Source organism: Ranitomeya variabilis, chromosome 4, assembly GCF_051348905.1.
Source record: "Ranitomeya variabilis isolate aRanVar5 chromosome 4, aRanVar5.hap1, whole genome shotgun sequence".
NCBI classification, from domain to species: Eukaryota; Metazoa; Chordata; class Amphibia; order Anura; family Dendrobatidae; genus Ranitomeya; species Ranitomeya variabilis.
In genome coordinates this window covers 453084895-453328687 of record NC_135235.1, presented here as the reverse complement: position 1 = coordinate 453328687, position 243793 = coordinate 453084895, and the positions used below count along the sequence as shown (strand labels likewise).

The following is a 243793-nucleotide window of genomic DNA, read 5'->3' as shown; positions in this document are numbered from 1 at the left end:
TTATGATGGAGTTACAAAATATATATCAATCTGTCTGTGCTATGGTAATGATCTAAACCCTGGCACTTGCTTATTACCATATAGCTAAAGATCCATTCTGCATGTAATTCTTCATCTTTCTGTAACTGGGAGCTCGGCTCACATCTCCCCCCACTCTTCTGAAAGCTTCTGTCTTCCCTGGCTGATCCCCTTGTGTTGCACACATAATGGTGGAGCGCAGGCGCACAAGCTCCCTGCAGTTTGCGGTTGGAACTGCGGTGTTATTACATTAAGTCGGATTCTCTGCATTTAACCTCTTCACTGCCATACCCCATCACAGCAAGGAAGGTGGGCACCCAATACCAAGATAACCATTTCATTCATTGATGTGTCCTCTCTTCCCAGCATGGATGTTGCTGCTGGATATTACAGAAGCCCATTCTGCTGAGGGGAGCATCTTCCTTTTGGTTATTTTACAGGTACAAGATGTCAGGAAATATGATTTATTGATACAGCAGGGCACCATTCCAAAATGGCAAGCAATGTAAATGTAGTGCATACATCTTCATTATTCTACAAAGGCATGTGTCTTGTGTCGATACCACTCTAATCTCTCTGATCGATACATCGGATTTTATCTTCTTGTCCATCACATTACTTCTTACCCATAATGAAATATGGATGTCTTATTCATCTCTGTCCATCTTCTTTAACCCCTATGATTTTTTTGGGGAAATTGAAGCGTTGCGTGTTCTGATCTGGGAATCACTGCTATGGATATATCAGCAGCCAAAGTGAAAAGTGACGAGGACAGTGATGCCCATTTATGCCAAGTGACCACCGATGGCACCGTACTTTTACCATCTGCCTCAGGTACATAAGCAGGAAAAAAAATGACAGCAAAATATCAAGAAAAAGGAGTCTAGATCATTGCTGTATTATACTTTCCTGTATAGTGAGAGATAGAAGATACGTAAAAATGTACTATGTGTAATAATTATATCAACCATACAATTTTGTGCACTTAAAAATAATAACAGCATATGCAATAGCCTTATGTACATGTACTCAACCAGCGGGGGCTTACACAGGGTAATGTGTAGTCGTAGTCATTCTATTAGTATATTAATCTATTCTATGTATGGTAATGAGTAAAGTCCTATGAATATTTAACTGTAAGCTAAATACTGTGATCCATAAAACCACCGTACTCTGTTTAATCTCAAGACAGATTAGGTTCTGTCATTTTCCAAAAATCATACTGCACTTTTCAGTAAAATGATGGACAACCTATCAGGCCCCATAGCAGTCAATGGGTTCCTCTGCCGCTATTTTGCGTGTTCCTGACAGTTAGATTTTCTACATGATTTCCATTTTTTGGTGAATACTAAACATGGCCTTATACGCACTGATAATCTTTCCATTCTTTTCACCAGCTGTCAGGGCACCCATCATTACCTGCCTGGCACAGCAGCGCCCGTTTGTAGAAGAGCAGCAAGAAAGGAGGCGAGCGGAGCCAGTCATGGCCACGGTGAACCCACAGGTCAGTCAAAATTAGTTTAGGGCTACCGCAACGTGTTATTATGTGCAAATTGCTTTATATAGTTTTCTATATAGGAAACAAAGTTGCAAACTACGTCATAATCGAGTTTTTGCGATAATTGTGACTTTCTGTTCTATAGTTGCACCCAAAATATTATTGTGATGCGGGCACCTTTCATGTTGCTGTGTAATCCCGGTTTGTCTGTCATTACCTGAAACCCTGCTTATCAATAACCATTTCTGACACTGCATACGGGAAGAGCGGAGTAATGTCCAGTAAAGCTCTAAAGGGGCAACACCCCTTCACCAAGGGCTGGGAACTACTTGACTGCATTTTCTGTGATTTGTTTGAAATGGAAGGACATGGGCATATGGTATCTCATAGACCTGCATTGTTTTTTAAGCACAAGATGCTTTAGGGAAATGCCAGTGTTTTTCATGAAAATTATTCTTTGATGTCTTTTGCACAATTTTTGCTGCTTTGCTGATGAATTTTAAAATTTCATGTATGAGATAGTGGGGGTTTCCAAGCAGAAAGCTTCTGAAGAATGGACTTTTTTTTAGCCGCTTCACAGTTTTCAAAGCGTGAACGGGACCGCCACTGAAACTTCCTTGCTGCTACTGTAATGCCGAGATGCACTACTATGCCATAGGTCACGCATCATGTGGTGTGCGGATGTTACTACTTCACAATGGCAGGGACGAAATAAAAGAAAACAAAGTTTGTGACACCAGGGTGCAGTTACCGTATATACTCGAGTATAAGCCGACCCAAGAATAAGCCGAGACCCCTAATTTTGCCACAAAAAATGGGAAAACTTAGTGACTCGAGTAAAAGCCTAGAGTGGAAAGTGCAGCAGATACTGGTAAATGTCAAAAATAAAAGTAGATACCAATAAAAGTAAAATTAATTGAGACATCAGTAGGTTGTTTTTGAATATCCATATTGAATCAGGGGCCCCATATAATGCTCCATACAAAATAAGCCCCATATAATGCTCCATACAGTTTATGATGGGCTCCCTAAGATGCTCCATATTAAAATATGCCCCATATAATGCTGCAAAAATGTTGATAATGACCCCATAAGATGCTCCATAGAGACATTTGCCCCATATAATGCTGCACAAATGCTGATTATGGCCCCATAAGATGCTTCATAGAGATATTTGCCCCATATAATGCTGCACAAATGCTGATTATGGCACCATAAGATGCTCCATAGAGATAATTGCCCCATATAATGCTGCACAAATGCTGATTATGGCCCCATAAGATGCTTCATAGAGATATTTGGCCCATATAATGCTGCACAAATGCTGATTATGGCCCCATAAGATGTTCCATAGAAATATTTGCCCCACATAACGCTGCACATGGCCCCATAAGATGCTCCATAGAGATATTTGCCCCCATATCACGCTGCACATGGCCCCATAAGATGCTCCATAGAGATATTTGCCCCATATGCTGTTGCTGCGATTAAAAAAAAAAAAAAAATCACACTCACCTCTCGTCGCTCAGGCTCCTGGCACTTGCTATACTCACCTTTCCTGTTCCACCGCCGAGCGCCGCTGTGTCTTCCGCGTCCTCTGCACTGACGTTCAGGCAGAGGGCGGCGCACACTAATCGCGTCATCGCGCCCTCTGACCTGAGCGTCAATGCAGAGGACGCAGAAGACACAGCGGCGCCGACGGAGGAACATGTGAATATAGTGCACTGCCCCCGCCATACTCACCTGCTCCCGGCGCGGTCCCTGGAGGTCCCTGGTTCTCCGGGGGCGGCAGCTTCTTCCTGTATTCAACAGTCACATGGTACCGCTCATTACAGTAATGAATATGCGGCTCCACTCCTATGGGAGTGGAGTTGGGTCCATATTCATTACTGTAATAAGCGGTAACATGTGACCGCTCAATACAGGAAGAAGCTGTCAGCGCCTGGAGAACCTGTGATGTGCAGGGACCATGCCAGGAGCAGGTAAGTATTATTAGACAGCTGCCGCTCCCCCTCCCCTGCCGACCCCTGGGAATGACTCGAGTATAAGCCGAGAGGGGCAATTTCAGCCTAAAAAAATGGGCTGAAATTCACTGCTTATACTCGAGTATATACGGTAATTAACCTCTGTTTCCTGGTAGTGTGATGTAATGTGGTGCACTCCTAATAGTCCAGAAAATAGGGAGGCCAGAGGGGCTGTTGATAAACTTACTTGTTGCACGAATACACAGGTACATTCTGATAAACAATGAGGAAACAGAGATTCAATTCCAATGCAGCAATCACAGTTACTTTCCGGTATAGTAATGCAGATATAACAATGGTGCAGTGATTGCGGAGTCTCAACTTCTGCTTAAATGCACAGTCCTTATCAGACAGCTATCTGAGCTGAGGCTGTTGTTTCTCCTTTACAAAAGTGCACAGAAAATGTCTCCTTCTCTAACAGTGCTAAGCCAGAATCTGGTCATGTGGTCCAACCATGTGACTTTATTATTATTATTATTATTATTATTATTATTTATTTGTTATAGCGCCATTTATTCCATGGCGCTTTACATGGGAGGAGGGGTATACATAATAAAAACAAGTTCAATAATCTTAAACAATACAAGTCATAACTGGTACAGGAGGAGAGAAGACCCTGCCCGCGAAGGCTCAGGTCATGTATGGAAAGCAGGGCTGCTTTGTTAACTCGTAACAACCTCCTGATAGCAGCACATAACAAGTCCATTACTCTATGCATATATAAACCACTTCTATGCATTGAGTTCTAATGTACATTATCTGCAAAGGGAAATGTGAACGTTATGCAAACCTAATGAGGTAGCTGCTAGCTCTGCTACATCTTAAAGGTATATACACTATAACTTTGGGGCATTACATATGCAGCCACTTAAAAAACAAATATGCAAGTTCCTTGAATCCGGAACTTCTTACTGTGTTCTAGAACAACCTATAAGAGAAACACACACATAAAATGCCAGCAATTAAATATTAGCAATGAGTCCATGACTCTCTGTATAAATGCTGTATTCTGGAACAAATATAATATTATTCAAAAGTCTTTATAGGCACATCACTTGAACGTTGCATAAAAATGAGGAAAATGAAGGATAGGGGGCTGTTGTATCACAGTCTCTTGTAGTGGGCAATTTTCTCGTAATAGTCCCAATTAAAGTACATACAGTTAGGTCCATATATATTTGGACAGATACATCATTTTTCTAATTTTGGTCATCGACATTACCACAATGAATTTTAAACAAAACAATTCAGATGCAGTTGAAGTTCAGACTTTCAGCTTTCATTTGGGGGTATCCACATTAAAATTGGATGAAGGGTTTAGGAGTTTCAGCTCCTTAACATGTGCCACCCTGTTTTTAAAGGGACCAGAAGTAATTGGACAGATTCAATAATTTTAAATAAAATGTTCATTTTTAGTACTTGGTTGAAATCCCTTTGTTGGCAATGACTGCCTGAAGTCTTGAACTCATGGACATCACCAGACGCTGTGTTTCCTCCTTTTTGATGCTCTGTCAGGCCTTCACTGCGGTGGTTTTCAGTTGCTGTTTGTTTGTGGGCCTTTCTGTCTGAAGTTTAGTCTTTAACAAGTGAAACGCATGCTCAATTGGGTTGAGATCAGGTGACTGACTTGGCCTTTCAAGAATATTCCACTTCTTTGCTTTAATAAACTCCTGGGTTGCTTTGGCTTTATGTTTTGGGTCATTGTCCATCTGTAGTATGAAACAACAACCAATCAGTTTTGCTGCATTTGGCTGGATCTGAGCACACAGTATGTCTCTGAAGACCTCAGAATTCATTCGGCTGCTTCTGTCCTGTGTCACATCATCAATAAACACTAGTGACCCAGTGCCACTGGCAGCCATGCATGCCCAAGCCATCACACTGCCTCCGCCGTGTTTTACAGATGATGTGGTATGCTTTGGATCATGAGCTGTACCACACCTTTGCCATACTTTTCTCTTTCCATCATTCTGGTAGAGGTTGATCTTGGTTTCATCTGTCCAAAGAATGTTCTTCCAGAACTGTGCTGGCTTTTTTAGATGTTTTTTAGCAAAGTCCAGTCTAGCCTTTTTATTCTTGATGCTTATGAGTGGCTTGCACTGTGCAGTGAACCCTCTGTATTTACTTTCATGCAGTCTTCTCTTTATGGTAGATTTGGATATTGATACGCCGACCTCCTGGAGAGTGTTGTTCACTTGGTTGGCTGTTGTGAAGGGGTTTCTCTTCACCATGGAGATTATTCTGCGATCATCCACCACTGTTGTCTTCCATGGGCGCTCAGGTCTTTTTGCATTGATGAGTTCCAGTGCTTTCTTTCTTTCTCAGGATGTACAAAACTGTAGATTTTGCCACTCCTAATATTGTAGCAATTTCTCGGATGGGTTTTTTCTGTTTTCGCAGCTTAAGGATGGCTTGTTTCACCTGCATGGAGAGCTCCTTTGACCGCATGTTTACTTCACAGCAAAACCTTCCAAATGCAAGCACCACACCTCAAATCAACTCCTGGCCTTTTATCTGCTTAATTGAGAATGACATAACGAAGGGATTGCCCACACCTGTCCATGACATAGCCTTGGAGTCAATTGTCCAATTACTTTTGGTCCCTTTAAAAACAGGGTGGCATATGTTAAGGAGCTGAAACTCCTAAACCTTTCATCCAATTTTAATGTGGATACCCTCAAATGAAAGCTGAAAGTCTGAACTTCAAATGCATCTGAATGGTTTTGTATAAAATTCATTGTGGTAATGTCTATAACCAAAATTAGAAAAATGTTGTGTCTGTCCAAATATATATGGACCTAACTGTAGGATAAAGCATTAACTGAGTCATTCAAGGTATCTTGCCTCAATGAGTCACTTGTGATATCTGATGGGGGCTCATTTTCGAGGGATTGAGTGTCCATGCACTCAGTGGGGGGAGGCTGAGAATAAACAAGTGTATACTGTGAGTAATCAGGTTGTGGGATGTACCACTGCAAACAAAGACCAAATGGCCATCCAATAGGAAACATACTACCTTTACATTCTCGTGCTGTCTCTGACCTTTCATCAGGGAATTCCTCATCTGGAACGGCACTTTCTGTGGGATTCTCCTTGGGATCAGCTCTGAAGTCATCATGTAGATGGTTGGCGATCTCATCTTCTGTCATCTCTGGAGGGTTCTCAAACGTCATCTGTCAGGCTAAGCTTCAACTTTGTACAGTGCACCAACTTGGTTGTCTCTTTATTCTCTTTAGAGATGCTGAAGATTTCTACTCCAGGCAAAGTGATAGCTTGAATGATTTATGGGCAAGTCTCATCTAGTTTGGTGGTGCAATGATTCTCCTTAGGGTACCGTCACACAGTGCCATTTTCATCGCTACGACGGCACGATTCGTGACGTTGCAGCGTTGTATGATTATCGCTCCAGCGTCGTAGACTGCGGTCACACGTTGCAATACACGGCGCTGGAGCGATAATTTCATGACGTATTTGCGATGTAGAAGCTGTTGGTTACTGTGCGCACATCGTATACAACCTGTGTCACACGATGCAATCATGCCGCCACAGCGGGACACTAGACGACGAAAGAAAGTTTCAAACGATCTGCTACGACGTACGATTCTCAGCGGGGATCCGGATCGCAGTAACGTGTCAGACACAACGATATCGTAACGATATCGCTAGAACGTCACGAATCGTGCCGTCGTAGCGATGAAAATGGCACTGTGTGACGGTACCCTTAGGCTAAACTCGATCTCTGACTGTCAGGGGTTTGCTTTGGCATTCAAATTGTGGTTCTCTGGTCTCTGACGAATGACTTTCATTCTCTCTTACACAATGATATTAGCTTCTTCTAGTCTTCTCTGATGCTCTGTAACCAAATCAGTGTATGGTTGAGGGTTAACTGTTTCTGGAACTCGCATGTCCAAGGCAACATCTACTGGTAGTCTTCCTTGTCTACCAAACAGTAGGTAATAAGGCATATACCCAGTGGAACAATGGACATTGTTATTGTAGATATAGACCAATTCTGGCAGTAGATTTGGCCAATCAGTTTAATGCTGAGCAGGTACTGCACGTAACAGGTCAATTAGAGTCTGATTTATCCACTCACACAGGCCGTTACACTCTGTTGTGTAAGGAGATGGCGGGGACCCTCAATTGCCTCCTCTCTCCTATATACCAAGCACGTGTCCCCTGTGGCACCCTAATGGCTCACCAATGTTTTATACTGTTGTGTAATGTATTAGTGTGTAATGTGACTGCCTTTGTATATGTCTAGACAGGCTCGGACTGGCCCACCGGAGAACTGGAGGATTCTCCAGTGGGCCCAGGCACTGACACCTGCTGGCATACTGGCCAGCAGCTGCCTAGGGCCCCCACTGCTCCAGGGGCCCCTTGCCAGCAGCTATAGGGCCCCTGAGTCAAGGGGCCCACCCTGTGCCAGTAGCAGCAGCTGGAGACAGGATCCTGTCCCCGCTGCTAAAGCAAAATGAATATTCACGCTTCCCCACGCCCCTATGGGCGTGGAGAGGCGTGAATACTATTTCTCTTTACACTGTGTTCCAAATTATTATGCAAATTGGATTTAAGTGTCTTAAAGATTTAATTGTTTTGTTTTTCAAATAAACTCGTGGATGGTATTGTGTCTCAGGGCTCAATGAATCACTGAAATCAATCTTAAACACATGTGATAATTAGTTTTCCAGGTGATTCTAATTAAAGGAAAACTACTCAAAAATGATGTTCCACATTATTATGCAGGTCACAGGTTTCAAGCAATATGGGAAATAAAAAGGATCTCTCTGCTGCTGAAAAGTGTTAAATAGTGCAATGCCTTGGACAAGGTATGAAAAAATTAGATATTTCACAAAAACTTAAGAGTGATCATCATACTCTCATGAGATTTGTGACTGAAACAGAGCACAGACAGAGTTCATGCAAATAAAGGCATAATGAGGAAGTTTTCTGGCAGACAAATTCATTGGATTAAGAGAGCAGCTGCCAGAATACCATTACAAAGCAGAAAACAGTTATTTGAAGCTGCTGGTGCGTCTGGAGTCCCTCGAACCTCAAGGTGTAGGATCCTTCAAAGGCTTGCTGTGGTGCATAAACCTACTATTCAGCCACCCCTAAACAGTGTTCACAAGCAGAAACGGTTGCAGTGGGCCCAGACATACATGAAGACTAATTTCCAAACAGTCTTGTTTACTGATGAGTGTCGAGCAACTCTGGACGGTCCAGATGGATGGAGTAGTGGATGGTTGGTGGATGGCCACCATGTCCCAACAAGGCTGCGACGTCAGCAAGGAGGTGGAGGAGTTATGTTTTGGGCTGGAATCATGGGGAACCAGCTGGTAGGGCCCTTTAAGTTTCCTGAAGGTGTGAAAATGACCTCAGCAAAGTAAATAGAGTTTCTGACTGACAACTTTCTTCCATGGTCTAAAAAGCAGAAACATGCCTTCAGGAACAAAATCATCTTCATGCATGACAATGAATACCTCTGAGTAATTGGCTGCTATGGGCATAAAAGGAGATAAACTCATGGTGTAACCACCATCTTCCCCTGACCTCAACCCTATAGAGAACCTTTGGAGTATCATCAAACAAAAGATCTATGAGGGTGTGAGGCAGTTCACATCAAAACAGCAGCTCTGGGAGGCTATTCTGACTTCATGCAAAGAAATACAAGCAGAAACTCTCCATAAACTCACAAGTTCAATGGATGCAAGAATTGTGAAGGTGATATCAATGAAGGGCTCCTATGTTAGCATGTAACTTGGCCTGTTAGGATGTTTTGGAGTTAAATAGCTTTTTTGTTCAGTGAATGTGACCTCCTAATGCTGCAAATTCCACAAATGAGCATTTTCAGTTCTTTAAAACATATCAAATGTTTAGAAATACTACTGTGCATAATAATTTGGAACAGTGCATTTGGAGTTTTTATTCATTTTGGAGATTATACTGTTATCAATGGGAGGTTTCTTCAATAAAATTCGATGTATACTCTAACGGGTGATGACTTTTATTAGACTGACTGTCATTTGCACTGACCATTTAGGAAAATCCGAGAAAAATGTCATTTGCATAATAATTTGGAACATAGTGTAATAGTGGGCAGCGTTAGCCGCAGGGTGCAGCTAACACGGCCCGCAAGTAAAGCCGCACCACACACACACACACTCACAAAGTACCGCACAATACACATCACCGCACCGCACACACACACCACCGCACCGCACACATACACACATGCAGGCACACAGACTCACAGAGCAGCTCACCTCCTGGCGTCCTGCTTCCTGTCTGAGACAGCCCAGCTGGATGACGTCATCATCCAGTGTGCTGCTATCTCAGTCAGAAAGCTTCCAGGAATCCAGCGAGGAAGAGACTGCTGGGATGAGCTGCTGCTGCTGCAGGGAGGTGAGCTGTGCTGTGTGCCTGCTTGTGAGTGAGTGTGTGTGTGATGAGCTGCTGCTGCGGTGAGCTGTGTGTGTGTGTGTGATGAAGGACAATGATATTGGTGGGGGAGACAATGATGGCGGTGATGGGCAATGATGGTGGTGGGGGAGACAATGATGGAGGTGATTGGCAATGATAGTGGGGGGAAGACAATGATGGAGGTGATGGGCAATGATGGTGGTGGGGGGGCAATGATGGAGGTGGTGGGGAGGCAATGATGGAGGTGAGGGGAGGCAATGATGGAAGTGATGGGCAATGATGGTGGGGGAGGCAATGATGGAGGTGATAGGTAATGATGGTATGGGAGGCAATGATGGAGGTGATGGGCAATGATGGTGGTGGGAGGCAATGATGGAGGTGATGAAATGGACAATGGTGGTGGGGAGGCAATTATGGAGGTGATGGGCAATGATGGAGGTGATGGGCAATGATGGTGGTGATGGGCAATGATGGTGGTGGGGGGAGGCAATGATGGAGGTGATGAAATGGACAATGATGGTCGGGGAGGAGGCAATGATGCAGGTGGTGGAATAGGCAGTGGTGGGGGAGAATGATAGGGGTTATGGAGGAGAAAGCAATGATGGAGGTGGTGATGAGGACAATGATGGGGTGGAGAGGGGCTGCATTATACTTTATGATGGGGCTACATTTTATTCTGTGAGGGGACTGCATTATTCTCAGGGGACTACATTATATTATGGGGGGCTACATCATACTATGTGAGGGGGCTACAGTATACTCTATGGGGGGCTGCATTATATTCTGTGGTGGGCTGCATTATACTATATGAGGGGGGCAGCATTATACCCTGTGAGTGTGCTACATTATATTCTATGGTGGGGACTGCGTTATACCTGAGGGGACTGCGTTATATTTTATGAGGGGGCTAAATTATATTCTGTGAGGGGGCTAAATTATATTCTGTGAGGGGGCTACCCCAACCCTTGCTACATAATTAAGACGTGAACTACCTTATATTATACCCTGATATTAGCGCTTTTTACCACACAATTGGTGGTCTTGTATCCAGTGGCATAACTACAAAGATATGGGCCCCGGTGCGAACTTTCAAATGGGGCCCACCCCCCACGCCAAAATATTTTCCTCCCAAATTCATATTTTCCTTATTCATTTTGCACACTATAGCTTTATTGCAAAGTTGCATAGTGTGACCTCAGTTGAATAACTATCCGGTGCCCCATCCTGGGATATATTTGTCCCCTGTACTACCATTGTTATGTAATGTATAAAATAAAATAAACCATTATACTCATCAGGGGCTAACATAGAAGTCATGGGGATCCATATAAGAAGTATAATGCACCCCCATAGTCCTCCTTATAGTATAATACACTCCCCATAGTCCTCCTTATAGTATAATACACTCCCCATAGTCCTCCTTATAGTATAATACACTCCCCATAGTCCTCCATATAGTATTGTACACTCCTCAGTCCTCCATATAGTATAATACACTCCTCATAGTCCTCCATATATTAAAATACACTCCTCATAGTGCTCCATATAGCATTAATTAAAAGGTTAATAATGGCCCCATAAGATGCTCCATAGACACATTTGCCCAATATAATGCTGCAGAAACGTTGATTATGGCCCCATAAGATGCTCCATACGGACACATTTGCCCCATATAGTGCTGCACAAATGTTATGGCCCCCATATAGTGCTGCACAAATGTTATGGCCCCCATATAGTGCTGCACAAACGTTATAGCCCCATATAGTGCTGCACAAACATTATGGCCCCCATATAGTGCTGCACAAACATTATGGCCCCCATATAATGCTGCACAAACGTTATGGCCCCATACAGACACTTGCCCCATATGCTGTTGCTGCGATAAAAAAAAATCACATACTCACCTCTCCGTCGCTCAGGCCCCCGACACTTTCAATATTCACCGCTCCTCGTTCCATTCGCCGCTCCATTTTCCGCCTCCTCTGCACTGACGGTCAGGCAGAAGGTGCACACTAACTACGTCATCACGCCCTCTGACCTCAGCGTCACTGCAGAAGATGGAGCGGCGGCTGGAACGAGGAGCAGGTGAATATCAGTGCAGTGCTCCCCTCCCCGTTATACTCACCTGCTCCTGTCGCGGTGCAGTCCCTGCTTCCCTGGCGCTGCTGCTTCTTCCTGTAGTGAGCGGTCACCGTTACCGCTCATTACAGTAATGAATATGTGGCTCCACCCCTATGGGAGGTGGAGCCGCATATTCATTACTGTAATGAGCGGTACCATGTGACCGCTCAGTACAGGAAGAAGCCGGGGAGCCGGGCAGCCAGGGACCTGCAGGGACCGCGCCAGGAGTAGGTGAGTATAATTAGACAGCCCCCGCTCCCTGGCCCTGCCAACCCCCTCCTTGGACCGCCGCATCATCAGGCGGCCCGCTGGCGCCCTCCTGTCAGCTGCGCTCGGGGCACATGCCCCGGCTGCCCCCCCCCCCCCCCCCGGATACGCCACTGCTCTGACCTGCCGGGCCCCTGACCCGCCGGGCCCGGTCGCAGCGGCGACCGCTGCGACCGCAGTAGTCACGCCCCTGCTTGTATCTATTTCTATGTAGCTACATAGTGGGCCCCAAGAATGATTTTCTCTGGTGGGCCCAAGGTTATCCTGTCCGACGCTGTGTCTAGATCAGAGATAGAATGAGTAGATCAGGGATACAATGAGTTAATTTGCTGGGAGGAGTTTAGCAGGGAGGCTGTACAGCAGACTTATAGGGAAAGCACTTCCTGCTCTTAGGGCAGTGCCCAGGCAGACTTGCCCAGGGCAAGATGCTCTCCACAGCCAGGAACAGAGGGCACCCCGGCAGAGGGGACAAAAGCTGCCATGGACTGTTAGGTAGTGTGGATGGGCCCTGATGTTGTGGGAATGTCTCCAGAAGGAGTGTGGGCTCCCAGACCTGGATGGGAGCCGTTGAGGTTGTACAGCTTCTTGAAGTTGCAGGGACAGAGCAGGAAGCATTGTGTTGTTTGCAGCAAAGTTTTCCCATTGGAACAGAATCGTGTGGTTTTCCTGAGTACTCATCCCCTGCATCCTGAGTGACTGTGAGCTGAAGGTAACTGACTGTACCACAGGACTGGGACTTCACCTGTCGTTTCAAGTGCAAGGGCCAGGGCTCACTGACTGTGACTTAGTGGACTCACCCACTACTACCACCCTGTGCCACCTTGTTACAGGTTATTCTAATTTTCTTACAGCCATAGAGGGTACACAGTTTTTGGAACATTTCAGATTCAAATGCAGCACCTCTATCAGTTAGGATCTTTTCTGGCTATCCATAAGGCTGTTGTTTTCACTGGCACTGCCATAGCAAATTTTGTATAATGGTTGAGGATAGTTAGGGCACAGTTGCACTAGCCTGTAGTTTCACATGATCCAATGCAACCAACTCCAATGGCTTGTGAGTGACTATTGGGTGCAGCGATGCTTTCTGGTCAGAATGTTCGCTACATCTCAAGGTACAAGTGGTACATTCACGACACTATCTTTCTATGTCATTTCTCATCCCAATCCAATAGAATCTCTTTTGAACATTGGCCTCAGTTTTGTGGCAACAAAAATGTCTGGGTTGGTCATGATTGGCTTCCAAGACAATGTTGGCATCTTGCCTTGCTACAACTATCTGGATTACTAGATCATGGGTAGTTAAGTCAATGGTTCTTTGAACCAGCAGTTCTCTTTCAAAGAATAGCCATTTTCACTGTCTCAAGAGTCAACCCAACTCAATGTTCCTGTAGTTGCCTTGGCCTTTGTGGAATCCGATCCTTGTAGTGAGGCAGTTCCTTAGAGTATTCAGCACTCTACTGTCTTTCTTATTATGGATCCATTGGACTCTGTCAGTTTGCAACAGTTGTTCTTGCTGGACAGATACAGGCTGAGGAGCTTGTCTCAACACATGGGCACATTGCTTTACATACAACTGTTGATACTCCCTTTCAATGTGACCACTTCTCAGGCACTTCTTGCAAATAGGCCTCCATTTAGTGTCAAACTGATCTGTGGGCTCTCTTCCAGGTTTGTCATAGCTACTTTTTCTTGAGCCATAACGACATCTGTCTCTGTGAAACCAGGAGTCTTCAGGTTGCAGATACTTCTATTGTTTTAAATCTTTTAGCTCCTTACACACCACTGTCAGTTTCTTGGTGAGTTCTACAACTTGCTCACGCAAGTCACCTGCAACATCATGGGCTTGAACTTGAGAACAATTGGTAAGTTTCTTTGAGGCCAGTTGGTGGCGCTTTTTCAGGCCTAGGGAAACACTCACTTGGTTCTTAGGCTGGTAAGTACATAGGCTGCTGCAAGTGGGTACTTGGCTGGAACCTGCTTCTATTCCCAGGACTCTAATGGCCATCTCCTTGAAGTCTAAGCATGAGCTGTCTATGTTCTGTAGGGACAGTATTCTCAGTTGAGTCTTGATAGACTCTATCCTTGCTCCTTCCATAAACTGGTTCTTTAGGGCGATATTTGCGTTCATTACTTCATGAGGTCCACCTGACGTATAGCATACAATGCTTCTTGCAAGCTTAGAGCAAAATCTGAGTAACTCATCAAGCTGCTGTATTCTGCCAAAGAACCACATTTTTAATTATAGGACTGGTATCAAAGGTGGCACCCAGTCTATCAAAGATTTATTCAACAGTTTTTTTCTCAGTTTGGGACAAGGACTTCAGCTCCCTTAGAGCTGCTCGCATGGCCGGCCCGAACGTATAGGCGAACTAGGCGGCCGCCTAGGGCGCCGACCCTAAGGGGGCGCCAGAGAAAAAAATAGAAAAAATTATAAAAAATCTTTTCAAAAGGCAAAAGGTGCGTGGAGCGGAGCTGAATGTGTATGAGGTGTATGGAGCGGAGCCGTGTGTGTATGAGGTGTACGGAGCGGAGCCGTGTGTATGAGGTGTATGGAGTGGAGCTAAATGTGTACAAGGTGTACGGAGCGGAGCCGCGTGTGTACAAGGTGTATGGAGCGGAGCGCGTGTGTACGGAGCGCAGCCGCGTGTGTAGGAGTAGCTATGTGTGGCCAAGTATCATGTGCGGCCAATATACAGTATGGAGCATCATGTGTGGTCATTATACAGTATGGAGAATCATGTGTGGCCATTATACAGTATGGAGCATCATGTGTGGCCATTATACAGTATGGAGCACTGTGTGGCCATATTTTTTTGTTTATAATTATTCTTTATGAAACAGTGTGATCAGCAGTGCTAAATGGGTGTGGTTGGGACGTGGATATGGGTGTGGCTAGTTATGAATGGGTGTGGTCAGAGGAGTGGCCTAAAATTCGCCCTTTGTCCCTCTTTCACATCTTCAAAAGTTGGGAGGTATGTTAAAAGTAGTAGGGGCGCAACAAAATAGTTTCGCCTAGGGCACCGTAATCTCTCGGGCCGGCCCTGGCCGCTCGACTCAATTGTCCGATTAATATATCCACCTTCTGATCTGTAGACACTGGATAAAGTCTAAACACAGCCTGCATCTTTTCTCTGAAGTCTCTTAGTTCATAGGCATCTCCTTTATAGCTTGGAAGCCTCGGTGCTCCAAAATAATATTGGATAGTTAGAAGCATTGCGTGGGCCATTCCGGACTTAGATAAAGAGACAACACCAGCACATCTCCTCCATCCAACACATGGCTTATAAAACACTACTGCATGGATTGCAGGCATCACAGAAGTCAGGGATAATCTAGCATAAGGTCAAACTTCCAAGCTTTATTTCCATATTCAATAAAAAAACATTGTGCAGCACACTACACTCCTACTGACGCATCCAGCATCTGAAACTATTTGGATTTATCCAGTGTTTTGGAAGTCTGTTTCCGGTCTCCGGCAGAGTCGCCTACAAGAAGAATGGAGTTAAAAGAGTGGTGCAGGGATTCCAATTTTTAAATGCGTCAGATGGGGAGGCTAGTAGTATTGAGAAGGCTAACCACATCTCTGGATATAGTACTTGTGATCAATACTTTATAATTGTGGGTGTCCCTTATAATTGTCGGTGATGGTGCTAGTTCTGTTGCAGACTGACAACTCTTAGCACAATCCAGAAAAAGCAAACTGCATTGGCCACAGACTAACGCGTTTCTGGCAAACACAGCTCCCTTAGTCATAGTCTAATAAGCTCAACCATAGGCACACATTTAAAACCAAGTTTATCCAATCATATCCGAGTATGAATTAACCTCTTAATTTACTAAATAAAATGTATATGTGGCAAGTATAGATCCACTAACTAGACACAGAAAACATATGGCTATGCCATTGTAAGATTCCGTACATGAAAGACAAATCATATCTAAAACCAGGGCCGTATTTGCCACTAGGCACTTGAGGGTACGTGCCTAGGGTGGGACAATGCAGGGGGCGGCACCTGAGCAAGTTTTTTTTTTAATTTAAGTCCTGAGTCACTTCCCGACCAACCGCCCCCCAGCCCCCTCCCCGGCCGCCCGCCTCCCACCCACCCTCCTTGAAGACGTCATACTCACCCTGCTCCAGCGATGCCTGGTCTCAGCGTCTGCAGCTCGTCCTGAGTGAGCGGTCACGTGGTACCGCTCATTAAGGTCATGAATATGCGCATATTCATGACCTTAATAAGCGGTATCACATGACCGCTCACGCAGGAAGAAGGTGCTGCACCGGGAGTCAGGACAGAGCAAGAGGGATGTCGGCGCGGCCACGCAGTGTGGGAAAGGTGAGTATGAGGGACGGGGGTCAGGGGACGGGGGGGATGAAGGAGGACGGTAAGCCATGCTATGCAAGGTGGGAGCAGAAGCGGGGGGGTGGAGAGATGAGCCATGCATACAGGGGGGGAATATGAGCCATGCATACAGGGGGGGAATATGAGCCATACATACAGGGGGGGAATATGAGCCATGCATACAGGAGGGGGAATATGAGCCATGCATACGGGGGGGAATATGAGCCATGCATACAGGAGGGGGGATATGAGCCATACATACGGGGGGGGGGAATATGAGCCATGCATACAGGGGGGGAATATGAGCCATGCATACAGGAGGGGGAATATGAGCCATGCATACAGGAGGGGGAATATGAGCCATACATACGGGGGGGGGGGGATATGAGCCATGCATACAGGGGGGAATATGAGCCATGCATACAGGGGGGGATATGAGCCATGCGTACAGGAGGGGGATATGAGCCATGCATACGGGGGGGAATATGAGCCATGCATACAGGTGGGGGGATATGAGCCATGCATATGGGATGGGAGGGAGATGAGCCATGCATACAGGGGGGGTCATTATACAGTATGGAGCATCATGTGTGGCCATTATACAGTATTGAGCATCATGTGGGATCATTATACAGTATGGAGAACTGTGTGGCCATTATACAGTATTGAGCATCATGTGTGGCCGTTATACAGTATGGAGCATCATGTGTGGCCGTTATACAGTATGGAGCATCATGTGTGGCTATTATACAGTATTGAGCATCATGTGGGATCATTATACAGTATGGAGAACTGTGTGTGGCTGTTATATAGTATGGAGCACTATGTGTGGCCATTATACAGTATGGAGCACTGTGTGGCCATTATACAGTATGGAGCACTGTGTGGCCATTATACATTATGGAGCATCATGTGTGGCCATTATACACTATGGAGCATCATGTGTGGCCATTATACAGTATTGAGCATCATGTGTGGCCATTATACAGTATAGAGAACTGTGTGTGGCCATTATACAGTATGGAGCATCATGTGTGGTGGCCGTTATACAGTATTGAGCATCATGTCTGGCCGTTATACAGTATGGAGCATCATGTGTGGCCATTATACAGTATAGAGCACTGTGTGGCCATATTTTTTTTGGTTTATAATTATTGTATATGAAACAGTGTGATCAGCAGTGCTAAATGGCTGTGGTTGGGATGTGGATATGGGTGTGACTAGTGAAATGGGTGTGGTCAGAGGCGTGGCCTAAAATTTGCCGCAGCGCACTACACGCGCTGCAAACTTTATACCTCCTTCCCGTCTTCAAAAGTTGGGAGGTATGATACCGCATTTGCCAGATCACGGCAAGTGCCGCAAATCCCATAGGGAATGAATGAGGCCGAACGCAGTGTTGCCGTAAGTGATCCGTTACGCGGCACATGCAGAAAAACTTCCGGATCTGCTGCAAAAGGAGACTTTCACATCAGCGATTCTTGCCAAAGTCACTGCCGATAGTGTCATACTACTCACCAAAGGGGGAGGCAGCACTAAAAGTGCCTAGGGCAGCATAAACTCTAAATACGGCCCTGTCTGTTGTGAATTTGGATTCTGGGCTCCCCCGGTGGCTACTGGTGGAATTGAACTTGTGACATCATCTTCCCTGTTCACCTGTTCTGATTAGATCTGGGTGTCGCTATATAACCTGGCTTCTTTGTTAGATGCTTGCCGGTCAACAATGTTATCAGAAGCCTCTCTGTGCTTGTTCCTGCTCCCAGACATCTACTAGATAAGTTGGACATTCGTCCATGTTTTGTTTTGTATTTTGGTTCCAGTTCACAGCTGCAGTTTCGTTACTGTGTCTGGAAAGCTCTTGTTGATCAGGAATTGCCACTCTGGTATTATGAGTTAATGCCAGAGTCCTAAAGTAATTTCTGGATGTGTTTTGTTAGGGTTTTCTACTGACCATGAAAGTATGCTTTCTGTCTTCTGCTATCTAGAAAGCGGACCTCAAATTTGCTAAAACTATTTTCCTGCTGCGTTTGTTGTTTCATCTCATATCACCGCCAATATATGTGGGGGGCCTCTGTCTCCTTTCTGGGCATTTCTCTAGAGGTGAGTCAGGTCTTATATTTCCCTCTGCTAGCATTATTTAGTTCTCCGGCCGGCGCTGGGCATATAGGGATAAAAAGTAGGACATGCTACCTGGCTACTTCTAGATGATGCGGTAGGTTTAGTTCATGGTCAGTACAGTTACATCTTCCAAGAGCTTGTTCCTATTGAGGCTTATGCTAGTTCTCTGGCCATGGAGATCATGACAGTTTGACCGGCCAACTAAAGGGTTAAAATCCTTGGCTGAGAAAGGAGAGAAATAAGAAGTCTGCTGAAAATTTTTTTTTTTTTTTTTTTTTTTTCTCTAGTAGTTGTGTGCTCTTAATTGGATCACTTGCCAGTCTGTCTATGCTGCAGTCTTTCTTTTTTTTCTCTCTCCTTCTAATCTTTGAATGGCTCTATGTTCACCTGTCTATAATGGATCTACAGAGTGTAACTGCAGGTTTGAATGATCTCGCCACGAAAGTACAAAGTTTGCAAGATTTTGTTGTTCATGCTCCGGTATCAGAGCCGAGAATTCCTTTGCCGGAATTCTTCTCAGGGAATAGATCTAGCTTTCAGAATTTTAGAAATAATTGTAAGTTATTTTTGTCCCTGAAATCTCGTTCTGCTGGAGACCCTGCACAGCAGGTTGGGATTGTGATTTCCTTGCTCCGCGGCGACCCTCAAGATTGGGCTTTTGCATTGGCACCAGGGGATCCTGCGTTGCGCAATGTGGATGCGTTTTTGGGGTTCAGAGAATTTCCTTTTTGGGATATATTTTTTCTCCCTCTTCCATTGAGATGGATCCTGTCAAGGTTCAAGCTATTTGTGATTGGACGCAGCCCTCTTCTCTTAAAAGTCTTCAGAAATTTTTGGGCTTTGCCAACTTTTATCGTCGATTTATTTCTGGTTTTTCGGAAGTCGTTAAGCCATTGACCGATTTGACTAGACAGGGTGCTGATGTTGCTAATTGGTCCCCTGATGCTGTGGAGGCCTTTCAGGAGCTTAAGCGCCGTTTTTCTTCTGCCCCTGTGTTGCGTCAGCCTGATGTGACCCTTCCTTTTCAGGTTGAGGTCGACGCTTCTGAGATCGGGGCTGGGGCAGTGTTGTCGCAGAAAAGTTCTGACTGCGCCGTGATGAGGCCTTGTGCCTTCTTTTCCCGTAAATTTTCGCCTGCTGAGCGGAATTATGATGTTGGGAATCGGGAGCTTTTGGCCATGAAGTGGGCGTTTGAGGAGTGGCGCCATTGGCTCGAGGGGGCCAGACATCAGGTGGTGGTATTGATTGACCACAAAAAATTGATCTATCTTGAGACCGCCAGGCGCCTGAATCCTAGACAGGCGCGCTGGTCATTATTTTTCTCTCGGTTTAATTTTGTGGTATCGTACCTACCGGGTTCTAAGAATGTTAAGGCGGATGCCCTTTCTAGGAGTTTTGAGCCTGATTCACCCGGCAACTCTGACCCCACAGGTATTCTTAAGGAGGGAGTTATCTTGTCAGCCGTTTCTCCAGACCTGCGGCGGGCCTTGCAGGAGTTTCAGGCGGATAGACCGGATCGTTGTCCGCCTGATAGGTTGTTTGTTCCTGATGATTGGACCAGTAGAGTCATCTCTGAGGTACATTCTTCGGCATTGGCAGGTCATCCTGGAATTTTTGGTACCAGGGATTTGGTGGCAAGATCCTTCTGGTGGCCTTCCCTGTCACGAGATGTGCGAGGCTTTGTGCAGTCTTGTGACGTTTGTGCTCGGGCCAAGCCTTGTTGTTCTCGGGCTAGTGGATTATTGTTGCCCTTGCCTATTCCTAAGAGGCCTTGGACACACATCTCGATGGATTTTATTTCAGATCTGCCTGTTTCTCAGAAGATGTCTGTCATCTGGGTGGTGTGTGACCGTTTTTCTAAGATGGTCCATTTGGTTCCCCTGCCCAAATTGCCTTCTTCTTCCGAGTTGGTGCCCCTGTTTTTTCAAAATGTTGTTCGTTTGCATGGTATTCCTGAGAATATCGTTTCTGACAGAGGAACCCAATTTGTGTCTAGATTTTGGCGGGCATTCTGTGCTAGGATGGGCATAGATTTGTCTTTTTCGTCTGCTTTTCACCCTCAGACTAATGGCCAGACCGAGCGGACTAATCAGACCCTGGAGACATATCTGAGGTGTTTTGTGTCTGCTGACCAGGATGATTGGGTTGCTTTTTTGCCATTGGCGGAGTTCGCCCTCAATAATCGGGCCAGCTCTGCCACTTTGGTGTCCCCGTTTTTCTGTAATTCGGGGTTCCACCCTCGATTTTCCTCCGGTCAGATGGAATCCTCGGATTGTCCTGGAGTGGATGCGGTGGTGGAGAGATTGCATCATATCTGGGGGCAGGTGATGGACAATTTAAAGTTGTCCCAGGAGAAGACTCAGCTTTTTGCCAACCGTCACCGTCGTGTTGGTCCTCGGCTTTGTGTTGGAGATTTGGTGTGGTTGTCTTCTCGTTTTGTCCCTATGAGGGTCTCATCTCCTAAGTTTAAGCCTCGGTTCATCGGTCCGTATAAAATATTGGAGATTCTTAACCCTGTTTCCTTCCGTTTGGACCTCCCTGCATCCTTTTCTATTCATAACGTTTTTCATCGGTCGTTATTGCGCAGGTATGAGGCACCGGTTGTGCCTTCCGTTGAGCCTCCTGCTCCGGTGTTGGTTGAGGGTGAGTTGGAGTACGTTGTGGAAAAAATCCTAGACTCCCGTGTTTCCAGACGGAGACTCCAGTATCTGGTCAAGTGGAAGGGATACGGCCAGGAGGATAATTCTTGGGTCACTGCATCTGATGTTCATGCCTCTGATCTGGTTCGTGCCTTTCATAGGGCCCATCCTGATCGCCCTGGTGGTTCTGGTGAGGGTTCGGTGCCCCCTCCTTGAGGGGGGGGTACTGTTGTGAATTTGGATTCTGGGCTCCCCCGGTGGCTACTGGTGGAATTGAACTTGTGACATCATCTTCCCTGTTCACCTGTTCTGATTAGATCTGGGTGTCGCTATATAACCTGGCTTCTTTGTTAGATGCTTGCCGGTCAACAATGTTATCAGAAGCCTCTCTGTGCTTGTTCCTGCTCCCAGACATCTACTAGATAAGTTGGACATTCGTCCATGTTTTGTTTTGTATTTTGGTTCCAGTTCACAGCTGCAGTTTCGTTACTGTGTCTGGAAAGCTCTTGTTGATCAGGAATTGCCACTCTGGTATTATGAGTTAATGCCAGAGTCCTAAAGTAATTTCTGGATGTGTTTTGTTAGGGTTTTCTACTGACCATGAAAGTATGCTTTCTGTCTTCTGCTATCTAGAAAGCGGACCTCAAATTTGCTAAAACTATTTTCCTGCTGCGTTTGTTGTTTCATCTCATATCACCGCCAATATATGTGGGGGGCCTCTGTCTCCTTTCTGGGCATTTCTCTAGAGGTGAGTCAGGTCTTATATTTCCCTCTGCTAGCATTATTTAGTTCTCCGGCCGGCGCTGGGCATATAGGGATAAAAAGTAGGACATGCTACCTGGCTACTTCTAGATGATGCGGTAGGTTTAGTTCATGGTCAGTACAGTTACATCTTCCAAGAGCTTGTTCCTATTGAGGCTTATGCTAGTTCTCTGGCCATGGAGATCATGACACCTGTCTAAAACTCACACCATTTGGCGATCTTGAGTTTAGATGTAACATCCATGAAGTATCTGTATAAAATGGTTTGTTATTACATTAGCAAAAAAGATGTTGGACTCGGGAGTAACAAAACATTTTCTACAGATGCATTATGGAGACATAACAAACTTGAGATTTTTTGTAGTTGAGTTGGGTGCCCGGCTAGAGATGGTGATGGGGAGAGACAGCTAATATTTAGGGAGGCTTCATGGATGCTTCATCTACACTCATGATCTCCACATGGTATGAGTTTATATAACTTGACTTTCATTTATTGAATGCTGTAAATGCCAGAAATGCGTCAGTCTGTGGCCAATGGTGAATAGACTTGTCCTTTTAACAAATTTCTAACAAAGAAAAAGCATGTTTTTATTGAAAGTGGATGTGTCGATTACTTTTTTTTGGAATGTGCTGTACAATGATTGGTTTTAATTTAATAGAAAAATAATGTTCAGACGTTTAACCCTTTTGAGGGATTATCAATGATTTTTTAGCTTAATTGCATCTTCTAAAAAGTGGAATTTTAAACTGCCATTGTATCAGTTACAACATATTTCTTACATAGCCAAGTGATATACCATCAATAATGATAGGTACAGAACACTTAGTGTACACCAGCCAATGCACGCTTATCAGTTATAAAATACTTGACTAGTAAACCGTAAAACATTTCCTCTCTTGGGACCGTATGGAAGAGTTATAGCTATAGCACCAATAAATCAATGAACATGATTCATTTATTGGCTCTTTATGAAAGTGCTTGTCACATCGCTCTAGATCAGGGCTCCCCAACCTGTAGCTCGGGAGCCACATGTGGCTCGCGGCCCCATGAATTGTGGCTCGCGACTGTCTGCCAGCTTGATGCATTAGGTCAAGGTCTAGCAAACAGGTATGAAGACCGCATCTCAAAATGGTGAATTTTGTGAGTAGCCCTGCACAGAATTGCAGATCTGGATGCACATTTACTGGTCTAAGGCTAGGTTCACATTTTGTTAGGGCAATCCGTTTAGCGCTAGCGGATTGCGCTAACGCAATGTTTTTTTAGGGGCCGCGTTAGGGGTCGCGTTAACGTCCCCGCTCTCGCAGATCCCCGATCTGCGAGAGCGGGGAACGGACCTCGGGCGCGCTGCGGACGCTGCAAGCAGCGTCCGAGGCGCGTCACAGAAGAACGGCACATCACTAGCGCGAGCCGAAAAAGGCACGCGCTAGTGATGCGCTGCAGGCTAAATTTACATTGCTGTCAATGGGTGCGCTAACGGACCCGTTGCACGGCGTTAATTGCGACATTTTCGCCGTGCAACGCAGTCCGTTAGCGTTAACCCATTAACGCAATGTGAACCTAGCCTTAGGGGTTTAGAGATGTTATAGGTATGATACGCTGGAGGTTTGTACTACCTGTTAGAAGAGGTGCTCAAAGCTGGATGTGACAGTGTGTTGGGAGAATACAGAATGGGGGTATTGTGGGAACCCCTGGATCTCAGTGTACTGCTCTGGAGTGATTTCTGTGGAAAAGCTTTGGTTATCATTATACCTGTAATGGGGGCTTTGGTTGACACTACTTTGAAGGGGGTGGGAGCTGGATGTGGCTCGCGACCCTCTCTCTAAGCTGAATGTGGCTCTAAAGGTCGGAAAGGTTGGGGACCTCTGCTCTAGATTGTAGTTGCACTGTACGTACTTCTCATGCACAACAGCATGCATATAAAAGACTCAATGACTGGTGCTTGTACAGTAATATCTAATGATCTGAAAATTTTCTTAAATGGAATCTGTCACCAGGTTTTCTCCACCTAATCTGAGAGCAGCATAATGTAGAGACAGAGACCCTCACTCTAGTCATATATCACTGGGTTGCTAGCTGTAGTTTTAATAAAATCACTGTTTTATCAGCTGAATATTATCACTAGAGGACTAGTAAATCTTCTGCCATTTAGTCCTAAATATTCATGAGCTCTGTATAACCCCATCCCCACCACTGATTGGCAGTTTTCTGCCCATACGCATTGTACAAAAAAAGCTGCCAATCAGTGGTGGGGGTGGGCTTTATACAGAGATCAGAATTGCTACCTCTTCCGATAGTCCTACAACCTGCAGTAACCACTGATCCACCAAACCGTTGTACGACCAGCTCTGCCCTCGCCTACTGTATTCTCACCCATCCCTTGTAGATTGTGAGCCCTCGCGGGCAGGGTCCTCTCTCCTCCTGTACCAGTCGGTGACCTGTATTGTTTAAGATTATTGTACTTGGTTTCATTATGTATACCCCTCCTCACATGTAAAGAACCATGGAATAAATGGTGCTATAATAATAAATAATAATAATTCTGATAACTGGTTGATCTGCAGATGATAAAACTGTGATTTTATCAACATGACACTAAAGAGATCAGTAAGTTATACAAAGCTGGAATCAGGATCTCAGATTTGGTAGTAAAAGTAAAACAGAATTCCTTCAAACCTCACTCACATAGGAATAACACTGAAAACTGAAGAACACAAAAGAAATAAAAAGCAGCAGCAAGGAAAAAAAATGGTACCAAAATTCCGCATGTGCTAAATCCACTGACAGCAATGAATTTCATAAATTCCCATTTACTGCACATCTGGTTATTGCTATAAAACAGCATAATGTTATCAATTATTAAAGGGAACCTGTCACCCCGTTTTTTGAAGATGAGCTAAAAATAGCGTTAAATAGGGGCAGAGCTGGGCGTTACATTAGTGTCTTTTGTGTGCCTTTATAACCTACCTAAGCTGCCGAAATACCTTTGTAAATTCGCCGTTTTCTGCTGTCACTCACGCTGGTCTGGTCCTATGGGCGTGGTGACAGCGCTGTTTCTCCCCCAGATCAGGCTCTTCATTCCGTTGGTGGCGTAGTGGTGTGCACATGTCCAAAGCGAAGATCCACTGCCCAGGAGATTCAAAACAGCGCGGTCTTCGCTATTCGCCGTTTACCGGTGGGCGCGGCCATCTTTCCTGTGGCCGCGCGGGCGCAGATGGAGCGCTCTGCTGCCCGGGGCTTCAGGAAAATGGCCGCGGGATTCCGCGCGTGCGCAGATGGAGATCGCGGAGGCCATTTTCCTGAAGCCCCGGGCAGCAGAGTGCTCCATCTGCGCACGCGCGGCCACAGGAAAGATGGCCGCGTCCACCGGTAAACGGCGAATAGCGAAGACCGCGCTGTTTTGAATCTCCTGGGCAGTGGATCTTCGCTTTGGACATGCGCACACCACTACGCCACCAACGTAATGATGAGCAGGTTTCCGGGGGAGAAACAGCGCTGTCACCACGCCCATATGACCAGACCAGCGTGAGTGACAGCAGAAAACGGCGACTTTACAAAGGTATTTCGGCAGCTTAGGTAGGTTATAAAGGCACACAAAGACACTAATGTAACGCCCAGCTCTGCCCCTGTTTAACGCTATTTTTAGCTCATCTTCAAAAAACGGGGTGACAGGTGCCCTTTAATTAACTTGTGTACTGAACTATTGTTACTAAGCATGATGCAGGTTTGTCATTTTTAAGTTAATGTAGGATTATGGTTATGATCTAAGGCTACTTTCACATTTGCGTTTTAATCTCCAGCGTTTAATCCGCAAACGCAAGGTCAAGAAAAACTCAAGAAAACGCGTGTAAACGCAGCGTTTTCTATCTGCATGCGGTAAACGCATGCGGCATTAAAACGCTGCGTTTACATGCTTTTTTACGCGTTTTCCATGCGTTTGTGTTTTTTTCGCGCATGTTGAAAAAATTTTCAGGAGAAAAATCTAGATCACAAGAAACAGCCAATGGGACTACAGAGGGCGTGTATTACGGGATATCTATATATAGACCCTAGGACAGCTGAAATCTTCAGATTTTGCTCCTGTATCTTGTGACAAGATGGATCTTCACATGGATAGCTTTTACTTCAAACTGGATCTAAGCATCAAGATTTTTCTGGCGTGTGCGTTTGCTTGGGAGCAACACCGAAACCGGGAAAGACAGAGAAGGACACGGCGTAGGCGTTTTTGGCAACACCCCATTGTAGAACTGCGGGAGAGCCGTGGTGCATATCACACCCTGTATGGTGAGCTCAATGAGAACCCAGAAAAATTCCCGGAATATACAAGGATGTCACAAGACTCTTTCCGGGATTTGCTTGATCACGTCCAAGGAGCCATCCGGAGACAGGACACACAGCTCTGTAGAGCGATTCCACCAGAGGAACGTCTCCTGGTTACCTTAAGGTACGTAATAATTCTAAACAAATGCTAGTTATAATTTTTGCTGGTCTGACATGTATTTTTGGCATTTTTGTAAATTATTTTTTCTTTCTACAGATTTCTTGCAACTGGAGAGAGCTTGTCATCCCTTCATTTCCAGTACCGCCTTGGAATTTCCACCCTGTCCGGAATTGTTTTTGACACCTGCCGGGCTTTATGGACCATTCTCCGTGAAGAATTTTATACCCATACCCACAGAGGACATGTGGATGGAAATTGCGGATAAATTTTGGACTGTTTGTGATTTCCCCAACTGTTTGGGTGCGGTGGATGGGAAACACATCCGGATTATCAAACCAGCCAGAACGGGATCACAGTTCTTCAACTACAAGAAATATTTTTCTGTTGTTCTCATGGCAATAGCCGATGCGGACTGACGCTTCATTGCCGTGGACATTGGTGCTTTTGGCCGTGGCAACGATTCACAGACCTTTAAAAACTCGGATATGGGCCGACGTGTTTATGGCAAAAATTTTAATTTTCCACAGCCACGACCTCTCCCCAACATTCAAGGCCCACCGCTGCCATTTGTAATGGTTGGGGATGAGGCCTTTCAGATGAGTGAAAATCTCCTGAAGCCCTATTCAAGTCGGGACTTGAACCGCACAAAACGGATCTATAACTACAGACTAACCAGGGCCCGCAGAACAGTAGAGTGTGCCTTTGGGATTATGGTGTCAAAATGGCGCATTCTAGCAACTGCCATAAATCTAAAAATGGAGACAGTGGATGAGGTGGTAAAAGCCTGTGTGGTTCTCCACAATTTCATTCTGGCTAAGGAGCGACCCACCATAGAACTTGATGAACCAGTCGCAAACCCTTTGCCTGATTACCGTCATCACCCGCTGCGGTCAACAGTTGAAGTAGGCCACATGCGGAACCAATTTGCTGCTTTTTTTTATTCAGACCTCGGACGTGTGGAATGGCAGGACAATATGGTGTGAAATGTCCTGTTGGCTTTGGGTGTTTTACAGTTATTTTCAAAATGTTGATAATGTTGTTTGTTTGAATAAAAAAATTCTGTTTCAGTATCTACACCATGTCTCCCATGTATTTTCTTGCACACCACTAACGGTTCTTGGGCTGTTGACGTCATTGCGTTATGACTCGGTTCACCAGTTGGTAAGTGAGGCAGACTGTGTTGACGACGGGTGTTTGGTGCCATCACATTCTCAGTATTTGTTCATTACTTAACATCAGTATATAAGCCGAGACCAGGAGTGGTTGTTAAATCCAGAGGTGGTGTTTATATTTTTATTTGATTTTTACTCACATTGAACCACTCCAGGTTTTGGCTTACCAATAGTGATGTTAAATACTGAGCCAATAATGTCAGTGTGACGGAAGCCTACACAACAGATCAACAGTCATCAAGTCAGGTGTCAGAAATAATGAATTCATGATGCACCAATAAACAGCTCATGAATGTATTATTTCTGACACAAGTCCTGTTGGGTATAGATATGCCTTGTATCACCTCCATCGTACCTTCACTTTCTGTTAAATAGATTTAATGTACAAATTAGATAAAATGGAGGTAATACAAGGCATTTATCTACTCTGCAGGTCTGGTGTCATAACTAACGATTTTGTGAAGACACGACCAGTTGAGTATAGTTACAGCTGTGTATTCAGCTGTGTATTGCCACCATTTTGTCTTCAGTCTGCGACAAAAAGTCACAGAGTGAAAATAAAAGTGTTTTTTTGGGGGGGCAACCTCTTTTCTCTATACCAAACACACACAAACCTTCTGTGTTGTACTAACTAACTACTGGAGCTAGGAGGTAGCCCAAAAATAAATGTTCGGCACATTTTTTAATTTGGCGCACGGTGTGTGTTGCCGGCGACGAAATACACAGTTATCCAAACCTTATTGGGGGAACAAAAAAAGAATATTTATTTTTACAACATAAAACCAAAAAAATAAATTAACTGCGCCTGCTTGGTGTTGATTGCCGTAATTGGGGGGTGTGGAGCAGTGAGGACTGGCTAACTGTTGACGACGCAGGGGTGGCTGGAGAAGGTGCAATAAAACTACTGGGGTCGGGAAATTCGGGGATTGGGCTAGACACATGAGAGGGCAGAGACATACTAGAAGGTTGAGACAAAGCAGACATTACAGACACATTGGGAGGTGAGGGGGGAGGGATATCTATTGTCTTTTTTTTATTGCCTTTAACTTTTTTTGCTTGGTGCTGCCGTCCGGGGAGCCTCGTTGGGCTACTGGCTATTGGCCTTGATGTGGTCGCCGACATGTCACGGTCCATCTGCCATTGTTGTTGCCTTCTAGTGGTGGTGGGTAATGCCAGGGCAGGGTCCGGCATTGGCATTTCTGTGGTGGTTGTGGGTAACAGGCCTGGGTCCGGCATTGGCATTCTTGTGGTGGTGGCGGATAACATGCCTGGGTCCGGCAGGGACATTCTTGTGGTGTGGGCGGGTAACAGACTTGGGTCCGGCAGTGGCATTCTTGTGGTGGTGGCGGGGAACGGGCCTGGGTCCGGCAGCGGCATTCTTGTGGTGGTGGCGGGGAACAACAGGCCAGGGTCCTGCGGCTGCAGCATGGTGGTGGCAGTGGAGGAGGCCCAAGCAGGAGCAGCAGTTGTCATGGTGGTGGCGGTGGGCTGACCCACTGCACTGGGCATGGTGGTGGTGCTGTAATACGGTCCGGCAGTGTTTGGAATGGAGGTGGCCGTGCAGTGGTATGCAGCAGATGTCGGCATTGAGGTAAAGCGTGACAGTGTGGGCACTGGTGGAAATGCCCCCACTGTCTGCTGAAAATACCGACTCTGCTGCATAGCCTGCACGTAAGCAGCATTGCAGGCCTGCATAACAGTAATCTGGAGCTCGGGACTAAGGTGTTCCGACATGCCCTGTTCTATCTGATTAAAAAAATGATGTGCTGGCCTCTGGAGGTCGGCTTTCACTTGGGCAAGGGCTGTGGTAACCTCCTGGATACGTGTGCTCATATGACTAATGGCAGTATCCAGTCGGTCACCCATCGCCTTGAGTCCTTCGTGGAAGACCGAGCTCAGGTGCAAAAACTCGGGCATGAGTGACCTGTCCGCGGCCCTCTGTCGCTGCCGGGAGGAGCCCATAAAAAATTGGCTAGAGGCAGAGGACTGGGGAAGGGGAACACCTGATGGACCAGCTTCCTGGTCTCCAGGTTGTGTGGCAGGCCCACTTGCTGCAGCGCTGGAGGATGGCTGGGACGGGTCCGTGGCTGACTGATGAAGGACCGCTCCAGAACCTGGGCCAACAGTGGAGCTCCAAGTGCTGTGAAAAAAGATTAAAAAAAAAATTAATACCAAACATTTACAAAGCGATAACTCCTGTGTTATATACATTGAGATTAAAGCAGAGCTCACACTAGCACTATTTGGACAGAGTTTTACATCAGACTTTGAAAGCCAAAATCAGGAGTACAACAGTATGAAGAAAAGTAAAATAAAACCATATGCTCCACTTCTGCATGCATCAACCACACCAGGGTTTGGATTCTAAAAACTGATGTAAAAAATGAAGAGACGATGGAGGCGATACAAGCCATATCTATATACAAGGCACATCTATACTCACCAGGACAAGTGTCAGGAAAAATGAATTCAGGAGCCATTTGTTTGTGCATCATGAATTCATTACTTCTGACACCTGACTTGGTGACTATAGATCTGTTGTGTAGGCTGCCGTCACACTGTCAGTATTTGCTCAGTATTTCACATCACTATTGGTAAGCCAAAACCTGGAGTGGAACTATGTGAGGAAAAGTATTCAAAGAACACGTGCCCCACTTCTGCATGTATCAATCACTCATGGTTTTGGTTTCCAAATACTGATTCAAAATATTGACCAAAAAAATGCTAGCATTAATTACAAAACTTTAAAAAAAAATTTTTTTTAACCAATATACTTACGTTCTTCGCGCAAGGACCGGTCTCAAAAACGCAAGGATGCGGTGGTACTTGTGCAGCGCCCCCACTGCCGCAGGGCCGAGGGGTACCCGGTACCGGGCCTCTGAGTCTCTGCTCTGGGGTTGTCACGGTGGCTAGACCTGGTCCGTGACCCTGCTGAGGGGCGCACAATAAAAAGGTGATGGTATGATGCTGATGTTATGGTGCGGTGTAGTGCCGGTCGCGGTCAATAACGAGGACACCAGGTCTGCGCCTGCAGCTCACACTCCGCCGCGGTCGGGATGAAAGAAGCGGGGGACACCGGAGACAGGCGGACCTCCGTAGGTTGGCCCAGCCGAGCGATCACACGGGCATCGGCTTCCAGGCGGTAGGCTATCTGCCGGGCCTCGGCTGCAGCCACACACTCCTCGGACGGCGGCCATGGGGGTCGGCCCATCGGTAGCTCCGCAAGGGTCAGTTCCCGCAACGATGGCGTGTCCGGGGCTGTGTCGGGTTGTGCAGCCTCTCGCTGAGTCGGGTCATTCCCACGCGGTGCTCCCGGCGTCGCCATCTTCGCTTCCTCTCCAGTGTCCTCTTCCTGCGGTCTCTTTCGTGGGCGGCCCCGTCTCCATGGTCTCCACCCTCCAACGAGGATCAGAAGGCGGACCTCGGCTGTTGACGGACACGTCCTCACGGTGCAGAAATATTTAGACTGGGCGGCCATTGTCTTTCGCGCTCTCCAGCCTGTTTACGCCCACTCCACGCCCCTCTTCTTCTCCTGCGCTCTCCTCAGCGCTGTAATGGCGGCGGTTTTTGGCAGCAAATGGCAAGGCACAGTCTTTGCAATAAGTCACAGTCCAAGTATAATAAATCACAGTTCCAAGGCACACATGACCTGATTCTTCAGGCTTAAGTAGATCCTGTTCGTGACGCCAAAATTGCAGCGCCCCCACTGCCGCAGGGCCGAGGGGTACCCGGTACCGGGCCTCTGAGTCTCTGCTCTGGGGTTGTCACGGTGGCTAGACCCAGTCCGTGACCCTGCTGAGGGGCGCACAATAAAAAGGTGATGGTATGGTGCTGATGTTATGGTGCGGTGTAGTGCCGGTCGCGGTCAATAACGAGGACACCAGGTTGCAGTCTCTTTACCTCTTTACTGATGACTTCTGAGTCCACAATCCGGAATACGGTTAACCGGGCTGCGCAAGTCCGGCCGGTCCGATGGCACCTCCAGAGTTCCCTTTGCAGGTGGAAATCTGTGCCTACCTTCCTGCGCTTGTGTGTTGTGGTCCTCCCCTGCTGTGCTTACGGGATAGTCCCCACAACTGTTGTGTCTGTTTCTCGTGTTCCCTCACAACTCGATTCTGATGTTCTCCCTCTACGTCCCCCTGATCTTACGGTTAGGACGCACCCGTATGACGGGGAGGCTCGGAGCTCTTCCGGGACTCCAGCGTCGCCCCACTCCTGTTGTTACCCCCCTGAGTCTTCCTGGGTCTGGGTGAGACAGCCCGCCTGTAACTGACTGTCCTGCCGTAGGTTTGAAGTTTGGCTTGGAGCTCTATACTTCCTCGGCGTTCCGGCCACCGGTTATGCGCCTCAGTAGGATGTTGCCTCGTCTTACAGCACGACTCCTACTGGTATTCTCCTTGTTGCGTTGATCTCGTTTCTCACTCAGCACAATAAACCTCGCTTCTTGTCCTTTCTTGGGGTACCGCCGCTATATCGTGCAGGCGCGGTCCCGTAACGTTCTCTCTGGTTGCTAGGCCTCTGTCAGGATCCCACCCCTGACAGGGACCCCTCTGAATCTTCCCCTACAACACCCTCTGCCACAAGGTGTTGCCTGGTTCCAACCCAGTCAGCTTTCTCTCTAACTTCCTGCCTAACCCCCAGTTTTACCAGACTGTGAGGAGTGGCCTAATAAATAGAACCCGTAGCTCCCCCTGGAGGCCAGACTGTGAAATGTATTGGTGTCTGTGATACCTGGTCAGATGAACTCCTTCAGTGCCATCAGACGTACCATAGCCCCCCTTAGTGGCGGAGCTACAGTACTGCAACGACCAGGACTCTGGGGCGCTGCACTTGTATTTTCGGCTCTCTTGGCGCAGGTCCTTGTTGAAGCGGTCTTTCATCGATCGCCAACGTGTTTTGACTTTTGACACTGTTGACAAAACAAAACATAATATTTAGGACAATGCTCTTTTGACCGTGGTCACACAACTGTGTGTGCTGAGAAAAAGCAATGACTTTATATCATCATACACAGTTGAGTGAGCATGGCCAAGGTCTTGACTAGATCACACTGCATTGCTATACTTACCAAATGCAGAATGGACCCGAGTCGGGGCATTGGCCCAGCCATCCCACAATGCTGTGGCCACCTCATTCCAAAGGCGCCGGATCGTTACGTTGTTGGCGTGCAGTGGATCCCGGGTGTCCCACGACGGGACTCGCTCATGGACCAGGGAGATGAGGTGCTCATTCTCGATGAGGTCATCATCCCGTTCTGGATCCTAAAAACAAAAAGGATATTAATATTGGAGACATTAACATAAGGAAGACAGAAAACAGAAGCAGAGGAATGGCATGAATATTGAAATTAAAAAAAACAATGGTGCTGAAGCAAAAGGGCAAGAAAGAGAGAAGTAGAAAGAAATGAAGATTCAAGAATTGTAAAAAGAGGATACAATAAACAGTCAGCCAGGTATACTTACACGCTGCCGCCGTGACACCCGACCGTGACTACGCTGCTCCTGCCCAGTCTCCTGCCCAGTCTCTTCCGCTGTAGAAGAAGAGGTCTGAAAAAAGGAAAATATACATTGTCATATGTGTAGATGTGACAGTGAATACTTACCAATCTGAGGAGGTGAATACTCACTTCGCTGACATGTTCCCCTTGTGCAGGCCCAGGCGTTTGCTCATCATCACCATCAGAAGAAGAAGACATTCTGATGCGTGCAGAAAGAAAGAAATGGCAGAAATTAGGACATGTAGAGAAAGAAAATTGAAAAGAAAGGCATTGGATAGGATATACTCACATTGTTCTGAGGCTTGTTTGCTGCTCCAAGGTGTTGTGTGTCGTCTGGTCTGCAAGGCAGTCTGCTGAGTAGTGAACTGCAAATGTCCACTACCTCCCTTTATCACCTTGTATGTGGGGGGTGGCTTATCAGTGTCTAGACATGTTTTTCTCAATTATAACGCATGCGTTGGAAAACGCAACCAAACACATGTGCTTTAAAACGCATGCGTTTACATAGACTATAATGCGTATTTTCGTCGCAAACCTTACGCAATCGACCGCATACGTTTCCAGGCGGAAAATTGACGCCTCTAAAAATTACTACATGTTGCATTTCCGCGCCCAGACGCAGACGACTAGACGACGCATGCGTCGTCAAACGCGGCAAAACTCGAAAAAGCAAAAACGCATGCGTCCCTAATGTTAAATATAGGAATACAAAACGCATGCGGATATTTGCGGAAGAAACGCTGCGGACACAACCGCAAATGTGAAAGCGGCCTAACTCTGCTTCCAAATGAATACCGTATTTTTTGGACTATACGACGCACAGGACCATAAGATGCACCTCAAATTTTGGGTTCAAAATAGCAGAAAAAAAGATTTTTATAAGATGGGGGTCCGTCTTATTGTCGTAATTTAAGGTATCTTACCTGAAGGCTGGCTGTGGTACAGCAGGGTCACAGGAGGCATGGTCCCTTCCTCAGGATAATTACGGTCCGGTGTCGGCGGTTCTGATGTTTGGTGTGGGCTATGGGGAGTGCACATTAGCAGGGTCCCTTCCTGCTAAGGTGGGCGACGCCGCAGCCTGGTGTCCATGAGGGGTTGTGGCAGTGGTGTGGCGGCGGCAGAGGTGCAGTGATGCTGAGGCGCGGTGGGCGGAACGGCGTGCACTTGAGCAGGGTCCCAGGTGACTTCGCGGCCCGGTGTCCAAGGTGAGCAGTTAATCATGGGTTTCTCGGTGGCAGCGGCCATCTTCCTGAGGCCGTGCATGCGCAGATTGAGTACTCTGCTTCCTGTGGCTTCAGGAAAATGGCTGTGGGAGGCAGTGCATGCGCAGATGGAGATCGCGGCAGCCATTTTCCTGAAGCCGAGATCTCAATCTGTGAACTCGGCTTCAGGAAAATGGCCACCACGATCTCAATCTGCGCATGCGCGGCCTCCCATGGCCATTTTCCTGAAGCCTCGGGAAGCAGAAAACTCAATCTGCGCACGCGCTGCCTCAGGAAGATGGCCGCCGCCACCGAGAAACCCGTTATTCACCCGGCTCTGCTCTCAGTCGGCACCCCACCTGAGGAAGGGATCCTGCTCAGGTGCACGCCGTACCGTCCACCGCGCCTCAGCATCGCCGCACCTCTGCTGCCACCACACCACTGCCGCAACCAACCGGTAAGCCTGCATTCACACTATAAGGCCGGGGTCACACTAGACCGTAATACGGACGAGTGCTATGCGATAAAAAATCGCATAGCACTCGGCCCAATGTTAATCTATGGTGCAGCTCCCATCATCCGATATTTTCTCCACCGTATTTCGGATCCGAGGGAACTCGCAGCAGGCTGCGATTGTCAGCGTATCTCGGCCGAGACTCGCCAATGCAAGTCTATGGGTGCGAGAAAAAATCGGATTACACACGGACCATGCGTGTGCATTGCGAGAAATACGCAGCGGTGTTCTATAGAAAAGCCGGTAATTCAATTGCCGGCTTTGCATTTCTCCTTCACAAACCCGACAGGATATGAGACATGGTTTTCATACAGTAAACCATCTCATATCCCCTTTTTTTTTGCATATTCCACACTACTAACGTTAGTAGTGTGTATGTGCAAAATTTGGCCGCTGTAGCTGCTCAAATAAAGGGTTAAATGGCGGAAAAAATTGGCGTGGGCTCCCGCGCAATTTTCTCCGCCAGAATGGTAAAGCCAGTGACTGAGGGCAGATATTAATAGCCAGGAGAGGGTCCATGGTTATTGGCCCCCCCATGGCTAAAAACATCTGCCCCCAGCCACCCCAGAAAAGGCACATCTGGAAGATGCGCCAATTCTGGCACTTGGCCACTCTCTTCCCACTCCCTGTAGCGGTGGGATATGGGGTAATGAAGGGTTAATGCCACCTTGCTATTGTAAGGTGACATTAAGCCAGATTAATAATGGAGAGGCGTCAATTATGACACCTATCCATTATTAATCCAATTGTTTGAAAGGGTTAAAAAACACACACACATGATTTAAAAGTATTTTAATGAAATAAACACAGCGGTTGTTTTAATATTTTATTGCTCTCTCATTCCATTTTCAGACCCTCGCTTGGCAAAACAATAAACACACAACATACATACCCTCTCTGATGAACTGTCACGTCCCACGAAGTAATCCATCTGAAGGGGTTAACTAATATTACAGGCAGAGCTGCGATAATGCACTCGCTCGTGCCTGTAATCCCCGGGTGCTGAAAGGAAAGCAGTGATGTGTACTTACATTCAGTCGCGGTGATGCGCCTCTGCTGGATGTTCTCCTGAACTGCAGCCTGGGAACTTTTCCCCAGGCTCCAGGTCATATGAGGACATCCACCAGGGGGCGCATCACCGCGACTGAAGGAAATGTAGGTCAATGACCTATAGTTACCTTCAGTCGCGGTGATGCGCCCCCTGGTGGATGTCCTCATATGACCTGGAGCGTGGGTAAAAGTTCCCAGGCTGCAGTTCATGAGAACATCCAGCAGGGGCGCATCACCGCGACTGAATGTAAGTATAGATCACTGCTTTCCTTTCAGCACCCGGGGATTACAGGCACGAGCGAGTGGATTATCGCAGCTCGGCCTGTAATATTAGTTAACCCCTTCAGATGGATTACTTCGTGGGACGTGACAGTTCATCAGAGAGGGTATGTATATTGTGTGTTTATTGTTTTGCAAAGCGAGGGTCTGAAAATGGAATGAGAGAGCAATAAATTATTAAAACAACCGCTGTGTTTATTTCATTAAAATACTTTTTAATCATGTGTGTGTGTGTTTTTTAACCCTTTCAAACAATTGGATTAATAATGGATAGGTGACATAATTGACGCCTCTCCATTATTAATCTGGCTTAATGTCACCTTCCAATAGCAAGGTGGCATTAACCCTTCATTACCCCATATCCCACCGCTACAGGGAGTGGGAAGAGAGTGGCCAAGTGCCAGAATAGGCGCATCTTCCAGATGTGCCTTTTCTGGGGTGGCTGGGGGCAGATGTTTTTAGCCACGGGGGGGCCAATAACCATGGACCCTCTCCTGGCTATTAATATCTGCCCTCAGTCACTGGCTTTACCACTCTGGCGGAGAAAATTGCGCGGGAGCCCACGCCAATTTTTTCCGCCATTTAACCCTTTATTTGAGCAGCTACAGCGGCCAAATTTTGCACATACACACTACTAACATTAGTAGTGTGGAATATGCAAAAAAAATGGGAATATGAGATGGTTTACTGTATGAAAACCATGTCTCATATCCTGTCGGGTTTGTGAAGGAGAAATGCAAAGCCGGCAATTGAATTACCGGCTTTTCACAGATATCGCGCTGAATGAAATATAAATACAGAATATATATATATATGTGTCTCAATGACATATATATATATATATATATATATATATATATATATATATATATATATATATATATATATATATATATATATATATATATATATATATATATATATATATATATATACTGTATATATGTTTTCCCGAACATTTGAGCACATAAATACATTAGATGTCGGTTTTGCAAGCTTGCGAGAAAATCTCGGCATACGGATGCCATACGGATGTCACACGGATGTCACACGGATCATTTGATGCGAGGAAATTGCATCCTCGCACTGCACACGGATCACTGTTTTTGAAACATTTGTGCGATTCTCGGCCGTGAAAAACAGACCGTTTTTTTATACGTTAAGTGTGTCCCCGGCCTTAGACAGATCCCCCACTTTCCTCACAATTTTTGGGGAGAAAAAGTGCGTCTTATAGTCTGAAAAATACGGTAAGTACTCAATGCTCACCAATGCGGGAGCTATCCCTTTCCATTCTCATACATGTAGATTTAGTCAGTATTTTGCATCAGTCCATTCTGATTTTGGTTTGGGAATACTGATGAAAAATACTAATTACATTACTGCAGCGTGAAAGTGGCCTAAATCTGGAATGTGTGCATGAGGCCTTATTCTTCATTTCTCTGTTAGTTTTGTTTCAGCTCCTTGGATCCTAAAGAGGAGACTTCCATACACCCCATAGATGAAAGCCCCCAACAGACCATAAACAGCCACATGTACCCACAAGGTAACCCCTAACTCTATGTCTGTAATGTGTAACAGTCATGCCGATGTTTAGTTCACATTACATAATGTGTGGACTTTTGTGTACTCTGAATTCATAGGGAATATAAAAACTACACACCTCTGTTAAGTGTTTCCACCTTTAATTTCACCCATAATATGTACAAATCCATTGAAAATTAAACTGAAATCTTTAAATCTTTTCCAGTGGAAAAAGAAAATTAAAAAGCTAAAATTATGTGGTTGCATAAATATGCACACCCTTAAACTAGTATTTTGTTGGAATACCCTTTGAATTTATTACAGCATTTAGTCTTTCCTTGCAGTAGCACTCCAAATTTGTCAGATTGTGAGGGCATCTCAGTAGTACAACCCACAGATTTTCAATCAGATACACGTATACTTAGTGTCTTGCCTAAAGCCACAGTGTCAGTTGCCAAAAAACAGTCCCATAATGCTGCCTCCACCATGCATCACTGTGAATATGGTATTATTTTGTGATTCTCAGCGTTGGCTTTGCACCTTTTGGTATTATGACCAAAAAGTTCATATTTGGGTGTGTAGGTGGTTGTCTAGAAATGTAAAAAATGAATGGATACCTTTGTTAGGATGGGCATCCATAAATCTTTGCTTTTAGTTCTGCATTTGACACTGTAGATAACTATGTTTTCCTACTCTTCAGGCCTTGAAGGAAAGGAGAGTCCTCCTTCTGATATTACTCTGTGTCTCTGTGATACCTGTGGCTGCCAGCACGTGCCTGGAGCCAAATGTGAAACATGTGGTGAAGTCTGTCAAGTTAAAGAAAGGTGAGACTAAAATATGCAGGTGACATTAAATGGGGGGAGTGGTGGTTAGGGAGTGGGTCGGTGTCACCCTCTCCCTGGTTTCTGGGGTGTCCACAGCAGGTCCCTGGTCGTGGAGCCATCAAAAGGGTTTGGGGTAGGCAACGAGACCCCAAAACCTGTCAAGAAAAGGAGACCAAAAGAATATCAGAGTCCAGCAGATTCGGAGGCTGAGCCAATGGTGAGGAAAGAGTCATCACTGTATTCATGTCAACTGCGTATTGTCCTTGCCAATGTTATGAATGGAGAGTGCAGTAGGGACCTGGACTGGTTCTTGTATTTGGGGTATCACAGTGTTATGGTTTTAGTCCAGAACTGTATATGTCAACTGTGTGGTTTGTGACGAGATTTAAAGAGTAATTATTGTGTTAGAATTACCCAGATCTGAGAATACATATTGCACTGTGTAATATCACTGTGGTGTTGTATCACGTATCACTGCGCTGCTCAATAAGGCCAATATTCTGGGTGCATGCTCTTGTGCATTGTCATTGTAATACAATTTTGCCACATATGTACCTGGAAAGTATTTCTATTCAGATTTCTATTCAGGAAAAGCAGAAAGAAAGGAATACACCTGGAGATGCTGATGATCCACCTGTAAGGAGCTCAGAAGGGGAACTATGGAGCCAGAGAGAATCACAAAGTAATTTTTTGACTCTATAATAATGTCATGGCTTAGATACAGACAAAGCAGTGTGAAATATTTTGGGAAGGGTGCGTGAAACTGAGCAAGAAGCAAAGCACAATGAATCCATTTTTGTTGATCGGATTTCTAGTTTGGTAGTATGGAAATTAGCATTACCTACCAAACTATCAGGACACAAGCCTGTTTACTTGGGGTTATTCCCTCATTATACACTGCTCAAAAAAAATAAAAGAAACACTAAAATACCACATCCTAGATATCACTGAATGAAATATTCCAGTTGTAAATCTTTATTCATTACATAGTGGAACGTGTTGAGAACAATAAAACCTAAAAATTATCAACGTAAATTACAACTAATATCCCACGGAGGTCTGGAGTTGGAATGATGCTCAAAATCAAAGTGGAAAATTAAGTTACAGGCTGATCCAACTTCAGTGGAAATACCTCAAGATAAGGAAATGATGTTCAGTAGTGCGTGTGGCCTCCCTACAACGCTTGGGCATGCTCCTGATGAGGCGGCGGATGGTCTCCTGAGGAATCTCCTCCCAGACCTGGACTAAAGCATCCACCAACTCCTGGACAGTATGTGGTGTAACGTAATGTTGGTGGATGGTGCGAGTCATGATGTCCCAGATGTGTTCAATCGGATACAGGTCTGGGGAACGGGTGGGCCAGTCCATAGCTTCAATGCCTTCATCTTGCTGGAACTGCTGACACACTCCAGCCACATGATGTCTGGCATTGTCCTGCACTAGGAGGAACCCAGGGCCAACCGCACCAGCATATGGTCTCACAAGGGGTCAGGCTACCTTTGGCGAGCACATGGAGGGCTGTGTAGCCCTCCAAAGAAATGCCACCCCACACCATTACTGACCCACTGCCAAACCAGTCATGCTGAAGGATGTTGCAGGCAGCTCTCCACGGCGTCTCCAGACTCTGTCACATCTGTCACATGTGCTCAGTGTGAGCCTGCTTTCATCTGTGAAGAGCACAGGGCGCCAGTGGCGAATTTGTCAATCTTGATGTTCTGTGGCAAATGCCAAGCGTCCTGCACGGTGTTGTGCTGTGAGCAAAACCCCCATCTGTGGACGTCGGGCACTCAGACCATCTTCATGGAGTCGGTTTCTAACTGTTTGTGCAGACATATGCACATTTGTGGCCTGCTGGAGGTCACTTTGCAGGGCTCTGGCAGTGCTCCTCCTGTTCCTCCTTGCACAAAGGCTGAGGTAGCGGTCCTGCTGCTGGGTTGTTGCCCTCTTACGGCCCCCTCTACGTCTCCTGGTGTACTGGCCTGTCTGGCCTGGTGGCGCCTCTGGACACTACGCTGACAGACACAGCAAACGTTCTTGCCACAGCTCACATTGATGTGCCATCCTGGATGAGCTGCACTGCCTGAGCCACTTATGTGGGTTGTAGAGTCCGTCTCATGCTACCACGAGTGTGAAAGCACAACCAACATTCAAAAGTGACCAAAACATCAGCCAGAAAGCATTGGTACTGAGATGTGGTCCCCACCTGCAGAACCACTCCTTTATTGAGTGTGTCTTGATAATTGCCAATAATTTCCATCTGTTGTCTATTCCATTTGCACAACAGCATGTGAAATTTATTGTCAAACAGTGTTATTTCCTAAGTAAACAGTTTTATTTCACAGAAGTTTGATTCACTTGGAGTTATATTCTGTTGTTTAAGTGTTCCCTTTATTTTTGTGAGCAGTGTATATTTAGCAATTATTTTTTTATTTCTTAGTGAAAGTGTTTTGCCAAAATGGAAATGACCTAAATAGACACTGACACCAGTATGGCCAATCTGAAAAAGTAGAGCTGCAGTGTAAAATATGGGGGACAGGGAAGTGTCCTGAGCTATTAATGAGCCCAGAGAGGTTCCAATTTCAATATTTATTTATCGCATTTACATAGCGCCATCAAATTCAGCTTTACACACATTATAATCACTGTCCCTGGTGAGATTTTAATCCATGACCACATTGCTGTAAAGCAATTCTGCTAACCAGAGGCGTTGCTAGGGGTTTGGTTCAGGGGGGGTGGCAAAACTTTTGAGTGGCCCCTAACCAGGTAACCATGATTACAAATATGGTGGCACCCTAATAGTGTATGTAGGAGGACCTCAGCAGATGACAGAGCTGTTAATAAGAAAAAATCCCTATACAAAGCACAACACTGATGTTACTGCCATATGGGGACCACATAGTGGTAGATACAAGTGTTGAAGAACATGGAACAGATTACAGTACAGTTATATATAGTGACTTACAGCTGATGCTCTTTCTGGTGGAGTTATTCACTTTTCCAGCCACGACTCGGCTGCAGAGATTACTAAAAAGACATATATGACTTGTCACATTTCAGGCACCATATCCATCTATCCCCAACCTCCACAAACTCCTTATCATACTGATACCCCAATACTGAGCCGCTGCTGTCGTATGTGTTCCTATTACTACACCTACTGTGTGGTACTGTGTGCCCTCTAATTTTCCTCCTGTTGGAGCCCTAGATTCCCCTTTCATTGCACTCAAAGTATGATGTCAACAAAACTGTCCCACAAACACTAAAATATCCCTACAGTGAATCATTCCTATATAGTACCCAGTATGATGACGCTACTGTACCCCACCCCTGAACTGCCTCAGAGAAGTGTGGTGACCCCATCACAGTATGATTTCCCAACTGTGACCCCCATGCAACTCACCATGCTGTATAATGGGCCTACACACAATATAATGGCCCCACACAGCCCTCCACATAGTGTGATAGAACCCACACAAACCTTCACACTGTATAATTGCTTACATATAGTTTAAAGGCTCCCACATAGTCATCCAAAGATTACAATAATCCCCACATAACCCTCCAAATATAATAGCCCCCACATAGTCCTCCATACAGTGTAATGCATCCCACAGTCTATATAGTAAAATGCATCCTATAGTCCCTACAGTATAATGCACCCCATAGTCCATACAGTATAATGCATGCCCTACAGTCCTCCATTCAGTAAAATGCACGCCCTATAGTCCATACAGTATAATTCGCCCCATAGCCCATACAGCATAATGCACCCCATAGTCCTCCATACAGTTTAACACACCCCATAGTCCTCTATACAGTTTAATGTATCCCATAGTCCATACAGTATAATGCACCCATAGTCCTCCATGCAGTATAATGCACCCCATAGTCCTCCATATACTATAATACACCCTGTCCTCCATACAGTATAATGCACCCCACAGTCCATACAGTATAATGCACTCCATCGTCCTCCATGCAGTATAATACATCCCATAGTCATCCATATACTATAATACACCCTGTCCTCCATATACTATAATACACCCTGTCCTCCATAAAGTATAATGCACCCCATAGTCCATACAGTATAATACACCTCATTGTCCTCCATACAGTATAATGCACCCCATAGTCTTCCATGTACTATAACACACCCTGGCCTCCATACAGTATAATGCACTCCATAGTCCATACAGTATAATGCACTCCATCGTCCTCCAAGCAGTATAATACATCCCATAGTCCTCCATATACTATAATACACCCTGTCCTCCATATACTATTATACACCCTGTCCTCCATACAGTATAATGCACCCCATAGTCCATACAGTATAATATACCTCATAGTCCTCCATACAGTATAATGCGCCCCATAGTCCATACAGTGTAATGCACACCCATAGTCCTCAACACAGTTTTATGGCCACCACAATGTCCTAAAAAAATTTAATAAAATACAATACTCATGTCCCCTCCTTCTTCCTTACTGCTCCGGTCTCCACAGCTTATCTTCTGAAGTGTTACACATGTTAGCTTAGAGGAAGCAATATAGTAATGTTATCACATTGAGATGTCAGACACTGATGAAGAATGATGTGGGAGGAAGCGTTAGCTGATGCTCCCTCCTATATCATTGCTTTCTACTGTATCAGCAGATGCCAATACAGATGAACTGGTGGGGTCTGGGGAGGAGTTTGGTGCCAGCGTTGGTCCCCATAGCTTGGTCCCCATAACTTGGTCCCCATAGGATTGTGTCTCCCTGCTCTGCTGCCGAATTTAACGGTGTCAGCGTTTCGGATGCTTATATAGTTAAAAGTAGCGTAGTTCACGGGGCCCGGGGTGGCTGCACCCTCTGCCCTCCTGGTAGCTACGCTACTGGTGCAAGCTGATAGTCTCTGCGCCGGTATGTTAGTTTTTGTATCCTTCAAGTCCCACATTTTTCTATACCATTATGGACAGTTGTCTTATTAAAGTTTCAGGAGATGAGTTGGGAGATTCTTGGTCTTGGTCTTCCTACCTGGAGGAACAGAAATGTAGTGCAGCTCCTCTCAATCTCTTTCGGGAGGTAAGTCTGGATTATGAAAACATGGAAAATATTTAAGATTTATAAAATAAATATTCATTCCATAAAACTCGAGAGTCAAAGAAAAATATGTTCTCATATCATGTGATCAAACAACATTATAATAAAAAAAAAGTTGAACTACAACACATAACAAAACGTAATATCACCTTGGAAGAAACAAGTCGCATAGCGCTTTCAGATGTTTTGTGAGAAACTTTTCTAACTGGTAGTCAATTTCTTCCCCTTGTGGTATGGCCATCCTATTTGCGCTCTAATTTTGTGCTGCACAATTTTAAATGTAGCAATTAATTTTTACCACTATAATGAGAAACGCTTGGAAATCTCTTGGCATTTCAGCAGCTATTTACAGTGATTTATCTCTAGCAGTACTTCACTCCTGGAAAGTCTACATTGTAGAGCTAGCTTCAGGCTGCACTCAGAGCACCATATTTCACAAGCTGTATACAGATCACCATGCCCAGACAGACCGCAGGTCTCCCGACCCCAACATACAGCATCACAGGCATATACGAGTCTGGAACTTTGGGTCAGTCTGGGCATTTTAGTCGATATACGGATTGTGGAGTATGGCAGTCTGACCTTGGCCTAAGAATATGGAGGACTCTGTAGTGCCACTGTCAGGCTCTGACTTATTAGCAGTCATAAATTCCCCTCACCTCATGCCCCTATATACTGCCTGGTGGGCATATCCTTAAGGACGTAGTCAGACTGCTTTATTACTCACGTGAGGATCACATCGCAATCCTCGGACTGGTCGTCGGCCCTCTTGACCTGAGCGTGACAGCATGTGTTTGCGATGCAATCCTCGCGCGAGTGTCTGCGCCCAAAGGAGAGAAAACAGGTAAAAGACATATACATTTTTTTTTACTTCATATATTTTAATGACACTAGATGGCAGTATAGACTGATATAATAACTTATAGTGCAGCAGCTGTTTCATAGAAAAGACTGATGATGAATGATAAAGCCCCACTAGAGTGACTTTTTTTTTTTTATTTGCCTTGTTGTTAAGAATTGTGTGTGTCATGAAGGTAGTAACATACTCTCCGGTCACCATCTTCTTTTATGGTTTCAGCAGCGTTCCTGTCCCCACCAGCACCACGTGATCTCATCTGTAATCTCCCCAATCCATGATTCTTAATAACGGGGGAAAAAAATTACTGAACTGGAGCCTTAATGAGGTTGTCTAAGAAAAAATCTTATTTATCCATAGGCTTGCAAATATTGGAAATAACAAACACTGCAATACTCACCCATCCCAGGTCCAGTGCTGTCTTTCCCCCGCTGCAGCAGTGAGGCATCACTGGACCTGGGGAAGGTGAGTGTTGTTGTGTTTGTTATTTTCTTCATTTGCTAAACTATGGATAAATAAATTATTTCAGGACAACCCCTCTAACAGCACATAGTACTCCAGGTTTACTTGCAGAACAGTTATGTTTCATGAACCCTTTAATAACCACTTTTTATAAATCCACTTGAAAACTGCGTCAGATTTATTTATAAAGAGAGTTTTTGGCTGCTCCACTCCAGGAAAATAGATCATGCACTCTATTCACAGTTTATGGGGGGTGCGCAGGATGGTATGCTGTGCTAGGCAGGTATAATGCTCTTACATACAGTCCAGAATTTTTGGACAATGATTGAATCTTTGTGATTTCAGCTGTGAAATATCCTGTGAAACGTGTAGCAATTCCAACCATTTTTCTACAAAGCCTCCTCTTTAAGGGGCTCAAAAGTAATTGGACAAACTAATGTTAAAATAAATGTTCATTTTTAAAGGGAATCTGTCACCCCATTTTAGGCTTATAAGCTAAGGCCACCGCCATCAGGGGCTTATCTACATCATTCTGCAATGCTGTAAATAATCCCCCGATGTAACCTGAAAGATAAGAAAAACAAGTTAGATTATACACACCTAGGGGCGGTCCCAGTTCGGTCCGGTCCAATGGGCGTTGCGGTCCGGGTCCGGGGATATATAGAATGCTGTAGATAAGCCCCTGATGGCGGTGGCCTTAGCTTATAGGCCACCGCCATCAGGAGCTGACAGATTCCCTTTAAATACATTGTAGAGATTCCTTAGCAGGCCGAAAGTCTAGAAGCCGAGGATGTCACCAAACACTGGGTTTCCTCCTTTGTGATGCTTTGACAGGCCTTTACTGCAGCAGACTTCAGTTGTTGCTTGTTTGTGGGTCTTTCTGCCTTAAGTTTTATCTTAAGCATGTGAAATGCATGCTCAATGGGGCTGAGATCTGGTAATTGATTCAGCCATTGCAGAATATTCCACTTCTTTGCCTTGAAAAACTCCTGGGTTGTATTCAGAGCATGTTTTGGGTCATTGTCCATCTGTACAGTGAAGCTCAGTACAATCAATCTTGCTGCATTTGGTTGAATCTGAGCAGAACGTATAGCCCTGTACACTTCAGAATTCATCTGGCTGCTTCTGTCTACAGTCACCTAATCAATAAAGACTAGTGACCCAGTGTCATTGGAAGCCATGACTGACCATGCTATCACACTGCCTCCACCATGTTTTACAGAGGATGTGGTGTGCTTTGGATCATGAGCTGTTCCAAGCCTTCTCCATGTTTTTTTCTTCCATATTTCTGGTTCTAGAATGCTCCAAAGAATGTTTTTCCAGGACAGTAATGGTTTCTTTAGATATTTTTGGGCAAAGTCTTACCTGGCCTACTTTTAAGGCTGATTATTGGTTTGTCCCATGTGATAAAACCTCTGTATTTGGTCTCAAGAAGTCTTCTCTTTATGGTAGACTTAAATACTGAAACACCTACTTCCTGGAGAGTTTTCACTTGGGTGGATGTTGTGAAAAGATTTTCCTTCAGCATGGAAAGGATTCTTCAATCATCCACCATTGTTGTCTTCCGTGGACGTCCAGGACGTTTTTTCAGTTCCCAAGCACGCTACACTCTTTTTTGCAGAATATACTAAACTGTTGATTTGGCCACTCCTAACATTTCTGCTATCTCACTGAAGGATTTCTTCTTTTTTTCAGTCTAATGATGGTCTATTTCTCTCCATTGACCGCATGTTGTGGGTTCACAACAACAGCTTCCAAATGCAAATACCACATCTGGAATCAGATCCAGACCTTTCACCTGCTTAATTGTAATGGATTAGCAAGGGAATAGCCCATCCACCCCGTTAAATAGCATGTGAGATAACTGTCCAACTACTTTTGGTCCCTTTAAAAAGAGGTAGCTACATATTTAAGAGCTGTAATTCCTAAACCCTTACTGCAATTAGGAAGTAAATACCTCAAATTAATCCCTTCACCCCAGGCCCTTTTTTATTTTTGCATTTCTGTTTTTCGCTTTCCGTCTTCGCAGAGCCATAACTTTTTTATTTTTCAGTCAATATGGCCACGTGAGGGCTTGTTTTTTGCAGGACAAGTTGTACTTTTGAGTGACAGAAGAAATATAAGCCAGCTCACCCGTGATGCATAAACCAAACCTCGGGAGCACAGATCCGCTGTGTCCAGGTGTATAAAGTCCAAAAAAGAAGAGAATGTCCAGCTTCACCGAATCCGCAAAAAAGAGTTTTCTTTATTCACAAACTTTAAACATAGAGGATACAGACTTCAGCACAAACCATATGGGTAAGAATCTCAACGCGTTTGACCATGACCATGATTAAGGGAGCTTAGTCTCCAGAAACGCGTTGAGATTCTTACCCATATGGTTCGTGCTGAAGTCTGTATCCTCTATGTTTAAAGTTTGTGAATAAAGAAACTCTTTTTTTACGGATTCGGTGAAGCTGGACATTCTCTTCTTTTTTGGACTTTTGAATGACACCATTGGTTTTACCATATCATGTACTCAAAAACGGGGAAAAATTCCAAGTGCGGTGAAACTGCAAAAAAAGTGCAATTCCATAACTGTTTTTAGGATTTTTTTATCATGTTCCCCAAATGCTAAAAAAACTGACCTGCCATTATGATTTTCCAGGTCATTACGAGTTCATAGACACCAAACATGTCTAGGTTCTTTTTTACAATCTTTTGATCGCCCGTTGCAGCAACCAAAAAAATGTAATTCTGGCGTTTTGACTTTTTTTCTTGTTACGGTATTAAGAAATGGGGCATGTGAACTTTTGTTCAGGGTCATTTGGATGTTTTGGGTTGTCATTATGATTTAAAAAAAAGAAAACAGTAGTTTGCCAATAAATGGTTTCACCCAACCACTAACCATGAGTGGAGAAAAAGTTTTGGTGTTATCATTCATATTCTCTGAAAAAAGGCCAAGAAAACAAAAATTCTGCCAGGGTATGTAACTTTTGAGCACAACTGTACACTACAAATGTTCAAAGTGATTCCCATTGGTGACACTGCAGATGTGTAGGTGGTACTTCAGTTCTGTCCAGATGCTTGCTGTGCAAACATATCCTCGGGAACAGACTCCACTGTCTCAGGTTGTTCAGATCTTGTGGCTGGGAGAGGGGAGATACAATGAGACCTTGATGTAGCCCCACAGGAAGAAGTCACAATTTGTTAGACATTAGGCTCAACCTGATACAATGCATCACTGAAACAGTGGAGCCCATATCTGAAGACATGGTGGCAAATGTCTGGACAGCACTAGAATACCGCCTACACATCTGCACTATCACCAGTGGGAATCACTGTGAACAATTGTACTGTATAGATAAAACTTGGATAGCTAGTTGTCTATTCACTTTAATAAACTTGTGTCATGTTCTCTGTTATGAATACCGAGGTTATAATTTTGCACCATCCTTTTTGAATCACTATGTATTTGGAGTCAATTTCACTTATGCACTGCTTCCGACTCTCACATCTTAGCAGTATAATGTTTTGTCTGTATGATAAAGTGATTGATTATTTTCTTGTAGTGGCAACTAGGAACACAGCACAAAAATGGCTTCAAGGTGGGGATGAAGCTAGAAGGAATCGACTCCCAGCATCCATCCATGTATTTTATCCTTACTGTGGCTGAGGTGAGATGGACATACAAAGGTAGAAAAAATACTGAAAAAAAATGCAGTCATGTAAAAAATGGCATTATTACTCTGCAAAACTTAAAGATGTTATGGTATCAGATTAATAAATTTATTTTCAGAAACGGTGCCACTCTTGACCATGGGCTGTATCTATTATGGAGTGCTTCTCAGTGCTAAGTGATGTAATGATACTGAACCTCTTTATCTAGGAGTGGAGATAGACAGTGCCCACCTGGTTTGGAGGTAGAAGTGGTCCTCTTACCTCTTGGGCTCATATGCTACTGTACAGGTTGCACCAACGCTATATCTGCCCATTTCTTTATCTACAATAAAGGGTGTTTGGTCGTCTGGCCATTTCACCACTGGATGACACATATGGTTGCCTAGTTTAAGTTCTCCATTCTAGCAGTTGGTGGGGGTCCCAGCTGACCCACACTGTTGTAACAATTGTCACTTACTGAGAATTGATAATTTTTGTAGTCTGGAATGTCCTTTTAAAGGGGTGTTCTCATCTTGGACATTGATGCTTTATCCTATAAATGTCCCAAATGAGACATCATGTGAACTTACATCATGCAGTTTTAACCTGCTTTATACATACTTTTTATGTGGCTTTTTTGGCTTGTAGAAAACACCATCACATTCCTGTATTTTTTACAAACATTTTTTGGTGTATTTTTTTGCTTTTCAAAAATGTAGTAAATACCCCAAACTTTTGTTTGTAGTGCTTTCTGTATTTAGTTATTGATGTATAGAAAACATCTGGCAGCAGTCATTAAAGCTGGAAAACATGCTGCGTTTTTCCTTAAAACTGTAAAAGCCACACTCCTGAAAATGTTTTTTCTTATCAATTTGTATGTCATTTCAGTTTTCATAGGGTGGAATTATATTGTTTGTTTTGTTTGTTTTTTTTAAAGTCACCATTAATTTGTATAATTTCTTCTGCATTTTTGTACTTCAGGTTTGTGGGTTTCGAATAAGAGTTCACTTTGATGGGTACTCAGACTGCCATGATTTCTGGGTGAACGCAGACTCACCTGATATTCATCCAGCTGGCTGGTGTGAAAGGACTGGACACAAATTACAGCCCCCAAAAGGTCATGATGAAAGAATGTTTTTACCTGGTTTGCCATTTAGTTGTGTTTTATTCACTTCAGACATACAAAAACTTTTATTCCATCCAATCACATAAACTTTCTTGTTACCTTTATGGCAATAAACAACTTCTGAGCGAAAGCACCAGAGCCTTTCTTCCCCATCTGTCTTCTCTTTCTTAGGCCGGGGTCACACTTGCGAGTGTGATGCGAGAAACTCGCGCGGGTCTCTTTCATCAATACCCGGCACTGCCGCTGGCACTCAGGACCGGAGCGTTCAGATGCATAGAAATACATACAGCCACAAACTCCGGTCCCGAGTGCTGGCGGCAGTGGCGGGTACTGATGAAAGAGACCCGTGCGAGTTTCTCGCATCACACTCGCAAGTGTGACCCCGGCCTTATACCAGACCACACCTTTACCAATCACCCAATGTGCCAAATGCCTTTCTCCAGCCATCCTTTGTATGAGACCATTCATTTCCTACCTCTTCATTGTACTTTTGAATTCTTCCATATATTTTTTTTTGCAAGACCACAATTTCTCTTGAACAAAAACTCCTTTCTGCACAGTTTACTCCTTCACCACTTTTATAAGTATCAGACAACTCCTTCTTTTACTTCTTATATGTTCGATTGCCCAGCCGTATTTTTGTGCCAGCACCTCCTCTTTCCACTGGTCTTTCTGTGGCAAACCACTTCTCTTGCAGAAAAATGTGTCAACAACTGCATCAAAACAGAGTCACATACTCTTACAAAACCGCACCAATATCCATGTGTCTTTTAGAAGCATTTTTTTAGAGGCGGATATTTCAACCAGAAAAATCTGTGGCTAATAAATACCCTAATAAATACCCTTAAGAGACATTTTAGCTGTTTTAATTTTAAACATTTTCTATTTAATCTTTGTTTGTAGGATACAAAGATGAAGACTTCAGTTGGACTCATTATCTGAGACAAACAAAAGCCCATGTGGCTCCTAAACACTTATTTATAACTCCAAAAATTGTGAGTTCTGCACCTAAATCATGTTAACGCTAACATCAGCATTCAGTACTCATTTTTCTTGTAGGTCAGACCACCACCTTTCAGACATTTATGGCATTTGCTGTGGATATTCCATAAATGTATGAAGCATCTTTGTGGTTTCCTACTGCTTTATTTTGGATGAACTTACATTTTTTACAAATCATATCTTATCTCACCCTATCATAGAAAATACATTACATTGTTTATCTATTTTTAGACACATGAAACAGCAATATAAGACTTATTATCCATAATTTGCTATTCATAAATGGCTTCCCTAATATATTACCAGCCTCCATAGGGTATATAAATATATGACTGACACATGTTAAAGCTCAGTCATTATGTTCACTTTGTAGTAACTAATATCAAAACTTTGTCTGGTGTTTCTAGCAATTCTCTAAAAATTGATTTGTTTTGCCTTTCATAGGGTGCTCCCCCATCTCTCTTTCGGGTGGGTATGAAATTAGAAGCTGTGGACAAGATGAATCCATCTCTTATATGTGTGGCCAGTGTCACTGATGTAGTAGAAGACAGATTTCTTGTGCATTTCGACAACTGGGGTGACACCTATGACTATTGGTAGGATTTTTTTTATTAATAGCCAAGCCTTAGACAGATAGTAATATGCCTTACTCTTAAAGTTTCTTTCAAACTTCTCCTTTAATATGGTAATTTCTAATGTAGACAACATTTCCCGTGATGTAAAGGGAGCAGAGTCTCAACAAATGGCACTTATTCAGCTATGAGTTGCTTAAAAAGGTAGCAGTTTCCCAACTCACACTTCAGGTTCTTTATGTAATCTACTAGATGGCAGCCCGATTCTAAAGAATCGGGAGTCTAGAATCCATATATACTTTATTTATTCAAATGTAAGAATAATACAATTAATAAATAATAGTAAGAAAGAACAAAAAATGGCTGCACTCACCAGCTCTTGACAATTCTTGTTATTTAAGGTACAGTTACACAGGATCCATGAACATGCTTATGAGGGGAGGAATGAAAGACATCAGACAACAACTTTGCGTGTTGTGGCAAATGCCACAACAACGGTTCTTTGCTTAACCCCTTAGTGACAGAGCCAATTTGGTACTTAATGACCGAGCCAATTTTTACAATTCTGACCAGTGTCACTTTATGAGGTTATAACTCTGGAACGCTTTATCGGATCCCGCTGATTCTGAGATTGTTTTTTCGTGACATGTTGTACTTCAAGTTAGTGGTAACATTTCTTCGATATTACTTGCGATTATTTATGAAAAAAATGGAAATATGGCGAAAATTTTTAAAATTTTGCAATTTTCAAACTTTGTATTTTTATGCCCTTAAATCAGAGAGATATGTCACAAAAAAATAGTTAATAAATAACATTTCTCACATGTCTACTTTACATCAGCACAATTTTGGAAACAATTTTTTTTTTTGTTAGGGAGTTATAAGGGTAAAAAGATGACCAGCAATTTCTCATTTTTACAACACCATGTTTTTTTTAGGGACCACATCACCTTTGAAGTGATTTTGAGGGGTCTATATGATAGAAAATAACCAAGTGTGACACCATTCTAAAAACTGCACCCCTCAAGCTGCTCAAAACCACATTCAAGAAGTTTATTAACCCTTTACGTACTTCACAGGAACTAAAACAATGTGGAAGAAAAAAATGAACATTTTACTTTTTTTTGCAAACATTTTACTTCAGAACCATTTTTTTTAATTTTCACAAGTGTAAAAACAGAAATTTAACCACAAATTTTGTTGTGCAATTTTTCCTGAGTACACCGATACCCCATATGTGGAGGTAAACCACTGTTTGGGCGCACCGCAGAGCTTGGAAGTGAAGGAGCACCGTTTGACTGTTTCAATGCAGAATTGGCTGGAATTGAGATCGGACGCCATGTCGCGTTTGGAGAGCCCCTAATGTGCCTAAACAGTGGAAACCCCCCACAAGTGACACCATTTTGGAAACTAGACCCCCCAAGGAACTTATCTAGATGTGTGGTGAGCACTTTGAACCCCCAAGTGCTTCACAGAAGTTTATAACGTAGAGCCGTGAAAATAAAAAATCGCATTTGTTTTCACAAAAATGATTTTTTCGCCCACAAATTCTTATTTTCACAAGGGTAACAGGAGAAATTAGACCACAAAAGTTGTTGTGCAATTTCTCCTGAGTACGTCGATACCCCATATGTGGAGGTAAACCACTGTTTGGGCGCACCGCAGAGCTTGGAAGTGAAGGAGCACCGTTTGACTTTTTCAATGCAGAATTGGCTGGAATTGAGATCGGATGCCATGTCGCGTTTGGAGAGTCCCTGATGTGCCTAAACAGTGGAAACCCCCCACAAGTGATACCATTTTGGAAACTAGACCCCTTATGGAACTTATCTAGATGTGTGGTGAGCACTTTGAACCCCCAAGTGCTTCACAGAAGTTTATAACGTAGAGCCGTGAAAATAAAAAATCTCATTTTTTCTACAAAAATGATCTTTTTGCCCCCAAATTTTTATTTTCACAAGGGTAACAGGAGAAATTAGGCCACAAAAGTTGTTGTGCAATTTCTCCTGAGTACGTCGATACCCCATATATGGGGGTAAACCACTGTTTGGGCGCACCGCAGAGCTTGGAAGAGAAGGAGTGTCGTTTTACTTTTTCAATGTAGAATTGGCTGGAATTGAGATCGGACGCCATGTCACGTTTGGAGAGCCGCTGATGTGCCTAAACAGTAGAGACCCCCCACATATGACACCATTTTGGAAACTAGACCCCTTAAGGAACTTATCTAGATGTGTGGTGAGCACTTTAAACCCCCAGGTGCTTCACAGAAGTTTATAACGTAGAGCCGTGAAAATAAAAAAATCGCATTTTTTCTACAAAAATGATCTTTTTGCCTCCAAATTTTTATTTTACCAAGGGTAACAGGAGAAAATGGACCCCAGAAGCTGTTGTACAATTTGTCTTGAGTACGCCGACACCCCATATGTGGGGGTAAACCACTGTTTGGGCGCATGGCTGAGCTCGGAAGCAAAGGAGCGCCATTTGACTTTTCAATGCAAAATTGACTGGAATTGAGATCGGACGCCATGTCGCGTTTGGAGAGCCCCTGATGTGCCTAAACAGCAGAAACCCCCCAAAAGTGACCCCATTTTGGAAACTAGACCCCCAATGGAACTTAGCTAGATGTGTAGTGAGAACTTTGAATGCCCAAGTGCATCACAGAAGTTTATAATGCAGAGTCGTGAAAATAAAAAATATATATTTTTTAACAATAAAGATTTTTTAGCCCCCAAGTTTTTATTTTCACAAGGGTAACAAGAGAAATTGGACCCCAAAAGTTGTTGTCCAATTTGTCCTGAGTATGCTGGTACCCCATATGTGGGGGTAAACCACTGTTTGGGCGCACGGCAGAGCTCGGAAGGGAAGGAGTGCCATTTTGGAATGCAGACTTTGATAGAATTGTCTGCGGGCGTTATGTTGCCTTTGCAGACCCCTAATGTACCTAAACAGTAGAAACCCCCAACAAGTGACCCCATTTTGGAAAATAGACCCCCCAAGGAACTTATCTAGATATGTGGTGAGAACTTTGAATGCCCAAGTGCTTCACAGAAGTTTATAATGCAGAGTAGTGAAAGTAAAAAATATTTTTTTTACCCACAAAAAAGATTTTTTTAGCCCCCAAATTTTTATTTTCACAAGGGTAACAAGAGAAATTGGACCCCAAAAGTTGTTGTCCAATTTGTCCTGAGTATGCTGGTACCCCATATGTGGGGGTAAACCACTGTTTGGGCGCACGGCAGAGCTCGGAAGGGAAGGAGCGCCATTTTGGAATGCAGACTTTGATAGAATTGTCTGCGGGTGTTATGTTGCGTTTGCAGACCCCTAATGCACCTAAACAGTAGAAACCCCCACAAGTGACCAAATTTTGGAAACTAGACCCCCTAAGGAACTTATCTAGATATGTGGTGAGAACTTTGAAAGCTCAAGTGCTTCACAGAAATTTATAATGCAGAGTAGTGAAAATAAAAAAATATATTTTTTTCCAACAAAAAAGATTTTTAGCCCCCAAGTTTTTATTTTCACAAGGGTAACAAGAGAAATTGGACCCCAAAAGTTGTTGTCCAATTTGTCCTGAGTATGCTGGTACCCCATATGTGGGGGTAAACCACTGTTTGGGCGCACGGCAGAGCTCGGAAGGGAAGGAGCGCCATTTTGGAATGCAGACTTTGATAGAATTGTCTGCGGGCGTTATGTTGCGTTTGCAGACCCCTAATGTACCTAAACAGTAGAAACCCCCACAAGTGACCAAATTTTGGAAACTAGACCCCCTAAGGAACTTATCTAGATATGTGGTGAGAACTTTGAAAGCTCAAGTGCTTCACAGAAATTTATAATGCAGAGTAGTGAAAATAAAAAAATATATTTTTTTCCAACAAAAAAGATTTTTAGCCCCCAAGTTTTTATTTTCACAAGGGTAACAGGAGAAATTGGACCCCAAAAGTTGTTGTCCAATTTATCCCGAGTACGCTGATGCCCCATATGTGGGGGTAAACCACTGTTTGGGCGCACGGCAGAGCTCAGAAGGGAGGGAGTACCATTTGACTTTTTTAGCGCAAAATTGGCTGTCGTGTTTGGAGACCCCCTGATGTACCTAAACAGTGGAAACCCCCCAATTCTAACTCCAACCCTAACCCCAACACAGCCCTAACCCTAATCTCAACCCGATCCATAATCCTAATCACAACCCTAACGATAATCACAACCCTAACCCCAAAACAGCCCTAATCTCAACCCTAACCATAACCCTAATCAAAACCCTAAATCCAACACACCCCTAACCCTAATCCCAACCCTAACCCTAATCCCAACCCTAATCCCAAACGTAACACTAATCCCAACCCTAATCCAAACCCTAACCCTAATCCCAACTCTAACCCTAACTTTAGCCCCAACCCTAACTTTAGCCCCAACCCTAACCATAACTTTAGCCCCCGTCGTCACAAAAAAAGTTCAATGTAACCTTTTTTTTGTACGTCGCGTCCGCCATTTCCGCGGATGCGTGGCTGTAACTCTGCCCCCTCCTCCCCAGGACATAGACTGGGCAGCGGATGCGTTGAAAAACTGCATCCGCTGCCCACGTTGTGCACAATTTTCACAGAGTGCGTCGGTACATCGGGCCGACGCATTGCGACCGCCCCGTACCGACGCAAGTGTGAAAGAAGCCTAAGGCTACTTTCACACTAGCGTCGTACTCGGCCCATCGCAGTGTGTCGGGCCGACGTACCGACGCTAGCGTTGTAAGCGCCGCACAACGGGTGCAGCGGATGCTGTTTTTTCAACGCATCCGCTGCCCCATTGTGAGGTGCGGGGAGGCGGGGGCGGAGTTCCGGCCACGCATGCGCGGTCGGAAATGGCAGACACGTCGCACAAAAAAGTTACATGTAGTTTTTTTTGTGTCGACGGTCCGCCGAAGCACGACGCATCCGTCGCACGACGGATGCGACATGTGGCAATCCGTCGCAATGCGTCGCTAATGCAAGCCAATGGAGAAAAAACGCATCCTGCAAGCACTTTTGCAGGATGCGTTTTTTCTCCAACGACGCATTGCGACGGAAGCCAAAAAACGCTAGTGTGAAAGTAGCCTAACCCTAACCCTAGCCCTAACCCTAACCCTAAATTTAGCCCCAACCCTAACCCTAACTCTAACCCTAACTCTAACCCTAACTCTAACCCTAACCCTAACCCTAACTCTAACCCTAACCCTAACCCTAACTCTAACCCTAACCCTAACCCTAACTCTAACCCTAACCCTAACCCTAACCCTAATTTTAGCCCCAACTTGTCTTCTCCTGCCGGCCGGCAGATGGCAGCAGATGGCGGGCGCACTGCGCATGCGCCCGCCATGATGAAAAAGCCGGCTGGCAGGAGAAGACAGAAGAGGACCCAGGGACCCCGGGTGAGTATGATAGGGTCCCCGAATCCCCCTATTTCTCTGTCCTCTGATGTGCGATCACATCAGAGGGCAGAGAAATAACTGATCGCTTTTTTTTTTTTTTTTTTTTGCGGTCGCCGGTAAACTGTTAATTACCGGCGATCGCAAAGCAGGGGTCGGTGCAAACCGACCCCGATCATGTTCAAAGAACATCCGGGTGCCGGGCGGTGGGCGCACTGCGCGTGCGCCCACCATTTTTTCCCGGAAGAAAGATGGCGGCGCCCATGGGGAGACACGAGGAGCACCGGGGGAGGTAGGTAAGTATTGGGGGGCTATTGGGGGCCATCAGGGACCACATTTCTCTGTCCTCCGATGTGCGATCACATCGGAGGACAGAGAAATTAAACGGCAAATCGCGGTTTGTTTGTTTTTGTTGCGACCGCCGGTAAACGGTTAATTACCGGCGATCGCAACTCGGGGGTCGGTAAAATCCCCCCGAATCATGTTCTCTGGGGTCTCGGCTACCCTCGGCAACCGAGACCCCAGAGAAAATCCGACTCTGGGGGGCGCTATTCACTTTTTCCACAGCGCCGTTAATTAACGGCGCTGTGGATTAAGTACCCTTAGCGGCCGCCGTTAAAAGGCGTATCGGCGGTCGTTAAGGGGTTAAGAACAATAATGTAAATAATAAATAATATGTATCAATAACTATGTATATTGGTATGTTCTATGACATTTTCAAATATTTCATTATTATGTGGAAAAGCTCTTAGTACCCATACTGGCGCATACTTGTGTGCCCATCAGGTATTTTCACAGTAATTTTACATCTGATGGGTTGGTATGAAACGTTTTTAATCATCTCTTGGGCTTAGCTAAGCCTTCATTTTAAATAATTCTAATAAGTACAACAGAAATAAAAGCCTTTTTGTGTATCCAAATTTTTTGTGTTTATTTTTACAGAAGTGTAAAATTTAAGAAATCAACGTTCATAGTACACCGATGGGCTAATATAAGCATGCCCATCAACCACGTCACGGTAGCCTTTGAACTGATGGGTCCTAACTCCTAACTAACTGATTCCTATTTCTTAATACTCAAACCACTTTCACATCTGCATGTTTCTGATATTTGCAGAAGTAATGTTAAAAACAATACAACTTCCACACTTGGCACCAAAGAACTGACCTACAACACACTTTCAGCAAGTGCCATGCAATGTAGATGAAGCTTGGAGTTAACTTGCAGTAAATGCGGCAAATGCGCCTTCGACAATTGCATTAAATGCAGCCACAACAAAAACACTGGTAAGTGGAGATTTTGTGGCGAAAACTGCAGAAACCACATGTGCCGCACCTGCCGCAAGTGAAGTACAAATTCCGCATACATTGCATGCAACTTACAGCAAGAGTGGCGTGGGTCAGCCCTTAGGCAGGAAGTGCAGAAATAGCCTTTTTTCCACCATAAATTCTCCAAATAGCAGAAAAATGTTGATGTGAAAGCAAAATCTCTATTCTTTCCCTACCTATCTAAATATGTACCTATCTATATATCTATTTCTATGTACAGAACACACCTGGAGATAGAGATGTGTGTGAACAGCCATCCCACCCGTCTCTTACCTGTTCACAAAAACCTCACCCTTTTTAAAAACAAAATGAAATCTCTCAGCAGCTATACTGCTGGAGCTTCAAATACAGGTTCCTATCACCAAATACAGGCATTTGGATGATACACATCTTACATCTTGTACTTAATGTGTGTTCTACTTACCTATAAAAATATGTATTGATATATCATATTTCTAAATTTATGTAGATATGATATAGAGTTATTAACCCTATATGCTAATGAGTACGTATGTTATATACGTATTTCCTACATAAGTACTTAAAATCTATATGTCTATGGCTACACTAATTTTTTTTTGTTTTTGTTTTTTTTCCTTATCTCTATACATAGAATTTGCCTATTGCTGTCTATGTTATTAGAAAAACTGAATAATGAAAAAAAAGAAAAGTAACTTTAAACTAAAATATTTTTGTAGATAATATTACGTGTGAAGACTTTAGTACTATCAGCCAATAATTGTCCTTGAAGTGGTGTATTAACCACTTTAACCCTCACATTGCAACATTGCTTCACCCTGGAAAAAGCAACATACAATTGACCATGGGCAAAAGCAGGTTCTGGTAGATAAATGCCAACTCGATGGAGGGTCTGGCCTTGAGATTTATTTATGGTCATTGCAAATGCGGGCTTGATGGGAAATTGTCTCCGTCTTAATTTAAAAGGTAATCCAGTCTCTGATGGACACAAATCAATTCGTGGAATGAATACCACATTTCCTGCTGCTGACCCACTAATTACTTTAGCCAGTATGATATTGGCATGTAAGGCAGTGACAATGAGCCGCGTACCATTGCAGAGACCTTTGTTCGTGTTCAGATTACGTAATAACATGACAATGGTGCCAATTTTAAGTTTCAGCCGATGTGAAGGCATTCCAGTTGGTGTTAGTGAATTCAATAACTCAAGTGGGTATTGATCGAGGTCATCAGCTTCATCAGGATCGATGGAATCATCACTGATATATTCAGTATAGTCACCTATCAATAAATCCATGACTTGGGAATTGACTTTCTCAACGTCCTCATTTTTTGGACATAAAATTGCATGAGATGCAGCTGTATTTATGCTTTCGGTGTCATTCACATCAATACAAAGATTATCTCCAAAAATTTCAATTATTAAAGAGCCAGTGCATACCATGTCTGGAGGAATTTCAATTACATCATCTCCAAGGTTATGTTCATTAGATAGTTCACCATTTCCCAGTTGAAGCAACCAACTGCTGTAGTGAGGATCAATGGAGCGCATGTTGTTAATAAGTGGCAGGCGAGTAAAATGTTGCCAGTGTTGTGAATATTTTATACAGCTCTCTACAACATCAGTTCTTGTCCCATGAGGGATGACAGGAAGACATTGTCTAAAGTCGCCTCCAAAAACAATCACTTTACCTCCAAACGGTGTTTTTTCTTTGTGAGCTACATTTGTTGTCATGACATCATGTAAAACTCTATCAATGACATGCAATGCATATTTGGATAGCATTGTGCACTCATCAATAATAAAAAGTTTAGTGCTGTGCAAATCTTTTGCTGCATCGGTATCATTCTTAATCCTGGAAACAGATGTTTCATTCACAGGAATTGGAATCCCATAAAGAGAATGAATGGTTCGTCCACCTTGTAGCAAGTTGGCGGCAATTCCAGTAGTGGCAGCAGGTGACACAATGTCTCCTTGTCCTCTTAGCTGATGTAGGAGTAGATGATATAGGTACGTTTTTCCGCTGCCACCAGGACCATCAAGGAAAAAACACTTTGCTGTAGAATTAGTGTCTTCTAAAGCTTGAGTGATAGCATCAAAAGCAAAAAGTTGGTCCTCATTTAGAGTAGCTTTCATTTCAGCAGCTGCTGATAACTCATAATCTTTATCATACTGTGGGAGGAGGTGTTGTTTCTTGACTGGACGTGGCAAATTAAAATCAGTATAAGTTTTGCCATGAGCTTTAAGAACATGTTGGACATCTGTCATAGCATAGCCTTCACAATTGACACACTCCAGAGTGTCGGAGCAGTAGTCTTCTACAAAGTGTTCCTTAAATTCATCCCATAAGTCCTGAGGTTTAGCTGGAGGACCAAAAATACAAATGTAGGCAAACATGTCACGTAGCTGTGCTGGCATGTTGAGAATACTGGCATCAAGTAATGTATTTCTCCACAGACTATCATCAAATAGTAAGCCAAGAGCTAATGCCGCATCTTTGAAGGTTTCATGTGTGACTCCGTGTACAGTTTTTATGCTGTCAAAACTGGTTGCACCTTTGACATGTAACAATAACAATCTTAAATAGTAGCGTTCTTGGTCTTTCACACTGACAGTATACATTCGTCCAATCACAGAACCACCTGCTCGCTTTCTAACTTCCCAAGAACCTTCTTTCCAAACATAGTTTTCGGGAATTTCACGGTATAAATAAATATGAGCATGATGGTCGTTCTGATTAAGCTTGAAGTAGGCCATAAGTGTAGAATTTTGATGGAGCTTTTGTTTGATGTTTCCAATAGAGTCATCCTCATGAAAATAGAGTGGCTGAGAATGCGGTAGATGTACAGCAAGGCGAATGATGCTATGAGATTGTTTATGCATTGGATATGAGAATATTCGCCAAGCTGCCTCTGGTGCACTGACATATCTTGAATCCATGAATTGGTGTGTTTCATCATGTTGGATGTTAGTCTGGCAGATTTCAAGATTGGCTTTATCATGTCCTTTGTAGACGTATTTAAATAAATATTTCACAGCCTGAATGGAACCACAAACTTCGACATTTATATGGCACTTGTATTTTAATAGCAGGAACGGATTATATGGAACCACCCACGAATTGTCAATCATGTTAGAATGGTGTTGAAAAGATGGGCCAAAGTGTCTGCGATAAGTAGGATAGGCGTCCTTAGCTATGATGGTTCTTGGTTGCAAATCTTTAGGGAAACCTTTTGTACACTTCCCCAGATCCATGCAGGGAGAATTTGGGTTGTGTTCTCCACACGGACCATGAATCATATGTTGGAGAACAATTTTATGGAGCTGAGGGTAGTGGGTAGGATTGGGAATTTCAGCCCACACTGTATTGTCTATGTCCTCCTCAGTCCTTAATTTGGAGTTGCTGTCCAGAATAATCAAAATGTGAGCGTGTGGAAGGCCACGTTTTTGAAATTCAATTACATGAACCATAGCGCAAACTTTCCCAAATAATCCGTTGTTAATGTCTTTTAAGAGTGCTTCCAGTTTTATTTTGAAAACACGTGCCACCAAATCAGGTCTATGTTCCACACGCTGCCAAGGTTCCAAATTCTCAGTAATCTCATTCCATTTCGGATTACAGGTCATGGTGATGAATAGATCAGGACGACCATATTTAGTCACAATAGCCATGGCATCCTGGTACCGCTGCTGCATATTCCTGGGACTGCCTTCAAACGAAGATGGTAAAATTACCGTTTTTCCAATGGGGATGCCCTTCTCAATGGATTTTTTCTGGAGATGTTCCTGGAGTACACAATAATCCTCTACTTTCAAATCCTTTTGGTGTTGACGGATATAATTTAGGCGATTTGCCTCGATTTTCACATAAGCATCCACTAAGTACTGCTGAGTGAGTTTGCCACCATTCAGGAGTGGATTAAACTGATTACGGACAGACAGCACATAGCAGTAATATTGCAGTTGTGTAACTCTGCGTGGACTTTGCCCTTGTTGCTTGAGGCCATCATGCCAGCCCTGGTCTCCGTAAGGGAAAAATAAAGGATAGAGTAAAGCATCTAAATTACTGTGTAGAATGCTGACCTGTTGTGTTCTTGGCGCCAAAGGATTTTTGGGGTCCGGTTGTAAATGTATTAAAATATCACGATTAAATGGTGGCTCTCCATTGTCATTTTCAAATACGACAGCAACTTCATTGACAGTTGGATTATTATATCGGCGAGGGTCTTGATTCCGATCTTGTTTAAGGGCCATGATGATATTTGGCATGAGAGTGCCATTAGCTTCAGCTTTAAGATGTTCTTCATGTTCCACATCTCGTAACATTTTGTAGGCAGCAACAAAGGGATTCACATTGTCTAACTGAAGAGCAATTATACTCATCAAAGTGGGATGACATTTTTGATTTTGTTCACAGTTTAAACGTTGTTCATTCGCGGTAGCGGTATCCAAAATATACAGTTGGGCATAAGCTGGAACTTGATCATCACTGGGATGTAGGGTTCCAGTACGATGATATATTTGTCCATGTATACGGAAACAGTAAGGGCCATGTCCAGGTGGAGGGGATATATTGGCACCTATGGAGGCGAAAGCAAATGAGCTGTTAATACTACGAATATTTTCCATGAGATTCTTACTGAACTCACTCTCCCCTGTCAGCAATCGTTTAAAGACCTCGGGATATTGGGGTATAGGTATATGCACTTTACTCTTGTGACAACACAGAGTAAAATTTTTATCTGCTGGTATCTCAGCATTAAAATGTAATGCTTGACAATGTTCACATAAATAGTTCATAGGACCACAGGAGTGTTCTACTATGGTACTGTCATCATTAGTAAAACCTGTAGGATGTTGAGGTACAGGTTGTGGTAACGGAGCATTGGAATGTTTCTTTAAGCCAACATATATAAAGCGTGGACCTGGTAGAGGATCTTCACTGTCCACAGATTCAATCACTGAGGAGTTGGAAGGTGTATCGTGGTCAGGGTTTATTAATATGGAGGTGCAAGCGGTTTTTTTTGCGCCGTTCACGGCGTGCACCAGCTGCATTTGGTAATGGTTTGTTTGTTGCCTTAGAAGAGTCAGGTGTGAAGCATGTCTTATAAGCAGACTTAACGGTGTACAGGCGACGGCGTTTATCATTTGGAGTGTAAGTAGGACAGTGTTTGCGCTTACGTGCAGATTTACCAACGGTTAAAGGAGCTTGAGGCTGCACACATTCTATGAATGGAGACAAAGAAGCTGTATTGTGGGCAGAATCTATGACTGAGGACGTGGAAATATTATGTTTGCAACGTTGAGAGCGTGCAGCAGCAGCTTTATTACTTAATCGATTAGTTTTGTCCTCAAAAGACTCATTAGTAATGCGTTTATTGCAAGCAGCATTAACAGTGTCCAGGCGCTTCTGTCTGTCCTCTGTAGTCTCGTTAGCACGCTGTTTGCGCTTACGTGCGGCATCGGCGGCTTTTCGCTCTGCGTCATTGGTATACTTATTATCAGACCTGATGTTACGTGCGCCATCAGCAGCTTTGGGCTCTGTGTCATTAGTATACTTAACAGTGTCCAGGCGCTTGCATCTATCCTCTGTACTCTTGTTAGCACGCTGTTTGCGCTTACGTGCAGCATCGGTGTCTTTTCGCTGTGCGTCATTGGTATACTTATTATCAGACCTGATGTTACGTGTGCCATCAGCAGCTTTGGGCTCTGTGTCATTAGTATACTTAACAGTGTCCAGGCGCTTGCATCTATCCTCTGTACTCTTGTTAGCACGCTGTTTACGCTTACGTGCAGCATCGGCGGCTTTTCGCTCTGCGTCATTGGTATACTTATTATCAGACCTGATGTTACGTGCGCCATCAGCAGCTTTGGGCTCTGTGTCATTAGTATACTTAACAGTGTCCAGGCGCTTGCATCTCTCCTCTGTACTCTTGTTAGCACGCTGTTTGCGCTTACGTGCAGCATCGGCGGCTTTTCGCTCTGCATCATTACCATACTTTATATCAGACCTGATCTTACGTGCGCCATCAGCAGCTTTGGACTCTGTGTAATTAGTATACTTAACAGTATCCAGGCACTTGCATCTATCCTATGTACTCTTGTTAACACGCTGTTTGCGCTTACGTGCGGCATCGGCGGCTTTTCGCTCTGCATCATTACCATACTTTATATCAGACCTGATCTTACGTGCGCCATCAGCAGCTTTGGGCTCTGTGTCATTAGTATACTTAACAGTATCCAGGCACTTGCATCTATCCTCTGTACTCTTGTTAACACGCTGTTTACGCTTACGTGCGGCATCGGCGGCTTTTCGCTCTGCATCATTACCATACTTTATATCAGACCTGATCTTACGTGCGCCATCAGCAGCTTTGGACTCTGTGTCATTACTATACTTAACAGTGTCCAGGCGCTTGCATCTATCCTCTGTACTCTTGTTAGCACGCTGTTTACGCTTACGTGCGGCATCGGCGTCTTTTTGCTCTGCATTATTAGTATACTTTATATCAGACCTAATCTTACGTGCGCCATCAGCAGCTTTGGGCTCTGTGTCATTAGTATCCTTACTATTAGAGCTCATGTTGGCTAAGCTAAACAGCTTTAAGCGTGGTGGTGGCAAACAACAGGTTAATAAGAGGCAGTGTCAGGTAGTAGGAAAATAGCCAGTTAATAATAGGCAATAGTTCTTTGCAGGAATACAGATATTAATAAATAGGCAGTTTATATTGCAGAGAAATTGCTGGGCAATAATGGACAATGTCCTTATGTGGCAAATAATAGAGCAATATACCCAGTGTGGCAAAGAAGAGGTTAATAAACGGCAGTCTCTCAGTATAACAGTCAGTGAATAATAGGCAGTATATGGAGAAAACACCAAACAAAAGTTCAAAATTGGTGTGAAAATGTCACTGAACCACTTCACAACTAAATATATATAGTTTTGGTAAATGGTATTATCATTTTTTTGACGAAATTCGGCAGGAGCTTGAAGAGCGACGTCACTGGGACCGCCTCCACGCAGTAGAAACTTGCTGTGAGGTAAAAATTCAAAAATCACACCAAAATGGCGGGCGGAGTGTGTCACAGTACGGCACATTTCTGATTGGTCGCTCGCGGCAGGCGGCAACCAATCAGAAAAGTGCCGCGCACCACGAAGGCATATATCTTTGTCCACCCTGAGCGGGTGTAGGACGCTGGTGACGTCACTCATCTCCGGACATTATCTCCGGACAAAGCCACGGAAGTTGGCACAAATTGCCGGAAGTAGTATTCTAGGCAATTATATATTAGATTGTCCTGTCACCAGCCATGTGTACGATTATCGGCCAAAAGCCTCTCTGGAACCAATAATCACCCCATGTAAAGGTATCTTTATAAGTTAAAGATTCAGAATACTATGACTTTTATCATATCCTGAACAGTCAAGTTTTTTATGAACCGTTAAGGTTTTCTGGTTGAAGTAAAAAAAACTCTGAGTGTTTACAGTTTGAAACCATAAAATGTTGAAAAATTATGTCATTCTTGAGTATATCACTCAATGGTGCTCATAAACGTGTCAAATTTGATCTATAATATACTTTAATATACGTTACTTTAATCTTTAATATACTTAAGAACAGGGCCCCAGACATCACACAGGGGGTCTGAAACACCGCACAGTGGTCCAAAATATCGCTGTGCTCTGCCTGGGGCCCCATATGCTGCCTGGGGCCCCTGTGCTCTGCCTGGGGCCCCATATGCTGCCTGGTGCCCCTGTGCTCTGCCTGGGGCCCCATGTTCTGCCTGGGGCCCCTGTGCTCTGCCTGGGGCCACTGTGCTCTGCCTGGGGCCCCATATGCTGCCTGGGGCCCTGTGCTCTGCCTGGGGCCCCATATGCTGCCTGGGGCCCCTGTGCTCTGCCTGGGGCCCCATAGGCTGCCTGGGGCCCCTGTGCTCTACCTGGGACCACTGTGCTCTGCCTGGGGCCCCATATGCTGCCTGGGGCCCCTGTGCTCTGCCTGGGGCCCCTGTGCTCTGCCTGGGGCCCCATGTTCTGCCTGGGGCCACTGTGCTCTGCCTGGGGCCCCATAGGCTGCCTGGGGCCCCTGAGCTCTGCCTGGGACCACTGTGCTCTGCCTGGGGCCCCATATGCTGCCTGGGGCCCCTGTGCTCTGCCTGGGGCCACTGTGCTCTGCCTGGGGCCCCATATGCTGCCTGGGGTCCCTGTGCTCTGCCTGGGGCCCCATATGCTGCCTGGGGCCCCTGTGCTCTGCCTGGGGCCCCTGTGCTCTGCCTGGGGCCCCATGTTCTGCCTGGCGCCCCTGTGCTCTGCCTGGGGCCACTGTGCTCTGCCTGGGGCCCCATATGCTGCCTGGGGCCCCTGTGCTCTGCCTGGGGCCCCATATGCTGCCTGGGGCCCTTGTGCTCTGCCTGGGGCCCCTGTGCTCTGCCTGGGGCCCCATGTTCTGCCTGGGGCCACTGTGCTCTGCCTGGGGCCCCATAAGCTGCCTGGGGCCCCTGTGCTCTGCCTGGGGCCCCTGTGCTCTGCCTGGGGCCCCTGTGCTCTGCCTGGGGCCCCATGTTCTGCCTGGGGCCCCTGTGCTCTGCCTGGGGCCACTGTGCTCTGCCTGGGGCCCCATATGCTGCCTGGGGCCCCTGTGCCCTGCCTGGGGCCCCATATGCTGCTTGGGGCCCCTGTGCTCTGCCTGGGGCCCCTGTGCTCTGCCTGGGGCCCCATGTTCTGCCTGGGGCCCCTGTGCTCTGCCTGGGGCCACTGTGCTCTGCCTGGGGCCCCATATGCTGCCTGGGGCCCCTGTGCTCTGCCTGGGGCCCCATATGCTGCCTGGGGCCCCTGTGCTCTGCCTGGGGCCCCTGTGCTCTGCCTGGGGCCCCATGTTCTGCCTGGGGCCACTGTGCTCTGCCTGGGGCCCCATATGCTGCCTGGGGCCCCTGTGCTCTGCCTGTGGCCACTGTGCTCTGCCTGGGGCCCCATATGCTGCCTGGGGCCCCTGTGCTCTGCCTGGGACCACTGTGCTCTGCCTGGGGCCCCATATGCTGCCTGGGGCCCCTGTGCTCTGCCTGTGGCCACTGTGCTCTGCCTGGGGCCCCATATGCTGCCTGGGGCCCCTGTGCTCTGCCTGGGACCACTGTGCTCTGCCTGGGGCCCCATATGCTGCCTGGGGCCCCTGTGCTCTGCCTGGGGCCACTGTGCTCTGCCTGGGGCCCCATATGCTGCCTGGGGCCCCTGTGCTCTGCCTGGGGCCCCATATGCTGCCTGGGGCCCCTGTGCTCTGCCTGGGGCCCCTGTGCTCTGCCTGGGGCCCCATGTTCTGCCTGGGGCCCCTGTGCTCTGCCTGGGGCCACTGTGCTCTGCCTGGGGCCCCATATGCTGCCTGGGGCCCCTGTGCTCTGCCTGGGGCCACATATGCTGCCTGGGGCCCCTGTGCTCTGCCTGGGGCCCCTGTGCTCTGCCTGGGGCCCCTGTGCTCTGCCTGGGGCCCCATGTTCTGCCTGGGGCCACTGTGCTCTGCCTGGGGCCACTGTGCTCTGCTTGGGGCCCCATATGCTGCCTGGGGCCCCTGTGCTCTGCCTGGGGCCCCATGTTCTGCCTGGGGCCCCTGTGCTCTGCCTGGGGCCCCATAGGCTGCCTGGGGCCCCTGTGCTCTGCCTGGGACCACTGTGCTCTGCCTGGGGCCCCATATGCTGCCTGGGGCCCCTGTGCTCTGCCTGGGGCCACTGTGCTCTGCCTGGGGCCCCATATGCTGCCTGGGGCCCCTGTGCTCTGCCTGGGGCCCCATATGCTGCCTGGGGCCCCTGTGCTCTGCCTGGGACCACTGTGCTCTGCCTGGGGCCCCATATGCTGCCTGGGGCCCCTGTGCTCTGCCTGGGGCCACTGTGCTCTGCCTGGGGCCCCATATGCTGCCTGGGGCCCCTGTGCTCTGCCTGGGGCCCCATATGCTGCCTGGGGCCCCTGTGCTCTGCCTGGGGCCCCTGTGCTCTGCCTGGGGCCCCATGTTCTGCCTGGGGCCCCTGTGCTCTGCCTGGGGCCACTGTGCTCTGCCTGGGGCCCCATATGCTGCCTGGGGCCCCTGTGCTCTGCCTGGGGCCCCATATGCTGCCTGGGGCCCCTGTGCTCTGCCTGGGGCCCCTGTGCTCTGCCTGGAGCCCCATGTTCTGCCTGGGGCCACTGTGCTCTGCCTGGGGCCCCATAGGCTGCCTGGGGCCCCTGTGCTCTGCCTGGGACCACTGTGCTCTGCCTGGGGCCCCATATGCTGCCTGGGGCCCCTGTGCTCTGCCTGTGGCCACTGTGCTCTGCCTGGGGCCCCTGTGCTCTGCCTGGGGCCCCTGTGCTCTGCCTGGGACCACTGTGCTCTGCCTGGGGCCCCATATGCTGCCTGGGGCCCCTGTGCTCTGCCTGGGGCCACTGTGCTCTGCCTGGGGCCCCATATGCTGCCTGGGGCCCCTGTGCTCTGCCTGGGGCCCCATATGCTGCCTGGGGCCTCTGTGCTCTGCCTGGGGCCCCTGTGCTCTGCCTGGGGCCCCATGTTCTGCCTGGGGCCCCTGTGCTCTGCCTGGGGCCACTGTGCTCTGCCTGGGGCCCCATATGCTGCCTGGGGCCCCATATGCTGCCTGGGGCCCCTGTGCTCTGCCTGGGGCCCCATATGCTGCCTGGGGCCCCTGTGCTCTGCCTGGGGCCCCATGTTCTGCCTGGGGCCCCTGTGCTCTGCCTGGGGCCACTGTGCTCTGCCTGGGGCCCCATATGCTGCCTGGGGCCCCTGTGCTCTGCCTGGGGCCCCATAGGCTGCCTGGGGCCCCTGTGCTCTGCCTGGGGCCCCATAGGCTGCCTGGGGCCCCTGTGCTCTACCTGGGACCACTGTGCTCTGCCTGGGCCCCATATGCTGCCTGGGGCCCCTGTGCTCTGCCTGGGGCCCCATATGCTGCCTGGGGCCCCTGTGCTCAGCCTGGGTGTAGGACACTGGTGACGTCACTTATCTCCGGACATTAGCTCCGGACATTAGCTCCGGACATTAGCTCCGGACATTAGCTCCGGACAAAGCCACGGAAGTTGGCATAAATTGCAGGAAGTAGTATTCTAGGCAATTAATCTCCGGACATTAGCTACGGACATTAGCTCCGGACATTAGCTTCGGACATTAGCTCCGAACATTATCTCCGGACATTAGCTCCGGACAAAGCCACGGAAGTTGGCACAAATTGCAGGAAGTAGTATTCTAGGCAATTATATATTAGATGTGATTCAGTTTTAGCCTTTCTTCCCTACCTCATGCTTGTGATAGGTTTCTCCATATCAGCTCTTACAAGGATTTGAGAGGGAAGATAAACTGAAGCTTTTTATCATTAGATACACTGTAAATTCTGCACACTGATCACACACAATGCATAGAGAGTCCGTGTCAGTCAAGTAAGTTTTATGACTGCAGTTAATCATTGTATGGACTCACCTACTATATCACAGCAGTGCAGGAGCACACTGTGAATGGCGTTTTCCCAAGAAAAGAAAGAGGGTATAGCTGGGTGGTGAGGGATCTGAGAATTTCTAGGATGTGATAGGTCTTGATACCTCCCTGTGGTTCATAGTCAGCCTGAAACTGTCTGATTGCCAACACAAAAGAGATTGCAATGGACTGGTAAACAGATTGAAGGTCACATGACATGGCTGCCTAAAATTAAAAGGTTCATTATCTATTGATTCAACCGAGTAGGGGTAAAATTAATTAAGTGGCCGGAGTATTGTTGGTGAGCTAGCATGAAATAGAACCTTTCACCAAATTTTTCATGTTGAACTGGACACATGATGTAATAAATGCTGAAGAGCTGTGTTAAACATTTTTTTTATTTTATTTTGCCTCTCCATTGCGAAGATATTGGCCAAAGTATTAACTAAACAGTTAATTTTAAAGTGGTCATTACCAGAGAGATTTAACTGGGGGGAGGGTGGACGTGTGCTTTTTCCTCTGTATATGATGCTGTCCAATCATAAGCTGGCAGCAACACACTGAGGAAGGAAGGACACACCTCCTCTATAGCTTAGATCAGGCTTAGTGTGAGATATGTATTGAATAGTATTAAATTGTGTCAACTATGTATTGAATAATGTCAACTAAGTACCCTATGTTATTTACATGTACTTTAACGATTAAGGTATTTACTTACTATAGGGTATTTGCTCATTTTGTTTTTAGCCCAGGCTGTGTCTGTTAAATTGCCGCATTGTGAATTTGCACCTACACATTGCACTTGTACCAACATGTGTTCTGGCTCATTTCTTTGGTTTTGCTTTAGATTTTATGTACATACATGGGGGTGGTCCTGCAATTTTGGGCTGTGTATCTTGTCTATATAACTGTATATGGGCAGGAGCAAAACAGTCAGGTATGGGTATTGCTTTGCTGAGGTCTGCTGATACGTAGTGTGTGGTCCTAGAGTTAGGGTCCATCCTGATAGGCTACACGTTATTGTGGTGGGATGGCTTTTACGCTCTTTTGATCAAAATAGTGTCAACTAAGTACCCTGTATTATGTACATGTACTATTGCTATCTATTTAATTACTTAGCTTTAGTAATTTGAATAGGTGATGTCACAGGGTCTTTCTCCGGTATCACACAATCAACAGAGCGACAGATGAGTGAAAAGATCCAAGAACCTTTATTTAGGCAAAAATACGAAAGGTCCATATATCATCCACCACACAAAGAATAAAATAGTCCAGAACCCGAATGCAGTTCAGTTACAGAATAAAAGTCCAACAATCCAGCACAGAGGATAACAGTCCATATTGCATTCTTTCTCTGATGTGCTGTCTTCACATCATGGTTCCTCACAGGATCTGATCTGTGTCTCACCTCCCTGATATTTACAAGTCTCCCTCCTCATTCACAGGTCAGGAGGGGGAAGGTCTCAGGGTCTCATTGTTTCAACAAGCTAGGTCAACATGTCATTAGCATTAGCAAACAACATTATTCAATGACCCTGTGGAGAGATAACAATACAGAACTGTGGGAGAATATCAAAATGGCAAATAACAACTCATCCTACAAGAGAACCCCATGAAAATAAGTAAAATAGAAATATACACAAAAATTATACCCACATAGCATATCACACCATCACAGGTGACATGTAACAAAACTTTTGTGCAGTTGGCTGCTGCAAAAATGAGTGGCCTCACATAGCTTCCCCCCGATGAAGACAATTAATTGCTGTAAGCTGAAGAAACCGATACTGAAACTTCATTGCTTATTTTCTTTAGAATGGATTTTCCAGATGCAACGCTCTCTTTAACCAATTCAAGAGTAGCTATTTTCCCTGTAATTTGCCAGGCACAATTTCATTTTTTAAGTACATGCAAGTATAGCACAAAGGGCCATTCCAGTATTGAAATTGTGTCTCTTTTCCAATATGGTCGTATTTATATAAAGGATGTGTATATTGTGTAATTCGAGGGTGTGGCTAGAAGTTGTGGTTTCTGAGGTCGCCTTCTTTGCATTTTTTATCTTGTTTTATATATTTTTAATTTAGTTTTGTTTTTATTCTTATTTTTTTATTTATACTTACGCTTATTTTTTTTGATTGCTGATAGTCCCTGTAACTAGGGCTGACATATTAGCTGCAGTTACAATGGGAAAACAGCTTTTTAACATCCACACGGCACCGACGATCATGTAATTCCTGGGAGAGGAGCAGTAAATGTCATGGCTGCTTCCTTAATTGCACATATGATTATGCTTTCTCTGTGGGGAAATCCGGCTGTTGCAGACCCAGCAAGGACATTCATAAACGTCCCTTCAGAGTCATATGTAAACTAGCCGGATGTTTTAATATGTGGGTTTGAAAGCTGCTAAACTTTAAAACCAGGATTAACAGAGCATAAAAAATGTTGAACCATACTAATGGTTACATAACTTATTATGTAACGGTCTCAAACTATAATAGCCTATGTTTGGTACTTAAAAAGTTCATGCTAATCTGACTAATCCTTTTTTACAACTTCGTAGGCACTGTTCACAGTAGTACTTAAGGTGAACTCTATAAGGCTCTGTTGCTTTTTAACTATCAGAATTGTGCAGTCTGCTGGCCTTTTCATGGAATCATAACTCAATTGATCAGTTATGAATCTCATGGCTTCAGTAATAAAAAGAAGCTATGGTGACAGTGTCTAAAAATCAAAATACAGTTTTATATAGACGTAATATTGATAAAGTATTAATTTCCTGGTACAGTTATAAAAGCAACTGCATTTCCAGAAACAATTACACTAGACCAAGCCGCATAGCAAATTGATATTTAAAGAAAACTTGTCATGTAAAAAAACTATTAACCTGCCGATATAGGGCAAATCTGCAAGTTAAACATTAAATGGTGGTAAACTGAGGACATGGATTAAAAACTATACCCCAAAAACAGACAAAACACACTAAAATGGCCCTATATAGAGCACAAAGAAGAGGACCTACATAATACAGCTGTATGTGATATCAGATAACAAGTGCGGGCACAATCCATACCTATAGACATAACCTATGATTAGACCTGCCTGACTGCGGAGTATGGCACCCTACAAGATGGACGAATGTTGCGCCCCTGCTCACCGATGTCTCACCCTAGAAGTCCCTGCCATAATGAGGCGAAAGGAAGCAGAAAAAATATCTACAAATACGCCTTGATTGGCAACATAACATTGGATGGATAAATCATTGCTCTTTCCTGTTGACCTTCTGATGAAACATATCCAGAGGGGAAACGCGTAGCGGCATCAGCTGTAACTGATAAGTATCAGCTTAGTCACACTCTTATAATGAGGAACGTTTGTCTATGATGTGTTTTGAGTGCTCTTACTGCTTTGTACCCTTCCAGTAGCAATCATAGGGTATGGCCATAGGGTATTGATAGGGCCTGTATTCGTTGCCTGATATCACATAGAGCTGTATTATACAGGTAGCCTTCTTTGTGCTCTATATAGGACCATTTTATTGTGTTTTCTCTGTGTTTTGTTGCATAGCTTTAATGTATACCGAAATAAATTAATTTGCATTTAATAGCGTTCTAAAGCTGTGCAGCTGCTGCACTGTAGGGTTGGCTGCTGGGTGGAAAAGAACTTTCATCCTCCCGACAGCCTCTGGCTTTCAGTCTTAGAGGCGGGGCTTCAGTACTAAGAGGCGGGGCTTAGTACACTGTGAACAGTGGCTGTAACCACACCCCGGCACAGACTGACAGCCAGCTCAGCGGTGCCCCAGTTCTGAGTGTAAGTGCGTGCATTTTTGCATGTGGCGATAATGCTTGATGCTGATTAAAATTTAATATATAATTTAAAATAGTTGTTTTGAAAATGTTATTTCCATTTTTTCATCATTTACATATCAGTAACATGCCTATCTATTCTGTGATTTCCATAATTTCACAACATTTCCTTCTTAATGTTTCGACTCTTTGTTGAGGACTGTACATTTTATATTCTATCATCAACACTGCATCTTTATATGGGAAGAATCCTACTATAGTTTGAGATTAGATGCGATCAGTCTCCTTGCATTAGAAATAATAAATTATTTCTATTATCTTAGGTGTGACCCTAGCAGCCCCTATGTTCATTCTGTGGGATGGTGCCAAGAACATGGGAAGCCTCTTACTCCTCCTCAAGGTACTGTGTAATGGTGACAACAAAGTATAAGTGAAGTGAAGTTCTAAAGCCACCATGATATTCAGGAAAATGTAAAATAGTTTTAATGTTAATTTGAAAAATGTTGTGGAAGGTGTGAGAAGTAACACGACTACTTTCTTGTAGATTATCCAGATCCTGATAACTTCACATGGGAGCGATACCTGTTGGAGACTGGGTCCTCTGCAGTGCCCACCAGAGCCTTCCATACTGTAATGTTATGAAGATATATTGTAGAAATTCTATGACTGTGGCTTTTGATACTTCTCCAGTTTTCTTTACTAATAATCAGTTTTCATCCTTAAAACTTTCTTAAGCGACCTCCCCATGGATTCAAAGCCAAAATGAAGTTGGAAGCAGTAGACAGAAGAAATCCTTCATTGATCCGGGTGGCATCTGTGGTGGACACAGAAGAGTGCAGGATAAAGGTAATACACACATTTGGTCTATTAGGTGCATTTTTCCTCTCTTTCATTACATGCCAATGTCTTTTGTGGCTTTGACCATTTGCCTTGTGGGTGTTAGTGTGCTTCCATCTTATGTTTTGGGCCATGGGGAAGGGTTATTAATATCTGGGTTTCTGACAACCCATCCCACCTTCCAAGGTTCACTTTGATGGCTGGAGCCATTTGTATGACTTTTGGCTGGACGCTGACCACCCAGATTTACACCCTGTGGGTTGGTGCCAGAGAACAGGACACCCACTGCAAACTCCACTGCGTGAGTACTGCAAAATATAATCCGGCCGTGGATGTCTAAAGAAAACGGAATTGTATACTTCAAACAAAATATTAATCCCCAAAATGCATGCAGAGAATTGTGAATAGTGCATTACTTATCACAGTATATCAAGTAAATACAGCTAATCAGAGTGACTATGCCTGCAACATGGTCAGCAAGGGACCAAATCAAGTTCAGCTTGCCTTGATCTGCCAGTGACGATCTTAAGTCTCACATTTGTGTGCTGGCCCTTAGATATGAATTGGTGATTTTGATCCATAGCTAAGATCAAAAATGGACATGTCTATGTGACTTTTTTGCAGACACAATGTCGGTAAAAAAACATGAACATGTGAACAGCCTCATAGCGTAAAATGGGTACGTGTTCTATCTGTGAAAAACTAGGATAGAACACGTATGTCAAAAATGGACGTCTGAATGAGGCTTTGGTTTGGGTGGCCAGTAGCAGAAAACTAACTTTCCTTTGTTCACTTCCTGCTCTTTTCACAGAACACCGTGATTCCCCTAACCTATCACCCAGTGCTTGTGTGTCTCTCAGCTGTAAAGGGATTTCTCATGCACGAGGCAACAAATACAGTTTCCAGCACAGGTCAGCCGCGCTCGTGTAAGCTGCTATGACTGTAGAACCACATTGCTTCTTTATTTTAATTAAGAGCACCCCTGACAGAAAGCAGCCGTAAAGTACACTTTAATCAATAGATATTTGAATAAAAATATGTTTCACAACTGGATGTGTAAAAAAATGCTCCTGTGCTGAGCCTGAGATAATCTTATAAATGTGCCCCTGCTGTGTACTGTGTAATGGCCGTGTCTGACTGTACAGGGACATGGTGTGATCATACCACAGCTCCTGGGCTGGATCACAGTTTTTGGTTTCTGTGAGGAAAAACATTTCCCTGCATGTTTAAAAAGGTGTTTTACCTTACAGAAAGAATCAGCTACCCAGGAGCTATGGTATACTGTATATCTGACCATGTCCCTGCAGTGGACACATCTATTACACAGGGGCACATTTATAAGATTATCTAGATTGGGATAAGAATATTTTTTTAATACATCCAATTCTGGAAATTATTTTTAATTCTACGATCTATTAATTAAAATGTACTCTGTTTATGGGACAGCCCCTTTAAATCTCATAACCCACCAGTGACTCTGCTCTGAGACTTATCCATGAGATGTTGTGAGAGGGTGTGTTACCACACCACACATTCATCTGCCCATATACAGTGGGTACGGAAAGTATTCAGACCGCTTTAAATTTTTCACTCTTTCTTTCATTGCCGCCATTTCGTAAATTCAAAAAAGTTCTAATTTTTTCACATTTATGTACACTCTGCACCCCATCTTGACTGAAAAAAATAGAAATGTAGACATTTTTGAAAATGTAATAAAAAAGAAAAACTGAAATATTACATGTTCATAAGTATTCAGACCCTTTGCTCAGACACTCATATATTAAGTCACATGCTGTCCATTTCCTTGTGATCTTCCTTGAGATGGTTCTACTCCTTCATTGGAGTCCAGCTGTTTTTATTTAATCTGATACGACTTGATTTGGAAAGGCACACACCTGTCTATATAAGACCTCACAGCTCACAGTGCATGTCAGACCAATTGAGAATCATGAGGTCAAATAAACTGGCCAAGGATCTCAGAGACAGAATTGTGGCAAGACACAGGTCTGGCCTAGGTTACAACAGGATTTCTGCAGTACACATGGTTCCTAAGAGCACAGTGGCCTCCATAATCCTTAAATGGAAGAAGTTTGGGATCACCAGAAGTCTTCCTAGACCTGACCTTCTAGCCAAACTGAGCAATCGTGGGAGAAGAGCCTTGGTGAGAGAGGTAAAGAAGAACCCCAAGATCACGATGGGTGAGCTCCAGAGATGCAGTAGGGAGATGGGAGAAAATTCCACAAAGTCAACTATCACTGCAGCCCTCCACCAGTTGGGCCTTTATGGCAGAGTGGCCCAATGGAAGCCTCTCCTCAGTGCAAGACATTTGAAAGCCCGCATAGAGTTTGCTAAAAAACACATGAAGGACTCCCAGACTATGAGAAATAAGCTTCTCTGGTCTGATAAGATGAAGATAGACCTTTTTAGTGATTATTCTAAGCAGCATGTGTGGAGAAAACCAGGCACTGCTCATCACCTGCCCAATACAATCCCAATAGTGAAACATGGTGGTGGCAGCTTCATGCTATGGGGGTGTTTTTCAGCTGCAGGGACAGGACAGGACGACTGGTTGTCATTGAAGGAAACATTACTGCGGCCAAGTACAGAGATATCCTGGATGAAAACCTCTTCCAGAGTGCTCTAGACCTCAGACTTGGCAGAAGGTTCACCTTCCAACAAGACAATGACCCTAAGCACATAGCTAAAATAACAAAGGAGTAGTTTCAGAACAACTCTGTGACCATTCTTGACTGACCTGAACCCAATTGAGCATCTCTGGAGAGACCTGAAAATGGCTGTCCACCAACATTCACCATCCAACCTGACGGAACTGGAGAGGATCTGCAAGGAAGAATGGCAGAGGATCCCCAAATCCAGGTGTGAACAACTTGTTGCATCATTCCAAAAGAAGACTCATGGCTGTACTAGCTCAAAAGGGTGCTTCTACTCAATACTGCGCAAAGGGTCATGTGATATTTCAGTTTTTCTTTTTTAATACATTTGCAAAAATTACTAAATTTCAGTTTTTTTTGTCAAGATGGGGTGCAGAGTGTACATTAATGAGAAAAAAATGAACTTTTTTCAATTTACCAAATGGCTGCAATGAAACAAAGAGTGAAAAATTTAAAGGGGTCTAAATACTTTCCGTACCCACTGTATTACTGTTGAACTAGATTGCATACTCTGTCTCCCCTTGGAAGGAGAATGCAGGGCACTGTCCATTGAAATAAGGACACAAACAACAAGAATTATAATAATCTTATTTATATGGTGCCAACATATTCCATAGCACTTTACAAATCGGAGGGTAGTTGTACAAATAATATCAGACATTACAGAGTAATGCTAGACTGTCAGCCGAATGATGCTACAGATGATCCTTCAGCTGTCAGCCATCTCAATCGACTCTTGCATACACATGTTCGTTTGGCCAAGTGCTCCTGTGTTCTCTATGAGAACGCCGCAGACTGACACGATGACCGACGACTTATCTCATCTCAGGGAGAACAATGCAATCAACAGTCCGAAATCGAACATGCGCGCTTAACATCTCTCTCAGCCATCAGTCGGCTAGTTTATGAACAGTAGACCGTTGGCCAAACTTGTTGATATTGGCGGGTTCAAGCGACATTTGTCTTTTGGGACCTAAACACATTCAAACAAGGGGATTGAGGCTCCTGCTTGCGAGTTTATAATCTATAATAAAATAGGGGTGACACAAAGGGTAAAAAAGTGCTTGTATTGTATGGTCCAGCCATAATTATAATTACGGTAATAAGGGTGTTAAAGCAAAGCTATGTGACCTGGTCTCCTTCCAATATCTGTATGAGTGAATGGATGTTGTGGGAGCAGAAAATAAAGGATTCCGAGGAAAATTCAGGAAAGGAAAACAGACATTTGTTAGATTAGTGAGGTTAGGTGATAGGACAGTCTAAAGACAAGTGTATTTGGGGAACACTTAAAACTGGATTTTCTGGGGAAATGCATTCCAGATAATTGTAGCAGCAGAGAAGAGTCTTAGAGATGAGAGTGTGGATGTTGAAATTATGGAGGATATTAGTCTTAGATCATTAGCAGAATGGAGAACACGGGAAGGGTGGTAGGCAGAGATTAGATGTAAGGTGGCAAAGCAGTGTGGTGAGTTTTGTGGATGAGGGTGATAAGGTTATGTTGTATTCTATAGCACATGGGTGCACAACAATTTTTTTTGTCAGAGGGCCATATTGCCATACTAAACTAATCCCAAGGGCCGCAAAAAAACATTTAAAGAGGTGCCTACATGAATACATCACTAGAACCACCATCACTACATTAGTACATCACCAGAAACAAGTTTTCAGTATTTGAGGAGGATTTGGAGAGTTTCTGCAAAAACACACCAAATCGTCATAATCTCAAATCTCTAAGTTTGGAAGATTTTTAAATTTTAACATAGCCATGAAGCACAATATGGATAGCAACATGCACAAGATCAGAACCAATGTCAGCACATGTACGCGGAGCCGGAGCCACCCTTAGTACATGAATACAGAGCCAGAACCAAAGTCAGTACATGAATGCAGCGCTAGAATCACAGTCAGTAAATGCATACAGCACCAAGTTTAGTGCAGCAATCAATTGTAGTGTCAGCTCAACAGTATGATGGCTGGACATTCCCATCTTGTTTGTACGTGCATATAATTGTTTGTACAGATGAACGAGGCACCTTCAGGTATCTTGAAATTGTACCCAATGATGAGCCAGACTTGTACAAGTCCATAATTATCTTCCTGATATGTTGGTTAATTTCTTTACACTTTCCCATGATGCTACACAAAGAATCAGTGTGTGTCAGGTGTGCATTAAAATCCATCCACAGGTGTGTCTCTAATTAACTCAGATGTTGCCAAAAAATCAGAAGTTTCCAAACACATGACATCATCATATGGGCAGTCCAGAATTGTTTAACGGCATAGTAATCTTACTGTATGTAAACTATTGACTTTGTAATAAGTAATAAAAATGCCTTAAAACATTCTCTCTCTCTCTCTCTCTCTCTCTCTCTCATTATTCTGGCATTTGGCAAATAGTAATAATTATGGTAATTCTTATTGACCTAAAATAGGAAAGGTTTATTCTGATTTCATGTCAGATATTGAGAAAAACATGCTTATGTGTCATTTTATATAGTATACGAGTATATGTAAACTTCTGGTTTCAACTGTATATAACTGTTCATAAAAATGACTGTGTGTCAATAATGTTCCCCATAGCAGATATAAGGAATAATTAACCAGAAATATGCTTGAAGAACAATGTTGAGATAAGATAACATACAAGAAGAGGCAATCATTCTTCTGTTTTTACCCCTAGGAAGTGTCCCACTCCTGGCTGTGATGGTTCTGGCCATGTGACTGGAAGATTCACAGCTCATCACTGTCTGTCTGGTTGTCCCCTGGCCGATCGTAACCAGCAACCAGCGAGAAGCAGAAATCCTATCCCACTGCCACCTCGGAGGAAATCCAGACACCATGGCAGGTGACAGGACAATGTGCAGACGCATGGCCTAGTTGTGTCTCATGGATATTAGTTAGGTGGTGTCAGTATTAAGCTTGGTAATGCCAAAATGATAGGCTGCTGTGAGGATAGTCAGCCTTCACAACCATTCCCATTATTCATGTCTGTGAGTCAGAATCTTCTTTTGTAGACTCCATTATTTCTACAAAAAGTAAACTATAAATATCATCTTCATATGGGAAGGAAGTGTTATTATACTCCAAAATCTGGATCCTTTCACTGTTGTATGTAAGTCATTGCTACCTCTCATGCCCCACTATTTAGCCTCATCCCACACATTATATTGCTGCGGTAAATTCCATGAATCTTAAGTAACTGGCATGTTCTATTATAGAATTGGACGTCCACCCAAATATCGCAGGGTGCAGCAAGACGCCTTTCAAGGTAAACAACTGAGTACATTTTACTACTTAGAATCCCAGTTTCTAACCCATGTTGGATGTAAATGATTGATGTCTACTAATGGTGAGTGAACGTGCAGGGATAAGGTGTTATTCGAGAATGCTTGTGTGCTCACCGGGTGTCGAAAAACATGTTTGAGACCCCGCAGCTGCATATCTCGCGGCTGTTCGTCTGCCGCAGTACATGCAGGGAAGACATGCAGGCCTGAGGACTTGGAACATATTTTTTGAGCATGCCCAAGACACTCGCTTAGCACTCAAGCACCCTCGGATAACACCTTACCCCAGCAGGTTCGCTCATCACTAAACACTACATATGACATCTCCTACTATTAACAGTTAATGTATTATGTTGCGCTTGTCTTTTTCTCTCTCATCAGACCCAGTTCACCAGTCGCTTTTCATGTCAGCCATGTCTGTCCATCCTGATCGAGCCCTTGCTCACTGCTGGGAACAGCACTGCCGTCTATTGCCCGGTGTAGCTGGTATCAGTGCAAGCACGGTCTCCAAGTGGAGTACAGAGGAGGTATTCATTTCCTCACAGACCCTGCTGTGTGGATCATATCTATAAGCTGAGTGCAGGCCAAGATGCAATCCATACTTGTATGACTACTGTGGGAAAAAGAATCACTTTTCTAAAAAATTAGTGTTGCTTATTTTGGATATTTGATTTTTTTTGACAAATTAATTAATGACATTTTCTTTTAGGTGTTCAACTTTGTGCAGACGCTGACGGGATGTGAGGACCAAGCCCGACTGTTCAAAGAGGAGGTGAGAAATGTCTTTTTTTTTTCTAGTGTCCTAACAGTTTCAGACCCAGTGCTTAAGATGTTAAATACCTAACAGTAAGTGCACCTAAAGATCTAATAAGTGCAGATTTCCATGAGAGATGACCAGTTAAAGGGGTTGTCTGGGATGAGTAACCATGAGTGATGAGCGAATATACTCGTTACTTGAGATTTCTCGAGCACGCTCGGGGGTCCTCCGAGTATTTTTTAGTGCTCAGAGATTTGGTCAGCTGCATTTAGTTTAGAACATGGGAGGCTGGGGTGGGGGTCACTGTACAGTAAAACCCAACGAGGTGGATGCACACTCCCCCACATCCCCGGTGTTTCTACAGTATACATATGGCCATATGATGATGAAGTATCTACAGGGCTGTCGCTTTGAGTAGGGATCCAGAGCACCAGATAGGCAGAGCACCCTAGATTTGGCAGTGTCTTCTTTAGGTTCTGTATGTCACTGCGGTATGAATGCAGGGCAGCTGGTGCTCACACAGAAAATGGCCTACAAAGGTCAAGTAAAAGCTGTCTATTGTATAAAGGAACCAGTTGCGCTGAAGCTTGCAGCATAGATGGGTGAATATTATTCTGTAAAGGTCATGACAAAGTGTCCAATGGGCCCTATAAGCACATCAGCACAGCTGTCACTCTATATTCTGTACGCTGGATATTAGCTAGTCATCTGTTACTTATACTGCACAGTATCATTACTGCTCGCTGTGCCGGCATCTGTTCATGCTGAGCATATAATAAAGGGATGAATCCATCTAAGCCATCTATATGAGTTTTCAGTTCATATGAAGCTGTATAAAAAGATATTTTGATATCTGTGATCCAATGTCATATTCCAGAGAAATCCACGTTTTTCTTATATGTACGGTAAATGAGCTGTTCAGGGATATAGACCAGACACTGATCTGTATGAGAATCTGCCTCTGAAGTTATTATAAATGAAAGGAACATTATCAGTGTGAGATGAGACTAAGGGTATGTGTCCACGTTCAGGATTGTTTCAGGATTTGGTCAGGATTTTATGCAAGTAAAATCCTGACCAAATCTGCACCTGAGGTCACTGGCAGGTCACCTGCGCTGTCCTTACGTTTTTATGCTATGTAAGGACATGCTGCGTTCTTAAAAAACGCACCGCATGTGCGTTTTTGCGGGAAAGCCGCATGCGTCTTTTACTGCATAGTGGAGACGGGATTTCATACAATCCCCTCCACTATGCTGTAACATCTGGACGCTGCGTTTTTTTACGCTGCGGCTCAACTCTGCGTCAAAAATGCAGCGTTTCCTGAACGTGGACACATACCCTGACACAAAGCAGTAGAACTGAACTTTGCCATCTTACAAACACATTAGCAGCTGAGCTCTCACAGCTCTGCTGTATTACACCATCAGCACAACCCTGTCTGCCTGTGAGCTGGAAGGAACCTGCTGATCTGCCATGTATAACCACACAGAGCTCTTCAGTGAAATCAGGAGAGCAGAGAGCGGCCATTACACATCACACTGGTAACCATTACACGTCACACTGGTAACCATTAACCCCCTAGAGACCCTGTCTTTTTCTTTTTTGCGTTTTCCTTTTTCGCTCCCCTTCTTACCAGAGCCATAACTTTTTAATTTTTCCGTCAGTATGGCCATGTGAGGGTTTATTTTTTGCGGGAGGAGTTGTACTTTTGAGTGACACCATTGGTTTTACCATGTCATGTACTAGAAAATGGGAAAAAAATTCCACGTGCGGTGAAATTGCAAAAAAGGACAATCCCACAACAGTTTTTTGTTTGGCTTTTTTGCTAAGTTCCCCTAAATGCTAAAAATGACCTGCCATTATGATTCTCCAGGTCATTATGAGCTCATAGACACCAAACATGTCTAGGTTCTTTTTTATCAAGTGGTGAAAAAAAATTCCAAACTTTGCTAAAAAAAATAAATAAAAACAAATTGTGCAATTTTCCGAGACCCGTAACGTCTCCAGTTTTCGTGATCTGGGGAGGGCTTACTTTTTCGGGTTGGATGAGGGATTATTTTTTGCGTGCCGAACTGACGATTTTAATGATACCATTTTGGTGCAGATACGTTCTTTTGATCGTCCGTTATTGCATTTTAATGCAATGTCGTGGCAACCAAAAAAACGTAATTATGGCGTTTAGCGATCAGTTTAATCCTTTTTTTTTGATAGATCGGGCGATTCTGAATGCAGCGATGCCAAATATGTGTAGGTTTGATTTATTTTTATTGTTTTATTTTGAATGGGGTAAAAGGGGGGTGATTTAACCCCTTTCTGACATCTTACGTACTATCCCGTTGAGGTGGCCTGGGCCCGTATGACTACCGACGGGATAGTAAGTCATATGTGAACAGCCGCGCTCACGGGGGGAGCGTGGCCGATGGCGGCCGGGTGTCAGCTGATTATCACAGCTGACATCCGGCATTATGTGTCAGGAGCGGTCACGGACGGCTCCCGGCACATTAACCCCCGGAACACTGCGATCAAACATGATCGCAGCGTTTCGGTGGCATAATGGAAGCATCGTGCAGGGAGGGGGCTCCCTGCATGCTTCCTTGAGACCCTCAGAACAACGCGATGTGATCGCGTTGTTCTGAGGGTCTCCTCCGTTCTCCTCCCTGCAGGCCCCAAATCCAAGATGGCCTGCAGGGAGGTGGCTTGCGAGCGCCTGCTGAGAGCGCCGGCAAGCCTCCAGCACTGCATGTCAGATCGCTGATCTGATACAGTGCTGTGCAAAGTGTCAGATCAGCGATCTGACACTGTATAGGGATGTCCCACCCTGGGAGAATGTAAAAAAGTTTAAAAAAAGAATATTACACTGTGTAAAAATATAAAAAAAAAAATCCTAAATAAAGAAAAAAAAAATTGTTCCAATAAATACATTTATGTAAATTAAAAAAAAAAAATACAAGTACACACTTTTAGTATCGCCGCATCTGTAAAGACCTGAACTATAACACTGTCCCACTAGTTAACCCCTTCAGTGAACACCGTTAAAAAAAAAAAAAAAAACGAGGCAAAAAACAACGCTATATTATCATACCGCCGAACAAAAAGTGGATTAACATGCAATAAAAAAAAAAGAAGGATATAAATAAACATGGTACGAACTGAAAACGTCATCTTGTCCCGCAAAAAACGAGCTGCCATACAGTATCATCAGCGAAAAAAAAAGTTATAGCCCTCAGAATAAAGCGATGCAAAAATAATTATTTTTTATGTAAAAGAGTTTTTATTGTATAAAAGCGCCAAAACATAAATAAAAGATATAAATGAGGTATCGCTGTAATCATACTGACCCGAAGAATAAAACTGCTTTGTCAATTTTACCAAATGCGGAACGGTATAAACGCCCCCCCAAAAAGAAATTCATGAATTAATTTTTTTTTTCATTCTGCCTAACAAAAATCGGAATAAAAAGCGATCAAAAAATGTTATGTGCCCGAAAATGGTACCAATAAAAATGTCAACTCATCCCGCAAAAAAGAAGACATCACCTGACTCTGGACCAAAATATGGAAAATTTATAGCTCTCAAAATGTGGTGCCGCAAAAACTATTTTTGCAATAAAAAGTGTCGTGTGACAGCTGCCAAACATAAAAACCCGCTATAAAAACCCACTATAAATAGTAAATCAAACTCGCCTTTATCACCGCCTTAGTTAGGGAAAAATAATAAAATGTAAAAATGTATTTATTTCCATTTTCCCATTAGGGTTAGGGTTGGGGCTAAAGTTAGGGTTGGAGCTAAAGTTAAGGTTAGGGTTGGGGCTAGAGTTGGGGTTAGGGTTACATTTACGGTTGGGTTAGAGGTGTGTCAGGGTTAGGGGTGTGGTTAGGGTTATGGTTATGGTTGCGATTAGGGTTAGGGGTGTGTTGGGGTTAGGGGTGTGTTGGGGTTGGGATTAGGGTTAGGGGTGTGTTCGGATAAGAGGTGTGGTTAGGGTTTTGGTTGGGATTAGGGTTAGGGGTGTGTTGGGGTTAGGGGTGTGTTGGGGTTAGGGGTGTGGTTAGGGTTGGGATTAGGTTTAGGGGTGTGTTGGGGTTAGGGTTGGAGTTTGAATTGGGGGGTTTCCACTGTTTAGGCACATCAGGGGCTCTGCAAACGCAACGTGACGCCCGCAGAACATTATATCAAAGTCTGCATTCCAAAATTCCACTTCTTGTGGTCCAATTTCTCCTGTTACCATTAGGAAAATAAAAATTTTGGGGCTAAAAAATCATTTTTGTGGGAAAAAATGATTTTCTATTTTCACGGCTCTGCGTAAACTTTAGTGAAACACTTGGACCAGTCCATCAAAGTCTGCATTCCAAAACACCACTTCTTCCCTTCCGTGCCCCGACGAGTGCCCAATCAGTAGTACTCAGGACAAATTGGACAACAACTTTTTGGGTCCAATCTCTCCTGTTACCCTTGGGAAAATACAAAACTGGAGGCTAAAAAATCATTTTTGTGGGAAAATGTTTTTATTTTTATTTTCATGGCTCTGCGTTATAAACTTTAGTGAAACATTTGGGGGTTCAAAGTTCTCACAAACCATCTAGATAAGTTCCTTTGGGGGTCTAGTTTCCAATATGGGGTCACTTGTAGGGGGTTTCTACTGTTTAGGCACATCAGGGGCTCTCCAAACGCGACATGGTGTCTGACCTCAATTCCAGCCAATTCTGCTTTGGAAAAGTCAAACAGCGCTCCTTCCCTTCCAACCTCTGCCATGCGCCCAAACAGTGGTTTACCCCCACACATGGGGTATCAGGGTACTCAGGACAAATTTCACAACAACTTTTGTGGTCCACTTTCTCCTTTTACCCTTGGGAAAATAAAAAATTGGGGGCGAAAAGATCATTTTTGTGAAAAAAATATGATTTTTTATTTTTACAGATCTACATTATAAACTTCTGTTAAGCACTTGGGGGTTCAAAGTGCTCACCACACATCTAGATAAGTTCCTTAGGGGATCTATTTTCCAAAATGGTGTCACTTGTGGGGAGTTTCAGTATTTAGGCTCATCAGGGGCCAGGGCTGCCACTAGGAATTTCGGGGCCCCATGCTGGCAAAATTTTCGGGGCCCCCTTGAGGCTCCGCCCAGGCTCCACCCCAGCTCCGCCTCCACCCCTTGAACTGTCCACAGTCAAAAGATTTTTAAAGCCGCCACCACGACAGGGTCGGGTGTTGTGAACTCCGTTTTCAGGCTCCCTCTTGTGGTCACAGATGGTATTGTGTGACTTTGGTTTTTTGGCTCCCCCTGGTGGTTTGGTTTATTATCCTGCGGGTCTGGCTGGATCAGCTGCCTCGTTATTCACCAGGGAGGTTCCTATTTAGCTCTGCTTCGCTTCCACTTGTTGCCGGCTGTCAATGTATTCAGTGCTATTCTGATTACTCCTGATTATCTCGTTTTCTGCCTCTTCAGGATAAGCTAAGTTCTGTTTGAATATTTTTTGCTCATCTGCCTGCAATATGATTTCTGTGTATGATGAGTCTAGTCCAGCTTGCTAATATGTGATTTCTTGTTGCTGGTAAGCTCTGGGGTACGGAGTTGCTTCCCCCGCACCGTTAGTTGGTGCGGGGGCTCGAGCAATCTCTGCGTGGATATTTTGAATAGGGTTTTTTTATTGACCGCACAGTTCCCTTCCTATTTTCTGCTATCTAGTATTAGCGGGCCTCATTTGCTAAATCTAATTTCATCTCTGCGTTTGTGCTTTCCCCTTAACTCACCGTTAATATTTGTGGGGGGCTATTCTATATCTTTGGGGTCATTCTACTGAGGCAAGAGAGGACTTTCTTTCCCTCCAGGAATAGTCAGTTTCTCAGGCCGTGAAGAGACGTCTAGGATTTTCAGGTAACGTTCCACGGCTACTTATAGTTATTTGCGGATAGGATCAGGTTGCGGTCAATCTAGTTACCACTTTCCCAGAGCTAGTCATCTGTTCAGTTACTTAGCTAGTCTGACATGCGATCCTTGCCACTAGGATCATAACAGTCGGGCCCTACCCTACTCTAACCTATTAAACATTTGTTAAAGTATCCAATACAATTTAGGTATATTTTTATTTATTTTTCAATTTTTAAAATGACCAATAATACCACATACAGGGGACAAATACCACCGCACCATGACCAGACCAGATATTACCACCATATGATCACCAATAATACCACATACAGGGGACAAATACCACCGCACCATGACCAGACCACTTATTACCACCATATGATCACCAATAATACCACATACAGGGGACAAATACCACCACCACATGACCAGACCACATATTGCCACCACATAGTGACCAAATAATAGCACATGTAAGGAACAAATACCGCCACACCATGGCCGGACAACATATTACCACCACATAGTGACTGAATACTACAATACTGATCAGTAATAATAAAAAAAACACAATACTAATCTACTATATAATTGTCTAAGGGTCACTTCCGTCTTTCTGTCTGTCCTGCTGTCTGTCTGTCTTTCTTTCTGTCACGGATATTCATTGGTCGCGGCCTCTGTCTGTCATGGAATCCAAGTCGCTGATTGGTCTCGCCAGCTGCCTGTCATGGCTGCCGCGACCAATCAGCGACGGGCACAGTCCGACTAGTCCCTCCCTACTCCCCTGCAGTCGGTGCCCGGCGCCCGCTCCATACTCCCTGCAGTCACCGCTCACACAGGGATAATGCCAGCGGTAACGGACCGCGTTATGCCGCAGGTAACTCACTCCGTTACCACCGCTATTAACCCTGTGTAACTAAGTTTTTACTATTGATGCTGCCTATGCAGCGTCAATAGTAAAAACATCTAATGTTAAAAATAATAAAAAAATAAAAAATCATTATATACTCACCTTCCGCCGCCTTTCCCACTCCTCGCGACGCTCCAGTGACCGGTCCATGCAAGCAGCAGGTTCCGTTGGCAAGAATTGTCTACGAGAAGGACCTGCCATGACGTCATGGCATGTCATGTGACCGCGACGTCATCACAGGTCCTGCACAAGAAGGAGGCGACAGAACTACAAGGGGCTCTCGGAAGGTGAGTATATGTTTATTTTTAATTTTTTAACCTGTGACATATGTGGCTGGGAAATATACTATGTAGCTGGGCAATATTCTACGTGACTGGGCAATATACTATGTGGCTGGGCAATATACTACGTAACTCGGCAATATACTACGTGGCTGGGCAATATACTACGTGGACTGTGCAATATACTACGTGGCTGGGCAATATACTATGTGGGCTGGGCAATATACTACGTGGGCTGGGCAATATTCTAGAATACCCGATACATTAGAATCAGGCCACCATCTAGTATCAGTATTCACAGGAGATCTGTACTTAGTATGCAGTGTCTGTGTACAGGTAATACATTGATCACCAGTGACATTATACACTGGTGCGCTGTATATAGTGTATAATGTAAAGGTAATTCAGTGATCACCGGTGACATTGTACACAGGACCACTGTATATAGTATTCAGTGTATAGCATCAGTGTACAGCTAACAAACTGACTCACCAGTGACGTCTCTAGGTGAAGTCCTTCATCTTTGCTTTTAATCTTCATCCAGCATAGACCGCCGTCACTTCTTCCAGCCAGGGCTCGTCTCTGCAGGAAATAACAGTTATCTAGAGCACCGCTTGCAGAACACATTACTTATTTTTTTTCCCAAATTCTAAACTACAACAGATGAAGAAAAAAAGTGACAGTGTTGGTCTGAACAGTAACAGGACCGCTCCACCCCCATTTAAAACAGTATCCTCAAAAAATAAAATAAATAAATACATTACTGCAGTAATAATATCCCTTAATTAGCCCCTATGGTAACAATATTCCCCATCCTGGCCACTGTGTGTCTAATTCCTGGCTCTAGCCATATGTTCTCCTATCCTGCCCCCATGTGATGTCCCATCCTGCCCCATATGATCTCCCCATCTGTCCCATGATCCTGCCCCATCTGTCTCCATCCTGCCCCATATTCCTGCCCCATCTGTCTCTATTCTGTCCCGTGTCTCTAATCTGCCCCGTGTCTCCATTCTGCCCCCTGTTTCTCCATTCTGCCCCGTTTCTCCATTCTGCCCACTGTCTCCATTCTGCCCACTGTCTCCAATCTGCCCTCGTGTCTCCATTCTGCCCCCGTGTCTCCATTCTGCCTCACTGCCTCCATTCTGCCCCAGTGTCTCCATTCTGCCCCCTTGTCTCCATTCTGCCCCCTTGTCTCCATTCTGCCCCACTGTCTCCATTCTGCCCCACTGTCTCCATTCTGCCCCACTGTCTCCATTCTGCCCCCGTGTCTGCATTCTGCCCCAGTGTCTCCATTCTGCCCCCTTGTCTCCATTCTGCCCCGTGTCTGAAATTCTGCCCCCTTGTCTCCATTCTGCCCAGTGTCTGCAATTCTTCCCCTTTGTCTCCATTCTGCCCCCCGTGTCTGCATTCTGCCCCCGTGTCTCCAATCCTGCTCCCGTTCTTGTGTCTCCATCCTGAAACATTGCCGCTTTCAATTAAAATAATAATAATAAAAAAAAACAACTTTCTTCTTACCTGGCCGCGGTCCTGCGGCGAAGAGAAGATCCCTCCCGGCGTTTCAGCATGCACTCGCCGGCGAATGACAATGACGTCATACGCTGGCGATGCGCGCTGACGTCAGATGCCAGCCTCCGATTGGCTGGCGGCTTTAACCATTGCCTTGTGGGCCCGCACGGGCCCAGAAGGCAAACTGAACCTGCATCTTGGACGCAGGTTCACGATAGAAGCCGCCTGCCGCTGGGGCCCAGGCCCGGTGAGCAGAAGTGACGGGGCCCGATGCGGGCCCCCTCTGCCCACCGGGCCCCATACGCCAGTCAGGGCAGTAATGCCCTGATGGTGACCCCGTCAGGGGCCCTCCAAACGCGACATGGCGTCCTATCTCAATTACAGCCAATTTTGCATTGAAAAGTCAAACAGCGCTCCTTTCCTTCCAAGCTCTGCCATGCGCCCAAACAGTGGTTTACCCCCACATATGGGGTATCGGCGTACTCAGGACAAATTGCACAACAACTTTTGGGGTCTAATTTCTCCTATTACCCTTGGTAAAATAAAACAAATTGGATCTGAAGTAAATTTTTTGGTGAAAAACATTCCAAAAATTCCTGTGAAGCACCTGAAGGGTTAATAAACTTCTTAAATGTGGTTTTGAGCACCTTGAGGGGTGCAGTTTGTTGAATGGTGTCACTTTTTTTTCCCTCAAAGTGACTTCAAATGTGATGTGGTATCTAAAAAAAAATGGTGGTGTAAAAATGAGAAAACGCTGGTCAACTTTTAACCCTTATAACTCCCTAACAAAAAAAAATTTGGTTCCAAAATTGTGCTGATGTAAAGTAGACATGTGGGAAATGTTACTTATTAAGTATTTTGTGTGATATATCTCTGTGGTTTAAGGGCATGAAAATTCAAAGTTGGAAAATTGCGACATTTTCTAAATTTTCGACAAATGTCCATTTTTTTCACAAATAAACACAAGTAATATCAAATACATTTTACCATTATCATGAAGTACAATATGTCATGAGAAAGCAATGTCAGAATCATCAGGATCCATTGAAGCGTTCCAGAGCTATAACCTCAAAGAGACAGTGGTCAGAATTGTAAAAATTGGCCCGGTCATTAACATGCAAACCACCCTTGGGGGTAAAGGGGTTAAACTTTTAGATTTTTTTTATTTTTTTCATAATTTTTAAAACTTTTTTTTTTACTTTTGCCATGTTTCAATAGCCTCCATGGGAGGCTAGAAGCTGGCATAGCCAGATCGGCTCTGCTACATAGAAGCGATGCTTAGATCACCCCTATGTAGTAGAATTGCAGCATTGCTATGAACGCCGACCATAGGGTGGCACTCACAGCAATCCGGCATCAACAGCCATCGAGGTCTTCAGGTGACCTCTGGTTGTTATGCGAATGCACCGATGATCCACGATCACGTGACGGGGTCAGCAGTGTGCGTACTTCGGGCCGCGTGGCCGGGAGCGCTTGTTAAATGCCGCTGTCAGTGTTGGACAGCGGCATTTAACTAGTTAATAGCGGCGGGTGGATCACGATCGCTGACATGTCCCGTCTTTGATGTGGGCTCACCGCCAGAGCCCACATCAAAGGAAGAGATGCGACCTCTGCCGTACAAGTACGGTGGAGCTCGCAAAGTGGTTAATAACAGAAAAACTGACTGAAACATCAAGGACTAGTCTGAACAGGTGCGTACCAAATAAAGCAATTTATATATCAAAATACGAAAATGGTTGCACTCAATTGTGTTGAAGCATGTCATTGTGAAATACATGAAGTGGGAATAGCAAAATGGCTTTTCAAATTTAGGAAAAATACACATGAGATGTTTAGCACAACATTTGGCCAAACAGTGTGAGCCCATCAACCATCGTCAAGGTAATCTCATGAATCTGATGGGTCCCTGACCTACCTGCCCAGTGTGAACACTTACATATGGCTAATATCTGAATGCATGGGTGAAAATAAACACCTCTCTTGGTAGTGGTTGATGGGCTCACACTTTAACACAATTGAGTGCAACCATTTTCGTATACTGGTAACCATTACACATAACACTGGTTACCATTACTGTTGTGAATTTGCTTTTTGCTCCCTCTAGTGGTTACTAGTTTTTTGACTCTGGTTTTTCTGTCTTTCCTTTTATCCGCACCTGGGTCGTTAGTTAGGGGTGTTGCTATATTAGCTCCCTGGACCTTCAGTTCAATGCCTGGCAACGTAGTTATCAGAGCTAGTCTGCTGTGCTCTTGTCTACTGATCCTGGTTCCAGTTATATAAGCTAAGTCTGCCTTTTGCTTTTTGCTATTTGTTTTGGTTTTGTATTTTTGTCCAGCTTGTTCCAAATCTATATCCTGACCTTTGCTGGAAGCTCTAGGGGGCTGGTGTTCTCCCCCCGGACCGTTAGACGGTTCGGGGGTTCTTGAATTTCCAGTGTGGATTTTGATAGGGTTTTTGTTGACCATATAAGTTACCTTTCTTTATTCTGCTATCAGTAAGCGGGCCTCTCTGTGCTAAACCTGGTTCATTTCTGTGTTTGTCATTTCCTCTTACCTCACCGTCATTATTTGTGGGGGGCTTCTATCCAGCTTTGGGGTCCCCTTCTCTGGAGGCAAGAAAGGTCTTTGTTTTCCTCTACTAGGGGTAGCTAGATTCTCCGGCTGGCGCGTGTCATCTAGAATCAACGTAGGAATGATCCCCGGCTACTTCTAGTGTTGGCGTTAGGAGTAGATATATGGTCAACCCAGTTACCACTACCCTATGAGCTGGATTTTTGTATTCTGCAGACTTCCACGTTCCTCTGAGACCCTCGCCATTGGGGTCATAACAGTTTGCCAGGCCAGTATTAAATGTTTAATGCATTGCAGAAGAGGGATTATAAGAAAGAAGATTCTGAGTTTTTTTTTTCTCCTTCCCCTTTACCTCAGAGTGGCTATGCTTGCTGCAGACATGAATGTCCAGACCTTGATTACAAGTGTGGACCAGCTGGCTACTCGTGTGCAGGGCATACAAGACTATGTTATCAGAAATCCTAGGTCAGAACCTAAAATACCGATTCCTGAACTGTTTTCCGGAGACAGGTTTAAGTTTAGGAATTTCGTGAATAATTGTAAATTGTTTTTGTCCCTGAGACCCTGTTCATCAGGAGATTCTGCTCAGCAAGTAAAGATTGTTATTTCGTTCTTACGGGGCGACCCTCAGGATTGGGCTTTTTCGCTGGCGCCAGGAGATCCGGCATTGGCTGATCTTGATGCGTTTTTTCTGGCGCTCGGTTTACTTTATGAGGAACCCAATCTTGAGATTCAGGCAGAAAAGGCCTTGCTGTCTATGTCTCAGGGGCAGGACGAGGCTGAAGTGTATTGCCAAAAATTTCGGAAATGGTCCGTGCTGACACATTGGAACGAGTGTGCACTGGCCGCTAATTTTAGAAATGGCCTTTCTGAAGCCATTAAGAATGTTATGGTGGGTTTTCCCATTCCCACAGGTCTGAATGATACTATGGCACTGGCTATTCAAATTGACCGGCGGTTGCGGGAGCGCAAAACCGCAAATTCCCTCATGGTGTTGTCTGAACAGACACCTAATTCGGTGCAATGTGATAGAAAAACCGCAAATTCCCTCATGGTGTTGTCTGAACAGACACCTGATTTAATGCAATGTGATAGAATCCTGACTAGAAATGAGCGGAAAATTCATAGACGCCGGAATGGCTTGTGCTACTACTGTGGTGATTCTACACATGTTATCTCAGCATGCTCTAAACGTATAGCTAAGGTTGTTAGTCCTGTCACCGTTGGTAATTTGCAACCTAAATTTATTCTGTCTGTAACTTTGATTTGCTCACTGTCATCTTATCCTGTCATGGCGTTTGTAGATTCAGGTGCTGCCCTGAGTCTCATGGATCTCTCATTTGCTAAGCGCTGTGGATTTACTCTTGAACCATTAGAAAATCCTATTCCTCTTAGGGGTATTGATGCTACACCATTGGCAGCAAATAAACCGCAGTATTGGACTCAGGTTACCATGTGCATGACTCCTGAACACCGCGAGGTGATACGTTTCCTGGTTTTACATAAAATGCATGATTTGGTCGTTTTAGGGCTGCCATGGTTACAGACCCATAATCCAGTCCTGGACTGGAAGGCTATGTCAGTCTCAAGTTGGGGCTGTCGTGGTATTCATGAGGATTCCCTGCCTGTGTCTATTGCTTCTTCTACGCCTTCGGAAGTTCCGGAGTATTTGTCTGATTATCAGGATGTCTTCAGTGAGTCTGAGTCCAGTGCACTGCCTCCTCATAGGGACTGTGACTGTGCTATAGATTTGATCCCAGGCAGTAAATTTCCTAAGGGAAGACTGTTTAATCTGTCGGTACCTGAACATACCGCTATGCGTTCATATATCAAGGAGTCTCTGGAAAAAGGACATATTCGTCCGTCTTCTTCCCCTCTTGGTGCGGGATTCTTTTTTGTGGCAAAAAAGGACGGATCTTTGAGACCGTGTATTGATTATCGGCTTTTAAATAAGATCACTGTCAAATTTCAGTATCCTTTACCGCTGTTGTCTGACTTGTTTGCCCGGATTAAGGGTGCCAAGTGGTTCACCAAGATAGACCTTCGTGGTGCGTACAACCTTGTGCGCATTAAGCAAGGTGATGAATGGAAAACCGCATTCAATACGCCCGAAGGTCATTTTGAGTACTTGGTGATGCCTTTTGGGCTCTCCAATGCGCCTTCAGTTTTTCAGTCCTTTATGCATAACATTTTCCGGAAGTATCTGGATAAATTTTTGATTGTTTATCTGGATGATATTTTGGTTTTTTCTGATAATTGGGATTCGCATGTGGAGCAGGTCAGGTTGGTCTTTAAAATTTTGCGTGAAAATTCTTTGTTTGTCAAGGGCTCAAAGTGTCTCTTTGGTGTACAGAAGGTTCCCTTTTTGGGGTTCATTTTTTCCCCTTCTGCTGTGGAGATGGACCCAGTCAAGGTCCGAGCTATTCTTGATTGGACTCAGCCCTCGTCAGTTAAGAGTCTTCAGAAGTTCTTGGGCTTCGCTAACTTCTACCGTCGTTTTATCGCTAATTTTTCTAGCATTGTGAAACCTTTGACGGATATGACCAAGAAGGGCTCCGATGTAGCTAACTGGGCTCCTGCTGCCGTGGAGGCTTTCCAGGAGTTGAAACGCCGGTTTACTTCGGCGCCTGTTTTGTGCCAGCCTGACGTCTCACTTCCCTTTCAGGTTGAGGTGGATGCTTCGGAGATTGGGGCAGGGGCCGTTTTGTCGCAGAGAGGCCCTGGTTGCTCTGTTATGAAACCTTGTGCCTTTTTCTCTAGGAAGTTTTCGCCTGCCGAGCGAAATTATGATGTGGGCAATCGGGAGTTGTTGGCCATGAAATGGGCATTTGAGGAGTGGCGTCATTGGCTCGAGGGTGCTAAGCATCGTGTGGTGGTCTTGACTGATCACAAAAATCTGATGTATCTCGAGTCTGCTAAACGCCTTAATCCGAGACAGGCCCGCTGGTCATTGTTTTTCTCCCGCTTTGATTTTGTTGTCTCGTATTTACCAGGTTCAAAGAATGTGAAGGCCGATGCTCTTTCTAGGAGCTTTGTGCCTGATGCTCCTGGAGTCGCTGATCCTGTTGGTATTCTTAAAGATGGAGTTATCTTGTCAGCTATTTCTCCGGATCTGCGACGTGTGTTGCAGAGATTTCAGGCTGATAGGCCTGAGTCTTGTCCACCTGACAGACTGTTTGTTCCGGATAAGTGGACCAGCAGAGTCATTTCCGAGGTTCATTCCTCGGTGTTGGCAGGTCACCCGGGAATTTTTGGCACCAGAGATCTGGTGGCCAGGTCCTTTTGGTGGCCTTCCTTGTCAAGAGATGTGCGGTCATTTGTGCAGTCCTGTGGGACTTGTGCTCGAGCTAAGCCTTGCTGTTCTCGTGCCAGCGGTTTGCTCTTGCCCTTGCCTGTCCCGAAGAGACCTTGGACACATATCTCCATGGATTTCATTTCTGATCTTCCGCTATCTCAGGGCATGTCCGTTATCTGGGTGATATGTGATCGCTTCTCCAAGATGGTCCATTTGGTTCCTTTGCCTAGGCTGCCTTCCTCTTCCGATCTGGTTCCTGTGTTTTTCCAGAACGTGGTTCGTTTGCACGGCATCCCTGAGAATATTGTGTCAGACAGAGGATCCCAGTTCGTTTCCAGGTTCTGGCGATCCTTTTGTAGTAGGATGGGCATTGATTTGTCGTTTTCGTCTGCTTTCCATCCTCAGACTAATGGACAGACGGAGCGAACCAATCAGACTTTGGAGGCTTATTTGAGGTGTTTTGTCTCTGCTGATCAGGACGATTGGGTGACATTCTTGCCGTTGGCTGAGTTTGCCCTTAATAATCGGGCTAGTTCCGCCACCTTGGTTTCGCCTTTTTTCTGCAACTCTGGTTTCCATCCTCGCTTTTCTTCGGGTCATGTGGAGCCTTCTGACTGTCCTGGGGTGGATTCTGTGGTGGATAGGTTGCAGCAGATCTGGAATCATGTGGTGGACAACTTGAAGTTGTCACAGGAGAAGGCTCAGCGCTTTGCCAACCGCCGCCGCGGTGTGGGTCCCCGACTACGCGTTGGGGATTTGGTGTGGCTTTCTTCCCGCTTTGTTCCTATGAAGGTCTCCTCTCCCAAATTTAAACCTCGTTTTATTGGGCCTTACAGGATATTGGAAATCCTTAATCCTGTATCTTTTCGTCTGGATCTTCCTGTGTCGTTTGCTATTCACAATGTATTTCATAGGTCCTTGTTGCGGCGGTACATTGTGCCTGTAGTTCCTTCTGCTGAGCCTCCTGCTCCGGTGTTGGTTGAGGGCGAGTTGGAGTACGTGGTGGAGAAGATCTTGGATTCTCGCCTCTCCAGGCGGAGGCTTCAGTACCTGGTCAAGTGGAAGGGCTATGGTCAGGAGGATAATTCCTGGGTGGTCGCCTCTGATGTTCATGCGGCCGATTTAGTTCGTGCCTTTCATGCCGCTCATCCTGATCGCCCTGGTGGTCGTGGTGAGGGTTCGGTGACCCCTCACTAAGGGGGGGGTACTGTTGTGAATTTGCTTTTTGCTCCCTCTAGTGGTTACTAGTTTTTTGACTCTGGTTTTTCTGTCTTTCCTTTTATCCGCACCTGGGTCGTTAGTTAGGGGTGTTGCTATATTAGCTCCCTGGACCTTCAGTTCAATGCCTGGCAACGTAGTTATCAGAGCTAGTCTGCTGTGCTCTTGTCTACTGATCCTGGTTCCAGTTATATCAGCTAAGTCTGCCTTTTGCTTTTTGCTATTTGTTTTGGTTTTGTATTTTTGTCCAGCTTGTTCCAAATCTATATCCTGACCTTTGCTGGAAGCTCTAGGGGGCTGGTGTTCTCCCCCCGGACCGTTAGACGGTTCGGGGGTTCTTGAATTTCCAGTGTGGATTTTGATAGGGTTTTTGTTGACCATATAAGTTACCTTTCTTTATTCTGCTATCAGTAAGCGGGCCTCTCTGTGCTAAACCTGGTTCATTTCTGTGTTTGTCATTTCCTCTTACCTCACCGTCATTATTTGTGGGGGGCTTCTATCCAGCTTTGGGGTCCCCTTCTCTGGAGGCAAGAAAGGTCTTTGTTTTCCTCTACTAGGGGTAGCTAGATTGTCCGGCTGGCGCGTGTCATCTAGAATCAACGTAGGAATGATCCCCGGCTACTTCTAGTGTTGGCGTTAGGAGTAGATATATGGTCAACCCAGTTACCACTACCCTATGAGCTGGATTTTTGTATTCTGCAGACTTCCACGTTCCTCTGAGACCCTCGCCATTGGGGTCATAACACATTACATATCACACTGGTAACCATTACATATCTCACACTGGTAATGCCTCCTTTCATTTACAATAATCTCTGGAGACAGATTCTCATGCAGATTAGTGTCCGGCCCATAATCCTGTACAGCTCATTTACACGTAAGAAAAACGTGGAATTCTCTGGAATAAGACATCAGGTTGCAGATATCACGGTATCATTTTATTCAGATTCCTATAAGCTGTGTGCCCATACAGGCTCCTTAGGATGGCTAATCTTACTAACATATTCCCTTTAAAGGGTTAGACAAAATAATAAGTTATCCTCTGTCCGTGGGGCTTGCTGACATGCCATATGTATTATGGAGTTCTGACCGCTGGGACCCTCAGTGATCCCGAGTATGGGGCTCTGCAGTCTTGAATGCTCAACCTCCACTTCATTCATTGTCTGGCGGAGTTCCGGAGAAATCTGAAATGACACTCCAGTAAGTGAACGGTATGAAATAACTGATGCTATATGCATTATATTTCCATTACTATATTGTACTCGTCATATACCAATTACCCTAGCACTAAATCCCAGTCTTGTGGTTTTTTCACAGATGATAGACGGCCAAGCTCTCCTGCTCCTAACACAGACTGACATTGTAAAGATCCTGTGCATAAAACTGGGGCCAGCAGTGAAAATTTACAACTCCATCCTTATGTTCAAGAACACAGAGGACTCTACAGACTGACTGACCTGTGGCTCGTACAGTAGATCCTGTAATCCTTCATTACCAATGCCCTATATCACATTGAATGCCCTCTGTACAGAGCAAGTATGGTTTACGGAGACGCTGAACATGGAAGTCTCATTACTGAGCAATTCCTCCTGGGACTTTAGTGCCACCTCAGAATTACCTAAACAGTCAGCTGATGAGTCTTGAGAACTTTTGACCACCAGATGGCGTGGTGTGACAGGATTTATGTGTGGACACTGCATGGGACAGAAGTCACCTGGCCTACTCAACACCCAAACTAAGTGCTCAATAAAATACGGTACCTGGCGGCGGGGTGCCGGAGGTGTAACAGTCGCCAGAGCATACACAATGTTGTCACAACTGGTGTATTTCCACTGTACTCCTCATTCATCTTCTGACCTGACCCCTTATCTTTATGCCGTTTGGGTTGTCGCCTGGTTTTTCTGGCTTTTCTCCATCTGTGTGAAGAGTGGCATTTTTTAGCTGTCTCTTTTCTTTCACTTTTACATGTCAGTAAGAGCACACCTGACTGCATGAAAGACTGGGTCTGATTATTTCTGTGCGCTTGTCATTTCCCATAAAAAAATGCCCAAACACTGAGGGATTACTCATTAACCAGCCAAACTCCAGGCGCTCCTTGAGAAAAATATATTTGACCTTCATACTGTCCCCCACCCCTCTTTCCACCACACCAACCTCCTCCTCTGCCTCCTCCTACGGGCTACTTTCACCCCACCTCCTTAAGCTCAAAAACAAGTCTTGTTGTTAGTTAAAGGTAATTCGGGGTCGTAGACGTCTTGGTGAGTGGATCGCCCCCTCAAGAACCTAGAACTTTGCAGGTAGGACATTACGCTCAATAATCACGTTGGTAGGTGGACAGTGTTCAAGCAGTTTCTGAGAGGTGACTGGATTTTTGATGAACAGGGTTAACAGTAATAACTTTATGGTGTGCTTCTGGGTCTGCACTCGTCGCTAAATATATGGGGCTGTATAACTATTTCTGCACGGATAATAAAAGAATTACATTATCTGTAACATACATGTCGGATCCCCAAAGTGCCTACCTGAGGTCAATCAGCACAATATGGAGTCTAGGCCACTGTGACGGCTTTCGATGTGCCAATGGGGCTCCTGACCTAGCAACTTTTAGTGTCCGAAAAAAAGGTAAAATCTGGCCAGTCAAATCCATTGGATCAGAACTACTGGGACAATGCTTCCAACTACAGGAGAAAGTCATAAATGGATGCAGAAGGTATGAAGGGGGCAACAAGTGCGGAACATGTATGAGATTATCCGAAATGGGAGCGTAGCAACGTTCCATATTCCGCAGATGGAGCAAATATTAGATCATTCACGGCAGAAGGTAAATGGTTCATTTAACTCTGATGCTGGTTTGTCACAAGGTTAATACCCCGAGTACAGATCTAGCAGAAGGTTTGTTGGCAGTCCCATGTAAAATGCCAAGAGATTTCCCAAATGACTGATGTGACCCTGGTGCATCTGACCAACTCTACTGCGTTAGTCCACTGATCAGGTGAGTGGTGAATGGATAAGGGTATGTTTCCACGTTCAGGAAACGCTGCGTTTTTTACGCTGCGTTTTTCCGCAGCGTCAAAAACGCAGCGTCCAGATGTTACAGCATAGTGGAGGGGATTTCATGAAATCACAACTCCACTATGCGTTAAAAAACGCATGCGTTTTTGCCGCGAAAACGCATGCGTGGTGCGTTTTTTCAAAACGCAGCATGTTGCTACAATGAGCAAAACACGCAGGCACACCGCCGGTGACCTGCCAGTGACCTCAGGTGCAGTTTTGGTCAGGATTTTACCTGCATAAAATCCTGACCAAAGCCTGAAGCAAAACTGAACGTGGACACATACCCTAACGTTTCTAGATGTAGCAGTGCCGGATGTGTTAAGTAATTTATCTAGGAAAAAAAAACGCTGTCCAGTCATCAGAAATTGTCCAAGTGGCACAATTGGTTATTTCTAATTGTAAAGACCAAATGCACTACTGACTTATGACCGTAGCCTAGGTGGCCATGGTTGTTGGTAGTTCCATCCAATTTTGCGACGATCTTTTGCTTACCTAATGCTTTGTGTAGGCAGGTTCAGGCATTACAGGAGTTTGTAGGACATTCCTATCCTTTATAGACCTGTACCGGCCAAGGTCCCAGAGGTGTCAGGTCTTGTCATTGTCCCCTATGCCGATTGCTCGCAGCTTGACAGCTGTAGAGCAGGGAAAGTGCTGTAATAATCCTGCTGAGTGCTCACAATGTGTACACAACAATAGGTTTCCTCACATATGAAGACAAGATTATCTTGTTTCAGCGTTTGGCTGACATCTTGCTTACCATCACAACATATGACGTTTCTAGTTTTGATTTCAGCAATTTTAACTCTTTAAAGATACAGATTTAATTGCCAAACATATATGTGAGTAAAATAGAAAAAAATGATGGCTCCAGGCCCGCTACAATAAAAAGTGAAAAGAGATTTATCGACGTAGCTGTAAGAGGGCTTGTTTTTCGAGATCTCATTTGGATTTAACAGTTAAGAAAAATAGCTGCACTCTGAAACGTTAAATTCATTGTTTTTAACATTTCGTAGTGCAGCTATTTTTTCTTTGCTTTAATGAATTGGTTGCACTAGCTTGCACCTGTTCACACTAGTGTAAATGTGCCGGTCAGTTTTTTCTGTTTGTAGTAAACTACTCCTGATCTGTGCACTCCTACACCCATCAGCCTAAGTTACCGTAACTGTATCCTTCCTGTCCTATAAATGATAGGATTTGAAGTGCAGGAGAAGTGTCATATCAGGTTAGGTTCCCAACAATAAGGTACACCTTGTCGCTGGCTGTTGGGCTCTCATGTATTGGCCAATGTATGCACTAAGTACCTTCATTTTTTCTGTAGCAATTTTTCAGTACCATTTTCTATATTCAATATTTGGATATTATAGTATTCACGTATTTTCTATGGCAGTAATGCAGCTTCATTTTTCTAAAATAATTTCTTTTAGCATTTTAGAGTTTGGCCACTTTTTTTCTTAGCTTTATTAATTTGGTTGTCCTAGCTCGCACCTATTCACACTAATTTGGATGTGGCAGTCGTTTTATTCTGTCTGTATTTAGCAGTGGCAACTTTTAGGAGTACATATAACATATTAGATAACTTAAGTAAAACTGCAATTCTGCTGCTGTTGGTTTTCTCTTTTTTTTGCTTTACACTATTCGCAGTGCTATTCTGTGGTTCATTACGATCAGGGCAATTGTGCAGTAGGGGTGCGATGGGATGAACGAGGGAGAACATCTGGGCATCTTTAAACAAGCTTTGGTCCCAGCAGATGTAGCACTGCTGTACATTCCCCCTGTGGACGGCAAGGGCACAACTTCTGTGTTCGCACTATCCCTGCACATACATATAGGTCCATTTCCGTTAAGGGGTTAAACTGTAATAAGACAAGGTATAAAGCTTAAAAAGTTCCTCCAGCCACAGTGAAGTTCTATATTGTAAATATTAATTTTCTAGCTCACAAAACAGCTCATTAAAGTGCCAAATGTATTAAAGGCACTCTGTCAGCACAGAATGACTGTTCAAGCCAAGCACATGCACTGTTTTATTTCCAGTTTTTCCAGATCACAGCTTGCTGGAACTGAATGGTAACATTTATGGTCCATTGAAATGCTGAAAGCTGAGCAGATGCTTCTCATAGCTGGAAGCTTGCTCTAAAAATGTATCAAGTCTAAATAAATCATCTGTAAACTGAAAAAAAACTCTCTTCTGTCCTGATAGTTTTGTTGTTTTTTTTTTTTTTTACAATCAGTGCATATCAGTACATGGATGAGCTAAGAGTCACTCCAACATCAGCTTCATGGCTGAGGCAGGAGTCTGTGTGACAGGAGAGTGGGACGTCTTCCATTACTCTCATCGAGGTCCATGAGTTACGAAAAGAATGTTGCACATGCTGTGTAGGCTGTGCCTCTCGGTCTCTGGAACTCTTATTTTCCTCTGTCAGGATGATGTATTGTGGCCCTCTTGGGTGTTCCTGATATTCAGAGCACTTGTCCTGAATGGCTGATATGGAAATAACCACTTACATGGAACCTGTCAGCAGGATTGTGCACAGTAACCTACAGGCAGTGTCAGGTCGGCGCCATTATACTGATTACAATGACACCTTGGGTGATGAAATCCGTCTTATGGTTGTTGTTTAATCGTTATTTTCAGTTTTGAGCGGATATACCCGTGTCCCGGGGCAGCCTGTGGGGGGTCTTCATGTGGTGCTGATTAGGTATTCAGCAGTATGGCTTCTGACAGGTCACTGATCCCTCACTGACCTGCCCCCTAGTTTATATAATTAATATCTGTACATACTGAAGAAAAAAAACCCTTCTGCAGGCAGGCACCAGCTGTGGCACCTCCTCTGCAGCATAATTGCATGTTTAATGTGCCAATAATAACTGTTCTTCATGCCTCTATGCATGGTCACTTTAGAGGAGTTGTCCCATCATGCCAAACTCTTTCCGTCCATAGGACATAAATGAAAGGGGCTGCCCAACTTCTAACCTAGTTGAATGTAATGGCAACATTCTACATAGGAAACGTGTGGCGATACCGGCTCTCTGAGGCCATGGGTTTGTTGTCTATAAAAATGTTAAGGTATCTTCCATGATGGCAGATTTTTAGTGCAATTTTTGTAATAATACTTCTGTTAGCCGTACAATCCATTCTTGGTTTTGGACAAAAACAAATGGCTGAGAAACTGTACCAATCTTCGCTGAACTCAGCATTTGCAATCATGAGTTCCTTGTGGCCTAATAACAGGTACATACCACAGAGTGCAGAGGAACCACCTTAAATAAGAGTTCCCTATGCAATAACTTTATGCTTTACTGGGAGTTTGTAGAACAGGCTGCCACTAGTTCCAGTTAGTCTATTGCAGTTACAAAACGTGTGCGTTCCTTAGGTCTTTCAGGATTGTCTGCACACAAAAAACTGACATGACTACTAATTTACACATCACCAACAAATGAACAGGTTTATGATATGTATAGAAGAGTGAGATGGCACAGAGAGAATGCCATTGTTGGGATACATACCAGTTCTTAATTAACATCAGAGACTGCTGCAGTAGTCACCTTTTCTCTCCACTGTCAATCAAAAAGCAAAGGGCGGCACTGGTGAGAGAAGTAAAGAGGAGCTACTATAGACTGCAAGTGCGCTGATACTTCCACAAGTGCACCTGCATGCCAATAAAAGCAGTCGGAGGTAGTGTCACTTTAAATAGTCTTTCCACAGACTCCCTTTAACACAATACCTAAATCACAGTTCTGATCTCAAGGAAAGATTCAAGAAGAACATTTTTACTGATCTAAATAGTGTAATTTGTGGAGAACAAAATGACTATCAATGGCCAATGGAAACTAAAATCATCAACCAACTGAGCAGTAGATACCAAATCCCCCCGAAAAATCGAAATGTGAAAGCTAGTCAATGGTATCAATGCCTTCGTCATCCAGGAACTGCCTACACTCTCTGGCCACATAAGGCGAGCTACTGTACTGCACCGACATAAGGTCTGATAATTTCTCGGAGGATTTAATTACGGTAACTAACAGCAGTCAGGGTTCTGTTGGTTTTCATGTGGTGGTTTGTGCAACTTGATGAAGGATATGCCCCCACAAACCATCAATGATCCAGTGTCAAAAGAGGTCGGGCTGGATGATGTTGCAGGCATCACGTTCACCACATCTCCAGACTTTAATGTCTGTAACATGTTCAGCGTGAATTTGCTCTCATCTGTGGAGAGAATGGGATGTCAATGGTGGACCTGCCAATTCTGGTGTTCTCTGTTGATTGACAATCAAGCTGTACAGTGCTGGGCTGTGAGCACAGGTCCCACTACAGGATGTTGGGCAACAATGCCACCGTCATGGAGTCTGTTTCTGCAAGTTTGGTCTTCACAAGAAGAAGCAGATACCGGTCCTGCTGCGCAGTTAATGCCCTTCTATAGTCCGATCCAGTTATCCTCGTATAATGGGACTTGTTCTGGTATACAGCTCTGGCAAAAATAAAGAGACCACCACATCAAAACCCTGTCATGGGCAGCCCAATCTCCAGACCTGAACCCCATTGAAAACCTCTGGAATGTAATCAAGAAGATGATGGACAGTCAAAAGCCATCAAACAAAGAACTGCTTACATTTTTGCGCCAGAAACAGTGTGAAAGACTGGTGGAAAGTATGCCAAGACGCATGAAAGCTGTGATTAAAAATCATGGTTATTCCACAAAGTATTGATTTCTGAACTCTTCCTGAGTTGAAACATTAGTATTGTTGCTTCTAAATGATTATGAACTTGTTTTCTTTGCATTATTTGAGGTCTGAAAGCACTGGGTTATTTTTTTTTTAATTTTGACCATTTTTCTTTGTCAGAAAAAAATACTAAATATCTTGCTTGGAAATTCGGAGACATGTTGTCAGAAGTTTATAGAATAAAAGAACAATTTACATTTTACTCAAAATTATACCTATAAAGAGAAAAATCAGACAAACTGAACATTATGCAATGGTCTCTTAATTTTTGCCAGAGCTGTATACTATATGTTCTTGAGAATGTTTTAAGAAAAAAGACAAGGCGCCCCCAATGTGTCACACTGTTTTTAAAAAAACACATACAGTCCTTTGCAGGGAATGTGCTCACCTATTGGAGTTGTGAACCAAGGTCACAACTCCCAAGCAGGCATAACCGTAGCAGCAGGTCTCCACAAGAATCCAAAAGGATGCTGAAGGTAATAGTCTTAGGCGAACTGAAGACCGCGCACACGGGGTAGATTTAGGGTGGTTTATTGAAGCCTACGCGTTTCGAGAGCTATCTTGCTCTCTTCTTCAGGGCAAAGATGCCCTGAAGAAGAGAGCAAGATAGCTCTCGAAACGCGTAGGCTTCAATAAACCACCCTAAATCTACCCCGTGTGCGCGGTCTTCAGTTCGCCTAAGACTATTACCTTGAGAATGTTTTGGGAGACACATCAAAACTTGTAGCGGCATGTATGGACGTGACATCCGGAGGCGCTGGACTACCTGTGCAACCTGACTTACGTTGCAAGTTCTACCTCATGCTACCAGTAATGACAAAGACATTTGCAAAACTAGAGAATAATCAGTCAAGAAGAATAAGTAGAGAATAAGGCTCCATTCCCACGATGATCTTTTGGTGAGTTTTTGATGCTACGCATTTTTGCTGAGTCAAAACTGTGGCATCTTACAGTTCTAGCAAAGTAGGGATTCATAGAAATCTCATGCCCACCGTGCTTCTTTTTAACGCAGTGTAAACTCCACTATGGTGCGTGTTTCAAATGCGAAAAGTCAATTTCTCTTGTGGATACTTTGTTTACTGTGAGGATTTTCCACATAGACTTGCATTAGATTCGGAAAATCCACAGGTAAAGAAAATGCATAGGTGGTTTTAGTGCGTTGCTACTGTGGAGACGCATAAAAACGCCATGTAATCCACACCTATGTCAATAAAGTTTTGGCAAAGCCATATACTGGGAAGTATCAAAAACAAAGCAGCTTTATTTACAGCATGACACACCAACCAGAAACAGAAAATGTAGCGTCAAAGAACACAATAAAATTGCATTAAAAAAATGCACACAAAAGCGCAATGAAAAAACGCAAGTAACCTAATTTACATAATAGGTGCAGAAAATCTGCAACATCAAAAACTCAACAAAAGCTCTTCGGGGAACGTAGTCTAATAGTCTGTGACCACCACTTAATTGGGGATGTCTTGCTGTTGCAGTTGTCCAGCGTATATGTCACTTTTATTTGCACAAACGTTGATAAAATTTCTACACAAATGCATATTTTTCCTAACTGGACAGATTGATAGCCCTGAAATTTAATTTACCTTGGATTATACTAAAAGCTGCAGTTACACATTGAGGTCACATAGCAGATATTTTGCTTACCATAATTGCAGGAAAAAAGCAATGTGAACAGAGCATCCAAAAAATTATTTGTGAACCTTGCCTAAAGGCATTGCAAAGGTATTATAAGTGACATTCTCTTGGGACTATGTGACTAAAGTGACACACTGAAGCACATGTATAGGTGCTTCTCACAAAATTAGAATATAAAAAAGTTCATTTATTTCAGTTCTTCAATTACATGGGGCCCATAATACTGTATGGAGGAGCATTATATGGGGCTCATAATACTGTATGGAGTATTACATGGGGCATATAATACTGTATGGAGGAGCATTACATGGGGAACATAATACTGTATGGAGGAGCATTACATGGGGCCCATAATACTGTTTGGAGGAGCATTACATGGGACCCATAATACTGTATGGAGGAGCATTACATGGGGAACATAATACTGTATGGAGGAGTATTACATGGGGCCCATAATACTGTATGGAGAAGTATTACATGGGGCCCATAATACTGTATGGAGGAGCATTACATGAGGCCTATAATACTGTATGGAGGAGCATTACATGGGGCCCATGATGTGCTGTACGGAGGAGCATTACATAGGGCCCGTGATGTGCTGTATGTAGGAGCTTTACATGGGGCCCATAATATTGTATGGAGGATCATGGGGCCCATGCTGTGCTGTATGTAGGAACTTTACATGGGGCCCATAATATTGTATGGAGGATCATGGGGCCCATGATGTGCTGTATGGAGGAGCATTATAAGGGGCCCATGTGATGTACTGTATGGAGGAGCATTACATGGGCCCCATAATAATGTATGGAGGAGCATGGGGCCCATGATGTGCTGTATGGAGAATTACAAGGAGCCCATGATGTACTGTATGGAGGAGCATTACATGGGGCCCGTGATGTACTGTATGGAGGACCATTATATGGGGCCGTGATGTACTGTATGGAGGAGCATTATATGCGGCCCATGATATACTGTATGAATGAGCATTATATGGGGCCCATAATACTATATGGAGGACTATGCTGTTGCCCATAATACTGCATGGCGGACTATGTGGTGGGGTGCCCATAATACTGTATAGAGAACTATGTGGTGCCCATATACAGTATTGTACTATACCTGTATTTTTTATCTGTGCAGCATGAATCTTTGCATGTGTTAAAGGGGCCCAATGATACTCTTTCGCCCTAGGTCCACGAAAAACAGGAGCCGACAATGCACATCAAGATGAATGCTGGCTGTAGCTGTGACAGGGCGCTCTGCTCTGTGACAGGCCATACATCGACGTCACATAGCAGTTACGTTAAATGACTCCTGCAGCCTATGATAGGCCGACAGCCTCTCGATATTACTGCTATGTGATGTCAGCGCGCGGCCTGTGACAGAGCAGAGCACCCTGTCACAGCTGCAGTCGGCAGCCATTTTAACGACCACGCCGAATATGAAGACACAGGAGGATGCCGGGGAGCGCAAGAAGGTGAGGAGAATCCCCCCACCTCTGTGATTGGGCAAGGTAGTGGCCATAGGGGCAGACATAGGGGCCCAAGGAGGGGACATTATTAAAGTGGACATAGGGGCCTAGGATTGGGACATTGAATAAAGGGGCCCAAAATGGGGACATTATTACTGAAAGGGGCCCAGGATGGCAACCTTATTTAAGGTGGCATTGGGGTCCAGGATCTCACACCTTATTAAATAAAGGGGTGACATAATTACGGTGTGGAGGTCAGGATGAGAAACATACATTATTGGTTTATGGTGGCAAGTGGGGACATAATTACTGCAGGGGCCAATCAGGGGACATTATTACTGCTGTAATTTAATTTACTTTCGAGGTTACTGTCTTCCATGGGGGAGAATAAAAGGGGGTCCTGCTACTGTGCAGGAAGTGTAAAGTGTATGAGAACATGATGCGAGGAACCTGATTATGGTTAAGTTTTTTGAATGGGCCACACAGGGTTAATTAGGTTAATGCGTTGAGGCGGTAGGCCAGTCTGAACAAATGCGTTTTTAGGACATGCCTAAAACTGTGGGGATTAATCGTATTAACCTGGGTAGTGCATTCCAAAGAATTGGCAAAGCACGAGGACTAGGACTGATCCTTGAGGAACCCCAACAGTAAGGGGAAGGTGAGAGGAGGAGGAACCAGCAAAAGAAACAATGAAGGAGCAGTCAGAGAGATAGGAGGAGAACCAGGAGAGAACGGTGTCCTTGAGGCCGATGGAGCGGAGCATAGTGAAGAGGAGCTGATGATCCACAGTGTCGGATGCTGCGGACAGATCCAAGAGAATTAGCATGGAGTAGTGATCATTGGATTTAGCTGTTAGTAGATCATTAGAGACTTTAGTGAGGGCAGTTTCAGTAGAGTTTAAAGAGCGGAAACCAGATTGAAGAGGGTCAAGAAGAGAGTTATCTGAGAAATAGCGGATAAGACGGGAGTGGACCAAGCGTTCGAGGAGTTTAGAGATGAAGGGAAGATTAGAGACAGGTCTATAATTAGCGGCACAGTTTTGATCGAAGGATTTTTTTAAAGTAATGGATGTATGATGGCATGCTTAAATGAGGAGGGAAAAATACCGGAAGAGAGAGAGAAAGGTTGAATATTTTTGTTAGGTGAGAGGTGACAGCCGGGGAAAGGGACTGGAGTAGATGTGACGGAATGGGGTCACTGGTACAAGTGGTCGGGCGAGAAGATGCAAGGAGCCTGATTACTTCTTCTTGTTTGACTGGTTCAAAGTCAGAGAGTGAACTAGATGCAGTGGGGGAGGGAGGACAGTGCATGGTATGAAGGGATTGGGAGATAATTTCCTGTCGGATATAGTCAATTTTTTCTTTTAACTAATTGGCCAGATCGTCAGCGCGGAGATCTGTGGTTGGGGCCTGCACTCTTGGGTTGAGTAGGGAATGAAAAGTGTCAAAGAGACGTTTAGGGCTGTTGGACAGTGAGGTGATGAGGGTGTTGAAATAGGTTTGTTTGGAGAGGTGAAGGGCAGAGTTGTGTGTTTTAAGCATGAACTTATAATGGATGAAATCTTCGGGTAGATTAGATTTTCTCCACAGACGGTCGTCACGCCTGGAGCACCGCTGCAGGAAACGTGTTTGAAGCGTGTGCCACGGTTGTCGCCGTCTGTGCCTAGTTGTTCTATGTATAGGAGGTGCAATTTCATCCAAGGCACTTTGCAGGGTTTCAGTGTAATGCTTCAGTGCAGAATCAAGACATGAGATGGAGGAGATAGGGGCCAATGAAGACTGCAAGTTCTTCATAAGTTTCTGGGTGTTAATGGCCTGGATGTTTCTATAAATGTGGAAAGTGGGCGTGACCTGAGCGGGATGGCAGTTCTTGATAGAGAATGAAAGAAAGTTGTGGTCAGAGAGTGGGAGAGGGGAGTTTGTGAAATTATCCACTGAACAAAGCCGGGAGAAGACCAAGTCGAGGGAGTTTCCGTCTTCATGCGTTGTAGAGTTAGTATGCTGCGAGAGGCCGAAAGAGGAGGTTAGAGATAAAAGGTGAGAAGCAGATGGGGAGAGGGGAAAAGCAATGGGGATGCTGAAATCACCCATGATGAGGGTGGGGATGTCACAGGAGAGAAAGTGTGGAAGCCAGGTGGCAAAGTGATCCAGGAACTGATGAGAGGGGCCAGGAAGACGATACACCACCGCCACTCGCATGGAGAAGGGGATATAGAGTCTGACAGCATGGACTTCAAAGGAAGGGAAGACAAATGAGGGTACTTGGGGGATAACTTGGAAGGTACATTTGGTTGATAGGAGCAGACCAATACCTCCACCTGCTCTGTTGTCCGATCTTCGGGTATGAGAAAAGTGTAGTCCACCATATGAAAGAGCAGCAGCTGTGGTGGTGTCTGACTGCTGGATCCAGGTTTCAGTAAGAGCCAGGAGGTTAAGAGAATTAGATATCACTGAATTAAATATTACAGTTGTAAATCTTTATTCATTACATAGTGTAATGTGTTGAGAACACTAAAACCTAAAAATGATCAATGTAAATCACAACTAATATCGCTTGGAGGTCTGGAGTTGGAATGATGCTCAAAATCAAAGTGGAAAATGAAGTTACAGGCTGATCCAGCTTCAGTGGAAATGCCACAAGACAAGAAAATGATGCTCAGTAGGGTGTGTGGCCTCCACGTGCCCGTATGAACTTCCTACAATACCTGTGCATGCTCCTGATGAGGCGGCGGATGGTCTCCTGAGGGATCTCCTCCCAGACCTGGACTAAAGCATCTGCCAACTCCTGGACAGTCTGTGGTGCAACATGACGTTGGTGAATGGTGCGAGACATGATGTCCCAGATATGTTCAATCGGATTCAGGTCTGGGGAACAGACCAGCTAGTCCATAGCATCAATGCCTTCATCTTGCAGGAAATTCTGACACACTCCAGTCACATGAGGTCTGGCATTGTCCTGCATTAGAAGGAACCCAGGGCCAACCGCACCAGCAAATGGTCTCACAAGGGGTCTGAGGATCTTATCTTGATACCTAATGGCAGTCAGGCTACCTCTGGCGAGCACATGGAGGGCACATGACCCACTGCCAAACCGGTCATGCTGAAGGATGTTGCAGGCAGCAGATCGCTCTCCACGGCATCTCCAGACTCTGTCACGTCTGTCACATGTGCTCAGTGTGAACCTGCTTTCATCTGTGAAGAGCACAGGGCACCAGTGATGAATTTGCCAATCCTGGTGTTCTAAGACAAATGCCAAGCGTCCTGGGTGGTGTTGGGCTGTGAGCTCAACCCCCATCTGTGGACGTCAGGCACTCAGACCATCCTCATGGAGTCGGTTTCTAACTGTGCAGACACATGCACATTTGTGGCCCACTGGAGGTCATTTTGCAGGGCTCTGGCAGTGCTCCTCCTGTTCCTCCTTGCACAAAGGCTGAGGTAGCGGTCCTGCTGCTGGGTTGTTGCCCTCCTACGGCCCCCTCCACGTCTCCTGGTGTGCTGGCCTGTCTCCTGGTAGCGCCTCCAGCCTCTGGACACTACGCTGACAGACACAGCAAACCTTCTTGCCACAGCTCGCATTGATGTGCCATCCTGGATGAGCTGTACTACCTGAGCCACTTGTGTGGGTTGTAGAGTCCGTCTCATGCTACCACGAGTGTGAAAGCACAACCAAGATTCAAAAGTGACCAAAACATCAGTCAGAAAGCATTGGTACTGAGATGTGGTCTGTGGTCCCCACCTGCAGAACCACTCCTTTATTGAGTGTGTCTTAATAATTGCCAATAATTTCCATCTGTTGTCTATTCCATTTGTACAACAGCATGTGAACTTTATTGTCAAACAGTGTTTCCTAAGTGGACAGTTTGATTTCACAGAATTTTGATTTACTAGGAGTTATAGTCTGTTGTTTAAGTGTTCCCTTTATTTTTTTGAGCAGTGTACATGTGCAAAAATATCATGAGGATAACCCCTATCCCTAAGTCTTATCCTCATATTGGTGGACCGATTCCTAAACTCCGAGAGCCTGCAGCAATTTCTCCTGAGCCAATTAAATTGGCCCTTGGGTATCCCCTTTGTAAAAGTAGTGGGTGATGACTATACTATAGCAAGAGACTATTAGTCACATTAGGCGTACGATGGGTAGATATTCTTAAATGTCCTTCCTGATGTATTTGATGACAAGATCTAGAAAGGGCAATTGGATTATATCTGATTCTGATGTGAACCTAAGACATATATTGTTGATATTCAAAGTGTCCACAAATAATTGGAATTCATCTGATGATCCAGTACATAAGATAAGAATGTCATCTATGTACCTGACCCATAACATGATGAGATGTTGCCACCATTCCCCTTCCTCTCCAAAGACAATGGTTTCCTCCCACCAGCCCAGGAAGATGTTAACATACCTGGGGCAAACGGGCTGTCCCTCGCAGTACCCCTGAGCTGGTGAAAGTACTTCCCATTGAAGTGGAAGTAGTTATGAGTCAGGACAAACTCAAGTAGTGTGCCCACAAATGAACTGTGTCTTTCACATTCACGATCTTAAAAAATGATCCAAGGCGTTTAAGCCAGCTCTAAGGGGTATGTTACTATAAACCACACCCACATCGATCGATGCTATGATAATGTCTGCATTCACTGTTATACCTTCTAATTTCCTCAAAAGATCTGTAATATCTTGAATGTATGATGGGAGCGATGTTAAAAATGGACGAAGAATGCGATCAATGTAGATACCACTATTTTGCGTGATAGAATCTACCCCAGACACAATAGGGCGCCCTTTTAAAGGGTCCAGCCCTTTATGCACCTTGGTAACGTTTAGAAAGTAGGAATTATAGGGAAGGTTGGCATCAGAAAATCATACTCAACATTTGCTGTCAATGATATATCATGAGCCCCTCTTAGTATAACTCCAACCAACTCACAGTAGTCCTTCGTGGGATCACTAGGTAAGATCTCATATGTTGCTCTATCCTGCAGGATCATCTGACCCATTGAAAGATATTTCTGGTGATCCATTACCACATTGTTACCACCTTTGTCAGATGCTTTGATGATAATTTCATTATTTTTCTCAAGATGTTCTAATGCCGACCTCTCCTCTGCCGATAAGTTATGTTTTACTGCGTTATTAACATGGGAAATAATACACAAATCCTTTCAACAAGGATGAAGAAAATATCAATGCTGGAAAAATCACTAGATGGTGGCATCCTTTTACTTGTCCTCTTAAGATCTGTAAACAGGCCAGTGCCCCTATCTCTTGCAATTTCCTTGGAAAGTTCCATCAATTTATGATATCCCTCCATGTCATCTTCAGTTAGGGAACAATGCAAGTCCCTGGGTCTATCATGCAATTTGAAGAACTTCTTCCTCTTTAATTGATGTCCAAATAAATTAACATCCCTAACCCACCCAAAGCAATTGTAGGGATTTGTTGGTACAAATGTCAGGCCTTTCCTTAGTATATTTAATTCATGATTGTTTGAGATATAAGTGGACAAGTTTATGATTTAGCTTCTATCTAATGTAGTCTGTTCCTTAAACAGAACCTGTCAGCAGGATTGTGCACAGTAACCTACAGACATTGTCAGGTCGGCGCCCGTATACTGATTAAAATGATACCTTGGTGGTTGTTGTTTAATGCTTATTTGTTGTTTTCAGTTAATAATATGCTCGTGCTTCAGGGGGGTCTTCATGTGGTGCTCTACTTACATATTCATCTGTGTGGCTTATGACTGGTCATTGATCCCTCAGTGACCTGCGCCCTATTTTACATACTGAATATAATATGTTATGGAAAAAAAAATTCACATTCAGCAGACAGGCACCAACGCTGTAGCATGATCGCATGTGTAATGTCAATGTAATTATTTTATTTGGTGATATACGTGTATTCAGAAAAAAAAAATTCTCTGTCAAAATGGCATCGGCCGCGCCTGCGCAGTAGCATCTGTCGGTGATCCAAAAGATGCTACTGCACATGTTCCTCTAGCAAAATGTTGCCGGCGGCGCCTGTGCAGTAGCATCTATCGGATCGCCAATAGATGCCACTGTGCTGGCGAAGCTGGCATCATTTCGAGAGAGATTTTTTCTTAATACATGTATATCACCAAATAAAATAATTGAAAGGACATTATACATGCAATCATACTACAGTGCAGGTGCCACCACCTGCCTGCTAAATGTGAAAAAAAAATGTTTTTCAAAACATATTATATTCAGTATGCAAAATAGGGCAGGTCACTTAGGGATCAGTGACCTGTCAGAGGCCATACAGATGAATATGTACCAGAGCACCACATAAAGACCCCTCCGCCCCACAGGCCGCCCCGTAGGACAAGAATCGCATTATAAGAAAATAAAGATTAAACAACAACCACAAGACGGATTTCATCAACCAAGGTATCATTGTAATCAGTATAACGGCACCAACCTGACACTGTCTGTAGGTTACTGTGCACAATCCTGCTGACTGGTTCCCTTTAAGGAGTAATTGAAAGGCACAGTATGCGTGACATTATCTTATATCTTATAGAGAGACACAGTATGTTTGACATTATCATATAGAGAGGTACAGTATGGGTGACATTATCTTATAGAGTCACAGTATGTGAGACATTATCTTATAGAGAGGCACGGTAAGTGTGACACTTTGGTGCAATTTATATCCGCCCAACATTGACTGCTCTCACCACTGAGTAGGCAGTCGTTTAATGCCACCGGTCAGTTCGTGTAAATGGACCCTTAAATGGAACCTGTCAGGTTGGATATTAACCTGCATACATAGGATTAATCTTCAAGTTAATAGTGTTAGGGAGGTGCCCGGCTGCTGTACTGAATATGCAACACCCAGGAAAAAATGAACTTTACTTCTTCCCGGAGCCACTGGCTTTCAGTCATATAGGCGTGCCAATATGGCTACAGTCCCTGCTCACAGCACTGAGAGCGGTGGGTGTAAGCTCACCCCAAGACTTTGACTGACAACCATCTCAGCATGGCATCAGCACAGAGTCAGCTATCAGTCAAAGTCCCGTGGCGTGCTTACAGCTGCTGCTCTCAGTGCTGTGAGCGGTGACTGTAGTCACACTGACATGTTTCTAGAACTGAAAGCCAGTGGCTCCTGGGAGGAATATAGTTAATTTTCTCCTGAGTGCCACACTTTGAGAATGGTGACTAGGCACCTTTATCATGATATTATACTGCAGTTTAACCCTATATCTACCGGTTGATTGCATAATCCAATGTGACAAATTCTCTTTAAGATGCTTTTACACTGAAAGATTTTCATGATCAGTTGTTCCTAGTATCACTTGTTCTCAATAATCTGGTAGTGAAAACTAACTCTCAATCACCTGACAAACAAGCAAAGAGCTAATTCGTAAAGTCAAATGATTTTTAAGTTTCCTTAAAAATCCTTGTTTTCGGCAGTGAATCTTTCTGGTAAGCTTATGCTGTTGAGAACCATGGCAGCCTATGCACACTGAATCTATTATATGTAGATTGTTTAGTGCGCATCGCTTTGCGGGATCTGCCTGTGTAAACAGGCTTTTAAATGACTGCTTGTTACCAATTGGTGGTCGTTTAATGCCGGTCAGCTCGTGTAAATTAACTCTTAGTTACTTGAGTCTCATTGCTTTTATAACTTACTTCCTAGCTGCAAATTATTTCGTTGTATCTTTCTCTTCCATTTTCATCCTGTTTGTGGTTAATGACAAAGGAATCTAACCTCTTACCGTTACAGTTGAATGAATGACATCAAGACTGGAACAGGTGAACTCCGCTCTCCAGTCATGACTTCTAACATTAACCTGGGCCCGTCTGCCAACCCCAAGTGAGTACATGTTCCCCTGCTGCTTTACCTCTAAAGACTAGTTCTGTGGGATAATGTAGGTGCACGCACGTGAAACACTGTTGTGTCTTGTGATATGATTTTTCAATATAACTGCAATGATTGATTTTCTTGTGCTTGCCAGTCTAAAGATGCACTCCCATACAAGTGTTTATTCTCTTAATATATTACTATAATTGTGACCGCCTTCATCAGGCCATTGTAGGTCTTTTGCTTTTATATACATTTTTATTCAGTTGGTTTTCAGCACACACCACAGTATATTCAAACATTTTGGAGGAATGATTTCTGCAGGGACAAGAGACTTCCTGTTTCTACATAGAGCAGAGAAAAGAGAAGAATTAGCTGGGTAGAAATGCGAAATGAGCAATTGTACGTATATAGTGCTATGTAATATGATAATTGCAATATATTAAGAGGATAAAAACCTCAATGGCAGTGCTTCTTTAACTTTGCACATAGAAAGCACATGAACAATAAAACACAATTCTGACCAGGAGATAGTATGTGCTACAAGTTATGCTATGTCTCCACGTTCAGGACTCCCTACGCTTTGGACGCAGTGAATACCCCGCTCCGCCCCCTGTTGTACAGGCAGTGATTCTGCATGTGTTCACTGAACACATGCGGAATCACCGCATTGTATTCATAGACTGGGTTATTTATCTTGCGGAGACTGAGCTTCTCCTCAAGATAAATAGACATGCTGCAGTCTGGAAAGACGCGCCGCATGTCCGGTTACACAGGGCTGCCGGATAAATCCCCTCCACTATGCTGTAACATCTGGACGCTGTGGATTGGACGCTGCGGCTGTACACAGCGTCCAATCTGCAGCAAATCCTGAAGTTTTCCTGACCGTGGAAACATAGCCTTAACTCCGAGTAACAGCAGCAGAGCTTCCTACTACAAATGCTCACAGGCACCTGTATTATTAACTTTCAAGGACAAGTTTCTGTCAGAGCAACAGGACAGGGAGCATTTTAACTCCTTCAAGATATATGACTTATATATACATCATATGTCGTGTCTCCCCCTTTGATATGGGCTTCGGCGCTGAGCCTGCATATTTTTTGGCACATGACAGCTGATTTGATCAGAATCATGTGCCCCTAACAGCCACAGTTGGAAGTGAGTCACTAACTCAGCCTATCGACGCCCCTTCACATGATCACGGGGCGTAGATAGGTTGGCATGACAACAGGGGGTTTGCAGGAGACCACTGTGGTTGTCATTGCCAATCTGCTATGAGCATTTATGCTACACACAGCAGGGCCGAAGCCATGCTATGTGTAGCACAAGCGATCAGAAGATCGCAGCTTCAAGTCTTCTAAAAAGTGTAAAAAAATGGTTTTAAAAATATTTAAAAAATATAAAAGTCCAAATCACCCCGCTTTTGCCCTATTCAAAATGAAAAAAACAACAACACATATTTGGTATCGCTGCACTCAGAAACACCGGATTTATCAAAATATACAAATAATTAATTTTGGTTGCTGCAAGATTGCATTAAAATACAATAGCAGGCAATTAAAATCTACCCCAAAATTGTATTGATAAAAACGTCAGCTTGGTACACAAAAAATAAACCTTCACTCAGCCCCGGATCCCGAAAAATAGAGACGCTACAGGTCTCGAAAAATGCCGCTATTTTTTTTTCTTTACCAAACTTGGGATTTTTTTTTCACCCAGGGAATCCCTTTATACACTTCACTAGCATTCTAAACACATTTGGAAAAGGAATTTGCCAGAAAATAAGCCCTGTAGCATGCGCATGGATATGCAAGCCACATTCTTAATGAATAGGGAAGTTGCAGAAATGTGTCTGATGTTTCACTTCTGGATCAGCCAGGAATAAATACATTGAAACAGTTACAGTTTAAACTTTTCTTTTTCTTTTCAGTGCTAAACCAACCGACTTTGACTTCCTGAAAGTCATAGGAAAAGGGAGCTTTGGAAAGGTTTGTAAGGAAAAGGAGGATTGAAGTGGTTATGAAAGTGTAGCTTTGGTTTTAAGTTTATATTACCTATATGGTTTTCCAGGACTATAATACTGATGGTCTTCATTGTTTTCGGGAGTGGATGCCTACTAGAGCTGGGCATTCAGACGTAGTAGACTGTATCTGGGTGTCCGCCTCCAGAAGGTGTACATGCCCAAAAACGATGCACAGCAGAACGCACTTTCGGTCTGCCGGCACCATTATAGTTTATGGCCCCATCGGCGCATACTTCCAAATCCTAATTTGAGGGTGTGTTCAGACGCAAGCCTCGATTGGACCCATGAACGTGAAGATAAGCGCAATGTGAAAGCACCCTAATGCCTCGTTCCATCTGTGGTCAGTGCTGAAGGGAAATCGACCTGTGGGTTCACCCAGAAATGATGGCTAATGTATGGGGTCTCCAGAAATAGCTCACCCTCTTATCTTATTGTTGAGGGATCCTTCTAACAACAATATATTGATTAAGACAGCCTGAGATAGTCCTTCCTGTATATCTAAATCTGGATAGATGAAAGGTCACAGTGCAGACACGCTTAGAAACACACTCGGAAGTAGTAAAAATGAAGAGGGATGTTTCCCACATGTCCATTCTTATACGCAAATATAAGTGATGGTTTGGATCAGCTCAGATTGTAAAATACCTATCGTTGTGTGTTTTAGGCTTTGATAAAAATAACCCTTACAGGCATCAATGCCTATCATGGCCAATGGAATTATAAAGTCAGAAAAAGTTCTTTGTGACCTGTCTTGCCTCTGTGAGTGTTTTTAATTTTTAATTTTGGACAAGGTTTCCATATACATAGCTGGGAATGCTTGAAGAGTTGCAGTGCAACCTTAGTCTTTTGATTAAATGGTAATATAGGCTGGCCAGCGCTTTACATTGCATGTGTATACATTACAGCTTAGATTTTACATTCTGCAAGCCTCTTGTGTCCTACCTGGAAGTACCTGAAGAGCTGTTTCTGGAGGATTCTACAAAATATAGCCATAGAAGCAAAATATTTAAGATGGTAATCTAATTTTATCTTCCCATAAGTCTGCGTAGTGCAGAACCTTCCCGTCAGGGAAAGATCTCTAATTACTCATCCTCAGCTTCCTGAATGCTACGCTACAATTACTGTACTGTACCTTTTACACAGACAGACAGAAGAAGATACTAATTAGATGTACATTATTTTCAGGGTCTAAAGAAACATTAGCCATTATCACTAACTTTTAAGGAACAGTGCATTGCTTATCTTGTCCTGCTCCCAATGAATTTTCTTCTTGAAGGCAGGATTATGCAGGATGCTGTAAGTCAGCGCGCAGAATTCCTGCAGGTCCATATTATAGAGACTCCATGTAATGCTACAGTTGTGCTCAAAAGTTTACATACCTAGCAGAATTTTTGCTTTCTTGGCCTTTTTTCAGAGATTATAAATGATAACACCAAAACTTTTTCTCCACTCATGGTTAGTGGTTGGGTGAAGCCATTTATTGTCAAACTACTGTGTTTTCTCTTTTTAAATCATAATGACAACTCAAAACATCCAAATGACCCTGATCAAAAGTTCACATACCCCATTTCTTAATACCGTGTATTGCGCCCTCTAACATCAATGACAGCTTGAAGTCTTTTGTGGTAGTCGTGGATGAGGTTTTTATTTTCTCAGATGGTAAAGCTGCCCACTCTTCTTGGCAAAAAGCTTCCAGTTCCTATAAATTCCTGGGCTGTCTAGCATGAACTGCGTGCTTGATATCTCCCCACAGTGGTTCAATGATATTGCGGTCAGGAGACTGAGATGGCCACTCCAGAACCTTTACTTTGTTCTGCTGTAGCCAATGACAGGTTGACTTGGCCTTGTGTTTTGGATCATTGTCATGTTGGAATTTCCAAGTACGTCCCATGTGAAGCTTCCTGGGTGAAGAGTGCAAATTTGCCTCCAGTATTTGCTGATAACGTGCTGCATTCATCGTTCCTTCAACTTTGACCAAGTTTCCTGTGCCTTTGTAGCTCACACATCCCCAAAACATCAGTGATCCACCTCCGTTCTTTACAGTAGGAATGGTGTTCCTTTCATCATAGGCCTTGTTGACCTCTCTCGAAATCTAACATTTATGGTTGTGGACAAAAAGTTCAATTTGGGTCTCATCACTCCAAATTACCTTGTTCCAGAAGTTTTGGGGCTTGTCTCTGTGCTGTTTTACGTATTGTAGGAGAGATGCTTTGTGGCATTTGCGCAGTAATGGCTTTCTTCTGGGGACTCGACTATGCAGGTCATTTTACTTCAAGTGCCTCCTTATTGTGCATCTTGAAACAGCCACACTGCTAGTTTTCAGAGAGTCCTGTATTTCAGCTGATGTTATTTGTGGGTTTTTCTTTGCATCCTGAGCAATTTTCCTGGCTGCTGTGGACGACATTTTCGTTGCTCTACCTGACCGTGGTTTTGCTTTTACAGAGCTCCTGATTTTCCATTTGTTAGTCACAGTTTGAACACTGCTGACTGGCATTATCAATTCCTTGGATATCTTTTTGTATCCCTTTCCTGTTTTATACAATTCAACTATCTTTTTCTGTAGATCCATTGACAATTCTTTTGCTTTCCCCATGACTCACAATCCAGAATCGTCAGTGGCTGGATGAAAGATGCAACAGTTTGTCTAGATCCCGGAAACTCACTCAGCTTTAATGCACACACACTGATTACAAGCAAACAGGTGAGGATGTTCTTTAGAAGCCATTGAAAAGCATTTGTGTCAACTTCTGTGCCTGTTATCAGGCCAAGCTGTCATTGATGTTAGAGGGGTCAATACACGGTATTAAGAAATGGGGTATGTGAAGTTTTGATCAGGGTCATTTGGATGTTTTAAATTGTCATTATGATTTAAAAAGAGAAAACACAGTAGTTTGACAATAAATGGCTTCACCCAGCCACTGACCATGAGTGGAGAATAGGTTTTCGTGTTATCATTCATATTCTCTGAAAAAAGGACAAGAAAGCAAAAATTCTACCGGTGTATGTAAAGTTTTGAGCGCAACTGTATATAGCGATTTGTGCTTCTTGGGGAGAATAGCTCTGCCATATGGTGTCCAGTAGAGCATGCCACAATTTTTAAGTTTCCTATACAGCTGACACAAACTCAAGAAGAACGGTAGTATGCTCTGTTTTGGAACCATCGAAATACATGATTACAGTATGGACGAGTACAATACTATATATGCCCTGTTATATCTCCGTATATGTTGTGGAGGATGTCCAGAGTCAAATCAAGGCTATGTGCTTAAAGGGGTTTTCTGCTAAAAGTCTGCAGTCACTCTATGTGACTGAATACTTCTGAAGCATTTCAGCAGGCACACTGCTTACTGTTAAGATTTTCTGGTACTGTTGTTGACAGTAGGCAGTCACGTGACCGATTTGTAATTGAATTGAGTGAGGATGTCTGGTCAGAATGTGGCTGGAAGTGTGCAAATTGCATACTTGCATCACTTGACTGCCTGATCTCGGCAACACTACCGGAGAATCCTGACAGCAAGCCAATGTATATAAGCAGACTCTTTGGCAGGCTTCAAAGTTGATATCTCTCAGGATTATTGGTAGTTTACCACCAGCACAAAGCTATTCTCATACGTGTAGTCCTAATTTGTTGACAGTTTCCCATAAAAGTGAGCATTATTGCGAATTCAGCCTACCCTGGATGAAAATGCAGTACGTAAATCAAGATCATTATAAGTAATGTGACACATTTAGGAGGTTTCTTAACCTTTTATGTAGATGTAATCTGAATAGAAACTAGAAATGGTGTTCAAAGGTAGAACTGCCCTTTAAACTTCAGTTTTGGCTACTTGTTTGATACCTGGATACTACATTTTTCTAGCGACAAAGAGAATACTTTGAGATTGGAAAATGAAAAGGGGTCAGAGAAAAAAAGTGACATATGAAGACCAGAGGCGAGTGATATGAAAGGAGTGGGTTTACCCCATTTATGAAATTGAGAAATGTAAATGAATATACTCAGAAAGACTTTTTTTCAGCATCATATGAAAACACTAGATTTGAATAGGCATGGAGGCTGAGATTTCATCTGGTTAAGTCCAACTATATATTCCTTATTATTAACCATTCATTGACAGGAGACGCTGACTATAAGATTTTCTAATATTAGAAAATCATGGAGAATCTGGGCGAAAAACTAAAAGTCACTAATAAGTGTAAAATCATACATGCAAATAAATAGAGTAATTAGACAGGTATATTCATCTTTTGACAAATACTACATCATGGCATTTACTGGAATTTGTACTACATGGGGCTCAGGGTTAAGAAGTGTAAGCTCTGCGGCACCCCTGTGAGAATTCCAGCCGTTGCTGCCAAGGACTCAGAGTTTGTGGCTAATCTTATAATCTGGAGCTGACTCTGCAGGACATTGCGGGTGGAGGGGCTGCTGCTGTTTTTCGATTTACTAGAACTTGTTGTTTTACAGTTATGCACAGACTCACCTGCCCCTACCCTACAAATCATACTAACAAGCTGATTTTACAGATCTTACAGGTTAACACTTTACTCATCCAGTTGTAATACATGGTTGCAAAGAAACCTCTGTTTTGAAAAGGTTGTGAGGATAAATCAAGGCAATTACATACAGTTATTTGTGAAAGTATTCACCTCCTTGGATTTTTACCTAATTTGTTACATTACAACATGTGTTAAAATAGTCTAAGTTGGTGAAATGACGTGAGAAAAATATTGTCATAAATTAAATTTATGGGACTAAATAACTAAAAATTGGCATGTTTTTATGTATTCACCCCTTTTGCTATGAAGCCTCTAAAAATTTCTGGTGCAAGCAATTACCTTCATAAGTCACAAGCTTAGTGATAGGAAGTCCACCTGTGCGCAGTCTATGTGTCACATATACACACCTTTTCTGAAAGACCACAGAGGCTGCAACATCATTAAGTAAGAGGCACCACTAACCAAACACCATGAAGATCTCCAAGCAAGTCAGGGACAACGTTGTTGAGAAGCACAAGTCATGGTTAGGTTATAAAAAAAAATATCCTAATCTCTGATGATCTCCCGCAGCACCATCAAATCCATTATCATATGGAAAGAACATGATATCACCACAAACCTGCTAAGAGAGGGCAACCCACCAAAACTCTCAGCCTGGGCAAGAAGGGCAATAATTAGAGAGGGAGCGCAGAAACTAAGGGTATGTGCACACGTCAGGATTTCTTGCAGAAATTTCCTGAAGAAAACCGGAAATTTTCCGCAAGAAATCCGCATTTTTTTTTTGCGTTTTTTTCCCGTTTTTTTTAGCATTTTGCAAGCGAAATTAGCTTGCAGAATGCTAAAGTTTTCCAAGCGATCTGTAGCATCGCTTGGAAAACTGACTGACAGGTTGGTCACACTTGTCAAACATAGTGTTTGACAAGTGTGACCAACTTTTTACTATAGATGCTGCTTATGCAGCATCAATAGTAAAAGATAGAATGTTTAAAAGTAATAAAAAAATAAAAAAAATGCTTATACTCACCTGCAGACAGCCGATCTCAGCGGCGTCCGTTCCTATAGATGGTGTGTGTGTGCAGGACCTTCGATGACGTCGCGGTCACGTGAGCGGTCACATGAGCGGTCACGCGACCAATCACAAGACCGCGACATCATCGCAGGTCCTTCACACATCATCTATAGGAACGGAAGCGGCAGCATGCACCGCTGAGAGGCGGGAAGACTCCGGGGCCATCGAAGGTGAGTATATCATTATTTTTTATTTTAATTTCTTTTTTTTACCAATTATATGGTGCCCAGTCCGTGGAGGAGAGTCTCCTCTTCTCCACCCTGGGTACCAACCGCACATGATCCGCTTACTTCCCGCATGGTGTGCACAGCCACATGCGGGAAGTAAGCAGATCAATGCATTCCTAGGTGTGCGGAATCCCCGCAATTCTGCAAATTTAATGAACATGTTGCTTTTTTTTTCCGCGATGCGATTTTTTCGTGTAAAAAAATGCAACATTTGCACAAGAAATGCGGAATACACTGTAAATAATAGGAGGCATATGTTAGCGTTTTTTCGCGTTTTTATCACGTTTTTATAACGAAAAAACGCGGAAAAAAAAAACGCGAAAAATACTGAACGTGTGCACATGGCCTTAAGGTAACCCTGAAGGAGCTGCAGAGTTCTTAAGCAGAGATTGGATTATCAGCCTGTACTATCACAATAAGATGTACACTCCATAGAAGTAGCCGTTATGGAAGAATGGGCAGAAAAAAGCCTTTACTCACATACAAAAATTGTAAGGCTCATTTTTAGTTTTCCAAAAGACATGTGGGAGACTCCCCAAATGTATGGAGGAAGGTGCTGTAGTCAGATGAGACCAAAATGTAACATTTTTGGCCAACAATGTAAAAGCTATGTCTGGCATCAATCATTTTGATTTCTCCCTTATAGCAGAATATTAATAATATACATGATATCTCTGCTTTGGCATGTGGAATTGATATTACCAGCAACTAACATACAATGACCATCAATAAAATTCTATTAGCAAATAATGGCCGTCTGCATTGTTAACCCCTTCACCGCGAAGCCTGTTTTTACCTTCCTGACCACGCCAATTTTTACAATTCTGGCCACTGTCACTTTATGAGGTCATAACTCTGGAACGCTTCAACGGATCCTGGTGATTCTGAGACTGTTTTTTCGTGACATATTGTACTTTGACAGTGGTAAAATTTATTTGATATGACTTGCATTTATTGGTGAAAAAAATGAAAATTTAGCGATAAAATCAGCTGACATGTGCCGGAAAGGTTACGGGCTCATCAACGGAGCCCGCAGCAAACAGGGGGAGGCGACCTTGGACGTACCTATACATCCAAGGTCGCAAAGAGGTTAATGAATCACTCACATCAAAAGTTTTTACACTCTTAATATATTGCAGTCAACATATTACATAGCACTGTATACTTACAATTGTGTTATGACCCCAGTGGCAGAGGGTCTCAGAAATAGTTTCTAAGTCTGCAAACACAGAAACCAGCTCATAGGGCAGTGGTAACTGATCTGACCATATATCTAATCCTAGCACCACAAATACCAGCAGCCGGGGAACGTGCCTACGTTGATTCTAGACGTCTCGCGCCAGCCGGAGAACTAACTAACCCTAGAAGGGAAAAGAAAGACCTTTCTTGCCTCCAGAGAAAAGACCCCAAAAGTTGGATACAAGCCCCCAACAAATAATAACGGTGAGGTAAGAGGAAAAGACAAACGTAAGGATGAGCTAGGTATTTAGCAAAGAGAGGCCCACTAGCTAATAGCAGAATATAGTAAGATAACTTATATGGTCAGCAAAAACCCTATCAAAAATATCCACGCTGGATATTCAAGAACCCCCGAACCGTCTAACGGCCCGGGGGGAGAACACCAGCCCCCTAGAGCTTCCAGCAAGGTCAGGAATCACATTTAGTACAAGCTGGACAAAAATGAGAGCAAGCAAATAACCCAAAAAACAAAGAAGCAGGACTTAGCTTAATTATGCACGAACCAGGACCAGCAGATAGGAGCAAACAAAAAGGATCTGATTACAATGATGCCAGGCCCTGGACTAAGGATCCAGGAGGTTTATATAGCAACACCCCTGGACTAACGACCCAGGTGGGTGCAAACTGAGGAAAGAAAATCCCAGAGTCATATCACTAATAACCACCAGAGGGAGCCAAGAAGTCTAATTCACAACAGTACCCCCCCCTTAAGGAGGGGTCACCGAACCCTCACCAAGACCACCAGGGCGATCAGGATGAGCAGCGTGAAAGGCACAAACTAAATCGGCCGCATGCACATCAGAGGCAACCACCCAGGAATTATCCTCCTGACCATAGCCCTTCCACTTGACCAGATACTGAAGCCTCCGTCTGGAGAGACGAGAATCCAAGATCTTCTCCACCACGTACTCCAACTCGCCCCCAACCAACACCGGAGCAGGAGGCTCAACAGAAGGAACCACAGGTACAACGTACCGCCGCAACAAGGACCTATGGAACACGTTGTGAATGGCAAACGACACCGGAAGATCCAAGCGAAAGGACACAGGATTAAGGATTTCCAATATCTTGTAAGGACCGATGAAGCGAGGCTTAAATTTAGGAGAGGAGACCTTCATAGGAACAAATCGAGAAGACAGCCATACCAAATCCCCAACACGAAGTCGGGGACCCACACCGCGGCGGCGGTTGGCAAAACGCTGAGCTTTCTCCTGTGACAACTTTAAGTTGTCCACCACATGATTCCAGATCTGCTGCAACCTATCCACCACAGAATCTACCCCAGGACAGTCAGAAGGCTCCACATGTCCCGAGGAAAAACGAGGATGGAAACCAGAGTTGCAGAAAAATGGCGAAACCAAAGTAGCGGAACTAGCCCGGTTATTAAGGGCAAACTCAGCCAACGGCAAGAAGGTCACCCAATCATCCTGATCTGCCGAAACAAAACACCTCAAATAAGCCTCCAGAGTCTGATTAGTTCGCTCCGTTTGTCCATTAGTCTGAGGATGAAAGGCAGACGAAAACGACAACTCAATGCCCATCCTAGCACAAAAGGATCGCCAGAACCTGGAAACAAACTGGGATCCTCTGTCAGACACAATATTCTCAGGAATGCCGTGTAAACGAACCACATTCTGAAAGAACACAGGAACCAGATCGGAAGAGGAGGGCAGCTTAGGCAAAGGCACCAAATGGACCATTTTGGAAAAGCGATCACATACCACCCAGATGACAGACATGCCCTGAGACACCGGGAGATCAGAAATGAAATCCATGGAAATGTGTGTCCAAGGCCTCTTCGGGACAGGCAAGGGCAAGAGCAACCCGCTGGCACGAGAACAGCAAGGCTTAGCTCGAGCACAAGTCCCACAGGACTGCACAAATGACCGCACATCCCGTGACAAGGAAGGCCACCAAAAGGACCTAGCCACCAGATCTCTGGTGCCCAAAATTCCCGGATGACCTGCCAACACCGAGGAATGAACCTCGGAAATGACTCTGCTGGTCCACCTATCAGGAACAAACAGTCTGTCAGGTGGACAAGAGTCAGGTCTACTAGCCTGAAATCTCTGCAACACGCGTCTCAAATCAGGAGAAATGGCTGACAAGATAACTCCCTCTTTAAGAATACCAACTGGTTCTGCGACTCCAGGAGAGTCAGGCACAAAGCTCCTTGAAAGAGCATCAGCCTTCACATTCTTTGAACCTGGTAAATACGAGACCACAAAGTCAAAACGGGAGAAAAACAATGACCAGCGGGCCTGTCTAGGATTCAGGCGTTTAGCAGACTCGAGATACATCAGATTTTTGTGATCAGTCAAGACCACCACACGATGCTTAGCACCCTCGAGCCAATGACGCCACTCCTCAAATGCCCACTTCATGGCCAGCAACTCCCGATTGCCGACATCATAATTCCGCTCAGCAGGCGAAAACTTCCTGGAGAAGAAAGCACATGGTCTCATTACCGAGCAACCAGGGCCTCTCTGTGACAAAACGGCCCCTGCCCCAATCTCAGAAGCATCCACTTCGACCTGAAAGGGAAGTGAGACATCAGGCTGGCACAAAACAGGCGCCGAAGTAAACCGGCGCTTCAACTCTTGGAACGCCTCCACGGCTGCAGGAGCCCAGTTAGCAACATCAGAACCTTTCTTGGTCATATCCGTCAAAGGTTTAACAACGCTAGAAAAATTAGCGATAAAACGACGGTAGAAGTTAGCAAAACCCAAGAACTTCTGAAGACTCTTAACTGACGTGGGTTGAGTCCAATCATGAACAGCTCGGACCTTGACTGGGTCCATCTCCACAGCAGAAGGGGAAAAAATAAACCCCAAAAAGGGAACCTTCTGTACTCCAAAGAGACACTTTGAGCCCTTAACAAACAAAACATTCTCACGCAAAACCTGAAACACCATCCTGACCTGATCCACATATGAGTCCCAATCTTCAGAGAAAACCAGAATATCATCCAGATAAACAATCATAAATTTATCCAGATACTTCCGGAAAATATCATGCATAAAGGACTGAAACACTGAGGGCGCATTAGAGAGCCCAAAAGGCATCACCAAGTACTCAAAATGACCTTCGGGCGTATTAAATGCAGTCTTCCATTCATCTCCTTGCTTAATGCGCACAAGGTTGTACGCACCACGAAGATCTATCTTGGTGAACCACTTGGCACCTTTAATCCGGGCAAACAAGTCCGACAACAGAGGCAAAGGATACTGAAATTTAACAGTGATTTTATTCAGAAGCCGATAGTCAATACAAGATCTCAAAGATCCATCCTTCTTGGCCACAAAAAAGAATCCCTCACCAAGAGGGGAAGAGGATGGATGGATATGCCCCTTCTCCAGAGACTCCTTGATATACGAACGCATTGCGGCATGCTCAGGTACAGACAGATTAAATAATCTTCCCTTAGGAAATTTACTACCTGGAATCAAATCTATGGCGCAGTCACAGTCCCTATGAGGAGGCAGAGCACTGGATCTGGACTCGCTGAATACATCCTGATAATCAGACAAATACTCAGGAACTTCCGAAGGAGTAGAGGAAGCAATAGACACCGGCGGGGAATCAGCATGAATTCCCTGACAGCCCCAACTTGACACAGACATTACCTTCCAATCCAAGACTGGATTGTGGGTCTGTAACCATGGCAGACCCAAAACGACCAAATCATGCATTTTATGTAGAACAAGAAAACGAATCACCTCCCGATGTTCAGGAGTCATGCACATGGTTACCTGCGTCCAAAACTGCGGTTTATTTTCCGCCAATGGCGTAGCATCAATACCTCTAAGAGGAATAGGATTTACCAACGGTTCAAGAACAAAACCACAGCGCTTGGCAAATGACAGATCCATAAGACTCAGGGCAGCACCTGAATCCACAAACGCCATAACAGGGTAAGAAGACAATGAGCAAATTAAAGTCACAGACAAAATAAATTTAGGTTGCAAATTACCAATGGCGACAGGACTGACAACCCTTGTTAGGCGTTTAGAGCATGCTGATATAACATGTGTAGAATCACCACAGTAAAAACATAACCCATTCTGACGTCTATGATTTTTCCGCTCATTTCTAGTCTGAATTCTATCACATTGCATTAAATCAGATGTTTGTTCAGACAACACCACCAGAGGATTAGCGGTTTTGCGCTCCCGCAAACGCCGGTCAATTTGAATAGCCAGCGCCATAGAATCATTCAGACTTGTAGGAATGGGGAAACCCACCATCACATTCTTAATGGCTTCAGAAAGGCCATTTCTGAAATTTGCGGCCAGAGCACACTCATTCCACTGAGTAAGCACGGACCATTTCCGAAATTTTTGGCAATACACTTCAGCTTCATCCTGGCCCTGAGAAATAGCCAGCAAGGCTTTTTCTGCCTGAACTTCAAGATTGGGTTCCTCGTAAAGCAATCCGAGCGCCAGAAAAAACGCATCAATATTTGCCAATGCCGGATCTCCTGGCGCTAACGAAAAAGCCCAATCCTGAGGGTCGCCCCGTAAAAAAGAGATAACAATTTTCACTTGCTGAGCTGGATCTCCAGATGAACGGGGTCTCAGAGAAAGAAACAATTTACAATTGTTCCTGAAATTCCTAAACCTAAATCGGTCTCCAGAAAACAGTTCAGGAATAGGTATTTTAGGTTCAGACATTGGACTACTGGTAACAAAATCTTGTATGCCCTGCACACGAGCAGCAAGCTGGTCTACACTTGTAATCAAGGTCTGGACATTCATGTCTGTAGCAAGCACAAGCCACTCAAAGGTAAAGGGGAGGAAGAGAGGAAAAAAAACAAACAAAAAAAACCTCAGAATTTCCTTTCTTATTATCCCACTTCTGCAATGCAATAAACATTCAATGTTGGCCTGGCATACTGTTATGACCCCAATGGCAGAGGGTCTCAGAAATAGTTTCTAAGTCTGCAAACACAGAAACCAGCTCATAGGGCAGTGGTAACTGATCTGACCATATATCTAATCCTAGCACCACAAATACCAGCAGCCGGGGAACGTGCCTACGTTGATTCTAGACGTCTCGCGCCAGCCGGAGAACTAACTAACCCTAGAAGGGAAAAGAAAGACCTTTCTTGCCTCCAGAGAAAAGACCCCAAAAGTTGGATACAAGCCCCCAACAAATAATAACGGTGAGGTAAGAGGAAAAGACAAACGTAAGGATGAGCTAGGTATTTAGCAAAGAGAGGCCCACTAGCTAATAGCAGAATATAGTAAGATAACTTATATGGTCAGCAAAAACCCTATCAAAAATATCCACGCTGGATATTCAAGAACCCCCGAACCGTCTAACGGCCCGGGGGGAGAACACCAGCCCCCTAGAGCTTCCAGCAAGGTCAGGAATCACATTTAGTACAAGCTGGACAAAAATGAGAGCAAGCAAATAACCCAAAAAACAAAGAAGCAGGACTTAGCTTAATTTTGCACGAACCAGGACCAGCAGACAAAACAAAAAGGATCTGATTACAACGATGCCAGGCACTGGACTAAGGATCCAGGAGGTTTATATAGCAACACCCCTGGACTAACGACCCAGGTGGGTGCAAACTGAGGAAAGAAAATCCCAGAGTCATATCACTAATAACCACCAGAGGGAGCCAAGAAGTCTAATTCACAACACAATTGCTTATTTTGCATTTCTACCAAGTAAATTCTTCTCTCTTCTCTATGTAGAAACAAGAAGTCTCTTTTCCCTACAACAATCATTTCCCTCTTCAACTCCTGACCTAGCTGCTCTGCTCCTCCCCCTGCCAGGGACGTTGCTGTGGCTCATGAATGATGAATCATACAGGGAAAATTGACCTCCTGTTTCTACATAGAGCAGAGAAGGATCCAGCTAGTCATTTTCTAATCATGTGATCTCATAGACGTAACGGAGAAGAATTAAAACGGTAGAAGGACGAAATGAGCAATTGTAAGTACACAGGGCCATATAATATGATGATTACAATATATAAATAATTTAAAAACTTTCATGGGAGTGCTTCTTTAAGGAACTGATTTTTTATTGCAGGAATTTCTCCAATAAATCTGCATCAGATGAATTAAGAAATCAATTATAACTTTAGCATGGTGTGGAACAATTGTAATTTATGTAATTCACTGATATATTGGAGCAGCATTTTAACGCGTACCTGCACTTTTAAGTATCTTTTAATGTGTGTGAGGAATATTTTTGGTCTGCATATGAACTGTATCCGACATCGTAATAATTTTTACCTATGTAATCTCTAGTCACTAGAAGCAACAGCATTTTTATTTAGTTTATCTCTATTTAAGTCTCCCTCCAGATCCTTCCATCTACAATCTCCATGGACTTTTATTAGTAGCAAGTGTAATTTGATCCCTTAAGGTACCGTTACACTAAACGACTTACCAACGATCACGACCAGCGATATGACCTGGCCGTGATCGTTGGTAAGTCGTTGTGTGGTCGCTGGGGAGCTGTCACACAGACAGCTCTCTCCAGCGACCAACGATCAGGGGAACGACTTCGGCATCGTTGAAACTGTCTTCAACGATGCCGAAGTCCCCGGGTAACCAGGGTAAACATCGGGTTACTAAGCGCAGGGCCTGCTTAGTAACCCGATATTTACCCTGGTTACCATTGTAAAAGTAAAAAAAAAAATCCAAGGATCCAGATCGCTGCTGCGTGTCAAACACAACGAGATCGCTATCCAGGACGCTGCAACGTCACGGATCGTCGTCGTTCTCGCTGCAAAGTCGCTTAGTGTGAAGGTACCTTTACTAAAAACATATTTGTAGACAGCTTTGAGCAGGTTTTAATAGTGAATGATCAACAAGTGAGAAGAAGTGTCAGATAAGTGTGTAATGCATTTTATTACAAAGTTTCTTATCTTCGTTTGTACTTTTGAATTATATAAAGAAAATTCAAAGTGTAGATAGTCTTTAAGCGGCTACATGTTATATATAAGACTCCATAGAAAGAGGATAAGATACTATGAGAAGCGCTCAATATTGAACATGATTCTGACCGAACATTTTTCACATGGAATCAATGACAAAACACAGAAAACGAAATGTCTGTCCAAATATAAATAAAGGCATGGTAATGTACATGAGCCATGTTGTAGACAGACATGCTCATGAGTCCAGAAGTGGGTCTGTCATCAGATTTCTCAAGTGTACATAATTTAAGCTTTGAGATGGATCTAACCTTGCTTCTACATCTGTAATACCATTATGAGTCTTGTAAATTTAGAGTGGTAATTCATGTCGAACTGGCTGTATAACCCTTTGCGAAAATGTACTCTCAATTTCCACATACTTAGACTGTCTCTCCTTCCTACTGCTTTTGATCTCCATTTCTCAGTACAAGCTGTGGCTGTTGATCAGGCTGTACAGAACCTGAATACACTTGGACTCATGTGTGGAGTTGGTAAGAATCGATTCACAGGACCCAGTTCAGCGGCAGTTATCTGTGAACACTCGATGGGAGAACCTAAAAACAGCTTCCTACCTGACAGAATTTGTGGTTCTTCTTTAAATTTGGCAGCCTGGAGTGTTCAAATGTACATCTTGCCACAACAATGACATTGTCCGAGGCTGGAAACTCAGAAAAGACGAGATGCCATCAGGCAAGAGGCGTAGTTCTCAGGGCATGAACGCTATGATAGCTGGTCTCGTAACATGCTTAGTATCAAAATAGTGCAGTTATTCTGATGTAGATTTTCAGGGCACACCAGCCTCCTTGCGATCTATGAAATAAGTACATGCAGTTAGTATTGTGAAATCTTGTTTTACCAGCTAAAGAAGGTTTACTTTTATCAGGTCCTGCTAGCCAAGCGTAAAAGTGACAATAAGTTCTATGCTGTGAAGGTTCTACAGAAGAAGACCATTCTAAAGAGAAAAGAGGTATTTCATCCTACATGTGCTTGCAACCACATTTATTCAAATTTCTGAGCCTATAACAATATTTCCTTTTCATTCTCAGCAATCTCACATCATGGCTGAGAGGAATGTTTTGCTGAAGAACTTAAAGCATCCATTCCTTGTAGGATTGCACTTCTCCTTCCAAACCCCAGAGAAACTCTATTTTGTTCTGGACTATGTAAATGGAGGAGAGGTGAGACTACATACACAGATTAGTGCTTCTTTATTTTCTAGCATAATCCAGAACCACGTGCTGCCTAGCATTTCATATAACCAGACGTTCTCAGATGACTTTTTTCTCAAGGTACTGTAGCCGACAATCCTGTTACCAGTAGAAGCAATTCACAGGGAATTTGTCAGGTAATTTTTGTGTAGTATCATAATTGTATCCTGAAAAAGGGATTAGGCAGCCCTTTCAGGATATGTAACTTTTATTTCTCTATGTAGCCCCGTTGTGTTCCTAGAAGCCCCGGGCAAATTTGTCTTGGACCGGCAAGTCAAGCATATGTAAATGGAAAATATTAACCCCTTCCCCCGCCCATAATCCTGCCCACACCTCTGCACTGGCGTCACTGATTCAGTCAGACTGCCGTATGCCAGAGGATCGCATAGCAATCCACGGACTGACCGTCTGCTCTCCTGACCTGAGAGTGACAATCCTGTTACCAGTAGAAGCAATTCACAGGGAATTTGTCAGGTAATTTTTGTGTAGTATCATAATTGTAACCTGAAAAAGGGATTAGGCAGCCCTTTCAGGATATGTACCGTATTTTTCATACTATAAGACACATCGGACTATAAGGCGCACCCAGGTTTTAGAGGTGGAAAATAGGGAAAAAAATATTTGAAGCAAAAAAATGTGGTAAAATATTTAATAATATACTATTATATGTGGTGTTATTATATATAATAGTATGTTATTATGTTGGAAGCTGCAGGACCAGTGTGGTGTCTGTGAAGTACTATATGAAGACGCTGGAGGGTGAGTATAAGAATGGGGGCACAGGGCTTATATTGAAAGCACCACTCCAGCACTGCAAAATAACACTGGAGTGCTGCTTTAAAATCCCATGGGAGAACTATCACTCCCAGCATGTCCTGCGGATCCTATGACATGCTGGGAGTTATAGTTCACTAAAGGAGTGGCAGAGTGCTTTATTGTGTTTTGGAAAGACTAACCTCTTAATTGTGGCAGCCAGCCAGCCTGTGGTGAGGTAAAAGTATCCCATGACTGCACACACAGAGCCCTCCCTCTTGTTGCCTTTCCACAGCACAGGTAATGGAAGCCAGCAGATTCTAGTGTTGGAGTCTGAAGGACCTGTGATGATGTCAAGAAGAGGGAGGGCTCTGTGCTGCCATGTGATGCTCCAGCCCGCCCACTTCTGACATCATCACAGGTCCTCCTTGTGCACACTGCACAGCACTCAGCTCCAGCCCAGGCAGGTATGCAGCGATCTCCTCTCCCCCAGACCCTGCTGCTGCTGCCTCCTCCTCCCCTGGACACACGGATCTCCCCAGCTGCTGCAGGAATCAGCGCTGAGGAAACCATGTGTGTCCCTGCTTAAGTGCAGTATTCATTTGCTGCTCCCGGCTCACTGCTCAGCTGATAGGTGGGCGGGGAGTAGCTAATGAATATTCACTGCACTTAATCATCGGGACCACATGGTTTCCCTAGCGCTGATTCCCTGGCAGTGGGGACATTTTTCTGTCTCCTGAAGTGGGATAACAGTGCGATCCCATTCGCTGCTGCCCCCCTCCCCACATGCTACATCCCTACCATAAGACACACCTACACTTTCCTCCCAAATTTGGAGGGTAAAAAGTGCGTCTTATGGTCAGAAAAATACGGTAACTTTTATTTCTCTATGTAGCCCCGTTGTGTTTCTAGAAGCCCCAGGCAAATTTGTCTTGGACCGGCAAGTCAAGCATATGTAAATGGAAAAATATTAACTCCTTCCCCCGCCCATAATCCTGCCCACACCTCTGCACTGGCGTCACTGATTCAGTCAGACTGCCGTATGCCAGAGGATCACATAGCAATCCACGGACTGACCGTCTGCTCTCCTGACCTGAGAGTGACAACTGCATAGAAATACATGCTGTCACACTCTTGTCAAGAGAGCAGACGGCCAGCCTGAGGATTGCAATGTGATCCTCGGGCGAGTAATTCAGCAGCCTGACTAAATTAGTGATGTTGACCGAGAGGTGGGCAAGCTTTTGTGTGGGGGAAAGGATGAAAAATCATTTTGCATTTAAATGCAAGCCGGCAAGTAAAGCAAATGAATATTCTGCCCTTTCACCCACATAATCCCACCCAACCTTCCCGGCCAGTATCACTGATTAGATGCAGTCAGGTTGCTATGTTAATCGTCCAAGGACTGCATCGCAATCCTCGGACTAGCCGTCTGCTCTGCTGACGTGTGTATTTCTATGCAGCTGTCACTCTCAAGTCAGGAGAACAGACGGTCAGTCCGTGGATTGCTATGCGATCTTCGAGTATAAGGCAGTATGACAGAATCAGTGACACCAGTGCAGAGGGGTGGGCAGGATTATGGGCGGGGGAGGGGTGAACATTAATTTGCAATTTACACATGCTTGACTTGCCGGCTCGAGGCAATAAATTTGTCTGGGACACAACTGGGGCCACGTAGGAAAATAGAAGTTACATATCCTGAAAGGGCTGCCAAAGCCCTATTACAGGATACTATTAGGATACTACACAAAAATAACCTGGCAGAAAGTGAGTTACCTGTAAAATGTAAATGATTTTGAGCCCTGTACTGCATTCACATATTGCGGCTGCATTTTAGTTAATTGCTGTAGTTGGGGTAAAATTGCGAAGTGGCCACAACTAGAGAATGCAGCCATAGGGTGTGGTGATAGGGTGGTCTCAGCTCTAATGTATTGGAAAAGGTAAATGATGCTGACTTATCTGTGTGTTGTATTCAGTATGTTTTTTCATGTGTCCTGTACATTCCCCCAACTGTTCATTCACCAAATTGCTCCTGATTGGCGTACATCTCTTGAATGAATCAGGAATGCCTGATGAGCCGTGGGCTCCTCCCTGCTCAACGCCTGAAATCATATATCAGTCTCTGAATTAGATGATCCATGGCGAGAAACCCCAGGTTGGCCCATTTTTGCATAATTGGCAGAAACTGGCATGAAAATGCCACGAGTCATGAATTTTTGTGTAATACCGAGTTCCACCAAAATTTGTGACTTTTCAAAGCAATTTACACCAATTTTTTGATGAATTGGGGCCTTAGAGCATTAATTACCTAGGCTTGATCACAGTTTTGTCATAACGAGATGACGATGATTAGACCACAAGTATGGTCATTTATGTGAGGTTTCCTTACCACCCAGCAATGGGGGTATCAAAGCTGTCCAGCTATATTCCTCATCTATGTTAGGATGAAAATGGGTCTGAGAGACAACCACTCATATGTAGTGCCATGTTTTTCAATAACACATCACCCTTATGCAGAATGATTCCAGCAATAATCATTACTTCTTATATATTAGCTAATCTTTTCATTTCCTAATACTTGGCTCAAGGAAGATACTATGTAATAGGTTAACATTTATAGAGGGAATCACAGTCACACAAGATCTCCTGGTACATTGATGTTGTAATATTTACAACCAATCTCTACTTTAATACCAATAAAAATAAGAAGGCTTTTCCTCCATGGTACAAAATCTTTCTTCTCTATATTTAGCTGTTTTTCCACTTGCAAAGGGAGCGTTCTTTCCTGGAGCCACGGGCACGTTTCTACTCAGCGGAAGTGGCCAGTGCTATCGGCTATCTACACTCTCAAAACATCATCTACAGGTACGGTTCAGGAAAAATGACTGCCTAAATAAATGTATAACACACGTTTAGTATTTTCAGCATGTTTTTGCTGTGTTTTTACTTTGGTTTTTTCCAAATCATCTGAATGGGTGAAAAACGCTGCCAAAACACTGAAAGAATTGACATGCTACAGATGTAAAAAAATGTTTTGAATGTTGAAATCTGCAAGAGAAAATTAAGCAGCATGTGACTGAGATTTCTGAAATCTCCTTCACTTTGCTGGTACTGAGTTTTCTGCATAAAAACACAATTTATGAACAAGCCTTTTCAGTAACATGTATTCTGTAATAGCATTTGATTAGAGAAAAACATAATATAGCTTTCCAGACTATCCCCTAATTGGCACATTAAATTTAATTTACTGTACATTATTCTTGGAGTAATAGGGGGATGGTTTTCTCACATTATGGCAAGAACTGTCATAATGGGGCATACTGCTTCTGCAATTCTATCCTAGACGAAGTATTAATGCCACATAGGGGCCTTCAGATGGCAGTTCAAATTTAAAGCAAGATTGAGGTCAAGCACAATCTAGGTAACTTATACATATACCATAATAATTTCCTCAGCCCTACCAAAGAGGCATCTGATAGGTGCTATCTTCTCCATGAAGCAAGATAAAGACTAGAGATGATCGAATCTTGTGAAATTTGAATTCACTACAGTGTGTCCGTAAAGTCATGGTGCACTTTTGATCAGTCACTGGAAAGCAACAAAAGACGATAGAAATGTGAAATCTGCTCCAAATAAAAGAAGAACTCTCCCAGTTTCATACCTATTCAGTGCAGTTCGATGTGGGCTCCATTTGTTGCCTTACACACATCCAAACGATAGTGAAGTTCTTGCCACACACGGGTAAGGACGTCTGGTGTAACAGAGTGAATAATGTCTGTGATTTTCTGTTTTTCGTTATTATTGTTGTTGATACGTTCAATGTACACATGTTGCTTCACATAACTACAAAAGTAAAAGTCTAAGGGGATCATGGTGGCCATGGCTTGACAGAACCCCTGCCTATCCACCACCAGGGGAATGTTCTATCCAGAAACTCACCAACAATGGTGGCGTAGTCTGGGTGAGCGCCGTCCTGTTGAAAGATGACACCTTCTCGAAATTGTGGCACTGCATACAATTCCAACATGCCAAGATACGTGTTTGCCGTCACAGACTGCTTCCCGAAAAAAAATGGGCCTATCACCTTATCATGCATCAGGCCACACCACACGTTCACTTTAGAGGTGTTACGTTCGTACTCAACGTAGACATGAGGATGTTCAGCAGCCCATATTCTGACGTTATGGTGATGAACATGTCCACAGATATGGAAGGTCGCCTCATCGCTAAACACAATCTTCTGCAAAAATCTTGCATCATTGTCGATCTCATGAAGCATAGCTGTAGCAAGCGTGCATCGTTTGGGTCTATCCTCCAGTTTAACAGCGCGCAACAGCCGCAATTTGTAGCCCGCAAAACAGAGACATTTCTTGAACACCTTATGAACTGTAGTCTTGCTTAGGTGTAATTGTCGAGCACACACACGCACAGATTTTTTTAGGGCTCCTTAGGTAGCTATCCCGTATAGCACTTTGGCCACGATTCGAATTTAGGGAGCCACAGAAGACACTGAACTTTCCTTTGTACCCTCCACATCTCGACTGGCATGGAATACCACACAGCTGGCATAAGCTTGTGGTTGCATGATGTCACAGACCTGGCAGTGTATTAATCAGAGTTCAGTTTATCAGGGGTTAATCTGACTGGGGGCTCAGCAACAGCTTAAATGAGTTTGTGTTGTTTGATTGGTTCTTGTTATCTCTCCTCATGAACAGGTCTGATATGATTGGGCCAGAGAAAGGGCGCCAAAATGTAAACTATAAATAGATCCCGTGACTTGTCAAAAGTGCACCATGACTTTACGGACACACTGTATTACTACAAATCGTTCAGTTTGCAAGGTCAGCATGTGTAAACAGGCGATAAAATGACTGTTGATCAGCAAATGAGAAGATAATTGGCGGCTGTTTAGTGCTGGGGTGACAGCAGTAAAATAAGGCCACATGTAATCAGGGCTGGATCAAGGCTGCAGCATACTGGCTTCCTCTTTCATTATTGCCATTCAACTAATCTTCAATGAAATGGTTGGTTTGGCACCTAAAATGTTCTTTTTATATATCTTTACACCGTAATTACTTTTGTAAGTAGCTTCATTATAAAATGCCCTACACTTCTCATTATCTAGCTATCCCCTACATGTGTATTTTTTACTTGACTTCCTGTGACGTTTTGTTTGAGAGGAGTCTCACAGGAGGCTGCCCTCACTTCCGTACAGTGTCTATCGCCCCTTCTGGAACAGGACGTCATCATAGGATGGCCCTACAGTTACTGCGGTTTCTTGCTTACCCACCCTCTGAAGATGTCCTGGATCCATGGTGTTTGATGCTATAGGAGAGGTGAACGCAGCACCAGCTCCCTGTATCTATCTCTAACTGTGAAACAAGACATCGTCAGAGGGCAGAGATAGAAGCAGTGAGTGACACTAGTGTCACCCCACAGCCTCTACCACCACTGTCAAATGAATCGCCATCAGGGGCAGTGATAGAAGCTGTGCGTTACATGAGCACCACCCCGCAGCTTTATCCACCGCCCTCAAATGGATCATCATCAGGAGGTGGCGCTGGTGTCACTCTCTGCTTTTATCTCTACCCCCTGATGACATCTTGTTTAACAACAGGGATTAAAACAAGTAAAGCACAGTACACACAGAAGGTGGAACATTCCAAGCATTGAGGTCTAGAGTCACAATCCCAGGTTTGTGTCTAAATTGGCCTTAAATAGATATATAATGTAATTGATCCACTCCAGGCAACCTGAAAAACCTGATGTGCAGCATGGCATAGGGCAGCAGACATTTGGGAAGGAAACAGAGCCCGGGATACCCAGGACAGGTGTGTAACAGTTAGAAGATGAAGGAAGATAGAAGCAGAGTGCCGAAGCTGTGCTCACCTCTTCCACAGCGTTTATCACCATGGATCCAAGACACCTTCAGAGGGCAGCGATGCAAGAAATTGTAATAACTGCTAACTGATGAAGTCCTATTCCAGGAGAGGTGATAAGATGCTGCGGGATAGTGAGTGCAGCCCCAGCCGGGTGTACACAACGTTTGACACTCCTCTCAAACGAAACATCACAGGAAGTGGAGTAAAAAAAACTTATTTAGGGATTAGCTAGATAGGGAAAGATGTAGGGTATTATATAATAAAGCTAATCAGAAAAGTGGTTAGGGTGTAAAAATAGATATTTAAGAAAGGACATGTTAGGTGGTGGACCACCCCTTTAACCTTTATTCAAGCCCTGAAGCTCAGCTGAATGTAGTCTACTTACTATTTTTTTTTATATTGGGCGCATTTCTGCCTATTCATTCTTTTCTCCTCATAAATATTGAAATCTGGGAATTTAATAATGCCTCATTTACATATTTGATGGTGTACATTTTGGTCTGTAATATGATGTGAAAATGAAACTTTATTTGGCCAGATGTACGTGTATGACATCCAATGGAAAAAAAAAAAAATTTGGAGAAATATTCCTGTGTTCTGCTTTATGTTTATATGTCAGTTTACATAACCCCGTGAATTGCATTATCACCATATCTGTAATCTACGTAAAGCAGATACTAAATATTGTCCTTTTGCCTTCTCTCACAACTGTTATCTATTTAATTACTACTGGTGTCATTACTGATCTGATTATAGTAAATTATATTCATAATGTTTATAGCCTAAACTGATCTAACTGATCTAAATTGATAAATTCTAATGGATCGTAAATTAATAATATACATGAAGACAGATGTATAAAATTGTACAGGCATACACTTGCATTCGCGTTTGAAAGAATGGGATGTAGAACATATGGTGCATATTATTCTTGTAAATTATTTCCACTGTAACCCAATGGCTGTTTCCTTTTTTTATTCAGAGATTTAAAGCCAGAAAACATCCTTCTTGACAGCCAGGTAGGGGACAAAAAAAGTGGGAATATGTGATATCTGATACACAAAACAAAACATTAATTCTAGCCTTGTATATGGCCTGCAGTTGACTAAGCTGAGACTCATAGACTAACTTCTCTTCTCTACACTCAGGGCCACGTGGTGCTGACTGATTTTGGACTCTGTAAAGAGGGGATGGAACCAGAAGAGACCACCAGTACTTTCTGCGGAACACCGGAGGTATTTACTCATATTCATTTTTTATGACAAGATAGTTGTTTCTCATTTAACACAATGACACAAAATCAAATTACTTGAGCAGTGAAGACTTGTGGTAGTGGTGTAAAATTTCTTACATTTATAACTTTTTTTCTTTTTTTTTTTTTTAAGTATCTGGCACCAGAAGTTCTAAGAAAACAGCCATATGATCGCACAGTAGACTGGTGGTGTCTGGGTGCAGTCCTATATGAGATGCTTTATGGACTGGCAAGTATCTGAAATTTGGCAGAGAATACATTACGGCCAGCATTTTATGCAAATCTCACTCTTTCTATGACTCCTGTTCCATTGCCACTTCTCTTTCCCTAAATTATGGTATGGTGCTTGCTTGCAGCTGCCTAGCAGCACAGGAGATGGGGCACATTGAGAAATCCTGGACTGAGTGGAAAGGTCATAGTTGTGTCTTTTTCGTACAACTTGTCCTTTCCGTCTGTCCGCCCATTAGTTCACACTTCACGTATTTCTTTGCCATAGTTCTTCCTAAAGCGTAGGTTCAGTGAAAAAAGAGTATATGATTCATGTAACAGATACATCACTGACTAAACATGATTGCATTCATTTTCCCTTTTTATTCTTTTGTCCTAATCTGTCAATCAAGTGATGATATCACCTCCTGTCTCAGTGACCACTGTGAGGCCAAGCTCCTAAAAGACTTTTGTGGTCACAGACTATTTAAAATAGGAACCTGGGAATGAACAGAGCAGGGAGGTTCAATCAATAAAGCCAGAAGCAATTTTGGAAGATGCCTCCTAATCACAGGCCAAGGTGGGAGGTTGCCTAGACTAGGGAATGGGGAAAACATAAAAAAAACATAAAAACATAAGCATACAAACATATTAATGTATTACACAGGAAAAAGGGAAGTTTTTGTGGGAGAAATAGTCTACATTAGGCGAGAGGGATTCATTTTCCCGACATGCCACATGAGAGACCGTGACTGTTGTGGAGGCCGAACCAATAGGTTGAAATTAAATCTGCTCAATATTAATATATTAACTATAATTATTTTATATTAATATTAATTGTATCACTTAATATTGAGCAGAATTATGTATGCTGACATCCCCCTGTACACAGTGCTCACACAGCCCCCTATTTACCATATGAGCCCACACATAGCCGCCTATATATAGTATGAGCCCCCATATAACTCCTTTATATACAGCATGAGCCCCCACATAGCCCCATATATACAGTACTAGATGGAGGCCCGATGCTAACGCATCGGGAGGGCGGTAATGTCATGATAGAGGAAGGCATGTGGCGCTGTTGTTGCCTAATGGCATCCTGTGATAATCTAATGACTTTTGCATCAGGGGACTTATGTGCTTGACCCTACACTTATATGCATTGTGTTTGTCCCAGCGATGCTGTTGCTCTTCAAGAGTCTCATTTGCCCTTTGTTGTCTTTGACCTTGTGCCCTTGCTGCTTTCCTTTCATTGTCATTGGCATACTTTTTATGAGGAGCCATGCTGGCATTGATATTTGCTTTTTAAAGGGGTTTTCCCATGAACAAAAGTTCATTTTAAAAATTGTCTGTGTCTGACCGTGTATCAAACGTACCACAGCTCCTGGGCAGGGGAGGAAGCAAAAGACAATACTAACATTACAGCAGGAGATCGCAGAGGATACATTTTGTGAGGTAAAATATTTTTTAAAAACAGTCAGTGAAATATTTTACCTTACAAAATGAATCCACTGTGATCCCCTGCTGTAATGTCAGTATTGTCTTTTGCTTCCTCCCCTGCCCAGGAGATGTGGTATGCTCCGTACACGGTCAGACAGTCAATTTTTAAAATGAACTTTAATTCGTGGGAAAACCCCCTTAATGTGACCGGGTTCCTCTGCCTGTAGACACTTCGCGCATCTGTCGCCGGGAATAGCCGAATGATTTATTGCACATGCGCATAATTCACGCAAGAGCAGTAAATCAGACCGCTGCCATCTTTGTGTAGACAGATAGCGATGATCACATTAAAACTGCACATGCACTCCTACTGTACAGAGATGGAAGCAGTCAGTGAATCATTTGGCTGATCTGCTGGTGGTACCGAGCAAGAGGCTGCGTGTGTGTGTGTGTGAATATGAGTGTAACTGTGTGGGTGTAAGTGTGAGTGTGTGTGGGTGGTACGTACGGCATATAGAGTGTGTGTGTATGGTGCGACGGTGTTCCGCTGGTGGTACCGCGCAATAGGTTGGCACCAGCATCGGTTTCCATATTGAGCCAACATGACTTGGGTGTCCCAATATGGCGGTCGGTGAACTTCTTCCACTTGGAATTCTGGGATACGGTGACATCTGGACAGAACAGGAAGTCAAAAAATTACAAGGCAATTATATAAATAGATGAGCTCTCACATAGCCTCCTATATGCAGCATGAGCCCCCACATAGCCTCCCATGTATAGTATGAGCCTCACATAGCCTCCTAACTACAGTATGATCCCTCCCATAGCTTGTAATGTAGAGCATGAGCTCCACATAGACTCTCAAGAGTAATAGGGCTAAGCAACAGCACATGTGAAAAAGACTTGGGTATACTAATAGATCATAAACTGAACATGAGTCAACAGTGTGATGCTGCAGCAAAAAAGGCAAATGCAATTCCGGGATGTATTAACAGAAGCATACAGTCTAGATCATGTGAAGTCGTTATTAGCCTCTACTCCTCTTTGGTCAGACCTCATGTGGAATACTGTGTCCAGTTTTGGGCACCACATTTTAAAAAAGACATCAACAAACTGGAGCAAGTTCAGAGAAGAGCGACCAGAATGGTGACCGGTCTGCAAACCATGTTCTATGAGGAATGGTTACAGGATTTGGAAATGTTTAGCTTGCAAAAAAGAAGACTGAGAGGAGATTTAATAGCTGTCTACAAATATCTCAAGGGCTGTCACATTGTAGAAGGATCATCTCTATTCTCATTTGCACAAGGAAAGACTAGAAGCAATGGGATGAAACTGAATGGGAGGAGACACAGATTAGATATTAGAAAAAAACTATTGACAGTGAGGGTGATCAATGAGTGGAACAGGCTGACTCGAGAGGTGGTAAGTTCTCCTTCAATGGAAGTCTTCAAACAGAGGCTGGACAGACATCTGTCTGGGATGATTTAGTGAATCCTGCATTGAGCAGGGGGTTGGACCAGATGACCCAGGAGGTCCCTTCCAACTCTACCATTCTATGGTTCTTATGTACAGAATAAGTCCCACATAGCCTCTTATGTACAGAATGAGCCCCACATTGCATGCCATATACCCTATGAGCTTCACCATAGCGTGCTATATACAGTGGGGATAATAAGTACTTAATACAATGCCAATTTTGCAAGTTTTCCGACCTACAAAGAATGGAGGGATCTGTAATTTTTATTATAGGTACACTTCAATTGTGAGAGACAGAATCATAAAAAAAATCCAGAAAATCACATTGTATGATTTTTACATAATTAATTTGAATTTAATTGCATGAAATAAGTATTTGATACAATAGATAAACAGAAATTAATATTTAGTATTGAAACCTTTGTTTGAAATTACAGAGGTCAGCTGTTTCATATGGTTCTTGACCAAGTTTGTACACAGTGCGGCAGGGATTTTGGCCCACTACTACATACAGATCTTCTCTAGATCTTTCAGGTTACAGGGCTATTGCTGTGCAGCATTGAGTTTCAGCTCCCTCCAAAGATTTTTTATGGGGTTCAGGTCTGGAGACTGGCCAGGCCACTCCAAGACCTTGAAATGCTTCTTAGGGCAGAGACAGACTGCCGTATTTCTTGTGCGAGAATCACACTGTAGGCTCTCCTGACCTGAGCTTGACAGCTGCATAGAAATACATCAGACTGTCTTGCTCAGGTCAGGAGAGGTGCCAGGCCAGTCCGTGCAGTGTGATTCTCGCAAGAGAAATACGGCAGTCTGTCTCTGCCCTTACGGAGCCACTCCTTAGTTGCCCTGGCTGTGTGTTTTGGAACATTGTCATGCAGGAAGACCCATCTTTAATGCACTTACTGAGGGAAGGAGGTTGTTGGCCAAAATCTCACGATACATGAACCCCATCCATCTTCCCTTCAATGTGGTGCAGTCGTCCTGTCCCCTTTGCAGAAAAGCACCCCCAAAGTATGATGTTTCCCCCACCATGCTTCATGGTTGTGACTTTTTTTTATGGTTGTACTCCTCCTTCTTCTTCTTCCAAACAAGGCGAGTTCCATTTTGATCTCATCTGAACACATGACCTTCTCCCATGTCTCCTCTGGATTATCCAGATGGTCATTGGCATACTTCAAACAAGCCTGAACATGTGCTGGCGTGAGCAGGGGTACCTTACGTGCCCTGCAGGATTTTAATCCATGATGGTGTAGTGTGTTACTACCAGTAATGTTTGAGATTATGGTCCCAGCTCTCTTCAGGTCATTGACCAGGTCCTATTCTGGGCGAATTCCTGACCTGTATCAAAATCATCCTTACCCCATGAGGCAAGATCTTGCATGGTCCCGAAGACTGAGGAAGATCTTGTGTTTCTTCTATTTTCTAATAATTGTTCCAATAGTTTTTGCCTACTCACCAAGCTGCTTGCCTAATATCTTGTAGCCCATCTCAGCCTTGCGCAGGTCTACAATATTATCCCTGGTGTCCTTAGATAGCTTTTTAGTCTTGGCCATGGTGGAGAGGTTGGAGTGTGACTGATTGTGTGGACAGGTGTCTTGTATATAGGTAAGTTCAAACAGGTGCAATAAATACAGGCAATGACTGCAGAGTAGGAGGGCTTCTTAAAGAAAAACGAACAGGTCTGTGAGAGGTAGAACTCTTGCTGGTTGGCAGGTGATTAAACACATATTTCGTGCAATAAAATGCAATTTAACCATTTAAAAATCATACAATGTGATTTTCTGTTTTTTTTTTATTTTTAGATTCTCTCTCATAGCTGAAGTGTACCTACGATAAAAATTACAGACCTCTCCATTCTCTGTAGGTGGGAAAACTTGCAAAATCGGTAGTGTATTAAACACTCATTTTCCCCACTGAATATACAAACATCTCATACACATGAAAAAAAGCAACATATACTCGCCTCGCTCCAGTTCCCATCTCCAATGCACTGACTCTCCGCAGTGCACAGCTGACATAGTCGTGACACGCTTATTGGTGGAAGAGGGAGTCGGTGGCTTCTTCCTCCACCAATATATTTACTGGATGCAGATAGCGTGTGACAGCTGATGGCAGTGGATTGTCAGGAGGGTGAAAGCATGGGGCAGCCCATCGGCCACTGTTTCAGCCCTTCGGCTGTCTCGGTCCGGACTGGAACAGTCAGAAGGCCGGATGTGGCCTGTAGTTTGCCCAGGTTTAGTCTACATGTATCTCTATGTTGCGGCCTTATGCAAACTGTTTTACTATGCATTGTTTGGTAGTATTACGCAGCGGTGCCGCTATATAGTTCCCGTATGCAGTTATTGTGAAAGATGTGATCACTTAACCAGCAGTCACAGGAATAAGAGGACAGTTCATCTAACTCATTGATATAGTAGGTCTTCTATGGCCAACCCTTCAGTTTTATACTCTCCAGAATGTGGTTGTCAAAAGTACACAACTTTTTTTGTGAAACTGAATAAATGGTAATCTCCTACTATAGTGTTATTATTGCAATTTGGGTAGCGATGAGGAAATATTTTGAAATTCAACTTTGCCAGCTTAATTGAATTTGTTTTTAAATTTGATGAATAGCTAATCGATTTGCAGCAAATCGTAAAATCGTAATACTGCACAGCCTTCAAATGCCCTGAAAAGACTTGTATAACACAAGAGGTCTCCTAAAATTGTATTGAACACAAACAAAATCTTAGTAATGTTAAAGGCCTTTGAAATTGTGTCCCCCATCTCATCCCGGTACCAAGTTTGGTTGTTGATCTCATCCAATAAATCATCTAGAAGTTTTTGTAATGTATCTCCCTCAGCCCTCGAAGTGCTCTGGTTAGGTGACTAAAAGGCAGAACAGATAGGGGTTTCATTGACAAAATTGAAAGTCTGCAATGTAAATGGCATCTGAGAAAGTGGCCTCTGCATAACACTGATCCGAAATGAGATGAGTGCTGTGCCATATATTCCATTGCACCCTTCCTTCCTCACAACTAATAAGCTTGCTGGAGACAAAGGAGGCCAATTGTGACCTGCGTTTGTTAGTACTACTGCTCCGGTGGGTGGGGCAGCTGCTGTTCCCACATTCTTAGCCTTTTTGTAATGCTAAAGCTGAGGTTTGCAATCAGGTCCTCTCTATAGCCCGTAACATTCTATAATTACAGCTGCACTCCCTGTCTCAGCTTTTATAGTGCCTGCAGTACCTCCTGATTGGTTGCACTATACCAATTGGGACGTCCATGCAGCCACCCCTGAGGTCATGTGAGTGCTCTCTGGCTGAAGCAAACTTCAGCAGCATGTAAAATTGTGCAGAGCATTATTTTTGTCAATTTGTTTAAATCGAATTGCAAATTGTTCAAATTCTCAGGGAGCTGTAAATTTCATAAATTCGACAGGAATTTATTTGCATATAATTAAATCACTCATCTCTACTAATTATGCTTTTCACTAATATATTCTTTCAAGTAGTTCCAAATCAAAGCTTTTATATATGCATGTTTTGTTCCTATACATAAGCGCTGACATCATTTATTTACTCTTTTTTGGTGCAGCCACCATTTTATAGCCGGGATGTGTCACAGATGTATGATAATATCCTCAATCAGACTCTGCAACTACCAGGAGGAAAAACCACTGCAACCTGCGATATTCTACAGGGTCTACTACACAAGGATCAGCACTGCCGCCTTGGGGCCAAGACTGATTTTGTAATTTACCGTTATTATTTAATAGTTTTTGCATCTTGAATTTTACAATACAAACCTAGAAAGTTTTACATTAGTGTAAAGGTTTATAGAAAATTATAATCGCAGACCTGGACCACAAAGGCTTCTAGTCATTTACGGCTTTGTATGAGGAGATACTGAATAATTCTGGTGGCATGTAGTTCTCAGAATGGCACAAAGACTGAAAATGTCTGTAATTAACTGAATCTTCGCTTTTCTAATACACAACGAAGATTACAACTAACAATGTGCGGAGGTTGTACGAAGGGCTGTGATTGCAGATAGACATCTCAACAAGCGTAGGTATCACTGAGAATTATCATCATAAATGTCAGCTCCTTGAACCCACAACAGAAGGACGACATATAATCAATGTTCACCAGACTTGCATTACATCTTCATTTACATAAAAGGATCAGGCTGTTGTTAGCATAATTTATACATTAAAGTAAGCCATCTGTTGATTATGCCAGCATGAATGTGAGAAAAGCGTTGTTAAGAAATGTGAGATTTTTATTGTATACTAACGCAATGTCACTTACTGCTTTACAGCTGGAAATCAAGAATCATGTGTTCTTCAGTCATATTAATTGGGATGACCTGTATAATAAGAGGATTCCCCCACCTTATAACCCCAATGTTGTAAGTAACTAGCGCATTTTGACTATAACCAACCTAATGAAGAAGAGGTGTACAAGCATCATACAAGGGAATGCAGCTTCCTGAAATCTTGCAGTTTTCACCTTGGCTACTGAGCCTTATAGGCAGCGACTCCTTGTTCTGCAAAGATCACTTTTATCAGTCATTCTGTTATCGGAAATCACTTGGTTACACTTTGGTCTTGATTCATTAAATTGATTATTCTAGTTTTTGTAAAACTTTCAGAAGTCACAAAAATTAGTGTGTAATGGGACATTGTACAACCATTTTGCTATTTTAAAATTTTTATTTTTTGCGCAACTCCACCACGACGGGCAAAGCTGGGGCGAGATTGGGTGTGGCTATGCTGCCCAATTCTTCAAAATAGGCAGTGCTTCTTGTGCTAGAAATGTTACTCCAGTTCCTGACCGGAGTAACATTTTTGGTCAGGCGTACACCAAAGATGCGCTAAATTATGTTTTGTGTGCCTCTTAAATGAGTTGTCCGAGACTTTAACATTGATGACCTATCCTTAGGATAGGTCATCAATGTCTGATTGGTGTGCAACACCCCCGCCGATCAGCCTTTCCCTGTATTAGCGGCAGCAAGACTTGCTCAGTTACAGAGCTGCATCTACGGAATAGTGGCCACAGCCAGGTACTGCAAATCCACCCTCTATTCATTTGAATAGGGGCAGCTATGCTGTGCTAAGCTGCGACCAATCTACAGCCAATGTAGCTGTGCCGCTCTGCAACAGAGCAGCTCTTGTCACCGTCGATACCGGGAACAGCTGATCGACAGGGGTGTCGCACCTCCACCGATCAGACACATATCAATGTTAAAGTACCGGACATCCACTTTAATGAATTTGGTGCATCTTATTCTTTCACGACCCTCATTAAGACTAGCGTATGAATCAGGGCCTTTGCCTATATATCAACAAGTTATTGTATTCTCTCTTTTAGGCTGAGGTGCGAGCCACAGATGCACCGACATCTTCATCTGTTCATCAGATATGAACGTTCGTCCTCCAAAGGAGGACCAAACAGGTGCACACAAGATCAGGACAATAGGGAGGATGTTTTAACCCCTCAGAATTAAATTTTTAGAGAATGTCGACAGTATGAGCAGCGGCATGTGAACGTGCATTGTCATGCAACAGCAGCTTCCTTGAACGTCTTCATCCATTCATAATACACACTTCTTTGTAGCAATACAATATCTCCATACTGAGCCCAAAGTTTTCAATAAATATCGGCATTATCAGACATACACCCTCCTCAGACCACAAAAAAACAATCACTGCACGCTGTCCTTCTTTTGTGAAAATCACAAGTGGGGCAGATATTGTTTCTCACACTATAGTCATAAATCACCTGACGTAACACGCAGGGCTGTGGAGTCGGTAAGCCAAACCATGGACTCCTCAATTTCCCTGACTTCCAACTCCGACTCCACAGCAGAGATTCATCTCAAATAAAAGCCCAGATCCTTAGATCAGGAACAGAACAGTCATGTATAGGACATTTCATAACTTTCACAAATTCTTATGAAAACCTTTATATCTCATCCTGCATTGTACTACTGTACCCAATTTATTATATGTTTTAGGAGTCGGTCTATTTTATACCAACTCCAACAAAATGGACTCCGACTCCAAGACTCTGACTCACGGGTAAACTCGAATAGCCGTGACTGGAGAGATAGTGACATCGTACGGAAAGCACTGTGGTAAACAAGTTTTAATATAACCCGAATGCAGAAAATTGTTGAGTCACCCTCGTATATATCAGAGAACCCACATTAGGTGGTGGACAGGGCTTACCTCTCACTGCCTGCACAATGACCTCTACACACATCACAGTAAATGATACATTTACCTTAAAGGAGTTATCCACTACCAGGATAACCCTTTCTTGATCAAAATGTTTGGCTCCAAAAATATAATAAAGTCTATACTCACATCCCGTGCTGGCGCCGTTCCCACGGTATCGGCATTCACTCTCCTCAGGGCTATCTGTGGTGTTGTGACATGTGACGCCGGTGCCTATTCAGCGCTAGCGTCACTTTCTTTGCCTTCGGACATTTTTAACATGCAGAGGAAGTCGGGGTTGCAGCTGATCTCGAACTTCCTCTTTATGCTCAAACCGTCTGAAGGTCGGAGACAGGGACGCCACCAGTAAATGAGTGCCAGCATCACGTGTCACAACAATGCTGGAGAGCCCCGAGAATAGCGAATGCCAACTCCGCAAGAACGCACCGGCTCAGGAAGTAAGTGTAGGCTTTATTATGTTAACGGGGCCAAGCGAGCGATACGAGAAAAAAATTGTCCAAGTAGTGTACAAGCTGTAAAGAGCTTCTTTACAGACACAACACAATCATTAAGGAACATCTTTTATGGTCACACTATTAACTGGTGTACAGAGCTAAATGGATCCGTTCTAACTAATATTTCTTAGTCATTAGAGTTTGATCTAATAAACCATATAACTTAATGTGATTGTATCATGAAACAGGTTTGGTGTGAGATGAAAATCCTAACTTCTCTGCACATTAACCTTTTTAGGCTGGTCCAGGTGATCTTCGGCACTTTGATCCAGAGTTCACACAAGAAGCAGTTCCTAACTCCGTGAGTCGTACTCCTGAGCTGAATAATATGAGCTCCAGCTGTTCCAATGCCTTCTATGGCTTCTCCTATGCACCAAGTGATGATGACATTTTAAGTTGAGCTTGTCCATGAAGTAAAAGTGTTTTTTACAAAAATATGTTTTTTACAAATATAAATAGTACAGTTTTACGAGTAACAAGCACATTGAAGCTTCTTGAACCTGGTGGAAGAATAAAAACATCATCCATTAATCACGGAGACCTTCAGGATTCTTACAGGATTCCAAAGGCCCACCTCAACAGCAACCCTCGTAACGGCGGATAAATAATGAGTGGATCGTGGACTATGTGTAAATCAAGCAGAGCCTGTTATGTTACTCAGCTGAAAGTATTCTTAATGGTAACCTGTCATTGAGAGAAACCATATTTACCTGCAGCTATAGTGGTAATCTGCAGATAAATAGTGTTTAAACCCTGTACAGTGGCTTACTGCAAGCTCACAGCCAGGGAGAAATCTCGACAGCCACTTGCTTCTAGTCATCATGACAAAGCAGGGAGTGGCTACAGTCCCCCCTTCACTATACAGGGAGCACGCTGTAATCATGCCTCGGCATTTTCATTGACAGCCTGCTCTGAAAACAAATGCTGCACACAAAGGCTGCAGAGAAAGTAGTCAATAAAAATGAAGAGGGGTGATTACAGCTGCTCTTTTTGTATAGTGAGTAGTGACTGCAACCGTCCCGACCAAAGAAAGCAAGTGGCTTCAAGGGGAATAAAGCTTCATTTTCTCCCTGTAACCGGAATTCCTGTAAGCCAGATTCATGGGGGTTAAAGGTTATTTACCTGCAGATTACCCCTTTATCTGTAAGTAAATAGTCTTTATCAAGGTGCAAGTTCCCTTTAAATACATTTTACTAAGCTCCAGATCACCAAGGACATCTGTTCTTTGTTCACTGCATTATGGGTTTCTTAAGGTACCGTCACATTTAGCGACGCTGCAGCGATCTAGACAACGATGCCGATCGCTGCAGCGTCGCTGTGTGGTCGCTGGAGAGCTGTCACACAGACCGCTCTCCAGCGACCAACTATGCCGAAGTCCCCGGGTAACCAGGGTAAACATCGGGTTACTAAGCGCAGGGCTGCGCTTAGTAACCCGATGTTTACCCTGGTTACCAGTGTAAATGTAAAAAAAACCAAACACTACATACTTACATTCCGGTGTCTGTCGCGTTCCCTGGCGTCCGCTTCCCTGCACTGTGTAAGCCCCGGCCGTAAAGCAGAGTGGTGACGTCACCGCTGTGCCCTGCTTTACGGCCGGCCGGCGCTGACACAGTGCAGGGAAGCAGAACGCCGGGGGACGCGACAGACATCGGAATGTAAGTATGTAGTGGTTTTTTTTTTTTACATTTACACTGGTAACCAGGGTAAATATCGGGTTACTAAGCGCGGCCCTGCGCTTAGTAACCCGATGTTTACTCTGGTTACCAGTGAAGACATTGCTGAATCCGCGTCACACACGCCGACTCAGCGATGTCTGCGGGAGATCCAGCGACGAAATAAGGTGCTGGCCTTCTAGCTCCGACCAACGATGTCACAGCAGGATCCTGATCGTTGCTGCGTGTCAAACACAACGATATCGCTATCCAGGACGCTGCAACGTCACGGATCACTAGCGATATCATTGTTAAGTTGTTCAGTGTGAAGGTACCTTTAGGATATGTGATACAAGAAAGATACATATCTTGGTACCATGTTAGCCAGTGGATAGAAAAATACGGTATTTAGAATTGAGAATCCTCAGTGGTTGATACCTTTTAATGGCTAACTGAAAAGATGGTAACAAATTGCAAGCTTTCGAGACAACTCCGGTCTCTCTATGCCTGATGAAGAGACCGGAGTAGTCTTGAAAGCTTGCAATTTGTTGCCATGTTTTCAGTTAGCCATTAAAAGGTATCAACCACTGAGGACTCTCAATTCTAAATATTTTCAGGATATGTGCACACAGTTTTTTGAGACATTCAAAAACCATGAATTTTTCAAGCAGAATCGACTTCACGAAACCCTCTTTTTGAGGACTTTTTTTTTCCTTGAAGCATTTCATTTTTTTGGAATAGTTTTTCCCTGTAGCATTCTTTGCAGCCTTTTAATTGGTCACTACCTTGTTTGGAGAAGTTTCATTCGTGTTCGTCTTCAAAGAGTTGACATGCACTTTCTTTTTTCCTCCAGGTGTTTTTTTTAATGATTAAAAAAGTTCTTATGAACTACAAAGTGGAATTCATATAGAAATGAATGGCAAGAGTTTTCCAAGAGTTTTTGAGGATAATCTGCTCCAAAAACTACTGAAAAAAAGTTAATGTGCACATACCCTTAAATTATTAGACTCATTTCACATACTGTTTTGGCTGGCTGAGATTGGTTATAGTCTCGTGTAGGTGTCTTGTGTCCCTTCTACCAACCTGATATTTTTACAAAATGTAATATACATAGCAAAGTGACTTACTACATTCTCTTAATTGGCCAAACTTTTTTTCTCCAAAGAAATCTTTTTAGTAAGAGGTCAGGGTCACAACCACACTATAGTTCTGTATGGTAAAAGAGCTTTCATAGATAGAGGTACATGAATCCTATATTGTACCTCTGTATGCTTCCCATTTCATATTGGGCAATACAGAAGTTTTTTATCTGTTGTCTTCATATAAACTATTTTGAAAAATTTGAATTTAAAGTGTGAATGAGCCCTAATACAGAAGAGAAGCAGCACTCCAAACTGAATTCTCGATAAAGGCTAAGGATGTGGCCAAAATGACTTATTTGGATTATAATACATTTTATAATCATTTGGAGTACTAGCTCTCCTCAATTGTTGAATATCTAGTATGGTGGTTATTTTTAGATGACAACCCACCACGAGGCATGTAACCTACTATTCATAATGAGGCTTGATGTGCTGTTTAAATTTCTACTTGTATTTACATCATGTTTATGTCATACATTTGCTAGATGTTCTTGCACATATTTTGTAAAAAGGATTTTTAAATGATTATACATACATGATCAATATACAGTACTGTGAAAAAAACTGAAGCAGGTGTGCAAAAAAATACTGAACAGCAAGAATGCTTTGAATTCAGTTAACAAAATGCAATGAGAGTAAACACAAAAGAAACTTTAATTGAATCAATATTTGGTATGACCACTCTTTGTCTTCAAAACAGCCTCAATTTGCTTGCACTGTTTTTGAAGGAACTTGGTATGGTGGTTGCTCCAAAGATCTTAGAGAAGTAACCACAGATCTTATGTGGATGCAGGCTCACGCAAATCATCTGAGATCAGGGCTCTGTAGGAGCCATACATGCATCACTTCCAGAACTCTTTGTTCTTTATTAAGCTGAATATAGGTCTTAATGATCTTGGCTGTATGTTTGGGTTATTGTCCTGCTGCAAAATAAATTTGGAGCCATTCGGACGCCTCCCTGATGGTACTGCATGATGGATAAGTATCTACCTGTGTTTCTCAGCATTGGAACTCCCTTAATCTTGGCCATATTCCCAACTTCATTTGCGGGAATGCCTCCCCAAACTTGCAAGGAACCTTCACCAAGCTGCAAAGTTGCCTGCAAACACCCATTATTGTTCCGCTCTTCAGCCATTCAACAAATTATGTTTTGTTACAGCCAAATATTTCAAATGTTGACTCATCAGCCGGACATTTCTCTATATTTTCATGAAGAGTTGAGCCACTTGGCCTTGTTTCTATGTCACAGGTATGGTTTTTGGCTGAAATTTTTCCATGAAGACCACTTTTGGTCACACTTCACTGAACAGTAGATATGTTTAGCTGGGTCCCACAGTTCGCTAACAGTTCTGAGCTGATGGCACTGCTAGACATTTTCCGATTTCAAAGGTAAGAAAGCATGATGTGTCTCATTGGCTGCACTAAGTTTACTTGGCTGACCATTGTATCTACAGATAAATATAGGCACTTATCCATCGTGCAATATCATCAGGGAGGTGTTTTACACCAAATTTATTCAGCAGCAGGACAACAACCCCAATCATACAGCCAATGTCATTGAAAAGTATCTTCACTGTAAAGAAGAACAAAGGAGTCCTGGAAGTGATGATATGGCCCCTACAGAGCCCTGATCTCAACATCATCAAGTCTGTCTGAGATTACATGAAGGATTTGGCACCTAACTCCAAAGAAGATGCACTGGCAGACACAGACAGTAAAAGGCCCCTGTGCAAGAACAATTATACCTGCTTTGGAGGTAGAAATGAACCCCCTTACTTCTTGGGCCCCTGTGCGGCTGCACAGGTTCTACCAATGATATATCCGCTGCTGAGAAGATGTGTGGTTAGTTCTCCAAGACGTTTGAAGCAACCTTCCTGCAGAACTTCTTTAAAAACTGTGTGCAATGGTACCTAGAAAATTTGATGGATCTGATGTATTTTAAAGGCAAACGGTGGGTCACACCAAATATTGATTGTATTTTGGTTTCTCTTTTGTTCATTCACTTTGCATTTTGTTAATTAAGATATAAACTAGTAACACTTTTATTTTTTAAATCATTCTTGCTTTGCAGCCGTTTTTCCAAACCTATATATATATATATATATATATATATATATATATATATCTACACACCCATGTTAAAATGCCAGAATTTTGTCATGTGACACAATCATACCAAGAAGAATAATTTCATAACTTTTTACAGCTCTACTGTCATCAATATCTGTACAAATTCATTAAAAAACGAACTAAAATAATTTTGAGGCGGAGGTAACAAAACTAACAATGTGGTTACATAAGTGTGAACACCTTCATAGAATTGGGGATGTGATTTAGCCTATCACATTTAAACTCATATTAAATAGTTGTCAGTCCGCAGCTGCCATAATTTAAAGTGATTCTGATTAACTCCATATAAAGTTTATCTGTTATAATAGGATTTTCCTGACATTTTCTTATATATATTTTAAGGCAAAAGGCATGGTCCATACAAAGCTAACAAAACAGCAAAGGGATTACATTGCTGAAAGTTATCTGTCAGAATAATGGTTACATTTTTTTTTACAAGCATTAGATATACTAAGGAACACTGGGAAGATAGTGTTCAAGAAGAGAATTAGATTTGGCACAACAGTGAAATTATCTACAACTGGACGTCCCTCAAAAACTGATGAGAAGACAGGGAGAAAATTGGGACGGCAGGCTGCCAAGTACTGGTTGTGTGCTCCATGTCACAATGATCATATATTCTTCATATGTCCGGTCTGTTGGGTAGGGTGGCAAGATATCCAAGCCCAGCTATGTTTTACTAAAACCTACATGAAGTCTGTCAGAAGCATGTGGGAGAATGTGTTATGGTCTTAAGAGACTAAGGTAGAACTTTTTGGCTATAATTCTAAAAGGTATGCTTGTTGCAAAACCAACACTGTACATCACAATAAGAACACCATACACACAGTGAGGTATGGTGGAGGAAACAATAGACTTTTAAAGCTGTTTTTCAGCAGTTGGAACTGGGGCTTTAATCATGGTGGAAGGAATTATGAACAGTTACAAGTAACAGTCAAGTTTACATCAAACCTTCAGGCCTCTGCTAAATAGCTGAATAGGAATTTAACCTTTCAGCATTTATTTATTTTACTCATTTATATATCGCCATTAATTCCACAGCACTTTACAGATATTATTGGCACTGTTCCAGTTGGGGTTCACAGTCTAGATTCCCTATCAGCATGTCTTTGGGGGTGTGGGAGGAAACCCATGCAAACACGGGGAGAACATACAAACTCCTTGCAGATGTTATCTTTGGTGGGATTTGAACCCAGGAACCCCAGCACTGCAGTGTTAACCACTGAGGCACTGTGCTGCCATTTGCATCACAATAAGCCTAAGTCATCTCCAAATCAACAAAAGAATGGCTTCATCTGAAGAGAATCAAAGTTTTAACATGGCCCAGCCAGAGACCTGAATCCAATTGAAAAATCTGTGGGTTTTATTGAAGAAGGCACTGTACACAAGAGATGCCCTCACAATCTGACAGAGTGAGCAAAGATTGCCAAATTTAGATGTGCCATGCTGACAGACTCCTACGCAAAAAGACTAAATACTGTCATAAATTCCAAGGGTACTTCAACAAAGTACTAGTGTAATGGTGTGCATATTTATGCAATCACATTATTTTAGTTATTAATTTTTCTTTCTCCTTTAAAAAAAAAAGATTGCAGCTTATGTTTCAATTTAATTGTACAGATTATTGGTGGACACTAAAGGTCGAAAAAGTTCTGAAATGATTCTTCTTGGAATGATTATGTATATTGTAAGCATGCGAGCCATCTATTCAAGATGGTGCTTTGCCGAGCCTGGTTTTGAGCCCCGTTCTCAAGATCGCTTGTGGCCTCAGTGGTTGGACCCCCAGCGACTGGCAAGTTATCCTGTATCCTTTGGATATGGGAGTATTTTGAATTATGGAAATAACCGTTAAAGGGACTGTACCCTACTTTTACACACGTTAATGGGGCCAGGAAGGATTAAAATAGTTAAAAGAAACATAACAAAAATACAACATACTCTTTGCAGGAGTCACCAAGTGACTACTGCAGCCTTGACATTCCATGGAATAAGCACTGTTTGACCCCTGCTCTAACTTATGACAATGTAATTTATGATAACGTATGCTCATTTTTATGGTTTAGCCCATGTATTACAAAGTAGATGGATTTTAAACAATACAGCACTCCCAGCCACTGCCACCCTTTATATGCTTTTCACTGCCATCTTTCAACCCTACTTCCATCTTCTGAAAGGTGACTTTGCTACAGTGTAGACATTCCTTTCATTTATCATTGCTATTGGTAGAAATAAAAAACAAACAATCAATGTGGTTTAGCAAATGTGAATTGTCATATTTAATTACCGTACAATTGTACCACTACTGATACCTACAGAATGTATTGTAGGAACAGGAAATTATGTGACACTTGTACTTTATGGTGAAGTAAAGGATGCTCACAGCATTGTGGGTATATTATATTTCAAAGCAATATTGATTTTCTGTTATTTTGTCCTGTTTTTTTAAGCGTATCTATCATTTGACCTAAAAACTGTCAATGAATTGTACCATTTACTCAGGTCAGATTGAGAGATTTCTGATCTATGTCTGGTAACTAAATGTGTTTTTTGTAAAGTGGCTAGGAGCAACAGCTCAGCTACAAAGTAACAGCGACCACAATCTCACAGAGCAGTGTGTGGTTCTTAAAGGGAACCTGTCAGCAGGATTGTGCACAGTAACCTACACACAGTGTCAGGTCGGCGCCATTACACTGATTACAATAACTGAGTTGATGAAATCCGTCTTGTGGTTGTTGGATATTCTTTACTTTCGAGTTAATGATATGCTCGTGCTCTGGGGCGGGCCTGTGTCTGTGTGTGGAAGTCTTCATGTGGTGCTCTGATCAGGTATTCACTAGTATGGCTTCTGACAGGTCAATGACCCCTCAGTGACCTGCCCTCTAGTTTACATAATGTATATACAGGGTGGGCCATTTATATGGATATACCTAAATAAAAAGGGAATGGTTGGTGATATGAACTTCCTGTTTGAGGCACATTAATATATGGGAGGGGGAAACTTTACAAGATTGGTGGTGACCATGGCGGCCATTTTGAAGTCGGCCATTTTGGATCCAACTTTATTTTTTCCAATGGGAAGAGGGTCATGTGACACATCAAACTTATTGAGAATTTCACAAGAAAAACAATGGTGTGATTGCTTTTAACGTAAGTTTATTCTTTCTTGAGTTATTTACAAGTTTATGACCACTTATAAAAGGTGTTCAAAGTGCTGCCCATTGTGTTGGATTGTCAATGCAACCCTCTTCTCACACTCTTGACACAGATAGCAACACTGCAGAATAAATGCTAGTGTAAGGGGGTCAGATTCCTTGGAATGCTCAGACCTGACACCCATAATGTGGTGGTGCACCATCTTGCTGGAAAAACTCAGGGAACGTGCCATCTTCAGTGCATAAAGAGGGCAACACATCATCATGTAGCAATTTCAGATATCCAGTGGCATTGAGGTTTCCATTGATGAAGAATGGCCCCACTATCGTTGTACCCCATATACCACATAATGCCATCAATTATGGGTGTGGGTGTCAGGTCCGAGCATTCCTACATGAACAGTTTCCCGGAAAGTAATTGGTCGTCGTGGGTCACTTGAGTGGCCACCAAGGTCTCCAGATATGACCCCCTTAGACTTTTATCTTTGGGGTCACCTGAAGGCAATTGTCTATGTTGTGAAGATACGAGATGTGCAGCTTCTGAAACAATGGATACTGGAAACCTGTGCTAGCATTTCTTCTGTGGTGTTGCTATCAGTGTGTCAAGAGTGGGAGAAGAGGTTTGCATTGACAATCTAACACAATGGGCAGCACCTTGAACACATTTTATAAGTGGTCATAAACTTGTAAATAACTCATGAAAGAATAAAGATATGTTAAAACCAATCACACCATTGTTTTTCTTGTGAAATTCTCAATAAATTTGATATGTCACATGACCCTCTTCCCATTAAAAAAATAAAGTTGGATCCAAAATGGCTGACTTCAAAATGGCCGCCTTGGTCACCAACCATCTTGAAAAGTTTCCCCCCTCACATATTCTAATGTGCCACAAACAGAAAGTTGATATCACCAACCATTCCCATTTTATTTAAGTGTATCCATATAAATGGCCCGCCCTGTATTTAAAGGGAACCTGTCACCTGAATTTGGCGGGACCAGTTTTGGGTCATATGGGCGGGGTTTTCGGGTGTTTGATTCACCCTTTCCTTACCCTTTGGCTGCAGGCTGGCCGCAATATTGGATTGAAGTTCATTCTCTGTCCTCCGGAGTACACGCCAGCGCAAGGCACTATTGCCTTGCGCAGGCGTGTACTCCGGAGGACAGAGAATGAACTTCAATCCAATATTGCGGCCAGCATGCAGCCAGCGGGTAAGGAAAGGGTGAATCAAACACCCGAAAACCCCGCCCATATGACCCAAAACTGGTCCCGCCATAATCAGGTGACAGGTTCCCTTTAACAAGAAAAAAAAATCCTGCGCTGCAGCATGATCGCATCTATTATTATTATTTATTTATATAGCGCCATTAATTCCATGGTGCTGTACATGAGAAAAGGGGTTACAGATAACGTTTACAGTAAACAAATTTTAATGACAGACAATGACAATGACAGACTAGTGCAGAGGGCTTACATTCTACGGGGGCAATTTTTTTTTTTATGGTATACATTAATTCATTTAAAAAAAGTCTGAAAATGGCGCTGGCAGTGCCTGCGCAGTAGCTGCTCTCGGTGATCCAATAGCTGCTAATGCGCAGGCGGAGCCTCCTTGCTAGAGAAAAAAAAATTTGTCTCCACTAAGATGCCACTGGCTGCGCCTGTGCAGTAGTATCCATTGCCAGTCCGATAGATTCTACTGCGCAGGCGAAGCCATATTGGAGTAGGCAATTTTTTTCCCTTTCTAGCATGATGGTGCCTGTGCAGTAGAAGCTATCGGATTGCTGCTGATCGCTGGTACTGCGCAGCCGGTGCCATTTTCAGACTGAATTAATGTATACCATAAAAAAAAAATTAAATACATATAGATGAGATTATGCTGCAGTGCAGGCGCCACCACCTGCCTGCAGAAGGTGATTTTTTTTTTTCAGTATGTGCATATATTCATTATGTAAACTAGGGGGGCAGGTCAGTGAGGAATCAGTGACCTGTCAGAAACCATACTGATGAATAGCTAATCAGAGCACCACATGAAGACCCCCACAGGCCACCCCGGGGCACGAGTATATCATTAAAGGTACCTTCACACGAAACGACTTTGTAACGATATCGCTAGCGATCCGTGACGTTGCAGCGTCCTCGCTAGCGATATCGTTTCGTTTGACACGCAGCAGCGATCAGGATCCTGCTGTGATGTCGCTGGTCGCTGAATAAAGTCCAGAACTTTATTTGGTCGTCCGATCGCCGTGTATCGTTGTGTTTGAAAGCAAAAGCAACGATACCAGCGATGTTTTACACTGGTAACCAGGGTAAACATCGGGTTACCAAGCGCAGGGCCGCGCTTAGTAACCCGATGTTTACCCTGGTTACCAGCGTAAAAGTAAAAAAAACAAACAGTACATACTCACCTGCGCGTCCCCCGCCGTCTGCTTCCTGACACTTACTGAGCGCCGGCCCTAAAGTGAAAGTGAAAGCACAGCGGTGACGTCACCGCTGTGCTGTTAGGGCCGGAGCTCAGTCAGTGTCAGGAAGCAGAAGCTGGGGGATGCGCAGGTGAGTATGTAGTGTTTGTTTTTTTTACTTTTACGCTGGTAACCAGGGTAAACATCGGGTTACTAAGCGCGGCCCTGCGCTTAGCAACCCGATGTTTACCCTGGTTACCCGGGGACCTCGGCATCGTTGGTCGCTGGAGAGCGGTCTGTGTGACAGCTCCCCAGCGATCGGCATCGTTGTCGCTATCGCTGCAGCGTCGCTTCGTGTGAAGGTACCTTAACTCAACACTGAAAATAAAGATTACACAACAGCCACAAGACGGATTTCATCAACCAAGGTACAGTATCATTGTAATCAGTGTAACGGCGCAGACCTGACACCGTCAGTAGGATACTGTGCACACTCCTGCTGACAGGTTCCCTTTAATTGCCTATATATTGTGTCATAGCTTCAGGCAGTAGCGTAGCTACCGGGGAGGGGCAGAGGGGGCCATTGCACTGCGCTCCTTCTCCCATCATCCACCTGTCAGCGTCTGCCGTTACCGACGCTGACAGTGGGCGCGATGACGTCACCACCCGGCGCCCGCTGTCAGAAGGTGAGCGGGAGATCGGCGCACCGCTGGAACAAGGAGGAAGAGAGGTGAGTATTTTTTTTTTAATGGGGGCTGCCTTATACTTCAGGATCTGCTTATAGGGGGGCTGCCTTATACTTCAAGATCTGCCTATAGGGGTGCTGCCTTATACTTCCGGATCTGTCTATAGGGGTGCTGCCTTATACTTCAGGATCTGCCTATAGGGGGGCTGCCTTATACTTCAGGATCTGCCTTATATGAGTGCTGCTTTATACTTCAGAATCTGCCTACGGGGGTACTGCCTTTTACTGCAGGGTCTGCCTATGGGGTGCTGTCTTATACTACAGGGTCTGCCTATGGGGTGCTGCCTTTTACTAGAGTCTGCCTATGGGGGGCTGCCTTATACTACAGGGTCTGCCTATATGGGTGCTGCCTTATACTTCAGAATCTGCCTATGGGGTGCTGCCTTATACTACAGGATCTGCCTATGGGGTGCTGCCTTATACAGGGTCTGCCTATGGGGTGCTGTCTTATACTACAGGGTCTACCTATGGGGTGCTGCTTATACTACAGGGTCTGCCTATGGGGGTGCTGTCTTGTGATATAGAGTCTGCCTATGGGGAGTGCATTATACTATATGGAGTCCTATGGGGAGTGCATTATACTATATGGATTCCTATCAGGAGTGCATTATACTATATTTAGGATGATCTAGTGCATTATACTATATTGAGGCCATCTAGTGGGCCATCATACAGTGTGGAGATTACAGTGAAGGGGTCATCATACAGTGTTGGAGCCATCAAACAGTTTGGGGGGTACTAAGGGGTCAGTATACTGTGTGGATGGTACTATACAGTGAGGGGGCATTATACTGTATAGGGGAGCTGTACAGGGGGGCAGACTCGGGACATTATTAAATCTAAAATGGGCACTTCTTGTTATAGGGGATCTCAGGTTACTGTGACTATCAAAGGGGCACACATGGCAATATTACTTTCTAGGGAGCAAAATGTGGGAACTGTTTTCTAGGGCACTTGCACCTGGCATTACTATATTATAGAGAGTGCTTTAGAATTTAGAAGGCACAGAGAACCGCACAGCAGGTGCAGTAGTAGGGACACATACGGCTCAGTATTGGGGTGTCAGGGGCAGGAATAGGGACACATACGGCAGCAGCGGCTCAGTATTGGGGTATCAGGGGCAGTAATAGGGACACATACGGCAGCAGCGGCTCAGTATTGGGATATCAGCAGGATGAGGAGTTTGTGCAGGTTGGGAATAGATGGTGATGGGGCTGGAATATGAGAAGTGAAATGTGTCTTTGTTGTATGCTCTGCAGACAAGTCGTGGCTGGAAGAAGTTGTCATGTCGGTCTGGGTCAGATGGAAAAGACTGGAAAAGTGAACGATTCCATCAGAGAAAATCAGTGGTAAGACATTATCTGTAACTGTGCTGTGATCTGCTATATGTTCTGTAAGACTGGTATTTACCACTGACCATATGGCGGTAATATTCATGTTGGTAGTTATATAGAGATTATCTTAAGTAATAGCGCAGTCATCTGTTGAGGTTCGCCTCCACTATTAGGGCGCATCACCGAATTGTAATGAAGGTTACCTTGTTAGGGGCCCACTCAGAAGCTTCGCTCCCCCCTGAATCAAAACCCTAGCTACGCCACTGGCTTCAGGAAATAGGTTTCCATGGTTAAGCAGCTGCACACAAGCCCAAGTGTTAGCCTCACCTTGAGAGGTGGACCCATTCAATCCCAGGTCCAGGTGGGTACTCGGACCCCGGGAGTTGGGGCAGCTGGCATGGTGGCATGTGGGGAGCGAGGACATGGCTCACTCAGGAATCTTGGGAGCAGCAGGACAAGCATCTTTGGAATGAACAAGAAAGCCAACTGGGAGACACATTTTCTCATACAGCATTAGGGCTGTCCCACACGTCCAGATAATTCCAGTACCGGAGTTATCCGTGTCCGTGTGCCTGGGAACTCACGTAGGCCATACGTGCGGCACACGTGTGCCGCCCGTATGGCGAGTGGGTACCACACGGAGCGTGTGGTACCCACTCTGCATCGTGCTGAAGCCGCGATTCATATGTTCCCTGCAGCAGCGTTTGCTGCAGAGAAAATATGAATAATAGTGTTTAAAATAAAGATCTATGTGTCCGCCGCCCTCCCACCCCCTGTGCGCCCCCCCGCTGGTCAGAAAATACTTACCCGGTTCCCCCGTCGGCTGTCGCTCCTTCCTGGTCTGGCCGCGGCTTCTCTACTGTATGCGGTCGATTACACTCATGAATGTGGCTCCACCTCCAATAGGGGCGGAGCCGACTATTCATGATTGTAAATGAGCGGCCCCACGTAACCGCATACAGTAAGCCGCGGCCAGACCAGGAAGGAGTGACAGCCGACGGGGGACCCGGGTAAGTATTTTCTGACCAGCGGGGGGGCGCACAGGGGGTGGGAGGGCGGCGGACACATAGATCTTTATTTTAAACACTATTATTCATATTTTCTCTGCAGCAAACGCTGCTGCAGGGAACATATGAATCGCGGCTTCAGCACCATGTGGGGGGGACAGCGCTTACTGTAGCGCTGTCTCCTGCACGCACACGGACCCCAGATGGAGAATGTCCGTGTGAGGTCCGTGTTTTACACGGACCCATTGACTCTATTGGGTCCGTGTAATACGTGCGCTCCCACGAACACTGACATGTCTCCGTGTTTGGCACACGGAGACACGGTCCGCAAAAAATCAATGACATCTGAACAGATGCATTGATTTTTATGGGTCTACGTGTGTCAGTGTCTCCGGTACGTGAGGATACTGTCACCTCACGTACCGGAGCCACTGACGTGTGAAACCGGCCTTAGTACCTGAGACACCAAATGCTCTTTTTGGTTGCAAGGTCAAAATTCACAGATGCAATTCAAAATCTTGGAAAGCCTTTCCAGAAAAGTAGAGGCTGTTATTGCTGAAAATAGGAGTTCCACATGAAATGTAATCTCCAATAATCTTAATTAGTTATGATGACCCAAATGGCCACATTCTTTGGCTATATAGTGATCAAAAGTATTTTTATAATGGTAAGAATGCTTTCCGGTACAAATCCTCTACATAGACATGAATCCGGGTGTCCTTCCCTCATAAATTGTAAACTTGTGGGTGTACTCTGAGTTACTCTCACACAGTTTAAAGTTTAACCCCTTAACAACCGCCGATACGCCTTTTAACGGCGGAAGTTAAGGGTACTTAAACCACAGCGCAGCTGAAACCCCAGAGAACATGATTCGAGTCGGTTTTTACCGACCCCGGTGTTAAGATCGCTGAGATTTGCCAGACGGCAACAATAGGAAATTTTTCCTATTGGTTCATTTTGATCACTATGATAATTAACCCTTAAAAAATTTCATCAGACCAAAATTTATTCCATAAAATTTATTTTTATTTAAAATTAATTGCGATCACAAAATATATCACCGAAATATATGGAAATTTTTATTAAAAGTATTTAAAAAACAATTTCAAACAATTATTTTATTTAAGAATATAAAATATATAAATGATGATTTAATATAACTCCTCCAATCGAGGTTTTCTAGGGATTTAATAATATTTAATATAGATCCCGTATGTGCAGGACAGGGCAATTCCAAACTGATCAGTACAAAAACTAAATAAATATAATGCAGCAAATAATATTGATTTTTAATAATATAATAAGTGACAAAAAATAACGAATCAAAAAGTTGTGTGGAGGCCATGAAAGCGTATGCCTCCTAAGCTGAATACCGGGTTTGGGACGAGCGGGACAACATTTTTTCACGTATGTGGTATTTGTGTGTGTACCAAATTCTATTCAGGTATGTGTGTGAGTGCTTGGTGTAAACTTCTTCTTTAGAAGAGCAAAAAAAGAATATAGAAAGAAGAATATACAGAAGGGGGGTGGGGAAGAGGGGGATTGGGGTGGATTAGGAAAAGGATCAGGGAGGGATCAGGAACTCGTGTTTCTTCTTCAGCAGGATCAGAAGCAGCAGCGGTGCACAGACTTTTGTGGCACCACAAGACCCAGCACGGGGCAGAGCGACAGTGACCACCCTGTACAAATCCGCAGCAAGAATGAGGAAATACCGGGCTGTCACTTCCAGGTTGCCCCACGTCTGTGCGCTCTGATTGGTGCAATCGATGTCATCGTCGATCGCACCAAATAGAGATGGCACTGGCTCTTACAGCACAGATCGTGGGCTGGATAGCAGTGTTACAGAATCACAGCAATCGTAGTTACGTTGTTCCGGGACGAAAGCGCAGTGTCGGACTGGGGTGCCAAGGGCCCACCAGTAACAATGACTTTGGGGGCCCACTTTTCACCTGCATACAAATATTACACTACTCTTGTTCACAAATTTACCTATATCTATATATAATAAACTGGGCAGTTTGGTTAATGAATGATGAGATGCTGCTTTTTTCTGTACAGAGTAAATCATGTGAATTATGCCATGTACTACCCATATATTGGGGTTGGGGGCCCGTATCTGCACAGGGGCCCACCGGGGGGTTCCCCTGTTCCCCTATAGGCCAGTCCGAGCCTGCGAAGGCGCCATGTTCCCTGCTGTGAGAAACAGCAGGGAGAATCATGTGATCACCGTACACTTCCCGGCCATGAGGTATGTATACTGCAAATGTCGGGATGGGGTTAAGGACTGCCAATAAAACATGCAGAATCGAAATTGGAGTTTACAGGAAAAAAATGTTAAGAAACATTCTTTCCTTAATAATGACTTTTATATAAGGCAAAATCTAAGTAGGATATAACAAAATAATAAAGTAAACCAAAATGTTATTTTTTATTCATTTTTAATTAATTTTTAATTCATTTGTTTTATAAAAAAATTGGAAATTTCAGTGTAATTTATGAAGGAAGAAAGAACTACCAAAAATTAGATGGAAGAGGGACTCAGATACACCCTGTATTAGGCCGGTTTCACATTTGCGGTTGTGTCCGCAGCGTTTCTTCCGCAATAATCTGCATGTGTTGTGTTTTCCTATATTTAACACTAGATGTTTCGAGCCAGCTAACGCTCGGCACGCTCATTGCTATCTAATTAACGCTGCGGGTGATTAAACTAAAGTAAATAATGACAACATTCAATAGCCCTTACGCAGGTGGTAAATTAACTTAAAATGAAGTTAATAACAATAGTGTGGTGATGTGTTGGGGGCGGGATTATGTGTGGTAATGTGGAGGGGGGCAGGATTATGTGTGGTAATGTGGAGGGGGGCAGGATTATGTGTGGTGATGTGGAGGGGGGCAGGATTATGTGTGGTGATGTGTTGGGGGCGGGATTATGTGGTAATGTGGAGGGGGGCAGGATTATGTGTGGTGATGTGGAGGGGGGCAGGATTATGTGTGGTGATGTGTTGGGGGCGGGATTATGTGTGGTGATGTGGTGGGGGGGAGGGATTATGTGTGGTGATGTGGTGGGGGGCGGGATTATGTGTGGTAATGGGGTGGGGGGTCGGGATTATATGTGGTAATGGGGTGGGGGGGCGGGATTATGTGTGGTAATGGGGTGGGGGGGCGGGATTATGTGTGGTAATGGGGTGGGGGGGCGGGATTATGTGTGGTAATGGGGTGGGGGGAGTGATTTTGTGTGGTAATGGGGTGGGGGGTGGGATTATGTGTGGTGATGTGTTGGGGGGCGGGATTGTGTGGTGATGTGTTGGGGGTGGGATTATGTGTGATGATGTGGTGGGTGGCGGGATTATGTGTGGTGATGTTGGGGGGCGGGATTGTGTGGTGATGTGTTGGGGGGGCAGGATTATGTGGAGGGGCGGCGGGATTATCTGTGGTAATGTGGTGGGGGGCGGGATTATGTGTGGTAATGTGGTGGGGGCGGGATTATGTGTGGTAATGTGGTGGAGGGGCGGGATTATGTGTGGTAATGTGGTGGGGGGGCGGGATTATGTGTGGTAATGTGGTGGGGGGCGGGATTATGTGTGGTAATGTGGTGGGGGGCGGGATTATGTGTGGTAATGTGGTGGGGGGCGGGATTATGTGTGGTAATGTGGTGGGGGGCGGGATTATGTGTGGTAATGTGGTGGGGGGCGGGATTATATGTGGTAATGTGGTGGGGGGGCGGGATTATGTGTGGTAATGTGGTGGGGGGCGGGATTATCTGTGGTAATGTGGTGGGGGGGCGGGATTATGTGTGGTAATGTGGTGGGGGGCGGGATTATGTGTGGTAATGTGGTGGGGGGCGGGATTATGTGTGGTAATGTGGTGGGGGCGGGATTATCTGTGGTAATGTGGTGGGGGGCGGGATTATGTGTGGTAATGTGGTGGGGGGCGGGATTACGTGTGGTAATGTGGTGGGGGGGCGGGATTATGTGTGGTAATGTGGTGGGGGGCGGGATTATCTGTGGTAGTGTGGTGGGGGGCGGGATTATGTGTGGTAATGTGGCGGGGGGCGGGATTATGTGTGGTAATGTGGTGGTGGGGGATTATGTGTGGTAATGTGGTGGGGGGCAGGATTATCGGTAATGTGTTGGGGGCGGGATTGTGTGGTAATGTGGTGGGGGGCGAGATTGTGTGTGGTGATGTGTGGGGGCGGAGCTACTGTGCAGGGGGCGGGATTAGCGAGTAATCACGATGCCTCATATATATAGATTAGGGACGCATGAGTCTGCGATCGGTTGCGTTTTGCCGCATTTGACGACGCATGCGTCGTTTCGTCGTCTGCGGTTTGGCAGGGCGGTTTGGGGGGTGGGATTATGTGTGGTAATGGGGTGGGGTGTGTGATTTTGTGTGGTAATAGGGTGGGGGTGGAATTATGTGTGGTGATGTGTTGGGGGGCGGGATTATGTGTGGTGATGTGGTGGGTGGCGGGATTGTGTGTGGTGATGTGGTGGGGGGGCGGGATTGTGTGTGGTGATGTTGGGGGACGGGATTGTGTGATGTGTTGGGGGCGGGATTATGTGGTGGGGCGGCGGAATTATGTGTGGTAATGTGGTGGGGGGCGGGATTATGTGTGGTAATGTGGTGGGGGTGGGATTATGTGTGGTAATGTGGTGGGGGCGGGATTATGTGTGGTAATGTGGTGGGGGGCGGGATTATGTGTGGTAATGCGGTGGGGGGCGGGATTATGTGTGGTAATGTGGTGGGGGGCGGGATTATGTGTGGTAATGTGGTGAGGGGGCAGGATGTGGTGGGGGATTATGTGTGGTAATGTGGTGGGGGGGCAGGATTATCGGTGGTAATGTGGTGGGGGCGGGATTGTGTGGTAATGTGGTGGGGGGCGAGATTGTGTGTGGTGATGTGTGGGGGCGGAGCTACTGTGCAGGGGGCGGGATTAGCGAGTAATCATGATGCCTCATATATATAGATTAGTGACACATGAGTCTGCGATCGGTTGCGTCTTGCCGCATTTGACGACGCATGCGTCGTTTCGTCATCTGCGGTTTGGCAGGGCGGTTTGGGGGGCGGGATTAGGTGTGGTAATGGGGTGGGGGGCGTGATTTTGTGTGGTAATGGGGTGGGATTATGTGTGGTGATGTTGGGGGGGCGGGATTGTGTGGTTGTGTGTTTTGGGGGCGGGATTATGTGGTGGGGCGGCGGGATTATCTGTGGTAATGTGGTGGGGGGCGGGATTATGTGTGGTAATGTGGTGGGGGCGGGATTATGTGTGGTAATGTGGTGGGGGGCGGGATTATGTGTGGTAATGTGGTGGGGGGCGGGATTATGTGTGGTAATGTGGTGGGGGGCGGGATTATGTGTGGTAATGTGGTGGGGGGCGGGATTATCTGTGGTAATGTGGTGGGGGGCGGGATTATGTGTGGCAATGTGGTGGGGGGCGGGATTATATGTGGTAATGGGGTGGGATTATGTGTGGTGATGTTGGGGGGGCGGGATTGTGTGGTTGTGTGTTTTGGGGGCGGGATTATGTGGTGGGGCGGCGGGATTATCTGTGGTAATGTGGTGGGGGGCGTGATTTTGTGTGGTAATGGGGTGGGATTATGTGTGGTGATGTTGGGGGGGCGGGATTGTGTGGTTGTGTGTTTTGGGGGCGGGATTATGTGGTGGGGCGGCGGGATTATCTGTGGTAATGTGGTGGGGGGCGGGATTATGTGTGGTAATGTGGTGGGGGCGGCATTATGTGTGGTAATGTGGTGGGGGGCGGGATTATGTGTGGTAATGTGGTGGGGGGCGGGATTATGTGTGGTAATGTGGTGGGGGGCGGGATTATGTGTGGTAATGTGGTGGGGGGCGGGATTATCTGTGGTAATGTGGTGGGGGGCGGGATTATGTGTGGTAATGTGGTGGGGGGCGGGATTATATGTGGTAATGTGGTGGGGGGGCGGGATTAGGTGTGGTAATGTGGTGGGGGGCGGTATTATCTGTGGTAATGTGGTGGGGGCGGGATTATGTGTGGTAATGGGGTGGGGGGCGTGATTTTGTGTGGTAATGGGGTGGGGGGTGGAATTATGTGTGGTGATGTGTTGGGGGCGGGATTGTGTGGTGATGTGTTGGGGGCGGGATTATGTGTGGTAATGTGGTGGGTGGCGGGATTGTGTGTGGTGATGTGGTGGGGGGCGGGATTATGTGTGGTGATGTTGGGGGGGGCGGGATTGTGTGGTGATGTGTTGGGGGGCGGGATTATGTGGTGGGGCGGCGGGATTATCTGTGGTAATGTGGTGGGGGGCGGGATTATGTGTGGTAATGTGGTGGGGGGGCGTTATTATGTGTGGTAATGTGGTGGGGGGCGGGATTATGTGTGGTAATGTGGTGGGGGCGGGATTATCTGTAGTAATGTGGTAGGGGGCGGGATTATGTGTGGTAATGTGGTGGGGGGCGGGATTATGTGTGGTAATGTGGTGGGGGGGCAGGATTATGTGTGGTAATGTGGTGGTGGGAGATTATGTGTGGTAATGTGGTGGGGGGGCAGGATTATCGGTGGTAATGTGGTGGGGGCGGGATTATGTGTGGTAATGTGGTGGGGGGCGAGATTGTGTGTGGTGATGTGTGGGGGAGGAGCTACTGTGCAGGGGGCGGGATTAGCGAGTAATCACGATGCCTCATATATATAGATTAGGGACGCATGAGTCTGCGATTGGTTGCGTTTTGCCGCATTTGACGACGCATGCGTCGTTTCGTCGTCTGCGGTTTGGCGCGGTAAACGCAACATGTAGTAATTTTAGAGGCGTCAATTTGCCGCCTAGAAACGTATGCGGTTGTTAGCGCAAGGAATGCGGCAAAAAAACGCATTACTATCTATGGGAACGCATGCGTACACGTCTTTGTGCACGCATGCGTTTGATGCGCTTGCGTACTTCGGACTGCGCATGCCCATTAAAGACACACCCTCCTGGAAATATCAAATGTATGCGCATAAAAAGTGCAAACACATGTAAAAACGCATGTAAACGCTGCAGGTTTTTTTAACATCACGTGTAAGCTGATGTGGATAAAAAACGCTGCGTTATCAGACGTTTGCATGCATTTTTGCATGCGTTTGCGGATGATACGCTGTGGACTTAACCGCAAATTTGAAACTAGCCCTAGACATAAAGGGGGGCTTCATACATATTCTGTTCAAACTGTCATGTAGTGGTACTCCAAGACTCATAAAGGCTATGCACTAAGTGCAAAGCCAGCAAGCAGAGTGAAATATGCCCGTTTAGTGTTTGGGCATGTGGGTGGGTGGCTGGGAACTTTCTTTTCGCTCCAAGCCCTGTGGTATGGATAGCTGAATGCTGTGCTGGGACAAGTTGTTGTTAGTGCCTGATGATGGTGCTTCAGAATATGCAAGGACAGGTGCATGGCAGGAGGCATCTGCGCTAGTGTCATGGACAAGGGATTGTGAAAAATCTAACACAGGGGAAGAGGCAGTGGTGTCATCCGCTGGCACCAATCGTGGACCCAAGCTTTCGGCCCACCAACTCGGGGTACTTAGATGACATAAGCCTGACCATGCTGGTGGTGGTTAGGCTCTTAGTGGTCAGGCCCCTGCTCATCTTGGGATCACTGGTTTCCTGGGACTCAACATGGTGGGAGGAAGGAAGATCAGGGTGAGGTTTCAGTGATCCAAACTGTTGGCTTGTGAGACTGTACAGCAGGGGTGTGGAATCTTTCTGCCAAGGGCCATGTGGATATTTACACCATCCTTCGGGGGCCGTACAAACTCCGCCTACAAAGTACATCCTGACTCTGGCACTGGTTTCAGGACGTAATCTTTCATTGCATGTCCTTCAGTGTTCAGTAGTGAACACAGCATGTGTGTGTTAACAGAGCAAGAAGAAATTAATGAGCTTGTGGCAATCAAAATACAGCTCCCTGACCAGGAATGCGGTCCCTGAGAATCTGCCCGGGAGCCTGATAACAGGCCATCGAGGACCGTAAATGGCCCTGGGGCCTGAGGTTCCCCACCCCCGCTGTACAGTGTGGAAGACTTGGTGTTGCTGGCAATCATACTGGAAGCATTATCTGCTATCAAACTGACCACCTGCTCACTCTGGTGTGTCTTGAGAAGTAGTGTACCGAGTCTCCTGCTAAGTGGGACAGTAAGCTATGAGTCGCGGATGGGCGTGTTTCTTGTACTCAAGCAACATGCGTAGTTGCACCTGCCCAACATCCTCCGCGTCTGCGTGCACCATCATCAGCACTTCCACTTCCTCGTGCCTTACCGCATGCCTTACACATTTTGTAATTGCTAGGTCTCTGGAAACCAATTTTATTTTTAATAAAAAAAATAGATAAATTGGTCACCTGCTGCAGGCAAAGTGTTGTTTTGTAGTTTAATACCCCGTAATGTAACAGAAAGCAAGTAATACTCTATGGATGACATATTTAATCCAGAACAAATTTTTTATGTATTTTTTGAGTGTTATATACCTCCGAAATGTTAAAAAAAGCACCTAATACTCTGTGGGTGACAATATAGTTACTTTTTTGCCCCCCCCCCCCAAAAAAAAAAAAAAAATTAATGTGGTCACGTGCAGCAGCTATATATTTAGCAATGGACTGCAAAGCCCTAAGCCCTTCCTGAGGCTGTATTCTGCCACTCTCCCTGCTTCAGCTGCTGTCTGTAGGCAAAATGCAGAATGTATATGATAAGCACAAGATTAGCCCTTAGAAGGACTGTATGATGGTTCAGCATCAGCACTAATATCAACACTAGGTTAAACTGCTCTCTCCCTCTATCAGAACCGTCCCTGAGCTGTGCAATAGGGTCAGTGAACCGAGTGCGGTGGCGCCGGTCCTTTTATAACCTCCGATGAGGTAATGTGGCCAGCCAATCACAGTAATGCCAATACCAAGATGGCTATGGCATTACAGTGACTGGCAGGCAATCCCCACATGCTTTTTGCCTGTGTAACAGGCATATAGGTGAACATTCTGGTCACTGCTACATCTACAACAGAGATTCTATGAAAACTACACCAAGCAACCAGTGAGTGATACATTTCCGGAATCAGGCTCTCTGCCCCTATATCATGCAGCTCGTATATTACATAACAAAAGCCTGCTGACAGATAACCTTTAATGTAATAATCTAATTATTTTTCTAGATCCTGTTTCAGGGCGGTAATGTGCATTTCGGGGGCTGGACTATGCACAGCCTGCTAGTACTCTGTTTTCCAATGCTCATTGGCAGTGTACTGTTTTGTTGGCTCGTTACTTATTTAAGCCAGTAAGGGAACTCATTGTCACTGTGCAATCAAAGGAATATAGCACAGGGAGTGCATACTGAGCATGCCTTGGAATTGACAACTGATGCAAGTTCAATAGAGCAGGGACTGACTCGGTCCATGAAATGGACATCACTGATGACACTTCATTGAGTTGTGAAAGCAGCAGCAGCAGTGACCAAAGCCTCGGCCCCCTGATTATGTCCCGTTTGAGTACTGCAAAAGACACCCTTGGGATTCTCAAATGAAACGTCATCGGAATGGAAGGAAAAAGATGGAAAAATAAGTATATTATACTCACCTTGGGGGTGGTCTGGGTCGATGGGTGTCACAGGTTCGGGACCGGCACCTCCCATCTTCTTGTGATGCTGCCCTCCTGCTTCTTCATCGCTCCCCGGCATTGGCGCTCTTGCGCAGGTGTACTGATTTGTTCAGTGCGCAGGTGCCGGTAAAGGTCAGAGAGGCCCAGCGCCTGCACACTGCAGTACTTTACTCTGCCCTCAACGGGGCAAATCAGTACGCCTGCGCAAGAGCGCCGATGCTGGGAGCGATGAAGAAGCAGGAGGGCAGCATCACAAGAAGATGAGAGGTGCCGGACCGGGACCTGCAACACCCATCAGACCAGACCGCCCCTCCCCCCTGGGTGAGTATAATAAAAGTTATTTTTCTTCACTTGCAGGTCGAATCGGGGGCTTATATAGAGCAATACAAAATGCTTTAGCTAAGCCCTGAAAGACAGTGGCCGCATCTTATATCGGCCTAAACTGCTGACAAGTTCCCTTTAGCTTTGGTTTTGGACCACCCCTTTATATACATGAAAAAAGTAGTCAGACATGCCAATAACGCCATTGAATTCAATGATGCAGAGTCTAAAATATGAATCTTTCTAGCAGTGCTCCTTCTCACACAAAAGAAAAGATACCAGCCCTGCCCTTCTAAAGCTATGTGAAAACATTGCGGATTTTGCTGCGGATTTGCAGCAGTTTTCCATGCGTTGTACAGTACCATGTAAACCTATGGAAAACAAAATCCGCAGTGCACATGCTGCAGAAAAAAACGCACGGAAACGCAGCATTGTTTTTTCCGCAGCATGTCAATTCTTTGTGCGGATTCCGCAGTGGTTTACACCTGCTCCTCAATAGGTGGAATCCGCACAAAAAACGCGGTAAATCTGCGGGTAATCCGCAGTGCGGTATACCTGCGGATTTTGCAAAAACAGTGCGAAAAAATCCGCACACCAATCCGCAACGTGTGCACATAGCCTAAGGCCTTCTCCATATCTGCTTGCATCCTAATATTTGCTCCATGCTCTTGAGACTGTGCTGGAAGACACAGCAAACCTTTTTGCCATAGCAGGGCTAGAGGTGCTATCCTGGGGAAGCTGGACTGCCTGTACAACCTAAATAGGCTTCAGTGATGCTACCAGTATTGTCAAGGACAATAGCAAAATTACTGAAGAATCTGGAAGTATAAGGAGAGTAATAGTCTGTGGCCATCACCTTCAAAACTATTCCCTTTTGGGGCCTTGTCTTCAGGGGCTGGCTGGGCCGGGTGGCAAATGCCCCCCGGGCCACTATCCCAGCAGCTGTGCAGGGCCGGCCGTCTGATGGCTGCGCATAGCAAACTGAGCGCGGCCATGTCTGTTGTACTGTGATGTGGCCGGCAGCAGACACAGCCACGCGCATCAGTCCCTCTCATAAGCTGCAGACTGCGGCTTGTGAGACATCAGCGTGCTCATGCAGGGGGCATGATGACGTCATTGTCTCACGCCGCTCTACAGGCCAGAAGAGAAGGCGGAGGCTGCAGTGCCGGAAATCAGGATGAGGTGAGTATAAACTTCATTATTTGTTATATGAACGGGCTATGGGGTCATCCTATTGTATATATGGGGGCTGGGGCCATCATCTATATATATAATTGTCTAAGGGTTTAATTGTCTGTCTGTCCTGGAAATCCCGCGTCTCTGATTGGTCGAGGCCGCTAGGCCTCGACCAATCAGCGACGGGCATTGTCCTCCACTGCTGTCAAGTGCCGCCATTGTGTTGTCTAAGGGTCTAATTGTCTGTCTGTCTCTGAAATCCCGCCTCGACCAATCAGCGACGGGCACAGTCTGCCGCGAATTCTGGAATCATCATTGTCCTCCACTGCTGTCAAGTGCCGCCATTGTGTAGGGTGTGTGCCTGCGTCTCCCTTTATGGGCGGCATCTCCCTGTGTTTCTATCTTAGAATGGGTCGTAAACAAAAATACGCCAATGAGGATGACAGAAAATCAACAGCAGCAGCAGCAGCAAGAAAACGACAACATTGGGAACAGGAGACACCACAACAAACTGCCGCCAGACAAGCCCAGGATGCGGAATCTCACAGACACCGTCGCCAACCGGAGACACCACAACAAACTGTTGTACGACAGGAACAACATGATCGCCAAATTCATAAACAACGAATGCTCTACCAACTAAGGCACGACCAGGACAATATTCAACAACTTGCACATTACGTAACAGACAATGAAAGTACAATTCATGAACACTACTGTGGGAATATGAATGCAGTTTGCTCTAAATGCGACTCTCTGAATTTCATTGATGAAAAACCATCTGACAATCAGTTTACTCAATGCTGCCAAAAAGGAAAAGTTATGCTACCGAGACCTCACTACTCAGATCTCTTTGAGCAGTTAATGAAAGGAATGCATCAACACAGTAGAAATTTCATGGAAAATATCAGAAGCATCAACAGTTCTCATGCGTTTGCTTCATTCGGTGCCAACATTGCACCGCCCCCTGGATTCGGACCGTATTGTTTTAAAATTCACAGCTAGATCTACCACCGCACTGGAACACTTCACCCAGAAATAGGACAACCACCAAAATTTGCACAATTATACATCATTGATACAAATGAGACTACAGAACAAAGGATGAACCTAAAAGAAAACGAAAAGTGTGATGCTGAACTGATGAACCAAATTGATGTACATTTACAAAAAATAAGCCCATTTGCTGCCGCATATCGCATGCTAAAAGACGTTCAAGCTGAGGAGGAACAGAGGGCTATACAAAATGGTACTGAAATGCCTTCTATTGTCATGGCCATTAAACAAGAACATAAACAGAATCCTCGACTTTACAACAAACCACGTGTAAGTGAGGTCGCAGTTGTTTTTCAAAAAAATGATGGAGAACCTCCTTTTCAAAGGGATATATTAGTCCATCTTAAGCCAGACCAAAACAACCCTTTGGTTCCTAAGACACAACGAATTAGCATTTTGCACAGCAACCTTGATGCTCTTCTGTATCCGCTATTCTTTCCAAGAGGTGAACAAGGGTGGCATGAAAATACAGAAAAATCTTTAAATGAGGTGTGTCCAAACTTTTGGTCTGTACTGTATATATATACACAGTACAGACCAAAAGTTTGGACACACCTTCTCATTTAAAGATTTTTCTGTATTTTCATGACTATGAAAATTGTACATTGACACTGAAGGCATCAAAACTATGAATTAACACATGTGGAATTATATACTTAACAAAAAAGTGTGAAACAACTGAAATTATGTCTTATATTCTAGGTTCTTCGAAGTAGCCACCTTTTGCTTTGATGACTGCTTTGTACACTCTTGGCATTCTCTTGATGACCTACAAGAGGTAGTCACCGGGAATGGTCTTCCAACAATCTTGAAGGAGTTCCCAGAGATGCTTAGCACTTGTTGGCCCTTTTGCCTTTACTCTGCGGTCCAGCTCACCCCAAACCATCTCGATTGGGTTCAGGTCTGGCGTAGCACCCCATCACTCTCCTTCTTGGTCAAATAGCCCTTACACAGCCTGGAGATGTGTTTGGGGTCATTGTCCTGTTGAAAAATAAATGATGGTCCAACTAAACGCAAACTGGATGGAATAGCATGCCGCTGCAAGATGCTGTGGTAGCCATGCTGGTTCAGTATGCCTTCAATTTTGAATAAATCCCCAACAGTGTCACCAGCAAAGCACCCCCACACCTCTTCCTCCATGCTTCACGGTGGGAACCAGGCATGTAGAGTCCATCCGTTCACCTTTTCTGCGTCGCTCAAAGACACGTTGGTTGGAACCAAAGATCTCACATTTGTTCTCATCAGACCAAAGCACAGATTTCCACTGGTCTAATGTCCATTCCTTGTGTTCTTTAGCCCAAACAAGTCTCTTCTGCTTGTTGCCTGTCCTTAGCAGTGGTTTCCTAGGAGCAATTTTTGCCTGTAGAATTAAAGTTAATTTCCCCCTTTTAGCAGGACAGTCAGTGCGGTGGCGGTAGCAAAGTTTTGGTGCTTGTGTTATAGTGTATTTTCTAACTGAAGGGTAAGGCTACTTTCACACATCAGGTTTTTGCAGTCAGGCACAATCCGGTGAATTTTGAAAAAAACGGATCCATTTTTTTCTCATAGACTTGTATTAGCGCCGGATTGCGCCTGTTAGCCTCACGTTTCATCTTTTTTTGCCGGATCTGTAGAAAATTATTTTCCGGCGGCCGGAGAAAACAGACATAGGAATGTTTTTTCTGTCTGGCGAAAAACGGATGAAACGTGAGGTGAAATGATGGACTCCGGCGACCGCTTCGGCTTTTTTAAACAAATCATGCCTCTCTCTCTCTCTGTGACAGGGGCCTATTGACCTGTGGTGCATACTGGGCACGTCAGAGGATAAAATCCACGGACACACCGGGATTTTACTGCAGATTCGTACTGGAAAATCCGCTGGCGGTCCCGAGTCTCCCACAGAGCTCAGTGTGGTGGGGACGCTGGGGTAATACATTCAGAACATGAATGGCGTCAGTGCTCCATGCTTCTCCAACATTCCCGGCATTCCTGATAGTGGGAAAGCGAGGAATGCCGGGAACTCTGAGGAGAGTTTGCCACCACCAACATGGCTGCTCGGGCCTGCTAGTTGTGAGGCCTGGGGGTGGGCTTCTTGTATCACCCACAGACCCCCTTGTTGCCGTGGGCCCGTCACACACCTGCAGCGTCCGCCTGACACCGGGGTCCCGGGACCACACTGCAGCCTGGCGGGTGATAGGCGTCACACCTGTGCGCGGGGAGACCAGGCCAGCAGCATCACGTGACGGCGGCTGGTTGCTAGGCAGCGGCTGCTGGATCCTTGTTATGCAGCGCGGAGGCTTCGGGGCAAAGATGGGGGTCAGCAAGCAGGTACCGTCCGGGGCTCCTCACTGTGCTCCCACCTATGTATGGTGAAGTAATGCATGACTACTCCAGGTGTGCTAAGGGCACTACAACCCCCAGCATGCCCGCCACAGCACTGCTGTAAGGGCTGTGTGCCAATTAAAGGGATATGTGGTCTTATGGAAATATTAGTGTAGCCGGACATGTTGTTTTCGCACTTTGGCCAGGTTTGATCCTGATTGGCGGACCACCCGATATGTTTGGGGGCTTCGTGATTTCCCCTGACCGTTATCTTTCAGCGTGTCCAGTCGTTTAGTTCTTGGGGGATATGGGTTAGCGGAACAAGCACTTGCCGCATCACAATAGTAAAGGATTTCGCTTTCTCTTTGGGGGCACGCACACTGGCAGGAGCCCTGTAGCCCCCTCTGGGCTTGGGGTACACATCTGTGTATCCCTGGAAGCAATGTTTCTGGGGGAGAATAATCCATCCGTACAGAATTCGCTATGTCGGATTTGGACTCGGGCATCTTTATTTAAAGGGGTTCTTTACAGGAAATATTCAATAGGCACAGGTCCACTGCTGGAATCCCATCTGCCCGAAACAAAAGGGGGCTGCGTATGCGCATCTGTCTCCATTCATTTCTATGGGAGCTGCGAAAGATACAGAGCAAGCTGTGATCTGCGAAATGTCCCTGATGGAACAACACTTAAAGGGGTTGTCCTGTTTCCTGCCCGACCCCATACGTATGTACATGTTCCCTTATGAGTGGATTGTGTCTATTTTAAGCCATATTATAGAGTATAATGATATCAATCTTTGCTGCCTCAGATAACTCTTCTCTTTTTAATTCATTACCTTGCTATAAAAGTTCTATAATGTGGTCCTCTAACTGTCCACTTTGTACTTTACTTCCGATTATTCGCTTTATCTTTTGTGCTTAGGTTGCATCTGATTATGAGAATCGTACCACCATCTTGTTTAATGTGTCAAAGAACGAGAGTGGAGGGTACAAGGCGCTACAGAAAAGACTCCGGGCCACCTGGAAAATCCAAAGGTGAAGGATTTTAAGATAATTCAGCACCAAGACCTATCCCTTTAAATGTCAAATCTAGACTAGAATGAATCAGTCTGGGGATCCATTGATTGCTGTGAGCGGAGAAGTTTAGATGTGTGTAATGTAACACACCGCAATGGTGTATTCCCAGGAAAAGGAGCCATTCTGTGTAGTGTCTCTCCTCTGGCAGTATACCTACCTCAGTGACATTCATATGGCTGAATAGAGAGTTCAGTGTGAATAGTGATTATATATATCAGCCGAAAGAATCCTATCACATTTCCGGAGAAGATGGATACGGTGACTTAATTTCTCCATCTTCTCCATTGTCTGTGTCCACATTAATTGGACTGCACTCGGATGACATTCAAGTGCAGTCTGATGTATTACTTGCACCCATAGATTTAAATGGGTGTGCTTGATCAGATTTGCGGAGCCACTTGCAGTATGCTATGATTTTTATTTTTTTTTTTTTCCACAGACCAATTCAGTCTGCAGAAAAATATGCAGATCTACACTCCTCTATAGCATAACAATGGGCCAAGTGCTATCAGATAAAACCTCGGCTAGCACTCAGCCGTGTGAGCGAGCCCCGATTTGTGTTTTCATCATCAAAAACTTCAGTTAGAGATTAAATTGGTTAAATAATGGAAAGTTATAGTGATTTTTCTTTTTCTCAAAACTATATATTAATCTACTCCGCTGCCCCTGCTCTATAACATAGTGCCTGCAGATTGGACTGCATATTTATATATTTATGGTGACGGGTTCCCTTTAAATGGGGCAGAGCTGCAGTACCAGACAAGGCTTATGATGGCTCTGTGTTTGATAGAAGCCAAACAGGCCGCAGTGCTTCACTGAGCTTCTTTTCTATTATTCAGTGAGTGACTTTGAGATCTGCGCCGATAACATATTGATATATTGATGACATAATCTATGGACTCAGTAAGTATTGATAAAGTATTAATTCCGTAGGACGTTTTAGTAACTGTGTTTTGTATGTGATGGTGACCACATGCTATTGAAAATCTGTAAGCTACGACATCACATCTCATTTGTTGAAGCACAGCCCATTTCTCAGATCCCTAGTATATGGGTCTTCTTTGGCAGCTTTTTCTTTTCTTTTTAGTTTGAAAGAAGATATTACGCCTGAGAAGTTTTCAGGTGTCAAGCTCTGGATCACTGCTGGACCCAGGGAGAAATTTACAGCAGCTGAGGTAAGCTTTATAGAAGCATGTCTATACACTACGCACAACATCGTTTATCATTAGCAAAGAAAACTTCCATATTAAAGGGGTTTTGGGGCCAGGCAGCAAATTCAGCAATGACCTTATCATGCTGAGTCATAATAGGTGTGTAGTATCTTCACTTTTAGGATTCCGCTCTATACTATACTCACTTTTAGGATATTGCTCTGTAATTCACTCACACAGGATTTTTAGGACCTTCACTCTTAGGATTCCGGCTCTGTAATACCTTCACTCTTAGGATTCCGCTCTGTAATACCTTCACTCTTAGGATTCCGGCTCTTTAATACCTTCACTCTTAGGATTCCGGCTCTGTAATACCTTCACTCTTAGGATTCCAGCTCTGTAATACCTTCACTCTTAGGATTCCGGCTCTGTAATACCTTCACTCTTAGGATTCCGGCTCTGTAATACCTTCACACTTAGGATTCCGGCTCTTTAATACCTTCACTCTTAGGATTAAGGCTCTGTAATACCTTCACTTTTAGGATTCCGGCTCTGTAATACCTTCACTCTTAGGATTACGGCTCTGTAATACCTTCACTCTTAGGATTACGGCTCTGTAATACCTTCACTCTTAGGATTACGGCTCTGTAATACCTTCACTCTTAGGATTACGGCTCTGTAATACCTTCACTCTTAGGATTACGGCTCTGAAATACCTTCAGTCTTAGGATTCCGGCTCTGTAATACCTTCACCCTTAGGATTCCGGCTCTGTAATACCTTCACCCTTAGGATTCCGGCTCTGTAATACCTTCAGTCTTAGGATTCCGGCTCTGTAATACCTTCACTCTTAGGATTACAGCTCTGTAATACCTTCACTCTTAGGATTCCGGCTCTGTAATACCTTCACTCTTAGGATTCCGGCTCTGTAATACCTTCACTCTTAGGATTCCGGCTCTGTAATACCTTCACTCTTAGGATTCCGCCTCTGTAATACCTTCACACTTAGGATTACGGCTCTGTAATACCTTCACTCTTAGGATTCCGGCTCTGTAATACCTTCACTCTTAGGATTCCGGCTCTGTAATACCTTCACTCTTAGGATTCCGGCTCTGTAATACCTTCACTCTTAGGATTACGGCTCTGTAATACCTTCACTCTTAGGATTAAGGCTCTGTAATACCTTCACTCTTAGGATTCCGGCTCTTTAATACCTTCACACTTAGGATTCCGGCTCTGTAATACCTTCACTCTTAGGATTCCGGCTCTGTAATACCTTCACTCTTAGGATTCCGGCTCTGTAATACCTTCACACTTAGGATTCCGGCTCTGTAATACCTTCACACTTAGGATTCCGGCTCTGTAATACCTTCAGTCTTAGGATTCCGGCTCTGTAATACCTTCACTCTTAGGATTACGGCTCTGTAATACCTTCACTCTTAGGATTACGGCTCTGTAATACCTTCACTTTTAGGATTCCGGCTCTGTAATACCTTCACTCTTAGGATTCCGGCTCTGTAATATCTTCACTCTTAGGATTACGGCTCTGTAATACCTTCAGTCTTAGGATTCCGGCTCTGTAATACCTTCACTCTTAGGATTAAGGCTCTGTAATACCTTCACTTTTAGGACTCCGGCTCTGTAATACCTTCACTCTTAGGATTCCGGCTCTGTAATACCTTCACTCTTAGAATTACGGCTCTGTAATACCTTCACTCTTAGGATTACGGCTCTGTAATACCTTCACTCTTAGGATTACGGCTCTGTAATACCTTCACTTTTAGGACTCCGGCTCTGTAATACCTTCACTCTTAGGATTTTTCTCTGCTTGCTAGTTTGAGCAGTTGTCATGTGACTGCTCATATTTGCGTTTACATGCCAACTAGATTCTCTTCCTGCTTCTTTCGGTGTAATACTATCGGGATTCAATCAAAGCCTAAGTTGCTGCCTGGTTCTAAAAAACCCATTGAGAACAATAGTAGTAAGGCAGATTGTTTTCCTAAACATTTCCCAGTACATTAGTTACAGCTTACACATTTATCATTGTCTTTTCCGTTTCATCCCATCTCACAGTTTGAAGCACTGAAGCAGTTTCTGGAGAAAGGTGGTGACATCCTGGTGATGCTGGGAGAGGGAGGAGAGACCAAATATGATACCAACATCAACTTTCTGCTGGAGGAGTATGGGATAATGGTAAACACTGGTAAGGATCCACTGCCTTTTTTTCTTAATACTTCTGTAGTGTTATTAGTCATTACACATTTTATGTCTATATTTTTTTTTGCTGATTTTGATACTCAAATATAAATTCTAGTTATTAATGGGATCTGGGGGTTATTTTTGTTTTGGTGTTTAAAGGGAACATATTAAAGGGACTTTCTTGGACTATATATAGCTTGTCACGCTGTAAAATGTTTTGTGTCTCAGATTGTCCTTTTTACTTGCAAAGGGACAAACCACCATGGGATCAATGGACGCTGCTTCCCCAAATGTAGAAAATGCAGATATAGTATAGTGCTAAAGTGTAGAACTCCTTTATTAAGGTTCTGATGTAACCATGATGAAGGAGTTGGACCCAGTCTCAAACTCGTCGCATATGGGCGCAACCTGCAGCACTCCAGCTGTTGTGAATCTGGGCATGCTAGGAGTTGTAGTTTCTCAGCAGATGTAGGATGCTGACCCTAAGTGTTTCGGAATAGCTGATTTGCCCTACAAGAGAGAAATACCTTCCTGACCCCAATTAGCAGTTTGGCTGCCTACAGATTTACGCCTGTGACTTTTTTATATGATTTTGGCAAATTATGAAAAATCTATTCACTAACAAAATATTACTTACTTTAAAGATGCTGTTGTGAGAAATGTTTACTACAAATACTTCCACCCCAAGGAGGCGCTTATATCCAATGGAGTATTGAATCGGTAAGTTCACGTAGCTGTAATCAGTAAAAATATGAAGGATGTTTGTTAGAGTCTAGTCTGCCAACTGAGTATGATAAAGGAAGATTAGTCATTTGTGATATGACCCTTGATCGTGTATGTAAAGGGCTATTCCCATCTCTATAATCTTATACCAATATGTAGTAGGTGTAATAATAATATTAGCAAATACCTCCAATTAGACATGTAGTATAGTTTTTCTGATTCGCTATGTCTCTTTCCTCTTGTTCAGGCATTGCAGGACCTTAAGTGTCAATGGTTATGTTCACTGATGAAGTGACAGCTAGTTGCTAGTGGTCGTAACCATGGATACCTAAGGTTCTGCAATGCCTGCACATGAGGAAAGAAAAAAAGCAAATCAGAAAAACTATACTACATTTCTAATTGGTGGTATTTGCTAATATTATTATTATACATTACCCCTACGACATATTGGGATAGGACGTTGGAGATGGGAATACCCCTTCAAGGCTCGCACCTAAGAGGTGTTTCTGCCATAGTAGCATTACCCACAAGATTTAAGGCTTCATGTGAACAATCCATATATTTCTTCACCAAACAAAGAATAAATGCACCTTTACGGGAAATTTTTGCTTAAAATGTTGAATGCTTATACACCAATCCCTCAATGAAGCTGCCATATCTTGGATAAACAAAAAAAATACATTAATATATATACAAATATAATACAGAATTGTATTAAATGTACAATATATACAGAATGGTAGACACAGCACCATGGCCTTGCTAGAGAAGGTTCAATTGCTTGTTTGGATAATGTACCAACCTCATACAGTATAAGTTCTCACGGGCATCATGACTTTCGATCACTATGGAACAATTAAAACTATTTCATGTCGATTGCATTGAATTTTATTGGTTGTGCTTGAAGTTAAATGGTCAGGTTTCCTTTTTTAAGAATTACATTACTTTTTGATGGATGTATACATACATGTCTTTAACATTGAAATTGCTAGTTGCTACCCCAGGAAGGAAACGTTGTGGAATTATGTAAACAACTGGATGTATAGACACATTAATTATATGCGTTGAGGAAAAAATGGAAACAACATTTGCAAAACATCTTGATTTATTGAGTATGGACAATGAGTTATCACACACAGAAATACACGCACTGGTACACCTTCGCAGTTATAAATGATTGTCTGAGGAATGTTCTGTCATGCTGAATGCACTTGGGCATTCAAATCATCAAGATCTGCTGCTGGCAGCTCCCTTTTCAGTTGCCGACCAATGACGTCTCAGAGGTGCTGGGATGAGATGGGAGATAAGTCCGGAGACGCTACAGTATCATGTTTCGGCCAGACAGGCTTCTCACAGTTGTCATGTTGAAAAATGGCTCCTTTAAAGATATGGGTGTACCACTTTTTCCATTACCAATTTAGTGTTAGAAGAATGAAGAAATTAGGGGTCCAGCTACTGTACATTATGCTACCACATAGAATCTTCCCAAAAGTAAAAAGATCCAGACCCTGACATAAACCATAAATTGCCCTCCGTTGGGTAAATGGGAAGTCTACCATAACCGTACACTGCAGATGCTAATACAAGATAAATAACTGTGTTTTTTTGTCATTTCTTTATGCAGAGAGATTAATAGAGCAGCTGGAAAGAATATTTCAGCAGTAGCTGATGATGAGGGAGAAGGGAACAATTCACAGTGAGTACTCAAAACAGCGAGAGTGCCATGACAAACTTTTAGGGTGCCAACATCTGCTGCTAGGAAGGGTCACTGAGGGCTAGACCCTTATGTCTCCCATAGATATTTTTCTTGTTTGGTACTCGGTACATTTGTTGCATTTAGTTTATCAAATATGTTGGCGGACTTGACCCTGTACTGCCCTGGTTTATTATAAGTAGGGTTCTACTGGTATTTTTAACAAAATACCAATGCTAGTTAGTTTTTAAGGGTTCTTTTTTCATGTGGTTGTCCTCTCCTACCAACCAGCAATAATTCTGTCTCTCACAGACCTGTTAATTTTTCTTTAAGAAGCCCTCCCACTCTGCACTCATTACCTGTATTATTTGCACCTGTTTGAACCTGTTACCTGTATAAAAGACACCTGTCCACACACTCACACTCCAACCTCTCCACCATGGCTAAGACCAAAGAGCTGTCTATGGACACCAGGAACAAAATTGTAGACCTGCACAAGGCTGGGATGGGCTACAGGACAATAGGCAAACAGCTTGATGAGAAGGCAACAACTTTTGGCACAAGTATTAGAAAATGGAAGAAACACAAGATGACTGCCAATCTTCCTCGGTCTGGAGCTCCATGCAGAATCTCGCCTAGTAGGGCAAGGATGATTCTGAGAAAGGTCAGGAAACAGCCCAAAAACTGGGAGGACCTGGTCAATTACCTGAAGAGAGCTGGGGCCACAGTCTCAAACATTATCGTTAGTAACACACTACAACGTCATGGATTAAAATCCTGCAGGTCACGCTCAGGCCAGCACATGTCCACCCCCGTTTTAAGTTCGCGTTTGACCATCTGGATGATCCAGAGGAGGCATGGAAGAAGATCATGTGGTCAGATGGGAACAAAATAGAACTTTTTGGTATTAACTCCACTCGCCATGTTTGGAGGGAGAAGGATGAGTACAACGCCCAAGAACACTGTCCCAGCTGGTGGGGGAAACATCATATTTTGGGGATGCTTTTCTGCAAAGGGGACAGGACAACTTCACCGTATTGAAGAGAGGATGGATGGAGTCATGTATCGCAAGATTTTGTCCATCAATCTCCTTCCCTCTGTAAGAGCATTGAAGATGGGTCGTGGCAGGGTCCTCCAGCATAACAATGACCCGAAACACACAGCCAGGGCAACTAAGGAGTAGCTCCGTAAGAAGCATTTCAAGGTCCTGGATTGGACTAGCCAGTCTCCAGACCTGAACCCAATAGAGAATCTTTGGAGGGAGATGAAACTCAATGTTGTCCAGCGACAGTACCGAAAACTGAAACATCTGGAGAAGATCTGTATGGAGGAGTGGGCCAAAATCCCTGCTGCAGTGTGTTCGAACTTGGTCAAGAACTACAGGAAACGTCTGACCGCTGTAATTGCAAACAAAGGTGTCTGGACCAAATATTAAGTTCCATTTTTCTATTGTATCAAATACTTATCTCATGCTATAAAATGCTAATTCATTATGTGAAAATCATAGATGTGAATTTCTGGATTTTTCTTTCAATATTCTGTCTCTCACAGTTGAAGTGTACCTGTGATAAAAATTACAGACTTCTCCATTCTTTGTTGGTGGGAAAACGTGATAAATGGCACTGTATCAAATACTTATTTCACCTACCCCTCATTGGGGGACACAGGACCATGGGTGTTATGCTGCTGCCACTAGGAGGACACTACGTAAACACAGAAAGAATAGCTCCTCCCCTGCAGTATACACCCTCCTGCTGGCTCCCAGTTCTTGCTTAGTGTCTGTAGGAGGCACTTGGGTCTGCTTTCAGACCCCACCGTTTTTACTTTTTAATCTATTTTTCCTTAACGGAGCGAATGGGGGCGACGAATCCTTTCTAGGTTCCGATCTCCCCTGAACAATCAACAGGCAAGTACGTGGAGCGTCCCTCCCGTATCCTTTCCTGCAACGTTGGATGCCAGCCCTGAGCTCACCTTATGGGCAACAGTTCCTTTTCGTTCCGATCTCCCCCCTCCATAGCAGGCGACCACATGGAGTAGCCCTCCATCTACCTCTCCTGGAGCCAGGTGCATAGCCGGACATGATATATATGGCGTCCGTGCACCCCCCCTCTGCATCACCACTGATATAGTGGATGAAGCATGGCAGAAGCTCTCCACCCCCTCCCTGACTATGGTGGCTCACCACATCTACCGTGAGTACACTGCGGGGGCCGAGGTGCTGGGGGGTCCTGGTCCCCGGGGTATGGGAGGTCCGCACCTTAAGCCTGTGTCCATGGGTGGTAGTGCGGCAACCCCACGAAGGCGTACAGCTAATGTTGGCGCTAATAGCGGTCGCAGCGCTGCAGGCCGCAACCGCAGAGAAGTAAAAAAAATAATAAATTTGCCCTCAATACAGGCCGGAGTTTTGGCCACGCCCACCGGCAGTTTGCCCCGCCCACTTTTCATGGCGCTTCTCGTTCCCTATGATGAGCTCCCACTTTCTGGTCTCGGCAGCCATCTTGGGACACCCACAGCCCTGATGCTGCAGCACTGCTCCAGCGTTTCCTATCACAGCCCTCAGGACTAGCGTTTTTTCTCTGCCTACACTGTGGACCTGCCCTGGGGACTCAAGCCACAGGACCTGGGTAAGCTCCAGAAGCATAGCTTAACCCTTCCCCTGCTAGTAAGCGCTTTCCTCCAGGCTTTACTATGTCTCAACCAAAGCCTCACAAAAAGTCTGGGAAAACCCACACTGTATTTTTCGCTGCATGTACCTCTTGTAAAGTATCATTACCCTGGGGTCACAATACTGCATTATGCACAGCTTGTGAACCGGTGACGGCTCAGGAACCACCTGTTGCTGATACTGAACCCACTGAGCCTAGTCCCCCTCAGTGGGCTACCTCCCTTTCCCGGTCTATGGCATCCAAGGCAAAAGCGTTAGACTCGTTCCAAGACCCTTCCTCTAACCAGTGCACTAATACGGAAGACGCTTCCGATGGTCAGAACCCCTCGTACTCCAGGGGTCGTACCTTGCCAAGGAGTTCTCACTCTTCCAGGAAAAGGACTCATGCGATATCCCCAGACCATCACTGGTTTTCGGGTTCTGAGAGCTCCATTTCTCGCTCCCCTTCCATTGAGGCTAGTAGAGAACCTGTTTCAGAGGACGATTCTGACACGTCCCTAGATCAGGAATTTCATCACGATCAGGAGACTCTCGACTCTCTAATTGAGTCAGTGAATAAGGCTTTGAGATTTGAGGAGGAACTCTTCTCTAAAACGGATCATGCCGTGTCCTTTAAGAGGACCAAACGAGCTAACAGAGTGTTTGCCACTCATCCCGAGTTTAAGCAAATTGTTGAATCTCACAGGATCCGTCCAGATAAACGGACACAGGGCAGAAGCCCATGGAGTCCAAATATCCCTTTGCCCAGGATCTAAAAAAAGATTGGTCACAATCTCCCCCAGTAGATCCTCCGGTATCGCGCCTGGCTACGAAATCTGTTTTATCCTCCTCGGAGGGCGCCTCTATTAAAAATCCAACCGATCGTCAGATCGACAATATGGCACGTTCAGCTTTTGAAGCCTCAGCGGCCGCACTCTTTCCATCTTTTGCCACTACATGGGTGGCTAAGGCTATGACCCACTGGGCTGAGGTCTTGTCTTCAGCAGTACTGGATACCAATCTTCCCCCCGAGATAGCAGACCTCGCTACTCAGATAGCCATAGCTGGAGATTTTGTAGTGACCGCGTCCCTGGATGCTGCTGACTGCGCTTCTCAAGCAGCAGCCAATGCCATCACCATCCGGAGGTTCTTATTTCTCAGGGACTGGCGTGCGGATTCTACTTCTAAAAAGTAATTGATTTCTCTCCCATATCAGAGCGGTCGCCTTTTTGGCGAAAAGCTCGACCAGTTAGTTTCTGACGCCACTGGAGGGAAGAGTAAATTTCTTCCACAACGGAGACCCTCTCGGCCCTTTCGGAACCCGCAACCACAGGCTCGGTCCCGATTTTTTTCGTTACAACTCAAACTGGTCCTCTACTTCCACATTTCCCGGGTCCGGCCGGGCACAACGTGGAGACAGAGGTTCACAGACCTCTTTTAAGCCTTTCCCTTCATGGAGAGGCAGGCCAAGGCAGCCGGGATCCAGAGGTGCCAGAACGGGCAGACCTTCCACACAATGACTCACTGCGGTATCCGGGGGACACCCTCAAAGTAGGCGGCCGCCTGCTTTCCTTCAGTGCCGCATGGCTCTCGGTCGTTCACGACAAGTGGGTCCGCGGTCTAGTGTCCTCCGGATACAAGATAGATCTCTTATCTCGTCCTCCAAACCGTTTTTTCCTGTCTTCTCCTCCCAGGGCAAAAGCATCAGAGTTCTTCAAAGCTATAAGCTCTCTGAGAAAAGACGGAGGTTTCAAGGTTTCATTGTTCCAAAGAAGGAGGGTACAGTACGGCCCATACTGGACCTAAAACTGCTGAACAAGTTCATCAGGGTGCGACGGTTCCGGATGGAATCGCTTTGTTCTGTCATCGCCTCCATGGAAAAAGGCGAGTTCCTGGCGTCTATAGACATCCAGGACACATACCTCCAAATTTCTATTTTACCTTCTCACCAAAGGTTTCTTCGCTTCGCAGTTCAGGAAGATCACTTCCAATTCGTTGCTCTGCCCTTCGGCCTTGCCACCGCTCCCAGGGTATTCACCAAGGTCATGGCGGCTGCCGTGGCCATACTCCACACCCGAGGAGTGGTGGCGCTCCCGTATTTAGACGATATCCGCATCAAAGGCCCCTCTTTCCGCTCCTGCAAGGAAGCCGTGGCCATCACAATAGATACCCTTTCTCGCCTGGGTTGGAAGATAAACTTCAAAAAATCTTCACCAGTACCGGCTCAACGAATTTACTTTCTAGGAATGATACTCAACTCGTCCCGGGGGTTGGTTCTTCTTCCCCCGGAAAAGATCTCAGTCTTACAGCGAGAAGCTCAGAAACTCTCTCAGCCTCGCTCTCACTCTCTGCGCTTCAGTATGAGAGACCTCGGCAGGATGGTAGCAGCTATGGAGGCGGTTCCATTTGCTCAACTACACCTCCGTCCCCTACAGCATGCCCTCTTGGCTGTTTGGGACAGGAACCCGTTCTCCCTAGACCGTCGGTTCCTCCTTCCCCAGCGAGTCAGACAGTCTCTCAGGTGGTGGACATTGAAATCCTCCCTGAATCAAGGGAAGTCTTTTCTTCCAGTACACTAGAAGATGCCAGTCTTCTAGGCTGGGGAGCGGTGTTCCTTCATCACACTGCTCAGGACCAGTGGTCCCCCCAGGAATCACGCCTTCCAATCAACATCTTGGAAATCTAGGCGATCAGGCTGGCACTTCTCCAGTTCCATCCCTTCGTAGCAGGTCGCCCAATCAGGCATACATCAACCGCCAAGGGGGAACCCACAGCAGGGCGGCCATGACAGAGGTAGGCCACATTCTCCGATGGGCCGAGGAAAACTGTTCAATGATCTCTGCGGTTCACATCCCGGGAGTGGACAATTGGGAGGCAGACTTCCTCAGTCGGCAATGCCTCGACTCCGGGGAGTGGTCTCTCCATCCGGAGATCTTCCACCAGATCTGCTGTCGTTGGGGAACCCCGGACGTGGATCTGATGGCCTCACGGCTGAACTCCAAGGTTCCCGGCTTCATGGCTCGGTCCCACGATCCGGCAGCCATCGGGGCAGACGCTCTTGTACTCCCATGGCATCATTTTCGGCTTACGTACATATTTCCCCCGCTTCCTCTCCTGCCGAGAGTCATCAAGAAAATCAGAGCGGAGAGGGTACCGGTAATCCTGATTGCGCCAGATTGGCCGCGCCGGGCGTGGTACGCGGAACTAGTTCAACTAGTTGCCGACGTTCCCTGGCGATTACCGATTCACGCAGATCTGCTATCTCAAGGCCCCTTTTACCACCAGAACTCAGAGGCCCTGTGTTTGACGGCATGGCCGTTGAGTCCTGGGTCCTAACCCAGGCAGGTTTCTCTCCAAAAGTCATAGCTACCATGATCAGCGCTAGAAAGCCTACGTCTATGCGTATCTATCATCGCACTTGGAAGACTTTCTTTTCTTGGTGTAGCGACCGAGGACGTTCTCCTCTACATTTTTCCATCCCTTCCATTCTCAAGTTCTTACAAACGAGTTTGGACTTGGGTCTCGCCCTTAGTTTTCTCAAGGGGCAGATCTCAGCTCTGTCTGTTCTCTTCCAACGCAGGATTGCCAACAGATTACAGGTCAAGACGTTTATTCAGGGAGTCTCCCATCGGGCGCCCCCCTATAGGATGCCGTTGGAACCATGGGATCTTAATCTGGTCCTCGGAGTTTTGCAACAGGCTCCTTTCAAACCTCTACAGGAGGTCTCTTCTTTCATGGAAAGTTGCTTTTCTAGTTGCGGTTGCCTCTATTAGACAAGTTTCCGAGCTGGCGGCTCTGTCCTCTCAAGTTCCGTTCCTGAATTTTCATCAGGATAAGGTGGTTTTGAGGACATCCCCCTCTTTTCTACTGAAAGTTGTATCCTCTTTTCATCTCAATGAGGAGATTGTCTTACCGTCACTGCTTTGTTACTGAACTGGTTCACTGAGAGCCAGCAGGAGGGTGTATACTGCAGGGGAGGAGCTATTCTTTCTGTGTTTACTTAGTGTCCTCCTAGTGGCAGCAGCATAACACCCATGGTCCTGTGTCCCCCAATGATTGGCTCGGAGAAAAGGATTTTACGGAGAGTACACAAAAATCTCCTTTTTCTCCACTGTAGGTCCCCGATGATGCATTTTTTATTTATTTATTTTGCTTGCGTATATAGTGCCATTCATTTCACATCGCTTTACAGATGTTATCACGGTAATCAATTCCCTATTAGTATATCTTTGGCGTACTCAGAGGAAATCCATGCAAATACAGGGAGAACATACAAACTCCTTAATAGAAAGAACTATATTAGTGTGTTAAAGATTGCATGCCACCATTCTCTTGTTTAAAATGCTATTCAAACAGTTATTCATCCTCTACTTGTGTTTTTCTCCTCTACTTACAGGGGTTTGACATTCGTTTATCCCTTTGGTGCCACACTTAACATTATGAAGCCGGCAGTGGCTGTCCTGTCCACAGGATCTGTGTGTTTCCCACTGAACAGACCAGTCATGGCATTCTATTATTCTAAGGTAATCAATTGAAGAAATTAAGGAGGGTTAAATTACTAGTAACTGCTTGCAATGTATATTGATTAAGGCATCTGTACCATGAAATGCTGTTTTCTTCTTCTAAAATGTTAATTCCGGATGTCTAATCTGAAAATTCTGAAAGAATATGATTAATCTTAAGTTAAAGGGGTTGTCCACTGCTCATATAACCCCTTCCCAATCAGCATGTTTGCCCCCAGTAAAATAACAATGCTTATACTCCCCTCCAGTGCAGTTCCAGTGGTGTCAGCACTCGCTCACCCGGGGATTGCGTCACATTGTTATATCAAGTGATGGCTGCGAGCAATCAGCCCTGGCTTCACTCTCCCTGCCTTCGAACCAATCGTATATCAAGAGGGGGCAATCATACTGATTGAGAAGGGGTGGTCTGAGTAGTGGACTACCCCTTTAAGTTCCCACAATGCCGTTTTGGTGAGTTTTTGATGCTGCATATTTTCATTGCACCAAAAATGCAGTTTCTTTCAGATCCAGTAAAGTAGGTAGGGTTTTAGGAATGTCATGCCCATTGTGCTTTAGCAGAGAATCTTATCAGCAACGTAAGAATCTGACTTCACTCAATACAGATTTTACCCGTGAATTGAGAATTTTGAAAACAAATGATGTCTTGACTGAGAAGGAAGCAGATTTCTCTGCTAATATATTACAAAGTTGCTTAATTTAATGTGTACTATTGATTTATTAAATAAAAATTAAAATAAATTCATGGCTGCTGATGAGGATATTTTAACCCCTTAAGCCCCGAGGGTGGTTTGCACGTTAATGACCGGGCCAATTTTTACAATTCTGACCACTGTCCCTTTATGAGGTCATAACTCTGGAACGCTTCAACGAATCCTGGTGATTCTGACATTGTTTTCTCGAGACATATTGTACTTCATGATAGTGGTAAAATTTCTTTGATATTACCTGCGTTTATTTGTGAAAAAAATGGAAATTTGGCGAAAATTTTGAAAATTTCGCAATTTTCCAACTTTGAATTTTTATGCCCTTAAATCACAGAGATATGTCATACAAAATACTTAATAAGTAACATTTCCCACATGTCTGCTTTACATCAGCACAATTTTGGAAGCAAAATGTTTTTTTTGTTAGGGAGTTATAAGGGTTAAAAGTTGACCAGCAATTTCTCATTTTTACAACACCATTTTTTTTTAGGGACCACATCACATTTGAAGTCATTTTGAGGGGTCTATATGATAGAAAATACCCAAGTGTGACACCATTCTAAAAACTGCACCCCTCAAGGTGCTCAAAACCACATTCAAGAAGTTTATTAACCCTTCTGGTGCTTCAGAGGAATTTTTGGAATGTTTAAAATAAAATGATCATTTAATTTTGTTTCACAAAAAATTTACTTCAGCTCCAATTTTGTTTTATTTTACCAAGGGTAACAGGAGAAAATGGACCCCAAAAGTTGTTGTACAATTTGTCCTGAGTACCCGATACCCCATATGTGGGGGTAAACCACTGTTTGGGCGCATGGCAGAGCTCGGAAGGGAAGGAGCGCCATTTGACTTTTCAATGCAAAATTGGTTGGATTTGAGATGGGACGCCATGTTGCTTTTGGAGAGCCACTAATGTGCCTAAGCATTGAAACCCCCCACAAGTGACACCATTTTGGAAAGTAGACCCCCTAAGGAACTTATCTAGATGTCTGGTGAGCACTTTGACCCACCAAGGGCTTCACATAAGCTTATAATGTAGAGCCGTAAAAATAAAAAATATTTTTTCACAAAAATGAACCTTTCGCCCCCAATTTTTTATTTTCCCAAGGTTACCAGAAGAAATTGTACCCCAAACGTTGTTGTGCAATTTGTCCTGAGTATGCTGATACCCCATATGTGGGGGTAAACCACTGTTTGGGTGCATGGCAGAGCTCGGAAGGGAAGGAGCGCCATTTGACTTTTCAATGCAAAATTGGCTGGAATTAAGATGGAACGCCATGTTGCATTTGGAGAGCCCCTGATGTGCCTAAACATTGAAACCCCCCAAAAGTGGCACCATTTTGGAAAGTAGACCCCCTTTGAAGTTTTGAACCCCCAAGTGTTTCACTACAGTTTATGACCCAGAGCCGTGAAAATAAAAATTCTTTTTTTTTTCCACAAAAATTCTTTTTTAGCCCCCAGTTTTGTATTTTACCAAGGGTAACAGGAGAAATTGGACCCCAAAAGTTGTTGTGCAATTTGTCCTGAGTACGCTGATACCCCATATGTGGGGGGTAACCACCGTTTAGGCGCATGGCAGAGCTCGGAAGGGAAGGAGTGCCATTTGGAATGCAGACTTAGATGGAATGGTCTGCAGGTGTCACATTGCATTTGCAGAGCCCCTAATGTACCTAAACAGTAGAAACTCCCCACAAGTGACCCCATACTGGAAACTAGATCCCCCAAGAAACTTATCTAGATGTGTTGTGAGAACTTTGAACCCCCAAGTATTTCACTACAGTTTATAACGCAGAGCCATGAAAATAAAAAATCATTTTTTCCTACAAAAATGGTTTTTTAGCCCCCAAAATTTTTATTTTCCCAAGGTTAGCAAGAGAAATTGGACCCCAGAAGTTCTTGTCCAATTTGTCCTGAGTACGCTGATACCCCATATGTTGGGGTAAACCCCTGTTTGGGTGCACGGGAGAGCTCGGAAGTGAAGGAGCACTGTTTTACTTTTTGAATGCAGAATTGGCTGGAATTGAGATCGGATGCCATGTCGCGTTTGGAGAGCCCTGATGTGCCTAAACAGTGGAAACCCCCAATTCTAACTGAAACCCTAACCCAAACATACCCCTAACCCTAATCCCAGCCACACCACTAACCCCAACTCCAACAGACCCCTAACCCTAATCCCAACCATAACCCTAATCCCAACCATAACCCTGACACACCCCTAACCCTAATCCCAACCGTAAATGTAATCCAAACCGTAGCCCCAGCCCTAACCCTAGCCCTAACCCTAATGGGAAAATGGAAATAAATACATTTTTTAATTTTTTTATTTTTCCCTAACTAAGGGGGTGATGAAGGGGGGTTTGATTTACTTTTATAGCGGATTTTTATGATTGGCAGGCGTCACACACTAAAAGAAGCTTTTTATTGCAAAAAATATTTTTTGCGTTACCACATTTTGAGAGCTATAATTTTTTCATATTTTAGTCGACAGAGTCATGTGAGGTCTTGTTTTTTGCGGGACGAGTTGACGTTTTTATTGGTAACATTTTCGGGCACGTGACATTTTTTGATCGCTTTTTATTCCAATTTTTGTGAGGCAGTATGACCAAAAAGATGAATTTCTTTTGGGGGGGAGGCGTTTATACTGTTCCGCGTTTGGTAAAATGGATAAAGCAGTTTTATTCTTTGGGTCAGTACGATTACAGCGATACCTCATTTATATCATTTTTTATGTTTTGGCGCTTTTATACGATAAAACTATTTTATGGAAAAAATAATTATTTTTGGTATCGCTTTATTCTGAGGACTATAACTTTTTATTTTTTCGCTGATGACGCTGTATGGCAGCTCTTTTTTTGCTGGACAAGATTACATTTTCAGTGGTACCATGGTTATTTATATCCATCTTTCCAGGACGTCCCTACTGACAGCACATTGGAGGACGTCCTCCTCCTCCTTCCAGGGACAGGAAACACACGAGAGTTTAAATATCCGGCTCCACCCTCTAATCCTCAGTGTTTTTCCTGTCCCTGCATGGAGGGACACACGTAGAGAAGCAGCAGCTTACCGAGCTCAGGGGGATCGAGCGGTCCTCCAATCCTTCCCCCTGTCAAGCGGCTCAGGGTCGAAACTCCCCGGAGGGGAGTCCCTCTACCCCAGAGGCCCGGAGCGGGACGATGCTCCGGGAGTGAACCGCTCCTCCCGTTGGGGGGCTCTCGGTTCAGGACGCGGCGGCGATCCAGGCAGCCTCCATCCGGCAGAACGCGCGGTCAGGAGACGCTACAGCCAGTCGGCACTTCCGGGTTCTGGGGAGCCGCGTCACTTCCGGTCTCAGGAGCCGGTGAAACGTCACTTCCGGTGGCGTTCTATGAACGGGGAACAGACGCTCCAGACTGGAGAACGCTGTCAGAGCGGTCGCTTCTGCGTTAGCGTCCAGCACCTGCATCAGGAGTGGTACCGTCTGCATCTGGAACCGGCTATGGAGGACAGAAACGACGAGGAAGGGGTAAGCCTGTCCTGGGCAGTATACCCTTTGTACTATCTAAGCTCCTCGCTCCCTCTAGCCTATTACTCCCTATCTTATACCGTTTAGGATAAGGGAAACCCCGCTGCTCCCCCTGCCACGACTAAAAAATCTGGGAAGGCCACAATGAAGAGCATCAGATGTCCTGTATGCCATATTAAACTCCCAGACTCCCATGGCAAGACGCTCTGTGCCACCTGTACGTCTAAAGTTATGAACGACGAGCAGTCATCAATGTTCTCCGAGATGAGATCCCTTATACGGGAAGAGGTGCAGGCTTCTATATCTAGCCTTTCGCATTCTCGGCCTACCAGTCACATAACCGGTCGCAAGCGCGCCAGGAAGGAGGAAGTCCAGGGGGAGCCAGAATATTCTTCTGATGAAGGTTCCGAACTTAGGGATTCACTATCAGAAGAGGAAGGTGAAATTCCCGTAGAAAACCAGGACAGAGCCAGGAAGTATCTCTTCCAGTCTGAGGAGACAGACGAACTTGTCCAGGCTGTTAGGAATACGATGCAGATCGAGGATACTGCTAAACCACAGTCCAGGCAGGACTTGATGTTCGGGGGACTCGTGGCACGAAACCTGACTGTGTTTCCCATTAGTGATCATATCAAGGCTATGGTCATAGAAGAATGGAAGGAGGCCGAGCGCCGATTAGTGCTTTCTCGTGACTTCAAAAGCCGCCTGCCGTTCGATCCGGAGGAAGTCAAGCTATGGGAAGAGATCCCAAAAATTGACGTTCCCGTAGCAAAGGTCACTAAAAAGACTGCGATACCCTTCGAAGACTCCTCCAGTCTTCGTGACCCTATGGATAGGAAGGCCGACATCCTCCTTAAAAGGGCCTGGGAATCTTCTGCAGCTTTGATTAGAACGAACATAGCAGCCACTTCGGTGGCCAGGTCTATGTACTTATGGATGGGGAAGTTAGAGCAGTTATCCAATAAGACACCCAGAGCTGATATTCTGCACTCCTTTCCTATAATGAAGTCCGCAATGGCCTTCTTATCTGATATGACGGCTGAATCTGTCAGATTTTCAGCCCGTAATAGCTCACTATCTAATGCAGCTAGGAGGGCGGTCTGGCTTAGGTCATGGTCTGGTGACAATGCTTCCAAATCCAAACTCTGCTCTATTCCATTTTCAGGACAGAGGGTGTTTGGACCGGCTTTGGACTCTATCCTCGAGTCAGCGTCCGATAAAAAGAAAGGTTTTCCGGAGGACAAACCTAAGCGTCCACAGCCCTTTCGGAGAGGTTTCTTCTCCAGAAAGCAGTTCGATCCTAAAAATCAGGGTCGGTCCAGCAGGGGATCCTACAGAGGCTCCCGTGGACAGAATAATAGGAACAGAGCTTCTTTCTTTAGCCCATCCTATAAAAATAAATCTCTATGACGCCACTTGGAGCGCCCCCACACCGCCGCAGGGCCGAGGGGTACCCGGCACCGGGCCTCTGAGTCTCAGTCCTGGGGTTGTCACGGTGGCTAGGCCCGGTCCGTGGCCCTGTCTGTCAGTGGGGGACGTCCGATGCAATAAGTGGGGTTAATGGTGGTGTAGCGGTGCAGGTCACGGCAAATAACGAGGACACCAGGTTGCAGTCTCTTTACCTCTTTACTGGAGATCTCTGAGTCCTCAGTCCAGAATACGGTCCACCAGGCTGCGCAAGTCCGACCGGTCCAATGGCACCTCCAGAGTTCTCCTCACAGGTGGAAATCAGTGCCCTCCTTCTAGCGCTGTGTGTTGTAGTCCTTCCCTGCTGTGCTCACGGAAAGTACCCCACAACCGTTGTGTCTGTTTCTTAAGTTCCCTCACAACTCGATTACTTGATGTTCTTCTCGTATTCCATCCCGCCCTGTTATTCAGGTTGGAACGGCACCCGTTTGTCAGGTAGGCCTGGAGTTCTTCCGGGACCCTAGAGACGCCCCTCTCCCGCAATTGCCCCCCAAGACTTCATAGGTGATATGTGTTAGACAGCCCACCTTAAACTGACTGCCCTGCTGCTGTTTGGAGTATGGCTTGAAGCTGTATGCTATTCCACTCCCTCGGCGTTCCGGCCACCGGTAGTGCGCCTCAGTAGGATGTTGCTCCGGTCTTACAGCATGACCCCTACTGGTATTCTCCTTTCGCTTGATCTCGTTTCTCACTCAGCACAATCTATCTCGCTTCTAGTCCTTTCTTAGGGCACCGCCGCTATGCTGAGCAGGCACGGTCCCGTTACGTTCTTTCCAATGCCAAGCCTCTGTCAGGATCCCACCCCTGACAGAGGCCCTACTGTCTCTTCCTCCACAACACCCTCTGCCACAAGGTGTTGCTTCGTTCAATCCAGTCAGCTTTCTCTTCTAACTTCCTGCCTGACCCCCAGATTACCCACTATGGTGGGGAGTGGCCTAATGAATAGAACCCTTAGCTCCCCCCGGAGGCCCAGCTGTGAAACATATTGGTGTCTGTGATACCTGCTCAGAGGAACTCCTTCAGTGCCATCGAACGCACCATGGCTCCCCATAGTGGCGGATCCACAGTACTGCAACGACCAGGACTCTGGGGCGCTGCACTCCCCCCTGGTTAAACACAGTACTCCGGGACTGGGAAGAAAACAACAATACAGGTTAGCAAAAAGACATACAATTTTGTTGAGTGCAAAACAATAAGTATACTTGAACAGGCTTCCCTTTATGGGAGGTGAGGACACTTTTAACGTTACAAACATAATTAAATATCATAGCAACAGGCTCCAATTAACTCTCATTACCCAACCGGGTATTCTACTAAGTGCAAATTTTGTGAACAATAATTTAACATTGCCTTTAAGGATTCACACTCTAAATCCACTAAAGACCTTCCTATAATCACATTATAAGGTATTCTAACTTTTCATTCGCCTTCTTTGGAATCTGCAGGACCGCCTGTCCTATCGGCGCCAGACCTACTGCCTCTCCTTTCTGTTACAGGACCGCCCCGTTCAGCCAGGGCCTACTGCCTTTTCAACTACTATACATAGTATAGAACATAACTTTACTTTCAATTTGAGAACACTGAGCCGGCTCTACTTGGCTCCTATAAGGACTCGCTCCCTAACCCCTACGGGTTCACTCTCTGTCCTTAGTAACGAACTAACTTTCTATGGGGACTCAGGGTTTACCTTCTATCCTCACCTTCGTTATTACTTCCTTTCTTTCAACTATGCAGGACTCTAATTCTTCCCCTACGGGCTCTCTGCATCTTTCCTTTTAAAGAACATTATCTAGGTTTCACATTTCAAACAGATTAAACACACATAACTTTTCCTTATGCATAACAGTTACATTTCTTCCAGAGCATCATCATATTACGGTTCTAAAACAGTATCACTTTCAAGTTTAGGTCACACATCCCCCTTAAGAGGGGATCAAGTCTTTCTGAGGTAGCTCGTCTTCTCAGCCTACCAGTCTTTGCTCAGCAAAGGTTCCAGAACGGTATCTTCGCAAAGAGTCTTTAAGTAAAACCAGTAGAAAGCGCCTTTAAGAAGGTGCAAACTATTTACACGAAAGTTTGGATCATGCACTGTTCATGATTTCTCAGTTTGTAAAACTTATGCAAAAACTGGTAGGAAAAACAAACAATAGGGATCCCGGGTCAACTAAGGGATCCATAAAGAGTTAACCCTGAACGGGTTTAGCAGCAAACAGTATACAAACAGTTAACGGACAAAACTATTTACATTTTCAGGTTTCCGAGGTTTACTCTTGCTCAGGTGACCGGGGGTCCGGGCCTCCGGCTGCTGTGGCGCCGGTGCCCGTGGCCCGAACGTGAAGGTGAACTTGGCTGGCCAACTCGGTGGCTGCTACCAGGCGCACCGTTGCGATGGTGACAAGGTCGGGTGCTCCTGGGACCAGGTCCGGGGTAGTGAGTGTCGTGGCTCCAGACATACACCGCCGAACGTTCCGTGCATACCACCCGAGCGGGTTCTGGTGACGGTTGTAGGTCACCTGATCCCCCTTTTGCAACGGTTCTCCGCCTCGGCCACAGCAGGGGGTCCTTACGTTACAGTGCGCAACAAAAACATCAGTATCCAATCCCGGCTCATGTATGAGGCCCCATCCCCTTTTTACATGGTAGGCCAACACAGTTCCCCGCCTGACCGCGTCTCGGTCATCCCATGCCGGAGGGGATTGTTGTACTTTCAATGGACCCATCAACTCGACCTCTTTCCGTCCTTCCCAATGTAGGATCAAGCACTGTCTATATTGTTCCCACGTAAGCACCGCAAGAGTGAATCCGTTCTCCCGGGATCCATCTGTCCCAACCCAGGGGTTGTCCCACCGAAGAACTACCCCGTCTGGGCTCACATCCACGGGTTCCCCCATTCTAGTCGGCAGCGGTGGCACCATCCTTCCCAGGGCATCGAGGGGTAATACCATTAACCCCGCCGAGAAGCGTCGACCCTCACTGAGATGGGGGCCGATCGTGGAAGCGGGTTCGTGGGGGGCGCAGGGGCGCTTTCCGTACCTGCGCCTGATGTGGTTCCATCGATGCCGATCTGGTCCATTAACAAGGGTGCTGGAGTCGGCCGCAGCCCGGACCGCGGCTCCTCCGATGGGGTCCCCGAACGCTGTTCCGCTCGCTGTGGTTCCTCCTCCGCTGACTCCGAGGTCGGGATTGGGTGACTTGGCTCCGCTATCTGTTCCAAAGGCTTCGGATCCGCCGGCTGTAGAGGACACAGGTCCACCTCTGGTGAACGAGGGTAAGCCGGGACTGCTCCTTCCCCGTTCCGGTACTTGCCGTTCATCATCGCGGTCTGATAGTCGGTGGCAGTGCATGCATCTGACTCCGCCATTTCTCCGAGGTCGGGCTTCTCCATCACCCGCTTCCCGCCGTTGCAAATCAGGAGGTTGTCCTCTGCTTTGGGGCAGGTCATCTCCTTGCAGCCAGAAGCGCAGGGGGCGGTATCCATTTCTCGCGCCATTCTGGTAGTCTCCTCCCATAGCACGCCCTCCTTCTTCTCCGAAGTAGCAATGGCGGCGGCTTTTGGCGGGAACTTCTCTTGGTCAATGGTAGCACACAGTCTTTGCAATAAAGTACAGTTCAAGCACAACAAATCACAGTTCCAAGGCACACATGACCTGATTCTTCAGGCTTAAGTAGATCCTGTTCGTGACGCCAAGTTGGAGCGCCCCCACACCGCCGCAGGGCCGAGGGGTACCCGGCACCGGGCCTCTGAGTCTCAGTCCTGGGGTTGTCACGGTGGCTAGGCCCGGTCTGTGGCCCTGTCTGTCAGTGGGGGACGTCCGATGCAATAAGTGGGGTTAATGGTGGTGTAGCGGTGCAGGTCACGGCAAATAACGAGGACACCAGGTTGCAGTCTCTTTACCTCTTTACTGGAGATCTCTGAGTCCTCAGTCCAGAATACGGTCCACCAGGCTGCGCAAGTCCGACCGGTCCAATGGCACCTCCAGAGTTCTCCTCACAGGTGGAAATCAGTGCCCTCCTTCTAGCGCTGTGTGTTGTAGTCCTTCCCTGCTGTGCTCACGGAAAGTACCCCACAACCGTTGTGTCTGTTTCTTAAGTTCCCTCACAACTCGATTACTTGATGTTCTTCTCGTATTCCATCCCGCCCTGTTATTCAGGTTGGAACGGCACCCGTTTGTCAGGTAGGCCTGGAGTTCTTCCGGGACCCTAGAGACGCCCCTCTCCTGCAATTGCCCCCCAAGACTTCATAGGTGATATGTGTTAGACAGCCCACCTTAAACTGACTGCCCTGCCGCTGTTTGGAGTATGGCTTGAAGCTGTATGCTATTCCACTCCCTCGGCGTTCCGGCCACCGGTAGTGCGCCTCAGTAGGATGTTGCTCCGGTCTTACAGCATGACCCCTACTGGTATTCTCCTTTCGCTTGATCTCGTTTCTCACTCAGCACAATCTATCTCGCTTCTAGTCCTTTCTTAGGGCACCGCCGCTATGCTGAGCAGGCACGGTCCCGTTACGTTCTTTCCAATGCCAAGCCTCTGTCAGGATCCCACCCCTGACAGAGGCCCTACTGTCTCTTCCTCCACAACACCCTCTGCCACAAGGTGTTGCTTCGTTCAATCCAGTCAGCTTTCTCTTCTAACTTCCTGCCTGACCCCCAGTTTACCCACTATGGTGGGGAGTGGCCTAATGAATAGAACCCTTAGCTCCCCCCGGAGGCCCAGCTGTGAAACATATTGGTGTCTGTGATACCTGCTCAGAGGAACTCCTTCAGTGCCATCGAACGCACCATGGCTCCCCATAGTGGCGGATCCACAGTACTGCAACGACCAGGACTCTGGGGCGCTGCACCACTCACATTGGGGGGAGGCTCCGTATGTTCGCAGGAAATTGGGCCCAGATTACTCAGAATCAGTGGATTCTCAGTACTGTTTCCGAAGGTTACAGCATAGAACTTTACTCACCTCCCCCAGAAAGATACATTACACCTACGGCAGTCAAACCAGATTCGGCTATACTAAAGGACTTACAGGACATGCTCAGGACAGAAGTAATAATTCCTGTCCCTCAGTCAGAGTTGGGGAAAGGCCACTACTCTTCCCTGTTCACGGTCACGCGGCCATCAGGCGACACCCGCACAATAATAAATCTAAAGCCTTTGAATGCATGGGTGAGATACAGAAGGTTCCGCATGGAATCCATTCGGTCAGCAATTCCGCTTATAAACCAAAATGCGGTCATGTGCACTATCGACCTAAAAAGGGCCTATTACCAGGTCCCAGTACATCCCTCATCTCAGAAACTGCTGAGATTTGCCGTAGCTCTGCCCACCCGGACCTGCCACTATCAGTTTCAGGGCCTTCCCTTCGGTCTGGCTTCCGCTCCTCGCGTTTTTACCAAACTTGTATCAGAGATGGTGGCCTTCCTAAGGAAACAAGGCATCATAATAATCCCGTACTTGGACGATTTCCTGCTTGTGGCAGATTCAGTAAAGCTCCTGGAAGATCACCGAGAGCGGACTATCGCACTGATGGAGCATCTCGGCTGGGTACTGAACCGGCAGAAATCCGATCTACTACCAGAGCGGAAGAAAACCTTCCTGGGTGTGCAACTAGATTCCAGACGCAGAATATCGTTACTACCCGGTGCCAAGAGGAAGATAATTCAGACTCAGGTCCGGTATCTATTGGAACATCGAGTTACCATAAGAATGGCTATGAAGGTTTTAGGTCTTATGACGGCCTGCATACCATCCGTCAGGTGGGCGCAGTCTCACACAAGACACCTACAGAAACAGATCTTATCAGCTTGGGATCGCCGCCAGTCTTCCCTAGAAGCTCCTCTGAGATTGAACAATCTAACGAGAAGATCTCTCGTCTGGTGGACACGTTCGGAGAACTTAGAGGTGGGAGTCCTATGGGTCACCCATCCTTACGTAGTTATCACTACGGACGCCAGCGCCTGGGGCTGGGGAGCTCATCTGCAGGGCCGAATCTTGCAAGGCAAGTGGCCAGAAAGCATAAGAAGCAGATCATCCAACTTCAGAGAGCTCTACGCTGTATGGCAAGCACTAAAGCACAATCAGTCCATACTCTCGGACCAGCACGTAAGAATATTCTCCGACAATGTAACAACAGTTTCATTCCTGAACCATCAGGGAGGTACCAATTATCAACCACTGCAGGATCTAGCAGAGATGATCTTCAGGTGGGCAGAGGACAACGTGCTATCCATTACAGCTATCCATCTGGAAGGATCCCAAAATGTGATAGCAGATTACCTAAGCAGACGAAATCTGTGCCCAACAGAGTGGGAACTGGAACAAAGCATCTTCCAAGAATTATGTCGCAGATGGGGAACCCCCAACATCGACCTATTCGCGAACAGGAGGAACGCGAAGACCCCAAGGTTCTTCTCCCTGAACCCCTCGGACCTTCCAGAAGGGGTAGATGCCCTGAGTCAGTAGTGGAACCAACCGCTGTCATATGCATTCCCACCCCTGGCACTAATTCCAGCCATACTTCGGAAGATCAAGGAAGATCGGGCTTTGGTCATCTTAATCGTCCCGTTTTGGCCGAGACGAAGCTGGTTTCCGGTGTTGGGGTCGTTAGCAGCCGACAACCCAGTCGAATTACCCATCAAGGGGAGAGTCATCCATCAAGGTCCAGTGTATCACCCAGACCCAAGCAGACTCCGTCTTTCAGCCTGGATCCTGAAAGGGACATCCTGAGGTCCAGAGGATTGTCTGACCAAGTCATCTCTACCATCCAGGGTAGTAGAAAACCCGTTACCTCAGCCATTTACCAGAAGATCTGGAAGCGTTTTTGTTTAGAAGGTGGCAGGTCCAATGCGGTATCAGGTTCCCTAGACATCCCTGGTATCTTGGACTTCTTACAAAAAGGGTTTAACCTGGGCCTCCGACCCAGCACACTGAAAGTCCAGGTGTCTGCGCTAAGCTCATTTCTGGACTACCCTTTGGCATCTCACCCATGGATAATAAGGTTTATTCGGGCCACTCAGAGAATGCGTCCCACTATTCGACAGCTTTCACCATCCTGGGACCTTAACTTGGTTCTTAGGGCACTATGTAAAGGTGTTTATTCTTCCGGGGATAGTATGCCTATTTCTACTCTCACTCGTAAAACCGCGTTTTTAGTGGCGATAACTACAGCCAAGAGGGTGGGAGAGATTCAGGCTCTATGTATCAGAGATCCTTATCTGCAGATCAGGGATGACAGTCTAATTCTCAGATTAGATCCAGCCTTTATCCCAAAAGTAGCCTCTATTAAAAATAGGAATCAGGAAGTAATTCTCCCTTCATTTTGTAATAACCCTGCTAACGAGAAAGAGAGGGCCCTCCACTCATTAGACGTTAGGCAAGGGGTTCTAGATTACCTAAGTGCTACAGATTCTTGGCGTACTGATCCAAACCTTTTTGTTCTGTTTGGGGGAAAGAATAAGGGGAAAAAGGCTTCTAAGGCCTCTATTTCTCGTTGGATCACCGAAGTGATCACAGACGCCTATCGGTCAGAAGGTATGCCCCCTCCTATAGGCTTAAAAGCCCACTCTACCCGTGGGGTGTCCGCCTCCTGGGCGGAGCGTGCAGGAGCTTCTGTAGAACAGATCTGTAATGCCGCAACATGGTCCAGGGCTGACACTTTTTGTAGACACTATAAACTTGACGTTACATCCGGTCAGCACACGGCTTTTGGGAGGAAAGTCCTCCAAGCAGTAATCCCACCCTGAGGAGGTCCTTTGGTACTCTCCAATGTGCTGTCAGTAGGGACATCCTGGAAAATCGGTATTAGTCTTACCAGTAATTATGTTTCCAGGAGTCCATACTGACAGCACCGGTAGTTCCCCCCCGTTCATGTAATATTCTCAAGTATATTCGGATTTTGCCTATATACTATTTGTATTATAATTCTGTCATTAAAGATATTTTATTTGCATGATTCCATGATTGGTTCTTGCTACAACACTGAGGATTAGAGGGTGGAGCCGGATATTTAAACTCTCGTGTGTTTCCTGTCCCTGGAAGGAGGAGGAGGACGTCCTCCAATGTGCTGTCAGTATGGACTCCTGGAAACATAATTACCGGTAAGACTAATACCGATTTTTTTGATCGCATGCTATTCCACTTTTTGTTCGGCGGTATGATAATATAGTGTTGTTTTTTGCCCGCGTTTTTTTTTTTTTTTTTTTTTTAACCGTGTTCACTGAAGGGGTTAACTAGTGGGACAGTTTTATAGGTCGGGTTGTTACAGACGTGGCGATACTAAATATGTGTACTTTTATTGTTAAAAATGGCTCCTGGCTTACCAGCGCCTGTTCTGAGCAGGTGCTTGTAAGCCACCTCCCTGCAGGACCCGGATGCGGCCTCGTGGCCATTTTGGATCCGGGGCCTGCAGGTAGAAGAAGGTAGGAGACCCTCGGAGCAACGCAATCACATCGCGTTGCGCCGAGGGTCTCAGGGAAGCCCGCAGGGAGCCCCCTCCCTGCGCGATGCTTCCCTGTACCACCGGAACACTGCGATCATGTTTGATCGCAGTGTGCCGGGGGTTAATGTGCCGGGGCCGGTCCGTGATCGCTCCTGGCACATAATGCCGGATGTCAGCTGCGATAGTCAGCTGACACCCGGCCGCGACCGGCCGCACTCCGCCCGTGAGCGCAGCTGATCGCGCTGGACGTACTATCCCATCGCTGGGAGTTAAGTCCCAGGTCACCTTGACGGGATAGTACGTCTAATGGGATTAAGGGGTTAAACCTGTGAGCGTTTCTTCACATGTACTATATTTTCAATACTTCACTATTCCTTATTGTCAAGTTCTGATTCCCTATGAAGCCCAGGAGCATGGCGGCCTCCAGTAGGCCCAATTCACTACTGTTAGAGGTGCATATCTGCTGTATAACACTAATGGCACCTGCCATGTATAAAGCGTGTTCCTGACCCCACTTCACTCCGTATCAGTCGTGATTTGGGAATGGTTAAGTAACTTTGCAAATACTTAGAGTAACCGTCGTTTTAAAATTTTATTTCCTAAGTCAATAGTACAAGTGAATATAAGACACTTATAATTGAAATCTGCTTCATTCGCCTACAGGACTGATCAATCACTCTCAAATTTCTCAATTCATGGGTAATACAGGAAAAAAATATAGTTTTGTACCATGTTAGCAAGCGGATAGAATTTGAGAGTCCTCAGTGGTTGATACCTTTTAATGGCTAACTGAAAAGATGGTAACAAATTGCAAGCTTTCGAGACTACTAGGGTCTCTTCATCAGGCATAGACTAATACAAAATCTAAAGAAACAAATATTTATGCACAACACAGCACAGAAATAATGCAATAGATAAGACAAGTGATGTGAAGCAGAACAATTTTTATGGGAGAGGGATAAACAGTTGTGGCCATAAATATTGGAACAGTTCATAGATAAGGAGTGTGAAAGTTTTGTTGTTCTGTGATTAACGTCTGGTCCATGATTGTATGATGCCCCCAAATTGTCTGAGGAGCACATTCCTTAGTTGATGTAGAAAGACATAAATCCATGTGACACATTCATTCCTGCACTAAGAGTGTCAAAGGTCATCATCAGATTATATTCCCAGACTCTTCTGTCTCTCTGAGATTTGAAGTTACTTTTTAATACCAGTAGTTTCATGTCCATAATGCTGTGATCAGAGATACAAAAATGTTTGTCCACAGGTAAAAAAATTTTTTTTTTCATTATTGTGTGGCAATGAGAATTCATCACTGTTCTCAGTTTTTGCCCTGTCTCCCCTACATACAGACCCCCAGCTGGACATTTGGTACTATAATTAAGTACACCACATTAGAAGTGATGCAGCTGAAAGTACCTGGGATCTTGTAGTCCTGATGTGAATTGGGGATCTTTATCTTGTCCGTGGTCATTATAAATGGACAGGTTTTAAATTTTTTCTGGTTGCAGGGAAAGGATCCAGTAGCTGTTGGTGAGGACAGGGAGCATCTGACAATAATGCTTCTTAGATTTGGGAGCTGTCTAAAACCCAGAAGTGGGGGGATCTAGAAAAATGCATTGTAAGCGGCATCTTTTTGTACTAAAGATCGTAATTTCAATATAGCTCCCCTTAGCACCTCCAGATTTGGATTATAGGTGACCAGTAAAAGCACCTGGTTGCTTTCTTGTTTAGTTCTGTAATTCTCCTTGATATCCTCTAGCTAATCTGGTTTTCAATTGTTCTTGGAAGGTCGCCCTGGTTCAAAAAGGTTTTTCTGAGGCCACTATGCCATCATATTATATCTGATGGCTTAGCTGGAGACAATAGAGTTTTTCTTATGTGTTTTGGATGGAAACTGTCCCATTTAAGGTATGTTGGACGGTCAATTAGCTTCTGATACAGGGATGTCTCTATTTCATTGTTCTGTAGCCTAATGATGGTGTTCAAAAAGTTAATTTCAGTACAGGAATAGTTGAGTGTTAATTTGATGGTGGGATGAAATTGATTAAACTGTTCATGGAATGTATTTACTGTAGGTGTTGCTCAGACTCCGTCCAGATGATTCAAATATTGTCAATGGTAGTAGGCCATAGGCCTGATGGGACATGAGGACGAATTCACTTTCAAGCTTGGCCATGAAAAGATTTGCGTAATGTGGAACCATTTTACTTCCCATGACTGTACCAGTCTCCTGTAGGTATATGTTATCAAATTAGTAAGTTTCACCACAGAATCAGCATCAATTCCTGAATTTTCCAGGAAGACTTTGCAGACATTTAATCCATCCTGGTGTGGGATATTAGAGTACAAAGATTCCACATCCATGGTGGCCAGGATGGTTCCTTCTGGTAGAGGACCTATTGCTGATAGTTTATTCAATAGGTCAGTTGTGTCCTGAATGTATCCTGAGTTCATGGGTAAAATCTGTGTTCAGTGAGTACAGGAGATGGCAGTTACTACTGGAAAGATTCTATGCAGATGGGAAGGGCGAAGAGGCTCTGCTTTTAGCCCTTTTTTCCCTTCCCCGCTACATAGAATCTTATCAGTGACAACTGTTATCTTCTATCTCAATAGTATAAAAATCTGTCTTCACTGAATCCAGATTTTACCCCAGAATTGAGAATAAAAAATCTGTTCAGAAGGAGAAAGAAGCAGATTTATCGGATAAGATATATTACAAATTTGCTTATTTTCATGTGTACTATTGATTTATGCAATAAAAATGTAAACGACGGTTACTCTTTAACTTAGTGTGTTCTAAATTTGAGATGTTATATCTTGATTTTTCCAAAGCGTTTGATACCATGCCACACAAGAGGTTGTAGTGAAGGACAAGACGTGCACTCTCGCTAATACTGGTGCAGACTGAACATGGAGGGATACTCCAGAATATAGTCCTGTACAACAACAGTCGCACTCAAAAAAGAGAGGTCTTCAGAATTTTTGTTAGCCAAAAAACGTGTTTTTTTTTTTATTGTGAACAAACACCAAAAATGAAGGTATCACCGCAGTGTTTCAAGGTAACGTTTCGACCCACAGGGTCTTTCTCAAACCTTACTTTCAATAGTAGATACCGAGCGGAGGGCACAAATCCCTGGAGAGGTGCAGGAGTCCCGTTAGGGGCTGTAACTTGAGAGTAACTGGTGTCTGCGGTTGGTACACAAAATGAGAATGCTGGGTCTGGGGGAAAATGTGTGTAAATGGGTAAGTAACTGGCTTAGTGATAGAAAGCAGAGGTTATAAATGGTATTTTCTCTAACTGTGTCGCTGTGACCAGCGGGGTACCGCAGGGGTCGGTGTTGGGACCTGTTCTCTTCAACATATTTATTAACGATCTGGTAGAAGGTTTACACAGTAAAATATCGATATTTGCAGATGATACAAAACTATGTAAAGCAGTCAATACAAGAGAAGATAATATTCTGCTACAGATGGATCTGGATAAGTTGGAAACTTGGACCGAAAGGTGGTAGATGTGGTTATACACATGGGAAGAAGGAATCAATATCACCATTACACACTGAATGGGAAACCACTGGGTAAATCTGACATGGAGAAGGACTTGGGGATCCTAGTTAATGATAAACTTACCTGGAGCAGCCAGTGCCAGGCAGCAGCTGCCAAGGCAAACAGGATCATGGGGTGCATTTAAGAGGTCTGGATACACATGATGAGAGCATTATACTGCCTCTGTACAAATCCCTGGTGAGGCCGCACATGGAGTACTGTGTATGGTTTTGGGCAGCGGTGCTCAGGAAGGATATAATGAAACTAGAGCGAGTACAAAGGAGAGCAACAAAATTAATAAAGAGGATGGGAGAACTACAATACCCAGAGAGATTAGCAAAATTAGGATTATTTAGTCTAGAAAAAGGACGACTGAGGGGCGATCTAATAACCATATGTAAGTATATAAGGGGACAATACAAATTTCTCTGAGGATCTGTTTATACCAAGGAAGGTGATGGGCACAAGGGGGCATTCCCTGCATCTGGATGGGAGAAGGTTTTTCCACTAACATAGAAGAGGATTCTTTACTGTTAGGGCAGGGAGAATCTGGAATTCCTTGCCTGAGGAGGTGGTGATGGCGGACTCAGTCGAGGGGTTCAAGAGAGGCCTGGATGTCTTCCTGGAGTGTAACAATATTGGATCTTACAGTGATTAGGTTCTTTGGAAGGACGCAGATCTGGGGAATTATTCTAGTGGAATATAGGCTGAACTGGATGGACAAATGTCTTTTTTCGGCCTTGCTAACTATGTTACTATGTTGTTTTATCATTGCTCTGCATTGTTGTGCCCACATTTGTTTTGTTGGTTTGCATAGAAAATTAACAGTAGTATATTTACCATAAGAGTAGTTTTCATTCACATACTAATAATATTTTTTTTTTAGCACCAACATATTCCGCAGCACCATTCATAGCATTCATTTGCTCTTTTATATTTGTTTCATGTAAATGAGCAAATTGCTCACAGTTGAACAATAAAACTCATCAATTAATGATGGCTTTGGTTGTGCATACTTAGAAGTATCTGTGATTTTCCATTCATAGTTTCTTTGTCAGTGCAGTGTGAGAACTCTGATGGCATTTTGCAGTTAGAACTTTCTGCCTATTTACACGTTTCCAGGAGAGGAGCTCTAAAGCATATGTTTATTAAAGTAACATTTCCCTGTCTCTGAGCTGTTTGACATCTTCCATTTTTCAGATGTTTCATAGCAACAGACTGTAATCTGTCACTATGGATGCCTCAAGTTTGAATATATTAATGTTGTGCAAGTCCTCCCGTTTCCTTCCACAAAGAACAATTATAGAGTTTACTGATAATGTGAGATATTGAAGCATCTTATTTCTTAAACTGTTAAGTCAACTCCTAGACTATTGCCACTACTCTGCACACACTACTGTGCCCCACGGCACCCCCTGGTCGGCTATCCTCACCATCTGGCGATGGCATCGTGCCTGTTGCAGCCTTCAAATTCTGTTCAAGATGGCATCTTCTTCTCGGATAGAATGTGAATGCTGCAGCCGATCATCAACCATTTGTCACTGATTGGCTACAGGGGTCACTTGACATCTTTCTCCTGGATGTTCATGACAGCAACCAGCAGAGTACAATATACTAAAATGGTTGCACTCAATCTTGTTAAAGCATGTTATTGTGAAATATGAAATGTGAATAGCAAAAATGGCGTTTGAATATTAGGAAAAATACATTAGACGCTTTGCACAAAATTTGGCCAAATAATGCCTGCCCATCAATCAACGTCAAGGTGGCCTCATGGGTCTGATGGGTCCCTGACCAGTGTGAACACCTCTCTGTGGCTAATGTCTGAATGCATGGGTGAATGTGGACACCTCTGTCAGCAATGCCTGTATTTATGGGTAAGTAGGGACCTGCTGTAATTAAAATCACCACCTGGTGGAGGGCGGAGTGCTCGTTCAGTAAGCTAACATTACAAAAAACTGACTGGTGTGAATGGGTGCATACCAAGAGCAGCTACCTCCATATACAATATACAATAAAAGGTTGCACTCTATCGTGCCAAAATATGTCAATTTGGAATATGTGAAATTTGAATAGCAATACGGCTTTGGAGGATTAGGAAAAAATATGAGACGCTTAGCATAACATTTGGCCAAATATTATGTGCCCATCAAGGCATCAACCATCGTCAAGGTGGCCTCATGGGTCTGATGGGTCCCTGACCCGTGTGAACACCTCTCTAAGGCTAATGTCTGAATGCATGGGTGAATGTGGATACCTCTGTCAGCAATGCACTGGTCGGGGACCGATGAGGCCACCTTGACGTTGGTTGATGGGCAGGCATTATTTGGCCAAATTTTGTGCAAAGAGTCTCATGTATTTTTCATATATTTTTCCTAATATTCAAAAGCCATTTTTGCTATTCACATTTCATATATTTCACATTGACATGCTTTAACACGATTGAGTGCAACCATTTTCGTATATTGTACATGTAAGTAGCTGTTATTTATTAGCAACCAGCAGAGGACACAGAAGAGCTGCATCGATCCAAGAAGAGAATGTTGTTGTTTTTTTATTAAACAACAGTGGGTTTAGGGTGGACAGCCCTTTAAAGTGGCCTTTTCACCAGACGTGCTGATTTATGTTACCTCTATTCTTTCAGTCGCATGGAGGGAAACTGGCTGTGGTGGGATCATGTCATATGTTCAATGATCAGTACCTGGATAAGGAAGAAAATGCAAAAATTCTGGTAAGTTTATATATTATATTATACTGTATATATACACACAGTGTATATACAGAGACATGTAAACGTTTGGGCACTACTGTGAACAGTTAAGCAAGTTGAGGATGAAATGATCTCTAAAAGGCCGCAAGTTAAAGATGACACATTTCTTTTGTATTTTAGGCAAAACAATATATACTGTATATGTTTCCATATTTTTCATTTTAACCCCTTAACCGCCAGAGCTTTTTTCAGTTTTGCACTTTCGTTTTTCGCTCCCCTCGTAGATATACGTGCATAGATTTTTTTTTATATATATTTAATGGTGAAAACAAAATTCAAGGTTTGTTTAGAAAAAAAACAGAAAAACGCCATTTTCCGAGACCCATAGTGTCTCCATTTTTCTTGATCTGGGGCTGGTTGAGGGCTTATTGTTTGCGTGCCAAGCTGGCGTTTTTATTGATACCATATTGGTGCAGATACAATCTTTTGATTCCCCGTTATTGCATTTTAATGCAATGTTGTGGCTCCCAAAAAATGCGGCTACCAAAAAAACGTAAATCTGGCGTTTTGACCTTTTTGTTTTCGCTACACCGTTTACCGATCAGATTCATTCTTTTTATAGCTTGATAGATCGGGCGATTCTGAACGCGGCCATACCAAATATGTGTTTTGGGTTTTTTTTGTTTTATTTTGAATGGGGGATGATTTAAACTTTTTTTTTTTTAGTTTAATATTTTTTAAAACATTTTTTTTACTTTTTCACTTGCTTCAATAGTCTCCATGTATGGGAGACTAAAAGCTGAGATAACCCGATCGCCTCTTCTACACAGGCGATGATCAGATCATCTTTATGTAGCAGAAATGCTCATAGGAATCTGGCTACGACAACCATAGAGATCTGCTGGAGACCTCTGGTTGTCATGCCAACCCATTGGTGACCAGCCATCATGAGATGGGGTCACCGATGGGCGGGATTAGTGATGCGCTTCTGGCGCGATCACATTAAATGCTACTGTCAGAGATTGACAGCGGCATTTAACGTGTTAACAGCTGCGGGTGGATCACGATTCCACTCATGGCTGTTAGGGACAAATATCAGCTCTTCAAAACAACTGACATGTGCCGGGAAAGATGTGGACTCAGTGCCGGATCCCACATCAAAGGGAGGGACATGACATGCGCCGTACATGTACGGCGCATGTCTTGAAGGAGTTAAAGATTTGACAGAGTTTGTGATTAATATATCTGTAATTGCTGTAATAAATTCAGCAAAACTGTATGCACAGGAGCCCTTTCTATAGATATGTAACGTTTGTTAAGTGAACATTACTGCAGTGTGGAAATGCTATTGCAGAAATATTACAAATTCTACTGTTGCACACTGTAAATTTTCTGACTTGTTCTAAACAGGATGTGCTTATGCAGTGGCTCACTACTAATGATATCCAGCTAAACCAAATTGATGCGGACGCTCCGGAGGTGAGTGTAGTAGAATTAGCTTAATCCTATGGGTTGTCAGTAAAACATTTGGAATTAGAGGGGCTTGTTTGGGCTGTTCCTGCTCTGAACCTTCTTATCCTTCCAGATTTCAGATTACACTATGATCCCCGACACCAACAAATTATCCCAGCAGCTTCGCGTCTGCCTGCAGGAAGGAGATGAAAATCCTCGGGATTTCACAACTCTGTTTGACATGAGTATCTATCAGCTGGATACTTCTTCTCTCTCCAGAGTTATCAAGTATGTGTCGGGCTCTTTGTGTTCTCTTCTCCTTTTATACTTCTGTCATTACTTTGTCAGCCATTGGTTTCTGATCTCCACATTGATGACTTTGCAGAGCCTACAAAGAACGGAACGTGAAGCATGAGACTTTGCAGCTTATCCAGCCACAGTTTGAGGCTCCGCTCCCTGCTCTTGAGCCTGCCGTACGTACTTTACAAAGTCCTCCTTGATTCTTGCACTTAATGTGGTAACTGTGATCTTACATTGTCATTTAAAGAAGTTGTCTAACTTTACCTTCAACAGAAATATTGGGGACTCGATTTTGTGGCACTGACTAATATGGAAGTATTACAGGTTCTCCTATTGCACTTGTTAGCATAGCCTTCTTCGCTGGAGCGTGTGATCAGATCTGTCCACCTCCATTTCCCATGTGTGGTGTTTTTTAATTGGAGGACAGGTCTATATCAGCTGCTCGGAGCATGTGGGAGAGTGGTGTGTTGCATTGTGTTGACTTGTATTCTGCAATTAAATGGACAGTTGGGTCCACAAATATTTGGACCGTGACCGAATCTTAGTGATTTACGCTGTGCTGCCACTATTTTGGATTTAAGATGAAACAACTCATGCAACTGAAGTGTAGACTTTCAGGTCCAACTAAAGGAGTTGAACAAAAATAACCTGTGAAAAGTTTAGGAATTCCAACCTTTTTTCTACAAAACCTCCTTTGTACTCAAAAGTAATTGGACAAATTAACTTTACTATAAATACACGATGTCAAGAAATCACATGGGTGATAATATCAATGCACAATTACAAGTAAAAAGGCACTATATCAGGCAATCGTGTGTATATATATATATATATATATATATATATATATATATATATATATATATATATATATATATATATATATATATATTATGCAAAAAATGTGCATCATTATTAAAGAACCGTGCCAGGGACCTAGTGAAGTACGTCCACTTGAGGCATGAAGGCACTGCTACCAGTACCTATTACATGCTCTCACATGAAGTAGCTAAAACTATAGGGTTGAGATATACCATCCAATTCTGCATTTGGTTGAATCTGAGCAGAACGTATAGCCCTGTACATTTCAGAATTCATCCCGCTGCTTCTGTCTTCAGTTACATCAACAAACACTAGTGACCCAGTGCCATTGGAAGCCATTCATGCCATCACACTGTGTGCTTTCGATCATCAGCCGTTCCAAGCCTTCTTCACATTTTCTTCTTCCCAACATTCTGGTACAAACTGATCTTGGTTCCATCTGTCCAAAGAGTGTTTTTCCAGAATTGGGCTGGCTTTTTTCCATGTTTTTTTTTTGTGGCAAAGTGTGATCTGGACTTTCTAGTTTTAAGGCTTTTTAATGGTTTGCATCTTATGGTGAATCCTCTGTATTTGCTCTCATGAAGTTTTCTATTTATGGTAGACTTTGTCAGTGAAACTCCTACCTCTTGGAGTGTGTTCTTCACTTGGATGGATGTTGTGAAGAGATTATTCTTCACCATGGAAAGGATTCTGTGACCATCCACCACTGTTGTCTTCTGTGGATGTCCAGGCCTTTTGAGTTCCCTAGCTCACCAGTGCGCTCTTTTTTTTGTTTTGTTTTGTTTCCCAGAATGTACCAAACGATTGATTTGGCCATTCCTAACATTTCTGCTATCTGATGGATTTCTTCATTTTTTCAGCCTAATGATGGTCTATCTTCCATTGAGAGCTCCTTTAACCGCATGTTGTGGGTTCACAGCAATGGCTCCCAAATGCAAATGCCACACCTGGAATCAGCTTCAAACCTTTTAACTGCTTATTTGTGATGGACTAACAAGGGAATAGCTCATGCAGCACATTAAAGAGCTTTTGAGATAACTATCCAGTTTCTTTTGGTCCCTTTAAAAAGAGGCAGTTGCATATTAAAAAGCAGTAATTTCTGGGTTAATTGGTTAGAGAGTGATTTCTTCTGGCTCAATGGACAACTTTCCTATAAGAGTAAATAAGTCCCTCAATACTACCACTGTTGCCTTCCCTTGCAGTTAGCTTAGGACACTAGAGGGCCAAAGGTACTATAGTTAAGCTGCTTCCAATAGGTGGCGCTATACAGTTCTAGTCCTCGTCCTTTCTGAAGAGGCAATTTGCAAAGTACTTCATATATACTTATCCATAATATGTGATTGCATTGTGCTTACTATAATTGTTCAACTTTTTACAAAATGTGAAAAAAGCTGCAGTTTCTAATTCCTTACTCCAATTAGGATGTGAATACCCTCAAATTAAAGCTGGGGTCTGCACTTTAAGCCCATACTGATTATATATTTGCATCTTGAATATGTATGTCCAAATATTTCTGGACCTAACTGTATGTTAATTTTTATTCACACAACTCCCCCCTACCTCTCATCTGTTAGGTATTCCCTCCATCATTTCGTGAGCCTCCAGCTCCAGCTCTTGAGCTGTTTGATTTGGATGAGAATTTCTCGTCTGAGAAATCACGGCTAGCACAGATAACAAATCGATGTGAGTACTGTACAGACTAATTTCTTTATACATTTAATACATACTCTCTAGTATGTTATGTTTTGGTTTTTTTTTACCACATCTGAATGTGTCGGGAAAGGTGGGAAAGTTTCTAAGATTCATTCTGCAAAACTTTTTTCTTTTCCAACTTGGCATTGTCTTCAAACAACAGAAGATTCACGAACCGGACATCTGCACTGTTTGGGAACTGGTGTGAGGGTGGTAAACTGTGTGCCAATAGTAATAAAGCTACCTCATTTACGAAAGCTGAGCAAGGGCACACACAGGAGTCATAGACAGTCATAGAAGTTTCATTATTGTTGGTCAGGAGAATCTATTTTAACATCTAAGATGTGAGAAATGGAGCATTTAGACTTGCCGATCTCTGCCAAAGTGCCAAACGACTATACTCGCTTATTTATTGGCCAACAAAAACTGATGGGAACATTCACCGATTCTCGGCCTGTGTAAATTCAACTTAAGTCTCCAAATAACCTTTTTTAGTTTTTGAATAATCCACTTGCTTCTCTTAAGTGTTATTCTTTATGCCACAGTAGATGAGATATGAATGAAGTCATCCTTGGTATAATCCCTCACATGGTCAGTGCTTGGCTGATATCTGCAGTTCAAGCAGATCTAGTAACGTCTCGCTCACAGTTCACCTGCCAACCCACCGTCATTGACTTTTTATTGTGAACACCCTTGCTGTTTTCTTCATTCATGCAGGCACAGAGGATGACCTGGAATTCTATGTACGGAAGTGTGGTGATATCTTGGGGGTAACTGGAAGCCTACCAAAGGAAGAACAAGATGCCAAACACATTCTTCAACACATTTTTTTCCAAGTCGTTGAATTCAAGAAACTTAATCAGGTAGAAATAACATGAATGCCCTTCTGAGGGCTTATTTTCCAACTAAGTTCAGTAGAAAAAAAAGACATTAAAGTGAACCTGACAGCTGATGCATGTTGGTCTCATCAGTGGCAGCATGAATCAGAGTACGGCTCCATCATTTCAGGCAGGTATGTTTTATTCTGAACACCGTGTTGTTTCAGAGAAGGCATGGTTAACGGCAGGGGTTCATGGGGCTTGGGTGACTCGTCCAAGAGGCTACTCCCTCAAGGCTTCCTCTTGTCCCTCTCCTCCTTGCATGTACAGAAACACCAGTCACTCAAATTTGCATGGCGCATGGAGAAGCTGCTCCTCGTACTAGTAACCTGAGTTCCATGTTCTTCGACCAGGTGTTTTCTCTGAAACACCACAGCGTTCCAGAGTAAGACATGCTGTACCCGCCTGAAATGATTGAGCAAGACTGAATAATGCTGCCCAGTTCCCCTTAAAGGTAAACTATTTGTACAGTGGTATAAGCTATACAAATATGCTGTTAAAGGGAACTTGTCAGCTGGATTGTGCACAGTAACCTACAGACAGTGTCAGGTTGGCGCCGTTATACTGATTAAAATAATACCCTGGTTCATGAAATCCGTCTTGTGGTTGTTGTTTAATCTTTATTTTCTCTAGTCACCTTCCACGACGGCATACGGAGGTTGCCTCTTTGCCCTAATGGGGAACAGGAAATGGAGAGGTTAAAAGGCCCTCCCACCTCCCTCTCACCAGTGTCTTTCCTGTTCCCCATGGGACAGGAGAGGTTTACTTCGTATGCAGTGGTGGCCGGTGACTGCTGCATCTAACAAGCGTCGGCTTGTGTGTAACCGGGCAGCATGGGGTCGTTTCTTACCTCCCTGCTTATGCTGCTCCCATCGTGCCGCGCTGCGGTGTCCTCGGGACCTGTGCCTAGCCTTCCCGCGCCCCCGTGAGGGCAAAGCAGGCTAGTGTTCCTGACCGGAGTCCTCCTGGAGCTCTCCGGTCTCCTTCCCCTCCGCATGCCGCTGGCAACCCGGAAGTGATCACGCGCGTCACTTCCGGTCCTTTCTGCGCTCCCTGGAGGCACTTCCGCCGGCGGTGTTTCATGCAGGACGGCGTCCTCCACGCTGGACCATGGAGGGGAAGAGGTGTTTCCACATCGCTGGGGGCAGGAGCATACCACTGTGTATAAAACCTGCCAGAAAACGTTGCAGGTAAGACTATCCTGTCATGGAGAGCAGTACCTGCCCTGCGCTTGCAGAGCCCAGCGCTGCCCCTGCCACAGTAAGTGCCGCAGGGACAGGGGTCCTTAAGTAGTAACTCGGGGGTATCTTTTAGTCACTCTCTCTCCCCTCTCATTGCAGGGAGAAAGGTCTGCCCCCAAAACTACTGCTAAAAAGAAGTGTGCCATCTGTAACATTAAGCTGCCACCGTCATGGGAGAAAAAACTCTGCAGGACCTGTACTGACAAAATTGTCAGGGCAGAGCAACCTTCTTTACTAGAAGAAATCCGCTCTTTGGTCAAGCAAGAGGTGCAATCCTCCCTAGCGGCCTTTACCCCCCCCACCCCCTCCGCCACCCTTCAGACCTCTCCTATGCCTCATCCTCAGGTCGACAGGAGGAATCTACGACCTCTATAACATCTGAAGCCAGAAAGTATCTCTTTTCTTCAGACTGGATTGAGGTCTTAGTAGCTGCTGTACGCAGTACTATGGGGCTGGAGGAGGAGCCAGAACCACAGTCCATACAGGACCAGATGTTTGGTGGCATAACTAAGGGTAAACGGGTAGGGTTTCCAATCCACCAGAATATATCTGATATGATTGACCAAGAGTGGGAATTACCTGAAAAACGTCTCAGTACTCCATCCGAGATGAAGCATAGATTCCCCTTGGAAGGCGATTTGGCCAAATGGGATGTCCCTAAAGTTGACTCTCAGATGGCAAGAGTGGCTAAAAGAACGGCTCTTCCATTCGAAGACTCGTCACAGTTAAAGGATCCAATGGACAGGAAGATAGAGAGTCTGTTGAAGAAATCATGGGAGACCTCCTCGGTAGCCCTCAAAGCCAATATCGCATCAACATGCGTGGCTAGGGCTCTATTCCGCTGGATAGGTGAACTAGAGTCTCACATATCCCAGGGCACTTCAAGAGCTGAATTGTTAGACTCTCTTCCTAGTCTCCTTAGAGCCACAGGTTTCCTAGCAGATTCTTCTATGGAAACTATCAGAATTGCTGCTAGGTCATTAGTACAGACTAACTCGGCTAGAAGGGCGCTGTGGTTAAAAATGTGGTCTGGTGATATCACCTCCAAGGCCAAATTATGCGCCATACCGTTTAAAGGTAGCTACGTCTTCGGGCCTTCTCTGGATGACATCTTGGAGAAAGCCACCGATAAAAAGAAAGCCCTCCCAGAACAAAAAACTCCCAAAAAGAAGTTTTTTCGTCCCTTTCAGGCCCAAACCTCTCAGAGAGGGAAAGGCAAGTCCTGGAGGTGGAGTTACCCGAAGGGAGGGGGGAGAAACATCCTTATCCCTCAACAACAGCAGCAGCAGTCTCAACAGGAGAAACGGTGACTTCGATCCAGTGGGGGGGAGACTTTCAAATTTTTTCTCCCAGTGGCAAAACATCACCACTTGCCCCTGGGTCCTCAATGTCATCAAAGAGGGTCTCCTAATAGAATTAATTTCCTCCCCCCCACGGGGTCTAAAAGTCACCTCCCTGCCCTCCATGAAAGATCAGTCCAATCTGGAGTCAGGTCTCAGGGTCCTAAAGATGTAAAATGCTATATCCCAGATACCGGAATCGGAGAGGGATCGGGGGCATTACTCTCGCCTATTTCTGGTTCCCAAACCATCGGGCGAGTCCCGTATCATTATAAATCTAAAGAATCTCAATCGGCATATCAAGTACCGAAGATTCAAGATGGAATCAGTAAAGAATGCCATTCCCTTGATAGGTCCACACTCCTTCATGGCCACTCTCGATCTGAAAGATGCCTACTTTCACATCCCCATTCATCAAAGACATCGCCAATATCTCAAATTTGCTGTACAGAGAGGGCATCTGATAGAGCACTATCAATTCAACGTTCTCCCATTTGGAATTTCCTCTGCTCCAAGGGTATTTTCCAAAATAATGGGGGAAGTAATCTCCTTTATCCGGAGGCAAGGCGTCTGTATAGTGCCGTATCTAGACGACCTTCTGTTAATAGCTCCTACCAAACAAACCTTGGAGTCTCATGTACCCAAGACTCTCGAAATCCTGACATCTCTTGGATGGGTGCCGAATCTGGAGAAATCTCACCTACGACCCTCCAAATGCAGGAAATTCCTGGGAGTTCTTCTGGACTCTGCAAGACAAATGTCCTTCCTCCCATTGGAACATCGTCTAACCCTACTATCAAACGTCAAGACATTCAGGGACACCAGATCCCTTACAATCAGAGAAGGCATGTCTCTTCTAGGATCGATGACAGCCTGCATTCAATCGGTACCATGGGCCCAGGCCCATTCCAGAATTCTTCAGGCACATATCCTACAGAATTGGGATGGTCATCCCAGCTCTTTGAACAAAAAACTGTACACGCCAGGTCATGTCAAAGCCTCCCTGGCATGGTGGATGTCCCCAAAAAACTTGCAAAAAGGGGTCAGTTGGACGCAAGTCCCACTGACCACGGTTACAACAGACGCCAGCAAAAGAGGCTGGGGGGCCATGATAAATCACACCCCTTTCCAAGGTCTCTGGGACCAGTCAACAAGCAGGAAGTCTTCCAACTACAGAGAGCTAAAAGCTGTAGAAGAAGCCCTACTAGTAGGAGGTCATCTTATCAAGGGACATCACGTTCGGATATATTCGGACAATGTGACCACGGTGGCCCACATCAGACATCAGGGCAGTTCAAAGAACAATTGCCTGAAGAACATATCTGCCCGACTATACTCCTGGGCAGAAAAACGTCTCTTATCTCTGACGGCGGTTCACCTGAAAGGCTCATCCAACATTCAGGCAGACTATCTAAGTCGCCAAGACATACATCCGGGGGAATGGTGCTTGAGCAACCGAAGTTTCGAGATGCTGGTGAACAAATGGGGTCTTCCAGAAATCGACCTCTTTGCATCCAGCCAAAATGCGAAAGTCGAAGCCTTCTTCTCTCTAAACCACAGGGACGGCTCCAAAGGAGTGGATGCACTAGCCCAGAAGTGGAATTTTCGGCTGGCTTATGCGTTTCCACCAATTCCGATATTGGCGAGAGTCTTGCAGAAAGTGCGAGAAGAACAAACACCTACCATATTGGTAGCTCCGCTGTGGCCCAAGAGGAGTTGGTACAACCTGATAGTGGATCTACAGGTGGATGGCCCGTTCCATTTTCCGATGGAAGAAGACCTTCTTTCTCAAGGACCAATCCATCTCCTAGATGCCCACAAGTTGAATCTGGCGGCATGGCTACTGAAGCCCAAATATTAAGAGCCAGAGGACTATCAGAAGCAGTGGTTTCCACACTTCAAAAATCTAGGAAACCGGTAACCATTGCTATATATAATAAGATCTGGAAGAAATTCTCATCCTTTTGTCTTCCTGAGGTGCCGGATCGCTTCAATCCGAATATTTCAAGAATTCTAGATTTTCTGCAAAAGGGCTTAGAAATAGGCCTCAGGCCTAGCACCTTAAAAGTCCAGGTGTCCGCCCTCAGTTCAATTTTTGATCAGGATCTGGCAAATCATCGCTGGATTAAGAGATTCATGATATCGGCTTCTAGAATGAACCCTAAGAAGCATATAACAGTACCACTGTGGGATCTCAACCTGGTGTTACAGGGGCTCACAGGTCCCCCCTTCGAACCATTATCCTCCTGCTCCCAGAAAAATCTGATCTATAAAACAATTTTTCTAGTGGCTATTACATCAGCAAGGAGGGTGGGAGAATTACAAGCCCTCTCAATGAGAGAACCATACCTGTCCATTCGAGATGACTCTATAATACTGCGCCTAGACCCTTTCTTTCTTCCAAAGGTCGTATCAGATTTCCACCGCTCTCAGGAAATTGTGCTACCTTCTTTTTGCCAAAATCCTGCAAATCCAAAAGAAGAGAGATTCCATATGCTGGATGTCAGGCGCATTGTATTATTTTACTTAGAACAAACCAGTTCTTACAGAATTGACCACAATCTATTTGTCCATCCATCAGGACAAAACAAAGGAAAAAAGGTAGCCAAAAGTACTATTGCCAACTGGATAAAGAAAGCGATAGCAGAAGCATACCTTGCTCAAGATAAAACCCCTCCAGTGGGAATCAAGGCTCATTCGACTAGATCAACCTCAGTCTCCTGGGCAGAAAGAGCAGGTGCATCAGCAGAGCAAATCTGCAGGACAGCCACATGGTCTTCGTTGCATACTTTCTCCAGGCATTACAGATTAGATGTGATGCCTAACAAGGACTTAGCCTTCGGCCGGAAAGTACTCCAGGCCGTTGTCCCTCCCTAGCGCCAAATTAGTTGGTATTTCTCCGTATGCAGTTGTGGAAGGTGACTAGAGAAAATAGAATTATTCTTACCGTTAATTCGGTTTCTAGGAACCTTCCACGACGGCGCTAGTTCCCTCCCTATACTCCTGGATTTAAATCTGGGATTCAAGGTAAACCGGTGCTATGGTTTTCAGTTATAAGTCACTGGTGAGAGGGAGGTGGGAGGACCTTTTAACCTCTCCATTTCCTGTTCCCCATTAGGGCAAAGAGGCAACCTCCGTATGCCGTCGTGGAAGGTTCCTAGAAACCGAATTAACGGTAAGAATAATTCTATTTTCAGTTTTGTGTTTCCCTTTAAAGGGAATAGAATATAATGAAACATGCAGTCTGCATTATGAATACCTAATCAGAGCACCACATGAAGACCCCCCCCACAGGCCGCCCTGGAGCATGGGAATATCATTAACTCAAAATAAAGAATATACAACAACCACAAGACGGATTTCATCAACCAACCTATCATTGTAATCAGTATAACGGCGCCGACCTGACACTGCCTGTAGGTTACTGTGCGCAATCCTGCTGACAGGTTCCCTTTAAAGGGAAAAGAGTAAAATCAAACATGCAGCTGTATTTTTCCCACTGATTTCTGTGAGGAAAAAGTGAAAGACGCCAGGCACAGAGCTAACTGCACTACTGCTCTTTGAGAATGAGCGGTCCTAACTCTCCTTTTGCTCTACGCTTGATAATATGAAATAAGTTGCTAGGCATACTTTCCTGCGCTATCTGACATTTGGAATGGATAGATGTAACTGCACACCGGTGGGACACGTTAACCGACAAATATTGTGCACAGGTTCCAGCAATTAGAATAGGAGCTACACAGATTGTGCAGGAGTTATGCATTGAGAGCGCCTTTAAAAATGGCTTTCATAATTATATTATAATGATGGCAAATAATAATAATAATAATAATAATAATCTTTATTTTTATATAGCACTAACATATTCCGCAGCGCTTTACAGACATTATCATTGCTGTCCCCAATGGGGCTCACAATCTAAATGTGTCATTTGTAAAGGTCCAGCCCATTCTGCCCCACATATCAACAGAACAAAGTTGCCCTGTCACTACAGTACCATCCATGTCCTGGCGCCTGTGTGATACTGCAGTTTGGCTTTTATTAAGCAGAAGAAGTATATAAACTGAAGTACCATGCACATACTGTATAGCTACATAGTCAGGGGCAGTGTGGGGCATTGCAGTGAAGTGGTCATAGTGCTCCCGAGGGGACCTAAACCGTCTCTTAAGCGGATTGTTAAGTTATCACAGTACCTCTATGGAAAGGATATTGAGTTATACAAATAAAATACTATATATTACCAATGTCCATTATGTATTTAGGTTAGATCCCTTTTTTCTTATTATATTTATGGCAATGGTTCAGTTGGCTTAAAAGGGATGTCCTCTTTCAGAAAATCTTGGTCTCTCAGCACAGTTTGTTATGAAATAAAAAAAAACATGCTCTAATCACCGTCCCCAAATCCTGGCGGCCAGACTATGACCTCAGCAGCTCTGAGTGGGGGGTTCAGTCTAGATAGGCAGAGCCAATGAGCTCACTAATTGCTGCTCTGTCGACTTGACGTCCGCACCGCAGCCAACACCAGATATCTGGAGCAACGACGGAAACTCAGTATATATAACAAACTGCATGGGATTCAGCTGTGAGTCTCCATCATTGCTCCCGATGGCGAACCAAGATTTTCTGAAAGGGAACAGCCTCTTTAAACTCATGATTATGATCTATTTATTGGCCATTTAATTTTTTTTTTTTACTTGCCGCTTTGTTGCAGGAGCATGACGTGGATACTAGTGAAACGGGTTTCCAGAGCAGCTGAGATTCTACGAGTAACCCTGACACCAGCTGACATCCCCCAAAAAAACGATTGATCAGTTCTCATATTTATTCACGTTTTTATAAATTTGTATTCTATATTGTCTCGTATGATTGTAAATATTCTATTTGTATGAGGAACATACAGATTAAATGGCTTTCTATACACCTATGATCAGGAGTCTGGCATTTCTCACATATTAAAGCCTGCTGCTTGGCTGGGATACAGAGATAGGGCTGAAGGTTTATGTGGTACAGTGTGTTTGTTTTCCTAGTCAGAAGACGACTGGCACTGCCGCTGTACGCTGGCTACATGTCATAGTGTATTAGTGTTCGTCTGGCACTACCCGTCCTGTAGTAATGTGCCAGGAATAGCGGTGGTAAAATTCCTCCAGCACATTATGTTCTCATGCAAATTACCCATTTTCATTGCTTGCTGACTTCTTCTGTGCCGGCCTCTCTCCTATGTGGTCAGTTCTAAGGGAACACAAAAGTAGCTGGAATTGTTTTCTCCCATTACAGCAATGGACATTTTTCACTTACAGAGGACTTAGATGTAGGTCTGGCCTAATGTATTCATCATCAGAAACCATTCTCTTTCTCTAAAATCTAATATATGGAGTGCCAGGAAAGCCTGATAATTTAGGAATGTCAATAAAATTGTAAAAAAACTTATGAGTATTACCCAGAGAACTTTATAGAGTAGTGTGCCTGGCCGAGTAATTAGTTATAGCACAGGCAATGAATGCTATAGAGACATTGGGCTGGATATGGAAAGCATTTGACTGTCTCAGTGGACTGTGTCTAGTTATAGTATTCTGGGCTGTAAGAAATGCAATAAAATGTTAAAGTCATTTAGCTGATCATTGACACAGCTAAGATGGAAAGTATTGCACTTGATACTCTAAAATTCTGTAAACATTGTATTGAAGTTTATGAACCCCAGGTTAATAAACTAAACTATGGTTGACAAAGCAGAATATTGTGGGTGTACATAGTATACCGATTGTCAAAATCCTGTCTGACTTAGGGCTGGAGTTTTTGTCAGTACAAAATGACTTTTCAAACCAAGCGCAGGTATTCAGCGCACTTTCCCACCTACTGGTTGAGCACCTATCTTCACCCTCTTCTTCCCTGATTGACAACTTTGGCTTTACACGCCAGAGTAGGGCAAAGATAGGTGGGAAGATGCATTGAAATGGTCTACCACACCAATTGAGAACTGAGCAGCTGTGCTTGGTTTGAACAGTCAATTAAGAATTGCAAACTGCACTATAGTGCATTAGGTCTCTACAGCATAACAATTGTAGCTTACAAGAAATCTTCATCCTACCTACTAGAATGGTAGGTAGTCCAGGATTCAAAGTAGTGTATCATCTGGATACAATGTAGCAAAATATGAAAGCATTCAGGGGGACCAGATAAACAATAAATGTAGATCATCATCAGTCACAGTGCTGTTCAGTACTCCACTTGTATGAGTTCTGAAATGTCCCTAAGGGTGAATGATCAGCGAGTTGTTTCCCGGTAGCGCTGCGCTGAATGCCTTGCACTGTGTGACGTCACCTGCTACAGAAGGTCCATGGAACAGATCTGCACTTTGTCAAAGGTATTGATCTTCTTCCTCAGGTAATTGCATCTCCTCTGGACCTGGTAAGTATTTGTAGGATAGGTGTTCCTCCAAAATTTCTGCTGACGCCTGATGTGCTGTAAATTTTTTTTCCTCCAATCTGTTAAAAAAAAAAAAAAAGAAAAGCATAAAACCCCTACTCACATGATACATTACTTTTGAATTCTGAACTACCTTTCTAAAAGGTATTTTTAAAATAGGTGATGAAAATAACATTTTCATTAGCAAAATCGCAGTATTAGGGTCATAGAACTTACCAAGAACAGTAAAATCTTTGACTTGTCCCTTAAAGTGGACTTTTACTGGGTGCTCTGTACACTATAGGTTTATAGAAAAGAACAAAACTGCACTAATTACTATGCTGTACTTGAGAAGTTGGGAAAACATTCCTTGTGATGTGACTTTGTGCTGCAAGCTATTGGCAAAGATGTACCTCAGACTTTCATGCACATATTACCGAGATGCTCTTTAATCCCTTTCAGTTAAAGTTAGCATGCTCTACCCAGCTACTGAAAATGGACTTCTTGTGAATATTCACGCCTCCCGCTGCCTACTCTGCTCAGATCAGTGTTCAATTCTTCCAAGTTGGCCACTGCAGCAGAACGGGGAGAGTAGTGGTAAGTCTAAACCATGCCTCCACTACCTTTTTCTATCCCACAGTGCAGGAGAGCCACAGTTTAGACTTACCACTGTGCTCAACACAGGCCTAAAGCTGCCTTTCGGCGCCAGCAACATTTTTGTTTTCGGCCCTTTCGCAGTAGCACTTTCTGGTCCTCCTCCACAGCCTCGTCCAGATCAGAACGATCTCCACGCACAGACAGAGACTCTTGGCCTTCTTACAGGCCGAATCAGCCCTGGCGAAGAAAGCCTAGACAACCCAGAACCAGAGGGTCCAGGCCTTCCAGATTTCCTTCACAATGACGCAGGGAGTATTCCAGTCGACACCTCCAAAGTAGGCGGACGCCGGCTTCTTTTTCAACACGTCTGGCTTTCCGTCATTCACGACGAATGGGTCAGAGACCTGGTGTCTTCTGGTTACAAAATAGAATTCTCCGCCTCCCCTCCAGCACGGTTTTTTTCCCTCTCGTCTCCCAAGTTCGGGAGCTCAATCTCGCGCACTTCACCACGCCATCGAATCCCTCCGCCAAAACGGGGTCATTGTTCCGGTTCCAGAACACGAGAGATTCAGAGGTTTTTACTCAAACCTCTTCATCGTGCCACAAAAGGACGGGACGGTGCCCCCTATTTTGGACCTGAAGCTCCTAAACAAGTATGTAAAGGTACGGCACTTCAGGATGGAATCCCTCCGGTCAGTCATCTCAATGGAGAGAGGGGAGTTCCTAGCATCAATAGACATCAAAGATGCTTATCTTCATATCCCAATCTTCCCGCCTCATCAAAGGTTCCTCCGTTTCGCCATCCAAGAGGACCACATTCAGTTCATGGCCTTATCCTTTCTTTCTCGCCACTGCGCCCAGGGTATTCACAAAGGTCATGGCGGCTGTCATGGCCATTCTTCACTCCTGAGGAGTGGTCGTGTTGCCATACTTAGACGACCTCCTGATCAAAGGTCTGTCTTTTCATGCTTGCGAAGCAAGCGTCCGCATTACCTTGGATTCCCTTTCGCGCCTGGGCTGGTTAATCAACTTGGACAAGTCCTCCCCCATTCCAGCCCAACGGATCTCTTTCCTAGGCATGATCCTGGACACGTCCAAGGGGCTGGTTTTCCTTCCTCGGTCCAAGGCCCAAGCGCTTCAGCAGGGAGCCTGGATGCTCTGTCGCCCTTGTCTGCAGTCCATTCGGTTTGCCATGAAGATCCTGGGGAAAATGGTGGCCGCAATGGAAGCGGTTCCCTTCGCTCAACTGCATCTCCGCCCCTTACAACAGGCCCTGCTGGACAATTGGGACAGAAGTCCCTTAACTCTCGACCGGCCATGTCCTCTGCCCCCGCGGAAGAGGCAAGCGCTTAAATGGTGGACTTTGGAATAATCTCTCAACCAGGGGAGGTCTTTTCTCCCAATCCACTGGCTGGTGATAACTACCGATGCCAGTCTCCTCAGTTGGGGAGCAGTGTTTTGCCACCACACGGCCCAGGGGCGTTGGACGATTTGGGAGTTGAGACTACCCATAAACATCTTGGAGATTCGAGCTATCAGATTTGCCCTGAGATGTTTTCACTTCCTGCTCGCGGGTCACCCAATTCGAATTCAATCGGACAACGTCACAGCGGTGGCGTACATAAACCATCAGGGGGGTACCAGCAGCAGGGCGGCGATGCAGAAAGTCTCCCACATTCTCCGTTGGGCCGAGACCAACCACTCCACCATTTCTACAGTGCACATTCCAGGCGTCGAGAACTGGGCGGCGGACGCCGTCAGGGTCTCGCCTCGGGGGAGTGGGAACTCCATCCAGAGGTTTTCCAGCAAATCTGCCTTCGCTGGGGAACTCCGGACGTGGACTTGATAGCGTCCAGACTGAACGCCAAAGTTCCCAACTTCATAGCATGTTCTCGGGATGCCCGGGCCATCGGGATGGAGGCACTGATATCCCCATGGCATCGGTTCCAATTCCCGTACGTGTTTCCTCCGCTTCCTTTGCTGCCGAAAGTAATCTGAAAAATCAAGACGGAGGGGATTCCTGTGATCCTTATCGCCCCGGATTGGCCACATCGCGCATGGTACGCGGAGCTCGTTCAACTCGTATCCGACGTCCCCTGGCAGCTACCAGACTGCCCAGATCTGATTCGCCAAGGGCCGATCTACCACCAGAGCTCAGGGGCCCTACGTTTAACGGCTTGGCTGTTGAAACCTGGATCCTAACTCAAGCTGGTTTCTCCCAGCAGGTCATTGCCACCATGATAAGCGCTCGCAAGGCGTCTTCCGCTCGCATCTATCACCGCACCTGGAAAGCCTTTTTCTCATGGTGCAGGCTCCGCGGTCGTCCTCCTCTCATTTTCTCAATTCCCTCCATTCTGGAATTTCTCCAGTCAGGCTTGGATCCCGGCCTGGCGCTCAGTTCCCAGCGTTATCTGTGTTATTCCATCATAAGATTGCTGCTAACTTGCAAGTCAGGACCTTTGTTCAAGGGGTCTCCCACGTGGTACCCCCCTACAGAATGCCATTAGAGACCTGGGATCTCAGTCCTGAGCGTTCTACAGGAATCTCCATTTGAACCTTTGCAGGATGTCTCGCTGACTGTTCTCTCCTGGAAGGTTACCTTCCTTGTGGCAGTAACATCTATCAGGCGAGTCTCAGAGTTGGCCGCACTATCCTGCCGGGCGCCTTTCCTCTCCTTTCACCGGGACAAAGTAGTCCTATGCCCATCTCCGGCTTTTCTCCCTAAGGTGCTTTCATCCTTCCACCTTAATGAAGATATCATTCTTCCCTCCTTCTGCCCACAGCCAAGACATAGGGTCGAAAAGGCCCTTCACACCTTGGACGTGGTACGGGCCCTCAGGAGGTACATTTCTAGGACTGCTCCCTTCCGAAAATCGGACTCCCTCTTTGTTCTCCTGGAGGGTCACAGAAAGGGTTTAGCCGAGTTTAAGGCCACGATAGCCAGATGGATCCGATCAGCTATTCAAGAATCTTATCGGGTCAGGGGCAGACCTATCGCGGCGGAGATTAGGGCACATTCTACTCGGTCGATGGGTGCTTCCTGGGCCATTCGGCACCAGGCAACGGCGGAGCAGGTTTGCAAGGCCGCAACATGGTCTAGCCTGCATACTTTCACAAAGCACTACAATGTCCACACTCAATCTTCTGCGGATGCGGCCCTTGGCCGACGTATTCTGCAGGTGGCCTTTGTGCATTTATAGTCAGATGGTACACGGAGTTATTTGGTTGTATTGTTTCCCACCCAGGGACTGCTTTGGGACATCCCATGGTTCTGTGTCCCCCAATGTGGCGAAGGAGAAATAGGGATTTTTGTGTACCCACCATAAAATCCTTTTCTCCGAGCCACTCATTGGGGGACACAGCACCCACCCTGTTAGCCTTACGGCTCGTTACTCTTTTGGTTCTTGACTTTCTCTGACATGTTATACTCTAATGTTATGTAATATATTGTTATTAATCTCCTACTGCTTTTGCACTGAACTGGGTCTCTGGAAGCCAGCATGAGGGTGTATACTGCAGGGGAGGAGCTAACTCTTTTTGTCTAAACTTAGTGTCAGCCTCCTAGTGACAGCAGCATAACTCCCCATGGTTCTGTGTCCCCCAATGAGTGGCTCGGAGAAAAGGATTTTATGGTGAGTACACAAATATCCCTATTCTCTCAGACTACACTTTGAGAGCTCTTGGCATAAAAAAACAGTTTCACAATTCGATTTTTTTTTTTTCCTAAATTGAGATTGTTAACCGCATCGTGACTGGAGATATGTTTTTTCATTTTTTGCTCCCCTTTTTCCAGAGCCATAACTTTATTTTTCGGTCAATATGGCCATGTGAGGGCTTGTTTCTTGCGGTCGAGTTATACTTTTAGTGACACCATTGGTTTTAACATGTCGTGTACTGGAAAACGGGGAAAAAAATCCAAATGCGGGGAAATTGTAAAAAAAAAAAGGGAAATTCCAAAATTGTTTTTTGTTCAATAAATGCTAAAACTGACCTGCCATTATGATTCTTCAGCTCACTACGAGTTCAGACACAAAACATGTCTAGGTTCTTTTTATCTAAGTGGTGAAAAAAGTCCCAAAATTTGTAAAAAAAATAAAATAAAAAATTGTGCCATTTTCTGATACCTGTAGCATCTCCACTTTTTGTGATCTTGGAAGCTGGGTTGAGGGCTTATTTATTGTGTGCCAAGATACCATTTTGGTGCAGATACGATCTTTTGATCGCCCATTATTGCATTTTAATGCAATGTTGCGGTGAACGAAAAAAAAATTAATTCTGGCGGTTTGACTTTTTCTCGTTACGCTGATTAGCAAGCGGGTTAATTTTTTATCTTGATAGATCGGGCGATTCTCAACGCAGTAATACCAAATATGTTTGAATTTTTTTTTCTCCTTCGCCTCATTGGGGGAAACAGACCGTGGGTTGTATGCTGCTTGCCACTGGGAGGCTGACACTAAGTTAACACAAAAAAGAGTTAACTCCTCTGCAGTATGCACCCTCGTGCTGGCTCCCAGAGAACCAGTTCAGTGCAAAAGCAGTAGGAACAAATAGTAACAACATAGAAGAGTACAACATGTCAACTTAAAAGAACAGGCAAAAGCCATATAAGCCATTAGGCTAACAGGGTGGGTGCTGTGTCCCCAAATGAGTGGCTCGGAGAAAAGGATTTTACGGTGAGTACACAAAAATCCCTGTTTCTCCTTCGCCTCATTGGGGGACATAGGCCATAGGACGTCCCAAAGCAGTCCCTGGGTGGGAAACAACACAAACTATTAGGTTTCATGCAACAACTGCTTAAATGTGTGCCACTGCTGCCTGCAGAATTCTTCTGCCCAGACTCGCATCCGCTGAAGCCTGAGAGTGAATATTATAGTGCTTTGCAAAGGTATGTAAACTGGACCAAGACGAAGCTTTACAGACCTGCTCCGCCGTCGCCTGATGCCGAATGTCCCAATAAGCCCCCACCGCCCGAGTGGAATTTGCTCTGATCCCCACTGGGATGGGCTGACTTCTGACTCTGAGAAAAGGATTTTTCGGTGAATACACAAAAATCCGTTTTTTTATTTTGAAATGGGGCTAAAGGGGGGCGATTTGAACTTTTATATTTTTAATTTTTTAAACTTTTGGCATGCTTCAATAGAAGCAGCCATAACCCAATCGGCTCTGCTACATACAGGTGATTATCAGATCGCCTGTATGTAGAAGAATTGCTGACATGCTATGAGCGACGACCACCGGTCGGCGCTCATAGCAATCCTGCAGTGACAGCCATAAAGGTCTGCTGGAGACCTCTGGTTGTCATGTCAACCCATTGGCGACCCGCAATCGTGTGACAGAAGTGCCAATGGGCAGGATTTCCAGTGCGCTTGCCGGAAGCAAATGCGGCTGTCAGTTTGACAGTGGCATTCAACAGCTGCAGGAAGATTATGATTCCTCCCGCGGCTGTTAGCGGCACATGTCAGCCGTTTTTAACAGCTGACATGTGCCAGAAAAGATGTGGGCTCACTGCTGGAGACTACATCAACGGGAGGGTGTCCAACATCGGCTTACTATTACGCCCGATGTCGGAAAGGGACTAATGTGTAATGGTTGTGTTTAACCATGCAGGAACATAGTCTGCATTTAATCAGCGGAGATCCCATGCTATCCTGTCTGTATACTTTATTCCTTACTCCTATCCAGGAGATGGGCTATAATGACACCGTGTCCTGCACAGTCAAACAGCCATTACACAGTGGGTACATTTATAAGATTATCTCGGCAATTAACTGTATATTTCAAGAGGTAAACTTTCTTCCTTTCAAGAGCATTAAGTTGGCATAAGGAAATTTTAGAAGCCATGGACTGCTCTACTGGAAGTTATAAATGAACAAATTACCACAGGGAGGAATTGTCACGCTGTGACTGTACAAGAATAAGGAAAGGGGCCCTGCACCGTCCATAACTATCCCTGCTCCCAAATGTACCTCTAAGGGTAAGTTCACACTGGACATTGGATGTTCTTTTTCTGCAGCATAAATTGATTTCTTGGCAGGAAATAAGCTGCAGCAAAAGCCCATGTTTGGTGCTATCTTGTGTTTCTTTGTGCATGCTAATAAAGTTCAATGCCTCCAGGGGGGGGGGGGGGAATAAAAATAATGTACTTCCTGTAGAACCGTACCTCTAGTTCATTTGATAAGCCAGCAATTCATGTGCCACGTACAGTAGAATCACACTGACAGGTTAGAATATATACACATAGAATACATGATATGTAGATGTCAGTGACACCCACACACACACGTGTATATATTACAAAGAAGAAAAGACAGCAATTCATCTGCTGTGTACTGTAAAATCTCTGCAGGAGCCGACAGGCTTAGAAGAGATGGATTACACACAGTAAATACATATAAAATAGGTAGATATACAGATGTCAGTGACAAATAAAATTGGTGCAGCTTACAGTACATGTAATTATTAAAAGAGTATTGTGAAAAAATGACGTGGGCTCCCGCGTAATTTCCTTAACCAGCAGAGGGAAAGGTGATGGCTGGGGCAGATGTTTATAGCCTGGGAAGGGGGTAATACCCATGGAGCTTCCCAGGTTATTAATATCAGCTCGGAGCTGTATAATTAGCCTTTACTGGATATTAAATTGGGGGACCCCCTCCCCCCCAAAAAAAAAAAATTATGCAGGGGGACCCCTATAATTAATAGCCAGCGAAGGCTGTGCAGACAGCTGCGTGCTAAAATTAATAGCCTAGGAAGGGGCCATGGATACTGCCCCCCCAGGCTAAAGACATCAGCTCTCAGTCACCTCAAAAAAGGCACATCTGTAAGATGTGTCAATTCTGGCACTTAGCCTTGCTGTTCCCACTTGCCCTATAGTTGCGGTAAGTGGGATGATAGTGGGGGAGGGGGTGGATATCACCTTTGTATTGTCAGGTGAGATCAAGCCCACAGGTTAGTAATGAAGAGGCATCAATACAGGGACGGACACAGACTGCTTGGGGCCCCTGTGCAGGAAATGTGCCTGGGCCCCCCTCCTTTTAAGGCGACAAAGCTAAGGGACTGTGCTACACATAAGTGAGTACACTTTATACTAAGGGACTGTGTTAGACATAATAATCGATAATAATGTCTTCCTCCACCTCCCCCTGTTCTTAAACCCATTATAAATCCCCCGCATCCCATTATTGCCCTCTCCCCCACCCCCCATGATTGACCTCTTCACCACCTCCATTATTGCTTTCTCCCCCACCACCCCATATCATTGTCCATTCCACCACCTCCATCATTGCCTCCTCCCCACCACCCCCATCATTGTCCTTTCCACTGCCACCATCATTTCCTCCTGCCCCACCACCCCTATCATTGCCTTCTCCATCAACCCAATCATTGCCTTTGGCCCCGTCACCCCCATCATTGCCCTCTCCTCCACCTACACACACACACACAGCACCATTCACCTCTCTGCACACACACACCTCACCTCTGCTCACACAGTATCCTGAAGCCGCACCATCGCTGGCAGCTTCCTGTCTCACACAGCCGTGGCATTAAATGATGATGTCATTCAGCCGCTGCTGTGTGGCAGGAAGCAGGATGGATCCATTCCCTGCAGCTCCGCTGCCTTTTTCTCTTGCAGGCAGCGGAGCTGCAATCCCATGATGGCAATCTGGCCAGGGGCCCCCCGGAGACAGATAAACTGGCCAGATTGCCCTCATTATTAGCCACCCTGCAGGCAGGGATGGTTTTAGGCAAAGTGGGGCCCTACGCAAAGTTTAAAATGGGGCCCCAAATCCTAACATTGCACGTCACACAGAAGCATTTCTGTTGTATTTACAAACGCTGAGTTCAGGCCACTAAAGGAATGTGATCGACAATACTGAAGTTGTTCAACGCTTGTTTCCCGGCCTCTTTACACCGTCTGAGAAAGAATGATGGGAACAGAACAATCACTAATAGATCACTAACAGATCACCATACAGTATCATGTTACCAGCAGCACACCTACAGCTTACAACGGCGATGTGCTGCTGAGAACAATGATTTCTGTTCCGGCATAACCAATCCAATCAATGGATGAATAGGCAGCATTTTACTTGTTTAGTATAATACACCTCATAGTCCTCAATATATTATAATGTGCACCACAGTCCTCCATATTGTAAAATACTATATGGAGGATTATGCGGTGTGTGTATAATACACTCCTCAGTCCTATAATTCACTTCCCATAGTTCTTCATATAGTATAATGTATTCCCCATAGTCCTTGATACAGTATAATGCAGCCCACATATAGTATAATGCAGCCACCCCACAGAGTATGATGTAACCCCCATGGAATATAATGCAGCCACCCTCATATAGTATAATGTAGCCCCCCCATAAAGTATGATGCAATCACCCCTCATAGAATATAAATATAATACAGCCCCCCCATAGAATATAATAGAGCCCACCTCCCCATAGAATATAATGTAGCCCCATCAAAGGGTATGATGCAATCCTCCCTCATAAAATCTAATACAGCCCCCATAGAATATAATACAGCCCACCTCCCCATAGAATATAATGTAGCCCCCATAGAATATAATGCATCCCCATAGTATATAACACAGCCTCCCCCATAGAAGATAACGTATAATGTACCCACCTTAGTATACAACACAGCCCGCATAGTATACAGCACTGCCCGCATAGTATACAGCGCAGCCTCATAGTATACAGAACAGCCTCATAGTATACAGCGCAGCCTCATAGTATACAGAACTGCCCGCATAGCATACAGCGCAGCTCCATAGTATACAGCGCAGCCTCATAGTATACAGCGCAGCCTCATGCTATACAGCACACAGCCTCATGGTATACAGCGCAGCCTCATAGTATACAGCGCAGCCTCATGGTATACAGCACACAGCCTCATGGTATACAGCACTGCCTCATAGTATACAGCGCAGCTCTCCCCCCCCCCCAGAATGGCCCCACAGTCCAGTACTCACTGTTATAGAGTAAAAAAAAACACAACAAACAACACAGCACACTCCTCACCTCTCCTCGTGCCCGCGCTGCTTCCAGTTCCTGCTCCTGCTGGCACACAGTGAGTGCGCGGCAGTGTCTGTCAGAGGCAGAGCGGGGAATGATGAGAGAGGGAGCGTCAGCTGACGCCCTCTCCTCCATCATTGCTTTGAACTGTACCGGCAGACGCCGGTATAGTTAAATGCGGCGGGGGAGTCGGCGCTGGCGGCAGGCGGGCCCCCTGCCTCACAGGGGCCCCATAGCAGCTGCGTGATGTGCCGCTAGCTGGGGGCCCCTGGGGGAGCGAGGACCTAGGCAGCTGCCTGCCCCTAACGCCGGCCCTGCCTGCAGGGCCCCTGTGCAGCTGCACAGGTTGAACAGGCGGTATGTCCGCCCATGCCTCTGTCTCTCTGTCACCAATCTACAAAAATATGGGGGAAAAAATCCCCAAAAATGCTTTTCTATGTAAAAATAAAAAAAAATGAAATATTATACACAGAACAAGTTACACATATTTAAAGACATGCACCCGTAAAGGGAATTTCTCAGTAGTTTTTTTTGTAATTTGAGAGCAGCATAATAAAGAGCTAGAAACCCTGATTCCAGGGATGTGCAACATCAAAAAGTTAATTTATTTCAGTTCTTCAATACAAAAAGTTAAACTCTTATATTATGTAGAGTCATTACAAACAGAGTGATGTATTCCATGTGTTTATTTCTGTTAATGTTGATGATTATGGCTTACAGCCAATGAAAACCCAAAAGTCATTATCTCAGTAAATTAGAATAATTAACAAAAAAAACACCTGCAAAGGCGTTTAAAAAGGTCCCTTAGTCTGTTTCAGTAGCTCCACAATCATGGGGAAGACTGCTGACTTGAAAGATGTCCAGAAGGCAGTCATTGACACTCCACAAGGAGGGTAAGCCAATAAAGGTTGTTGCCATAGAAGCTAATGTTCACAGAGTGCTGTATCCAAGCATAATAATGGAAAGTTGAGTGGAAGGAAAAAGTGTGGTAGAAAAAGGTGCACAGCCTTGAAAGGATTGTTCAGAAAAGGCCATTTAAAAATTTGTGGGATTTTCACAAGGAGTGGACTGCTGCTGGAGTCATTGCTTCAAGAGCCGCCACACACAGACGTATCCAGGACATGGGCTACAAGTGTCACATTCCTTGTGTCAAGCCACTCATGACCAATAGACAATGCCAGAAGCCTCTTACCTGGGCCAAGGAGAAGAAGAACTGGACTGTTGTCAGTGGTCCAAGGTGTTGTTTTCAGATGAAAGTAAATTTTGCATTTCATTTGGAAATCAAGGTCCCAGAATCTGGAGGAAGAGTGGAGAGGCCACAATCCAAGCTGCTGGAGGTTTAGTGTGAAGTTTCCACAATCAGTGATGGTTTGGGGAGCCATGTCATCTGCTGGTGTAGGTCCACTGTGTTTTATCAAGACCAAAGTCGGCGCATCCATCTACGAGGACATTTTAGAGCACTTTGGAGATGGAAATGTCATTCTCCAGCAGGACTTGGCACCTGTCCACACTGCCAAAAATACCAATATACCTGGTTTATAAACAACAGTATCACACTGCTTGATTGGTCAGCAAACTCGCCTGACCTTAACCCCATAGAGAATCTATGGAGTATTGTAAAGAGGAAGATGAGACACCAGACCCAACAATGCAGATGAGCTGAAGGCTGCTATCAAAGCAACCTGGGCTTCCATAACACCTCAGCAGTGCCACAGGCTGATCGCCTCCATGCCACGATGCATTGATGCAGTAATTGATGCAAAAGGAGCCCCTACAAAGTATTGAGTGTATTTACTGATGACATATTTCAGTAGTTAAACAAGAAGTTTCCCAAGATAAATATCAAAAATAACAGGTCCAAATTCAAAAAGCATTAAGAACACAAAAAAAAACCCAATAGGTGTAATTAAAGTAACAGGGGAATCAAAGAATATGTTCAACCATAAAATCAATTTTATTAATAGAAATTAACACTTAAAAATCTGAGCATATTATCACTACCAAAGCAGGAAAGTTAGGGGATCATAAGAGAAAGTATAAAAAAGGGTAAAAATATATACTGGTAATATAAATAAGTATATGCAAAGCATAAGGCTCTGCCAAAATTGCACAAGTGAAATTGATGTAAACAGAGGTAAGTTACAAAGGGTTAAAAGATGTGAAAAAGGCAGAGCAACAATAGGGAAAAGTATAAAGTGAAAAGTATGGTCCCCAATAACACAGATAAAAATAGGTCTAAATGTGTCAACATACCATATGGCCATATAATAGAGAAAATAATTTTGTAGAAAGCTAATAATATCAATTATCAATTCATTAAATCAAATGATAAAATCCGTAACCTGATTGTCCACAAGCATCTATCATAATTAAATCAAGTCCATAAAGAGGTTCACAATCCCGGCTGTTCAACAGTCTATCAAGGCTCCATAATATCTCATAGAAAAAAATAATAAAGAATTCACAGTCTAGCCAGAGACCATTTCTAGAGTTCATATATTCTGCAACAGATCCATGGAGTACAATAGCAGAGAAAAACAAGCTTGTTTGTAGGAAGACTTTCCTCCCCCAATTCTCCATCTCTTTATAGGATGAAAAATGTTCACAAAGTAGAAATCATCACATACATGGATATAGATAGGTGGATTAAAATCCGGCCTTCATGGCTGTATACTGCAGAGCAAACAAATATGAGTTAAAATCAATAAAAAAACACAAACCCACCTCCCAAAAGATGCCTCCATATTTCTAAAAATGAACCAAACCCCAGATTTTCATTAAGCCTGGTCGGTACCCAATCTAAAAGTCCACTTGCTCTCAACGTAAGCGAGAGTTTTCTTGAGATCACCACTTCTCGGTCCCAAAAGAACTCTGAGAAGACTTGAATCCCTATGATGGAATTGTTGAAAATATCTTAGTAGGGTTTTAACTTGTTCAAGATCATCCTCTGTCCTAGATTTGTCCATGTCTCTTACATGTTCCTTGATACATACGTGAAGTTCTCTAGCAAGGAGACCAATGTAGATTTTCCCACCTGGACATCGGGCATGATAGATCACCCATTAAATGGTGTCTGATGTCATATGTCTAATTTAATGACATTCCCCTGAAGGTAGCCCTCTCAGGTGTGTTCATAGTTGTCAATAATTGTGTCCTGTCCTGTTTATGAGACTAGGACACCTGCTGATTGTGCTATGTCTTCACATGTCTGTGTGGATGTGACGTCATAAGTCGTCTGCACCACAAATAATATGGGAGTGAGCGGTGACATCTTACTCCTTTAACCCCTTAACGACTGCCGATACGCCTTTTAACGGCGGTCGCTAAGGGTACTTAAACCACAGCGCCGTTAATTAACGGCGCTGTGGAAAAAGTGAATAGCGCCCCCCAGAGTCGGATTTTCTCTGGGGTCTCGGTTGCCGAGGGTAGCCGAGACCCCAGAGTACATGATTCGGGTTTTTTTTACCGACCCCCGAGTTGCGATCGCCGGTATTTAACCATTTACCGGCGGTCGCAACAAAAAAAAAAAAAACGCGATTTGCCATTTAATTTCTCTGTCCTCCGATGTGATCGCACATCGGAGGACAGAGAAATAGTGTCCCCGATGGCCCCCAATAGCCCCCCAATACTCACCTATCTCCCCCGGTGCTCCTCGTGGCTCCCGATGGGCGCCGCCATCTTTTTTCCGGGAAAAAATGGCGGGCGCATGCGCAGTGCGCCCGCCGCTCGGCACTCGGAAGATCTTTGGGGTCTCGGCTGCCAGGGGTAGCCGAGACCCCAAAGAACATGATCGGGGTCGGTTTTTACCGAGCCCTGTTTTGCGATCGCCGGTAATTAACTGTTTACCGGCGACCGCAAAAAAAAAAAAAAAAAAGCGATCTGTAATTCTCTGTCCTCTGATGTGATCGCACATCAGAGGACAGAGAAATAGGGGGATTCGGGGACCCTATCATACTCACCCGTTGTCCCCGGGTCCTCCTGTGTCTTCTCTTGCCGGCCGGTTTCTTCCTCTGCAAAGAAAATGGCGGGCGCATGCGCAGTGCACCCGCCATCTGCTGCCATCTGCCGGCCGGCAGGAGAGACGAGTTGGGGCTAAAATTAGGGTTAGGGCTAGGGTTAGGGCTAGGGCTAGGGTTAGGGCTAGGGTTGGGGCTAAATTTAGGGTTAGGGCTAGGGTGCGACGGATGCGTCGTGCTTTGGCGGACCGTCGGCACAAAAAAACGCTACATGTAACTTTTTTTGTGCGACGTGTCCGCCATTTCCGACCGCGCATGAGCGGCCGGAACTCTGCCCCCGCACCTCACAATGGGGCAGCGGATGCGTTGAAAAAACAGCATCCTCTGCACCCGTTGTGCGGCGCTTACAACGCTAGCGTCGGTACGTCGGCCCGACACACTGCGATGGGCCAAGTACGACGCTAATCTGAAAGTAGCCTTAGGCTTCTTTCACACTTGCGTCGGTACGGGTTGGTCGCAATGCGTCAGCCCGACGTACCGACGCACGTTGTGAAAATTGTGCACAACGTGGGCAGTGGATGCAGTTTTTCAACGCATCCGCTGCCCAGTCTATGTCTTGGGGAGGAGGGGGCAGAGTTACGGCCACGCATGCGTGGAAATGGCGGACGCGACGTACAAAAAAAAGGTTACATTGAACTTTTTTTGTGACGACGGTCCGCCAAAACACAACGGATCCAGTGCACGATGGACGCGACGTGTGGCCATCCGTCGGTAATACAAGTCTATGGGCAAAAAAGGCATCCTGTGGGCACATTTGCAGGATCCGTTTTTTGTCCAAAACGACGGATTGTGACGGATGCCACACGACGCAAGTGTGAAAGTAGCCTTAGGGTTAGAGTTGGGGCTAAAGTTAGGGCTCGGGTTAGGGTTAAATTTAGGGTTAGGATTGGGGCTAAAGTTAGGGTTAGGGCTAGGGTTGGGGCTAAAATTAGGGTTAGGGTTAGGGTTGGGGCTAAAGTTAGGGATAGAGTTGGGATTAGGGTTAGGGTTTGGATTAGGGTTGGTATTAGGGTTACGGTTGGGATTAGGGTTAAGTTTGGGATTAGGGTTGGGATTAGGGTTAGGGTTGGATTAGGGTTAAGGTTAGGGTTGGGATTAGGGTTAGGGGTGTATTGGGATTAGGGTAAGGTTTGAGGTTAGGGTTGAGATTAGGGTTAGGGGTGTGTTGAATTTAGGGTTTTGATTAGGGTTATGGTTAGAGTTGAGATTAGGGCTGTTTTGGGGTTAGGGTTGTGATTATCGTTAGGGTTGTGATTAGGATTATGGATCGGGTTGAGATTAGGGTTAGGGGTGTGTTGGAGTTAGGGTTGGAGTTAGAATTGGGGGGTTACCACTGTTTAGGTTCATCAGGGGGTCTCCAAACACGACAGACAATTTTGCGCTAAAAAAGTCAAATGGTGCTCCCTCCCTTCTGAGCTCTGCCGTGCGCCCAAACAGTGGTTTACCCCCACATATGGGGCATCAGCGTACTCGGGATAAATTGGACAACAACTTTTGGGGTCCAATTTCTCCTGTTACCCTTGTGAAAATAAAAACTTGGGGGCTAAAAATCTTTTTTGTGGGACAAAAAATATTTTTTTATTTTCACTACTCTGCATTATAAACTTCTGTGAAGCACTTGAGCATTCAAAGTTCTCACCACATATCTAGATAAGTTCCTTAGGGGGTCTAGTTTCCAAAATTTGGTCACTTTCTACTGTTTAGGTACATGAGGGGCTCTGCAAACGCAACATAACACCCACAGACAATTCTATCAAAGTCTGAATTCCAAAATGGCGCTCCTTCTCTTCCGAGCTCTGCCGTGTGCCCAAACAGTGGTTTACCCCCACATATTGGGTACCAGCATACTCAGGACAAATTGGACAACAACTTTTGGGGTCCAATTTCTCTTGTTACCCTTGTGAAAATAAAAACTTGGGGGCTAAAAAATCTTTTTTTTGTGGAAAAAAAAAATATTTTCTATTTTCACTACTCTGCATTATAAACTTCTGTGAAGCACTTGGGCATTCAAAGTTCTCACCACATATCTAGATAAGTTCCTTGGGGGGTCTATTTTCCAAAATGGGGTCACTTGTTGGGGGTTTCTACTGTTTAGGTACATTAGGGGTCTGCAAACGCAACATAACGCCAGCAGACAATTCTATCAAAGTCTGCATTCCAAAACGGCGCTCCTTCCCTTCCGAGCTCAGCCATGCGCCCAAACAGTGGTTTACCCCCACATATGGGGTACCAGCATACTCAGGACAAATTGGACAACAACTTTTGGGGTCCAATTTCTCTTGTTACCCTTGTGAAAATAAAAACTTGGGGGCTAAAAAATCTTTTTTTTGTGGAAAAAAAAAAATATTTTCTATTTTCACTACTCTGCATTATAAACTTCTGTGAAGCACTTGGGCATTCAAAGTTCTCACCACATATCTAGATAAGTTCCTTGGGGGGTCTATTTTCCAAAATGGGGTCACTTGTTGGGGGTTTCTACTGTTTAGGTACATTAGGGGTCTGCAAACGCAACATAACGCCCGCAGACCAGTCTATCAAAGCCTGCATTCCAAAATGGCGCTCCTTCCCTTCCGAGCTCTGCCGTGCGCCCAAACAGTGGTTTACCCCCACATATTGGGTACCAGCATACTCAGGACAAATTGGACAACAACTTTTGCGGTCCAATTTCTCTTGTTACCCTTGTGAAAATAAAAATTTGGGGGCTAAAAAATCTTTTTTGTGGGAAAAAAATATATTTTTTATTTTCACTACTCTGCATTATAAACTTCTGTGAAGCACTTGGGCATTCAAAGTTCTCACCACATATCTAGATAAGTTCCTTGGGGGGTCTATTTTCCAAAATGGGGTCACTTGTTGGGGGTTTCTACTGTTTAGGTACATTAGGGGTCTGCAAACGCAACATAACGCCAGCAGACAATTCTATCAAAGTCTGCATTCCAAAATGGCGCTCCTTCCCTTCCGAGCTCAGCCATGCGCCCAAACAGTGGTTTACCCCCACATATGGGGTACCAGCATACTCAGGACAAATTGGACAACAACTTTTGGGGTCCAATTTCTCTTGTTACCCTTGTGAAAATACAAACTTGGGGGCTAAAAAATCTTTTTTGTTAAAAAAAATATTTTTTCTTATTTTCACGACTCTGCATTATAAACTTCTGTGATGCACTTGGGCATTCAAAGTTCTCACTACACATCTAGATAAGTTCCATGAGGGGTCTAGTTTCCAAAATGGGGTCACTTTTGGGGGGTTTCTACTGTTTAGGCACATCAGGGGCTCTCCAAACGCGACATGGCGTCCGATCTCAATTCCAGCCAATTCTGCATTGAAACAGTCAAACGGCGCTCCTTCACTTCCGAGCTCTGCGGTGCGCCCAAACAGTGGTTTACCTCCACATATGGGGTATC

At 44.6% G+C, this 243793-nt stretch overlaps 3 protein-coding genes across 15 annotated transcripts; all 3 read left to right on the top strand.

The window, feature by feature from the left end:
* Window positions 1–211: 211 nt before the first annotated feature.
* On the top strand, window positions 212–98810 carry L3MBTL1 (L3MBTL histone methyl-lysine binding protein 1). Of its 9 annotated transcripts, none has more exons than XM_077251563.1 (22): window positions 212–458; window positions 722–852; window positions 1416–1522; window positions 37807–37903; window positions 38582–38705; window positions 38805–38922; window positions 39294–39387; window positions 43684–43775; window positions 48663–48767; window positions 49732–49867; window positions 50780–50871; window positions 51323–51474; window positions 73712–73788; window positions 73933–74018; window positions 74124–74234; window positions 74412–74526; window positions 75037–75136; window positions 79578–79742; window positions 80116–80165; window positions 80563–80708; window positions 80891–80953; window positions 97905–98810. In XM_077251563.1, the coding sequence occupies exons 2-22, from the start codon at window positions 753–755 to the stop codon at window positions 98037–98039; spliced, it is 2265 nt and encodes a 754-aa protein (XP_077107678.1). In that variant the 5' UTR covers window positions 212–458; window positions 722–752; the 3' UTR covers window positions 98040–98810. The 9 variants fall into 9 exon arrangements, with proteins under 9 accessions (XP_077107678.1, XP_077107674.1, XP_077107675.1 ...); XM_077251559.1 differs by having other exon boundaries at window positions 75037–75151; XM_077251560.1 differs by having other exon boundaries at window positions 39282–39387.
* SGK2 (serum/glucocorticoid regulated kinase 2) lies at window positions 98784–150771 on the top strand. Of its 3 annotated transcripts, XM_077251566.1 has the most exons (13): window positions 98784–98884; window positions 115231–115320; window positions 117239–117296; window positions 132187–132270; window positions 132350–132481; window positions 136014–136126; window positions 140126–140162; window positions 140292–140378; window positions 140529–140624; window positions 147097–147252; window positions 147823–147912; window positions 148875–148958; window positions 150476–150604. In XM_077251566.1, exons 2-12 carry the CDS (start codon window positions 115235–115237, stop codon window positions 148926–148928), a joined length of 993 nt encoding a protein of 330 aa, XP_077107681.1. In that variant the 5' UTR covers window positions 98784–98884; window positions 115231–115234; the 3' UTR covers window positions 148929–148958; window positions 150476–150604. The 3 variants fall into 3 exon arrangements, with proteins under 3 accessions (XP_077107681.1, XP_077107679.1, XP_077107680.1); XM_077251564.1 differs by lacking the exon at window positions 148875–148958 and having other exon boundaries at window positions 150476–150771; XM_077251565.1 differs by lacking the exons at window positions 98784–98884; window positions 148875–148958 and adding an exon at window positions 99196–99297 and having other exon boundaries at window positions 150476–150771.
* A 25181-nt stretch (window positions 150772–175952) lies between these two features.
* IFT52 (intraflagellar transport 52) lies at window positions 175953–225266 on the top strand. 3 transcript variants are annotated; one of them, XM_077251551.1, is made up of 14 exons: window positions 175953–178250; window positions 179166–179278; window positions 180408–180495; window positions 182543–182672; window positions 183313–183388; window positions 185016–185087; window positions 192125–192251; window positions 212551–212637; window positions 214027–214095; window positions 214202–214356; window positions 214454–214541; window positions 216765–216873; window positions 217600–217745; window positions 225053–225266. In XM_077251551.1, exons 1-14 carry the CDS (start codon window positions 177870–177872, stop codon window positions 225095–225097), a joined length of 1686 nt encoding a protein of 561 aa, XP_077107666.1. In that variant the 5' UTR covers window positions 175953–177869; the 3' UTR covers window positions 225098–225266. The 3 variants fall into 3 exon arrangements, 2 of the variants coding, with proteins under 2 accessions (XP_077107666.1, XP_077107667.1); XM_077251552.1 differs by having other exon boundaries at window positions 177939–178967; XR_013213329.1 differs by lacking the exon at window positions 216765–216873.
* The last annotated feature ends 18527 nt before the right edge of the window (window positions 225267–243793 follow it).

Excerpts from the sequence above, each read along its gene's own strand:
- L3MBTL1 (XM_077251553.1), top strand. The coding sequence starts at position 753 with ATGGATATATCAGCAGCCAAAGTGAAAAGTGACGAGGACAGTGATGCC. Across the intron at positions 38,706-38,801 it reads GTCTGTCAAGTTAAAGAAAG|CAGGTCCCTGGTCGTGGAGC; the intron begins GTGAGACTAAAA and ends GGGTGTCCACAG. Across the intron at positions 48,768-49,731 it reads TTATCCTTACTGTGGCTGAG|GTTTGTGGGTTTCGAATAAG; the intron begins GTGAGATGGACA and ends TTTGTACTTCAG.
- SGK2 (XM_077251564.1), top strand. The coding sequence starts at position 115,235 with ATGAATGACATCAAGACTGGAACAGGTGAACTCCGCTCTCCAGTCATG. Across the intron at positions 115,321-117,238 it reads GGCCCGTCTGCCAACCCCAA|TGCTAAACCAACCGACTTTG; the intron begins GTGAGTACATGT and ends TTTTCTTTTCAG. Across the intron at positions 140,625-147,096 it reads ATGAGATGCTTTATGGACTG|CCACCATTTTATAGCCGGGA; the intron begins GCAAGTATCTGA and ends TTTTTGGTGCAG.
- IFT52 (XM_077251551.1), top strand. The coding sequence starts at position 177,870 with ATGGCGTCAGTGCTCCATGCTTCTCCAACATTCCCGGCATTCCTGATA. Across the intron at positions 182,673-183,312 it reads TGGGATAATGGTAAACACTG|ATGCTGTTGTGAGAAATGTT; the intron begins GTAAGGATCCAC and ends CTTACTTTAAAG. Across the intron at positions 192,252-212,550 it reads TGGCATTCTATTATTCTAAG|TCGCATGGAGGGAAACTGGC; the intron begins GTAATCAATTGA and ends CTATTCTTTCAG.